This window comes from Gopherus flavomarginatus, chromosome 4 (genome assembly GCF_025201925.1).
Source record: "Gopherus flavomarginatus isolate rGopFla2 chromosome 4, rGopFla2.mat.asm, whole genome shotgun sequence".
Lineage (NCBI taxonomy): Eukaryota > Metazoa > Chordata > Testudines > Testudinidae > Gopherus > Gopherus flavomarginatus.
Window position 1 is genome coordinate 218097589 of NC_066620.1, and position 245719 is coordinate 218343307.

The 245719-nt window shown below is 45.6% G+C and overlaps 4 protein-coding genes and 1 long non-coding RNA gene across 12 annotated transcripts in view; 3 read left to right on the forward strand and 2 right to left on the reverse strand.

Annotated features, from left to right (window-relative positions):
* Positions 1-1712, reverse strand: part of LOC127049843 (uncharacterized) — a 4027-nt gene extending 2315 nt beyond the window's left edge. The window contains exons 1-3 of one of the 4 annotated variants that reach the window (XM_050951125.1): positions 1653-1712; positions 1223-1576; positions 1-159 (exon numbers count right to left, since the gene is read on the reverse strand). The exon at positions 1-159 is cut by the window's left edge and continues 46 nt beyond it. The gene's annotated coding sequence lies outside the window, so the exon portion shown is untranslated. Of the gene's footprint in view, positions 160-903; positions 1159-1222; positions 1577-1652 lie in introns of those variants that run through there. The other 3 variants (XM_050951124.1, XM_050951123.1, XM_050951126.1) reach the window with 3 other exon arrangements.
* Positions 1713-12131: 10419 nt separating this feature from the next.
* On the reverse strand, positions 12132-91948 carry ZNF512 (zinc finger protein 512). The gene is given in 15 exon segments (XM_050951143.1): positions 12132-13826; positions 14166-14264; positions 14825-14887; positions 21156-21257; positions 36341-36535; positions 37330-37497; positions 40711-40809; positions 42256-42342; positions 52131-52255; positions 53436-53522; positions 60643-60732; positions 78151-78152; positions 78375-78428; positions 91838-91861; positions 91863-91948. Coding segments are annotated over 15 exon segments (1602 nt in total). The 3' UTR covers positions 12132-13505.
* Positions 91949-99415: 7467 nt separating this feature from the next.
* Positions 99416-173388, forward strand: GPN1 (GPN-loop GTPase 1). Of its 3 annotated transcripts, none has more exons than XM_050951118.1 (16): positions 99416-99558; positions 99675-99768; positions 102902-102941; positions 103842-103908; positions 105857-105894; positions 109932-110010; positions 110106-110200; positions 112980-113025; positions 119017-119163; positions 137314-137396; positions 141456-141495; positions 144016-144106; positions 145334-145444; positions 166947-167078; positions 167235-167360; positions 171366-173388. In XM_050951118.1, exons 1-16 carry the CDS (start codon positions 99445-99447, stop codon positions 171599-171601), a joined length of 1539 nt encoding a protein of 512 aa, XP_050807075.1. In that variant the 5' UTR covers positions 99416-99444; the 3' UTR covers positions 171602-173388. The 3 variants fall into 3 exon arrangements, with proteins under 3 accessions (XP_050807075.1, XP_050807076.1, XP_050807077.1); XM_050951119.1 differs by having other exon boundaries at positions 99417-99558; positions 167235-167365; positions 171366-171470; XM_050951120.1 differs by lacking the exons at positions 166947-167078; positions 167235-167360; positions 171366-173388 and adding an exon at positions 156629-157426 and having other exon boundaries at positions 99419-99558.
* A 25983-nt stretch (positions 173389-199371) lies between these two features.
* LOC127049840 (zinc finger protein 501-like) lies at positions 199372-241776 on the forward strand. 3 transcript variants are annotated; one of them, XR_007774083.1, is made up of 7 exons: positions 199372-199523; positions 208808-208875; positions 209563-209689; positions 226372-226485; positions 226837-228123; positions 228392-228512; positions 239627-241776. XR_007774083.1 is itself a non-coding variant. In XM_050951121.1 (6 exons), the coding sequence occupies exons 2-5, from the start codon at positions 208852-208854 to the stop codon at positions 228108-228110; spliced, it is 1539 nt and encodes a 512-aa protein (XP_050807078.1). In that variant the 5' UTR covers positions 199372-199523; positions 208808-208851; the 3' UTR covers positions 228111-228123; positions 228392-230058. The 3 variants fall into 3 exon arrangements, 1 of the variants encoding a protein (XP_050807078.1); XR_007774084.1 differs by having other exon boundaries at positions 240899-241776; XM_050951121.1 differs by lacking the exon at positions 239627-241776 and having other exon boundaries at positions 228392-230058.
* On the forward strand, positions 214789-224400 carry LOC127049852 (uncharacterized). The gene is made up of 2 exons (XR_007774088.1): positions 214789-217261; positions 224130-224400. It is a non-coding gene; the product is annotated as an uncharacterized LOC127049852 (long non-coding RNA).
* Positions 241777-245719: the final 3943 nt, after the last annotated feature.

Consider the following 245719-nt stretch of genomic DNA (forward strand, 5'->3'; position numbering starts at 1 on the left):
TTGTCACTGCGCCATGGCTAGCTGATTATGTAATATATTGTTCAGTTCCCTACCCTTGCCTCATCCCAGAGCAGTCAAAGGAAAACCATCGAAGACAACTGCTAGCAATCAAAACCACATGGAGGTAAAAGGGAACATTATAGCCGACATGCGAGTGCCCTATGTGTGGATAAAGACAGAAGACTCATTAGGTATATCACAGAGTGGAGAAAAAGACACTGCATCCATTCACTGAGGAGTGCTTTTTTTATGTGCTTACAAGTGCAGTTTACACGAGTGGTGTTTTTAAGGTAAAACTGGGTATGCTGCTGCTTTGGGATGAGACAATCTGGCATTTCTGGGAGTAGCCAGTGTCAGGGCCTGGCTATCACAGAGGAATACTTCAAGGGGACTCGGGTGTACCTCTTGTAAACCTGCAAGGTGAAGGAAGTGCTGGTATAGCCCAGAGGGGAGTGCTTTAGAGGCTCATGGGTGGGGGTGTCAAGGAGCTGACATCCAGATGCCACAGGGAAGACTCTCCCTCACTAGAGGCAGGGGGTAACAAGGTGATCCGCAATCCTGGGACCCCTGAGAACAATCTCAGTGCTATTTCAAAAGCAGGGGGAAGCTTTTGCCAGATGCTTTTGTATTTCTCTCTTGAAATGGAATATGAAGAGTGGAGACTCATAAATCCTTATCCAGGCTGCTGGTAAACAGGGAACAAACACCTTCCCCATCCCCAAGTTCTGCAGAGGCTTGGGGCTGAAGGAGGGAAGACCAAAAGAGAGGAGACTCTTGTGGTTCAATAGACTTTATAGGGGAGGGGAAGGGAAGCAAAGGGAGCACTGGGTTTAGGATGTCTTCACCCATCAGTGCAGATTGTTCCCACCCAACACCGCACCGCACATAGCAAATCTCCCTTACCCTGAAGCTCGGGATACGCCTCCTCAGCTAGGACCCGGTAGTTTCCTGGAGTGTCCTGCTGCCCAGCAGCACTGTCCTGCAAGACTATGAGAGCTTTACTCCCAAGAAGTTCTGAGTGCTCTGATGCTAACCACCACCACTGTGAGGTCATCACTGCATCACATCTGTGCTGGGCTGGAACTTCCCTGGTGGTAGCCTGAGTCTATTTTCTTGTACTCTAACCAGACTGGAGCAGATGCTGCTCAGAAAGCACTAGGCCCTAGCATGACAGGCACATTATACTGGAACAGTCACCTCTAAGCAGCATGATGAGACTCACAAGCTCGGAAGCTAGAGCTATTCCAGGAGCCAGACATAGACTGTGTGACTTGCTCCTGTAAGAGAGAAAAGACCTGGGGGGGGGCCCTCCCCATCGCCAGCATTAAATGCACAATTCAGACGGCTGAATTAACCCTCCCCTTAGCAATGTATTATGACTCTTACACATGCAAACCACAAAGGCCTGTAAACAAATCAAGCTATTCTTTCTGTAGGCTAGAGGGAACAAGGAGCTCTTGTTATTGCTATTTTTAATCTATGTGCAAGTTGCTCTGAAAGAATAGTCGCCAATCTTTTTACACTCAAGATCACTTTTTGAATTTAAGGGCAACCCAAGATCTACGCTGTCCCTTCCCTGAGGCCCCGCCCCTTCCCAAAGCCCCTCCCATTCCATCCCCCACCCCTCTCCGGGCTCGCCCCTTCACTCTCACTCACTTTCACTGGGCTGCAATAGGGGTTTAGGGTTCAGGAGGGGGTGTGGGCTCTGGGCTTCAGGAGGGGGCGTGGGCTCTGGGCTCAGGCTGAGGGGTTCACAGTGTGGGAGGGGGCTCTGGGCTGAGCCTGGGGCAGGGGGGGTTGGGTGCAGGAGGGCATGTGGTGATGCAAGCTCTGAGAGAGACTTTGGGTGCAGAAGGGGGCTGAGTGTTGGGGTGCAGGAGCAGGTATGGGGTGCTGGCTCAGGGAGGGGGCTCAGGGCTGGGGGTTCAGCCTCCCTCTGGGCAGCACTTACCTCAGGCAGCTCCCAGTTGAGAGTACAGCATAGCTTCCACTAAGGCAGGCTCCCTGCCTACCCCGGCCCTGTGCTGCTCCTGGCAGGGACCAACGCATCCCTGCAGCTCCTGCGGTGTGTGCACGGGGCCCTGCGTGCTGCCCATCTCTGCAAGCACCGCCCCCACAGCTCCCACGGATTTACTAAGAACAAATCATACCATCCCAGCCTGCTTTCCTTCTTTGACAGGGTAACTGGCTTGGTGGATGGGGGAATGCAGTGATATAATATACCTGGACTTCAGAAAGACTTCTGACACAGTCCCTCATGATATTCTGATAAGTAAGCCAGAGAAATGCGGGCTGAACAGAACTACTATTAAGTGGATACGTAATTGGTTAACAGCAGCAAAGAGTAACTATTAATGGAATGATGTCGGATTGGACGGAAGTCTCAAGTTGGAGTCCACAAGGATCTATTCTGGGTCCGGTGTTGTTTAACATCTTTATTAATGACCTGGATGTAGGAATAGAGAGCATACTGATCAAATTTGCAGATGACAATGCTGGGGCGGTGGGGAGGAAGGGGAGGTGTTGCCAATACTTTGGAGAATACAACTAAAATTCAGAGGGAACTTGATAAATTGGAGAACAGGGCTAGACACCACAAAATGAAATTCAACCAAGACAAATGTAAGGTGCTACACTTAAGGAAGGAAAAAGAAATGCTCAAATAAAGAATGGGGGACAACTGACTTGGCAGCAGCACTGCTGAGAAGGACCTGTGAGTTGTGGTGGAACACAACCGCAACATGAGTCAACAATGTGATGCTGCTTCAAAAAAAGCAAATGCAGTTGTAGTTTATATTAACAGAGGCATAGCAGGCAAGTGGCAGTAGGTGATAGTACCACTTGGCACTGGTTAGGCCTCAGCTGGAGTACTGTGTCCATTTTGGTCACCAATGTATAGAAAGGATGTAGAGAAACTGGGAAGGATCCAGAAGTGAGCATCAAAGATTATTAACAGGATGGAATGCAGGCCATATGAGCAGCAGCTGAAGGAACTGGGTTTGTTTAGTTTGGAAAAGAGATGGTTAATGGGGGGACATGATAGTGGTCTTCAAATACTTGCAGAAGATGGAGAAAAGTTGTTCTTTCCACAGAGGGCAGGACAAAAGCAGTGGGTTCAAACTACAGCATAACATTTAGATTAAACCTCAGGAAAAACTTTCTTACTGTAAGAACAGTAGGACAATGGAACAGACGCCTAGGGAGGTCATGGAAGCTCCTTCACTGGAGGTTTAAAAAAAAAACCCCAGACTTTTGGATGGTTTAGACTCAACAAATCCTGCATCCTATGATTCTATGTCTCTATGGTAAGCTAAGGACTTCCAGTGCTCTGTTCCAGTTGACTAATAAATCCTGCTCTGTTTTGAAAATCCTGCTTGGGTGTCACTGCAAATACTTGCTGAGGTCCATTAAGCCCTGGACTGTACAAGCCATTATCAGGAGTCAAGCCCAGCTGGACTTGCTGAGAAGAGCTCATGGTGAGAAGCAGGAGTGCTGGAACCCGGACGCTCAGTCTAGGAGGCCGTGAGGTGCTATGGTTTACCCCCAGTATAAGGAGTGGTCTCCCTTGGGGGGTCTGCCACACTGAAGGGGTTCCTCCAAGAGACTGATTAAAAGTTGGGGCATAGCACAGATCCTGTGGCTCTGTGACAATAACTAAATTCTATTAATAAGGCAAATAGATAGCAAATCAATCTACATTAGAAGCTACAAAGTATGGAAAATTGAAAAGGGAATGAAAGACATCAGGGGAAAATTCCTGGTGGGAAACGCTAGGGTCCATTGAGAAGGATTTTTTAAGAAGTATATTAGAACAAAAGAAATCCTAGCAATGATATAGGCCCATTACTAGATGAAGATAACATGGTTAATAATAACAATACAGAAAAAGCAGAGGCGTTCAGTGAATGTCTGTTCTCTATCTGAAAAGAAGCATTATGATTTATTTGTATCACATGAGGATAACGAAGTACTTTCCAGTCCTTTAGTAACTAAGGAGGATGTTAAATATCATCTGGTAGGGATAAACATTTTTAAATCAACAGGTCCAGATAACATGTGCCTAAGAGTCATAAAAGAGTTTGCTGAAAGTTCTCTGGCCCCACTGATGTTAATTTTTAATAAATCTTAGATACTGGGAACATTCCAGAAGACTGGAAGAGTGCTAATATTGTGCATCACAGTTCAGGACACCTACACCTGTTTTTCCTCTCTGTGATCCAGCAAGCACACTCATGCTATACTCCAGGCTCTTGAGCTGTCACCTTTCAGATGGAGACATGCATCTCCTGACAGCAGTATTGTCACACTGCCCAACTTCCTGCCTAGCCTGTGAACTCCCTAGAAAGTCATGATGCCTAAGCAGGCTTGTTTTACTTTTCTGCTCAGGGATGGTAAACAGTGCAATTGCTACAGTTAAGCAACCACACAGTTCTTTCTAAGCAAGCACATTTATTCTAAAAAGTTATTAGCACAACAGAGGAAACATATTAAAAACAAGAAGCGACCTTACACATCTTAATCAGCTTACCAGAGATTAGCTTGTCCAACAGAGAAAGGCTCTGATTGGTGGTAAGAACATAAGAACGGCCACACTGGGTCAGACCAATGGTTTATCTAGCTCAGCATCCTGTCTTCCAGCAGTCAGTGGCATCAGAGGGAATGAACAGAACAGGGCAATTATCAAGTGAGCCATGCCTTCTCATCCAGTCCCAGTTGTTGGCAGTCAGAAAGTAGGGATACCCTGATCATAGGGGTTCCATCCCTGCCCATCTTGGCAAAAGCCACTGACAGACCTATCCTCCATAAACTTATCAAATTCTTTTTTGAACCCAGTTATACTTTAGGCCTTCACAACATCCCCTGTCAATGAGTTCCAAAAGTTGTGTGATGACATACTTCCTTCTCATTTTAAACTTGCTCCCTATTAATTTCATTAGGTGAACTCTGGCTCTTTTGTTATGTGGAGTAAATAACACTCTTATCTCTCTCTCCACACCATTCATAATTTTATACACTTCTATCACATCTCCCATTAGTCATCTCTTTTCTAAAGTGACCCATCCCAGTCTTTTTAATTTCTCCTTGTATGGAAGCTGCTCCATACCCCTACTTATGTTTGCTGTCTCTCTCTGCACTTTTTCCAAGTGTAATATGTTGTTCTGGAGGTGTGGGTGACTAGAACTGTATGCAGGATTCAAGGTGTGGGTGTACCATCATTTTATATAGTAGCATTATGCTATTTTCTGCCCTATTAACTATCCCTTTCTTAATGGTTACTAAATGTAGGCCTTGCTGGAGCCCCATGTATAGCTAACAGTGTGAACCAAAGGGTGTTAACCAGAGTAGTCCTGGTCTTGGCAAAATAACCACACACTAGATATTGGCCAACTAAGTTAGCACATTTCTGACCAGAAAGGATGGTACAAAACCACCTTAAGTTCTCAAGTACCTACATAAACACATTCTGAAGAGATGGTACAGGAACACATCAAGCCCCTCATAAGATAAGGATGGGCTGACAGAATAATGGATATGATGTTTTGTTCAAACTAGCGGGTACAAGGTGTAGGGTTGATAACTAGCAATGTCTGGAGTGCAATATGTATCAACCTACACAAGAAGTCATAGGAGGGGCACCTTTGTCCAGCCTAGGGGGCAGGAGCCTGGTGCACTGAGCTGGTACCATTGTCATTGACATACAATATGTTAGTGTACCTGAAGGCATGGAGCCAGGGTGCTAGTACCAGGCTTTGTTCACAACAAACCAGGCTGAGTGCCTTTGCTACCACACTGATCCTGTGGTCTTTCTTTATGAGTAACACTTAAGTCTGCTGAATTAGTAGGCTGCACTCTCTCCTTGTGAAGCTAACGTCAGAGCTCCACGAACAGATGCACCGAGCTGCTGTAACAGCTTAGCAGCCTTGACAGCATTGCCACAGCAACAACATTCCTCAGCACTTAACTAACATCCTGTTAATTTTTTGTCTTTTGCACACTGAGCAGATGTTTTCAGACAGCTAGTCGCAATGACTCCAAGTGGTAACAGCTAATTTAGACCCCATGGTGTCGTATGTATAGTTGAAATTCAACGTTGATAAATGCAAAATAATTCACATTGGAAAACCATCCCATCTGCCATTTTGTTGCTCAGTCACCCAGTTTGGTTACCTTTGTAACTCTTCATTGTCTGCTTTGGATTTTTTTGAGTAATTTTGTATCATCTAGAAACTTTGCTACCTCACTGTTTACCCATTTTTCAAGCTAATTTATGAATATGTTGAACAGCCCTGGCCCCCACTACAGCTCACTGTGGGATGCCACTATTTACATGTCTCCATTCTGAAAACTGACCAGTTATTCCTACCCTTTGTTTCCTGTCTTTTAACCAGTTACTGATCCATGAGAGAACCTTCCCTTTTATCCCATGACAGCTCACTTTGCTTAAGAGCTTTGGTGAGGGACCTTGTCAAAGACTTTCTGAAAGTCCAAGTTACACTATCCACTGGATCCCCCTTGTCCACGTGCTTGTTGACACCCTCAGAGAATTCTAATAGATTGGTGAAGTATGATTTCCCTTTACAAAAGCTGTTGACTATTCCCCAACAAATCATATTCATCCCTGTGTCTGATAGTTTTGTTCTTTACTACTGTTTCAACCAGTATTCCCAGCACTGAAGTTAGGGATTGCTAGGATCACCTAGGAAGCCTTTTTTAAAAGTTGGTAACATATTATCTACCCTCTAGTCACCTGGTACAGAAGCTGATTTAAATGATAGGTTGCATACCACATTAGTAGTTCTGCAGCCAGAGGCCAAGTGCCAGAGATAAGGCTCACCAGCAGAGTCAGGAGTTGAAGCCCAGGGTCAGAACAGGATTACCTAGAGTGAGGCAAGGCAGAAGGCAGCACGGGGTCCAAGGCTGGGAACAAGCAGGTGCAGGAACTATCAGTCATGGTCAAATGGTTTGAGCTGCTGCTGCTTGGCTTAAGAGCTGGTCCGCTGACTCTTCTAACCAAATGGCACCTCCTAGATCTAGGACCCAGTTTCTTGGGGTACTTCTGATGTTACTCAATAGGTCCTGAAGATGGATGTTTCTACGGGTTCCCAAGACTGTTTGTCCAGATCGTACCCTTCCTAGTCAACCAGGTACTGGAACATTATCTTAACTTGCTAAGGGTCAAGGATTGGGTAGACCAAGTACTCCTCCTGTCCACAGACTGTTAGTGGTCGTTGTTTGGGCATGGGTTCTTGGCATAGGGCTTTAAAAGTGAGATATAAAAGAGGGAGTGGATCTTTAAGGACTTGGACAGCTGTAACCTGAAAGCCACCAGTTCAACCAGTCTATAACCTTGAAGGGGCCCAGATACAGTCAGTCTAGTCTGGTGGACAGGCAGCTCGAGCTGAGTTCTGGGAAGAGAGCCACCCTTTGTCCCCTACAGCCAGATTGGGGCAGCCTAAAGGTCTTGGTGTTTACAGATTTATTTTGTGGATTGTAAGTATTCACTGCATTCCTGATTCACTGCTAAATCTGTGACAATCAGTACTGGAGAAGACAGAGGCAAATCTGGGTGGAAGCAGGGGTGAAAGTTATAGATTGCAAAGAATGGGCTGTGGAGTCAATATGTGGACTGCATTGTTATATGCAAATTCAGGGTAGCACAGCAAGGGAAGCCAGTCATCCTGGTGATAGCGCAAAAAGGCAGTAGCGATACTACTCCCAAGATTTGATTGATCCTTTCTGTTTGTCCATTAGTCTGTGGGTGACAGGCAGATCAGGTGAGGGACTCAATGCCAAGAAGTCTTAGAAATTCCTACCAAAATTGGGAAATGAACTGGGGACCCTGGTCCAATATAACGCCCATGGCTAAGCCATGGTCGCAGAAGGCATTTTCCAGGAAGTGCTAAGCCATCTCCCATGCAGGAGGAACAGCAGAATGTGGAATGAAGTGCACCATCTTTGTTAGGAAGTCAACGAAAACAGGATTACCAAGTGTCCCTGGGAGCTTGGCAGTTCTACAATGAAGGTTAGGTTAGGGTATACCAGAAATCTCAGATTTCAACCCTCTGAAAAGGGGAAAGGAGGAAGGCAAGTTAACTCTTGAAAGGTAACGTGCCCTTACAGACTTGCCTCACATCTCTAAAATACCAAAACCCCAAGGATGTGGTTAAACTAAAAGCCTATGTTAAGGAAAACACTGAGGTAAAGGAAAAGCTGCAAAGGTTCAAAGGGAATATTGAACAAGCGGACCTAAAAAATGATCTATCTAAACCAAAGGCTTAACAGAAATGACTGCGATTGTACACTTGTGTTAAATTTGCTGTTAATATAATTTTGCTGATGCCAAAAACTGTATAATGTGCATGACTTATGGGAAAAATCCTCAAACATGGTGGAAGTGCTACATAAAAACACACTATGTAATAGAAACCCTTATAATTATGCTGTTTGGTTCAGTAAGAACATACTTTGCATTAGAAAGCCTAATAATGTTGAAGTTTCACAGCTAATGCCTATGCACAATCCTAAAACTTTCCACAGCAGAAAAACCATTACGAGCTTGGACTGCTGTGCAAGAAGGGAAACTGAGGAACAACATCTCACAGCCTTCATGGCTGAATGTCAAAGTGCTCTCTGGAGAACACTGATGTCTATGTTAAGTTAGCACATAGACCGAACCTTGAAATCAGTAAAGTGTTTCACAAAGTATGGACTAAGTTGTGAACCTGGGCCAAGGCAAGCATCAATGATTTGGCCTTTCAAAGAATTCAATATAAACACAGCTCCTATCAATATTGGAAGGTCCTTAAGGTGTATCCAGGAGCTCTAATTGCTCCCTTCCACACCAATCTCGCGTTGGGGGTGTGACGTTATTGGATTAAACCATGCAAACCATTGTTGCTACAACTGTTACAGAATTGCAACAAATCTTATACAAAATGTGATGCATGGCTGGAAAGGGTTAAGTATCCTACAGGATAAATGATCCAGATTCAACCATTAGAGACATGTTAGAAAGGTATGTAAATGGTAATTAGGGCCATTCCAATTTGTGTGGTCAAAAAAGCAAACAGGATGTTAGGAATCATTAAAAAGGGGATAGAGAATAAGACTGAGCATATATTATTGCCCTTATATAAATCCATGGTACGCCCACATCTCGAATACTGTGTACAGATGTTGGTTCCTCTCCTCAAAAAAAGATATTCTAGCACTAGAAAAGGTTCAGAAAAGGGCAACTAAAATGATTAGGGGTTTGGAGAGGGTCCCATATGAGGAAAGATTAAAGATGCTAGGACTCTTCAGCTTGGAAAAGAGGAGACTAAGGGGGGATAAGATAGAGGTCTATAAAATCATGAGTGATGTTGAGAAAGTGGATAAGGAAAAGTTATTTACTTATTCCCATAATACAAGAACTAGGGGTCATCAAATGAAATGAATAGGCAGCAGGTTTAAAACAAATAAAAAGAAGTTCTTCTTCAGGCAGCGCACAGTCAACTTGTGGAACTCCTTGCCTGAGGAGGTTGTGAAGGCTAGGACTATAACAGTGTTTAAAAGAAAAATGGATAAATTCATGGTGGTTAAGTCCATAAATGGCTATTAGCCAGGACGGATAAAGAATGGTGTCCCTAGCCTCTGTCAAAGGATGGAGATGGATGGCAGGAGAGTGATCAATTGATCATTGCCTGTTAGGTTCACTCCCTCTGGGGCACCTGGCATTGGCCACTGTCCGTAGACAGATACTGGGCTAGATGGACCTTTGGTCTGACCTGGTACGGCCGTTCTTATAGGCTAGAATTTTGAAATACAAACCTATATTGTTAGAAGTTAGAAGTGATACCAAGTGTATGATGTACTCATAAATATTAGCCATGTAAACAGACACTTCCTGTCTGTCACTATAACTACTGAATCAGATCAAAAGCTACAGTAAAGTGTGGCCACTGGGAGCTGCGAGGGGCCGTACCTGTGGATGCTCAGGGAAACAAAGTGTCTTGTAGCCTGCCAGGGGCTTATCCTGAACAAGCTACAAACCAAGTGTGGGAACCCCTGGTCTAGCATCAACATCCAGTCAATAGATTGTGTTATACCTTTCTCTGCTAGAATGAAGTGCTTATTATTAAACATTTATTTCCCCTCCTCCCCCGGTACTTATAGATGGTAATCAAGTCCTCCCTTAACCACCTTCTTTGTTAAGCTAAATACATAGACTCAAGGAGCTCAAATCACTATAAGACATGGTTTTTAATCCTTTAATCATTATCATGGCTCTTCTCTGATGCCTCTCCAATTTAACAGTGCCATCTACAGAGGTAAAATCTCTCTTCTCCTACTCAAGCTTCCTGTTTTTACATTGAAAGATTGCATTAGACCTTTTGACCACAGCGCCATACTGGGGACCTCATGTTCACCTCATTATACACCATGACCCCCAATTCTATTTTTCAGAGTCACTGCTTCCTCGGATAGAGTCCTCCATCCTGCATGGCTTAATTTTTTTTTCCTAGATGCATACATTTACATATTACAGATATTAAAACACATCTTGTTCGTTTGCACTCAGCTTGCCAGGCCATCCTGATCACTCTGTATCAGTGACCTGTCCTCGTTATTATTTACCTCTCTCCCAATTTTTGTGAGATCTGCAAACCTTCTTGGTGATGAGTATATGTTTTCTTTCAGGTAATTGACAAAAATGTTAACTAGTGCAGGGCCAAGACCCAATCTCTGCAGGATACCAATATGAAAACATCTGCTCAGTGATGATTCCCCGTTTACAATTACATTTTGAGACCTATCAGTTAGCCAGCTTTTAATCCATTTAACGTGCGCCAGGTTAAGTTTATATTGTTCCAGGTTTTTTAATCAAAATGTTGTGCAGTACCAAGTCAATGTCTAATACATCAACACTATTACCTTTATCAACCAAACTTGTAATCTCATTAAAAAAATTTCAAGTAGGTTTAACAGGATCTATTTTCCATAAACCCATGTTGATTGACATTAATTATTTTACCATCCTTTTGATTCTTTATTTATTGAGCTCTGTATCAGCTGCTCCATTATCTTGCCTGGGATCAAAATCAGAATGACTGGCCTATAATTACCCAGGTCATCCCATTTACCCTTTTCACTTGTTGACCCAATAATTAGCTGTCTTCTAGAACTTCCCCAGTGTTCCAAGATTTACTGAAAATCAACATTAATGGTTCAGCAAGCTTCTCAGTCAGCTCTTTTAAAACTCTTGGATGAAAGTTATCTGGACCTGCTGATTTAAAAATGTCAGACTTTAATAGCTGCTGTTTAACATCCTCCAGAGCTACTAGTGAAGTGGCAAAGCCTTTTCTGCATTATTATTGATAATTCTACCATTTCTATCTACAAATGGACCAACACCACTGTTAGAATTCTTTGTGTTCCTAATATATGCCTTTGACTCTTTGTGCCCACATATTTCACCTACATTAATGCAACAGGCTGTGAGGAGGGTTGGAGTGCTGGATAGAGAAGTGGTTGAAAAACTGAAAGTGAGTGCTCTTTGCCTCAGTGCTTAAGGGCATGCGTCCTATTGCCACCCACAAGTCCAGAGACAGGTAGTTTTGCACTCTTCTGCCCCATACTGCTAAAGTGGGGATGATTCTAAAGACACGATACACCAAAGAAACTATCACATTCTTGCATTGGTGACATTTTATTTCATTTTGTTCTGATCTTGCTGCTCTGACCACACATCTCACAGCCTCTATAGAAGAGCCCAGAAACCTGCCTCTTTAATACAGCACTGCAATCCATGACAACTGCAGGTCCTAGCATGAAATACAGCTGCTGCCCCTAGATCAGAATAGAGCATTGCATGCAGAGTCCAACAATCGCCATGGGTGTTAGTTTGTATGAGGCAAGAGGTGGGGGTAATTTGCTTCACTCTATGCATATTAGGGTGTAGCTTCTGTAAAATGGCCATGGCTGGGGAGAGCCTGGGTCCTACCCCCAGCCACAAAGGCAATTTGATTATACGGGTGAATGAACATCACTGCTAGAAACAAACACACAAATAAACCTGTCTGTGCCCTATGCACCTCAGGGAATCCGCTGTGAATTTCAGCACCAGCAACTTTGGCTGATGTGGAAGCTTTCACTGCAGCGAGATATGAAGGGTACTCTTGAGTGCTGGATCCTGCTAGCTGAATCCTCATGTAACAAACTAAAGAGCCAGCTGAGGCAGGGAACTGTAGCGGGACAAGACAGGAGAGGGTAAAGAGACATCAAATCCTGCACTTTTATGTCAGGGCATGTGAGCTGACATCAGAAATCCTGCAGGCTCCTTCTCTACCCAGCAGAGAATGGGGGTAGCTAAGCCTGCCAGAGATGTTACCCATTTATGGGTCTCAACTGGCCCTGCTATACAAGTGGAACATGGCAGAACACTCATCATGAACTAAATTAAAAAACTTAATTCAACAGGTAAACAGGACCCCCTCCCTCCAGCCCTGACACCAACACACAGGAAGGCCCACTACATAAGGCTTGTCCTGGTAAAGGTGGCAATCCCAGGAGCAGGCTACAACTAGCTCAGGGGAGAAGGCACCTGCAGAGCTCACTGACAAGGAGAAGCAGCTCCTACTGAGGCCTGAGGGAAGGAAGACACCAAACTAGGGCAAGGCCACCCCATGGCAACAAAACGCAGGGCTTTGCTACTGTGTATGAGCTCTGTCCTGCAGGTGGGGAGTGGCTGTTACGAAGTGTGAACCTGTAACACCGCACAAGCCATCTGCACTGATCTCACACATCCCCAGACTGTAGCGTGCTGGCAGACAAGTTTGATGCCACGTGCCTCTGGAAGGCAAGGGTCTAGACAGCTGGTCCCTAGCCACAGACTGGAGGAAGAGCTCCCTCCCCACTTTTAGGGACCAGTCAGTGCTCAGCCTTAAAAGAGGCAGGTGCTGAAGGGTACATTAGCCCACTGCAAACACTCCTGCTTTTGGCAGGGTGATGTCTAACTAATCAGGCAGGCCTGGGTTCCTAAACTGCTGGGCAGTGCTGAGTTTGAAGGGATGGTGCTTTATGGCAATGACCTAAGGGGGAGACAGCACTCAGGTATCTGAGTCTCAGAGGCAGGCCCTTTAAGCACCTGAGGTAGCATTGGGCTGCAGGTGATCAAGCCAGAGCATCTATGCCCCACCCCAGAAACTGCCCAGGATCTGCACACACTGCCCCAAAGGAAATCACTCCCCCAGCTGAGACCCACACACCCAGCCCTAGAGATCCACCAAGGAAACCTGCCCTCACCAAAGCTGAGGATCCCTAAGAGGACAACAAAAGCAGAGAGCTGTAATGGAGACTGAAACATTTAAAATCACTAAATAAGCAACTAACATAACCTGAACTCAGCCTATAACTAGGGCACAAACTACACTGCTAGGCCACTGTCCACAGAAGGGAGTGACTGCTGTGTCATGACCTGGGCTCCTGGTTTCCTAGAACTGTCTAGTTCCTCTGCCTCCAATGATCTATTTCCTGCCTCGTTTGCGCATAGTTTTTGGAGTTTCTGCCCTCTGTGCAGCTTGGGGCTCCTCCTCCTCCTCCTCCTCCTCCTCGCTGCTCCTGCTTTCAGTGTCCACCAGCTGGGAATGCCCCCTCTTACTCCTTCTTCTGCTTCTCTCGGCCCCTGCACCAAGGAGCTTCTTGGCAGATACAGTCCCAGGCCTTTTCTTCCTGCTCCGAGCTGCGATACGCTTCTTTCGCTGCTTTCTCTGCTCATCTTCTCTCTGGCGGATTTTCATCAGCTTCTCAAAGCTTTTTTTGTTAGTGGTATTCACATCAAACCAGTCCTGGAGGGTTCAGAAGGCAGAAGGTTAGTACTGGGGGAGGAGATACAATGGGGGTGCCTGTCACATTCTACTGCTGGAATTACCCACAGGGCAGGGATTAGCAGAGAAATGGGATCCAAGAATTAGGCTGGCCAGCACAGCGTTATTTTTACCAGTTGCTGAGCAGATACTATCCTGCTCTCTGGGGGCACACTGGATTCTGCAATGGGTTGGGTAATACTGCTGGATATGGAAGGTGCTGGCAAAATGAATAGAGTGGCAGCAGCATGGGACAAGGGCTAGGACATGGCACTTTTCCCCCATCCCTTTGAAGGGGGCAGGGCACCGCGCTCTTCTCACCTCAGCATGCACAGAGTTGATGTGATACTTGACCCCGCTCTCTGATATGAATTCCTTCTCACATAGGAGACACTTGTATTTCCCAGCCACAAAGTCTCCCTGCCACCAAAACAGAAAACACATCACCAGATGCCACCCTCCTCTCTGCCCAGTGACACTGAAAGGCCCAGACCCTGCACCCAAGGCATGGCCAGACGTGATTCAGTAGTAAGGAGACAGAGCACAAAATCCCTTAACTCATCCAAGAGGGTGAGCACTCAGGCCACAGCAGCACAGAAACTGATGCCCAAGCGAGGCCTGAGAGAATGAGGGTGGAACCAGCTCCAGCTACTCCCAAAGTAACCTCCATCACTGCTGGAGGCCTTGCGGTCTCACACAGGAGGAGTATCTGGTAAAGGTGCTCTTGTTGCCATGAGATTGCAGGCAGGACAGTGACTCAGCTACAGGTGTAAGGGACATACAGTCTTACTGCCCCACAGCACATTTGTGATGCAGATCCATTAATCCTTGGGGAGGCAGCCAGATACTGTGGAGAAGTGGCTATTAAAGAGCCTTGACAGACAAGGATCCAGCAGGCCAATGACTGATATGCACGTATCTGGGGAACAACAACTGTGGGAGTGCATGTACGAAAGAGACTGCATAGAAATGGTACAAACCAAGGTGCAGGTGCCGAGGTGAGATTTGAGTCCTGAGACACTGCCATATACAGACTCACAGCCCTGAAATGAGAGAAGGGCAACAGCTGTCAGCAAGACACAGCTGAGAAATCAGTTCCCCATGCACAGAAATGCTTTTTTCTCTGGAATTGTCCTTCCTTAGAAAGGAGAAAGCAAAGAAAGGATACTACAGTTTTATAAGACCAGACATGACAGGGATGGGGAGAAGAGAGCCCTTTGCAAATAGATTTGTTTAAGGCTCCAGTAAATGAAATAATTCCCACCTCTGGGCAAGCGTGCAAATCTCAGACAAAATAAAAAGAGACCCTAGCCAGCAATGAGCTGCTGATAGAGACGCCCATTCTACTAACCCCCCGAATGAACTGATAGGGTTTGCATCATGCCCTGAAGGTCCACCAACCTGGGCTCTGTCCGAGAAATGGGTGGGGGTAATTACCAGAGACTAGGACTCTTCCTCCACATTCACAGATGGGGAAAGTACTGCAGCTGACCTCAATGGTCCCAGCTGTCACTGGGAAAGGGGCACCTCTATGATTAGACCCGGTAGTGCTTTGAACACCAATCACACCACCTTGAATTGTGCTCATAAGGAAGCCAGTGCAGAATCTGGAGCACAGGGAGCAACATGCTTCATGTGGAAAATGCTGGTGAGGCAGTGGCTGCTGCACTGGGTCATCTGCAATTTCTGAGGGTAACCACACATGCAAAACAACATTATAATACTCCAAGGCATGTTCATGACAGAGCCCTAAAAAAACACAGCAAGGTCCATTGCACGGAAAGGGTTGTAGTGGGGCAGCCCCCTGTCCCAGTCAAGGAGTTAAAGAGCTCCTCTGGGTTCAAACAATCCCAATCTGTTGCACCTTGTCAGTCCTGGGGAAGGGTAGGGAGAATACTGGCTCAGGCATGGTTTGTGGGTGGCTTTCAGGAGCAAAGAGAGCTAGAGCTGAACTCCTTAGCCCCAGGAAACAGGGCCTATCTGCTAGTGAAACTTTGAGAGCACCCTGAGCCCTCTGAAGAAACAGAGGGACCAGTTTTTCCTTACTTTAATTTTCAGCATCCTGGGACTCAGCCTTGGGTTGTTTGGACATACAAGGGATAAGGAGCCCAGACCTTCCTCCTAAGACGACCGATCTTTGCCCTGCATGAGGCTGTGGGGACATGACCCCTTTCATGGACTGTGGAGGTATTTTCACTTTTTCCTTTGGACTCCTCTAACCCCCTGGAAGAGCAGAGTCTCAAATCTGACCTGATAGCCTCCGCATCATGATGGAGGAGTGGCTGGGCCAAACCCGAGTGGTGCTCTGCAAGTTCAGTATAAACCCTTCTCAAACTGCCATCATTCTACTGAGACAGCAATCAAAGGAGCTAAACTTGCAGTTCATGTATCATGTGCCCATTAACAGTATTGTCTCACTTAGGAAACAGGGCTGGCAGTAGAGTTTTCCCACAGTGCACCACTTTCGTAGGGCTACAGTGTTCAGGGGGGGGGGGGGGGGGGAATAGGACCAGGCACTCTGGGATACAGTTACTTTGACTCGGATCTGTGCACAGCAGTGTGGAGACCAGAGCCCTAGGTTCAAGCATGGGTCAGAAAATCCTTAACCTAGGGTTAAAATGCAGTGTAGACGCTCAAGCCCAGGGTTCTTGACATGGGTCAGCTGACTCAAATCCCACCAACCCAAGGCTTACATTGCTGTGTAGACATACCACAAGGAGAAAGGATTACGAAACGTAAGAAAATGATTCCCAGTTAGCCTAGGTTAGCCATAAAGGACATAAATTGCTGTGCAGACATAGCCTGACACCCATGGCTGTCCCATAATAGCTGACTCAGGCTGCAGGGCTGTTTCACTGCAGTGTAGACTTCTGGGCTTGGGCTGGAGTCCAGGCTCTAGGACCCTGCACAGTGGAAGGATCCTAGATCCTGGAAGTCTGCACTGTAGTGAAACAGCCCCAGGAGCCCAAGTCAGCTGGTATGGGGCAGCCACAGCTTTTTCTTTGCAAAGTAGACATACCCATAGATTTTGCTTATTACCACCAAAGGATCTTACGTAAATTAAGCTGTCATGGGATAAGAGGGAAGATCCTTTCATGGACTGAGAACTGGTTAAAAGACAGGACCAAAGGTAGGAATTAATGGTAAATTCTCAGAATGGAGAGGGGTAACTAGTCGTGTTCCCCAAGGGTCAGTCCTAGGACCAATCCTATTCAATTTAATCATAAATGATCTGGAGAAAGGGGTAAACAGTGAGGTGGCAAAGTTTGCAGATGATACTAAACTGCTCAGGATAGTTAAGACCAAAGCAGACAGTGAAGAACTTCAAAAAGATCTCACAAAACTAAGTGATTGGGCAACCAAATGGCAAATTAAATTTAATGTGGATAAATGTAAAGTAATGCACATTGGGAAAAATAACCCCAACTATACATACAATATTATGGGGGCTAATTTAGCTACAACTAATCAGGAAAGATCTTGGCGTCATCATGGATAGTTCTCTGAAGATGTCCATGCAGTGTGCAGAGGTGGTCAAAAAAGCAAACAGGATGTTAGGAATCATTAAAAAGGGATAGAGAATAAGACTGAGAATATCTTATTGCCCTTATATAAATCCATGGTACGCCCACATCTTGAATAATGCGTACAGATGTGGTCGTCTCATCTCAAAAAAGATATACTGGCACTAGAAAAACTACAGAGAAGGGCAACTAAAATGATTAGGGGTTTGGAATGGTTCCCATATGAGGAGAGATTAAAGAGGCTAGGACTTTTCAGCTTGGAAAAGAGGAGAGTAAGGGGGATATGATAGAGGTATATAAAAATATGAGTGGTGTGGAGAAAGTGAATAAGGCAAAGTTATTTACTTGTTCCCATAATATAAGAACTAGGGGCCACCAAATGAAATTAATGTGCAGAAGGTTTAAAACAAATAAAAGGAAGTTGTTCTTCACACAGCACACAGTCAACCAGTGGAACTCCTTGCCTGAGGAGGTTGTGAAGTCTAGGACTATAACAGGGTTTAACAGAGAACTGGAAAAATTCATGGAGGTTAAGTCCATTAATGGCTATTAGCCAGGATGGGTAAGGAATGGTGTCCCTAGCCTCTGTTTGTCGAAGGGTGGAAATGGATGGCAGGAGAGAGATCACTTGATCATTACCTGTTAGGTTAAGTCCCTCTGGGGCACCTGGCATTGGCCACTGTCAGTAGACAGGATACCGGGCTGGATGGACCTTTGGTCTGACCCAGTACGGCCGTTCTTATGTTCTTATTACAGAAACTTCTATTACTTTTTGAAATTTAAGATTGGAACTCATTTGTGTGTATTATGTTTATCACCTGTTTTACCCTTGTAAATAACTCGTTTCCTTTTCCTATATAATAAATTTTACATAGTTTATTATAGGATTGGCTACAAGTATCATCTTTGGTGTGAGATCTAAAGTGCAACTGACCTGGAGTAAGTGACTGATCCTTTGGGACTGGGAGGAACCTGAACACTGCTGTGATCTTTGATGTAAGCGACCATCTATCACAAAAGTAAGCTTGCCTGGGTGCAGGAGCGGTGCCAGAGTTTCTGGCGCCCTAGGCAGAATTCAGAGGGCGGCATTTTGTGCGCTCCCCACAAGGTGTGTGGGAGCTTCCGGTTCCACTCCCATCGCGTCGCTGAAGGAGGACCCTCTGCCAAAATGCCACAGGCGACAGAGGCAGTCATTGAGCTGCTCAATTGCCTGCCGCAGTTTTCCGCAGCACGTCAGCAGAAGGTCCTTCTTCGGCGGTGCGACAGGAGTGGAACCGGAAGCTCCTGTGCACCCCATGGGGAGTGCACAAAATGCCGCCCCCTGAATCATGGCACCCTAGGTGACCGCCTAAGGTCGCTTAATGGAAGTGCCGGCCCTGCCTGGGTGGCAAGACAGATGGAAGTACCCGAGGGGACAGTCTGAGACTCCACTGAGAAGCTGTTATTGCACTTGAGGAGTATTCACTTGATAATCGGTTGACGAAATCTAACTAATCTAATAGAACTCTCAGCCAATTTGGGGTTTGTGTCCTGTTTCTTAACAGTCTGCCCTGAGGTTGGTACCCATGCTCTTGAGCCACTGCAAGAGAGCTTGAGATGTATGTTATGTGATGGGGTAAATAACACTTCCCTGTTCACTTTCTCCACACCATTCAGGATTTTATAGACCTCTATCCTCTCCCCACTCAGTCGTCATCTCTTTTCCAAGCTGAATAGTCCCAGTCTTTTTAAATCTCACATCATAAGGAAGTTGTTCCATACACCTAATCATGTTTGTTGCCCTTCTCTGTACTTTTTCCAATTCTAATATATCTTTTTTTAGATGGGTGACCTGAACGGCATGCAGCGTTCAAGGTGAGGGTGTACCAGGTCTGTTTAATTATCAATCCCTTCCCTAATGGGTCCTAACATTCTATTAGCATTTTTGACTGCTGCTGCACATTCAGTAAATGTTTTCAAGGAACTATTCATAATGACTCCAAGATCTCTCTTGAGTGGTAACAGCTAATTTAGACCCCTTCTTTTTGCATGTATAGTTGGGATTAAATTATCTAATGCGCATTACTTTGCATTTATCAACACTGAATTTCATCTGGCATTTTCTTGCCCAGTTACTCAGTTTTGTGAGATCCCTTTGTAAACTGTTCACAATCAGCACTGGACTTCGCTATCTTGAGTAATTCTATAGCGTCTGCAAACTTTGCCACCTCACAGTTTACCCATTTTTGCAGATCATTTATGAATATGTTAAACAGCGCTGGTCCCAGTACAGATCCTTGGGGAACCTTGGTATTTACCTCTCTCCATTGTGAAAACTGACCCTTTATTCCTATCCCTTGTTTCCTACCTTCTAACCAGTTACTGATCCATGAGATGACCTTTTCTCTTACCCTATGACTGCTTAGCGAGGCAGGATTTCCATTTACAAAAGCCGTGTTGGCTCTTCCCCAACACATCATGTTAATCTGTGTGTCTGATAATTCTGTTCCCTAATAGTTTCAAACAATTTGCCCGGTACGAAAGTCAGGCTTCCCGGTCTGTAATTGCCAGGATCACCTTGGGAGCCTTTTTTAAAAATTAAGTGTCATATTAGCTATCCTCCAGTCAGAGACTGATTTAAGTGATGGTTACATACCACAGTTAATAGATCTGCAATTTCATATTTAAGTTCCTTCAGAAATCTTGAGTGAATACAATCTGGTCCTGGTGATCAGTTTATTCCTAAACCTCTGGCACTTCAGCAGTGTCTGTAGGCTGCGAACCTCATGACAAATGTGGGCAAAGCCTCATACTATAGGACAGCCCCCCACACAATCACATACGCTTTAGTAATCCCCCCATGCAGTATCACCTGTTTCTTATTTGTCATGAACCTCAGCCAGCTCACTGCCATTCAAGCCCCTACCTCAGACAGACACTGGGAAAGTGGGGATGTATGGTCTGGATCCAATGAAAAGACAGAGCTGTATGTTGTCAACATGATGGCACAATACCCAAACTGCATCTCTACCCAACAAGTGGCCTCAGATATAAGAGGGCTGGGAATACAACTCTCCAGGATTCCTCACAGGAGTCCTTGGGCATGGATGAGCATTTTGCCAACACTTTTGGAAGGATCTCTGACAGGGAAGTAGACACATTTCTCTTCTATGAGGAGTCCCACAGTGCAGGCAGCCATAGGTAGGATAATATTGTAGGATGCTGTCATACTGAACAGAATTGGCACGGACATCTGGCCTTCATCCATCACTAACTAGAGAGATCAGTGCAGTGTCCACACTAAACCCAGACCTAAAGCCCAGGCAACAAGGAACTAGAAAATACCAGGGTTCCGCCTGCAGGCAGAGAGGGTTCTCTAACTTCAATAGCCTTGCTCTGGAAAGTCCAGGTGGAGTTTGCAAGATTCTCAAACTTAAGTGATGGTTCCTAGGGAATGGACTAATGCCCATTCAGTTCTTACTCACCTTTGGAGAGACACTAACAGTGTCCACCAATGGACCCAATAGTTCCCCACTGGATTTTTCTAGCCATAACAACACAGAATCATCTCTTGAGAAGCAGCTTAAATGTTGCCCAGGCACATCCAGAACCGCAGTGAGAAACTGACAGATAGTCACCCTGAGAGCAAGTAGTGTTTGACTTCTCCAGACACAGAGATGAACCTTGATTTTGGCCTTGTGGAAGTCTCTCAACCCATTGCTGTACAGCCTGGCCAGACTGAATTATTTTTCTAAGGTCCTCGGACTTGGTCTCTTCAGTGTTTTAGAAAGGACTGGGGGTTGGTTACCTGGTTTGGACAGTGGACCCTTCGGTACATCTTTATCTCCGATTTCCACTTGCACAACACATCCTGACTAAATGTGGGCAGTCCGGGCCGGGTGTATTTCAGCTGAGACAAAAGAATGGAGACAGAATCTGAAGTCAGATGGCAGGATGGCTACACAAAGGGTCAGGCATGCTCTTCTTAAGTTTTAAGGCTTTTTCCCCACAGTAGTCACTTCCCTTGTAGTAAACTTTCCTCCCGATCCAACAGTGAAACTCAATGAATAACCTCCCCCAGCACCACTGAGCAACTCTGCATAAGCTTGGCTAAGCCCCCACTCCACTTCACTCCTGGCATCCAAAACCTCCCCCAAACTCACATTGGAGTGATTCTTCCCACCCTCGGTTACATAAATGAGTAGGACCTGGGCCCCTCTCCCTCACAGAATCACACAAATGTAGGCCTGAAAGGGATCTCAAGAGGTCATCTAGTCCATTCCCCTGTGCTGAGACAGGACCAAGTACCTCGACCATCTGGGACAGGTGTTTGTTTAACCTGTTCCTAAAACCCCCCAAAGGTGGGCATTCCACAACCTCCCTAGGTAACCTGTTCCAGTGGTTAACTATCCTTAAGAGTTGGAAAGTTTTTCCTTACATCTAACCTGAATCTCCCTTGCTGCAAACTAAGCTGATTTCTTCTTGTCCTACCTTCAGTGGACATGAAGAACAACTGATCATCATTCTCTTTATACAATCTTTTTACATATTTAAAGATTGTTTTCATGTTGTCCTTCTACCCCCAAGCTATATTAATAGATTCTAAGGCCAGAAGGGACCACTATGATCATCTAGTTTGACCTCCTGTATAACACAGGCCATATAACTTCTCTAAAATGATTTCTAAAGCAGATCTTTTAGAAAAACATCCAATCTTGATTAAAAAAAATAGTCAGTGATGGAGAATCGACCACGATCCTTGGTAAATTGCTCCAATGGTTAATTACTCATGTAGGGGACTGCGGAAGACTGTGTCACGCAAGGGTATCTCCGATTTCTCGGCGGCCTTGTGGAAAGCCCCTGCTTGCTAAGTGGCCGGTCATTGTAGGACACGGCATGCCAGTTATAACTTGCTTTTAACTGGTTGAAACCAGTTTGTATGGCCTTAGGCCAAAGGGCGGGCATAGCTTGTGGAAAGTCCCTTTTTGCATATGTATGAGTTGCTTTTGTATTGTGTATATACAGCTGTATGCTCCCGGTCCCGCCTTTGGACTCCAACCCAGGCTGAGCTGAGCTTTGGTGCTGGGTTCCCCGCCAAAGTGACAGCAACGCCCGGGGTCCCCGTTGCAGATGTGTCACTTTACCTTCATTAAAGCCAAATAACTCACAGTGTGTGTGGGCCTCGTTCTTGCAGAGCATCCAAGCACGTTACATTTGGCGCAGCGAGCAGGGTGCTCTGGAAGACGATGCCACTTTGGCTGCCCTAGACTTTAGTAAGGCATTTGATACAGTCTCTCATGATATTCTTATAGATAAGCTAGGAAAGTACAATTTAGATGGGGCTACTATAAGGTGGGTGCATAACTGGCTGGATAACCGTACTCAGAGAGTAGTTGTTAATGGCTCCCAATCCTGCTGGAAAGGTAAAACAAGTGGGGTTCCGCAGGGTTCTGTTTTGAGACCGGTTCTGTTCAATATCTTCATCAACGATTTAGATGTTGGCATAGAAAGTACGCTTATTAAGTTTGCGGACGATACCAAACTGGGAGGGATTGCAACTGCTTTGGAGGACAGGGTCAAAATTCAAAATGATCTGGACAAGTTGGAGAAATGGTCTGAGGTAAACAGGATGAAGTTCAATAAAGATAAATGCAAAGTGCTCCACTTAGGAAGGAACAATCAGTTTCACACATACAGAATGGGAAGAGACTGTCTAGGAAGGAGTATGGCAGAAAGAGATCTAGGGGTCATAGTGGACCACAAGCTTAATATGAGTCAACAGTGTGATACTGTTGCAAAAAAAGCAAACATGATTCTGGGATGCATTAACAGGTGTGTTGTAAACAAGACACGAGAAGTCATTCTTCCGCTTTACTCTGCGCTGGTTAGGCCTCAACTGGAGTATTGTGTCCAGTTCTGGGCACCGCATTTCAAGAAAGATGTGGAGAAATTGGAGAGGGTCCAGAGAAGAGCAACAAGAATGATTAAAGGTCTTGAGAACATGACCTATGAAGGAAGGCTGAAGGAATTGGGTTTGTTTAGTTTGGAAAAGAGAAGACTGAGAGGGGACATGATAGCAGTTTTCAGGTATCTAAAAGGGTGTCATCAGGAGGAGGGAGAAAACTTGTTCACCTTAGCCTCCAATGATAGAACAAGAAGCAATGGGCTTAAACTGCAGCAAGGGAGATTTAGGTTGGACATTAGGAAAAAGTTCCTAACTGTCAGGGTAGTTAAACACTGGAATAGATTGCCTAGGGAAGTTGTGGAATCTCCATCTCTGGAGATATTTAAGAGTAGGTTAGATAAATGTCTATCAGGGATGGTCTAGACAGTATTTCGTCCTGCCATGAGGGCAGGGGACTGGACTCGATGACCTCTCGAGGTCCCTTCCAGTCCTAGAGTCTATGAGTCTATGAAGGTAGGGGAAGTAGGGGAGCTGCTGCTGTCCCTACAGCGCATACCCAGGTGGCCCCAGATGGAATGCTGGGGGCCGGTAGCGTGGGTTCTGTCAGGGTAGACTGCCCCTGCCGAGTGGCCGGAATTCTGGCAGGTGGCCGGAGTGACTCCCGCACAGCTGACGGAGGCCTTACAGCGGGTGCGGGTGAACCGGCGTTCTGGGACGGAACGGTGAGCGATGGGGGAGCTTGGGTGGCTCTCCCTAACCGCCCTCCGGGCCCAAGGTGAGGAGGTGTTCCGCTTACAGAGGGCCCTGGAAGACTATCGCCGAAGAGGGGGATTGTGAAAGCTGGCTGACCCCCTCTAATAGATTACAAGCGGCCAGTAGGTGGGTGGGGGCGGTGACTGCTGCTCATGGACACAGCAGCCTGAACTTTTACACTACCTCTTTTCCTCTGCGTTTTTTTTCCTTATCCCTGTCAGGCTGTTAATTGGCTCTCAGCTAGGCAGACCCGATATTTCGGTAACAGTTTCTGGCAACTCCAGATGGGACTCTCCTAGCTCGAACATTGAACTCCAGACGGCTGCGGCGAACTAAGAGCGGCGCCACTGGGATGCTTAACCCCTCTTCCTCACTTCGCCGCAGCCCCTGGGGTTCGTGCTCCAATAAGGTAAGCCCTAATAGGATAAGGAAATACTATCTGGTTCTGTTTTGTTTAACCAGTTACTGTTGTTTTTTTGCTTTGCATACATTTGGGCGTTAGGAGTGTGGGCGAAACTAAACCTCTTGTTCGTAATTCCTCGGAGTGGAAGCCATGTGTGCGAGAAAGCTCTGAGGTCAAATTGAGATCCTTCTGTCCCGTCCCCTGTAGCAGTCAGTGTAATAAAAGTGGGAAAACCTGGATTAAATTGTAATTCCCTCTGTTCTCTGTGTAATTCTCTTTTTGTTTAAGTGTCAGCAAACAGATGGGTGGGTCTTATGTTAGAAATTATGTTTTGTTTTTTATGTTTTGTCTTGTGGTGTCTGTCTTGTGGCCAGCATTGTTGTGTTTAGTGTTTCTATAGAATGGTCTAGTTTGGAATCAGGCAAAAGGGTTAAATTAAATAAACTTCGCAAAGTGGGTGTGCTTGTCCTGGCTTGTTGCTCCAAAGTTCTCTAATAAGGTTATTTTTAGTAAAAGGGTATATGTGGCATACATTAAACAATAAGACTAATGTTCTGTGTAATGGCAATGTTTATGTGTTCGTTGTTAAAAAAAGGTGTATAAGTAAAAAGTAAAAGTTCCCTTTATAAAATAAAAAAAAAGAAAAAAAAACAAAATAAGTTAATTAAAAAAAAAAATAATAGCAAGCAGGCTAAAAATAAAACACTGGCTCCACTCAAGGACACTGCTCACAGCTAAGACTTGGCTAATAACCAAAAAAAGGGCGGGGGTGTGTAAATGTGCCCAAGCAGCTATAAGATCTGCAAAACACTGCCAGGCACTAATAAAATGCGTTAGGTTCCTTTTCTCACAGGTAACGAAGCGCTACCCAAAGACCCCTCCCCCTCGGGAGGATTCTCCTACTGATAATTAGCCTATTTCTCCTCCAGCTCCACTGTGCCTTCTGAACAGCAGGGAAAAAAGGACAAGGTGAAGTGCTAGTATCCTCTCCCTTGTCCACTAACAGATCTACTGTGCCTTTGCATTGTTCTAGAAGCAGCAAAACCATTACAGGGTGATGTGCTAGTAACCTCTCCCCTGTAGGATGCTGAACCACAACTGTTTCGAAAAAAATAAAGGAACACTCACTCTACTAACATTGCCAAAGTCCAGAAATTCCTAACTAAAAAAAAATTAAAAACTAACCCTGGCAAAAAAACAAAAAATTATATACTGGCAGAAAAAAATTTGTGGGACCCATGCTTGGGAATGTGGTATTAATTAAATTTTGGGGTTTATTCTACAGGCTGCGCCTTGTGTTCTGGATAAATCCTTCAGCATGTATTGCTCTCTCTAATTGGATTTTAAATAACAGGTATATTATACTACACCAAGGACAGATGGTATTAAATATCACTAAGGCTGGAAAGGCATTGCAGTGGGATCTAGTATGTTTGGAAATTCAGGATATCCTGAATGACCAGCTAATGGCCATTCGAAGCGATCTTGAGTACCAGACTTGGCCCACTGCCCTTACAGACACATCAGGAGTACCATCTAATCTGTGGTCACAGAAACATACTTGGACACTTTCTGGGTGAAAGTGTAAATATTCACAGTGCTCCTTCCAAGCATTTGGACCAGTTAGGGGGGTGTGGGCTCCCACATACCGAATCCTGATAGGTCCATGGAAAGAATGCATATGAAACTAAATTATTCACCAAAACATCTGGAAAATTAGATCACCTGGTATACCTAATTTATAGTCAGTGCCCCAATCCCTTAGTTGTCAGACAAACAGGATTTCATTCTTTTGTTCGTGCACTCATTCCTGAGGGGAGGGGGGGGGCTTATACTCACATTGGGAAAAAATGCTGTTTTTATGTCAATTATTTTGGCTCAATTAAATAGGATTTACAGGCTATTAAGAATCCTGCTGCTGTTCGCTATGCTGTATTTTTTGATCACATCTTTAATTTTGAGGACCCTCTCCCAGCCCTTGGGTCATGGTCACTGGCGTCGCTCAAGAAAGCGAGGGGGGGAATGTAGGGGACTGCAGAAGACTGTGTCATGGCCTAGCTAGTGTATCTCCACTTTCTCGGCGGCCTTGTGGAAAGCCCCTGCTTGCTAAGTGGCCGGTCATTGTAGGACATGGCATGCCAGTTATAACTTGCTTTTAACTGGTTGAAACCAGTTTGTATGGCCTTAGGCCAAAGGGCGGGCATAGCTTGTGGAAAGTCCCTTTTTGCATAAGTATGAGTTGCTTTTGTATTGTGTATATATAGCTGTATGCTCCCAGTCCCGCCTTTGGACTCCGACCGAGGCTGAGCTGAGCTTCGGTGCTGGGTTCCCCACCAAAGTGACAGCAACGCCCGGGGTCCCCGTTGCGGACGTGTCACTTTACCTTCACTAAAGCCAAATAACTCACAGTGTGTAGGCCTCGTTCTTGCAGAGCATCCAAGCACGTTACAACTCTCGAAGTTAAAAATCAACTCCCAGCCTTTGGCTCATGTTATACCTTTCTCTGCTAGACTGAAGATCCTGCTATTAAATATTTGTTCCCCAAATAGGAACACTAAACTAATGGTACGGTTCTCGAAACTAAACATGTTCAATTTTTTCAACCTTTCCTCTCAGATCAGGTTTTCTAAATCTCTTTTTTTTGTTCATCTCTGCACACTCTCCAATATGTCCAAATTTTTCTTAAAACGTAGTGCCCAAGATTGGACATATTCCAGCTGAGGTTTCACAAGTGCTAAGTAGATCAAAAAAGATTGTTACTTATCTGTGCCTCAACTGTTGTTCTTCAAGATGTGGGTGGAGATATGTATTCCAATCAGGTGTGTAGGTGCCCAGGGCAGCAAAATTGGAGAATTTTGCGATGGGGTGGCACTCCTATGGTTATATAAGAGTGGTAGCACTCTGACTCCCCCAGTTCCTTTGCCCTGAAACCCCAGCTGCAAACTCAGATTCAGAAAGGACAGACGGTGGGTTGTAAAATACAAGTCTGCATCTATATCTCAAAGAACAGTTAAGACACAGGTAAGTAACAGTCTTTTCTTCTTCAAGGGTGCTAACATATATTCCTCTCAGGTGACTCACAAGCAGTTTCAGAAGGAGGTGGAACTCAGAGTCTATTTAAACAGTGACTGCAGAACTGTCTTACCAAAGTTTGCATCAGATCTCGATGCTAGGGTGATAGCGAAATGTCTAACAAAAGTATGAATAGAAGACCTTGTTGGAGCCCTGCAAATATCCACTACGGAGACATTGCTAAGAAATGCAACTGATGTCACTTGAGCTCCTGCTGTAATGACTAAGCTGGTGTCATCTGAGCAACTCCGTAAGCCAAGGTAAGACAGGCAGTTATCCACTTGGAGAAAGTCTGAGCGGAGACCAGTTATCCTTTCATCTGCTCAGCACAGAGTTGAAATAACGTACAAAGTGGCTTAGCCCTTTCTAAACAGAATGATAAGCACCGTCTGACACCTAAGGTATGTACTGTGACAGACCCAGACCAGTGGGTACAGGAGTCTGGGAGAGGGCAAATATACTGGTCACTGAATGAGTAGTTTTCTGTTCCCTGAGTGACCAGAGCAGGGGCTGCATTAGAGTAATCAGGAACCTGCTAGAATCAATTAAGGCAGACAGGCTGATTAGATCACCTGCAGCAAATCAAGGCAGGCTAATCAGGACACCTGGGTTTAAAAAGGAGCTCACTCCAGTCAGGTGGGAAGGAGCCAGAGGAGAGGAAGTGCATGTGAGGAGCTGGGAGCAAGAGGCACAAGGAGCTGAGAGTGAGAGCTGTGCTGCTGGAGGACTATGGAGTACAAGCGTTATCAGACACCAGGAGGAAGGTCCTGTGGTGAGGATAAAAGAAGGTGTTTGGAGGAGGCCATGGAGAAGTAGCCCAGGGAGCTGTAGCTGTCATGCAGCTGTTACAGGAGGCACTATAGACAGCTGCACTCCACAGGGCCCTGGGCTGGAACCCAGAGTAGAAAGCGGGCCTGGGTTCCCCCCAAACCTCCAAACTCCTGATCAGACACAGGAGGAGTTGATCCAGACTGTGGGGAAGATCACTGAGGTGAGCAAATCTGCCAATAAGAGCAGGACCCACCAAGGTAGAGGAGGAACTTTGTCATAAGTGGTGTCAGGAGTGGGATTTGGTGTGCACAGCACGGCAGAAGGAGGAGGGCGATTAAAAAAAAAAAAAAAAAAAAAAAAAAGGTAGAGGTTTTTTTTTTTTTTCCAACCACAATGATGACTTAGTACGGGCATTGATACAAACTACAGCAGCCCAGCAGAAGACTACCCGTGTCCAGGCAGCTGCCCAACAGAAGGCAGTGTGGCTGAAGCAAGAGACTAACTGCCTGCTGATGGACCAGGCTTCTCAAAACCGGGTTATGTTGCAGGAACTGGTAAACCAGGTAAAGACACTTACAGAGCTGAACCACGGCCGTGATAGGACGCAGATCATACGGGCCAGCCACTGGCTGCAGAAAATGACGTGGGAGGATGATGTAGAGGCATACCTTCCAGCCTTTGAGAGGACAGCCCTACGGGAGGCCTGGCTTCGAGATCAGTGGTCTGGCATCCTTGCCCCATTCCTGTGTGGGGAGGCCCAGAAGGCTTATTATGATCTGCCTGAAGAGGCTGCAGCAGACTACCCCCAGCTGAAAGCAGAGATCCTGGCCAGATCTGGGGTAATGGCCACAGTGAGGGCCCAACGGTATCACGAGTGGAGGTATCAGGAAAACAAAACCCCAGGGTCCCAATTGTATGACCTCATCCACCTCGCACGAAAGTGGTTGTTAACAGAGTTCTGGAGTCTGGAAGATATACTAGAGATTCTGGTCATCGACTGATACATGAGGGGACTACCGCCAGACCTTCGTGCCTGGGTAAGCCAGAACGAACCCTCCACCTATGATGAGGTTGTTGCACTGGTAGAGAGGCGAAGGACGGCGAGGGAGCTGACCCGATCAGTTAAGGAAGAGGCATCCCGGGTTAAACTAGCAGCACCAAGCCCTAGAGCTCGGGTGACTGGGCCACCAGGAGGGCCCAGGTTGAAAAAGAGAGGGGCTGAAGGCCCACCAGAGGGCACAAAGAGTCGGAGCACAGAGGGAGAAGAGGATCATGATGTTAGATTCCCCGGTCTCTTGGTTTGGGCAATGCCTAGGGCTCCATACAGATGTTATGCTTGCGGGGAGCGGGGACATATAGCTGCACAGTGTCCAAATGCTGGAGCCGATGCAGCGTAACCTGGGGAACTGGGCAGACCCATGCTCCCGAATCCACCTTGTGGGGGTCTCACTAACCCCACATTTGTACATCAGACCAGTGAAACTAAATGGGGTAGAGACCACGGCACTGGTTGTTTCAGGGAGTGCTATCACGCTTGTCTCGGGGAAGCTCGTCAAGTGTAGTCAGCTGCTGCAGGCTAAGCGTACAGGGATAACATGCGTCCATGGGACAGTTAGTTATTACTCCACCATCCCAGTAAAACTCGAGATTCAGGGGAACACCACTGAGGTAGCAGCAGGTGTAGTCCCTAAACTCCCATACCTGGTGCTCATAGGGAGAGACTTCCAGTAGGAGGATTGGAGGAAAAGGGGAACTCTGAAGTTAGTGAGGCTTCCACAGTAGACTGTCAACCCCCAGTCTTCTCTGAAATATCCCCAGATTTATTTTCCATTCCCAGACAGGGTAGAAAGTCAAAAAGGGAAAGGAGGGCAGCTAAGGCCTTGGGAACCCGAATACTGACTCAAAGCCAGAGGGTTGCTCTCGTAGGTAAGCGGACCCGAGCAGCTGAAAAGGAGGCCACCCAGGAGGGAGAAGCACCCGAGTCTGACCCTCACCCTAACGCTTCTGAACCAACAGAGGCAACAGAGACTGGGCCCCTAGATCTTGGGCAGATTAGCCCCAGGAGAGGAAGTTTTGGACGGGACCAGGCTGAAGACCCAAGGTACGAAAACATTAGGAAGGAGGTGACTGAAATAGATGGGGTCCCTGTGGAAGGGAAAATCCAGGGACCAGGACCCTACTTCATAATGAAGAAGAATCTCTTATACCAGGTTGCACCAGTACAGGGCAGAAGGTACAGCAGATCTTAGTACCTCAAAAACACTAGAACGCTGTATTAAGTCTTGCTCATAGTCATCTTTTTGGGGGGCATTTAGGGGTAGAGAAGACCCTGGCAAGAGTCCTACGACGGTTCTTCTGGCCCAGAGTACATGAAGAAGTGTGGAGGTACTGTACGTCCTGCCCAGAGTGTCAGCTGCACAGTCCCCGTCCCCACTTGAGGGCACCTTTAGTACCCCTTCCCATCATAAAAGTCCCCTTTGAGAGAAAAGCCATGGACCTAGTGGGACCCCTGGAGAAGACGGCTCGGGGCCACCAATATATACTTGTTGTTTTGGACTATGCTACTCGCTACCCAGAAGCCGTCCCCCTGCGGAACACAGCCTCTAAAACGATAGCCAAAGAGCTGGTGGGGATCTTTGCCCGAGTGGGGCTACCAAAGGAGATATTAACAGACCAAGGAACCCCATTTATGTCAAAGCTAATGAAGGACCTCTGTACGCTGCTCCATATACATACCCTGAGAACTTCAGTCTACCATCTGCAGACTGATGGGTTGGTAGAAAGGTTTAACCGAACCCTCAAGGCTATGATACGGAAGGTGGTAAGTCCGGATTGGAAGGATTGGGACACCCTACTACCCTACCTTATGTTCACTATCTGGGAGGTACCTCAGGCCTCAACTGGGTTTTCCCCCTTCAAGTTATTATACGGGCGTCACCTCCATGGCATACTAGATATCGCCAAAGAGATCTGGGAAGAGGAACTCAATAAGGGGAGAAATATAATAGAACATGTAATACAGATGCGAGACCGGATAGCCCGGGTCACCCCTATTGTACGGGAACATTTGAAAAAGGCCCAGGAGGCCCAGAGAACCCATTACAATTGCCAGGCAAAAGTCCGACAGTTCCAACCAGGGGATCGGGTGATGGAATTGGTACCCACAGCAGAAAGCAAGCTTCTGCCCCAATGGCAGGGACCCTATGAGGTGGTTGAACCCATAGGGGAAGTAACCTACAAGGTGCGGTAGCCAGGATGCCGAAAACAAGAACAGATTTATCACATCAACCTTCTGAAACCCTGGCATGCACAAGAGGCATGCATAACTGTCCAAAAAGATCTAACCCAGGAAAACAAGGCTTCCAAACAGGTGAGTGTGTCTCCCGATTTAACACCAGACCAGAAGTACAGGAGGAGTTGATCCAGACTGTGGGGAAGATCACTGAGGTGAGCAAATCTGCCAATAAACGCAGGACCCATCAAGGTAGAGGAGGAACTTTGTCACAGTACATGTTGCTCCTTCACAGTTGAACATGGTGTGGGAAAAAAAATAGGTAAGAAAATAACCCAGTTAAGGTGAAACAGATACCACTTGGGACAAAACTGTTGAGTGTGATCTTAAAGACACCATGTCCTTGAAGAATTTAGCATCTGGGGATCTGCCATTAAAGCTTGTATATTGCTGATTTTTCTTGAGGATGTTATAGTCATAAAGAAGGCCCCTTCCATAAGAGGAGAGCCAATAAGCATGTTATCAGCTCAAATGATGGACCCATCAGCGCTGCCACCACCATATTAAATTCCCATGATGGCACCGTTTTCTTCACTGGTGGAAAAAGATGAACAATACCTTTAAACAACTTCATCATCATAGGGTTTGAGAATATTGACTTTCCTTGGATGGGAGGATGGAAAGCTGAGATTGCAGCCAAATGATTTTGCAGGGAGGTAAGAGATAGGCCTGAGAATACAGAGTTGCTTGCAAATCCTTAAATGAACATAAAGTCTCAACCGTTTTGTCTTAGAATATAAATTGACCATCAGAAGATAGGTCTTCCACACTCTGTTGGATATCTGGTGCTATTCCTGAATTCTGCAACCATGGTGCTTTTCTTATTGTGACCACTGAAGCAAATACTTTGATAGCCATAACAGCTATGTCCAGGACCAATAGAAAATATATCTTAACAACCAGGTGGCCCTCCACAACAAATGCCTTGAACTCCCCTTGAAAGGATTTTGTTATTTGTCTGTGAACTTGGCTACAGAATCCCAGTTCATAAAATTATATCTGGATAGCAGTGCCTGCTGGTTTGTAATATACATTTTTAAAGGAGGAAGTTGAATAAATCTTTCCACCCATGAGCCAACCTCTTTACTTCTGTCCTGGGGCATGGACCTGTACCTCTCTTGATGCAACCAGTCATTGGCTGCTGTCACAACAAGCAAGTTAGAAGTAGGATGTGAATAAAAATACTTGAATCCCTGCATAGGGACATAATACTTGCCCATATGCTTTGCCACAGATGTCAAAGGGTGTTCCACAAGGCCATGGCAGATTGCAACAGTGCTTTGCTAATAGGGTGAGCTACTCTACCTGGGGTTGAGGACAGAAGAATGTTCACTAATTTGTATGTGTTTTCCTGCACCATTTCAGCCTGATATACCCAAGGCTGAAGCCAGTTGTCTAAGGAGCTCCAGATGTGCCCAAAAATCCTCAGGCACTGGAAAGGAAGCATCTGGTACTCAGGTGTAATCTGGTGATGATGAGGACTGAGGAAGGGGGTTCACAGGCCTTTCAGTGCAGTATCAGACCCTGCACATGTGTCTGAGGTTGCACATGTTCTGAGGTGTCATCCTCCACCTGAATTTGCACCTGGGAAGCTGGCACGGACAACTGTCGGAAGACAGGATATTGAGCTAGATCGACCTTTGGTGTGACCCAGTACGGCTGTTCTTATGTAGGTGGCTGGGGAGTGATGCCATGGATTTGTTGGGTGATCTTGCCCTGCAGTGAGTTGAAGATCAGGGCCTTAAGGAACAAGGACCATCCCATGGACACCCATGCCACGATGGAGATGGGTAACGAATCAATGGCCAGTAAACAGTGAGTCCCTTTCTCTGCAGCAGGAAAAGTCCTGGTCAATATCAGCAGGAGGTCTAGGCTGTCTTTAGACTGGCATCTGAAAGACAAAGGAATGGAGGACGACCTTGAGCTTGACCTAGACGAATACCCAGAATCATCCAGAGTTAATGAGGGAACAACCCCCAAGAGGCAAGCCACCATCCAGCCTCCTCAGAGATCCAACATGGTGGTAACATCAATCCCAAGGCCGGTAAACAAACTGGTGCTCTGAAGATTGGCAGAGGCAACACACTCTCTCTTGGTACCGAAAAGAGGCATTAATGCTGGGGTCAGTACCAATCCTCATGACATGGTTTACATCATGATCACCGTTGGTGCCTACGCAGACTGCTCTGCCAATGAACCCCTCGGTACCGGTGAAGGTGCCAGCCTCAACTGTGTACTCAGAGCAATATGCAGTGCTGGTATCTGAGACACCTGTGTAATTAACCCAGACGGTGGGGTCATTACTTAGGAAGTTGCAACAGCTGAATGTTCCTTGATAACTGGAGAATCAGGAACCAAAAGGCATAGCAGATCTGATACTGCCTGGTACACCAGAGGCGTGGACACTGTCAGTGTCAATGCCGTCACTACTTGGCTCAATGTACGATGCCAGAGTCAACGGTACAGCCTCAAGTTGATGTTGCCTGGTACCAGAGGGCAGGCAGAAGGCCCAGTTCCACCACACATACCTGAAGAGTCATGGTGCCAGTCTGCACTGATTCTGGCAAAGGAAGATAATGCTCCCCAAAATCTGGAGTGACTACAGTCCGTTTTATTGGTTCTTTTCTCGGTGGGCCTGAGTAACAGTCAACGATCCCTCTTCCTCAGTGTCCGGACAAGGAACATTGGCTTGTTGCGGCTCTGATGACATCTGAGGAGCTGGTACTATTTCTGGTGCTGAGGCAGGCCTCCTGGCCTGCCCCATCAGGTGCTGCTGGAGTCTCAAGTCCCTTGTCACTTGCGTTCTTTTCTTAAAGACTTGCAGATGAAGCACCTCTCCCAACACAATACACACTTTGTGTGGAGAATCACTATTAGGAATAGCCACCCCACGTGACAGATAGTGCTTGAATCCTGATGAAGGCATTCCACCAAAAAATCAAAGCTATTTAACTTAACTCACTATTCTAATTAAGGTACTACTAGCTAACAAACTACTGTAATTATTTACAACTAAATCTCAGAAGACTGAGGTACGAAAATCAATGTGAAGAAACACCACACTGAGCGCTCTGACTAGCTCTGGGCAATGAGAAGGAAATTATGGGGATCAGAGAAGCGCCACCCTTATATAGCCAGGGCAGGGACTATGAGGGAAGAGCGTGAGTGCCACTCCTAGGGTACTGCTAGGCAATATTCTCTGATTTCAGTGCGCTGAGCATACACACACTTCTTTAGAATACATGTCTGCAACTACTCAAAGAACAGTTACCTAGACTCATAGACTCTAGGGTCAGAAGGAACCAATGTGATCATCTAGTCCGACCCCCTGCACAAAGCAGGCCACAGAACCCTACCCATCCACTTCTATAACAAACCCCTAACCTATGTCTGAGTTATTGAAGTCTTCAAATTGTGGTTTGAAGACCTCAAGCTGCAGAGAATCCACCAGCAAGTGACCCATGCCCCACGCTGCAGAAGGCGGCAAAAAACCTTCAGGGCCTCTGCCAATCTGTCCCAGAGGAAAATTCCTTCCCGATCCCAAATATGGCGATCAGCTAAACCCTGAGCATGTGGGCAAGACTCACCAGCCAGCACTCAGAAAAGAATTCTCTGCAGTAACTCAGATCCCATCCCATCACCGACCACTGGGCATACTTATCTGCTGATAATCAAAGATCAATTGCCAAAATTAGGCTATCCCATCATACCATCCCTTCCATAAACTTATCAAGCTTAATCTTAAAGCCAGATATGTCTTTTGCCACCACTACTTCCCTTGGAAGGCTGTTCCAGAACTTCACTCCTCTAATGGTTAGAAACCTTCATCTAATTTCAAGTCTAAACTTCCTAGTGTCCAGTTTATACCCATTTGTTCTTGTATCTACATTGGTACTAAGCTTGAATAATTCTTCTCCCTCCCTAATATTAATCCCTCTGATATATTTATACAGAGCAATCATATCCCCCCTCAGCCTTCTTTTGGCTAGACTAAACAAGCCAAGCTCTTTGAGTCTCCTTTCATATGACAGGTTTTCCATTCCTCGGATCATCCTAGTAGCCCGTCTCTGAACCTGTTCCACTTTTAATTCATCCTTCTTAAACATGGGAGACCAGAACTGCACACAGCATTCCAGGTGGGGTCTCACCAGCGCCTTATATAACGGTACTAACACCTCCTTATCTTTGCTGGAAATACCTCGCCTGATGCATCCTAAAACTGCATTAGCTTTTTTAACGGCCATATCACATTGGCGGCTCATAGTCATCCTGTGATCTAGCAATACCCCAAGGTCCTTCTCCTCCTCTGTTGCTTCCAACTGATGCGTCCCCAATGTATATCTAAAGTTCTTATTATTAATCCCTAAGTGCATGACTTGCACTTTTCACTATTAAATTTCATCCTATTACTATTACTCCAGTTTACAAGGTCATCCAGATCTTCCTGTATGATATCCCGGTCCTTCTCCATGTTAGCAATACCTCCCATGTTTTACATGGATGTAGTAACAGGAGTTTTCTAAGAATATCTGCATTTTTTGCAAGTGCATCACACTGATGACTCATGTCCAATCTGTGATTCACTATAATCTCCAAATCCTTTTCAGCAGTACTACTGCCCAGCCAGGTATACCCCATTTTATATTGTGTCATAAATCAGCTCTTTCCACACCCAATCAGGTACTTCTGGCCCGTTGCCTGGAACCAGAAAGCACTGTCATCTCCTAGGGGCCAGTGCAGGATTCTTCTATTGTGCAAGACCTGTTATTAATACAGTCTCCACCTAAACCCGTATACCTTCCGATCATCTGGGACTAGGTCCCGTAGAACCTTCTTCTTAGGCCACTCCTTGGCCAGCTCTTCATTAGCTAGCTCGTGAAGGTAATAGACTGCCACCTTGGCAGATTTTCTCTGGACTCTGCCTGCACTACTGGGCTCCAGGGTCATTTCCTTCAGACTCTCAGGCCTCCCTTCTTCATGGAGGAAAGTGACCTGCAAGGAAAGGGCAATAAGGTGAGCCCTATTCATCAGATCCCAGTTAGGCCACACTTGAGTGCCTAGAATGATCCGTCAAGGTCCTTCAGACCCAGGCCAAAATGCCCTATCCCAGTCACTTCCCCTCAAAACAACTCAGGCACAAGAGTACCCTGGGGGCAGGAAAAGACCGTGAGATCCATGTATCAGGGCAGTTATGGGAAGAGAGCTCTCTGCCCAGACACAACAAGGCTTGAGAGCACCTGGGCTCAGAAAGAAACCAGAGATATGTGCCTTTGATGGGCTCACGCACTCCACCCCCATCTCTATTGAACACCTCAGGAATAACATTCATTCTGATTCCTGTCCTGTCCCACAGAAGGATCTCAAATCTGGAGGGGAAAAAAGAGCAACAAGCAGCTCTCACAGGACATCGAACATGCCAGCACCATACCCCCACGGAGGAGGGAGAGGGGAGCTGGGGAAGGGCTTGCTGCCACCCAGACTACTTACGTATGAAGCTGTCCTAGCTGCAGAGCAGCAGAAGTCTCAGTCACAAGGGGAGCACTGCATGTTCCCCTCCCAGATGAAAAGAGATCAGGAAGGAGTATTCTACTAGACAGGTAGGAGGAGGCTACCAGCCCCTACCACACCGTGAAGCGTGAAACAGACGAAACTAGGCTCTCTGGTGTACAGTGGGCCTGGGAAGATCAGAATCGATTGTCCAAAGTGGGCAAATGAAAGAGTGGTTTGGAGAAAGAGGTCACCACCCATAGCTCCTTTTCCCGATAACAATGGCAACTCATACTTACCGGCCCATGCTCAGACCTAAGGTGATAAACAAGCCCTGCCTTTGACTTGTATGCTTTCCCACAGTGACGACATTTCATCGCCATTTTCTCCAACTCAGAGGCCTCCTTCCCACACTTTTTCATATGGTACAGGTATCCCATTATGCTGGTGAAGCTGCCTGTACATCCCTGTCAATGCAGAAGAGAAGAGCATGAAGCCAGAGCTCTGGCACATGTGGCAGACCCCATCCCTGGCTGACAAAGAACAGAAATAACCTTACTGAATCTGAAGAAGCCAATGGTCCATCCAGGCCAGGCTGATGGCTCTCCAGCAGCTGCCAGCCTCAGATGTTGCACATCATAAAACCCCCATAATGCATATCACTGTGTAATACTGTCCTGGGGAAAGCATTCATGGCTGGATGGTCACTGTTTTCCCTCTTTGCCTCGCTGCAGATGCCACCATTTTAAAGCTACAGAGCTAGGTAACTACTTAGCAGCTGCAGAACATTACAGATATTCAAAGGGGCAAGAAACCCACCAATGGCAGTGACCACATGAAGAGATACCAATATTTATGGTGCTGTGGAGAACTGGGAAGTGATCACAACAACGAAATACGGCTGCCAAAATGAAGTGCTTGGGGACTAGAGACATCCTACACAATAAATACAGAACACCCACATTAGACCAGTCAGTGGCTTGCTTCTATATCCCCTACCAGTGAGTTCCATGGAGTAATTGTGTGATACATAAACACACATTTACTTTTGTCCATTTGAAATTTTCATCTTACAGTGTAACCCCCACACCTCCTGGGTGTGCTCTGTGCAATCTAGAGATTAATCAGTCTACTCTACAGCCTTAACCAACAGCTATATAGCTTTTAGCTCATGCAGTAGAGGCTCATGCACTAAGCTCCAGAGGTCCCAGGTTTGATCCCGCCTGTCGACGACCGGGGTCTGTCAGCGTTACAACAGCACCCTCCCATCCTCATTGATGGGGCACGATAAAGCATTGTCAGCCCCATCAACACAATCCATTGCTCTAAATACCTCTCATACCTCCTTGTACTCTCCCAAATGAAGCAGCCTTATGACCAGATTCTGTCTGTCACTACAGCCTATTTACACCATTACATTCCTTTATGGATTACCACTTGTGTAAAGGAGTTCCCCAACTGGCATTCAGCTCTCAGAACAGCCCTATGCCATGCTCTTGCACAGCTGTTAGATCAGGGCAGGGAGTGTGTCTGTAGCACAATGCACTCCGGCTATTCTAGGCCAGGGAGCAATCCTCAGGTACCCGTGCAAGATTGCTGTAACTTAGAGCTAGGCAGTGGCAGGCACTCAAGACAGACCCAAAATTCAGAGGGTGCACAGGTGGAATAAAGCCACAATATACTACACCTTTCAAGAGGGACAGCACAGAATCTGGACTGAGTCCTTAATTCCTCTTTGGATGGTGAATTCCTCTTTGGATGGGAGATGAAATTCAATGTTGATAAATGCAAAGTAATGCACACTGGAAAACATAATCCCAACGCTACATATACAATGATGGGGGCTCAATTAGCTTTTACCACTCAAGAAAGAGATCTTGGAGTCATTGTGGATAGTTCTCTGAAAACATCCACTCAATGTGCAGCAGCAGTCAAAAAAATGAATGGAATGTTGGGAATCATTAAGAAAGGGATAGACAAGACAGAAAATATCATATTGCCTCTATATAAATCCAGGATACACCCACATCTTGAAAACTGTGTGCAGATGTGGTTGCCCCATCTCAAAAAAGATATATTGGACTTGGAAAAGGTTCAGAAAAGGGCAACAAAAATGATTAGGGGTATGGAACGGCTGCTGTATGAGGAGAGATTAGTAAGACTGGGACTTTTCAGCTTGGAAAAGAGATGACTAAGGGGGATATGATAGAGGTCTGTAAAATCATGACACGTGCTGAGAAAGTAAATAAGGAGGTATTATTTACTCCTTCTCATAACAGAAGAACTAGGAGACACCAAATGAAATTAATAGGAAGCAGGTTTAAGACAAACAAAAGGAAGTATTTTTTCACTCAACGAACAGTTAGCCTGTGGAACTCCTTGCCAGAGGATGCTGTGAAGGCCAAGACTATAACAAGGTTCAAAAATGAACAAGATAAATTCATGGAGGATAAGTCCATCAATGGCTATTAGCCAGGATGGGCAGGGATGGTTTCCCTAGCCTCTGTTTGCCTAAAGCTGGGAATCGGTGATGGGATGGATCACTTGATGATTACCTGTTCTGTTCATTCCCTCTGGGGCACTTGGCATTGTCCACTGTCGGAAGACAGGTTACTGGGCTAGATGGACCTTTGGCCTGACCCAGTATGGCCGTTCTTATGGTACCTTCCTTTCAGCCCCACTATAAATAGCTGCCAAATCTTTTTTGTTGTCCTTCTTGGGATTTTACTGTTTTGTTTTAAATTTCTGTTCTGTCTTTTCTGAGATAAAATGATGAACACCAAATGCAGAATCTTAGGTGTGGACACACTGATGACAGCACAGATATTAGATGTCTGTCCCCTCCCATCCTGCTGTGAACTCAGTGCATGAGAAGTACCAAACTAAGGTCTTGTAAACTGAAACCCTCTTTCTGTAGAGCAGCTACAGCTTGGGGAAAAAAGCCTGCGTACATTGTCTCCTGCCAATTTCTCTCTGCCCTTACCCAGACAGACCACCCACAGAGGCAAGAGGGGCTGTCAGTCTACATGGCTCATTCAGTTATTGACCTCATTCAGATTGTAGAGATAGGCTGGGCAATTTGTGGTGAAGTACACACCTGTTCACTGAGAATGGAGCTGTGGCCAAAGTTTATCCAAGCCACTGTACTTCCTAAGTATCTTACTCGCTGTTTTGATCACTGCTGCACACTAAGCAGATGTCTGTTCTTTTCACAATTACTCTACAGCTTCAAGTTTCAATAGATTAATAGAATTTAAGGCCAGAAGAAATCATGATGATCATGTAGTCTGACCTGCACAACATATGCCAGAGATGTTCATGCAGAAATACCTACGTCAAGCCCTATAATTCAGGTTGAGCTAAGCCCACCAGAACTGATCACATCCCTAGGTAAGAGGTTACAATAGTTCAGCGAGTGCAGATCATTTAAATCATTCCTTCTAAACGTACATCACTTTACACTTGTCTATTTTAATCCCTTCTGCCATTGTGCTGTCCACCCAGTTACCTAACAGCATTAGGTTCTTTTGAAGAGGCCCATTGTCTTAAAACCATAACCAGAGCTTTGGCACAAGTCCCACTGACTGGCTCTTATAAGTGTGTCCAGCAGACATGATGCAGTGCTCTAAACTCTGGCAAAGGCTGCTGCTTCATTTGGGACGCAAGATACTGCAGCTCACCTCCCTCATACACTTTAGCTTTCCCATTCGCTTCAGCACCTTCCGGAGGCGGTCTCGTTCACACTGCTCATCTAATTCACCTCCTTCCTTCACAACTGGCTAAAAGCAAGGCAGAGAGAAAAAAGGTGAGCACAGGACCCACAGCACTCTGTAATTCTACATTCTGGGAATTTGCTCCATAATCCAGCTCCGTAATCTAAGCACTTTCTAAATCTATGGCTGTGTAGGAAACCTTCCAAAAGTGACCTGAATGTATCTGATGAAGCAATCTCTGCTTAAGTCTGCGGGACAATGGAACAACTTTAAGAGGAATGAACTGTTCCATTCATCCCAGTGGGGTGATAACTATTTCACAGGTGATCATTTTAATATCCAACTAAAGGCCCCCACCCCGATGAAAAGCCCAGCCAACCTACAGTTGCTGGAAAGAGGAGTATATACGAGGACCTTATAAGGTTGTTATCTGGTTGGGGCTTCATTTCTCATATCAGCCTCTGACTCCCAGGTATCGAATATATTTCAAGTTACCCAGACCCTCTGCCCTCCAGAGTGGAGCAGCATTCTCTTTCTGCTGTTCCCATCCTGTGAGTTAAGGGGGAGGGGAGGCCTCTGTTACTCTGCATGTCTGCAATCCCCCCTCCCATTTCTTCCATTGTGTCCCCTCTTTCCTTGTGAATAACTCCTGCTGTCTCAGCTGTTGCTCAGAGCTTCTCAAGCAGTAGCAGCATGAAAGTGATACAATTCTCAGTGGTCTCACTACTGTCCTCAGGGTTCCAAACAGCAATAACACAACTGACAGTTTTGTTGGCAAACTCTGCAGCACAGATGGACAGCCCTGCATCAGTTATTTATTCTATTAGATATCGTGGTTATAAAAACTATATAAAAAGCAATGAGGGATAAATTCACCAAGCCTAGGAACTCTCTCCCACTCTTCTGAATGACATCTCCCAAAGGGTTTCACCCTTCACTGCCAGACCTAGAGACAGAGGCTTCTTAAAGGTGACTAAAGGGGGAAAATGGGTTATGCCCTTTGTGTATCTTTATGCAGGATAACGGAGCACTGAAAGGTGTTTACTGCTTGCTTTTTTACTTTGAAAATGTCAGGATCTCAACTAGTCTGCTCTGTAATTGCTGGATGACTCTGATCTGTATTTTACAAAATCTCCCAGCCCTTTAGTGAAGGGGTGAGAAATACAGAGTCTTTAATAATCAGATCATTTCTTCTGAGTTTTTTTTTAACAGAGTATTTGATAAATATTAAAAACAAATTCACACTCAAGTGTTTTAAAGAGTCTGAATAGAAAGGCCTTCCCATCTTTATCAGCTGTCACTTGCCTAGCATTTCTGACATCACAATGCTACTAGGTTTCCAAGTATTCAGTCTTTCAGGAAAAACTGGTTAGATAAGACCTGAAATTTTTAAAGATAGAAAATGTTTGACAACCCACCACCTTTCAGTCTCTTTGTGCATCAAGGGAGCAACAAAGGGCTGTCTGGCCTGGAAGGTCAGGGCTTCTGCTAGACGTACAATATCAACGTTACCAGGTTGTTGTGATCTGCCATGATGTGGTATTTCATTCCTGCCAAAGACCTGAGCTGTTTTCCACAGTGATGACATGAGAACATCTCCTACAAGTAAAACAAGAGTGAAGACTGCATTAAACACAAACCTCATATATTGGGTGACTGCAGGAGAAATGGGGGAGCAGGCAGGGAGAAAACCTTGTATGGGTCAGATAACTGCACAGTGAGAAAAAACCCACCATGCATTTGGCAGTCAATGAACAGATTTACAGGGGTATAAAGACTAGAGAAAGAGACAGGGTAAGAAAAAGAGAATGGATATGTCTCTGCTCACTTTCCTAAAACCACAAGTAACACAGAGAGGAAGGAGCAGTTGACTACACTGATTCAGGACCGGATTAACTTCTTGTGGGCCCAGTGCCAAACACATTTGTGGGCCCCCCTGGGGAATGAAGAGGCTGTGGGCAAGAGCACGGCAGGCAGGGTGGATTTGATTTAAATCACTAGTTAGGAAGACTCGATTTAATCATGGGTTTCTATATAAAAAGTCCATTCTTGTTGGTTGTTATAACCTTATAACATATTCTTCACAATTCAGGCCTGGTTTATACTACGAGTTTTTTTTGAATTTAGCAGTGTTAAACCGAAGTAACACTGCACCCATCCACACAACGAAGCCCTTTATTTTGATATAAAAGGCTGGTAATATCGATATCTGTACTTCTCCCCGACGAGGGAAGTAGAGCTGAAATCGATATTGCCATTTCGAATTAGGGTTAGTGTGGCCGCAATTCCATGGTATTGGCCTCCGGAACCTATCCCACAGTGCACCATTGTGATCGCTCTGGACAGCCATCTGAACTCGGATGCACTTGCCAGGTAGACAGGAAAAGCCCCACGAACTTTTGAATTTCATTTCCTGTTTGCCCAGAGTGGAGCTCTGATCAGCACGGGTGACCATGCAGAGCTCATCAGCACAGGTAACCATAACCATGCAGTCTGAGAATCGAAAAAGAGCATCAGCATGGACTGTACGGAAGGTACTTGATCTGATCGCTATATGGGGAGAGAATTCTGTGCTAGCTGAACTACGTTCCAAAAGACGAAATGCCAAAACATTTGAAAAAGTCTCCAAGGGCATGATGGAGAGAGGCCACAACAGAGACTCACTACAGTGCCATGTGAAAGTTAAGGAGCTCAGACAAGCCTACCACAAAACCAAAGAAGCAAACAGAATGTCCGGGGCAGAGCCGCAGACATGCCGCTTCTATGCTGAGCTGCATGCAATTCTAGGGGGGGGCCGCCACCACTACCCCACCCCAGACCGTGGATTCCGAGGAGGGGGTAATCTCAGCCATGCCTGAGGATTCTGCGGACGGGGAAGATGAGGAGGACGACGACGAGCTTGTGGAGAGCACACAGCACTCCACTCTCCCCAACAGCCAGGATCTTTTTCTCAGCCTGACTGAAGTAGCCTCCCAACCCTCCCAAGGCAGTATCCCAGACCATGAAGCCATGGAAGGGACATCTGGTGAGTGTACCTTTGTAAATATAAAACATGGTTTAAAAGCAAGTGTTTTTAAATGATTAATTTGCCCTCAGGCCTTGGGATGCATTCGTGGCCAGTACTGCTACTGGAAAAGTCTGTTAACGTGTCTGGGGATGGAACGGAAATCCTCTAGGGACATCTCCATGAAGCTCTCCTGGAGGTACTCCAAAAGCCTTTGCAGAAGGTTTCTGGGCAGTGCAGCCTTATTCCATCCTCCATGGTAGGACACTTGACCACGCCATGCTAGTAGCAAGTAATCTGGTATCACTGCATGACAAAGCCTGGCAGCATATGGTCCTGGTGTTTGCTGGCATTGAAGCACCATCTGTTCTTTATCTCGCTGTGTTATCCTCAGGAGCAGGGGTCAGCAACCTATGGCACAGGTGCCGAAGGCGGCACATGAGCTGATTTTCAGTGGCACTCACACTGCCCGGGTCCTGGCCACCGGTCTGGGGGGCCCTGCATTTTAATTTAATTTTAAATGAAGCTTCTTAAACGTTTTAAAAACCTTATTTACTCTAAATACAACAATAGTTTAGTATATTTTATAGACTTATAGAAAGAGACCTTCTAAAAACATTAAAATGTATTACTGGCATGCGAGACCTTAAATTAGAGTGAATAAATGAAGATTCGGCACACCACTTCTGAAAGGTTGCCGACCCCTGCTCAGAAGAGTGATATCGTTCATGGTAACCTGGTTGAAATACGGGAATTTAATTAAGGGGACAGAGGTGGCCATTCCTATGGGGCTGTTTGCCTGTGGCTGAAAAGAAATCCTTCCCTGCAGTTAGCCAAGTGGCGGGGAGTAGAAGATTGGCGCTGAACTTTTCGTGTTTGGCTAGCAGGGATCTTCCCTGATACCAGCCATGCGGTGGGGGGAGGGGGTGAAGCGATCATCCCAGAGAATTGGATGGGGGCAGGGGGGTTAGTTTGTTTTCTGCTGCTGCATGTTAACAGGAAAACTGCAGCACTCAATGGGCTTTGCGTGGTAGGTGGGAAAGGAGAGTGCTGGATATATGAAGGCTGCAGAAGCCAAAAGACAAATGGCTTACCATGGCCGCATGCAAGCCGAATTCCGTTGCCTGGACTTGTGTCTGTGATCTCTAACACCAAAGCCACAGGCACTCAATATTAAGATGCAAAATGCGACCTTGTACTGAAATCATGTGTTATGTAATGTGAATAGTGTTGTTCACCATGAAAGAGTATAACCATTGTTCTGCAAAATGTATCTTTTAAAATACTTCTCTCCCTTTTTTCCCTCCCTCCCGCAGCTGCAAGTTTTTCAAGCCTCCCTCCTCCGTCCCAAAGGCTATCTCAGATAAGGCGGCTATAAGCGGGGGCGTTGCCGGGGCTCGACTCGCCCGGATGAGGAGGGGAGCCACACCGGCCTCGACCTGTAGTCTGAGGGTCTATGTCCTTGGAACTGTAGCCCACCGTCCGGGTGGCTCGGTCCCTGGGGATAGAACCGGGTGGCGGCGCAGTCAAAGGGGGCCCAGCCCTTGGTTCGCTCGGGCCCTTACCAATACACAGTTATCTCAGCTCCAGCTCTCTTGGTTCAGGGACGGGCTGGCAAGGGTGCGGGTCGCTCGGGCCCTTTGGGACAGGACCGAGCAGTGGCACAGTCAAAGGGGCCCAGCCCTTGGTTCGGGCGGGGCACCAATACACAGTTATCTCAGCTTAGCTGGCCTCTTCAGGCCAAGGGGGGAGAGGGATTCTGCCACCCGTGGACGGGTGGCAGGGGGAACGCAGGCCCATCCACTCCATTGCGTTCCAGCCTGGGGCCCTAGAAGCGGTGATCACCGCTGCAGGTGGTCAGTGGGGATCCTGACTGCAACACACTGCCATGGGTATCGGGGAAATCTGCAGCCTGACTCGGGTCGGCTGCCCCCGGGCTACTTCCAGTATCCCCCTCTGAGCCTACCTGGTTCGTGGGACCCGCTTCGGGGATGTCCCACCAAGGAGGCTCCTCATGGCCAGGGCTGGGCAGCAAGTCCAGCAGCTCCTCCGGGAAATCCGGCCAGGCCTGTTCTGGGATGTCCTCGGGGCGGCAGCAGGGGCGGGACGGTTCTGGCGGCTCCTCGTTGTAGCGGGCGCAGGGAAGCTCTGGAAGCTCCTCGGTATAGCGAGCATCAGGAGGCCCCGGCCAGTCCAGACATCGGCCTGCAGCCTCAGCAGCTTCCCAGTCAGGAGCTCCCGCTGACAGGTCTGCTCCTGACGGTGGCTGGGTCCCAACTGAGGGCTGAGGGCCGGCTTTTATCCTTCCGGGTCGCCGCTTGACCCTTTGAGGGGCAGGACTTCCGCTTAGTGGCCCCACCCCTCTGGGTGAGTGACGGGGCTCAACCCTCCTGGATGAGGAGGGGAGCCACACCGCCTCGTTACAGCGGCAAAAAAAAAAAAGGACGCAAGACTAAATGTTCTCAGAAATCATGGAATCGACCCGTAATGAAAGAGCTCATCTGAATGAGTGGAAGGTCACCCTATCCCAGTATAGGAAAGCTGCCAGTGAGTGTGAGGCCATGAGGGATGAATGTGAGCAGAGGAGAGGAGAGACGCTTGAGATGAGAGGTGGCGGGATGCAACACTGGGGCTGCTGCGTGATCAAACTGACATGCTCCGGTGTCTGGTGGAGCTTCAGGAATGGCAGCAGGATCACAGAGTGCCGCTGCAGCCCCTGTATAACCACCCTTCCCCCTCACCATGTTCCATAGCCTCTTCACCCAGACATGTAAGAATGCGGGGGAGGGAGGCTCCGTGCACCCACCCACTCCACCCCAGTGGGTGGGTGCACGGAGCCTCCCTCCCCCGCATTCTTGGCCTCGATTCCCCAGTGGACAGGCCAAGCAAAACGCTGTCATTATTTTGAACTTTTTTAGTGGCCTTTTCCTTCCCTCTTATCCTCCTCCCAAATCCCACCCGGGCTACCTTGTCAGTTCTCTCCCTCTTTTTATAATCAATTAACAAAGAATACATGATTTCTAAATGATAGTGACTTTATTTCCTTAGAAAGCAAGCTGTGATTGAAGGGGGAGGGTGGGTTGCTTACAGGGAATGAGTCAATCTAAGGGGCGGGTTTTCATCAAGGAGAAACAAACCAAACTTTCAAACCGTAGCCTGGCCACTCATGAAACTGGTTTTCAAAGCTTCTCTGATGCGCAGCGCTTCCTGGTGTGCTTTTCTAATCACTCTGGTGTCTGGCTGCGCGTAATCAGCGGCCAGGCGATTTGCCTCAGCCTCCCACCCCGCCATAAAGGTCTCCCTCTTAGTCTCACAGAGATTGTGGAGCACACAGCAAGCAGCAATAACAATGGGTATACTGGTTTGGCTGAGGTCTGAGCAAGTCAGTAATGTGTGCCAGCGTCCCTTTAAACATCCAAATGCACATTCTACCACCATTCTGCACTTGCTCAGCCTATAGTTGAATAGCTCCTGACTACTGTCCAGGCTGCCTGTGTATGGCTTCAAGAGCCATGGCATTAAGGGATAGGCTGGGTCCCCAAGGATAACAATAGGCATTTCAACATCCCCAACTGTTAGTTTCTGGACTAGGAAGTAAATCCCTTGCTGCAGCCATCTAAACAAAAGTAGTGTTCCTGAAGACGCGAGCGTCATGAACCCTTCCCGGCCATCCCACGTTGATGTTGGTGAAACGTCCCTTGTGATCCACCAGTGCTTGCAGCACCATTGAAAAGTACCCCTTGCAGTTTACGTACTGGCTGCCCTGGTGCTACGGTGCCAAGATAGGGATATGGGTTCCATCTATCGCCCCACCACAGTTAGTGGATGGCTTTGCTGCAGTGGGATTCCCTATGACCTGTACATTTCCCAGAGTCATTACCTTTGGTAAGAGCAGGTCAGTGATTGCTTTGGGTACTTGCATCACTGCAGCCCCCACAGTAGATCTGCCCACTCAAATTGATTCCCGACTGACCGGTAGCTGTCTGGCGTTGCAAGCTTCCACAGGACTATCACCACTCACTTGTGAACTGTGAGGGCTGCTCTCATCTTGGTATTCTGGCGCTTCAGGGCAAGGGAAAACAAGTCACAAAGTTCCATGAAAGTGCCCTTACACATGCGAAAGTTTCACAGCCACTGGGAATCGTTCCACATGTGCAACACTATGCGGTCCCATCAGTCTGTGCTTGTTTCCTGGGCCCAAAAGTGGCGTTCCATGGCTAGAACCTGCCCCATTAACAGCATGATCTCCAAAGCGCCAGGGCCTGCAGTTTGAGAGAATTTTGTGTCCATGTCCATATCGCTCTCATCGCCGCGCTGCCATAGTCGCCTCCTCCTCGCCTGGTTTTTCAGGTCCTGGTTCAGCATAAACTGCACGAGAACGTGCGAGGTGTTTACAATGTCCATGACTGCAGTCTTGAGCTGAGCGGGCTCCATGCTTGCCGTGGTATAGTGTCTGCACAATTCACCCAGGAAAAAAGGTGCAAAACGGTTGTCTGCCGTCGTTTTCATGGAGGGAGGAGGAGGATGTACCCAGAACCACAAGCGACAATGTTTTTTGCCCCATCAGGCACTGGAATCTCAACCCAGAATTCCAACGGGCGGGGGAAACTGGGAACTATGGGATAGCTACCCACAGGGCAACCCTCTGGAAATCGACGCTAGTCTTGGTACATGGACGCACACCACCGAATTAATGTGCTTAGTGTGGCCGCGTGCACTTGACTTTATACAATCTGTTTCCTAAAATCGGTTTCTGCAAAATCAGAATAATCCCGTAGCGTAGACATACCCTTAGAGATAGATTTAGGTTTCATTTTTAGAAAGACACACTACACATTTTTAAACCATGATTTATTTTGAAAACTTTTCAGATGAGTTTTACAGCTATATCAGAAAATGAATGATTGTTTGGTTATTTCATTTACCAAAGGTAATTGAAGCAGATATTTATGAAGTCACTGGGAGGTGAACTATCTCCAATTCAAGAAGTTAACCATTAATATTTGGAGGATTTTCTTGCCACGCTGTATCAGGAGCAGACCATCACCAGAGAGACATTTAAATTGTTTTATTTAACTAAAACAACAACGTTCAGTATTCTGGATTTTTTCCCTTCAACAGCAAACATAATATTTTAACAAAAAATATACGTCTCTCACTTCTCACATTTATCTCCAGACTTCTCCTTGTCCAGATCTATTCTGCCCCCAACAATCTTTTATTAATTGAACGTTTTGAAACTTTTCACTTTTAAAGAGAGGTAAGGGGTTGACCCTGTGTACACAAATTTGCAGAGGGACAACAGAGTTGAGGTCTGTTATTTCTCACCTCTATATATTTATTTAAAAACATTTTTGCTGTTAAGAAGCATGTTACCTCTGGAGACACAAATCCACAGTTTGAGAACTGCAAAACTAAGCATCTCTGATGGTATCTTCCAGACTGAGCACTGGGTCCCATTGGGTGGACAGAAAAATTAACCTAAATAATCTATACAGACGTCTGGAAACCGCATAAGATTGGGTCCCTCAGCCTGTAGAACTGGTAAATGAAATTGTTTTTAACTGTTCACTTTATTAATGTAACTTCATAAGTAAAGTTTTATGAATGAAACAACATTCATTCATATAACCGGTTACCCCAACAACTGGCTAATTGACAATTAAGATACTTGTTAAGAGCCATAGCTGTTCAGCCAGTTGCCCTTGTAAATTTCACTTCCAATCCAATTCCTGCTTAAAACAATCACTGAGACTTGCACTGTTTCAGTATTGTAACTTCTGTCCACTGTTTGCCATTCATTACACTCGTCTACTTCTGTTCACTATTTGCCATATTGTAATTCAAACTCCATTTTAAAAAGCTCACTCTATTTTGTAAAAGCTTGCTGCAGCCCTCATTTTTGCAAAACCCTGCTGTAAATCTTATTAGTTTAGATGTGTGAATGAGGTATGTATGGATGATGGAATCAACCTCCAGCACCAGTCTGTCCTGATGAAACAGAATTCAAACACCAATGGCTGAAGATGCAGACAAGAGCCCTAACAAAGTAAGAAGATTCCACCCTCAGAAGAAAAGAACAAAGGTACAATAGAAGGAAGATCAAAGCCAGGTCCCAGGCTAAAAGTCACGTCTGCAATTGACTGGTGATCAATCACACCGAACCCAGAGGCAGCGTGACACAGCAAGACCAATAGACTCTGGATTCAAACTAAAGCCTACAAAAAGGATGGGTGAGATGGAAGACTTGGAAGGGTAACATTCTGCTGCCAACATGGGAGGGCACACCCAGCCCTTCCTTGTGCCTGGCCAGTTAACTGCCACAAGCTACGATCCGAAGCTGCAAACTCATGCCACGAACTCAAGCTATGTTCAGGACTGGTAACTATACAGAAGCTGCAGAACATCTGGGGTGTGTGTGTGTGTGTGTGTGTGTGTGTGTGTGTGTGTGTGTGTGTGTGTGTGTGTGTGTGTGTGTGTGTGTGTGTGTGTGTGTGTGTGTGTGTGTGTGTGTGTGTGTGTGTGTGTGTGTGTGTGTGTGTGTGTGTGTGTGTGTGTGTGTGTGTGTGATCTGATTTTTTAAATTTGAAGTCATTGATTTTTATCCACCCTGACAGCTGGGCATGGGGGAGTGGGGAAGGATTGGTACCCGCTGGAGTGAGGGAGGGGCCAGGGGTGAGATGAGCACAGTGGGGCATAGGGAGAGGATTAGTCCCTGCTGACTGGAGCAAAGCAGGGGCTGGGGGCAAAAACACAGTGGGGCGAGAGCTAGGGTTGCTCATTGGAGCAAGGGAGGGGCCAGGAGTAAACTGCAAGTGCAGCAGGGTTGGGGAGGGGGTAAACAGGATCCCCTACCACCACACAGAGCGGGTATTTATCTTCTCTCTGGTTCTAGCCCATTCTCTTCGCCTCTCTCTGCACCGAGCTGAGGGTGGGGGTGCAGGGTCTGGGAGGGAGTTAGGGTGCAGGGGCAGGCTGAGGGTTGGTGTCTGGCCAGGAGCTAGAATGAGGGAGGGGGTCAGGGTTGGGGCAGGAGGTTGGAGTGTGGAGCGCTTACCGGGGCAGCTCCCATTCAGTGCGAGGAGTATAGGTGAGTATGTGGGGGGAAGAGGGTGCAGGAGCTCCTGTTTGGTGCTCAGGGTGGGGATGTGGGGGGTGCAGGTGTCAGGGCAGGGGGTTGGGAATTTGTGAGGGAGGTGCAGGGGTCAGAACTGGGGAGGTGGGCTGGGGTTGTGTGGGTGCTCCCAGCCCCCACCTTGAGCAGTTCACAGCAGGGGGTCACAGGGGGTATGCCCCGATTCCAGCCCCTTTCCCAAGGCCCTGCCCCTACCTCTTCTCCACTTCCTCCTCTCTCTCCTGAAAGTTATTAAATGTTCAGAGCCAAGGAACAGATGGAGTAGAGGACTGAATTTTCCACAGCCTTCCTCACAGAATGTATCACCACTTTGTCTTTAGTTAATAATTATCCTTTTCAGGGGAAAATTGTGCACTTCTCTCCTTTGCAAAGTCCTGTGACCTCTTTCAGCTAAAGAAAACTTGTGAGTGCAGGTGATGCAATAGCTCTTTACCGCCCTTGCAGTTATAGTGGTGGGGGATGAGTAAAGGTGGAGGTGCAGTGTTAAGGCCCCCGACCCCCAATGCCTGCACACTTCAGGGGACAGCAGCTGCTATTGGAAGGGGCATTTCCCTCACTAGTGTTAAGATGCCCGATGCTCCCATGCTGGCACAGCGTGGCTGCTACTCTAGCCCAGACTGGAGCTGGGAGGAAGGACACAGGTGCTCTTGTGCAAGGTCCCTCGCCCCCATTAGGAGCTGGAGGAAGGACAGGGAACCAGGGGCAAGGAGTGGGAAAGTGGGAGGGGGGATCTGAGGGGGAGAGGGGTCCCCGGCCCAGGCAGGGGGAGCAGGGGGAGGAGGATGGGGAGGAAGATCTGGGAAAAGGGAGTATCCTGAAAAAATATCGTTTCCTTCTGGAGAAGCAGACTCACCCTGCCCAGGGTCCAGGTGGTGACGGCTGCTGCTGCTCCTCATCCCCCCAAACAGCTGATTCAGAGCATGGAGTGAGAGGAGGAGGGGCGAGTAAGAGGCGGGGGAGGGGGAGCTTTGGGCTGCGTGCAACAGAAAGACAGAGCCCCGGCACAGCAGCACCAAGCTTCCCAGAGAAGAGAGGCTGGGCCAGGGCTCCTTTGGAGCATGGGGCTGGTGCCAGTGGCGCCATTGTAAATCTGGTATTGCACTGATTTACAGACAGGCAAATGGATACCTCACACATTAATGCGATAGAAGGAAATGGTGTAGTTCTTGTTGGTCTGAAGGTTGTGTACTGCAGTCATTAAGCTGGGGAAAAAGGGAATGGGAGATGGTGCTATTCTGTCTCTCTCACCTGTCTGCAATTCGCCATATGTTTCTTCAGTCCCTCTACAGTCTTCCTGACCACAGCTCTGCATGTTGGACAGGAAACTCTGCCCTTACTTAGGATCTCCAGGTACCACTGTTCCTCCACACTGCCTGTCAGATCACAAGAATGGAGGCACAAGAGAAAAATCAAAACCAAAATGAAACACAACATAGGTTTTCTCTAGCTTTGGCAGAAGGGCTTTTCTTTAAGTTAATGGCCTGATTGCATTTCTGGGGAACAAATTCCCCATTCTACTAACTAAATCTGAATGTTGTGTTATCTCCTCACCCCACCCCAGATCTCCCACTGGAAACTAGGAAGGGAGCTGAAGGAATGAGGATTTCTGTGTGATTTCACTGTACATTAATAAATGGCTTTGCTACTTCATGCAAACATGGAATTGCTCCAGAAGACCATGCCACAAAACAGGCAAAGAAAAGCATATGGACAGGTGTGGCCTCCAGTCCCTGGCCCCTTTTGAGAATTAGCAGGAGAAGTTTCAGCTCCAAAGATTCTCTGGCCTGAAAACGGTTTCAGAGAATGAAAGCCAGAACTGGAATCCTTACGGTAATGTGCTCCAATACAGTTCCTCCTTATCTGTAACTCTCAAAGGTGCCCCCTTGAGACAGGGGGGAGGCTGCTGTGAATCAGACCATTAGATGGACCACTGGTCTGACCCAGTATGGCCGTTCTTATGTTCTTAATCATAAGGTCTTCTGAATAGGAGCTGGGAGTTGAGTGGGTGTAGTAGACACTCCACTGGTCACTCCGCCGATTGTAACAAAGACTGAATGTTATATGGTCCAACATTCTAGAACAAAGGTTTTACTGTACGGCTACAGACGGGGTTGCTTGAGCCTCTGGCTATCAGGCTATGGCGTGGGGTGATTTGTAGTAATGCCTTCATTCTGCTGAGTGAAAGAAATATGAATATTTTGCTGTCGTCTAGGCTGAAACCAGCTTGATGTATTTCTGCACAATTCAAGAAGTGATTCCCTCCCCAGGCACCACTGAACATGCTTGCCAGTACAAAGTCTAAATTTCCACGCCTTAGAAAGGGAACATTACCACAGAATAGGTTTAAATGACAGAAAGTGGTAAAGAGCAACATGCTGCAACCCCCACCATTAGATATTCCTACAATGCCATCGGGGCCAAATGACAATGGTATTCACACACTTTTGCCAAAAGCAAAGTAACTGAGATCATAGAAGAACATTACCCAGGACTGACCACACAGAACTACATTCACCTCTTACCTGTTGCATAAACACTGCTCATCCCTCTTACCTGCTGCATAGGTTGGTGGCTCTTTCTGCACATAACGCCCTTTGGATGTGGGATTTTGTTGCACCCCAGCTCGTTGCTTCTTCCTTGCTAAAATTTAAACAATGAGAAAAAACTGTGAAATCTAATTCTAAAAACCGTCATTAGACAGAAAGTGGAGCTCGTGGGGCAGGGGCCCTATTCAAGATGCTGGCTTGGCAGGCAAGGACTGCAAGGGTCAATTTCTCTCTTCAGAGAACTGAAGTTTATTTACTGATCTTAAAATGGAGTCCATTAGCTCAGCACCCAAAGCTAGTTAAATATGGCTCAAGAAATAAAGACTATAAAACCCTACTGCACAAATGGAGATATAAAAGGCCTAAGTCAAGAGAGTAAGTGATCTATAGGACACCTGAAATTCCTGCAACTGGGGCTCTAGTGTGCCTCATAGGAAGCAGGTTCCTAAGGTGGGGATTTTTCTCTGAATCCCACACCACATAGCCCAGAGAATAAGCAAGAGGAACACACAGGAAGAGCAGCCCAGGAGACTACAACCACTATCATGGGATGTGAGGATAGAAGTGTGAAAAAAAACATAGAACTGTAAGGACCTCCTGGATCATCAAGTCCAGTCCCCTCCTATGGCAGGAAACCCCATGATATAATCCTGTTCAGAAACTCATCAACCTCCATTGTAAAACTAGTTAGAAGCAGTAGGGAAAACAGCCTATCAGGAAGCTGCTCCAGAACCTCACTCCTCTGATGGTCAGAAATCTTCTAATTTCCACACCAAATTTTAAAATGGTCAGTTTATATCCATTTGTTCTTGTGCCAACATTTACCCTCCCTGGCGTTTACCCCTTTGATGTATTTACAAAGCGCAACAATATTCCCTCAGCCTTCATTTTGCTAGGCTAAAGCAGCTAATCTTTTTTCATCTTCTCTAGTCAGACCTGATCACCCTAGCAGCTCTTCTCTGCACCTGTTCCAGGTCCAACTCATCTTTCTTGAAAATGAGCTACCAGAACTGCACACAGTTTTCCAGAGGCAGTATTACCAGTGCCTTGCACGAAAGTATTAATACCCTCCTATCCCTTCTGGAAGTATCTCACTTCATGGCTGTGTGAACATTGGTGGCTTGTGGTCATTTTGTGACCAGTACATATACCCAGGTCTTTCTGCTCTTCTGTTGTTTCCAAATGAAGAATTCCCACTTATAGCAGACATTTTTATTGGTCAGTAAATGCATGACATCGCTTTTTACTATTACATTTCATCCCATTTATATTTTTCCAGTCCTCAAAGGCACCCAATTCTTCCTGTGTAATATCCTAACCCTCCTCTGTACTGACAATGCCTCACAACTTTGTGCCATCAGCAAATGTCATTAACGTAAACCTACTTTTTGTCCTAAGGTAATTAATGAAAATAATAAAAAAAGACTGGTCTCAAGACAGATCCTGGAAGAACTTCATTAGTTACCTCCCTCCAGCTGAATAGTTCTCTTTTCAGCACAACTCATTGACACATCCCTTTTAGGGAGTGGTTTTGGAGAGGAGGGATAGCTCAGTGGTTTGAGCATTGGCCTGCTAAACCCAGAATTGTAAATTCAATCCTTGAAGGGGCCATTAAGGGATCTGGGGCAAAAATCTGTTAGGGAGGGTACTTGGTCCTGCTGTGAAGGCAGAGGACTGGACTCAATGACCTTTCAAGGTCCCTTCCAGCTCTATGAGATAGGTATATCTCCATTATAAACAAAACAAAACAAAAAAAACCCAACATTTCCTTCCTCGCCTTACAATTCCTATGCCAATTCCCATCTTCTCCTTCTTATGTAATAATTCCCCAGGTGGTACCATGTAAAATTCCTTAATGAAGTCAAGATAGATTGGCTCTACTGCATTTACTTTGTTTAGGAAATCAGTCATCAAATCATAGAAAGATATCACATTAGCCTAGGATGATCTACCTTTGGAAACCCATGCTGCATTTCATCCCCTTTTCCATTTACCTCCATGTCCTTAATTAGTCTTTCTTCAAAATTTGTTCTAAAGCTTTTGTGGCAAACTCAGGACAATTAGCTACCAGGAGAGGGGTAGTAATTAGTCCCAGAGGGGTTAAAAGGCCTCTCCCTATCCATTGAGGGGAGATAGCCACGGAGAAACAAGGCTCAGCTGGAACAGGGGTTACCAGGGAACTAATTAGCTTCAGCTGGCCCCAATTGTTGTGGACCTTTTTAAACCCTCCCTGGCAGGGAAGAGGAGAGAAGTAGAGTAGCTGCCAGTGAGTAGGTGCAGCAGGACTCTGAAACTCTTCCTGCAAGGCAGATTGCACTCTCCCCAGAAGGTGAGAAAAACTGAGCAAGGGACTGACTGCTCAATGAGGAGGGGGAAACAGTAACGGGAGACTTGGAAATGGCAGAGATGCTTAATGACTTCTTTGTTTCAGTCTTCACTGAGAAGTCCGAAGGAATGTCTAGTATAGTGAATGCTTACGGGAAGAGGGTAGGTTTAGAAGAGAAAATAAGAAAAGAGCAAGTAAAAAATCACTTAGAAAAGTTAGATGCCTGCAAGTCACCAGGGCCTGATGAAATGCATCCTAGAATACTCAAGAAGTTAATAGAAGAGGTATCTGAGCCTCTAGCTACTATCTTTGGGAAATCATGGGAGAAGGGGGAGATTCCAGAAGACTGGAAGGGGGCAAATATAGTGCCCATCTATAAAAAGGGAAAAAAAACAACCCAGGAAACTACAGACCAGTTAGTTTAACTTCTGTGCCAGGGAAGATAATGGAGCAGGTAATCAAAGAAACCATCTGCAAACACTTGGAAGGTGGTAAGGTGATAGGGAATAGCCAGCATGGATTTGTAAAGAACAAATTGTGTCAAACTAATCTGATAGCGTTCTTTGATAGGATAACTAGCCTTGTGGATAAGGGAGAAGCGGTGGATGTGATATACCTAGACTTTAGTACGGCATTTGATACAGTCTCGCATGATATTCTTATAGATAAACTAGGAAAGTACAATTTAGATGGGGCTACTATAAGGTGGGTGCATAACTGGCTGGATAACCGTACTCAGAGAGTAGTTGTTAATGGCTCCCAATCCTGCTGGAAAGGTATAACAAGTGGGGTTCCGCAGGGGTCTGTTTTGGGACCGGTTCTGTTCAATATCTTCATCAACAATTTAGATGTTGGCATAGAAAGTACGCTTATTAAGTTTGCGGACGATACCAAACTGGGAGGGATTGCAACTGCTTTGGAGGACAGGGTCAAAATTCAAAATGATCTGGACAAATTGGAGAAATGGTCTGAGGTAAACAGGATGAAGTTCAATAAAGATAAATGCAAAGTGCTCCACCTAGGAAGGAAAATCAGTTTCACACATACAGAATGGGAAGAGACTGTCTAGGAAGGAGTATGGCAGAAAGAGATCTAGGGGTCATAGTAGACAACAAGCTTAATATGAGTCAACAGTGTGATACTGTTGCAAAAAAAGCAAACATGATTCTGGGATGCATTAACAGGTGTGTTGTAAACAAGACACGAGAAGTCATTCTTCCGCTTTACTCTGCGCTGGTTAGGCCTCAACTGGAGTATTGTGTCCAGTTCTGGGCACCGCATTTCAAGAAAGATGTGGAGAAACTGGAGAGGGTCCAGAGAAGAGTAACGAGAATGATTAAAGGTCTTGAGAACATGACCTATGAAGGAAGGCTGAAGGAATTGGGTTTGTTTAGTTTGGAAAAGAGAAGACTGAGAGGGGACATGATAGCAGTTTTCAGGTATCTAAAAGGGTGTCATCAGGAGGAGGGAGAAAACTTGTTCACCTTAGCCTCCAATGATAGAACAAGAAGCAATGGGTTTAAACTGCAGCAAGGGAGATTTAGGTTGGACATTAGGAAAAAGTTCCTAACTGTCAGGGTAGTTAAACACTGGAATAGATTGCCTAGGGAAGTTGTGGAATCTCCATCTCTGGAGATATTTAAGAGTAGGTTAGATAAATGTCTATTAGGGATGGTCTAGACAGTATTTGGTCCTGCCATGAGGGCAGGGGACTGGACTCTATGACCTCTCGAGGTCCCTTCCAGTCCTAGAGTCTATGACTGAGAAGGGATTGGCCAGACCCTGTGCGACCGGGAAGGGCTTTTGCTTTGCCCAAGCCTGTGGCTCCAAGGCAGCAAGGGACTGAGCCAGCAGAGGAGAAGCAGGTACTTTGCCACACTTTACGTACTGTGACAATGTATCCCATAATGCTTGAAGTTATGAATATTGGCTGTATACTTGCTTGATTTCTAAGTAAGCTTTGTAAGACATTTGGTCAGCTTCTTTAGAAAGGAATTCACAAAGTTAAGTGCCCAATCAAGAAGCACTTAAGGAACGATGCATCTTGGAATGCTCCAATACACATAAGAAGTCTTCCTGGAGACATTCAAGATATCATGTGGGCAATGGTTTCTGCCTGTAAAAACTGAGTCATGCATGGACATGTGATTTGCCCAGGTGACTCCAGAACTCCATCTTGGAGCTGGACTTCGCATAGGAGAGAGAAGAGGGTCTCCACCCACAAGAGAGTCTATTAAAGCCTGTGGGAGACCCCTCCATTTGGTCTTCATCTGGCTAAAGAGAGCGTCTTCACCCCAAGGATATCTGAAAAACTGGAACAAAGGACAATAACCACAGGGGGTGTGAGTGATTGCTGGACCCAGACTGTAAGGAGACTAATCTGTAAAAGGAAGCTTACTAGTGAGGTTTTTATCTGTACTTAGTTGTATTACTGTATTAGACTTAGATTTGCGTATTTTATTTTACTTGGTAATTCACTTTGCTCTGTCTGTTAGTACTTGGAATCACTTAAATCCTACTTTCTGTATTTAATAAAATCACTTTTTACTTATTAATTAACCCAGAGTATGTATTAATACCTGGGGGGAGGGAAACAGCTGTGTATATCTCTCTATCAGAGTTATAGAGGGTTTATACAGGGTAAACAGATTTATTTGGGTTTAGACCCCACTGGGAGTTAGGCCTCTGAGTGTTAAAGACAAGAACACTTCTGTAGGCTGCTTTCAGTTAAGCCTGCAGTTGTTAGGGGACGTGGTTCAGACCTGGGTCTGGGTTTGCAGCAGGCTAGCGAGTCTGGCTCAAACCAGGGAGGGCACTGAAGTCCTAAGCTGCCAGGGCAGGAAAGCAGGGGCAGAAGTAGTCTTGGCACATCAGGTGGCAGCTCCCAAAGGGGTTCTGTAATTCAACCCATCACACATCAGTAACATCAGACGAACAGGTCTACAGTTGCCCGGATTAAACCCTCCCCGCCCACACTTTCTTAAATATACATATTATATTTGTTATTTTCCAGTCATTTTCCCCAATTTGATAGATCAGGTGTTCTCAAATTGGGGGTTGGGACCCCTGAGGGGGTCACAAGGTTATTACATGGGGAGTCGCAAGCTGTCAGCCTCTACCCCAAACTCCAGCATTTATAATAGTGTTAAATATATAAAAAAGTGTTTTGAATTTTTAAGGGGGGGGGTGTCACATCCAGAGGCTTGCTATGTGAAAGGGGTCACCAGTACAAAAGTTTGAGAACCAATGTGCAAGATTAAAAATCCTTGCTACTGGACTTGCAATTTAATGTGCCAAATCACTCCGTATTTAGGGATGGAGATTCTCTGATCCTCTGATTTAATTCTTTGAGCTTTATTTCCACATTGGATGTGGTCATTTCCACTAGCCATCCTGCCTTTGTTCCCATGTGCTACATTTTCATCTTTACTGAATACTGAGGCAAAGCATTGGTTTAGTTTTTTGGGTCATACCTAGATTATTCTTAATCTTTCCTCGTTCCATAGTGGTTGCACTTGTCTTTTTATTCTCTTTTATTTTTGTGTCTAAAGAATTTGTACTGCTTGTTTTAATTTAATTTTTAACTCAGCCTGATTTTTGGCAATTCTCACGTTATCCCTATGTTTTGACCTCCATGACATACCTTTCTTTCCTGATCAATCCCTTCCTCCATTCTTTTCAGGAAACTAATACTAAGGCCATTCAATGCTTCATAAACCGTAATCAACATTTTGAACTGTACCCAAGGGAAAGCAGCAGACAACTGCTATCAAGCTCCTCTGACAGTAGAAGTTCACCTCACTCAAGGACAGATGCTACATCCTGTGCCAGCAAAAGCTTCTAGACTCTTTTCAAGGAGAGCCCCAAGTACAGCACAGTGAAGTAATCTTTGAAAAGAAAGCAACTGGTGTAGTAATATTTTAATTCTATTTGCTCGATTCAGGGATGTGACTAAGACATTTCTTGTACTTAAAATTCAGTTACTGTTTTAGAGAGACTACTTTCCTGAATACGGTGCTGTACATCAAGACTGAAAAGACCACTGCATTTCATTGTATACACAGCTCTAGCTAAGAGCATAATAAATGCTCTGCCTTTGCTACAGCACAGCCAAGCCAATACCATAAAAAACTACTATTGGAATAGCTTATCAGTGAGCACATGAGAGAAAAGGCTACAAATTATAGCCCACTTCTAGTCCTGAGTAACAAATCATGTATTTGACACCTTTTGGCTATTTGTGAAATTTTTGCATTTGTTCATTACAATTATTTACAGATTTTCCAGCAAACATTCTTGCTTTGCTGATCTTTTGCAAATTATAAATTGGAAGTGGGGGATTAAATTACTTCATAAATCATGTGGAGTATTATTATATTCAAGGCTGTAGAAATGCCTACAATGAAGATTACCTAACATTTTCCACCAGAACTGCCTAAGTTCAGCTACAGTTTCCCCTCCCGATTTGGAATAGCTCTAGCCTGTGATTTGGAGTAGCAAGTAGGGTCCAGGAGGTGCCTTTTGCTTTTCCTGTGAAAATTCACCCATATTTGGCCAAGTTTCAAAAAACATGGTGGAAAATCACCATTTTTAAAACATGGAAAATCAATTAGTTCTAACAGGCATATAAAAATGGTGAATGCTTTTAATTTTCTGAAATTTCCATCTGCACTGTTCATGCTCCTAGGCCCTGCTGCAATTCCTGCATTATATCCATAAACTTGGCACAGAGCTAGAGTAACAGACAGGCTTGCATAGGGCACAATCCCAACAGGAAGGTAGCCAAGAGCACGTGCAGGACCGTGGCTCCAGCAGCACATGGTAACAACATAGGAAGCTGAGAGCACACACAGGTCTGTGGCTAGGAACTACAAGTTATTCATATTACCAGGAACTTTCTGCTTCTTTCTGGAAAATTCTTCATAATCTTCATCATCCTCTCGCTCAGATTTCCTCTTTCCTCTGGATGGTGATTCTCCTTGAGGTGTCAGAGAATGAAGACAAGTCAGTCCTCCTGAGGCTCAGGGAGTGTAACGTCACACCTAGCCGATCTCCATTCGTTGCTTCAGTTTCCCCTTATCTCCAGTGATGCTCTCTGTCTTCAGCACGGTTTGGTTGCTGAGGTGACTTAGCCCTGTGGTCAAGTCCCAAAAAGCCCACACCCCTTCTGGCATATCAAAGTCCAAACCAACACAGAGCCAAAATAGTCTTCTGCCCTGCTATTAAGCTGGGCACAGCCTTTCCTTCCCAAGGGTCTATCTTCCCTTTCAACCCAGCCCTTCTCCTGGGCTCAGCTCAAGCCCCACCTGGGCTCTGTTCAGTCTCTCTATCTTCCCCTCGTTCTCAGGGGTCATTACAGCTCCCTGCTAGGTGGCAGCATAGGGGAACTCAAATTCACCTCTTCAATGCATTCCCACTCCAGGGAACACAAACAACTAGGTTTTCTGCCTTCTGTCCCTCCAACCCACTGCTCTCTTCCTAATCTTTCATCCCTCCCAGATTCCCCTCAACACACTCTTTTATACAGTACTCACTCCCAGGGCTGTTCTCTCTGCAGTCTCTCTATGACTGAATCACCAGCTCCCCTTATTTCCCCACCATGCCTAGTTTAGTCATATGACTTTGCTTATTTCCTCCACCTAGGGAGGCAAACTAAAAGTATGGCATAGGTGCAACTGAGCCTCAACCCTCTTAAAGGGCCAGCTTACCCTAAGACAGGAAGCAACTACTTGTGGGCAGCAAGGAGTACAGTTGACATGAGAGCCAGAAAGAACAGTCAGAGATCTGAAGGGTAACATCACCAACTGCTCACAGCCAGGTAAGCAGTAACACAGAACAGCCACATGCACCTCGGGGCCTTATGAGGAACAAGGCTGAAGACCTGGGCCCTGTCTACACTAAGAAATAACAAGTGGGTCACCCTGTCCAACCCTCAGCTAGAGCTGAAACTGATTTGGTGGTTAGTACAGATCAGAACCAGAAAGTTGTTAGGTTTTGGATGAACTCCTTCTGTAATGGATACTCAACATGCTTTGTCCCTGGGTTTCATAGTGGCCAAACTGCATACAATCCTAGTCAAAGGGAAGACTCTAAGTGGAAAAGGGGTTAGTTAAGTGGGGAACACTGAACCAGTGTTGTTCTGTCAGGAAGGTAGAATTTTTTGCAGGACCTTGAAAGGACTGGAAGTGCTGCACTGCTCCCCAGTTCTATACAGAAAGAGAGAAGCCACACACACCCCACTGCCAGAACCAAGAGGATGGAGAATGCACTGGAAAGTTTGAGAGAAGGAGTATAAAACACCTTCCGGAAGACTTTGCTCCTCTGCAATATGCATGGAAATGGGGGCCAAACCAGGAGAAAAGATGCAGGGAGGAGCCCCTTATTTGGGATCCTGAGACCCATGTCCAGAACAAGGAACTGGCAACCAGCACTTAAAACTGACCCTCAGCTGCTGCTCCCAAAACTTCCAATCAGGTCACCATTAGTCATGCAACTGCTGCAGAGACTGCTACAGAGTTGGCATTGGCTCATGTAAATCACCTGCCCACCACAGCCATTCTCAGGGGGAAGCTCCTCATCCATAACAGAAGAGATTCTAGGAAGGCTCATCTGACCACCCATTACTGCCTAGTTTGTATTCTGCTTGCTGTAAGGCACTGAGATACCATGAACACAGACAGACAGGGCTCCCCCCTGCCTCCCCTTAGTGCACTGGGAGAAGAAACCCACACATAGGACACAAATGCTGATGCAGCACACACATGGGATCTTTCCTCTCAAAAATCAGGGTTACCAACTCTCATTGTTTTAGCATGACTCTTGTGATATATTTTGTGTTTGTCTTAAAGTTCCAGCTCTTGGAGTGATCTACTTTCATATTAAAAAAACCCAACAAGGTTCTACTCTCATGGTTGCACCCAAGTGGATCTAAGAGCACAAAAGCCAAAAGGAAAATCCAAAGAAACAAACTTTTTAAAAAATGATTTTTAAGCCAATTTCATGATATTTGAATGCCTGGGGCTAGCAATACTGAGATTTTTCCCCTGCTGTGTACTGGTGTCTCAAAGACAGGTTTTCAACCAACATATGACCAATCCCTACACATGCAGAACCTTCTCAGCCAAGTTCATGCCTCCTATCACACTGCCCCCATTTTCATCCAGTATAGACACCTAAATATCAGAGGTCTTCCCCTAACAGGTTTCATCTTATGGGATATGACATGCAAGATGCATTAGTACATCCACACAAAAGGCCCTAGCCCATTCTAAATCAGAAAACAACAGATGTTAGAAATGGAAACGACAACTTGGTGCCAGTTTCTAACCCCCAAGACTACTGCTGGCTTGCTCTCTTTTGTATATGTTCTAGTGTTATTTCTATTTTCTAGCCGTTTTAAAATTCCTATGCAAAGCATTCTCCTGAAACACTGGTAGAGCTCTCACCCACAGATAAAGCAGACCTGTAGTCATAGTTTCATTGATCTTAAAGGCCAGATCATTTAGCCTGATCTTCTGCACAAAACTGACCATAGAATTTTACCAGTAAGTTCTGCAGTGGAGACAGTTATTCTTTTGTAACCTAGAAAAGACACTATTGAGACCATAACTTGTGGTTGAACTATAGCATATCTTTCAGAAAAAACATTCAATCTTGATTAAAAGAATCAGTGAGAAGACAGCTGTGCCCAGTACGAAGGGCTCTAAAGTACCTTTCTTCTCTGAGGATTTATTAATATTGGTTTTTATTCCCCTCATTTCCAGCCAGTCAGTGGGTCTGCAAATAGCCCGCTTGCCCACAGATTCTGAGCTCCCGTTCACTCGACCCTTGGAATAGGTAGAAGAAGAATCACTGAAGGACTCATTCTTATTGTCCAACCCTAGGAGACTAGTTTCAAACTCCTCGGACCTAGAAAAAAAAACAACCTAGATATAAAACAATCATCAAGATGGGTACATGCACACATGCCGATACAATGAGTCTCATGACAGAGCATGCTGCTTTCATCTTCACAACCAGTCTTCAAGCCCACCCCACAGTTCAGTAAACCTTCTAATTTCTTTTTTACTAATAGTAATGTAGTGTCATTTGATACGGTCTCGCATGATATTCTTATAGATAAACTAGGAAAGTACAATTTAGATGGGGCTACTATAAGGTGGGTGCATAACTGGCTGGATAACCGTACTCAGAGAGTAGTTGTTAATGGCTCCCAATCCTGCTGGAAAGGTATAACAAGTGGGGTTCCGCAGGGGTCTGTTTTGGGACCGGCTCTGTTCAATATCTTCATCAACGATTTAGATGTTGGCATAGAAAGTACGCTTATTAAGTTTGCGGACGATACCAAACTGGGAGGGATTGCAACTGCTTTAGAGGACAGGGTCAAAATTCAAAATGATCTGGACAAATTGGAGAAATGGTCTGAGGTAAACAGGATGAAGTTCAATAAAGATAAATGCAAAGTGCTCCACTTAGGAAGGAACAATCAGTTTCACACATACAGAATGGGAGGAGACTGTCTAGGAAGGAGTATGGCAGAAAGAGATCTAGGGGTCATAGTGGATCACAAGCTTAATATGAGTCAACAGTGTGATACTGTTGCAAAAAAAGCAAATGTGATTCTGGGATGCATTTGTCATAAACAGATAGCTAAGGGTTAATGTCTCTTTCACCTGAAGCACCTGACCAGAGGACCAATCAGGAAACCGGATTTTTTCAACTCTGGGTGGAGGGAAGTTTGTGTCTAAGTCTTTGTCTGTCTGCCTGCTTTCTCTGAGCTTTGGAGAAGTAGTTCTGTTTCCTAATCTTCTGTTTCTAAGTGTAAGGACAAAGAGATCAGATAGTAAGTTATATGGTTTCTTTTCTTTGGTATTTGCATGAATATAAGTGCTGGAGTGCTTTGATTTGTATTCTTTTTGAATAAGGCTGTTTATTCAATATTCTTTTAAGCAATTGACCCTGTATTTCGTCACCTTAATACAGAGAGACCATTTGTATGTATTTTTCTTTCTTTTTATATAAAGCTTTCTTTTAAGACCTGTTGAAGGTTTCTTTACTGGGAAATTTCAGGGAAATTGAGTCTGTACTCACCAGGGATTTGGTGGGAGGAAGAAATCAGGGGGGGAGATCTGGGTGTGTTGGATTTGCTAGCCTGATTTTGCATTCCCTCTGGGTGAAGAGGAAAGTACTTTTTGTTTCCAGGACTGGGAACAGAGAGGGGGAGTCACTCTGTGTAGTTTCACAGAGCTTGTGTCTGTGTATCTCTCCAGGAGCACCTGGAGGGGGGAAGGGAAAAAGGATTATTTCCTTTTGTTGTGAGACTCAAGGGATTTGGGTCTTGGGGTCCCCAGGGAAGGTTTTTCAGGGGGACCAGAGTGCCCCAAAACACTCTAATTTTTTGGGTGGTGGCAGCAAGTACCAGGTCCAAGCTGGTAGCTAAGCTTGGAGGTTTTCATGCTAACCCCCATATATTGGACGCTAAGGTCCAAATCTGGGACTAAGGTTATGATATGAGTAGCAGCAGTTGGGATATAGACAGAATCCAGAAGCCAGTAGGAATATTATATTTTTCTCTTCTCTGCTAAGGGCTTTTTAGCAGAGAGAAACAGTTTGGTTTTAAAAGGGAACCAGAGAGAATTTTTTTTTCTGCTCTCTCTGGCAGTTTGTAACTTGCATCTTAAGCAAGAAACCATTAAGGTGCTATTAAGAGTCTTTTGTCACACAATAGCACTCCCATTGAGAGTCATACCAGCACTATATACATGCAAATAAAGTGGTTTTTCAGGTTTACTTAACATTGAAAATTAGCTAAAGGCACTGTTGCTAGGCAGACTTCAGGAGGCAGAGAACCTGCAGTTCTGAAGCTAAACACCGGAGGGCACCCCAACCCAAGAAAACAGGAACCATGACTTCTAAGGCAAAAATTGAGGCCGAAGAACAAATCAAAGAAGCTGAACACAGGCGACAACTGGAAATAAAACAAAAAGAGATGGAGATGAAAGAAAAGGAAGAAAGCATCAAACTGGCAGCCTTCCAAAGAGAAAGCAGGCAGACAGACAAAGACTTAGACACAAACTTCCCTCCACCCAGAGTTGAAAAAATCCGGTTTCCTGATTGGTCCTCTGGTCAGGTGCTTCAGGTGAAAGAGACATTAACCCTTAGCTATCTGTTTATGACAGCATTAACAGGTGTGTTGTAAACAAGACACGAGAAGTCATTCTTCCGCTTTACTCTGCGCTGGTTAGGCCTCAACTGGAGTATTGTGTCCAGTTCTGGGCACCGCATTTCAAGAAAGATGTGGAGAAACTGGAGAGGGTCCAGAGAAGAGCAACGAGAATGATTAAAGGTCTTGAGAACATGACCTATGAAGGAAGGCTGAAGGAATTGGGTTTGTTTAGTTTGGAAAAGAGAAGACTGAAAGGGGACATGATAGCAGTTTTCAGGTACCTAAAAGGGTGTCATCAGGAGGGAGAAAACTTGTTCACCTTAGCCTCCAATGATAGAACAAGAAGCAATGGGCTTAAACTGCAGCAAGGGAGATTTAGGTTGGACATTAGGAAAAAGTTCCTAACTGTCAGGGTAGTTAAACACTGGAATAGATTACCTAGGGAAGTTGTGGAATCTCCATCTCTGGAGATATTTAAGAGTAGGTTAGATAAATATCTATCAGGGATGGTCTAGACAGTATTTGGTCCTGCCATGAGGGCAGGGGACTGGACTCGATGACCTCTCGAGGTCCCTTCCAGTCCTAGAGTCTATGAGTCTAGGAGCCCAGTCATGGACCCAGACTGCAGTGGGCTACCCACTGTACAAACACAGAAAAAGTAGGCAGTCTCTGCCCCAAAGAGCTGACAATCTAAGTATAGGACAGGAGATAACAGATGGATACAGACAGACAGGGGAATACAAGGAAACAGAGGCAAGATAGAACACAGTCTGCAGGTCAGGCATCCTGAATGTTGTATACTGTGTTGTTGGTGCTGTGGTCAGTCTCAGGATATGTGAGAGACAAGGTGGGTAAGTAATATCTTTTAGTAGACCAATTTCTGTTGCTGAGACAGACAAATTTTTGAGCTACACAGTGCTCGTCTTCGGGTCTGTGAAAGGTACTAAGTTGCTCCTGGGGGAATTCTGCACCACTGTGCAATGCATAATTTGCTCAGAAATTAATGTTGTACACGCAGAATTTCATTTTTCTCCCCACAAAATTGGGCTGCAGACTGCCACTAGGGGCCGCTGGACCCAGAAGAACTCAGCTCACAAATAGAAGACACTGCTGGGAGGGGAAGGGAACTGGAGAGTTCTCAGCAGCTACAGTTCTCAACATGCCCTGAAGGAAGGAAGCATCCTGCAGGAAACTCCATATAAGCCCAGGACTCAGCACCTGGCTGTTTCTTCCTCTGGCTCCCTGAGCTCCGTGTGTGTGTGGGGGGGGGGGGAAGGGGAGGGAGTCCGCAGCTGGGCTCTGAGGAAGAGGGGATGCAGTAATAAGGACTGCAGGGTGCCTCGCAGCTGGGCTCTGTGGGAGAGGAGGCAGAGAAACAAAAACTGGGTTGCTGCAGGGGTTTCTTTAACTCTACTCCTGGAGGAATTTGTGTGTATGTGTGGATTATTACAGACATGCTGACAGATATTTTGAAATAGATTACCAAAATAATTGAAACTGGCATGATTTCACAGAGCTATTTGACAAATAAAATATGCAGAATTTTAAAATAGTGTGCAGAATTTTTAATTTTTTGATGCAGAATGCCCCCAGGAGTATAAGAGTGTCACAGCTAAATACAGTAACTCCTCACTTAACGTCATCTTGCTTAACGTTGTTTCGATTTTATGTCCCTGCTCAATTTGCTATAACGTTGTTTGGCTGCCTGCTTTGTCCACAGCTGGCAGCCCCCCTATCAGCTCACTATGCCCCCTCCTGCCAGAGACCCTGCAGATTATTACCAACAAAAGTTACATAGACAGAAGAACCGATGTGGACAGCACTATGTTGGTGGGAGATGCTCTTCTGCCGACATAGCTACCGCCACTCATTGGGGGTGGTTTAATTATGTCAATGGGAGAGCTTCCCCCACCGGCACAGAGCGGCTACATGAGAGATCTTACAGTGGTGCAGCTGCATTAATACAGCTCTGCTGCTGTAAGGTCTCTAGTGTAGACCTAGCCTAAAAATCATGGTCTTAATAAGGCACTGGATTTATGGCTTATTTTGTCCTATGACTACAGGGGTGTTAACAGACCACTTCACCTCGAACGGTCCCTTGGAATATGTATTTAGCTGCAACACTGAGTACCTTTCCCAGACCTGAGGATGGGCTCTGTGTAGCTTGAAAGCTATTACTTCCCCCACTCTGTCTCTTGCACATCTAAAAGGAAGTTATTGTTCTACATATACTTCACAGACATTAAGGAGCGCTACGCAAGTGCATTTGAAGCAGGGGTTTGTGTGTCAGTCTAGCCCTTAAACACCCTGAGCAGGAGTGGATCCACCTAATTCATAGAATATCTGGGTTTGAAGGGACCTCAGGAGGTCATCTAGTCCAACCCCCTGCTCAAAGCAGGGCCAATCCCCAGATCCCTATAATGGTCCCCTCAAGGATTGAACTCACAGCCCTGGGTTTAGCAGGCCAATTCTCAAACCACTAATTCATTACAACTTCAAAATCTTCAGAAGAGAATGTTTACTCTTCAGACGATTTTTAACACTTTTCATCCTTGGCAGGGGCCAGGGTCATGGGCCTGAGTAGGCATCTGACAGAGGTCTGTTGGTTAGTGCCTTGGTAAAGGTCACTTGGAGCTTTCATCAGCACTGTCGTTTGCAGTCTGAGTGGTCAATAGCTCCCTGGTGGTGAGGAGCGGAGCTGCACTGGCTAGGCAGGGAGATTTGGTATAAAAAGTCATGTGCTAGGTGAACCCAAGAGCCACAAATAGATAGCTGCATCTAACAGTGGAGTTCTGGAGGGTGTCACTAGGGACTCTGTGCTTGAAAGTAGTGGGACTGCGTGAGTGGTGTGTTTGGTCTGTCTGTGGGTTGGTTGTTTGACTGTTTATTTGCTCTCTGTGTACAGGCTGCATAGCTGGGTTGTGGGCCCTTGAGTAAGCAGATGAGACAGGCTTGTTTGCTGGTGCCTTGGTAAAGGCCACACAGCTCTAACCCTTGGAGCTTTGATCAACTCTGTTGTTTGCGGTCTCTGAGTGGTTAATAGCTCCTTGGTGGGGAGGGGCGGAGCTAAGCAAGGAGATTTGGACTATAGTCACTTGTCAGGTGAACTTGACAGCCATAAACAGAGACAGCTAACAGGTAGTTTCAGAGGGCATTTGGAAAGGGAATGTGAGCAAGTAGAAATGCTACTGAGAATAGAGAAGCTGAGGACATCCCAGATAGTTAGGCTCAGGAAGCATCAGCATCCCTGATTCAAGAAAGAAAGGAACTTGCCACCGAGGAGCTGGAGAGAGAGGAAGTCAAAAAGGAGGCCTTGGAGCTCATAACCACTGGAGGCAAGAGGTCAAAGTGACATTCTACAGGACTGTAAGGAATTCCACAGCTATGTTTCCAAATGATACCACATCCAAAATAAGGAAACTGTGGACGACACCTCTCATGATCCAGTTGGTCCAAGGGAATGGAGAGCTGTATGGGACACACCTGTGCAAAACAGCTCAGCCTAACCTATAAGAAAAATCACAGAGTCCTCCAACCGTCCAAAGAAGACAGACTAGCTTTGTTGGAGATTCAATATGCAGAAGAATCCAAACATTCTGCAAGGAACAGGCAAACAGTAGGACAGGCTTTTGAAGTCAACAGGATTGGATCCATTGGTGTTGCTTCATATCTGCAGTAATGACCGTGTGTCGCGGGATATCTTGCAGATAATAGATGACATCAAGGAACTCAGAAGCTTGCTGAAGAAGAATGACCAAGAGATCTTCTCTCAGATCCTTCATGTCCTACGAACAAAGGAAGACCTCAGGCAGAAGATTCTGGAAGTGAACTGCTGGCTATGTAGGTAGTGGAAACTTTTGGTTTTGTGGACAGTTGGTCTACCGTCTATGTGGTGAGCGGCTGAATAGTTTGGAAGGAAGACAGGCTGGCTGGAGTAGTCAGGAGGACGACATTAAACTAATAACAAAAGGAGCACGGGAGCAGAGGGGGTAAAAAGAGGGAAGATATGAGCACTCAGCACACAACTCAAATGTTGAGAACAAAATTAATTAAGGAACCAAAGGACACGAAGAGTAGAAATTAGGGCTGTTGCGGGACTAAAAAAATTAATTGCAATTAATCATGCTGTTCAACAACAATAGAATACCATTTATTCAACATATTTTTGGATGTTTACTACATTTTCAAATATATTAATTTAAGTTACAACAGAATACAAAGGGCACAGTGCTCATTTTCTATTACAAACATTTGCACTGTAAACAAAAAATTGTAATTTTCAATTCATCTCATACAAGTACTGTAGTGCAATCTCTATTATGAAAGTTGAACTTACAAATGTAGAATTATGTAAAAAAAAGCTGCATTCAAAAACAAAACAGTGTAAAACTTCAGAGCCTACAAGTCCACTCAGTCCTACTTCTTGGTCAGCCAATTACTCAGAAAAATAAGGTTGGTTACAATTTGCAAGACATAATGCTGCCTGCTTCTTGTTTACAATGTCACCTGAAAGCGAGAACAGGTGTTTGCATGGCACTGTTGTAGCTGGTGTTGTGAGATATTTATGTGCCAGATGTGCTAAAGAGTCATATGTCCCTTCATGCTTTAACCACCATTCCAGAGGACATGCTTCCATGCTGATGATGAGTTCTGCTTCATAACAATCCAAAGCAGAGAGGAACGATGCACGTTCATTTTCATTATTTGAGTCAGATGCCACCAGCAGGTGGTTGATTTTCCTTTTTGGTGGTTCAGGTTCTGTAGTTTCCGCATCTGAGTGTCACTCTTTTAAGACTGCTGAAAGTATGCTCCACACTTCGTCCCTCTCAGATTTTGGACAGCACTTCAGATTCTTAAACCTTGAGTCGAATGCTGTAGTTATTTTTAGAAATCTCACATCATCAGTACCTTTTTTTGCATTTTGTCAAAACTGCTGTGAAATGTTCGTTTTAAGAACATGTGCTGGGTCATCATTCAAGACTGCTATAACATGAAATATATGCAGAATGCGGGTAAAACAGAGAAGATGACACACAATTCTCCCCCCAGGAAGTATAATCACAAATTTAATTGATGCATTATTTTTTTAACGAGCATCATCAGAATGGACGCATGTCCTCTGGAATGGTGGCCGAACTATGAAGGGGCATATGAAAGTTTAGCATATTTGGCATGTAAATACCTTGCAATGCCAGCTATGAAAGTGCCATGCGAATACCTGATCTCACTTTCAGGTGACATTGTAAATAAGAAACAGACAGCAGTATCTGCCGTCAGCGTAAACAAACTTGTTTGTCTTAGCGAGTAGCAGAATAAGATGTAGGACTGAGTGGACCTGTAGGCTTTAAAGTTTTACACTGTTTTGTTTTTGAGTGCAGTTATGTAACCAAAAAAAAATCTGCATTTTTAAGTTACACTTTTACGATAAAGAGATTGCACTTCAGTACTTGTATGAGGCAAACTGAAAAATATTTCTTTTGTTTATCGCGTTATAGGTGAGACTGTGTTATATCAAACTTGCTTTGCCCCTCCCCCCGGTTCCCTGACCGCCCCCTCCAGAGACCCCCGTTCCTAATCACCCCCAGGATCTCACCCCCTACCCAACCCCCCTGTCCCCTGACTGCTCCGACCCCTATCCACCTCCCCTCCCCCTGCCCGGTACTCACTGGCAGCAGTGGGAAGCAGAGCAGCCTGGCCCCAGTCCGCTCCACTCCACCAGCTCCCGCGCTCTGCTTCCCACCGCTGCTGAGTGCAGGGAGGTTGGAGAAAGGATGCTCCCCCGCACTCACCTGCGGTGGGAAGCAGAGCGATGCGGCCCCAGCCCGCTCCGCTTTCCTTGCTCCGGCCCCAGCCATGTCGCTGGGGGGCAGTTGGGGAAAGGTCCTGCACTCTTTCTAGCACTAGCACTCTTTCTATCACTCTATTCTAGCACTCGAAAAGGTTCAGAAAAGGGCAACTAAAATGATTAGGTGTTTGGAGAGGGTCCCATACAAGGAAAGATTAAAGAGGCTAGGCCTCTTCAGCTTGGAAAAGAGGAGACCAAGGGGGGATATGATAGAGGTCTATAAAATCACGAGTGTTGTAGAGAAAGTGGATAAGGAAAAGTTATTTACTTATACAGAGGCTATTAGCCAAGATGGGTAAAGAATGGTGTCCCTAGCCTCTGTTTGTCAGTTTGGCAGCCCCCCTATCAGCTCCCCATGTCCACTGTTATAGTCCTAGCCTTCACAACCTCCTCAGGTAAGGAGTTCCACAAGCTGACTGTGCGCTGCATGAAGAACTTCCTTTTAATTTGTTTTAAACCTGCTGCCTATTAATTTCATTTGGTGATCCCTAGTTCTTGTATTATGGGAATAAGTAAATAACTTTGCCTTATCCACTTTCTCAACATCACTCATGATTTTATATCCTGTATCATATTCCCCCTTAGTCTCCTCTTTTCCAAGCTGAAGAGACCTAGCCTCTTTAATCTCTCCTCATATGGGACCCTCTCCAAACCCCTAATCATTTTAGTTGCCCTTTTCTGAACCTTTTCGAGTGCTAGAATATCTTTTTTGAGGTGAGGAGACCACATCTGTACACAGTATTCAAGATGTGGGCGTACCATGGATTTATATAAGGGCGATAATATACTCTCAGTCTTATTCTCTATCCCCTTTTTAATGATTCCTAACATCCTGTGAGGACAGCCCCCATACTCACCTGCGGCGGGAAGTGGACCGCTGCAGCTGGGAGCTGGCAGAGTGGAGCGGGCTGGGGCCCTGCTTCCAACGCTGCTGGTGAGTGTGTGTGTGTGTGGGGGGGGGGAATGATCCCTTCCCCCAAACCCCCTCCCCCAAGTGACATGCCTGGGGCTGGGGTGAGGAAAGCAGAGTGGGCTGCTCCCAGCCCCCTGCTAATCCCCCGGGCCACTCTGGGACTGCGGGGCACCCAAAAGTGCCCTCCCACAGCTTCTGCCCCCCAGATCCTGGTGGGAGGAGAAGCCCCTGACCACCTCAAGACCCTCTGCCCCTTATCAAACCCCTCGGCCCCGGTCTGGCCCGGCACCCTTAACATGCTGCTCAGAGCAGCGTGTCAGAGCTTTACCATATTGTATGCGAACCCACATTATATCGGGTCGCGTAATATCGGGGTAGAGGTGTATATCTTTTGTTTATCATTTTTACAGTGCATATATTTGTAACGAAAAATAATATAAAGTGAGCACTGTGCACTTTGTATGCTGTGTTGTAATTGAAATCAATATTGAAAATGTAGAAAAACATCCAAAAATATTTAATAAATTTAAATTGGTATTCTATTGTTATAAGTGCGATTAATTGCAATTAATTTGGAGGGGGAGTGGCATTATGTCCAAAATGGCATTACCTCTTTCCTATTACTGATAACCAGGAAGAAAATTATCTTGAATATGTACGAATCAATGTCCTAACAGATAGAGCACAACAAGGGGTATTGATCTGTATCTGCTTCAGACCACCAAATCACACTAGTGAACAGGATGAGTAGGTCCTATAACGTGTAGGAAAAAATACCTGTGTGTTCCTAGGATACTTCAGTATGAGTAATGTATGCTGAAGGTCTCATGATGCCAGTATTAAAACATCCTTGGTATTTCTAAATTTCCTAACCCAGTAAGCATTAGATCCAACATGAAAGCAGTCTATATGAAACCTCATCTTGACAGTTAAAGAGGAACTGATCACAGAACTAAAAATTAACAATAACTTCAGTACAAGTTATCATGATTTGATCACATTTATGTTCTGTTTGTACACTAAAGTCCAGACCAATGATATACATATATATACCTGGGGCTTTAAAAAGGACCAATTTCACAAAGCTGAAAACAATTATGAGCCAAATCAACTTGGAGGAAGAATTTAATCAAAAAATGTGACCTGATCATTTGGAATTGTTTAAGAACACTTTATTAGTTGCTCAAAAAGCCACAACTGAGGAAGAAGTCTGGATTGGTTAAAAAACAATTTGGTTTAGAAGGAAAGTGAAGACAGCTATATATAATACATATAAACAAATGGAAGAAGGGGGAAGTTCATAGCAATGAATATAAATCAGAAGCTAGGAATTGTAGAAAATTGATAAGGGAAGCAAAGGGACACAAGGAGAACTCTATGGACAGCAGAATTAAGAACAAGGAGGATTTTTTAAAGTATATTGCAGAAAAAAGAATCTAAACAAGGCATTACTAATTGATAGACTCATCAAATATAACACAGAAAAGGCAGAAGTATTCAGTAAATGTTTCTGCTCTCTGGGTAAAAACAAAAAACAACAACAAAAACCAGATGTTATATTATATGATAACACTCTTTCTATTCCATTAGTATCTCAGGAGGGTGTTAAACAGCAGCTACTGAAGTCAGACATTTTAAAATCAGTAGGTCGGGATAACTTGCATCCATGAGTTTTAAAAGAGATAACTGAAAGCTTACTGGATCATAATGTTGATTTTCAATAAGTCTTAGAACAGCAGTGAAGTTCCAGAAGATTGGCTCTCCCCTAATATTTTTAAAAGAGATGATTGGGTGATTATAGGCCTGCTAGTCTGACATGGATCCCAGGCAGATAATGGAGTGGCTGATATGGGACTCAATTAATAAAGAATTAAAAGAGGGCGAGAAAAACCTATCAACATGGATTTATGGAAAACAGATCTTGTCAAACTATTTTTTGTGTGTGTGAGATTACAAATTTGGTTGATAAAGATAATAGTATTGATGTACCATAGATTTCTGTAAGGTACTTGACTTGGAACTCAACACATTTTGAATAAAAATTAACATGGCATATATTAATGGATTAAAAGCTGGCTAAGATGTCTCAAAATATAATTGTAAATAGGAAATTATCATCAAATGGGTGTGGTGTCTAGTGGGGTACCAAAGGGACCTATTCTTGGCCCTATTCTATTTAAACATTTTTTACTAATGACCTGGAAGAAGGCATAAAATTAGCACTGAAAGTTTGCAGATAACACTAATTGTGCAAGTGAAAAATAAGAAAGAGGATAAGTCGCTGACACAGAGCAATCTGGATCGCTTGGTAAATTGGGTGCCAGCATACAATATGCATTTTAATATGGCTAAATGTAATGTATACATCTAAGAGCAAAGAATGGAGGCCATACTTACAGGATGGGGTACTCTATCCTGCGAAGCACTGACTCTGAAAACGATTTGGGGGTCCTGGTGGATAGTCAAGTGAACATGAGGTCCCCAGTGTGGTGCTGTGGCCAAAAGAGCTAATGTAATCCTGAAATGCACAAATTAGATAATCTTCAGTAGGAGCAAAGATGTTATTTTACCTCTGTATTTGGCATGGGTGCAACCACTGCTCTAATACTGTGTCACGGTCTGGTGTCCACAATTCAAGAAGGATATTGATCAGTTGGAGAGGGTTCAAAGAACAGCCACAAGAACGATTAAACGATTATGGGTTTAGAAAATGAGCCTTACAGCGACAGACTCAAGGAACTCGATCTACTTAGCTTAAAAAGAAAATGTTAAGGGGTGACCTGACTATACTCTAAGTACCTACACATGGAATAATTAGAGAAAGGTATAGCGGGACATTCAAATTGTCTAGGTATAACAGGACTAGACAAATTCAGACTGAAAATAAGGTGTAAAAGCTGAACACTGAGAGCACTTCCATTGGAACAACTTACTAAGGTCATGGTGGATTCTCCATCACTGACAATTTTTCAATCAAGATTAGATATTTTTCTGAAAGATCTGGTCTGGGAATTATTTTGGAGATGTACTCTGGTCTGTGCTATACAGGAGGTCAGACTAGATAATCATAATGATCCCTTCTGTAATCTATGAAAAGGAGCCATTCAAATCCACATTCCAGGTCAGAGCTGATTTAATAATAGCTTTCCAAAGAGATGTAAATGCCAAGTTATGGAGTGAATCAGCAGCTGCCACAAGAGGCTTTGCACCACCAGTACTACCAGAGAATACACCTCCAGAGGGTTCTTTGTAAGAAAATCAAGCCAGAGTCTGTCATCATGCTGTAGGTGCAGACTGCACAGTTGCACAGTCTTGCCACTAGTGGACATTTGCTACACACACCACAATTTGAGAGCTTTTACAGCATGAGCTGCAAATACACAAATAATGTTTTACACTTGTGGCAACTGCTCCTACCTTTAGTTAGCATGGCTTGCGGCTCAGAAGACAGCATCATAACAAGTTCTGTGATTTACTCTATATTAAGACTTTCTGAATAGGGGTTTAGCGCTAAATAATGTCACCTATAAATGACCTGCTACCACCTGGGGTCAGATGGAGGGAGTGGTGTGCTCTTTTCTTCTCAAATTCTGCCCACAACCCTGAAGTACTTGGCTGTTTCCACTAATATGATCAGCAGCTAAATACTTTTCAATGTCAACATTTAAATTGTTGGTTGTTTAAGATGTTCAGAACTTTCATAAGACCAAATGTGGCCCCTATCTTCTGCAAAGCACATGTAAATGAGATTTGCACAGAGAACAGAAGAGGAACTGAAGGAAAACAAATATCCCCCACCAATCTGACATCATGGTGTGGAGTCACAGAATTATAGAATATCAGGGTTTGAAGGGACCTCAGGAGGTCATCTAGTCCAACCCCCTGCTCAAAGCAGGGCCAATTCCCAACCAAATCATCCCAGCCAGGGCTTTGTCAAGCCTGATCTTAAAAACCTCTAAGGAAGGAGATTCCACCACCTCCCTAGGGAACCCACTCCAGCGTTTTACCTCCCTCCTAGTGAAAAGTTTTTCCTAATATCCAACCTAGACCTCCCCCACTGCAACTTGAGACAACTTGAGACCATTACTCCTTGTTCTGTCATCTGCTACCACTGAGAACAGTCTAGATCCATCCTCCTTGGAACCCCCTTTCAGGAGTTGAAAGCAGCTATCAAATCCCCCCCTCATTCTTCTCTTCTGCAGACTAAACAATCCCAGTTCCCTCCGCCTCTCCTCATAAGTCATGTGCTCCAGGCCCTAATCATTTTTGTTGCCCTCTGCTGGACTCTTTCCAATTTTTCCACATCCTTCTTGTAGTGTGTGGCCCAAAACTGGACACAGTACTCCAGATGAGGCCTTACCAATGTCGAATAGATGGGAATGCTCACGTCCCTTGATCTGCTGGCAATGCCCCTACTTATACAGCCCAAAATGCCTTAGCCTTCTTGGTAACAAGAGCACACTGTTGATTCATATCCAACTTCTCGTTCACTGTAACCCCTAGGTCCTTTTCTGCAGAACTGCTGCTCCCTAGTCTGTAACACTGAATGGGATTCTTCCGTCCTAAGTGCAGACTATGCACTTGTCCTTGTTGAACCTCATCAGGTTTCTTTTGGCCCAATCCTTTAATTTGTTTAGGTTCCTCTGTATCCTATCCCTACCCTCTAGCATATCTACCACTCCTCCCAGTTTAGTGTCATCTGCAAACTTGCTGAGAGTGCAGTCCACGCCATCCTCCAGATCCCAAGGGCTTCAGCCCTGGGTGGTGAGGCTCAGGTTACAGGCCCTGCACCTAGGGCTGAAGCTGTTGGGCTTTGACTTTGGCTTCTCCACCCGGGGTGATGGGGTTTGGGCTTTGGCCCCTCAAGGCGGCAGAGCTTAGGATTTGGTCCCCCCTCCTGGGGTCATGTAGTAATTTTTATCATCAGAAGAGGGTCGCACTGCAATGAAGTTTGAGAACCGCTGATCTAGTCTGACCTTCTTTACAACACAGACCACAGAACTTCCCCAAAATAGAGCATATATTTTAGGAAAAAATGTTTAATCTTGATTTTAAAATGGTCAGTGATGGAGAATTCACCACAATGCTTAGTAAGTTGTTCCAGTGGTTAATTACGCTCACCATTAAAAATGAAAATCTTATTTCCAGTCTGAATTTGTCTAGCTTCAGCTTCCAGCCATGTCATGCCTGTCTCTGATAGACTGAAGAGCCCATTATTAAATATTTGTTCCCCATGTAGGTACTTACAGACATGGATCAAGTCACTCCTTAAATCTTCTCCTTTGCTAAACTATAGAGATTGAGTTCTTTGAGCCTATCACTATAAGGTCTGTTTTCTAATCCTTTAGCTATTCTTTGTTGCTCTTCTCTGCAGTTTATCAACATCCTTCTTGAATTATGGACACCAGAAACTGAAACAGTATTCCAGCAGCAGTTGCACCAGTACCAAATACAGAGATAAAATAATCTCTACTCCTACTCAAGAATCCCCTAAAACAAAACCTTACAACTAATGAGGTATGGTGAACCCTGTAAGCCAGCTCAATTCAGGCCCTAGATAAGCTATGGAAAATGTGCCGTTTATATAGCCCTTAAAGTTAAGGACATTGTTAAAAGGAGGGGATGGAATTCTGCAGTGAGAATTTCTCAGCTTTGTTCCTTGTTCTTAGCCAGATTTCACAAGAAACGTATGCATACTTTGTTTCCCAGAGATCTCTTGATCTTCTGTTGTCTGTGCTCAGGTCCTGTATCCTAGCAAAATAGAAAGAGGAACAATTCAGAATAGTACCATAAGGATTTTTCTTTTTGTGTTAGTTTTTTCAGCTCACATAATAAACTGCACCTTATTAATCTGTCATATCACTTATGAAGGGGAAGCGCTGTCCTCTTCAGTGAAAAAGTTATTGTCCCCACCTCAAACCCAAGTGAACTTGTAAAGGAATTAGAATAGGGACCAACCCATGCAGTGGGAGATCTAATCTCTTCTCTTGCACTGGCGCACAATGAAGTTTTCATTATCCCAAGCCATTCATTGCCAATAAACTCAGCCTGGACTCTCTCAACTGATGGCAATTGCATCAGATCCCCAGCAACTTGTGCCAACTGCTAAAGTATTATTTTTTCCTAACATTTTTTCTATCGCAGTTTAAGCCTATTCTTACTCGCTCTATAGTAAGAATCACTAGTCTCTACCCTGGATTAAACATTTTTCTCCTGTCACCCTCCATCGCTGTTTCTGGGTTGTATACACGCCTGTCTCCTAACCTTTTCTCCTGGGTCTTATTCACCAAATCTTTTGCCATTTTTTCCACTCCAGTTTATCTGTCTCCATTATGAAATGAGAGGCTTCAAATGAATCCTCTCCAGGTTGGGAAAGCACTTAAGACATCAAGGTGATAGGTGCCATATGAATTCTGAAGAGAGAATAAGGACCTCAGCTGCACACCATTAGTCCCACCCAAAGACTCATTTTCCACTTCCCTCCTCTGTAACATCTAAGGCCTAAGTAAGTTTCAATGTCAAGCAGTCAGCACAACCCTTTTTTAATAGCCCTCTGTGCTTCAGGCTCGGGAACCCAGAGTGTATAGCTTTCCTGTTCTAAATGGGCTGGACATCTACATCTTCACAGCATTACAAAACTGAAGATATGGATGCCACAATGCTGAGAAAAGCTACACCAGTGGTTCCCCAAATCCAGTGCCCAGTAAAGATATGATTAACTCAGGTGACAGAACAGCTGTGGTCCAGGATGAGCGGTCAAGTTCTGTTATGGATTAGAAACTGGCTAAGAGACAGAAAACGAAGAAGGGCTAAATTGTCAATTTTCTTCATGGCAAAAAGTTAACAGCAGGCACCACAAAGTTCCCTTTCAAGGATGGGGCTTGCTTAATGTATTAATTATCTGGAAGAGGGGGTTAGTAGGGAGGTGACAAAATTTGCAGATGACACAAATTATGCAGACTGGTCTGAGACAGAGGCAATGGGGAGAAACTTCAGAGGGATCCTAACAAAACAGGAAATGAGCAGCACGATTGCAAATGAATGTCAATGAATGCTGGCAAATGAATGTTGACAAATGCAAAGAAACGTACAATGGATGGAATAATTCACTATTCACATATACTACTGACTTCTAAATGTACTGTACAAGTCAGAAAAGATCTGTGGATCACTATGGGCAGAACCAGTCCAAAAAAGACAAAACAAAAAAAAAAGTTTGAATGCTTAAGGAATCAGACGGTGAAAAAAAGTTATTATGGCTGTCAATCACAGTTAACTCACGCGATTAACTCAAAAAAATTAACTGCGATTAAAAAAAAAAATCAATCACTATTAATTGCACAGTTAAACAACAGAATACCAATTGAAATTCATTAAATGTTTGTGGATGTTTTTCTACATTTTCAAATATTTTGATTTCTATTACAACAGAGTATGAAGTGTACAGTGCTCACTTTATATTATTTTTATTACAAATATTTGCACTGTAAAAAAGAAAGTATTTTTCAATTCACCTCATACAAGTAGTGCAATCTCTATCCTGAAAGTAACTTACAAATGTAGATATTTCTGTGTTACGTAACTGCACTCAAAACAAAACAATGTAAAATTTTAGCACGTACAAGTCCACTGAGTCCTACTTCTGGTTCAGCCAACCGCAAAGACAAATTTGTTTACATTTATGGGAGATATTGCTGCCTGCTTCTTATTTACAATGTCACCTAAAAGTGAGAGCAGGCATTTGCATGGCACATTTGTAGCCAGCGTTGCAAGGTATTTATGTTCCAGATGTGGCATACAAATGTTTAGCATTTCATGCTTCTGCCACCATTCCAGAGGACATACTTCCATGCTGATAATGCTCGTTAAAAAATACTGTGTTATTAAATTTGTGACTGAACTCCTTGGGGAAGAATTGTATGTCCCCTGCTCTGTTTTACTCATATTCTGCATATATTTCATGTCATAGCAGTCTTGAATGATAACCCAGCACGTTGTTTGATTTACAAACACTGTTACTGCAGATTTGACAAATGCAAAGAAGGTACCTGTGATATTCCCCTCTGGTGTTATCTGGACCAGTGATCTGCTAGGCCACTCCAATTCTTGACTCTGGGAACCAGCCTTACCCTGGTCTGCTGTGAAAACCCGCACGCCTGGGCTGTTTACGCACAGCCTCTAGCATGTAAGCTGCTCCCAGCTACTTGCAACAGAATGACACTAGCCAATAGCTCCAGTCCCAGAGACAACCCTAGCAACGTCCATCTTGCAGTGTCCAGTTATGCCTCCTGGACGCTGCAAGCTTATATGATGCCAATTTTACAGAAATTGATATGTACCAGGCTTGTTATCCCAAGGGCAGCCTCTGACACACTTCAAATCAAATGCATTGTGTGAAAGACCAAGGCCAGTGGGGTGCAGGAGTCTGGTAGAGAGCAAATATACTGGTCACTAGGTGAGTAGTTTTCTGTTCCCTGAGTGACCAGAGCAGGGGCTGCACTAGAGTAGTCAGGAACTTGCTAGAACCAATTAAGGCAGACAGGCTGATTAGAACACCTGCAGCCAATCAAGGCAGGCTAATCAGGACACCTGGGTTTAAAAAGGAGCTCACTCCAGTCAGGTGGGAAGGAGCTAGAGAAGAGGAAGTGCGTGTGAGGAGCTGGAAGCAAGAGGCACAAGGAGCTGAGAGTGAGAGCTGTGCTGCTGGAGGACTAAGGAGTACAAGCGCTATCAGACACCAGGAGGAAGGTCCTGTGGTGAGGATAAAGAAGGTGTTTGGAGGAGGCCTTGGGGAAGAAGCCCAGAGAGGTGTAGCTGTCACACAGCTGTTACAAGAAGCACTATAGAAAGCTGCAATCCATAGGGCCCTGGGCTGGAACCCGGAGTAGAGGGTGGGCCCGGGTTCCCCCCAAACCTCCCAACTCCTGATCAGACACAGGAGGAGTTGATCCAGACTGTGGGGGAGATCACTGAGGTGAGCAAATCTGCCAATAAGCGCAGGACTCACCAAGGTAGAGGAGGAACTTTGTCACAATTGCTTTGTGTAGAACAAACAAAATTTTTAACTATAAAGATAGACTTTAAGTGATTATAAGTCAAAACAAGTCAGATTTGGTCAAATTAAATAAAAGCAAAATGCATTCTAAGCTGATCTTAACACTTTCAGTGCCCTTACAAACTTAGATGCTTCTCACCACAGATAGGCTGGTTGCTCTTCAGCCAGGCTCTCCCCTTTGATCAGCACTTCAGTTGCTTGGTGGTGGTGCTTGAAGATGCAGGTGGAAGAGAGAGAGAGAGAGCCTGGCAAATGTCTCTCCCTTTTACCATGTCCTTTCTTTCCTCTTGGCTTTGCCGCCTCCCTCCCCCCCCCACCCCCCGACTTCAGAGTCAGGTGAGAATTACCTCCTCGCAGTTCCAAACTGACCAAAGGAAGGGGGGTGACTCTCTCAAGAGTCTAACAGATTCTTTTGTTGCTGCCTAGGCCATCACCCTTTGTTCCTGAGTGGTCGGGCTGGGTTTGTCCCATCCTCGCCCTGATGAGGTGCGAACTGCCTCTCTGCTCTTGGAGAGTTTTTGCCTGGGCTTATTATAAGCCACGGGGATACATTTTCAGCCTCATAACTACATATGAAATTATAACCTATAACATTACTGTAACAACAATGATCAGTGCATCATGAGCCTTCCAAAGACACCTGACATGACCAACTTTGCATTGGATACCACACAATCATTTTACAAGGATGAACATGGGTGTGCTGACTGTCTCCCTGAGGTACAGAGCATCACAGTACCATTGTGAGATTTCTAAAAATATCTAAAGCATGTTACCCAAGACTTAAGAATCTGAAGTGCCTTCCAAAATCTGAGAGGGATGAAGTGTGGCGCACGCTTTCAGAAGTCTTAAAAGAGTGACACTCAGATGTGGAAACTACAGAACCTGAACACCAAAAAAGAAAATCAACCTTCTGCTGGTGGCATCTGATTCAAATGATGAAAATGAACATGCATTGGTCCACTCTGCTTTGGATCGTTATCGAGCAGAACCTGTCATCAGCACGATGCATATCCTCTGGAATGGTGGTTGAAGCATGAAGGGACATATGAATCTTTAGCGCATCTGGCACGTAAATATCTTGCAACGTCGGTTACAACAGTGCCATGCAAACGCCTGTTCTGACTTTCAGATGACACTGTAAACAAGAAGCTGGCAGCATTATTGCCTGCAAAAGTAACCAAACTTGTTTGTCTGAGCAATTGGCTGAAGTAGGACTGAGTGGACTTGTAGGCTCTAAAGTTTTACATCGTTTTATTTTTGAATGCAGTTATTTTTTTGTACATAATTCAACATTTATAAGTTCAACTTTCATGATAAAAAGATTGCACTACAGTACTTGTATTAGGTTATTTCTTTTGTTTTTTACAGTGAAAATATTTGTAATAAATATAACGTGAGCACTGTACACTTTGTATTGTGTTATAACTGAATTAATATCTGAAAATGTAAAAAACATCCTTCTATTATTGTTTAGCAGTGCAATTAATCATGATTCATCATCATTTTAATTGCTTGACAGCCCTAGTTATAATGGCACTATTAGAGAGACAAGGTGAGTGAGGTAATGTCTTTTACTGGACCAACTTTTGTTGGTGAGATAGAGAAGCTTTCAAGACCACTTTACCTCTTGAATAACCTGGCATCAACATGGCTACAACTACGCTGCATTCAATAATGGCATTATATAAGTCAGAGGCTCATCCTTCAGTTCTGGTGGCCACCCTATCTACTTCTGTATGACGAGAGATTGAAAAGATTGGACTGTTTAGTGAGGTGACAGAAGAGCAGGGATATGACAGCAGGATAAAAAATGATGATTACATTTAAAACTGATAAAAGAAAATATCTTTTTACATAATGCATAACCAACCTGTGGATCTCAATGCCACTATACTTTATTGAGGCCAAGAGCTTATCACAATTCCCAAAAGGACTAGACAGTTACATGGACAATAAGACAACTTTATTTAGTTATTGCAGGCAATACAGTATTAGCATTACTGTACACTACTATTTTTTTAATCTTTCTTTCAATCTATCCTGCTGTTTCTTCAGTCTGGATATTAAAAACAAAACAGTTCTAATTTTAAATCAGTCTGCTCTTAAAATGTTTTAGTGGTACACGCTAAACTATATCAAGAAAAAAAAAGCCTCTGACAGGCTGCAGTACCACACAAACGGGAAAGAGAAAAATACTGCTGTAGATGAGTTTTTATTAGTAGAGATAGCAGTTTCACTGTGCTTATGTCTTCACTGCAGAGTTAACTTGAGTTATGCACTCAAGTTAGTCAAGCTCAAGCGGTCACACCGTGAAACAACATTTGAGTTGCTGCGTCCACATTGCCATTGCACTCACTCTCATGTAACACTAAGGGTACATCCAAACTACCCGCCACTTCGGCGGGTAGCGATCGATCCCTGAATGCGCTCCCTGTCGACTCCGGAACTCCACCAGGACGAGAGGCGGAAACAGAGTTGACGGGGGAGTCGTGGCCGTCGATCCTGCGCCCTGAGGACGGGAGGTAAGTCGATCTAAGGTACGTCAACTTCAGCTACGCATTCTCATAGCTGAAGTTGGGTATCTTAGATCGACACTCCCCTACCAGTGTAGACCAGGCCTAATACATCTGGGGGCACATCCCATGGTTCTCTGCACTGCAGTAAACTGAGTTGCTCTATGAATTCTTCCCCAATAAGTTGCAAAGAAGTTGTCTGTCCTTACAGGGGGAACTTTGGGACAGCATTGGAGGACCAATAGCACTCAAGCGGAGCTAGCCTATGTCCACACTACAGTGGTCATATTAGCAGCTGACAAGTGGCACTAACTCAAGCTTTAGCTTATACCCCCGGACAAACCAATGAATTTGAATCTAAAGCACCACCACACTCAAGTTAATATGTTGTGTGGATGGAACTTGAGTTGTGCGTAACTCAAATTAACTTTGCTGTGAAGAAACCATGGGGCACAGTGTTCACTAAAGGCTTCTGGCTCAATGTTGTCCGAAATGTTATGTAACTTTAGCCCCCTCGTGGCCAAGATGGAGTCTGCTCTGCAGGCAGCTCTGGCCAAGAGAAAGCACGTGCAGGAATGCAGCAGGAGAAATCCCTTCCACCCCAGAGGCACCTGTTCCACACACACCCACAGGAAAAGTACAATGGATATAACGAAGGGAGATATTTATTTACAGAGGGATGAGAGGAGAAATAGAACAAGGGGAAATATAAGGGGAGCTGTGAAACAGGGCTGCATCCAAACTAAGGCCCCACGGGCCCAGTGGTAGCAGAGTCTGGAAGGGTAGACACTGAGCAATGTGTCTGCACACAGAGTTCAGGAGGTCTGAGCAAAGTTCCAGTCCAGTGGTGAGTCTTGGGTGCTGGTTGTCTTCGGTGCCAATGAACTCTCCCCAGCAAACTCCTCTGGTGCCCTCTTCTGTCGCTCTCTGCAAAGCCCCACAGAGCGACCACCTTCCCACTTAACTAGCTACAACCTCCCTCCTTGTTCCCAATGCAGAGTCACAAGCCCCAGTACTCACAACCCCATGCAGCTCTGGGCAGCCGTGATACTGGGTCCAGCTCTGGCCTGTCCTTCTCGGGTGATTCCTCCCTGGCACAGTGCCCCTCCTGGCTCGTGTCCTGGGCTGTCTCCGATCAGCCCTGTCCTTCTCAGGCCTCTGATAGGTTCTCCTTGCTTCACTTTTCCAGTGCCTGCTCACTGCCTCCCTCTCTCCCTGGAGCTCCAGCGCTGCCCCCTGGGGTTTCCCTCCTTTTTGCTTACTCTCCCCTGGGAAAAAGATTTAAAGGGGCCATGCTCTCTAAACCCCAAAGGGGTTGCAGTTACAAAAGCTTCCATTATGCCAACAAGAAGCAGGCACATGAAAAAGACAGTATCTTCACTCCAGGGCCATAACCCAGGTATCAGGCGCCAACCTCATTTTACTGATATCCAACCAATTTCCAAATACTTAAAGAAAGGTAAGTAGACAAAGTCCCTTGTCAGAAGTACATAGATTCTAAAGAGACAATAAACAAATTTAGGCACTGGATGGGATACTGATTGAACAGTGACATTTTAGATGTAACTTATGGGTCCCCTGAATACCAGGGTGGATAAAAACCAATGATTTTAAAAAAATTGGATTTTTTTGATAAAATGCTTTTTGAGGAAAACACAGTTAAAGACAGTTTTAATTAAAATACATTATAGCTCAAAGATATTTCATCATGGAATAGGGATTATAAATTCTAATTCTATAGTATGAGACAATATATTCATGTAATGTTTAAGAAAAGTTTTGTAAATATGTTCCAATAGTTCATGGATTAGGGACCCAATTTTATGGGGTTCCAAATTAATCTAACTACCCAATGGGATCCAGTGCTCAGTCCAGAAGACACTATCAGGAAGATACCATCCCACAGTATTCTTGCCGGCAAGTTAAAGTATGGGCTGGATGAATGGACTATAAGGTAGACAGAAAGCTGGCTAGTTCGTTGGGCTCAATGGGTAGTGATCAATGGCTCCATGTCTAGTTGTTAGCCGGTATCAAGCGGAGTGCCCCAAGGGTCGGTCCTGGGACCGGTTTTGTTCAATATCTTCATTAATGATATGGAGGATGGCATGGACTGCACCCTCAGCAAGTTTGCAGATGAAACTAAACTGGGAGGAGTGGTAGATAGGTTGGAGGGTAGGGATAGGATACAGAGGGACCTAGACAAATTAGAGGATTGGGCCAAAAGAAACCTGATGAGTTTCAACAAGGACAGGTGCAGAGTCCTGCACTTAGGACGGAAGAATCCCATGCACTGTTACAGACTAGGGACCGAGTGGCTAGGCAGCAGTTCTGCAGAAAAGGACCTAGGGGTTACAGTGGACGAGAAGTTGGATATGAGTCAATAGTGTGCTCTTGTTGCCAAGAAGGCTAAGGTATTTTGGGCTGTATAAGTAGGGGCATTGCAAGCAGATCGAGGGACGTGATCATTCCCCTCTATTCGATATTGGTGAGGCCTCATCTGGAGTACTGTGTCCTTTTGGGCCACACACTACAAGAAGGATGTGGAAAAATTAGAGAGAGTCCAGCGGAGGGCAACAAAAATGATTAGGGGGCTGGAGCACATGATTTATGAGGAGAGGCTGAGGGAACTGGCATTGTTTACTCTGCGGAAGAGAAGAATGAGGGGCGATTTGATAGCTGCTTTCAACTACATGAAAGAGGGTTCCAAAGAGGATGGATCTAGACTGCTCTCAGTGATAGCAGATGACAGAACAAGGAGTAATGGTCTCAAGCTGCAGTGGGGGAGCTTTAGGTTGGATATTAGGAAAAAGTTTTCACTAGGAGGACGGTGAAGCACTGGAATGGGTTCCCTAGGAAGGTGGTGAAATCTCCTTCCTTAGAGGTTTTTAAGGTCAGGCTTGACAAAGCCCTGGCTGGGATGATTTAGTTGAGGATTGGTCCTGCTTTGAGCAGGGCGTTGGACTAGATGACCTCCTGAAGTCCCTTCCAACCCTGATATTCTATGATTCTATGGAAAGGTCTGGAGATAAATGTGAGAAGGGAGGGACAGGTAGCAGAAACAAAAGTGAAACTGTCTGAGCAGCATATTCCACAAGTCTTGAGGTCTTTCTGAGCGTAGCCTTCATTGATTTAAAATCTACCATGCCATTCTCTCACTAGAAGGGAAAGCCTATAATGGCAGCTGGCTGTAAAAGAGACCCAGTTTGGGAATATTTTAATCAAGTTCCTCTACCTGAGGGTAAGACAGGCATGCATGCAAAATGTAAACAGCATCATGAGAAGTGTTCCTTCTCAGAAGGAAGCTGCGTTGAAGATGATGAAAGGAACATGTCTGAACATGCAGGATCTTCAAGTTGGTAAACTTTTTTATTTCATACTTCTTTCTTAAGGACTGCCTGTTTCCCTTCTGGGCTATTCTTGAATTCTCATGTTTGAGCAAAAAATATAGTTGTTACTTTATGGTATCGTTTTAGATGCAGTTGTGATAAAAAATAAATAGCTGAAATAGGCAGATCTTCCTTTTACAATTTCACCTTTAAAGTAGTACGAAGTGTCAGTGAATGCAATGAGTAAAACTAAATGAGCAGTACAGTAATAATAACTGCATTGACTAATTTTATTTAGGAGAATCCATTCTCAACATATAGGATTCTGAAGACTATCCACCTTCAAGATCACCATCATTTTCTTTAGTTTCAGAGTTATCTTCCAATGTTAGTGTTTCAGTCACATCATGTATGTCACACAGCCACAGTATATTACCCGTAGCAAAAAGGAAAAAAAAAAATCTCCATCATCCAGAAACAACCACAGATGAATTTGTGATAAGATCCAGATTACAAAAAGAGGTAATTGATGAAAACAATGTCCGGTTTGTTTATGCAACAAACTCTCCTTTCTCTATGATTGAGAACCCACACTTCATTAACATGGTTCAGTCATTAAGACCAGAATACATTCCACCCAACAGAGCAGATGCCGCAGGCAAATTGCTGGATAAAGTGTATGAAAGAGAAATTGAGCCGTGAGCAAAAGGTCTAGAGGGTAAAATTGTTATCCTGAGTCTTGATGGGTGGAGCAATGACCACAATGATCCTGTTGTGTGTGCTTGTGCGACAACAGAAGGGAATGTCTTCCTTACAGAAACAATTGATACATCAGGAAATGCGCACACAGCAGAATACTTACAAGAAGTAGCAGCAAAGGCAATAACAAACTGTGGGGAAAAAAATGCAAATGTCTAGTACACAGCTTGGTCACAGACAATGCTGCAAATGTATCCAAGATTAGAAGAAATTTAGAATAGAGTCCCAAGCTAACAACATACGGTTGCAGTTCTCATTTGATGCACCTCCTAGCCAAAGACTTCAGCGTTCCAGAAATAAAGGCTAATATTGTTGACATTGCAAAATACTTCTGTAACAAGCACTTTGCAGCAGCTGCTCTGAAAAAAGTGAGAGAAACCAAGCTACCTCTCCCATAAGATGTGCAATGGAACTCGGTAGTGGACTGTTCTGAGCACTATATGAAGAACTCGCCTAATCTGATGACAGTTTGTGAACAAGATCGTGAAAAAATAGATGGCACTGTCACAGCCAAAATTCTGAACATTGGGCTTAAGAGAAATGTTGAACACCTGCTGAGTACCCTGAAGCCTATTTCTGTAGCCTTGAACAAAATGCAGGGAAATAGCTGCTGAAATTTTGAAGAAACTGAATGAGATCTTTAAAAGAGAAATATGCAATGACAGAGTTAAATTACAAACATTAAAAAAATGAATGGGACAAGCACTATCTCCAGCTCATTTTCTTGCAAATATTCTCAACACTCCTTACCAGGGTCAAATCTTAACCGCTGAAGAGGCTGAGTTGGCTATGACATGGACATCTAGCAATCATCCCTCCATAATGCCAACTATAATAAACTTCACAGCTAAGGGTGAACCATTCAAGAAATATGTTTGCTGATGATGTTTTAAAGAAAGTCACACCAGTGAACTGGTGGAAGTCACTTAAGCGCTTGGATTCAGAGACTGTTGAAGTGATAATCTCATTGTAACAGCAGTAGCTTCTTCTGCCAGTGTAGAAAAAATATTTTCTTCCTTTGAACTAATTCATTCCAAATTGAGAAATCGTGTGGGACCTGAAAAAGCAGGAAAGCTTGTTTTTCTTTTCCAGATTATGAACAAACAGGAAAATGAAGACTGAGTCAGCTGCAGAAGCCAATATTTTAGGTTTCTCATGTTGACCTGGCTGACATAGTCGATTTAATTTTTTTTTAAAAATATTTCATTTAACTATTTTAGTTAAAATAATTTTAACCAAAACAAATCTGATTTTAAAAAACTTGAATGTTTAACTAAATTAAAAAAATTCCTATGTATGTTGTTAAAATATTATGTTTACTATTGAAGGAAAAAATCCAGAATACATAACATTCTTGTTTTAGTTAAATATAAGAACATAAGAACGGCCATACTGGTTCAGACCAAAGGTCCATCAAACCCAGTATCCTGTCCTCTTGACGGTGGCCAATGGCAAGTGCCCCAAAGGGAATGAACTGAAAGGTTATCATCAGCTGATCCATGCCGTCACCCAATCCCAGCTTCCGGCAAACAAAACAATTTAAATGTCTCTCTGGTAATGTTCTCCTCCTAATAAGGCATGGCAAGAAAATCCTCCAAATATTAATGATTAACCTGTTGAATTGGAGATAGTTCACCTCCCAATGACTTCATAAATAGCTGTTTCAACTACTTTTGGTAAATGAAATAACCAAACATTCATTCATTCATTTTCTGATATAAAACTAATCTGAAAAGTTTTCAAAAGTAATCACTTTAAAAATGTATAGCGTGTACCTTCTAAAAATGAAACCTACATGTATCTCTGAGTTGTGAAGAATACATATTAAGGTTATAACAACCAACAAGAATGCACTTTTATGTAGAAATCCTTGATTAAATTGAGTCTTCCTGACTAGTGATTTAAATCAATTTGATTTAAATCAAATCCACACTCCTGAACACTTTGAATCTTGCAGAGGTATTTTTAATTAACAACCATCAACAATTCCAATGCAGTTATGTGTCTGATGAGATGTTAATCAAGGTGCTTACAGAGGCACATGGATAAGGAGTCAGCCTCAGCACCAAATGTCCATGTGCTGTGTGTGGAAAAGTATATTCCCACTGCTAAAACTCTATTAGTTTCTATAGTTAACCAGGTTCAAAAGATCTGAATGAATGCCATTTTGGTTCCACCATACAACTCCCTAAAACCTGTATCTTCAGTTCCAATCCATCCAGCACTCTGTCCCTTTCTGAGGTGATCTGTGCGTGGACCTGGCTTTCATGTCACATTCAACCTCTGTCTAGACTCACATTATTTTCAATGCCCTGCAACATTATAACACTTGAATGCCTGAACTGTCTTTGAAAGAAGTTTAAATGTTCGCATGCAGGCAAATGCTCTTCTGGTTCCAGCAGCTCAAAGCATAGGACCAATCTCTAGCTCAGTCAAGCAAACTTGTACTAGATCAGTTTCCTAATATAGACTGTTAATATCTATAGTAACATAGAGCCTAGGAGCCCTAGCCATGGTCCAGGATCCCACTGTGCTAGGCCCTGCACAAACACAGAACAAGACATGCTCCCCTACCTCTGAGAATTTATAATCTAAGTATAGAGCAAGAGACACCAGATGGACACAGACCTACTGAAGTGGAATCAAAGGTAACCTGAGGATAGGCTGTTGTCTCTATTTACAAGTTTTGTAGTTTGTGCCTTCCCCACCTTCAGAGACAAGCTGCCCCTTTCCGGCCGAGAACACGCCCAGGCCCCCCAGACAAGGAGACAACCCCTGCGGGTAACTCGAGCTGCCCCCCCTCCCCGGACACAGCCCCTGCCCGTAACTCGAGCCAGCCAGCCCCCCCCCCCCCACGACACGGAGACAGCCCCTGCCCTGTAACTCGAGCCAGCCCCCCCTAGACACAGAGACAGCCCCCGCCTGTAACTCGAGCCAGGCCCCCCCCGCCCCGGACATGGAGACAGCCCCCGCCCGTAACTCGAGCCAGGCCCCCCCCGCCCCGGACATGAAGACAGCCCCCGCCCGTAACTCGAGCCAGGCCCCCCCCGCCCCGGACATGGAGACAGCCCCCGCCCGTAACTCGAGCCAGGCCCCCCCCGCCCCGGACATGGAGACAGCCCCCGCCCGTAACTCGAGCCAGGCCCCCCTGGACACAGAGACAGCCCCTGCCAAGGCTGCCGGGGCGGGGGGGGAGGGCAAGTGGGGCAATTTGCCCCAGGCTCCCACAAGAATATAGTATTACAACGTCTTTTATGGAAGAGGCCCCCAAAATTGCTTTGCCCCAGGCCCCCCGAATCCTCTGGGCAGCCCTGGCCCCTGCCCTGGAGAGCTCACAGCCCAGTCTGAAACAAGGCACAAGTCAGTGGGGCACAAAGGGAGGGAGCTGGCGGGACGAGCTCAGCTAGGGGCTGCCACTTGCCCCCGGACCGGCGCCGAGCACAGCGCGGGGAGGGGGAGACTGAGCTGCCTGAAGCGGGGAGGGGGCGAGTAACAAGCACTTACCGAACAACCGTCGCTCCACATGGCGCGCCTCACGACCACCTCATCGCTCTGCGCCACTCGCAAACAGCGGGGATCACACACGTGACCCAAAAAGGCTCGCGGTGACATCATCTTACCGCGCCTCAACCATAGAGTCAGACCCTCCGCCGGAGCAGCCGTTTCCGAGAGTGCCGCGCCCCCTCCCGCTCTGGTGGACCAGCCCCAAGCAGGAGCAGGAGCGAAAGTGTGCGCGAGACCTCTGCCCCAGGCGGCGCGGGAGCGGCCGCTTCCCCTGCCGTGATGCCTGGCGCATGGCTGGCCCCACAGCCCCCTTTCCCTTATTCCGTTGGCGGCATCAAACACAGGCTTCGTGCCTTTGTCTTGAGGCCCTTCCTAGCCTAGCCTCAAGAAAGCCGTCTCCTCGGAGTCACCACTGCTGTGAGCTCTTCAAAACCCAGCTAGCTGGCCATGCCCAGGCAGCGGCCAGCTGTGAGTGTTGCTCACTGAGCCAGAATTACTATTGGCATCTGGAGGAGCAGGCCAGGAGTGGAGTTATGGGAGCTGGAGAGAGAGAGGCTGCCTGTGTGGTCTCCTAATCATGAACTACAACTGAATCACCTTCTGAGCAGGGGCGGCTCCAGGCACCAGCGCAGCAAGCGCATGCCTGGGGCCGCAAGCCGCAGGGGGCAGGCAGGCAACCTTTGGTGACGTTTCTGCGGTAGGTTCGCCTGTTTGGGCAGCAATTCAGTGGCGAGTACAATGAAGGCGCAGGACCAGCAGATCACCCGCAGAACCGCTGCTGAATCTGCGTGGCCGGCAGACCTCCTACAGAAATGCTGCCAAAGGCCGCCTAACTGCCGTGCTTGGGGCGGCAAAAAATATTATAGAGCCGCCCCTGCTTCTGAGCCATCTGAATGGCAAGGTCACCTGTTCCTTCCGGCTTATTTGACTTCTCCCCCTCCCACAACTAGAGCAGCACCTGCCGAAACAAGAAACTCAGGACATATCTTTTGAGTAGCCATCAAACTGTCACCATAATGGTCCTGCATTCCCATTTGTGTCCTTTAGGGTTTGTCTGGCCTAGATTATAAACCCAGAAAGGACCATTGTAATCATCTAGTTTGATTTAGAAGTGTGTTGTTAGAACATAGAATCATATAGGACTGCAAGGGACCTCAAGAGGTCATTTAGTCCAGTCCCCTGCTCTCCTGGTAGGACTAAATATTATCTGGACCAGGGGTCTCAAACTCAATGTACCTTAGGACCAGTGCCAGTCCTCAAATCCTCCCAGTGGGCCAATTATGTCACTCATGCCACCCAGAACCTGCCCCCCCAAACTCCACCCCCACCTGGTTCTGGGATAGGATGAACAGATGTCCCATTTTTATAGGGACAGTCCAGTTTTTTGGGACTTTTCTTCTATAGGCGCCTATTACCCCCACCCCGTCCCATTTTTTCACAGTTGCTATCTGGTCACCCTACTCTGGGAGGGAGATTGGGTTGGGGAGGAGGTCTGGGGTAGGGGATTGGGGAGCAGGGTTCAGGCTCTGGGAGGGAGTTTGGGTGCAGAAGGGGTGAGAGGTTGGACTCGGAGGGAGTCTGGGTGGGGGTCGGGTGCAAGCTCTGGGATGGAGTTTGGGTGCTAAGTGCAGGCTCTGGGATGGGGCAGGGTGTGCAGAAGGAGGATGGGGTGGGGTTGCAGGCTCTGGGAGGGAGTTTAGGAGCAGGAGGGATGCAGGCTCTGGGAGGGAATCTGGGAGCAGAAGGGGGTGTGTGGGAAAGGGGAGGGGGTGCAGGCTCCTGGAGGGGGTCAGGGTGTGTGGCGCTTACCTAAAGCTCCAAGGTAGGGTGGGGCCAGGCTAGGGGGCCTCCGCAAGCTGCTGCCCCCAAACACCACCCCCACAGCTTTCCATTGGCCGCAGAGGCACTCAGGATGGTGGCAGCACGCAGAGGTGCAGCCCTGCCCCAGGGCCACAACGAGGGGCTGGCAGACCCGTGCAGTGAGCAGGCAGAAGCCGCTCAACTCCGCTGCGCTGCTGGTGGTGAGTGGGGTCCTGGGCCATTTTAAATTGCTAAGGAAGCGGCCTGGGACGGCAGGTGGAGTCAAGGGAGAGACCTGGGCCCAAAATTGCTGGAGCCCCACAGGCCACATTGGGGAGATTCTCAGCTGCAGATGGCCCACGGGCTGGGAGTTTGAGACCTCTGATTTAGACCATCCCTGTCTGTCTAATCTGCTTTTAAAAATCTCTAATGATGGAGATTCCACAACCTCCCTAGGCAATTTATTACATTGCTTAACCACCCTGACAGGAAGTTTTTCCTAGTGTCCAACCTAAACCTCCCATGCTAGCTAATGTGTTATAGGATAGTTTAATGATTGAAGCACAAGCCTAAGGTTTGAGAGACTTGAAATCAATTCTCTGCTCCACCAGAGACTTCCTGTGTAACCTTGAGCAAGTCACTTAGCCTATCTGTGCCTCAGTTCCCCATTTGTAAATGGGGATAATAATACTTCTCTATTTCATGGTGGTGGTGTGAGGATAAAGATGATGAAGTTCTCAGATACTGTAATAATAGGAGCCAGCCATACAAGAACCTTAGAAAAAAGCCTAGTGTAAACAAAGCAGTGAAAATAAATTGGTTGCCTTAAAACCAAAGGAGAAGTCCCAGCATATTAGCTAACATACATCTTTAAATCTTACTTAGACAAAGTCTAGCATTCACACACTGGTAAACTGAGGAGAGTCTAGAGCAGGGGTCAGCAACTTTTCAGAAGTGGCATGCCAAGTTTTCATTTATTCACTCTAATTTAAGGTTTTGCGTGCCAGTAATACATTTTAACTTTTTTAGAAGGTCTCTTTCTCTAAATCTATAATATATAACTAAACTATTGTTGTATGTAAAGTAAATAAGTTTTATAAAATGTTTAAGAAGCTTCATTTAAAATTAAATTAAAATGCAGAGCCCCCCTGGACCAGTGGCCAGGACCCAGGCAGTCTGAGTGCCACTGAAGATCAGTTCACATGCTGCCTTTGGCACATGTGCCATAGGCTGCCTATCCCTGGTCTAGAGGTTGTTTTAGGAGTTGTGCCGATAAGTCTATTTGTATTAAGTCAACCGTTTATACTTCCACTTTCTTCTTTTGGCATTAAATGGACAAGTGAAAATTTTTCAGCCTCTCCTCATTGCCTTGGTCTCCTTGTCTGTTTCCTTCACTCTGATTTTTCTCTCTAGGACCGTGTCATAAACAGATAGTTAAGGGTTAATGTCTCTTTTACCTGTAAAGGGTTAACAAGCTCAGTGAACCTGGCTGACACCAGACCAAAGGACCAATCCGGGGACAAGATACTTTCAAATCTTGGTGGAGGGAAGTCTTTGTTTTGTGCTGTTTGTGTTGTTCTTTGTTCTCTCTTGGGGCTGAGAGAGGCCAGACGTGCAACCAGGTTTCTTCAAACTTTCTGAAACAGTCTCTCATGTTCAAAATAGTAAGTACTAGCTAGAAGGTGGATTAGACTTTTGTTTGTTTTCTTTATTTGCAAATGTGTATTTTGCTGGAAGGAATTTTACCTCTGTTTGCTGTAACTTGTATCTTAGGCTAAGGGGGAGGAAGTCCCTCTAGTCTATATGATTTGAAGACCCTGTAACATTTTCCATCTTGATTTTACAGAGATAATTTTTACTTTTTTCTTTCTTTAATTAAAAGCTTTCCTTTTTAAGAACCTGATTGATTTTTTTCCTTGTGTAAGACCCAAGGGGATTGGGTCTGAACTCACCAGGGAGTGGTGGGGGGAAAGAAGGGCGGGGGGAAAGGTTAATTCCTCTCTGTGTTAAGATTCAAGGAGTTTGGATCACAGTGATCTCTCAGGATACCCCAGGGAGGGGAAAGTCTGGGAGGAGGGAAAGGAGGGGGAATGGTTTATTTCTCTTTTTTTAAGACCCAAGGGGTTTGGGTCTTGGGTCCCCCAGGGAAGATTTTGGGGAAACAGGAAGTGTACCAAAACACTATATTTTTGATTGGTGGCAGCGTTATCAGATCTAAGCTAGGAATTAAGCTTAGGAGGGTACATGCAGGTCCCCACTTTCTGGACGCTAAAGTTCAAAGTGGGAATAATACCTTGACAGACCCTAATCTCCCTTCCCCTTCTTTAGGATTTTTTCCCCTTCAGATTAATTCTCAATAAATATTTATCTTCTGTATTTGGGATAAAAAAAAGATGATGCTGTCTCATCATATGGTGATAACACTGTTTCCATTCCACTAGTATTTCTGGAGGGTGTTAAACAGAGGCTAGACATTTTAAAATCTGCAGGTCTAGATAACTTGCTTTCAAGAGTTTTAAAGGTGCTTGCTGCGGAGCTCGCTGGATCAGTACTGATGATTTTCAATCAGTCTGTGAGCACTGAAAAAGTTCCAGACAACTGGAAGAAAGCTAATTTTTTAAAAGAGTAAATGGGATGACCCAGGTTAATTAGAGACTGTCAGCCTGACAAGATAATGGAGTGGCTGATACAGGACTGATTGATTGATAGAGAACTAAGGGAGGGTAATGTAACTAATACAAATCAACATGGGTTTATGGAAAATAGATCCTGTCAAATTAACTAGATATCTTTTTTTGATGAGATTACAAATTTGATTGATAAACATAATAGTGCTTATATAATATAATAGGCTTCTTCTGTAAGGTGCTTGACTTGGTACTACACAATATTTTGACTAGAAAATTAGAACTATATAAAATGAACCTGGCATACATTAAATGGATTAAAAACTGGCTGATAGGTCTCAATAAGTAATTGTAAACAGGGAATTGTCATCAAGCAGATCTGTTTCCAGGGGGCCCTTACAGGATTGATTCTTGGACCTACACTATTTAACATTTTTATTAATGACCTGAAAGAAAACATAAAAATTGGGGAAATGGTAAATAATGAAGAGAGCAGGTCACTGATTCAGAGCAATCTAGATCACTTGGTAAATAGCACAGGAAAACAATGTGTTTTAATACAGCTAAATGTAATATATGCATCTGGGAACAAAGAATGTAGGCCATATGTACAGGATGGGAGACTCTATCCTTGGAAGCAGTGACTTTTACAAAGATTTGGGGGTTATAGTGGATAATCAGCTGAACATGAGCTCTCAGTGTGATGCTATGGCCAAAAGATCTAATGTGATTCCGGAATGCATAAATGGGGGAATTTCGAGTAGGGGTAGAGAGGTTATTTTATGTCTGTATTTGGCACTAGTATGACCACTATTAGAATCCTGTCTCCCTTTCTGGTGCCCCCAATTCAAGAAGGATGTTAATAAATTGGAGTGAGTTCAGAGAAGAACCATGACAATGATTAAAGGAGTAAAAACATGCCTCATAGTTATAGATTCAAGGAACTCAATCTATTTATCTTAACAAAGGGAAAGCTAAGAGGTGATTTGATTATAGTTTAAGTATAGAGCTCTATCATATATGGATAACAGATATTTAACAATGGGCTCTTCAGTTTATCAGAGAAAGGCATACCATGATCCAATGGACAGACGTTAAAGATAAACAAATTCAGACTGGAAATAAGGCATACAGTTTTAACAATTAAATCCAAAGCAGACTGTGAAGAGTTACAAAGGGATCTCACAAAACTGGGTGACTGGGCAACAAAATGGCAGATTAAATTCAATATTCATAAATGCAAAGTAATGCACATTGGAAAACAATCTCAATATACATACAAAATTATGGGGTCTAAATGAGTTATCACCCAAGAGAAAGATCGTGGAGTCATTTATGATAGTTCTCTGAAAATATCTGCTCAATTTGCAATGGTAGTCAAAAAAGCTAACAGAACCTAGAAACCATTAGGAAAGAGATAACAAGCCAGAAAATATCATAATGCCACTATATAAATCCACTGTACTCCCACATCTGGAATAAGGCATGCAGTTCTGTTCACCCCATCTCAAAAAAGACATATTAGAATTGGAAAAAGTATAGAGAAGGACAACAAAAATGATTAGGAGCATAGATCAGCTTCTCTGTTAGGAGAGATTAAAAAGACTTGGACTGTTCAGTTTGGAAAAGATGACTGAGCTGATATATTATAGAGCTCTATAAAACCATGACTGGTGTGGAGAAAGTAAATAAGGAAGTGTTACCCCTTCACATAACACAAGAACCAGGTGTCACCCAATGAAATAAATAGGCTGGGTTAAAACAAATGGAAGTACTTCTTTATACAACACACAAGTCAACCCATGGAACTCATTGCCAGGAAATGTTGTGAAGGGCAAAAGTATAACTGAATTACTAGCCAAGGTGGTCAAGGATGTAATCCATGCTCTGGGTGTCCCTAAACCTCTGACTGCTAGAAGCAGGGACTGGATGATGGGAGTGGATCACTCAATACATTGCCCTGTTTTGTTCATTCCCTCTGAAGTATCTGGAACCGGGCATGGGCATCCTCAGAAGACAGGATACTGGTCTAGATGGACCATCAGTCTGACGTTGTATGGTCGCTCTTGTCAGGGACTCTAACCCAGACGGCAAAGTTCGTTGTCTGACCGCGAGAGAGACAGGCAACACCAGCAAGGTCCGATCAAAAGCTCTTTATTGACAAGTGCACGCATCAATAGAGAGCAGCTCGTCTCCAGAGAGAACCAGCCCCCCCTTTACATCTTAGTACAAGCCTATATAAACAATTCCATTGCGTCATAAATTATTCACTTGAGCAACCCACCCCCTTCTTCTAACAACTAGAAACTAGACACCTTTAGTATACATGCATGCCTAAAGTTAGAAATGTAGGGGAGTTAAAAAAAAACAAAGAACAAAACCAGGGAGTGAAAACAAGAAGGCTGGGAAGCTAGGGCTCTTATCAGTTCTTCGAGGGATCTGCCCTATCACAGCACATCTGGTACTATGCCAGGAATGCAGCTTCTCTTTTATCTCACTTTTTCCCAGCGCTTTGTGAGACATGCTGCTTTTTCAGCATTTTCCACTCAGGGATTACCCACAAACCTCTGTTAGCCTGACTTTGGTCAGGTTGGCATACCTGGTTCTGTCTGCTATATCTTTATTCAGGCCTAACACTCTTACATAGATGCTCACAATAATCCATTTTGGCCTTACAATCTTTGAATGAATTTATCTTCCTCTCCTCTCCTGATCTTTCATGGAATTCCTCCTTCCCTTTCCTCTCAGGTCTGCTTTCTTCCCCTTCCCCAATCTCACCTTCCTGTGCGCACACTCGTGGCCAATAGACGCACGAGACTCCCTTGCATTCAAGGGCCCCAACTACTCGTGCACCCACTGGATGGGTTACCCCACCCCCAAGACACGCACACTCGTCGCGCTGCCTGCTCCCGCACGGCCACATCCCTTCCAAAGGGCGGTCAGGACCCTGCTGCCCACCGCACGTGCGGCGCTGGGAGGCGACAGGGGTGGCCGCGCCGGGACGCTCCTGGGAGAAGGCCTGTGGGCTGGGAGAGGACACGATGCCGCGCTGGGGGGCGGCGGGGGAGCCAGCCCGGGAGCGAGTCGCTTTCTCTCCCGAATCCCGCCCCGGCGCTTACACTCCGCTCCTGACCGGAAGCGCTTTTCGATCTGCTCCGGAAGCGGAAGGGGCATTACAAGATGGCGGCGGCTGCAGAGGGGGTGCTGGCAGGAGCTGGCTCCGAGTCTTCGGCCCCGCCGGTGTGCGTGCTGGTGCTGGGCATGGCGGGCTCTGGGAAAACCACCCTGGTGCAGGTGATGAGATTAGACCCGGGGGAGGGGCCCCCTCTCGGGCCCGGGGGGCAGGTGTCTGCGGGGAGAGGGGAAGCGAGGTCTCCTCCTTTCCTTCACTTTCTCCCTCTTCTCCTCAGAGGCTCACTGCTCATTTGCACAGCCAGAATTCCCCGCCCTACGTCATCAACCTGGACCCGGCTGTGCGCGAGCTCCCCTTTCCAGCCAACATCGGTGAGTAGCTCGCGCTGCGCGCGCTCTCCGGCCCGTGCGGCAGATGCGCTTTTGTGAATCTCTGCTGATGCCCTTTCATGCAACCCTGTTATAGAAAGTGCTGAGTCAGGGCTAATAATTGCTGGCTTAATATACAGACTCCTCTGACTACTGAGCCTATTTGTTCATCCCAGTGACGTTTCTAAGGCGAGTCTAGCACCTCGCAGTTCATAATGTCACATGCAGTGGAGGGTTGAGCAGAATGAGCGCTTTCTCTCTTTCCTTACCCATGAAAGATTTATCTAGTAGTGCTGTCTGTGTGCCTTGTCCAATTGAGAGGGCTCTGGGTTGTAGGCAGGTTGTGATGAATACTGAGTTTGCTAGTTAAAAACATAGATACAAAATTTACTAGATGTGTAATTCACTGTATTTGCAATACTTTTGTAATTTTTGTATAGCTTTGTTCAGAAATGGGAAGTTAGATGCTGTGAAGTAGTTGGTTGACTGGGTGGGAGGGATAGCTCAGTGGTTTGAGCATTGGCCTGTTAAACCCAGGGTTGTGAGTTCAATCCTTGAGAGGGCAATCAGGAGCAAAAATCAGTACTTGGTCCTGCTAGTGAAGGCAGGGGGCTGGACTTGATGACCTTTCAAGGTCCCTTCCAGTTCTAGGAGATAGGGTTGCTTCTTCTGTTGGAAGAGTCTGAATTCTAACCTGGGGATTTATTTAGAGTAGGCTAACAGGGCGTAACTAGGGAGAAAAGAGTTGGTTTATTTTTTACATTGTATTAGCAACTAAAGACTCTAGTTAGGATTGGAGTCCCATTGTTCTGGGCATGGTACAGATGCTCAGGTAAACAGCCCCTGATTTGGAAAGTTTGCTTCTAATTTGGAAGAAGTTGCAACAAACAATGGAGCGAATGAGGAATGAAGGCTAAGAGTAGTAGTAATATGAGGTGGTTCTGAAGCATTTGAAAGCTTTCTCTTTTATTTATAAATATTAGCTATAAATAAGTAATAATTGCCCTAGAACTGGAAGGGACCTTGAAAGGTCATCAAGTCCAACCCCCTGCCTTCAGTAGCAGGACCAAGTACTGATTTTTGCCACAGATCCCTAAGTGGCCCCCTCAAGGATTGAACTCACAACCCTGAGTTTAGCAGGCCAATGCTCCAACCCCGGAGCTATCTCTCCCCACCACTTTTTGGCAGTTGCCACTTAGTCTAGCCATTTTCAAGTTGTGACTTCCTTTGTGACTCACAGAAGGAGTCTTGACAGAGGAAGCTGAAGGACAAGACTAATACTCTTTAAAAATAGTTCAGAGAAGAGCATTCTATTTTTAAGGGATGGCGTGGAAGGAATTGCAGAAGGGGACAAATGAGTGAGCAAGATTTTCAACTTTGAAACTGGAAAAGCAAAAAATATGAACTTCATATCAAGAAGTACTTGATGAGAATTTGTTATGCCCTTCATTTATGATATTCAGATTGGACTAAACAGAGCATTGGAGGATATTTTAATCCCAGGTTGCCCTCTACAGTGTAAGGGAGTGAAGTTTTCTGACTTCCTTTTCCTGGTTTGAGTAAGGGAATACTACATATCAGCTCTCCCTTCTATTTCAGTCTCTTTTAATCACTGGGAACAGCCATGTTCTGTTTTAGGCATATGGACTAGATGTTGTTTCCATAGCACTCAGAACCCAGATATAACAGATGTTGCTGGCCTGAAGAATTTAAAATCTAAATAGACTTAAATGAACTAAAGAAACCGCATAAGTCATTAAAGGAAAAAAAGTAAAGTGTAGGTGAGTGGGGGAAGGATGCCCATGATTCCAGTGAAAGCAAGTGGCTGCTTAGATAGTTGTGTCTTGACGGATTGTGTTGTATCATATTCACTTATTTAAAAAGTAAATTTTTGGGTGGCTCTTGGAGTTTAATTTTTACTTTCTGCACAGTACATAGCCTCAAATATTTCGTGTCAAAGAGTTTAATAGATTATGATTAATTCAAAAAAGGATTATATCTATATGAATAATTTGCACATTCAAAATCGCACTAGGACTAAAAAGTGATAGAAACTTCCATCTTCAGTGCATAAAACAACCACCAGCTGCCTGAGGTTAGGAAGAAACTTCCCCCTGTGCATATTATTCCATAACTGTCAACTATGGGGTGTTGTGTATCTTTCTGTAAAGTATGTGGCATTGACTACAGGCAGATGTGCGTGACTGGACTAAAATAAACTACTGGTCTGATCCATCCTGGTAATTCCTATATTTCTGTGAAATGGGGAAGAGATGATATTGTGGTAACAAAAGAATGTGAACAGGAGAGTACAGGGAGTGGATGATGGCTGGCTGAAAAATGAAAAGAGAGGTTAGAAAAAGAGAGTGAGAAACACAGTGGGCAAAGGGAGGGAGCGTTGATAGCAAAGGGTTTGCAGTGCTAGATGACGGGCGTATTTAGAGGATTACAAGTGAACAGTGCAATAGAGAAATACAAATTGTTGCTTTCCACAAACTGTGGGTCAGGACCCTGTTTTAATGGGGTTAACAGGACTGGCGTAGACTTTCTGGGGTCCAGGGCTAAAGCCGAAACCCAAGCCCTACTGCCCGGGGCTGAAGCCAAAACTCGAATACTTCAGCCCTGGGCACTGGGTCTCAGGTTACAGTTCCCTTGTCTGGGGCTGAAACCTCTGGGTGGAGCTTGGTTAGACTCAAGCTTTAGTTCCTTCTCTTGGTGTTATGTAGTAGTTTTTGTTGTCAGAAGGGGGTTACGGTGCAATGAAGTTTGAGAACCCCGCTTTACAGCTCTCAAGAGTGTTGGATCCCTCACTGTTCAGATAAATGCACATGTTTTGTTCACCATTGTATCTGGATCCAGCCCTGCTGATAGCAAACCTAATCCAAACAGTGATTGTCAAACATGTAAACTATTTGAAGGTCTCGTGTATCGATCTGATGTTTTGCAGGTATGGTGAGGGTGGCTAGTGTTGATGAAGCATTAAAGTCTTTTATGAAACTAGTCCCACATGTACTGGCTTCCTTCATTGAGGCAGGGAGGGTAGGGGGAATTCTTACACCTGGGGAGCTGTCTTTCCCCGCTCATCAAATTACTATAATTTATTCAGTTGTGACTTTATCACTTTATTCTTTTTTAGATATCAGAGACACAGTGAAGTACAAAGAAGTCATGAAACAGTATCCTTTTCCTTTGCTTAAGATCACCTCTTCATACTCAACTCCTACAGACTACCATCTCTGTACAATGGCGAAAACAGAGAGGGTAGGGGTTTGAGGTTGCTCATGGGTAAAATGTAGCCAGAGACCGTGAGAATTTAAGCCAGGATACTGGCTGGCCTGAGTGGGTTGGAAAACAAGGGCTTTGGTTTGCTTGTTGGCTGCTCCTGTGATGGAATAGATTCAGAAAAAGACAACAAAAATTATAAGGGGTATGGAACAGCTTCTATATGAGAGAGATTAATAAGAATGGGACTTTTCATCTTGGAAAAGAGATGAGTAAGGGAGGATATGATAGATGTCTATAAAATCATGACTGGTATGGAGAAAGTAAATAAGGAAGTGTTATTTGCTGCTTCTCGTAACCCAAGAACAAGGGTCACCAAGTGAAATTAATAGGCAGCAGGTTTAAAACAAACAAGAGGAAGTATTTTTTTCACACAACACACAGTCAACCTGTGGAACACCAGAGGATGTAGGCTAGGGGTAGGCAATCTGTGGCACGTGTGCCTAAGGCGGCACGCGAGCTGATTTTCAGTGGCACTCACACTGCCCAGGTCCTGGCAACCGGTCCGGGGGCTGTACATTTTAATTTAATTTTAAATGAAGCTTCTTAAACATTTTAAAAACCTTATTTACTTTACATACAAGAATAGTTTAGTTATATATTATAGACTTTTATAGAAAGAGACCTTCTAAAAATGTTAAAATGTATTACTGGCATGCAAAACCTTAAATTTACTTGTTACTGTTAGTTCAAGAGTATGCTAGACACCTATGTAAACAAGCAAGTAGTACCAGGTTGGGAAAAAAAAACCTATTAACATTTCTGTAACCTGCTTTCCTGAGCTGTGTGTCCAGATATGGTCTGGGCCCAAATGGTGGAATAGTGACTTCTCTCAATCTCTTTGCCACAAGATTTGATCAGGTACCAAGCTCTTTGTGCTTATTATATGAGGCTGTGCTGTATCTTAGTAAGAGGCAGCATGTAACTTAAAAGCCATTTTCACATACTTCCACATGTGGAATTGCAGAGGGCATATTTTCACTGACAAGAAAAGTTAGAAGCTACAGTAAGAATTAATCGCTTTGAGGCAGGGCAAGTGCAGTCTGCTATATTGAACCACATATCTAGTAAATTGAGTAATGTTAAATCGAGTTTGATCCAGGGATTTGCTGCTGTGAGAGTAAAATGTCTCAGGGATACAGAGTGGAAGGGCACAAACAAATAACACCTCTCGCTGCCCCACTTGGCAAATAGAAAGCAGCAATACTGGCAGCAATGTGTTTCTCCCTAACTTTTGATGCCCTGGTTTAAAGTGGAAGGGGAAAACGTTATGGAGAGAGAATAGTTGCATTTGCAGCCATATCCCCTGATTATTATGGTGGTGATTATGGTTATCATTAATCATGTTTATTATGGTAGCGCCAAAGTACTAACCAAGAATCGGAGCTCATAATGCTAGGCATTGTACAAACGCAGAGTAGCAGACAATCTAAGCCCTGTGTTCTCTTATCTTGTAACTTTACCTGGGAGATGTATTTTTGTGCTTGCTCCCTTTTAAAATTATTTTTTGGATGTTTGAAGGCAATTCACCTAACCATATTTAAGTTTGCTTAAAAATTCTACCATTTTCAAAATTTTCCTTGAAGACTCTTTGAATCCTGTAGCTGAAACAATGTGAAATTTTGAATATTTACAGTAATACAGTTAAACATGATTAATATCTGGAACATAGGCTAATAAAACAAGAATTGTCTTTATTTAGTAAAGAGATAGTTGCCTTACAAAGTTTGAATGGTTTGACAAGTACTTCATAAATTCTATGCAGAGTAAGAAAAACAGAGGACAAATGAGAACACTGCTGTTTGTATATAAATTCTACAAAGCAATATGAAGCATGGGAAAATTGGGGATACTGCAGCTCATTAGCTTCGTAGTATTGTGTGGTCTAGCAGGAACCAGGATAGGGTGGCACTTCTAAGCCTTGAATTTTTTTTTAACCACCAACAAAATACTACCTTTAAGTTAGATATTTACGATGTTGCTATATCACAATGAACTTGTTAAGATGAAGTTAAGTTTGCAGGCATATATCAGTGGTTTGAGTTTATTACCTTTCCAGAACGTTGGGTACATTCTGACTCTAACATTTAGAAACCCAGGATATTCAGAGTTAAGACTAAAGATACAAAAAAACAAAACTTTTGAAAATGTGGAGGTTCCATGGTAAAGTAGCCAGTCTGCCTTAGCTCTACTCCTGTAGAGATGCCAGCTTCTCGTTGTGTGTAGAGTATAGAAAATGTGCACCACAGAACATCAATTGTGTAATTTTTCATGCATACTTGTCTTTGATATTATGTGTTCTGCTTTGACACGTTCTGATTTCTGTCCTTTTCAAGTATGTGCTCTGATTTCTGGGCATCTGAGGCTCGTATATGGAGACTTGCTAGCTCTATCTAGTGACACTTGAAAACTGGCTTCCATCTGGAATCACAGGGCCTGATCTAGTGAAATGCTGAGGACCTTTGATGAGGCATTGAACCAAACCACATCACACAAGATGAGACTCTTAATGAAGAGTGGGAAATTATTGCCTTCCTTGTATAATTTCTCTAATCAGGATATGGGCAGAGTTAAGGTTGACTTTATTATATGCAATGATTGAGTACTTACCCAATTTCTCTTAACAGTTAATTTCTGTATTTTTTAAATGCTTGGGTTTTTAACGTTAGCATTCCTTAGTGTACATATATAGTAAAAAAAAAAAAATTAATTTGAAGTTAAAGCTTATCTCTTAATAAAGAGCATAGTCTTTGCTTTGTACTGGATCTAAATAAAAAACCTATTATTGATTCCTTTTCTTTCCAATCAGGTGATGAAGTTTATTGAAAAGCGACAGAACACATCTCAGTGAGTAATTCCAGAAGAATATACTATTCTGAAATCCCTCTAGGAAAGCCACTTGAAAGAGTTCCAGTACAGGGTCTTTACTTGAGCAAAGCTGTCTGAAATTACTAGTCTTGTGCTGGGAAAGATTTGTATATATCCAGGTGTAGGAACTGTCTGCTACTTAGGTGTGTGGTGCTTGAGAAAAGAGCTACAGCTGGAAGCAGAACCACAAGCTTCCAGTAACTAGGACAGAATAATTTGGAGACTCATTCTCCTGGTCTCACACCTCTCTTGTGCTTTCCCAATACAAGACTGGTGATTTTATCTGTTTTTGTTCTGTAAGTTTCATAGGGGGAGAGGGGTGGGAGGGGAGTTCAGTGCCACCTGCTTGTTGGTTTTTCCCTTACCCTCAATATTGACGATATCTAAACAGAATACTTGGAATTTGATGGATAATTAAATTAATGTCCTTTGTGATATAGTCCAAATGCTAACAGTTTTGAAGTTGTTAGAGGATGGGTCTGTTGATTGCAAAGCTCCCTTAATACAATTCATATAAGCCCCATTGTTCTATGTGATGTGTAAAAACTGATTCCCTGTGTTTGTTCTAAAGAGCTTGCAGTCCAAGTCAGGGGTCTCAAACTCAAATGACCATGAGGGCCACATAAGGCTAGTTCATTGGCCTGAGGGCTGCATCACTGACACCCTCCCACCTTGCTGCCCCTGGCCCTGCCCCCACCCCACCCCTTCCATGAGGCCCTGCCTCTTCCCACCCCTTCCCTGCCTCCATTCCAACCCCTTCTCTGAAGTCCCCACCCAACTCTGCCCCCTCCCTGCCCCCAGATGGTGCATGAGGGGTATGGCAGAAAGGCGAGGTGCAGGCAGGAGGCTCAGGGTGCAGAAGGGGTGTGGGGAGCAGCAGGGGGCTCAGGGCAGGGAGTTGGGGTGCAGCAGGGGGTTTGGGTTCAGCCAGGGGCTCAGGGCAGGGAGTTGGGGTGAAAAGGAGTGTGGGATGCGGCAGGGGGTTGAGGTGCAGGCAGGGAGTTGGGGTACAGAAGGGGGCTCAGGTCACGGGGTTGGGGTGTGGGGTACAGAAGGGGGCTCAGGTCACGGGGTTGGGGTGTGGGGTGCAGAAGGGGGCTCAGGGCACGGGGTTGGGGTGTGGGGTGCAGAAGGGGGCACAGGGTTGGGGTGCAGAAGGGTATGAGGTGCAGCAGGGGGCTCAGGGCAGAGAGCTGAGGTGCGGGGTGCAGGAGGGTTCCGAGGTGGCAGCGGCGCATGCTGTGGCCAGGGCAGGCTGCTGGCCCCAGCCCCGGCCCCACTGCGCTCCGGGAAGTAGCTGGAACCATGTCCCTGTGGCCGCTGGGGGAGGGGGATGCAGGGCTCTGCACACTGCTTACCACACCTCCAGGTACCTCCCCCAAAGCTCCCATTGGCCGCAGTTCCCCGTTCCTGGTCAGTTCCTGGTCAGTGGGAGCTGCGGGGGCATGCCTGGAACCAGGGCAACACATGGACGGAGCCCTCTGCTCTCCGCCTCCCCCCACCCCCCCCGGCCGCAGGGACATGATGCCAACTGCTTCAGGGAGCAGCTTGGGGCTCGAGGGGGCGCAATCCTGCGGGTGTAGTTTGCCCACCCCTGGGCTGGAGGTAGGCCAGGGGGGTGGATGCGGGCCTTTTGGCGGTGTCATAAACAGATAGTTAAGGGTTAATGTTCTTTTACCTGTAAAGGGTTAACAAAGGGAACCAAACACCTGACCAGAGGACCAATCAGAAAACAAGATTTTTCAAATGTCAAGGGAGGGAAGTTTTTGGGTGGGTGTTCTTTGTCTTGGTTTGGTGGCCGTCTCGGCTCTGAGAGTGATCTCTCTATCTCCAGGCTTTCTAATCTTCTATTTCCAAGTTGTAATTACAAGGATAGTAAGACAATAGGTTTATATTGTTTTTTTGTATTTACATGTGTGTAGTTGCTGGAATGTTTTAAATTGTATTCTTTTTGGATAAGGCTGTTTATTCATTTTTTCTTTTAAGCATTTGACCCTGTATATTGTCATCTTGATACAGAGACCATTTTTATGTCTTTTTCTTTCTTTTTATATAAAGCTTTCTTTTTAAGACCTGTTTGAGTTTTTTCACTGGTTAAGGCTAAGGAACGAAGGGAGGGGGAAAATCTCTTTGTGTTAGATTTACTAAGCCTGACTTTGCATACTCTCTGGGTGAGGGGAGAGAGAGATTTGATCTCTCGGTACTTGTGTTTCAAGGACTTGAAGCAGGGAATATCCTAGAGTACCCAGGGCGGGGAAATCTGGGAGGAGGTAAAGAGGAGGAAGGGAAGTGGGTTATTTCCCTTTGTGGTGAGACTCAGGGCATCTGAGTCTTGGGGTCCCCCAGGGAAGGTTTTGGGGAGACCAGAGTGAGCCAGACACTGGAATTTTCTGGCTGGTGGCAGTGATATCAGATCCAAGCTGGTAATTAAGTTTGGAGGTTTCATGCTAGCTTCTCATGTTCTGAACTCTAAGGTTCAGATCTGAGTAGGAAAGTTATGACAGGCGGGCTGCAGGAAATAGCCCCATGGGCCACGTGCAACCTGTAGGCTGCGTTTTTGAGACCCCTGGTCTAAGTAGCTGTTATGTCGATGCTTTTGACTTTATCATTTAAATGTAATCTGCAGAGAACAGTAATGACCTTTTGCTGGCACCTTCAGTGAAGGAGATTTTCTGGTGCTTGCCTAAGGGTATATCTACAATGGCAAGCTTCTCGCGCCACAAATTACACTGCTTTTATTAAAACACTGGAATTAAACCACTGTTGCATGTCCATGCTGTGCTCCTTGTGACGCTGGAGCGCATCCACATTAGCAGCTCTTGCAAAGGCAAAGAGCAGTGCATTGTGGTAGCTATCCCACTGTGCAGGGTGCTTTGGAAAGGGTTTGCAATGCCTCATGGGGCAGGCACAGCATCACATGATTCAGGTTTCCCAATCTCATTGTTCCATGGTGTGATGAAGTGGGGTTTTTTTATTTTTTTTTTTTTTTCACCTTGCCATGTTGCATGTGAGTCTTACACACACTAGGACCGTACCTTAGTTTTCCTGTGTACTCCACCAATACTTAGGTGGTGGTAATTGGGTGTGTGATTTTGCTGAGGCCCTCAGGGCAGGTGAGACTGCCCAGCTATTTGCAGCTATTTAACCTGAGACCCAAGATGGGGGTGCATCCAGATGACACCTTTAGCCTGGAAAGCGAGAGAAGGAGGAGGGGCTGGAGGCTGGCAGTCTGCTTGGGGGAACTGGAAGAGAGGGAATCCAGGGTGTCTGGGCCAGGATTTCCAAGATGAACTTGGCTGAAAGTCACTGATGTCTGTAAGGCCACGTCCAGACTAGGGTATTAAAATCGATTTTAGATACGCAACTTCAGCTACGTGAATAACGTAGCTGAAGTCGAATTTCTAAAATCGAGGTACTCACCCGTCCAGACGGCGCGGCATCGATGTCCGCGGCTCTCCGTGTCGATTCCGGAACTCCGTTCGGGTTGATGGAGTTCCAGAATCGATGTAAGCGCGCTCGGGGATTGATACATCGCGTCCAGACTAGACGTGATATATCGATCCCCGAGCAATTGATTTTAACCCGCCGATGCCGCGGGTTAGTCTGGACGTGGGCTAATAGGAAGCTCTGTTCTATGCTGTGTTTCTAGGGGAGGGATAGCTCAGTGGTTTGAGTATTGGCCTTCTAAATTCAGGGTTGTGAGTTCAATCCTTGAGGGGGGCCACTAAGGGATCTGGGGCAAAATCAGCACTTGGTCCTGCTAGTGAAGGCAGGGGGCTGGACTCAATGATCTTTTTGGGGTCCCTTTCAGTTCTGTGAGATAAGTGTGTGTGTGTGTGTATATATATTTATATTTGAAAATGTAGAAAACATCCAAAAAAATGTAAATAAATGGTATTCCATTGTTTAACTGTGTGATTAATCTCACTATTAATCACAATTAATTTTTTAAATCTCTTGACTGCCCTACTTTTGACTAATTTTTTCTTTGTTTGTGGGGGTTTTCTTCTTCACAGATATGTTCTTATTGATACACCAGGACAGATTGAGGTGTTCACCTGGTCAGCCTCAGGCACTATCATCACTGAGGCATTGGTAAGTGTGTTTTTGCAGAACATCAGAGTGAAGCTGACTGGTTGCAGAATGGCATGTTTTACTTAACTGAAACTTGTTTCATCCTGTTCTTTCAGGCTTCCACTTTTCCTTCAGTTGTCGTTTATGTGATGGACACATCTCGCAGCACCAGCCCTATCACCTTTATGTCTAACATGTTGTATGCTTGCAGGTAAGAAATTGTAGGTTCAGAAATCGAATATATCTCTTTTCAAAATGCTATCTGTCTTATCCTCACAAAGAAATGAGGGAGCCCACATTTCTTGAAAAGATCTTTAAATTGGAACAAAGTTATTGGATTTGGCCATTCATATCTCACTCACAATATTTTTACCCAAAGAAAACAGTGCAACACTGACAGATTCAATCATTCTTCTCAACCGGGACCTGTGAGAACTCTGATAATCAGCTGCTCCTCACTGCTAAAAATCCCTTGTGGATTTTCACAAGGCTCAGTAACACCCCTATCTCTCCCCAGTATTTGAGACCTCTTGGAGAGGTTGAGAGGTGCTACGTGAAATCAGTTGTTTGCAGTGTTGTTATATCTGTGTTGGTCCCAGGATATGAGAGAGACAAGGTAGGTGAGGTAATATCTTTTGTTGGGCCAGCTTTTTTTGATGAAAGGGACAAGCTTTCAAGCTACACAGAGCTTTTCCTCACATCTGGAGAACATACCCAGAGTGTCTGATGAAATCAGTGCAGTCTGAGAGTTCTTAATGTCTGCAAGATCAGTATGTTGATGAAGAGCAAACACAGCCAGGGCAAGAGTCCTATACTAATGGTGGGAGGGCAGAAATATTTTGTTTGCTAGCCAGGATACTGAGTATATCTTTCATTAAAGGCATCTGCTCTGCCTTTTGTCAAGGTCATTTGATATTTGAGTATTACTGATAATCTTGGACAAAGTGGCAAAGAAATTGTTGCATCTACAGACATCTTGTCAGGATGCTTCATCTTTGCCCCTTGGAGGAGTATGTAGCTATAGCAGTTCACAACATTTGTCACTTCCTGGAAGAGCTATTTGAAATTCCATGTTGTCTTCCTCTTTAGTTCCAGATATAGGAAAGTTCAGTTTGTGCAGGATCCCATCTGCTTAGCTACAGCAGCCACCGAGAGCACATCACTGTGGCATGCTGCACCCTCTACTGAGTCCTGTTTTCTTCAATGCAAATTCAGTTTCTGTTCTGGCCTCTTTTTAAATTAATGGAGACATCCTATCTCCTAGACCTGGAAGGGACCTTGAAAGGTCATTGAGTCCAGCTCCCTTGCCTTCACTAGCAGGACCACGTACTGATTTTGCCCCAGATCCCTAACCCTGGGTTTAGCAGGCCAATACTCAAACCACTGAGCTATCTGCCCCTCCCTTTGCAGCTTGGGTTTTCCAGGTTTTTATACGCAGGCTAACACTTTCTTAGCCTGGAACCATCACTTCTCCCTGTTTAGTCTTTAGTCTTTATTTCTCCGATATTTTCAGCTGTGTTGTAGGGAGAGCAAGGTCCCTTTTATGATGTCGTTTTTTCCCTGTTATATCTTTTATTCACTTGTTGGAAAGCTCTTTTGCTGTGACCTGGGTCGAACAGTTCCCATTGTGTAGTGCTATCTCAGAGAGGTTTTTATTGTGCTTGTGTGCATTTCCTTAATAAGCCATTAACATTGTTTGGCCTTTTTACGGTTGTACCTGAAAGGCTGCTTGTGGGTGTTTTCAACCTCACAGCGTGTTTTAGTAACACATACATAGCCAAACTTTATAACTTCACATATGATAGCACATACAATTAAATGACATATTAATGTCTAGCAGATTAAGACTTTTAGAATGATACTTCACAAGGCATACTTTGTACAAAAAATGTCTCACCCACCATTTTCTGAACATGTTGCAAGATTCCCCTTTTTACAAAAGTTTTTCTTGTAATAACTGAAAATAAGACATTAAAATGGAAATAAAAATCAAACCACCACAGTAAACAGAAGTTGCTGAACCTGGAATACAAAGCAGATTCCATTAAGGACGACTCTAAACAAATCTTACATGAGAACCATAGACTTATTAGGGGGGCTGGTTTGTCTTTTAGGTTAACTGGCTGATATCCACTCCAGGGCTACTTTTGCATGCAACATGTAATCAAGCTGTGTAGCTTACTGCTAGAGGAAGTCATTGAGACTAAGAATTTAACAAAATTCAAAAAGAGATTGGTTATTTATATGGCTAATAAGAATATTCAGAATTTTTGTTATAACAATACAAATTTTGAAAGGAATATTAAACCTTGTTTTTCAGGTCTTAAGCCAATCTCTAACTATTAGAGATGAGGATGAGTTTTATATGGGGGATAGATTATTCCACATAAGCCTACTGCACTGTTCTTATGTCATCCTCTGAAGTGTCTGGTTCTGGCCACTGTTGGAGACAGTATATTAAACTGGGTAAACCTGAGGTCTGATGCAGTTTAGAAATTCTGTATTCCTAAACAGAGAACTTACCCTTTCTAGTAACTATACCTCAAAGTTCGTGGATCCAAAAATATGTGCAGTTGGATCTGCAGGTCTGTATTTATTTTGAGGTCATAGGTCAGTCCACAGATATCATCTCAACAATGCTAAAAGTCCGGAGTCAAAATAGAAAAAAAAGAAAAAAGGAAGGTTAATAATAAGTAGAGCTGAAATAATAGAAAAACATCAGTCAAGCTCAGCCATGCACACAGGACAATTGCTGTTCTGCTGAGAGATGCTTATAACCTCTTTTTATATTTTGGTCCTTAATGATCTGAGCGAAAGATTACACTTTGATTTGGTCAGAGTAAAATGTCCTTTTCTACTAAAATCACAATTTTGGGGTTTGGTTTTTATGTGCAGGCCTATCTGTCTCATGCTTAATGTGAAAAGGCGTTAATCTATGTCTTATTGAAGTCTAGGTGACTTTTCTGACTGCTCCTCTTCTCTCCTTTCAGTATCCTGTACAAAACAAAACTACCTTTTATTTTGGCCATGAACAAGGTAAGTAGAATCTCTGTTGTCAGTGTCCAAGTGAACAAAATGCTTGTTAGACTTCTCTTATAATAGTGTCATCACCTCTCCTCAGCAAGAACATCATTGCCTTGGAGATGGATGAAGGAATACTGGCTACTAAAGGGCTCTAATTTAGTGGAGAATGGCATAACAAGAACCAATGGCCAGAAGTCAAAGCCAGATACATTCTAATTAGAAATAAGGCACAGATTTTTAACAGTGAGGGCAATTAACACTGGAAAGCAGGGATGTGGAGAATTCTCCATCACTTGGAGTGTGTAAATCAAAACTAGATGCATTTCTGGAAGATATATTTTAGCCAAACACAAGCAATTTGGCTTCAATACAGGGTAATTGGGTGAAACTCTGTGACCTGTGTTATACAGAAAGTCAAACTCGATTATAGAATATCAGGGTTGGAAGGGACCTCAGGAGGTCATCTAGTCCAACCCCCTGCTCAAAGCAGGACCAATTCCCAACTAAATCATCCCAGCCAGGGCTTTGTCAAGCCTAACCTTAAAAACCTCTAAGAAAGGAGATTCCACCACCTCCCTAGGTAACCCATTCCAGTGCTTCACCACTCTTAGTAAAAAAGTTTTGCCTAATATCCAACCTAAACCTCCCCCACTGCAACTTGAGACCATTATTCCTTGTTCTGTCATCTGCTGCCATTGAGAACAGTCTAGATCCATCCTCTTTGGAACCACCTTTCAGGTAGTTGAAAGCAGCTATCAAATCCCCCCTCATTCTTCTCTTCCACAGACTAAACAATCCCAGTTCCCTCAGCCTCTCTTTATAAGTCATGTGCTCCTGCCCCTAATCATGTTTGTTGCCCTCCACTGGACTCTTTCCAATTTTTCCACATCCTTCTTATAGTGTGGGGCCCAAAACTGGACACAGTACTCCAGATGAGGCCTTACCAATGTCGAATAGAGGGGAATGATCACCTCCCTCAATTTGCTGGCAATGCCCCTACTTATACAGCCCAAAATGCTGTTACCCTTCTTGGCAACAAGGGCATGCTGCTGACTCATATCCAGCTTTTCGTCCACTGTAACCCCTAGGTCCTTTTCTGCAGAACTGCTGCCTAGCCACTCGGTCCCTAGTCTGTAGCAGTGAATGGGATTCTTCTGTCCTAAGTGCAGGACTCTGAATTTGTCCTTGTTGAACCTCATCAGGTTTCTTTTGGCCCAATCCTCTAATTTGTCTAGGTCCCTCTGTATCCTATCCCTACCCTCCAGCGTCTCTACCACTCCTCCCAGTTTAGTGTCATCTGCAAACTTGCTGAGAATGCAGTCCACGATCATTAATGAAGATATTGGACAAAAACGGCCCCAGGACCGACCCTTGGGGCACTCCACTTGAAACCAGCTGCCAACTAGACATGGAGCCATTGATCACTACCCACTGAGCCCGACAATCTAGCCAGCTTTCTATCCACCTTATAGTCCAATCATCCAGCCCATACTTCTTTAACTTGCCGGCAAGAATACTGTGGGAGACCGTATCAAAAGCTTTGCTAAAGTCAAGAAATAACACATCCACTGCTTTCCCCTCATCCACAGACCCCGTTATCTCCTCATAGAAGGCAATTAGGTTAGTCAAGCATGACTTGCCCTTGGTGAATCCGTGCTGACTGTTCCTGATCACTTTCCTCTCCCCTAAGTGCTTCAGAATTGATTCCTTGAGGACCTGCTCCATGATTTTTCTTGGGACTGAGGTGAGATAATCAAGTGGTTGCTTCTGTGCTTAAAATCTATGAATAGGAGGCTTATTTTTGATGTGGAAAAGATAAAGGCAGTTAAGCTTACCCATAAGGTAACTGACAGGAGTGATCAAATCTAGGAAAGTGAAGGTAGCATTTCAATTTGATAAGCCGTTAAATATTTGTGAAGGATGCTAGTTGTGTCGTCATGTCTGGTATCAAAATGGAAGAGTAGGACTGAGGAATAGAGAAGAGCTTTGTTCTACAGAAAAGTGACAGAGTCGCATGCGTCTGTTAGTCTATAAGGTGCCACAGGATTCTTTGTCACTTTTCACAGATCCAGACTAACACGGCTACCCCTCTGATATGTTCTACAGAAAATTATCTTTAAATTGGAGAAACTGCCAGACTCCTTCATTTTCCTGTTATGTTTCCCTCTCTTTCTTATATCAAGCTGTCAAACTTTGCTGTGACACCTCAGTCTCGAGAGACCCTAATTTTGTGGGGTTCTGCCTGGATGTTAGGTTTTCAAAAACATGTATGTACTTAGAACCACAAATCGCATTGAGAGTGACCTATGCTCCTAAATCACTTAAAATTTAAAAAATGACCTTTGCCTCACAGAGGTTAGAATCTAAATATGAGATGAGACACAACAGGCAAGTTTGATAAGCAATAGGAGGGAGAAAGGGGAAGGCAGGGCCAGGGTAACACAGCTAAGACTCTTCCGCTACAGAGATAGCTAGTGCACAATGTGATTTTTGATTCAGTTGAAAAGTTCTGCCATTTTAAAAAAATAGTATTAAAAGTTTCTGTTGCTGTTCTTGTATTTGAACATGCTTATGTATGCCCACACACAAATGATCACCTCCAATTCTGCCCTCCCAGTACCCTTTCCAGGGTTTAAGGGCTGCCATCTCCAGCAGACAGCTTTGCCTAAAAAAAAAAAAAAAAATCATTGGGGCTTCTGAGGGACTGAAGAGCTTTTCCCCTGCTTCTTCTCCTCGCTTCTCTGGACCTGCCGGGAGAACTAGCTTCACATGCCTGGATGAGGGCCCCAGTTAGTCTCTCCTCATCTGCAGAGAGTTGCAGGGCTACTCTAGTTGGGACTCCCTGTTTCCAACTGCTACACCTTTCCTTTGACTCCAGTCTTCTCCTTTTTACACTGATTTTACATGCCATCTTCACTGACAAAGACCACATTTCTGCCACCTTTCACTTATACTGGATACCTTAACCCTTCAGCTAGAGGTGTGATTCAGTACCTATCTTCATATCTACTCCCATAGTCTTGCCCTGCCCTAGTAAGGTAGGGAGAATTTTCTAAACCTACCACTTCTCAATAACGGGCTGAGTTTCCTTGCCCAACAGAAAAAGCACAAATGGAGTCCTGTAAACAAATTCCTTTCTATTGCCCAAGTTCCTTTTTCTTAAGGCGAGAGTCCTCTGTGCTGTAATGGGCATCCTTTGGCAAAGCCTGTTGGTGTTGATAGTTGACACTACTTAACTGTACACTTGGCAGATACCAGTCATCTTAAGGATATGTTTCCATTCCTTTTTATGTATACTCTTAAAGGAATGCTGTCAGCTTGAAGCCTAGTCCACTTTTACAAATGTGATAGTTATTTCAGATGCTGTGTATTTCCCAGAGTCACTCCGTTCCTGAACTATTCCTTCTCTCTCTCGCTTGCCTTGGCAACCCCCTGCCTTGAATGCCAGCCTCACTTCTCTCACACTCACCTGATCAAAGACCCACTGTCCTGAGTGCTCACACTACTCACCCCTGCTCTAGAGGCCACCACCTTGCATGCCCCCTCCAAGCCTGTCTATATTCCTCTGACAGTTTTGATTTTACATCTTCCTAATCTTACAATGTATCTCTGCTTTTGCTGTAAAAGAACCTGACCTGGTAATCACAGTGGAGCAGTGTAGCTGTCTACACACAGTGCTGTCTAGTGTACAAAGTCAGTAAAATGGAAAAATGACTATTTCAGTTACTGTGCATGCAATGGTGTGAAGTGACCCCTTTAACACCCCTCTAGTCATAAGGAGGAAAGGTGTGTGTGTGTGTGTGTGTGTGTGTGTGTGAGAGAGGGGGGCGGACAGCAGCTGCGGGGGGTTGTTAATGGGTTACAGGTTATTGTAATAAGCCATAAATCCAGTGCGTCTATTCAGTCCATGATTTTTTAGTGTCTAGCAAAGTAATGAATTTAAGCTCCTAGGCTTGTCTGTTGAAAGTTCTGCATTATGGCTATATTATAGCTTAACTTGACATAAATTGTGTCGCTCAGGGGTGTGATCCCACCCCATCTAACATCCCATCACAGACCATTGGGCATATTTACCTGCTAATAATCAAAGATCAATTAATTGCCAAAATTAAGCTATACCATCATACCATCCCCTCCATAAACTTATCAAGCTTAGTCTTGAAGCCAGATATGTCTTTTGCCCCCACTGCTCCCCTTGGAAGGCTGTTCCAGAATTTCACTCCTCCAATGGTTAGAGTACCTTCCCTCTAATCCCATGACTGCTTTGTTTGCTTAAAAGCCTGTGGTGAGGGGCCTTGTCAAAGGTTTTTTGAAAGGCCAGGAATACTTCAGCCACTCGATTACCCTTGTCCACGTGCTTGTTGACACCCTCAAAGAATTCTCATAGACTGATGAGGCATGATTTTCCTTTACAAAAGCCCTGTTGACTCTTCCCCAACAAATTATGTCCATCTATGTGTCTGATAATTTTGTTCTTTTCTATAGTTCCAACCAATTTGCCTGTTACTGAAGTTAGGCTTACTGGCCTGGATGTGCCAGGACTGCCTCTGGAGCCTCTCTTTTTTAAAATCAGCATTACATTAGCTACCATTCAGTCATCTGATACAGAGGCTGATTTAAGTGATAGGTTGCATACTACAATAGTAGTTCAATTTAGTATGAATTCCTTCAGAACATTTGGGTGAATATCATGTGGTCTTAGTGACTTATTACTGTTTGTATCAATCTGTTCCAAAGCTCCTCTATTGACACCTCAATCTGGGACAGTTCCTCAGATTTGGCAACTAAAAAGAATGACTCTGTTGCTAGAATCTCCCCCACATCTTCTGCAGTGAAGACCAATGCAAAGAATTCATTTAGCTTCTCCCCAATGGCCTTGTCTTCCTTGAGTGCTCTTGATATAATAAACTATATAGTTTCCACTTCGCTGCTGGACTTCTGTCTGCATTATTTTTACTCTTGCAGGTTTTCTTTTTGGCTGGGGCCGGTGAGTGATTAAAATGGCCTAAGTTTAGAGTATTTTTGTTAGGTGTATCTGCTTCACTCACTCACTCACAAAGCTCCTGTTTACTGCTGTATTCGCTGCTTTCTCTGGCTGCTTAGGAGCTGGCTTTTTAAGCCCCCATTTTCCCTGTTTTATCCCTGCCTCTTGTCAAGGGACCCAAAAGGATTTAAGTATCAAAGGATAGCAGGCTAGAGCCTCATTAGTAAACTCTCAGCCTAGCCTAGCCTAGCCTAGCGTAGCACTTGGCTTACCATGCAACCCCCAAAACAGACCACACTATAATCTTCACTATAAGGAATCACACGGCAGGCAAGCAAGCACAGAACAAACTGACAGACAGGCTCACCCAATCTTTCTTCCTTCACTTGTAAAAGTCCTTTGCAAAACTCCCCTTTACTGCTCCTATTCTTTTGTCTTCCCTATTCTCCCCCAAATACATTTGTCTTGCATTAAAAATTATATTGTAAGTTTTATGGGGGCAGGGAATGCTGTACTATATATTTGCATAGCTCTTATTGCTGCGGTGCTCGGTGAGTAGTGTTTGGTCACTAATTAAAAAACTAAAGTTTTTCAAGCCAACCAACAGTGTGTGAGGTCATAAGTGAGGACTCAGCTTGCCTAGATCCCAATAATGCAGTCTCATACACACTGGCAGGGCCCCATTGGCCTCAGTGGGACTGCACGCAGACCTACGAGTTCTCCCATGTTGATCAAATTGCAGTAGCAATGCCTTAAACTCTAAACATGCCTTTTAAAAATAGTGTTGGGGTTTGTACCTTTTTCAAATTGAAACAGCTGAACTGGCAAAACAAAGCATGGGATATTTCAGGCCAGGGAGTGAATGTTTTGGAAAGTTATGAGCATTTGATAATGGAGTTAGAATGAAAACTGTTTACTAGTCTTAACTCTCAGGTACTATCAAGTGCCCATGCTAATACAGAACCAACCAACCACCATCATCTCTGAAAACTGACTTCCCATTTCCTTATACATTCCAGACAGATATCATTGATCACAGTTTTGCAGTAGAATGGATGCAGGATTTTGAGATCTTTCAAGATGCCTTGAATCAAGAGACAACATATGTTAGTAACCTGACTCGTTCCATGAGCCTGGTGTTGGATGAGTTTTACAGCTCACTCAAGGTAAGCCTCCTCCCCTGTTCACTACCCCCTACACAGGGATCTCTCTTCACTGCTCTCAGCCTTTATTCCCTTGCTGAGTCCTGCACCCTGGGACATAGAGAGGACTGATTTCTCTGCATCATTCTTCAGAGGATAAGGGGCAAATGCTTTGGATTACTTTATCCTGCCTCAGGGGAGAAGGGGTGTGCAAGCTGGCAGAGGGAGTAATTTAAAATTAAATTGCAAATAAATCACCAGAGAAAGCAAAGAATGAAGTAGTCATGTTCCTAAGAAAGCAGTGTAATTGTTGGAGTGGATGGTGTCCTTTCAGAGTCTCTCATTTGAAATGCCTTGTACTCTAGCAGGGTCAGCTAAGCCCTTCATTCTTTTTAAAGGAGTCCGATTCAGTTCTGTAGCACTTACTGAAGTTGTTTTGGTCATGACCACAGAAACAAAAATCTAGCCCATATGGTAAATGGGAAGATATCTTTTCCTATCCCGGTGAGATTGGGAGGCTAAACCCATTACTATAAAGTACTTAAATAATCCAGTAATGAGTGTCATTGTAAAGTCTATATAACAGGGAGTGCCAGTGATCCCATAGCTGTTTCATTGGGGTTGCATGGTGTCCCTCCCGTAATGTCCCCTTGCTGCAGAATTGTGCTCCCCATTAGCTTTCAGCTTTTAAAAAAAGTGTTAAATTTTTATTTTTTTTTAACCATTGTGCTTTCACCCATGCTGCCCCACATGCTTGGCAGGTGTTTCCTATAAACATCCACAAAGGTAGCTCATTATCCACCTTGAACTCCCTCTTCAAAACTGTCCTTTGCCACAGTGCCTACAAAAAACTTGACAATAGTTAAGCTGTTGGTGTGCAAAGACTATTGTCTATAATGCGGAACCATACTGTCTCCTTGTTCACTTGTACCCCTCCATCTGCCCATTCCATCTGTGGTCTCTTGCCTCATACTTGATTTTAATCTCTGTGGGTCTTTTTGCCCTGTATCTGTATAGCAGGGGTCGGCAACCTACTGGGTCCCGGCTGCCGGCCCCACTCAGCCTGTTACCGGAAGAGCGACTAGAACCCCAGGCCGGCAGGAGGCTGAGCGGGACCAGCGGCCAGGACCCCAGACCGGTGGCAGGTGCGCCCCCGGGTTCCCCCTCACCATGCTTGGGTTCTGCAGCTCCTGGAAGTGTGAACCGCCAGGGCACGGAGCCCTGATCCTGCTGCAGGAGGGGCAGCGGCGGCTCACACTCCCGGGGGCAGCAGAGCCTGAGCATGGTGAGTGGGGAGCCAGGGGGCGCACAGGGACCGCCGCCCGCATGCATCCGCTCCCTGGCTCCTCCCTCACCATGCTCGGGTTGTGCAGCTCCTGGAAGTGTGAGCTGCCGCTGCTGCCCCCCCCGCAGCTCCCCCCACCCTGCTGCCCCAGCACGCTGTGGGGGAGAGGCTGTGCGCTCGGCAGCCCAGCAGCATGTTTTGCCTCCACATAGAGCTAACATCTGACTGGCATGGGCATGGTATGGGGATTCCTGGGGGGTGGGGGGGGGCAGTCAGGGCGCAGAGGGAGGGTTGTATGGGTCAGGAGTCCTGGGGGTCTGTCTGGGGGCAGGGGTGTGGATAAGGGTTGGGGCAGTCAGAGGACAGGTAGTGGGTAGGTTTCTAGGGGGGCAGTTAGGGTGGGGGGGGTCTCAGGAGGGGGCAGTCAGGGGACAAGGAGAAGGGGGGGGTTGGGGGTTCTGACCGGGGCAGTCGGGGTGGGAAGTGGGAGTGAGTGGATGGGGGCAGGGCTAGGGCAGGGCTCTCCCCTCTTTTTTGATTGATGAAATATGGTAACCCTAGGCAATGGGGGAGTTGGGGGGTGCATAGGGGCTGGCGCCTGCATACATCCACTGCAGCCTTCAGGAGCCCCCAGGGGGGCACCGGACCGCAGCCTGGGCGGGGAGGAGGGCGTGGCTGCTCCCTGCTAGCAGCACTGCCGCATTTGCAGGGCTGCTGTCCCTCTGCACCGCGCCGCCTCCTCCATGGCTGGGGCTTGCTGCTGCCGCAAGCGGGACACTCTGGCTCTCTGGTGCCTCCAGAAGGCAGCTGCTCCCTGCTTAGCTGCTGCAGTGGCCCAAGCCCAGCAAAGCCAGTGAGTGGACTCGGGACAGGGGCCACCGGGGTTGGGTAGGGAGGGCTCGCGGGTGGGGGGTGCTGTGTACCCTCCAGGGGAGTTCAGGGGGTGGGGAGAGGGGAACCTGGTCTGGGGAGCAGCCCCTGGGGTCTATAAAGGCTCGTTGGGATTTGCCCCTCAGTGAACTGATTGGGGGCGGGGGGGAGAGGGCAGGGCAAGGTAGAAGTTTCACCTAGGGCACAAAATATCCTTGCACCGGCCCTGCCCCAGGGGGTGCATGCACCCCAGGTTAAGAACCACTGCACTAAACAGATAAGATCTGCATTTTAATTTAATTTTAAATGAAGCTTCTTAAACATTTTTAACAACTAGTTTACTTTACATACAACAATAGTTTATAGAGAGAGACCTTCTAAAAACATTAAAATGTATTACCGGCACACGAAACCTTAAATTAGAGTGAATAAATGAAGACTCGGCACACCACGTCTGAAAGGTTGCCGACTCCTGTTGTTTAGCATCCAGCACGATCAGGTCCTGGTTCCTAGGCATGCTGGTAAAACTACAGATGATAATAATTAAGTGGACAGAGTGTAAGCTGTTGCTGTATCTTCTTCCTGAAACATTAGCTCTATGTGAACTGCCCCATTCATCATAACACGATGGTGACTTTGAGACATGATAATTTAAAATGTCAACTCAAGTGTTTCACTGATAATTTTAGTAGAAACATCCAGCTAATGAGTTTATTCCATAATTCCAAATGGCTTCCTCTGTCTCCCTACTGCTAAAAGTTCCAGCAGCCTGCTCCCACTGCGTAGCCGTAAAAACCCTTCTGCTTTCCTCCCTGAGAGTTCTGTGATGCAGTTAGGTGTTGTCAGTACACAAATCTACACGTATTGACATCTGAAAATGTGTGGAAAACAATGCTGAATTCAATATCAAAATAAATAACACCTGCTGCTGAATCAATAATACCATTTCTTATATAGCACTCGTCTTCAGTATATCCCAAAGTGCTTCTGTGACGATGCGGTTCTGGCGGGACCCAACTGAGAGTGCCAATTCAGGACCAATTGCTTAAACAGGGCAGTCACAGCCCTAGGCTGGGGTTTTTCCACCTCTAAGGCAAACCAAACCAGCCAGACAAAAATGACTTAGGTTTCACTCCACTGGCTGACCACAAGTCACACAAGCAATTTGCTTAGACACTCCAGTCTCCCGGTATCACCACCAGTGCCACCCATCCTGGGGATGAATGGTTATGAAAACCAACACCCCAGTAAAAGAAAAAGGTTCTCTCGATCCCAAAGGGCCATGCCCCAGACCCAGGTCAATATACACATCAGATCTTACCCACAAATCACGCTGTTGCCAATCCTTTAGAATCTAAAATCTAAAGGTTTATTCATAAAAGGAAAAAGATAGAGGCGAGAGCTAGAAATGGTTAAATGGAATCAATTACATACAGTAATGGCAAAGTTCTTAGGTCAGGCTTGTAGCAGTGATGGAGTAAACTGCAGGTTCAAATCAAGTCTCTGGAGAACATCCCCCACTGGGCTGGGTCATTCAGTCCTTTGTGCAGAGCTTCTGTTTGTAGCAAAGTTCCTCCAGAGGTAAGAAGCAGGATTGAAGACAAAATGGAGATGAGGCCTCCGCCTTATATAGGTTTTTCCAGGTGTAAGAACACTCCTTTGTTCCTGCTGTGGAAAGTTACAGCAAAATGGAGTTTGCAGTCACATGGGCCAGTTTCTGCACACCCTGCTGAGTCACAGGGCGTAACTGCCTTCTCTCGATGGGACAATTGTGTAGGTGATGGTTCTTAATAGGTCATCAAGCAGGCTAAACAGAGCTGACACCAACTTGTCTGGGATCTTTCCCAGTAACACAGCACAAGTTTGAAATACAGACAGTATACAGCCAATATTCATAACTTCAACTACAAAATGATACCGACATACAGACAGCATAATCATAATCAGTAACTCATAAATTGGTCTTAGACACCTTATATGACCCCCTTTACCTAGGATTTGGTGCCACTACAGGACCTTGGTTGCAACCCATGTTCTATATGGTCCCAGTTTATATCAAGAACGTCACAGCTTCCTAATCTTTAACGAAGTTGTCCTCACAACACCTTGTCAGTAGCTACCCGTGTGGTGCTCTGCTCTTGTTCGATGATAACAGTCAGCTGCGTGCATGTTCCCTCTGTGTGTTTGTGATGGAGTAGGAACTGTCTGTGTGGGGAGTGGGAGAGCAGGGGAGGACTTTAGGGGATGGACGATGCCCGGGCCTGTAACCTGAGCTAGGTAAGGGAGGGGAAAGGTTAACACCTTTGCCCGGGAAGGGGAACAAAGGAAGGGAGCGGCAGGAGGGAAGCAGTTGGAGTTTGGGCTTGGGGCTGTGTGGGCGGAATTCAGGGTATCCTAGCTAGGATCCAAGCACCCTGAAAGCCCAGAAGGACTCGGTGGAGGGGTCCTGACTGTGCCTGCAAGCTCTGCTGTAACCTGTGTTCCTGTTGTCCAATAAACCTTCTGTTTTACTGGCTGGCCGAGAGTCACTGTGGGTCCCAGGAAGAGGGGTGCAGGGCCGGACTAGCCACACTCCGTGACAACTGGTGGCAGGGGCGGGATATACTGCACCCCGTGGATGGCGCTTCCTGCAGAAAGTGACTGGGGAGCAGTAAAACGAAGGGGTGATTAACCCCTGGGAGTGTGTGCCCAGTGAGAAGGACTTTGCAGTAACAGGGTCCCCCGAGGGATCACAGCGAGCGGTCCCAGGGGCGGAGGAGTCTGCAGCTCAACCCTGGCAGAGAGGTCGTGACCTCACGAAGGGCTGGTGCACTAGGGGTCCCCCTGGAAACTGTGGGGAGCGGCGAGCACCCCGGCCTGTGAGTGCCCAGCAGGAAGTTGTATGCCAAGCGGCGCAAGTGTGACCTGGTGGAGCTGTGCAAGCAGAGGGGGCTGCACCCAGGGAGGCTCACCAAGGACCAGCTGATTGCCCAGCTGGAGCAGGGAGACCGCATGAATGAATGGAGCCCTGTCTCTGAGGGAAGCAGCCGGGCAGATGCAGCGCAGGCACCAGTGTCTGTCCCCGCTGGGAGTGGTCAGCCGGCGGACGAGGGCTTCCCGAGACCCCCCCTTCCTAGGCCTAGGGGAAGGGCGGGGAGAAGCCCAGTATATACCGAGGGCACCGTGACACCCCCGGCCAGCAGGGGATCCTCCCGGCAACGCTCGGCATCCGTGGAGCGGATGCGGCTGGAATATGAAAGGGAGAAGCTCGAGTTAAAGAGGCAAAAGCTGGAGGAGAAGGCGAAACAGCGTAAACATGAGGAGATCCAGCGTAAACATGAGCGGGAGGAGAAGGAGAAACAGCGTAAACATGAGCTGGACCTGGCCCAGCTGAGGAGAAGTGAGGCCCCGGCTGCGGTGAGTGAGGGGGGACCCAAGCCTACAAAGAGCTTTGATAAGCACTTGCTGCCCCGGCGTAAGGAGGGGGAGGACATAGATACCTTCCTGACGGCCTTTGAGAATGCCTGCGAGCTGCACAGGGTTGACCCTGCAGACAGGATCACAGTTCTCACCCCCTTACTGGACTCCACAGCTGTGGAAGTGTACAGCCGACTGAAAGGGGCGGAGGTAGGGAACTACGAACTGTTCAAACAGGCCCTGCTCCGTGAGTTTGGGCTGACTCCTGAGATGTACCGGAAAAAGTTCCGGAGCCAGCGTAAAACCCGTGAGGTCACATACCTACAACTGGTCAACCGGGCGCAGGGGTATGCCCGCAAGTGGACAGCTGGGGCCCAAACTAAAGAGGACCTGCTGGACCTATTCATACTGGAGCACCTGTACGAGCAGTGCCCGTCCGACTTGAGGCTGTGGTTGATGGACCAGAAGCCGGAGAACCCACAGCACGCAGGCCAGCTGGCCGACCAATTTGTGGACAGTTGGGCAGGGGATGGCAGGGAGGAGTCTCGAAGGAGCAAGCCTGCCTCAACGCAGAGAGAGAGTCATCATGGGACCTCCCAGCGGGGTCCTATGGAGAACCCCCCCAAAAGGGGAACATCCAGCGGCAGGTCCCTCCGACCCACTCAAGGGGACCCACGAGACATGGGCTGCTATCGCTGTGGCCAACGAGGTCACCTACGGGCCCAGTGCCCCAAGCTCAGGGACAGACCAAGCAGACCCAACCCGCAGAGCGTTGACTGGGTAAAAACCCAATCGGAGGAAGGGCTACATTGCCAGGAAAGGGGGGCTGGCAACATACCACCTGTGGATGCTCCAGGCTCCGGGTTTTTGGTTTACCGGGTGGGCGCGGGGCTGCCCCTCCGGAAGGAGTGCATTGTTTCCCTGGAGGTAGATGGGAGGAAGGTCACTGGGTACTGGGACACGGGCGCAGAGGTGATGCTGGCCCGGCCCGAGGTGGTGGCCTCAGATCGGATGGTTCCCGACACCTACCTGACCCTGATGGGCGTGGGCGGGACCCCATTCAAGGTGCCCGTGGCAAGGGTACACCTGAAATGGGGGGCCAAGGAGGGCCCCAAGGATGTGGGGGCACACCGATATTTGCCCACTGACGTGTTAATGGGAGGGGACCTCGAGAACTGGCCTAGTAACACCCAGAGTGCCCTGGTCGTGACTCGTAGTCAGAGTCGGCAAAGGGCACTGCACCCCGACAATGGGGAAGGTACTCGACCCGAGGTGCAGGACCCTAACCCAGGGAGCGGGGAACGCCCAGGGGCACGGTTCAGAGAGGCTGCGGCCTCAGACCCAGCCAGCAAGAGAGAGCCGGTCCCCATCCCTGTCCCAGCTGCTGAGTTCCAGGCCGAGTTGCAGAAAGATCCCTCCTTGCGGAAGCACAGGGACCGGGCTGACCTTAGTGCGGTACAGACCATGAGGAGAGGTTGCAAGGAGAGGTTCCTGTGGGAGAAGGGGTTCCTGTACCGAGAATGGGCTCCCCCAGGGGAAGTAGATTCATGGGGGATCAGGAGGCAGCTGATGGTTCCCCAGAAGTTTTGTCACAAGCTGCTGTACCTGGCCGATGACATCCCTCTCGCAGGGCACCAGGGAATCCGACGCAACAGGCAGAGGCTGCTACAGAACTTTTACTGGCCTGGGGTCTTTACCCATGTCCGACAGTACTGCCAATCCTGTGACCCCTGCCAGAGGGTGGGGAAGGCCCGGGACAAGGTGAAAGCGGCTTTGAGGCCTTTTCCCATCATAGAAGAATCTTTCCAGAAGGTGGCCATGGACATAGTGGGACCCCTCAGCAAGATGACCCGGTCAGGGAAGAAATACATCCTGGTGGTGATGTTGGATTTTGCCACTTGCTACCCCGAGGCGGTGGCCTTGTCCTCTATCGAAGCAGACACAGTGGCAGATGCGCTGCTGACAATTTTCAGCTGGGTGGGGTTCCCCAAGGAGGTCTTAACGGACCAGGGGTCCAACTTCACGTTGGCCCTGCTCCGGTCCTTATGGCAGAAATGTGGGGTCCAGCACAACTGGGCCTCAGCGTATCACCCCCAGTCCAACGGGCTGGTAGAAAGGTTCAACGGGACGCTGAAGATGATGCTAAAAACATTTATAAACCAGCACCCGCAGGATTGGGACAAGTACTTACCTCACCTGCTGTTCGCGTACCGGGAGGTACCCCAGGAATCTACCGGGTTTTCACCTTTCGAACTGTTGTATGGAAGGCGGGTAAGGGGGCCACTAGACCTGATGAGGGACGAATGGGAGGGGAAGGCTGCTCCCGAGGGAGAGTCAGTGGTGGAGTATGTCCTGACCTTCCGGGAAAGACTAGCCGAGCTCATGGGCCTGGCCAAGGAGAATCTGGCCCGAGCCCAGAGGAGGCAGAAGGTCTGGTATGACCGCACGGCACGGGCCCGTGCCTTCGCCACCGGGGATCAGGTGATGTTTCTCATCCCTGTGAGGAGAAACAAACTCCAGGCTGCCTGGGAAGGGCCCTTCAAGGTTATCAAGCAACTGAATGAGGTAAACTATGTTTTGGAGCTGTCAAACCGGGCACATCACCGTCGGGTGTACCATGTGAACATGATGAAACCATACTATGACAGGGGGAATGTGGTGTTGGCCGTGTGTGGACATTGGGAGGGGCAGGGAGATGACCCCTTAGTAGATCTATTCCCTGGGACAAAAGCTGGTTCCCCCCTGGAGGCGATTCCCCTCTCTGATCAGCTGACCCCGGGCCAGCACGCTGAGATCAGGGGGGTGCTGCATCTATACCGACAGCTGTTTTCCAACCAGCCTGGACGCACTAATTTGACTATCCACCGCGTGGAGACCGGGTCACATCCCCCTATAAGATGCTCCCCTTTTCGGGTCACTGGTAAAACTGCTCAGGATCTTGAAAGAGAAGTCAGGGACATGCTGGCTTTGGGGGTGATCCAGCCGTCTTCCAGCCCTTGGGCCTCGCCAGTGGTGCTGGTCCCCAAGAAGGATGGGTCAATCCGGTTCTGTGTGGACTATCGAAAGCTCAATGCCATCACCGTATCTGATGCCTACCCTATGCCCAGGCCTGACGAGCTCCTAGACAAGCTGGGAGGGGCTCGGTACCTCACCACTATGGATCTTACCAAAGGCTACTGGCAAGTGCCGCTGGACGCAGATGCCAGGCTGAAATCGGCCTTTATCACCCCTCTGGGGCTCTATGAATTTCTGACCTGCCCTTCGGCCTCAAGGGAGCACCGGCCACCTTCCAGCGCCTGGTGGATCAGCTACTGAGGGGGATGGAGAGTTTTGCTGTTGCGTATATTGACGACATCTGCATCTTCAGCCAGACCTGGGAGGACCACATGTCCCAGGTTAAACAAGTCCTGGACCGACTCCGAAAGGCTGGGTTAACAGTAAAGGCTGAGAAGTGCAAGGTGGGGATGGCTGAAGTATCTTACCTGGGCCATCGGGTGGGGAGCGGCTGCCTGAAGCCGGAACCAGCCAAGGTGGAGGTGATCAGAGACTGGCCTGCTCCCCAAACCAAAAAGCAGGTCCAGGCCTTTATTGGGATGGCGGGGTACTATCGAAGGTTCGTGCCCCACTTTAGTGCCATAGCCGGCCCCATCACTGAACTGTGCAAGAAGGGGAAGCCAGACAAGGTGATCTGGACTGAGCAGTGCCAGGAGGCTTTCCGGGCACTGAAGGAGGCTCTGGTTAGCGGCCCAGTTCTGGCAAACCCACATTTTGACAAACCCTTTATGGTGTTCACCGATGCCTCAGACACGGGACTGGGGGCGGTGTTAATGCAGGAGGATGAAAAGGGGGAGAGACACCCCATCGTGTACCTGAGTAAGAAGCTGCTACCCCGGGAACAAAGCTACGCGGCCATCGAGAAGAAATGCCTGGCCATGGTGTGGGCCCTTAAGAAGCTAGAGCCATATCTCTTTGGGCGACACTTCACCGTGTACACCGACCACTCTCCCCTGACCTGGCTGCACCAGATGAAAGGAGCCAACGCCAAGCTCCTGAGGTGGAGCCTGCTCCTGCAGGACTATGACATGGACATGGTCCATGTGAAGGGAAGTGCCAACCTGACAGCGGATGCGTTGTCCCGGAGAAGGGGCCCTGAACTTCCCCAGGTCACTGGGCAGAGTGATCCTGCTCAGTTCAATCTCGAAGGGGGGAGAGATGTGATGGAGTAGGGACTGTCTGTGTGGAGAGTGGGAGAGCAGGGGAGGACTTTAGGGGGTGGACGATGCCAGGGCCTGTAACCTGAGCTAGGTAAGGGAGGGGAAAGGTTAACACCTTTGCCCGGGAAGGGGACAAAGGAAGGGAGTGGCAGGAGGGAGGCAGTTTGAGTTTGGGCTTGGGGCTGTGTGGGCGGAATTCAGGGTATCCTAGCTAGGATCCAAGCACCCTGAAAGCCCAGAAGGACTCGGTGGAGGGGTCCTGACTGTGCTTGCAAGCTCTGCTGTAACCTGTGTTCCTGTTGTCCAATAAACCTTCTGTTTTACTGGCTGGCCGAGAGTCACTGTGGGTCCCAGGAAGAGGGGTGCAGGGCTGGACTCCCCACACTCCGTGACAGTGTTGCCCCAGTTCTGCACAGATAGCTGATACAGCAAACCCCGAGAGAACCCCCAAAGACCATTGTCAAATGAAGCACAGTAGTAGTTTCCTATAGACTCTACAGGACATACTACGAATTTGTGCCCCTTGGCAATGGACCGGCTCAGTCAGTGGTGGGACTTTCCACTGCCCCCTAGGCTGGACAAAGATGCGCACTCCGGGACCTACTTTTATACAGTGACAGGACAGATTACTCATCCCTACTGACATATTGAAGTATAGCCCCTTGACTCATTGGGGGCTGTCTCCCTCTCAGATCATGTCGGTTCAAACAAATCTATCCATCATGTTGTCCTTTTGACCCTGTCTTTAATATGCACCTGCCTGTTCTTTGTTATCTCTGTGGAGTGTTCTGATGCTATCTTGGCACAAGTTCCTCTTATTAGCACTTATATGTGGATGCACCTGCTTCTAGCTGCCCTCTTCTTGCCAACTTCTGTGAGTGGAGCCTGCCTCTGGCTCATAGCCCAGCTTTTGCTTAGCAATCCCTGGAAGTACTTTGGTTCAGGCTTCAGGCCTCAGACTGGGCCTCTGACATAAGAGTTTGTTTCGGGGCCTCCTCTTACTATACACCTGTTGTTTAGGGAGGAGTGCTATCCCCATTTTACAGATGGAGAACTGAAGCAGAGAGAGGCTACGTAACTTTCCCAAGGTCATATAGGAAGTCTGTGGTGGAGAAGGGAATTGAACCCAGTTTTCCCATGTTGTAAACCAGTGTCCTGCATGGATCCTTTGGCCAGAGCATAACTTAAATATACTCTACTGATTGCGTGATTTGTTTTCATACCTAATTCAATAAAATTCTCTGTTTTGTATGTAAATAAATATCTCAGATTTTCTGGTCTGTATCACTAGAGAACCACAGAAATCGGGTGGATTTTACCACATACTTTAGGCCTTGATTATATTGCAAATATTCTTGTACTTTATAAAAATTGCTGCATACCCTGGATGTTTGTTAGTTGTATTATGGTAGCATCAAAAGGCCCACGGTCTGGGCTGCATTGTGCTGCATAGACAGAGGAAGACACTGCCCCTGCTCCAAAAGCCTTGTAATCTCAAGACCAAAATTAGATGAGATGGCACAACATATAAACAAAGTGATCAGGGTCATGACAGGCCATGTCTGTATTTCCATCCAGGGAAATGGGGCCCAAGGTCACACAGTAAGTCTGTAGCAGACCACAGAATTGAACCCCAGTTTTCCAAGTTCCAGGCTAGCCCCTGGCCTATCCTCCCTCTCTAGAAAGCTCTGGGATGCTTTGTTTTCCATTGAGTTATCTGTAAGCTGTTCAGGACAGGGACTTTGTTGTCTGTCCTGTCTATAACCTTGTGCTCCTGCTCAGTTGTCTCATCATTCCTTCTGCTTGCCCTTTCATTCACACCATCCCCCTTTCCGACTTCTCCACTCCATGCAGCACCCCAAATTATGATAAGCCTTAGATTTAAAAAAAAAGCTGTTTAGGTCAGAGCAGGGACTATGTCTTCTTCTTTGTTTTTAAAGCCCCTTGAATCATAGACATGTAGAACTGAAAGGGAGCCCAAAAGGTTATCTAGTCCACCCTACTTCCCTGTGCTGAGTCGGGATCAGTTAAATCTAGATTGTCCCTGACAGCTATTTATCCAACCTGTTCATAAAAAATCTCCAGTAATGAAAAGTTCACAACCTCCCTTAGTAACCTATTCCACAACGTAACTAACTTTATAATTAGAAAGTTTTTCATAATATCTAACCTAAATCTCACTTGTTCCAGATTAAGACAATTCTTGTCCTGCCTTCAGTGGACATGGAGATCAGTTGATAATTATCTTCTTTGTAACAGCCCTTAATGCATTTAAAGACTATCATCAGGTCCCTCTTCCCTTCTACTGACTAAAAAGGCCCAGTTTTTTAACTCTTCCTCGTAGGTCAGGCTTTCTGAACCTTTTATAATTTTTCTTGTTCTCCTCTGCACTCCCTCTGATTTGTCCACATTTTTCATAGTGTGGCACCCAGAACTGGACACAGTACTCCTGCCGAGGGCTGACCAGTACCACATAGAGCGGAACAGTTGCCTTCCGTGTCTCACATATGACATACCTGTTAATACATCCCAGGATATTGGTCTTTGTTGGCTCATATTCAGTTTGCTATCCACTAAAACACCCAAATCCTTTTCAGCAATATTACCACCTTGCAGTTATTCTCTATTTTGTAGTTGTGCATTTGATTTTTTTCCTTTTTAAGTGTAGTACTTTTCACTTGTCTTTACTGAATTTAATCTTGTTAAATTCAGTTCTCTAATTTATCAAGATCACTTTGAATTCTAATTGTCATCACATTAGCTATCTGCCAGTCATGTAGTACAGAAGCTGATTTAAGTGAGAGGTTATATACCACAGTTAGTAATTCTTCAGTTTCATATTAGAGTTCCTTCAGAACCATTGGGTGAATGTCATCTGGTCCTGGTGATTTATTACTGTTTAAATTATCAATTTGTTCCAAAACCACCTCTAATGACACCTCAATCTGGGACAGTTTTCAGAATGGAGAGAGGTAAGTAAGTGTCCCCCAGCGATCTGTACTGGGACTTGTGCTGATCAACATGTTCACAAATTATCTGGAAAAAGGGGTAAACAGTGAAGTGGCAAAGTTTGCAGATGATACAAAATTACTCGAGGTAGTTAAGTCCAACGCAGACTGTGAAGGGTTACAAAGGATTTCATAAAACTGGTTGACAAAATGGCAAATGACATTTTTTATATATATTTGCCATTTTTTTAATATATATAATCCCAACTGTACATACAAAATGATGGGGTCTAAATTAGCTTTTAGCACTCAGGAAAGAGATCTGAGAGCCATAGCAAGTAGTTCTCTGAAAACATCTGTTCAATGTGCTGTGACAGTCAAAAAAGCTAACAGTGTTAAGAACCATTAGGAAAGAGGAAATAAGACAAACTCTCCATCTTAATGGTATTCTGACATCTTGAATACTGTGTGACGTTCTGGTTGCCCCATCTCAAGAAAGATATTTTGGAAAAAGAACAGAAAGATCAACAAAAATGATTAAGGATATGGAACATCTTCCCTATGAGGAGAGATTAAAAAGATTGGTACTATTTAGCTTGGAAAAGAGACTGCTTGGGGGGGAATGTGATAGAGGTCTATAAAACCATGAACGGTGTGGACAGAGTTAATAGGGAAGTGTGGTTTACCAGTCGCATAACTCAACAACCAGAGCTCACTCAATGAAATTAATAGGCGGCAGGTTTAAAACAAACAAAAGGAGCTACTATGGGGGGAGGTATAGCTCAGTGGTTTGAGCATTGGCCTGCTAAACCCAGGATTGTGAGTTCAATCCTTGAGGGCCATTTAGGGTACTGGGGTAAAAATCTGTCTGGGGATTGGTCCTGCTTTGAGCAGGGAGTTGGACTAGATGATCTCCTGAGGTCCCTTCCAACTCTGATAGTCTATGATTCTATGATTTCACACAATGCACGGTCAACCTGTGGAGTGCATTGCCAGGGGATGTTGTGAAGGCCAAAAATATAACTGGATTAAAACAAGAATTAGATAAATTCATGGAGAATAGGTCCATCAATGGCTATTAGCCAAGATGGTCAGGGATACAATCCTTGCCTTGGGTGTCCCTAAGCCTCTGAATGCCAAACATGAGATGGATCACTTGATTACCCTGTTCTGTTCTTTCCCTTTGAAGCATCTGGCATTGGTTGCTGCCAGAAGACAAGATACTGGACTCAGTGGACCGTATGATCGTACCCATATGGCCATTCTTATGTATTAGGAAACAAAGGGTAGGAATAAATGGTCAGGGAGAGAGGTAAATAGTGGTGTTTCCAGGGGTCTGTACTGGGATCAGTCCTATTCAGCATATTCATAAATGATTTGCAGGTGTGGTTACCTCATCTCAAAAAAGATATATTGGACTTGGAAAAGGTACAGAGAAGGGCAACCAAACTGATTAGGGGTATGGAACAGCTTCTGTATGAGGAGAGATTAATAAGATTGTGACTTTTCAGCTTGGATAATAGACGACTGTGGGGGGATATAACAGAGGTTTATAAAATCATGATTGGTGTAGAGAAGGTAAATAAGGATGTGTTATTTACTCACAAGAAGTAGAGGTCACCAAATGAAATTAATAGGCAGCAGGTTTAAACAAACAAAAGGAAGTATTTCTTCACACAGCGCAGTTATCCGGTGGAACTCTTTGCCAGGAGATGTTGTGTAGGCCAAGACTATAACAGGGTTCAAAAAAGAACTAGATAAATTCATGGAGGATGGGTCCATCAATGGCTATTAGCCAGGATGGGCAGGGATGGTGTCCCTCGCCTCTGTTTGCCAGAAGCTTGGAATGGGTGACGGGGATGGATCTCTTGATGATGACCTGTTCTGTTCATTTCTTGTGGGGCAACTGGCACTGGCCACTGTCAGGATGGAAGACAGGATACTGGGCTAGATGGACCTTTGGTCCGACCCAATATGGCTGTTCTTATGTTTAATCCTGTCCTCCAAAGTGCTTGCAACTCATTCTAGTTTGGTGTCATCCACACATTTTATAAGTATGCTCTCCACTCCATTATGCAAATTATTAATGAAAATATGAATAGTACCTAGACCCAGGGCTGACCCCTGCAAGACCCCACTAGATATGCCCACTCTTTGACAGTAAAGCCACTTTATAGTAATTTCAACTAGATTACATTTCCCTGGTTTGTATATCGTAATGTTAAGTGGGAATGTTGTCAGATGTCACTGATGTGGTGCTCTGCTCTGTTCATTTATAACAGTTGTCTGTGTGCGTGTGTTCCCTCTGTGTGCTGGCCCAGCTATGTGCAGATAGCTGGCACAGCAGACCCCAAAAAAACCCAAATGACCACAGACTCTAATAAGATCCGAAGGCACCCAACCAGGTTTATTGCCAAATGAAACACAGTCTTTGCCTCCCCGGATCAGATGTCTACAGTTCTGCTAGTATGTATGTGCCCCCTGACAATGGACCAGCTCACTCAGTGGCGGGATTTGCCACTGCCCCCTAGGCCAGACCAAGACATCCACTCGGGACTGTGCATTCTTATACACAGGTTCAAACAGGTTACACATCACTCCTGACATATTGAGGTACAACCCCTCTACGCATTAGCGTGCTGCCTCTCCCTTGGTACAGGTTGGTTCAAACAAACAAGTCTATCCATCATATTGTCCTTCTGACCCTGTCTTTAGAATGGGTCTGCTTATTCCTTGTTATCTCTGTGGACTGTGTTCATACCGGGATGTTCTGGTGCCATCCTGGCACACGTTCATCTTATTAGTGCTTATATGTGTATACTTGCTTTTAGCAGCCTTCTTCTTGCCAACTTCTGTGAGCAGGGCCTGCCTCTGGCTCACAGCTAACTTTACTTTATGTTAGCAAAGTCTTGACCATTACTTCAGTTCAGGTCTCAGGCCTCATACTGGGCCTCTGATATCGAGGGTTTATGTCTCAAGGCCTCATCTTACTATAGGGACTATGTCAAAAGCCTATTAAAAGCAAGATATATCACATTTAATGCTTCCACTCTTTCTACTAGGCCAGTAACCTTGTCAAGGAAGGAAATTAAGTTGGCTTGGCATGATTTGCTCTTGACTATACATGCTGGGTATTTCTTATTACCCTATTGTCCTTCAGGTGCTTAAAAATTGATTGTTTAATCATTTGTTCCAGTATATTCCAGATGTTGAGGTTAGGCTGACTGGTCAATAATTCCCTGGGTTCTCGTTTTAAAGATGGATGCTATGTTTCCCCTTCTCCAGCCCTGCAGTGCATCACCCATCCTCCATGAGTTCCTGAATGTAATCAGCAAAGGGTCCAAGATTGCTTCAGCTATTTTCTGAAGTACCTTAGGGTGAATTTTATTCTGATTTATCTAAATATTCTTTATTCCCTATTCTGGCTTGTGTTTCTTCCCCCTTGTCAATTTTAATTGTGTTAAGCATCTGGCAAATCATGGCATCATATAAATAATTAAAATAGTGCTATGCATACTTATCATGCTAAATAGTTAATTGTACTGAGCTGCTTTATAATACAAGACCTAAACTCTGAATGGTAACTTTCTGCACAGATTTTGAGGCCAGGAGAGACCAATAGACAGTTCCATGACTAAAGTGTGGATGCCCTTTGGTGTAACAGAGGGTACTGAGTATCAGAGGGGTAGCTGTGTTAGTCTGGATCTGTAAAAGCAGCAAAGAGTCCTGTGGCACCTTATAGACTAACAGACATTTTGGAGCATGAGCTTTCGTGGGTGAATACCCACTTTGTTGGATCACCCATGAAAGCTCGTGTTCCAAAACATCTGTTAGTCTATAAGGTGCCACAGGACTCTTTGCTGCTTTTACAGAGGGTATTGAGGTGCAAGGTGGGCTCCACCAGGGGTCAGTGCTTAGTCCCTCACTATTCATAATTGTGTTGAATTTCATCAATAAGAAAATCAGAAATGGAATATTTTACGAAGTTGATCTGTGTAGACAATGTTGCTCTAATGCCCACTGCTGAGGGAGATTTGGTCCAAGCAACTGATGCCTGGAACAGGGAACTAACAAATTGTAACCTCAGAAGGACTAAAGCAAAGACTAAAATCGTGTGGGTGGCTTGGGTGGAACCAAGATAGATAAATACCAACATTGAGAGCAAGCACCTAAATCAGGCTTCTGCGTGTAAGTATCTTTTGGGCTGATTAATGGCAAATGGCAAAATCAACCGAGAACCACAGGCAAGGCTGTTGAGTGCAGGAGAAGTCTGGTGCAGCAGAAGTGTAGTGTTTTGTAGTGCAACTTAAGGGACAACTACACAAACCATGGTAAAATCAGCTCTTCTGTACAGATCAGAGACATGGGTGACCAAAGAGAGGCACTTGAGAAGACTTGAAGCTATTGAAGTGACATGTTTGAAGGCACTGAAGGAGTGACATTGCTGGACCTCATGTGGAATGATGTTCTCAGGAGTGAGACCAAGATCTGTGGTGTTGGAGCTGGGATGTTTGGGCATGTACGAAGGATCAATGAAGAGAATCCTGTTAGGGAGATGTTTGAAACTAGAGTTCATAGGCAGAGAATAAGAGAACCCCCGAGAAAATTGTGGATAGATTGTGTACAGGCTCACAAAATGGGTATGGATTGGGCATTAGACTGGCAATCCTGTCACAGACTGATCCAACGACTCAACCCCAGCTAGCTGGGAAAACAGAAAGAAGAAGAGACACCAATGGTTCTTGTCTTACTTGTATAAATACAAGGTTCCCTTCTGGCCTTAGGAATGTATGCATTTGCCTCAGTATCACTCTAGGAGCCCATAACATATATGTTTAAAAGATGAGTTTTTAGTTTCTGTCCCAGAATGAGAGAGTTGCTCTATTACCCACGATAAGCCATCTTTTCTTTAATTAGAAAACAGTCTTGATTTTTTTCCCTCTGCACTTGCCCATCCTCTCTACTATATACAAGGAATTCATTATTTTCATGCATTGGGTTGTGTTGCCCATGTTTTTTACTAGGATTCAACTGAACATTATGAATGTAAAGATACTATATTCTCAGTGTCACATTGTCTTTATTTTTGCTGTGGCAGTGCTTAAAAACCCCAGTGAGGACTGGAGCCCTGTTGTGCCAGGCACTACACGCATGTATAGGAAGGAGCCAGTCTTTGCCCCCAAAGAACTTAGTCTAAAGACAAGACAAAATAAGTGGGTGTAACAAACTCAGTGAGTGAGGAAGAGATGTTGAATATAGCAATGACAGGAACGTAGGCTGTATACACAGCTTGATGGTTCTGGATCATTTAAATTTAAATTGATAGCAGTCCCAATGGGTCATTTCCCTAGTCATTGTCTTTGATTGGTAACTCTAGAATTCATCTCCCATAAAGGTTATTTATAATCCTTTGTATGAATTGTGTCTCATTTAGTTTCTGGAACATACATTTCTTTTGCAGGTGGTTGGTGTTTCTGCCGTGCTGGGTACAGGACTGGATGAATTTTTTGTGAAAGTCTCTGAAGCTGTAGATGAATATGAGAGGTGAGGTGGTTATTTTCAGTGTGAGGGAAAGTGTCCTTGATCTAAAGAATGCTGCTCAGCTTCCAGTTCATGGGCTTGTTCCATTGCTTGAATGTGTGCTGGTCTTTTGCAGCTCAGTTGGCCTAGAGCAGTGGTCCCTGAACTTTGGGGTGTGCCCCCTAGAGGGATATGGAGGAATGTTTAGGAGGGTGTGGTGGGGCCCAGACCAGCCCCCACAGGGGATGGTGAGAGAGTGCTGTTCAGCCCAACCACTGCTCCGCTCCTGGCTATGACTCTGGCCCCATTTCTTGCTCCCAAGCATGGCTCTGGGGTGTGTGGGGGGGAGGAGGGGCGACAACCAAAAAGGTTTGGGGACCACTGACCTAGAGTATTTGTTATAAAACACCTGTCCTGTGTATGCTAGAGTACACAAATAAGACATTCAAACACACAAACTGTCCAGACATAAATTTCAAAATTGGTAACTGCTCAATAGAAAATCCAGAAAACACTAGTACAGATAACCCCTTCAACCCACCTCCTCCTTAGATGCCTGAGGATAGACTAGGTTTGCATTGTGCCCAGAAAGCAAACACAACAGGGCTCTGGCAGACTCAGTGGTGAGCAAATTCAAAGAACCTTCACAGAAGACATCCTGCCAGCAGGCCCTCTCCTGTTTAAACTGGTGAAGCTCCAGGTCAGGCATATCTGCAGATTGCAGTTGTGCTTCTGCCCTCATGGAATACTGCCAGATTGTTTGGTTGCCTTATACCAGTGGTCCCCAACCTTTTCGTCTGGCAGGCCCCAGACAAAGGACCACGGTGGTGGTGGAGCATCCGCCGAATTTCTGTGGCATTTCGGCGGTGACTCCTCTCGATGATGTCGCTTGTCGGTGGCAAGAGGCGTCATCGAGAGGTGTCGCCGCAGAAATTCGGCGGCATTTCGGTGGATGCTTCACCACCGTCCAGGACGTGGGCTCATTTAGATGCCCCTGCGGGCACCACGTTGAGAACCCCTGCCTTATACAATCAAACTCAACACTTTGAACTCCAACTTGATGCCTCTGAGTAGACTGTAGGTCATGGATCGCTAGTGAGAGGTGCTGCCTATGTGAAACCCTAATTAATAAGTAGCACTCTGCAATAGCTTTAGCTTCCACATAATCCCATGATGTAGCACCATGTAAAGTGTGCCAGAGTAGTTTAATCGTGAGGTGACAGAGTCTTGGAAAACTGTAACAAGTCCTGCATCTGTGAGAGGTAAATCTCTTTTTTTTTTTTTTTTTTTTTTTTTCCCCCCCACTAGGTACAGATGCAAAAAGTACTCTAGGCTAGTGAGTGCTGCCAGGAATTAGCCCTTCTAATCAGGCCCCGAAATTGCAAACCTGTGAGATACTTGTCCGTACTCCTAACCCTAGTTGTCACCTACCACCCCACACTGGAACCCCTATGGAGTATTATGAAACAGCTGCAACCCATACTCGATAGGACATCCCACTCCCCAATACACCTTTCAAGATCAAGGGTCCTATACATCTCTATCACAACATGTGGTATATCTCATCCAGTACATTTTAAATTTCCCAGTAACAGCTATGTGGGTGAAACCAGACAATCACTATGCTCTTAAATCAGGAGTTCGCAAACTGGGGGTTGGGACCCCTCAGGGGTTTGTGAGATTATTACACGGAGGGTCATGAGCTGTCAGCCTTCACCCCAAACCCTGCTTTGCCTCCAGCATTTATAATGGTGTTATAAGTTAAAAACACTTTTTTGGTATATTTAAGGGGGGTTGCACTCAGAGGCTTGCAGTGTGAAAGGGGTCATCAGTGCTAAAGTTTGAGAACCACTGTCTTAAATGAACTCTGACAGGAAAATCATAAGACAAAAACACCCTATCACCTGTGGGTGAACACTTTTCACAAAGCAATCGCTCCATGTCTGACCTATCAGTTTCAAAAGATGATATGGGAGCTTAAATTCATGAGTTTGCTAGACACTAAAAATCATGGTCTTAATAAAGACATTGGATTTATGGCTTATTACAACAATCTGTAACCCACGAACCCCTTTTTGTCCTATGACCACAGCAGTGTTAATGGGCCACTTCACCTTGAATGGTAGGGCTAGTCTACACAAGAAGCACTTTAGAGAATCATAGACTATCAGGGTTGGAAGGGACCCCAGGAAGTCATCTAGTCCAACCCCCTGCTCAAAGCAGGACCAACCCCAACTAAATGCCCAAAATCCTAAATGGTCCCCTCAGGGTTTGAGCTCACAACCCTGAGTTTAGCAGGCCAATGCTGAAATCACTGGGCTATACTCCCCCATCAGTGCAGCTGCACTGCTTTAGCGTGTCTGGTGAAGATGTTCTATGCCAGTGGTCTCCAACCTTTTTATGCCCAAAATTACTTTTTGAATTTAAAGGCAACCCAGGTTCTGCCCTGCCCCACTCACTCTATCTGCCCCTTTCTTCGTCGCTCATTCTCGCTCACCCTCACTCACTTTCACCGGGCTGAGATAGGGAGTTTGGGCTTGGAAGTGGGTGCGGGCTCTGGGCTGGGGCCAAGGGTTTCACAGTGTGAGAGGGGGCTCTGGGCTGAGCCTGAGGAAGGAGGTTGGGTTGCAGGAGGGGTGTGGGATCTGGGAGGGAGTTTGGGTGCAGGAGGGAGCTCCAGGCTGGGCAGTGTGTTGGGGTGCTGGCTCAGAGGGAGGGGTGCAGGAGGAAGTGCAGTGCTGGCTCTAAGAGGGGGTCAGGGCAGGGGGTTGGGGTGCAGGAGGGAGTTCAGGAGGGGGTATGGGGTGCTGACTGAGAGGGGGCTCAGGGCTGAGGGTTGGGGTGAGGCATCCCGCAGGATGGCACTTACCTAAGGCAACTCCTGGTTGGCAGTGCAGCGACGCTAAGGCAGGCTCCCTGCCTACCCTGGCCCCACGCTGCTCCCGGAAGGGGCCAACACGCCTCTGTGGTCCCTGGTAGGGCGCAGGGGGCACGTGGCTTTGCATGCTGCCCCTCTCTGCAAGCACCACCCCTGCAGCTTCCATTGGCCACAGCTCCCTGTTCCTGGCCAATGAGAGCTTCAGGGGTGATGCTTCCAGATGGGAGCTGTGCGTGGAGGGAGACCTCCACCTGCGCGGCTGCACTGGCCGCTTCTGGGAGCAGCACAGGGCCAAAGCAGGCAGGGAACCTGACTTAGAAGCAACTCCGCTACACCGCCAAAGATCACGATCAACTGGGAGATTCTCTAGAATCGACCTGTCAATCACTACTGCTCTGTGCCAAAGGGAGAGCACTCTCCCTCCAGCATAATTACTCCACCTCCATGAGAGGTGGAAGCTATGTCAGCGGGAGAGTATCTCCTGATAACATAGTGCCATTGTGGACCTCGCTTAGGTCAGTATAACTTGCGTTGTTCAGAGGGCTGGGGGCTCTTTCAAAATCTTGAGTGACGTAAGTTATATCAACTTAAGCAGTAGTGTAGACCTGCCCGTAGAATATGTACTATCTCTTTGACCTTGTATTTAGCTGTGACACTCTGAGTATCTTTCCTTGACCTGAGGAAGAGCTCTGTTTAGCTCAAAAGCTTGTCTATCTCACCAACGGAAGTTGGTCCAATAAAAGATATTACCTCACTCATCTTGTCTGTCTAATATCCCGGGACCGACATGGCTACACCAACACTGTGTACAATGTCATCCTCACCAATTCTGGCAGTTTCCCTCATCGTAGCAGCCTTACCTCAGTCATCTTTGGGTTGAGTCTCTGCCAGCTTGCTTGTGTGAGCAACAGCTGCAGTTTTTGTATTTGTCCTTAGCTTCTCATCTTCTGCCTTAAGAGGGACAGCCCAGGTATTGGGCAACATTCCTATATGCTTTTTGAAGAAAAATCTCTCTTGAATAAGGCACCATTTGTTCACTCAATGTCTGGTTTATTATGGGTAATTGAAAATTCAGGGTCTGTTCTAGTTGCAGCTGTAATGTTAAATGTTGTCTTAATTGTTGGATTAATGGAAATATGCTCAGAGGCTTAGGTAATGGACAGATATTGTTTATAAGTAAATGTTCAAAACGTTTCTCTTTTCAGGGAGTATCGTCCAGAATATGAGCGTCTGAGAAAATCATTGGTAAAGATTTACAAGTATTTTACACACAGGCAGTGTATTCTGGGGTCAGAGTGCCAACTAGTCTGCTCCAGTTTTCCTTCAGGACCCCAGCTTTTGGGGGTATAGTCTGGTTATTTTTCTTAAAAGACTTATCCAATCTGGATTTAAATTTCCACTGCACTGCAAAGGCCCATTATTTAATATACTAATCACACTTATGGTGAAAAGCCTTTTCCCAAGACCCATCCTCAGTCTCTCCTTTGCTAGATTTGGTATGGTGCGGTTTTATTTTCTACAGCAGTCTTTTCTACAAACCATGCATTCTCCAAATGCTTTAGTGCTAGTAATTGAATGTGGTATGACTTGGACAGAGTGTCTGTCTGAGAGCCATGAGGAAGGGAAATAAGGTGTAGAGTGTGTACGGTGGGGAATAGATTCTAAAGCAAGGAGCGAATAATTCTATTACACAAGCTGTAGAGAAATTACTCTTGGAATCCTGGGCATGGTTATAGTCACTTAGCTTCAAGGGGGATCTAATCTAGAAGGATTCATGTACCTTGAGGGGTGGAGGACACCATTTGTTATGACCTTCCAAAGTGACTTTTTAGGTCTTTGTACCGCAAATTCCCACTTTGGCTTACGTGAAGATATCAAGTGTGTTAATAAAGTAGAAGACAGAGATGTAACTTTCATGTTAGAGATGAAAAATGTCTTCTGGCTACCCTGTTTTATGCAAAGTTTGGATTCTAACTCCAGTCTGGTAGGTTACTGTACCCTTTTTTCTCTTTCTCTGGGCTGTCCTTTGCCATCCTGAACTTTTCTGTTACCATAGAATAGAATCATAGGACTGGAAGGGACCTCGAGAGGTCATCTAGTCCAGTCCCCTGCACTCATGCCAGAACTAAGTATTATCTAGACGAGAGGTAGGCAACCTATGGCATGTGTGCCAAAAGCGGTGCATGAGCTGATTTTCAGTGGCACTCACACTGCCTGGGTCCTGGCCACCAGTCTGGGGGGCTCTGCATTTTAATTTAATTTTAAATGAAGCTTTTTAAACATTTAAAAAAACTTATTTTTACATTTACATACAACAATAGTTTAGTTATATATTATAGACTTATAGAAAGAGACCTTCTAAAAATGTTAAAATGTATTACTGGCATGCGAAACCTTAAATTAGAGTGAATAAATGAAGACTCGGCACACCACTTCTGAAAGGTTCTAGACATCCTTGATCTAGACATCCCTGATAGGTGTTTGTCTAACCTGCTTTTAAAAATTTCCATGGATAGAGATTCCACAACCTCCCTATGCAATTTATTCCAGAGCTTAACCACCCTGACAGTTAGGAAGTTTTTCTTAATGTCCAACTTAAATGTCCCTGGCTGCAATTTAAGGCCATTGCTTCTTGTCCTATCCTCAGAGATTAAGAACAATTTTTCTCCCTCTTCCTTGTAACAATCTTTTATGTACTTGAAAACTGTTATGTCCCCTCTCAGTTCTCTCTTGTCCAGACTAAACAAACACAATTTTTTCCCTCATAGGTCATGTTTTTCTGACCTTTAATCATTTTTGTTGCTCTTCTCTGGACTGTCTCCAGTTTGTCCACGTCTTCCCTGAAATGTGGTGCCCAGAACTGGACACAATACTCCAGTTGAAGCCTAATCTGTGCGGAGTAGAGCGGAAGAATTATTTTTCATGTCTTGCTTACAACACTCCTGCTAATATGTCTCAGAATGATGTTTGCTCTTTTTTTTTTTTAATTTTTTTATTTTTTTTGGCAACAGCGTTACACTGTTGACTCATATTTAGCTTGTGATCCACTATGACCTCCAGATCCCTTTCCACAGTACTCCTTCCTAGGCAGTCATTTCCCATTTTGTATCTGTACAACTGATTGTTCTGTGCTAAATGGAGTTCTTTCAATTTGTCCTTATTGAATTTCATCCTATTTCCTTCAAACCACTTCTCCAGTTTGTCCAGATCATTTTGAATTATAATCCTATCCTCCAAAGCACTTGCAACCCCTCCCAGTTTGGTATCATATACAGACTTAATAAGTGTAATCTCTATGCCATTATCTAAATCATTGATGAAGATATTGAACAGAACTGGACCCAGAACTAACTTAGAATGTTGATCAGTTGAGCATTTTTGACTCTGGAACTTACTGTGCCAGTTCTCCAAAGACTCTGCTGGCTTTCTGTTCAGTGTATTCCACTGAAACAAAACAGATTGTACCTCTACATACTTTGAGTCCTGGCTATCCAAGAGACACTTCTCAATGCACTAGTGTGACAGTTGAGACTGAATAGCTTAAAGTGCTTCTGGTGGAGGTCTCTCAGCTCTGGAATTCATTTTCCTCCTCTGGTCCAACAAATTCTGCTGTAAAGTCCATTTATTGACTCATACTTTTACCCATCGTTTGGGTAGTCCTCTCTTCTAGAGCGGAAATATTATTTTACTTGTATTACTTGAACTGTGTCCAGAGACCCTGTGGTGGGTGTTATATTAATCACACTAAAATGTTCCCTTGTGTAGGCGAAAGCCCAGAGCAAGCAGCAGAAAGAGCAGCTGGAACGTTTGCGGAAAGACATGCTCTCTGTGGCTATGGAGAGCAATCCACTTGCAGGTAATGAAAGGGTTTTGTGTGGTGGAGTAATTTAACTTCAGAAGAGTCTCTGTAGAGTTTGCCTTGAAAATTCTGTCGTTTTTCTCTCTGCCACAAAAGTATAAAAGCAACTTAGTCCCAGTGAAGGGCACAGACCATTTCCCTGTGGGATGGTCTCATCTTCTGTGCCAGTGGTTCTCAAACTTTATTTTCCATGGACCACTTGAAAATTGTTGAGGGTCTCACTCACTTAGTGATCTTTCCAAATGTTGTTTGTACCATTAGCTAGCTATTGTAAATTGCTTTGGGTAAAAGTGCTATATTAAAAAAAACATTAATAATAATAATAAACATTTTTTGTTCTACAAATAAAAGCACACAACTCATATTTTAATATCAATAGTCTTACCTTTCCAATGCGATGGATGTGCCCTCTCCCCCTCCCTTCACCCCCCCAGCAGCCACAGAGCTGAGAAGGGAAGGAGGGCTGTCTTTCCCTGGCAGCCGCAGCCCTGGAGCTGGGGAAAGTCACCTCTTTCTCTGGCCACTGCGGCCCTGCACATTCCAAATTCCTGCACATCCCAAATTCCCCCACCCCCCTCTTCTCACCCCACTGTCCCTCCCACCTACACCCTATTCCCCCAAGGCCACCACCTCACCTTACATGTGCATCTTCTCCAGGGTCCTGGCACCTAATTAGTGGAGCCAGTGTGGCTCCACTAAGTAGATGGGTGGGCCTTCATTCTGTCATGTGCGGCCGCCCAGGCACACACTTTAGAGGGAACCGTCCGTGCACCACCTGAATGGAGCTTTCAGACCACTGGTGGTCGACGGACCACAGTTTGAGAACCTCTGTTCTATGTGTTAGGCCCAGCAGAGGATCAGGGAAAGAAACAACCCTGGTGCCTAGCCAGTAGGGGAGTGGGCATGCTAGAAATAAATAGATTGCGTTGATAAAATATTCCAGGCAGGGTGACATAGCAATTAAATTGACATCGAACAAGAATTCAACAATATGAGTGGGGCTGTAATCTGTGGGGTTCTACAGGGAACATGCTACTGTGTAGCATCTCACATTTCTAGCACATGTATTTGTGTCTGTGGGGGCCATGGGGTGTTGTCCATACTTGTAGGGTAGGTACCAGTAGCTGTGTTTGCTGTGTGCAGATGCTTTCATTATGAAATATTAGGGAATTAGGTTGTTGTCAGTATGAGACTTTGTCTTTAGAAGCTTCTATTTCTCACTAGATTCTTCTGACACTTCTGCATTGGGCCCCTCTGACTTGATCATGACACGAGGAACTTTGGATGAGGAAGATGAAGAGAGAGAGAGTGATACTGATGATGTTGACCATCAAGGTAAGGGAAAGTGAGGCAGTCTGAGGCTTGGAATTACACAACATGCCCCTTGAGAGGGGAGATCAGAGGTCAAGTGCATGGCTGTTATGGTGAGTGAGAGAGCTGATTCAGTATTGAAGGTCAAATGAGGTGGGAGGCCAGGGTTCAGACAGGTCATCAGTGTAGCCATTGGAGACACCAAGGGTGGGAAATTGTAAAGAGAGCAAGAGCGAGAGCTATGAATCCAAAATTGGAGAGGAAGGTGAATGGGTCAGAGTCAGGGAGAGGGAGGTAACTCTGATGTGGAAGGGGGGAGTCAGATGGAGTCAATCTTCAAAAGAATGAGGTGAAGGAGGAGAGGTTGGAAATGACAAGAGTGGAAGAGAAACCTGTGCCCACTGTGTGGGACAGTTCAGAGCAGCTGCACCTCTGTTTCCTCTCAGTGGTCCATCAAGAACACGTAACTCTCATGCTTCCAGCTCTTCAGCAATTGCATTTCTTGAGCACTCCCTTCCGACTCAGGTATTCCCATGCTGCACAGTTCCTTGCCTTCACTGTATTATTCCCAGCAGAGGCAGGCTGCCCTAGCACAGCTGCATGCTTTCTCTTCAGACAAGGAAAACAGTGTGACTGTCCACAGTTATGGTTAGTTACAGCTCAGCTCTTTTTATGCAAACCCATTTTATTCTTAAGGTAAAAACACTGCAAAAGAAAACGTTAAAAACAATGAAGAACCTACACAGTTGCTAATAAGCTTACCAGAGATCACCCCAACCCTAACATGGGCTCTGGCAGGAGCAGTCCTTCAACATCCCATCTAAGGGATTTCCTTGTGGATTCATGTTCATCACAGCTCCAGCGTAGCCCAAGCACATAGCCTTATGGTGTTAAGTATCAGAGGGGTAGCCGTGTTAGTCTGGATCTGTAAAAGCAGCAAAAAGTACTGTAGCACCTTATAGACTAACAGACGTATTGGAGCATGAGCTTTTGTGGTTGAATACCCACTTCGTCAGATGCATGTAGTGGAAATTTCCAGAGGCAAAATTTCCACTACATGCATCCAGCGAAGTGGGTATTCACCCACGAAAGCTCATGCTCCAATATGTCTGTTAGTCTATAAGGTGCCACAGGACTCTTGGATGGTCTTATGGGTACTCAGTAGGCCTAGTCCTTCCAATTCTTCCCTAAGAATTAGGGCCGTTTGTGGACTTGGGGTCCTGTCTATTTGCTGTATCAGGAAGAAGGCCCAGAGATTATTTAAAACCAGGGTATTTATTCAAAAATCCTTTTTGTGTGTTGGTCCATGGAGAATCCTTGACGTTAGCAAAGCTTTTGATATGGTCTCCCACAGTATTCTTGCGAGCAAGTTAAAGTAGTATGGGCTGGATGAATGGACTATAAGGTGGATAGAAAACTGGCTAGATCATCGGGTTCAATGGGTAGTGATCAATGGCTCCATGTCTAGTTGGCAGCTAGTATCAAGCGGAGTGCCCCAAGGGTCGTCCTGGGGCCAGTTTTGTTTGATATCTTCATTAATGATTGGGAGGATGGCATGGATTGCACCCTCTGCAAGTTTGCAGATGACACTAACCTGGGAGGAGTGGTAGATACACTGGAGGGTAGTGCAGGATGCAGAGGGACATAGACAAATTAGAGGATTGGGCCAAAAGAAACCTGATGAGGTTCAACAAGGACAAATTCAGAGTCCTGCACTTAGGAAGGAAGAATCCCATGCACTGCTACAGACTAGGGACTGAGTGGCTAGGCAGCAGTTCTGCAGAAAAGGACCTAGGGGTTACAGTGGACGAGAAGTTGGATATGAGTCAACAGTGTGCCCTTGTTGCTAAGAAGGCTAACAGCATTTTGGGTTGTATAAGTAGGAGCTTTGCCAGCAGATCGAGGGATGTGATAATTCCCCTCTATTCAGCATTGATGAAGCCTCATCTGGAGTACTGTGTCCAGTTTTGAGCCCCACACTACAGGAAGGATGTGGAAAAATTGGAAAGAGTCCAGCAGAGGGCAACAAAAATGATTAGGGCCTGGAGCACATGTTTTATGAGGAGAGGCTGAGGGAACTGGGATTATTTAGTCTGCACAAGAGAAGGAGGGGGGATTTGATAGCTGCTTTCAACTACCTGAAAGGGGGTTCCAAAGAGGATGGATCTAGACTGTTCTCAGTGGTAGCAGATGACAGAACAAGGAGTAATGGTCTCAAGTTGCAGTGGGGGAGGTTTAAGTTGGATATTAGGAAAAACTTTTTCACTGGGACGGTGGTGAATCACTGGAATGAGTTCCCTAGGGAGGTGGTAGAATGTCCTTCCTTAGAGGTTTTTAAGGTCAGGCTTGACGAAGCCCTGGCTGGGATGATTTAGTTGGGGATTAGGTCCTGCTTTGAGCAGGGGTTTAGACTAGATACCTCCTGAGGTGCCTTCCAACCCTGATGTTCTATGATTCTATGAACTAATATATGTGAACCTTTCCAGGGGATGGCATAACTGGAGGAATTACATTAAATTAGCGTCCCCTTCCTTTGACGGGAGTTACATAGAAGCTTGAGGGTAGAGGATGAGAGAAGAAGGCAGCAGAAGCTGTGTCTGAAAGGAATCTGAGTTTGAGAGCACCATGGGTTGGAGGGAGAAGGACATGAAAAGACTGCAGACTCTTATTGGAGATGGAATGGGCATTTCTTAGGAAGCAAGGAAACAGGGAGGCAGGGACGGGTTTGAGGATAGAGGCGAGTCTAGTGAGGTGGTATCATCAGATCAAGACTGGAGGCCTTTTTGGAAGAAATCCTTTACCCAAACACAATTTGTGTGGCTGCATACATAGGAACTGGGTAAAATTCCATGGCCTGTGTTTATATAAAAGGTTAGACTAGATGATCTTGTAAAGTCCCTTCTGGCCAGTGAATTAAAAGTTAAGCAGAGAATCATGGGTGGTAGAGGGATGCCCCTTTTAAAACATTTATATAGCTAAATTAAGATAGTTATATTAAAGCCTATATCATCCATGAATTACAATTAAATAGAGCTGGGCAAATAATGGATTTTCTCTTTTTTAAATTGGTGAATGGAAAAAGTCTAAAAAATTTCATTTCCAGTCAAATTAAATGTTTTGTTTTGATTTCAGCCATTTTAAAATGTGTGTTTTTAATAAAATTAAAGGAAATTTTGAAATGAAAAGTCATTTCAAACCAAAATATCAAAACATTTATTTTTGAAAATGTTGAAATGAAAAATTGAAGGGGATTATTTTATTTATTTATTTTTTTCATTTTAAGGTGTTTTTTTTTTTTTTTCCCCTTTTAATTTGGTGACATTTACAGAAATTTGCAAAACATTTTGATGGCATTTTTTGTCAGTTTCATGTGAAAAATTTTGCCAGGCTGTAGAATTTAAGGCTATTTTGTTGTGAAGAAATACGTTTGTACTAGATATGAATGTGTTTATTAGAATATAAAAGAGTTACTTAGTCATTTCCTGGCTATTCCTGTTTGAATTTTGAAAGTTGCCTGATAAGTAAAGAATTTCATAGAATCATAGAATATCAGAGTTGGAAGAAACCTCAGGAGGTATCTAGTCCAACCCCCTGCTCAAAGCAGGACCCACCCCAACTATTGTCAATTAACAATCTTTACTGACTTCTGAAATTGTTTTTTCTTATTGTTTTGAACTGTACCCAAAGATGTGACTTATAATGAAGGTAACTACAAGCATAATGGTGAAAGGGTGGGAGTAGGAGAGGATGATAACAAATAAGGTTGTTTGGAAATTCCAAATTGTCACTTTTTGGTACAATTTAAAAAATATATTTTATGTCCCTATTGTAGATTCTTGCCTGACTGGTTCATGTGGGCAGTGCTGCAAAAATGGTTTTTACAGCATTACAATTCATAGTCCTTTCCGGCCTTGAAGTAAAATCTGTTATGATGATCTGATCTGAAGTCAGCATAACACAGGCTAGAGAACCTCACCCAGTAAGTCCAGCATTAAGCCCTTAACTTCTGTTTGAGTGATAACGTATCTATTAGAAAGCTATCAAGTCTTGATTTAAACAGTTCAGATGATGGAAAATTCACCACTTCCCTAGGTAAATTGTTCAAAGATTAATTAAACTCTATTTCTTGTTTTAAATGTTTCTGGTTTCAGGTTTCATAGATTTTAAGACCACAAGGCATCATCAGATCTAGTCTGACCTCCCGTATAACACAGGCCATAAAATTTCATACAGTTACTCCTGTATCTAGCTCAATAACTTGTATGTGACCAAATCATATCTTCCAAATGCTTCTGAGCCTAAATTTCAGTCCAAGCCACACCTTCTAAGCACTATCTATGTAGCTATTTCTATTTCTGTCAATCAGAGCTGAGAGACACCAAAATGTGTCTGATCAACATACTCATAATATCTCATTCTAAGGCATTTTTTTCCAAGCTTCCAATAACTTTTCTGTTCTGCACCCTCTCCAGTTTTTCAGCAGCCTTCCTAAAATGTGGACACCAGAATTGGATTCATTAGTCGGTATTGTTCTCACTATAGCTGTATACAAAAGTAAAATAATCTCTCTACTCTTACTCACTGCTTCCCTGTTTATACTTTTTGGCACAGCATTGCATGGGGAGCTCATGTTCAATTATTTATGTACTATGATTCCTAAGTCCTTTTCAGACGAAGCCACTGCTTTCCAGGATAGAATCTCCCATTCTGGAGGTATAGCCTGCACTTAGACCAACTTCAGAGGTGTGCCGCTCCGATTCAGTGCTGAGCATATTAGCCTCAGTACAGAGTGCTCAACCAGCACTGGGCCCTCCCCAGCACCATTTGCCATCCCCAGTGCTTAGGGGAAGGCACAAGAAACAGCGCACTGAAAGAAGGCACTCCCCAGTGCCAAAGAAGAATAGGCGGGGAATGGTTGACAAGGTGTTGGGCCACTTGTCCTCTGCAGAGTGGCAATCAGTGGTGGCAACTCCACCCAGGGCTCCGAGCCTGGTCCAGGATCCACCACTGACTCCTGGAAGCAGTTGGGGCACCCTACACTTGTGAGCCCATTGACGCTGGAGGCATTCCAGGTGTCAAGAGACGTAATGTCGCTCCCAGTGCCACCAAAGAACCTCAACCAGTGGAATCGTTGATGGCAGCCTCCACCAGAGAGAAACCCTCTATGAGTCCACTTCAGTGGTCTCCGGCTTTGGCACACTGGTTGCCGGATTCTGAGTCGCCAGCTTCACGGCACCGATCCCCAGCTTTGTGACACCTATCTCTGGTCCCATGACAACCATCGCCTACTCCATTGCTCTGATCTCCAGCTTCCTGGCACCACTCCCTGGTTCCCCATCACAGCTGATAGGCGGAAATGGCAATGACTCCACCATTGTCTCTGAGGGAAGAGTCCTTGTCAGAGTACAGCTGTGAATCCATCCCTCCCCCAAGGAGACACTGGTATCAGTTTGTACACACTGGACTTCGGTGCCGGACCTTCTGCAGGCACTTGGCCACCAGGGCAGTCGCCAGTGCACTGGCAATGTTGGAACCCGGGGGTGGTGAGAGTTGTTTCCCGTCAATGCTGGGACCTTAGTCCCAGATGTTGTCCTTGGTGGTATCTGAGAGGCGAACCACAGCACTGCCCCAGCCAGTGCCGAACCTTGACTCAGACTCCAATATTGAGACCCAAGCAGTGGTCCAAGTGGAGGCAGCCCCGCTGGTGGAGGAGGAGCCAGCTCCTCCTATGGTGGTGGCCTCTTCCTCATTGTCCCCAGACCAGGTGGTTGTGGGTCCGGCCAATCCCCTTCCACCGGATGACTTCAGGGCTCACCAAGAGCTCCTCAAGCGGGTTGCCACAAACTTGGGGCTGGAGGAGGAGGAGGAGCTCAAGCCCATGGACAGCCTGTTTGACATTTTAGCTTCAGTGTCCCCCTCCAAAGTGGCCCTACCAGTTCACAAAAGGGTGTTGAAGCTGATTAGGGTGCTGTGATAGACCCCATCTTTCCTACTCCGACCTCAAAAAGGGCAGAGAAAAAATATTATGTCCCAGCCAAGGGGTGTGAATATATGTGTGAACAAATGAGCAGGACAGTCAGGGGCAGGCAAGTGCCTCCCTTAAAAATAAGGGTGCAAAGAGACTCCATTTGTTTGGTTGGAAGATATATTGAACAGTCAGCCTACAGCTTCGTATCTCCAAACAGTAGGCACTGCTGGGAGGTACGATTTTAATATCTAGAACTTGATGGCCAGATTCAAAGACTCGCTGCCACAGGGGTCAAGGCAGGAATTCTTGGCCATCCTGAAGGAAGGCAAGTTGGTGGCCAGGGCCTCGCTTCAGGCTGCCTTGGATGCGACCAATTCAACAGCCAGATCAATGGTGTCAGCAGTGTCCAGGCAACACAGCTCATGGCTGCAATTATCGGGTCTTTCTCACGAGGTGCAGCAATCAGTGCAAGACCTCCCAGGTTGCATTCTTCTTGGAACAGACGAACACCAAAGAGTGAAGGACTCTAGGGCTATGCTGCGCTCCTTGGGCCTGTACACATCCCTGGCCTCCAGGAGACATTTCTGGCTGCAGCTGCCTCTCAGGTTCTCAGGACCTCCCAGGGATGATCCCTATAAGAAAAAAAGGGAAAGGTTAAAAGTGCCAACTCCTGCACTGTCCAGCTCTGCCTCTGTCAAACTCAGGAAGGTACCCCAGTCGCTTAAGGCAGACCTTCTGAGAGTGCACCCAAAGACAGTGTTCTGGACTTGACCCAGGATCCATCCCCTCTTTTGTTTTTGGACCATTTGTTTCCTTTTGATACTGCATGGTCCCTAATAACTTTGAATCGTTGGGTACTCAACACCGTGGCAGTTGGGTATACCCTGCAGTTTTTGTCCATCTCCCCCTCCTACTCCTCAACCCTGTTCCTCTTCAGGGACCCTTCTCACAAACAACTCCTTATCCAGGAGGTGGAAGCTCTCCTACGCGTGAGGTCCATAGAGGAAGTTCCTCAAGATTTGACGGGCAAAGGGTTTTATTCACGATATTTCCTAATCCTGAAGGTCAAAGGGGACCTCAGGCCCATCCTGGACCTGCATTGCTTCAACAAACATCTCAGGAAGTTGAAGTTCCACATGCTCTCTCTGGCCTCCATCATCCTCTCCCTGGATCTGGGAGATTGGTACGCTGCCCTTGATTTAAAGGATCCATATTTCAATATCTCCATCTTCCATGGACACAGGAGATTCCTCTGGCTTGTGGTGGGGTAGCACCATTATCAACTAACTGTACTCCCCTTTGGTCTTTCATCAGCCCCAAGGGTTTTCACAAAGTGCATGGTGGTGGTTGCAGCTTACCTGAGACATCCAGGTGTGCAGATTTACCCATATCTCAATGACTGGTTAATCAAGGGCCGCTCACAAGCTCAGGTCCAACATAGCGTCAACGTTATATGGGCCATGTGTTGGGAGCTGGGTCTGGTTATAAATGAGCAGAAATCAACTTTGATCCTGGTTCAAAGAATGGAGTTTATAGGAGCAGTGCTTGACTCCACTCAGGCCAGGGCATACCTGCTGGAGGCCCAGTTCCAGATGATGTCAGACCTAATCACCAATGTCAGGGCCCACCAACTCATGACCACTCAGATATGCCTCAAGCTGCTGAAATACATGGCAGTGTGTACTTACCTGGTGCAGTATGTGCAGATGCGTCTCAGACCTCTGCAGATGTGGCTAGTGTCAGTCTACTTTCCCAGCAGGCACCACTTGGGCCTAATTCTCACAATCCTGCTGACTGTTTTAGCATCACTGACTTGGTGGACGGAACAGTGCATGATGAACAGAGTCCCCTTTGCTGCCCTGTACCCGTCAGTGGCATTGGTCTCAGATGCTTCAGACCTGGGGTGGGGGGCTCATACTCTCCCTGCACATAAATGTCAGGGAACTCAAGGTGATATGCTTGTCCTGCCAGATGTTCTGTCCCTACCTGTCAGGCAGGGTAATGCAGGTCTTGACGGACAACACGGCCATGATGTTTTACATCAACAAGCAAGGCAAGGTTCACTCTTCGGACCTGTGGCAGGAGGCTCTTCAATTGTGGGACTTCTGTGTGGAACATGCCATTCATGTCAAGGCATCACACCTCCTCAGCGGGTCATTTTCCTCTCGCTATGAGTGGTCCATTCATCCAGAGGTCGTCAGTGTTATCTTCCAGAGATCAGGGACTCCCCAGATGGACTTGTTTGCCTCCAGATAGAACAGGAAATGGCAGCAGTTTTGCTGGATGCATGGGCTCAGCGAGGGCTCCCTGTCTGATGCCTTCCTGCTTTCGTGGGCAGGGGGGACTATTGTATGCCTTCCCACTCACACGCTTGGTCCACAAGGTCCTCTTAAAGATCAAAAGAGAGAAGGCAAGGATTATCCTCATAGCTCCAGCATGGCCGCACCCGCATTGATATGGCACACTTCTGGACCTTTTGGTAGCAGCCCTGTCACAGCTCCCAACTTGATCTCGCAGAACCAAAGTTGGTTGCTTCACCTGAACTTCACGTCTCTGCATCTGACAGCTTGGCTGCTGCGTGGTTGAACCCTGAGGAATGGGCCTGCTCAGAGCAGGTCCAGCAAGTCTTATTGGGTAGCAGGAAACCCTCTACCAAAACGATCTACTTGGCCAAGCACTTCACTTGTTGGGCCTCTGATTGGGGTCTTTCCCCATCTCAGTCCAAGATAGTCATCTATGCAGTCCATCTACTCCACCTGAAGCACCAGGATCTGGCCCTATCATCGGTCAAGGTACACAAGGTCGCTGTCTTGGCCTTCCATCATCCGGTCCAGGGTAAATTAGTCTTCTCACACGAGATGACAGGTTCCGTAAAGGCTTGGGAAGACTTTATCTACAGGTTCGTGACCTGATTCCCCATGGGACTTGAATCTGCTACTGTCAAAGCTCATGGGGGGGCCCCCTTTGAGCCATTGGCATTTTGTTCCCTGTTACTACTGTCATGGAAGGCAGCCTTCTTGGTGGCAGTTGGGTTGGCCAGAAGGGTCTCTGAAATCAGAGCCCTGACTTCAGAACCCCTTATATGGTGTTTTTCAAAGATGAGGTCTGACTGCATCCCCACCCAACCTTCCTGCCAAAGGTGGTTTCACAGTCCCATAACAACCAGGACACTTTTCTGCCCATCTTCTTTCCAAAGCTTCACGGATCAGATGAGGATCGTCGACTTCATACCGTAGATGTTAGGTGGGCCCTGGCCTTCTACATCAAAAGGACTAACCCCTTCTGCAAATCAGCGCAGCTCTTTATAGTGGTGGTGAACAGGATGAAAGGTCTGCCAGTATCATCTGAAGATCTGGATAACTGCCTGCATCTGGGCATGCTATGAGCAAGTGAAAGTCACGCTATCTGCCATTGTGACAGCCCACTGTACAAGGGCCCAGGCTTCATCAGCAGCATTCCTTGTGCAGATTCCAGTCCAGGACATCTGCAGGGCCGCAGTGTGGTCATCAGTCCATACCTTCATATCCCACTACACCATCATCCAGCAGGCTTGTGACAATGCCAGTTTTGGGGGAGCAGTGTTGCAGTCGACACCTCTGTGAACCCCAAGCCCACTGCCAAGGATACTGCTTGTGAGTCACCTAGAATGGAATTGACATGACCAAGCACTCGAAGAAAAAACGGTTACTAGCCTTCTCTAACTGCTGTTTTTTGAGATGTGTTGCTCATGTCTGTTCCATGGCTTGCCCTCCTATCCCTTTGTTGGAGTTGCTAGCAAGAAGCAACTGAGGGTGTGGGGCTGGTGGCACCCCTCATATGGGCATGTACGTGTGGGGCTCCAGGGTGTGCTAGGGCTGTCCCTACAGATACCACTAAGGGGAAAATCTCCAGCAATTGTGCATGTGATGTGTGCACAACTAGTATGGAATGAACATGAGCAACACACCTCGAACAACCGTTATGGAAGGTTAGTAACCGTTTTTTGTGGAGCAGTGTCCCGTTGTGCAAGGTGCTGTACAAACACAGAACAGAAAGATAGTACTTCCTAAATAAAGGACAAAGAGATAACAAATGGACGGAGGAGTATATGGAATCAGCATGATAAACAGTGGTCTTAGCTCACCGGTAGCCTAACCATTGTCAACATTTTTGTAGGCATCATGGCAAAGAGTTTTGAGGAGGGATTTGAAAGTGGAGAATAAGATAGCTTTGTGGAAGTTTGAGGGAACACCTTCCAAGTGTGAGGAGCAGCATTGGAGAAAATGCTTGTTTGAAAGTGTAACAAGTGTGCAGTGGAAGCTGCCACCACGGGTGGATCAGAGGCAAGCATCAACAGCTCATTAGCAGATGAGATGATTGGTAAAGTGGGGATTGACCATGAAGGGCCTTGAAAACCAATGCAAGCAGGTTTATGTTTGAGGTGATAGAGAAGGGAGAGCCAGAAGAGGCATGCAAGAGATGGGTGACCTGGTCAAAGAGAGAGGCTAGGAAAATTCCTTGCAGCCAGCATTCTGAATGGATACAAGCAAGGCAAGATTGCATTTGTCAAGGCTTGCAAGAAGAATGTTTCAGTAATTGATGTGAGACTTGGATGAGAGTTTTAGCTGTGTGGATGGATAGGAAAGGCTATGTCTTAGGCTATATCTACACTGCAGAGTTTTGTCACCAAAAGTTATGCTGTTTAATTAAAGCACTTTAATTAAACCACTGTTGCATGTCCACATTATGCTCCTTGTATTGGCAGAGTGCATCCACACTAACAGCTCTTGCATCGACGCTGAGAGCAGTGCACTGTGGGTAGCTATCCCACTGTGCAACTGGCCGCAGGGTGTTTTGTGAAGGATTTGCAATGCCTCATGAGGCAGTTAACAGTGTCATATGATGTAGATTTTTCAATCCCATTGTTCCATGGGGATCCTACTAGATTGCCAGCCGCTTTTCAACTAAAGTGTGTGTGTTGGGGGGGAGACAGGGAGCGTGTGAGGGAGAGACAGAGACTGTGTGTGTGTTCCTCTTCCCTGTCCAGTTCTCTCTAGCTTCTCATATTCCTCTCCTGGGAATTTCTAGGACTTGAGTGGGCCAAGGAGAAGGGAATTGCAAGTAGATGAAGACCTAGACAGACATTTTCCATCTTACTCTAAGTGTTCCCAGTAGCCTTATTCCCACCTTAACTCAGAACCTTAAGCAGGGTAGGAGCTGGCTTAGTACTGAATTATGTTTTGTTTTTTTGCCCCCCCCAGTCACTGAGGAAAGCCACGAAGAACCAGCCTTCAGAAACTTCATGCAGGAGACAAGGATGAAGTACCAGAATAGAAGCAGCCACTAAGAGAGCCTTTCAGAAGCAAAGTGCTGCAAACCCTTTGACTGGCGAGAACAGCAAGAGCAAACTGTCCACCACCTTCTGTGCTGTGAAGACACCAGTACAGCCTTGTATGCAATCTAACTTCTGTGAAGCATTTTCTCTGATACTTAAATATCTGTACTTGAAAAATCAGTTGGTTACTGTGAGCTGGAGTTCTAACTTCAGGTGTTTAAACTTTTGCCATTGTGACTTTTAAAACAAAATAAGGATTGCACTTTTCCCTTTTCTCCAAATAGTTTTGCTCTGCCTTGTTGGGAACTTGAATTCCTGGTGTGTCAGCGTTATTGTCTGGAGTTTTGATCCACCCCTGGGAGTTCAACACCAGCCCCACATTCAAAGCTCATGGTTTCTCTTGGGTGCAGGGGATGGGTGAGACCTCTGCTGGAAGGCTCTTCTGAGGATTGTCTCCATTTAGTTATGATGGTGGCTCAAATTAAGAGGGTTGGAGCAATAGTCTTGTGTGATAACAGCCAGAGCCTCAATTTTAAATATATTCCCTATTAAATTCTGCAGCTAAAATTTGATCAGAGGCTAGAAAGGTCTTTTCAGGAACTTTTCTAAATGGAGTTTTCTCTGAGTGACTGAAACAGGGTAACTGAAATGTCACTGCAATCCCATGTTTGACATTTTATTTTGTTCTATAATTTATTATAAAGTATTTTTTGCTATTGACAAATGGCTTAGTGGTGATTGGGAATGACAGAGTTGGACTCTTCCTTGCTGTGAACGGTTCATTGAATAAGCTTGCTCTGCATGCTTGCAGCACACCCAGAGGCACAACACTGGGAGTGAGCTGCGTGCCTGAAGCCACAGTACCTTAGCTGTGAAGCTAAATGGCATTTCATCTGGTGACCAGAGACACTGAAAATGCAGGTGCTACAGGAAGTGTTGTTAGTGATTCAGTAGCTGGTGCTCTTCCCTCTGAGTCAGAAATGAACCAATACCCTGCATAGTGTTGTGGTGGGTACTGTGCTGCCCACCTACAATTACTCATCCGTTTCATTCTTATTCCAAATAGTTCTAAAACTTTTTGGCCCCAAAGACAAGCAAAATGAAGGGTGCTATCCAAGTCGGGAAGAGGGAAATCTTCCCATTACTTACAAAAGCAGCAAAGAATCCTGTGGCACCTTATAGACTAACAGACATTTTGCAGCATGAGCTTTCGTGGGTGAATACCCACTTCGTTGGATGCATGTCACCCACGAAAGCTCATGCTCCAAAATGTCTGTTAGTCTATAAGGTGCCACAGGATTCTTTGCTGCTTTTACAGATCCAGACTAACACGGCTACCCCTCTGATACCATTAACTACAGTTACACTTATTTCCTATATACATTATCCATCATCAGGAGGTTTCTTTCTTAGATTTTAAAGCCAGAAAGGATCATTAATATCATGTAGCCCAACCACCTACATGCACAAGCCATAAAATCGCACTCAGTAATTACTACATCAGTCCCATAATTTCTTTTTTGAGCTATATCATTGTCATGGTATAAACCCCCACTCTGAACCTTAGCGTCCAAAAGATGGGGTACCAGCATGAATTCCTCTAAGCTCAATTACCAGCTTAGTACTTGTAGCACTGCCACCAACCAGGAATTCCAGTGCCTGGTACACTCCGGTCCCCCCAAAACCTTGCCTGGGGACCCCCAAGACCCAGTCTCTCTGGATCTTAACACAAGGAAAGTAAACCCTTTCCCTCACCGTTGCCTCTCCCAGGCTTCCCCTCCCTGGGTTACCCTGGAAGATCACTGTGATTCAAACTCCTTGAATCTTAAAACAGAGAGGAAAATTCACTTCCCCCCCCTCCTTCTCTCTCCCCCTCCCAGACTCTCCCTGAGAGAGAAAGTAATCCTAACACCGAGAGAAATTAACCTTTCTCTCCCCCTTCCCTCCTTTCTCCCCACCAATTCCCTGGTGGATCCAGACCCAGTCCCCTGGGGTCTCACCAGAATAAAAAACACTCAGGTTCTTAAACAAGAAAAGCTTTTAATTAAAGAAAGAAAAAACAGTAAAAATTATCTTTGTAAATTTAAGATGGAATATGTTACAGGGTCTTTCAGCTATAGACACTGGGAATACCCTCCCAGCCTAAGTATACAAGTACAAATAAAAATCCTTTCAGCAAAATACAAAATTGAACTCCTCCCAGCCAAATACACATTTGCAAATAAAGAAAACAAACATAAGCCTAACTCGCCTTATCACCTAGTACTTACTATTTTGAATTTATAAGAACCTGTATCAGGGAGATTGGAGAGAAACCTGGTTGCACGTCTGGTGACTCTCAGAACCCAGAGAAAACAACCACCAAATTCTAACAGCACACACAAAAACTTCCTTCCCTCAAGATTTGAAAGTATCCTGTCCCCTGATTGGTCCTCTGGTCAGGTGACAGCCAGGCTCACTGAACTTTTAACCCTTTACAGGCACAAGAGACATGAAATACTTCTGTTCTATTAACCCTTAACTATCTGTTTATGACAATCATATATTTTACAAAGATATCCAGTCTTGATTTTAAACGTCAAGTGAGAGAATCCACTGTGTTTCTAGGTACGTTGTTCCAATGGTTAATTATAATCACTATTAAAAATGAGCTTTTTATTTCTATTTTGTTTGCAGTATTGTAGCTGTGCTGGTCCCAGGATATTAGAGAGACATGGTGGTTGAGGTAATATTGATTGGACCAACTCCTGTTGGTGAGAGAGACAAGCTTTCGAGCTACATAGAGCACTTCTTCAGGTCTGGGAAACTATTCAAGGGGAAGTGGTCCATTAACACCTCTGTAGTCATAGCCCCAAAAAGAGGGTTAGTTGGTTCCAGATTGTTGTAAAAGCCATATCATAAGAGCGAACACTTTTTCACAAAACAACCACTCCATATCTGACTTCATTTCCCATCCACATGGGATACTTGCACCCCACCTTAAAAAATGAGCCTGAGAGCTTAATTTAATAATTTTGATGAATGCTAAAAATCGTGGTTTTATTAATGACACTGGATTTATGGCTTGTTACAACAATTGGTAACCCATTAACCCCCCTTTTTTGTCCTATGACTGCAGAGCTGCACACCCTTCAACAAGCTAGAACGCCATTCTGGCTTCCGCCTCCTCTGCCTCAGTCAGGATTGTGAGATGTTCCCCAGTCCAGCTCCTACAGAAAGAAGGAAAAAGACAAGGGGGTTTAGGCAACAGCACACTTCGTCTTCCTGCTCTTCTGCCCAGCCTACCCCCTCTAGAGACAAGGAAAGCCAGAAACATGCATTTTGAGGATGCATGCAAGGATGGCACCCTAGCCGCTGCCCAGGATGCACCTTCTGCTTTTTGCGCAACTGTCTATGCCCCCTCTGGTCAGTTTGGTTGCAGGTGACTTCGGACTGTTGGGTGCTCAACACAATTTCTTTGGGCTACATCCTGCAATTTGTGGCACCCCCTCTTCAAGCCTCTGGCTTTCTGTTCTCTTCTCTTCCTTTCTTGGAAGGTTGCTTTCTTGGTTGCAGTAAGTTCAGCCCACAGTGGCTCTGAGATCAGAGCACTTACGTGGAATCACCCTATACAGTCTTTTACAAGGACAAGGTCCAGCTGCATCCACACCCAGCTTTCCTGCCCAAGGTGGCCTCCCAGTTTCATATGGGCCAGGACATTTATCTGCCTGTATTTTTTCCAAAGCCTCATAATCTGGAGGAGAGTTGGCTGCATTTCCTAGATGTCAGAAGGGTGCTAGCCTTCTATATTGAATGGACCAAACCATTTCGCAGATCGACACAGCTGTTTGTCATGGTGGCTGACAGGATGAAAGGTCTGGTGTCCGCTCAAAGACTTTCTTCTAGGATCACCGCCTGCATTTGTTACTGCTATGACCAGACGGAGGTGCCACCTCCAGCAATTGTCACCGCCCACTCAATCAGAGTACAGGCCTCTTCAGCAGCTTTCCTAGCCCAAGTGTCTATCCAGGACATCTGTATGGCGGCCATCTGGTCATCTGTCCACACGTTCACATCCTATTACATGCGTACCCAACAGGCCTGAGACAATGTTGGCTTCGGTAGAGCAGTACTGCAAGCAGCTAGGCTGTGAACTGAGCCCACCTCCAAGGATGCTGTTTGAGTCACTTAGAATGGGACCAACATGAGCAAGTACTCAAAGAAGAGAAAAACAGTTACCTTCTTTTCATAACTGTTGTTCTTCGAGATGTTTTGCTCACATCTATTCCATTACCTGCCCTCCTGCCCCTATGTTGGAATTGCTAGCAAGAAGGAACTGAGAAGATAGTTGGCGCCTGATATACCGATGCATGACTGCAGCACCCAAGGGGTCATCGCAGATGACCCCGTGGATACTACTAAGGTAAAAGTCTCCGACGACTGTGCATATGGACACGCGTGCACGCACACGCACACACACACACACACACACACACGCCCCTAGAATGGAATGGATATGAGCAACACATCTCGAAGAACAACAGTTACAAAAGGTAGGTAACCATTTCTTCTTTGCCCTTCTGAAAATTTAGTCACCTCCATGAGTGATATGTCCAACTTGCAACTCAAAGCTTCTTTTCCTACTTGTATCCCCTAAATGTTCATTAGAATCTCTCAGTTGTGAACTGACCAGTCAATCACACACCTCATTTGGAACTGGAAGTACACAGTCGGGAGGTAGCAGAGACCAAAAAAACACAAATACAGTACAGCACTGTGTTAAACATAAACTACTAAAAAAAAAAAAATTGTCTCATTAATCTATTGGAATTCTTTGAGAGGGTTAACAAGCACGTGGCAAGGGTGATCTGGTGGATATAGTGTTCTTGGACTTTCATGGATCAATTACTGGTTAACAGATAGGAAACAATGGGTAGGAATAAATAGTTTTCACAGTGGAGAGGTAAATAGCAGGGTCCCCTAAGGATCTGTATTATGGCTACTGTTCAGTGTATTCATAAATGATCTGGAAAAAGGGGTGAACAGAAAGGTGGCAAAATTTGAAGATGTTACAAAACAACTCAAGATAGTTAAATCCAAAGGTGACTCTGAAGAGTTACAAAAGAATCTCACAAAATTAGATGACCAGGCAACAGAATGGCATATGAAATTCAATGTTCATAAACACAAAGTAATTCACATTGGAAAACATAATCCCAATTATACATACAAAAGGATGGGGTCTGAATTAGCCACAAAGAGACCTTGGAGTCATTGTGGATTGTTCTCTGCAAATGTCTGCTCAGTGTGTAGCAGCAGTCAAAGCAAGCTAACAATGTTAGGAACCATTAGAAAAGAGAGAGATACTAAGACAGAAAATATAGTAATAACTATGGAAATCCATGATATGCCCACATCTTGAATACTATGTGCAATTCTGGTCTTCCCTATCTCAAAAAAAATATTAGAATTGGCAAAAGTACTGAGAAGGGCAACAAAAATTATTAGGGGTATGGACCAGTTTCCATAGGAGGAGAGAATAAAGATGGAAAAGAGATGACTGAGGAGGGGATATGATAGATGTCTAGAAAATCATGAATGGTCTGGAGAAAGTGAATAGGGAAGTGTTATTTACCCCTTCATATAACACACAAACCAGCAGTCACCCAATTATTTAATGGGCAGCAGGTTTAAAACAAACATAAGGAAATATGTTTTCACACAATGCACAATCAGCCTGTGGCAGTTGTTGCCAGGGGATGTAGAGAAGGCCAAAAGCATAACTGGGTTCAAAAAAGAATGAGAAGTTCATGGAGGATGGGTCCATCAAAGGCTATTTGCCAAGATGATCACTGTTGCAGAGCAGTTTTTAAACTAGGAGATGGGGGAAAGCTGACTGCTGCAGAGGAGCATGTGGATCGGACAGAGACTTCTCTTAGGGGAGAGTCTATTGATAGAAATTCTCTAGGTTATAGTCCAGGAGCAGAGGATGGAAGAGGATAATGTAAGGGCCAGATCAGATGAGAAACTTTCACATAAAGAATCGGACACATGAAGACAGGGCAGACAAATAAACAGGGACAAGTTTTTAAAGTGCTTGTACGCAAATGCTAGAAGTCTAAATAATAAGATGGGTGAACTAGAGTGCCTCGTGATAAAGGAGGATATTGATATAATAGGCATCACAGAAACCTGATGGACTGAGGACAATCAATGGGACACAGTCATTCCGGGCTACAAAATATATCGGAAGGACCGAACAGGTTGGGGGGGAGGGAGGGAGGAGTGGCGCTATATGTGAAAGCAAATGTAGAATCAAACGAAGTAAAAATCTTAAGTGAATCCACATGTTCCATAGAATCTCTATAGATAGTAATTACATGCTCTAATAAGAAAATAACATTAGGGATCCATTATCAACCACCTGCCCAGGACAGTGATAGTGATGATGAAATGCTAAGGGAAATTAGAGAGGCTATCAAAATTAAGAACTCAATAATGGTGGGGGATTTCAATTATTCCCATATTGACTGGGAACATGTCACCTTAGGACAAAATGCAGAGACAAAATTTCTCAATACTTTAAATGACTGCTTCATGGAACAGCTGGTACGGGAACCCACAAGGGGAGAGGCAACTCTAGATTTAGTCCTGAGTGAAGTGCAGGAGCTGGTCCAAGAGGTAACTATAACAGAACCGCTTGGAAACAGTGACCATAATATAATAACATTTAACATCCCTGTGGTGGGAAGAACATCTCAACAGCCCAACACTGTGGCATTTAATTTCAAAAAGGGGAACTATGCAAAAATGAGAGGGTTAGTTAAACAGAAATTAAAAGGTACAGTGACTAGAGTGAGATCCCTGCAAGCTGCATGGGTGCTTTGTAAAGACACCATAATAGAGGTAGAGGCCCAACTTCAATGTATACCCCAAATTAAGAAACACAGTAAAAGAACTAAAAAAGAGCCACCGTGGCTTAACCATGTAAAAGAAGCAGTGAGAGATAAAAAGACTTCCTTTAAAAAGTGGAAGTCAAATACTAGTGAGGTAAATAGAAAGGGGCATAAACACTACCAAATTAAGTGTAAAAATGTAATAAGAAAAGCCAAAGAGGAGTTTGAAGAATGGCTAGCCAAAAACTCCAAAGATGATGATAAAATGTTTTTTAAGTACATCAGAAGCAGGAAGCCTGCTAAACAACCAGGGGCCCCTGGATGATCAAGATACAAAAGGAGCGCTTAAAGACGATAAAGCCATTGCGGAGACACTAAATGGATTCTTTGCTTCAGTCTTCACGGCTGAGAATGTTAGGGAGATTCCCAAACCTGAGCCAGCTTTTGTCCTCAGGTGACAAATCTGAGGAACTGTCACAGATTGAAGTGTCACTAAAGGAGGTTTTGGAATTAATTGATAAACTCAACATTAACAAGTCACTGGGACCAGATGGCATTCACCCAAGAGTTCTGAAAGAACTCAAATGTGAAGTTGCGGAACTATTAACTAGGTTTTGTAACCTGTTCTTTAAATCGGCCTCTGTACCCAATGACTGGAAGATAGCTAATGTAACACCAATATTTAAAAAAGGCTATAGAGGTGATTCTGGCAATTAAAGACCAGTAAGTCTAACGTCGATACCGGGCAAATTAGTCGAAACAATAATAAAGAATAAAATTGTCAGACAACTAGAAGAACATAAATTGTCGGGCAAAAGTCAACATGGTTTCTCTAAAGGGAAATCGTGTCTTACTAATCTATTAGAGTTCTTTGAAGGGGTCAACAAACATGTGGACAAGGGGGATCCAGTGGACATAGTTTACTTAGATTTCCAGAAAACCTTTGACAAGGTCCCTCACCAAAGGCTCTTACGTAAATTCAGTTGTCATGGGATAAGAGGGAAAGTCCTTTCATGGATTGAGAACTGGCTAAAAGACAGACAACAAAGGGTAGGAATTAATGGTAAAATTTCAGAATGGAGAGGGATAACTAATGGTGTTCCTCAAGGGTCAGTCCTAGGATTAATCCTATTCAACTTATTCATAAATGATCTGGAGAAAGGGGTAAAAAGTGAGGTGGTAAAGGTTGCAGATGAAACTAAACTGGTCAAGATAGTTAAGACCAAAGCAGACAGTGAAGAACTTCAAAAAGATCTCACAAAACTAAGTGATTGGGCAACAAAATGGCAAATTAAATTTAATGTGGATAAATGTAAAGTAATGCACATTGGAAAAAATAACCCCAACTATACATACAATATGATGGGGGCTAATTTAGCTACAACAAATCAGGAAAAAGATCTTGGAGTCATCGTGGATAGTTCTCTGAAGATGTCCATGCAGTGTGCAGAGACAGTCAAAAAAGCAAACAGGATGTTAGGAGTCATTAAAAAGGGGATAGAGAATAAGAAGGAGAATATATTATTGCCCTTATATAAATCGATGGTATGCCCACATCTCGAATACTGCATACAGATGTGGTCTCCTCATCTCAAAAAAGATATACTGACACTAGAAAAGGTTCAGAGAAGGGCAACTAAAATGATTAGGGGTTTGGAATGGATCCCATATGAGGAGAGATTAAAGAGGCTAGGACTTTTCAGCTTGGAAAAGAGGAGACTAAGGGGGATATGATAGAGGTATATAAAATCATGAGTGATGTGGAGAAAGTAGATAAGAAAAAGTTATTTTACTTATTCCCATTATACAAGAACTAGGGATCACCAAATTAAATTAATGTGCAGCAGGTTTAAAACAAATAAAAAGAAGTTCTTCACACAGCGCACAACTTGTGGAACTCCTTATCTGAGGGGGTTGTGAAGGCTGGGACTATAACAGCGTTTAAAAGAGAACTGGATAAATTCATGGAGGTTAAGTCCATTAATGGCTATTAGCCAGGGTGGGTAAGGATGCTGTCCCTAGACTCTGTTTATCAGAGGGTGGAGATGGATGGCAGGAGAGAGATCACTTGATCATTACCTGTTAGGTTCACTCCCTCTGGGGCACCTGGCATTGGCCATTGTCGATAGACAGGATTCTGGGTTAGATGGACCTTTGGTCTGACCCAGTATGGCCGTTCTTATATTCTTATGGGTACAACCCATGCTCTGGGTGTCCCTCGTCCTCTGACTGCCAGAAGCTGGGACTGGACAATGGGATGGATCACTTGATAATTGCCCTGTTCTGTTCTTTCCCTCTGAGGCACTGGCCAATGTTGGAAAACAAGATATTGGGCTAAATGCACCATTGGTCCGCTCCTGTATGGCCATTTTTACATTATGTATTCAAGTTGTATGGGAACCACTTCCAGCTTATTCTCCAGTGTTTGATAATTTCTGACATTCTCTTGGAAACAGAGTATGTTCCACCAGTTGTTCCTATTGATATAGTGACTCAGGGACTCTGACATCACTTTGTCTGATAATGTGGACTAGTCATCTGTAGCTCTTCTCCCTAACCACAATGACTTTCAGCAATTCCATGATCAAGTTGATGACAGCTGACCCCCTGTTACATGGCCCACAGAGAATGCTCAGGCACTTTAAGCTCCAAGGGTGGAAGTATCCTTTAGATTTTTCAGGTCCTGAGGTCACAGCTGATAATTCTTTTAGCAAGCTCTAATTATACTATAGTAACTGGGAGAGTGGGGGCATAAGGGAGAGAAAGGTCCTAGCTGTGCAGACAATCTAGATGGATCTTCCCCATGGAGGGCCGGAAGTCCCAGATCTTCTGCCTCCTTTTGATTACTGGGGCTGTATTTGGTGAAAGCTCAGGTCATTAATGGTGATGGGAATATGAGGATAGCTCTTACCTGGGTCATTAACACCAGTGATTTATTTTGGGTCATATTGACTGTATTTCCTCAACTGAGCACTGATAGTATGTCATTTCTGAGAAAGTTAGTCTCCAACAATCAAAAGGGATTCTAACAAACCTTAATCCAAAGCTCTCCTGATGAGGCCTGGGAATCCTCTGGCCTCTTTCTGTGGGTTCCAGGCCTTTATTTGGACTAGAGGTTTGGAACTAGAGACTTTCAGCAGAAAAGTGTGGGCTGGTCATAGACTTAAAGCTTCCAGAGAATATCCCCAAAGTGTGATACTACTGTGCATGTGTAGAATGGCTGGTGTTCACCTCCCTATGGTGGGTGCACTGATCCTGTTTATACCTGAGAAGCACAAGGAGATCCCTTCTGTCTAGCTTTTGTCTGTGGTCGCTTATTTTGTGGGGTGCCAGAATGAGTGAAGTTTCCCCTTCCTCCTGCCTCTGCAGGGTTTGTTCATGTTCCAATTCCAACCCGAAAAATCCTCCCATTACAAAGGGCTAATGCTCAGCCAGTATTATCAAGGCACCCACAAAGAGAGAACATGAAGCAGCTCATCTATGGGAAGGAAAATGAGATAGGTAAGTGCCTGAAGGGCATCCTCCGTCCCCACCCCAATGCTCTACATGGGGGCAGTAACTCGGTCTCTGGAGCCCCATAGTCTCCACCCCCTTATCTGGCCCCAGCACCTACATTTTGTATAGAGATAATTAATAACGATCTTTGTTGTACCTTAGTTTATGTCTTCATCCGCATTAACAGTGCAGGGACAGTCCTGTCCTGCTCCTCTGAACAGCTGGGAACAAAGACATGGATGGATCAAGTTTACAAATGGACCAAGGACACTGGGCAGGAAATTCAAGGTGCTGTAAGTCCTCCAACCTCCCTCCTAGTACTGAAGCTCTCTGTTAATTCCTCTGTGTTGGCTAGGCAGCTGGCATGAATCAGGGCCTCCCTTCATTAGGGTGGAGGACCTACAGGATATCACCCCTTTTGTCTCTTCTCTGCCCTGCAAATGGTTTGTATTAGATCCAGTATTTTGTAAGACCTCTTCTGGTGTATTCATGTGTTCCTGACCACTGCTGGCCTAAGAGCCTGAAGTCACTGCTTTGCTACTGAACAAAAAAGGTGCTCATCCAGCTTTTCTCTGTGATTAATTCATTGGCTGCATTGCCTCCTCTTACTTGTAAGAGTTGAGTACATCAGCCTTACTGGCTGTTACAAATGCTTTGAGCACACTTTGTGTCAGTTTAGCCTGTTGTCAGTCACCAGCACAAGGAACTAGTCCAGCTTCTAGTGTTGTTGTGTTGGAACCAGCATCTCCAGCTCACTTTTTCACCTTTAGGGTGAAATTTACCCCGGGACAGAAAGCCTAAGAGCACCTGAATCTTTCAAGACTTGTCCTGATCTTTTCATGTGTGCAAATTCACCCATAGTCCTCAAAGGTTGCTCAGATGTATTGTTATCTGGCACCTCCATTTAGGACAGAATCATGGATTCTAAGGACAGAAGCCAACCATTGTAATTATTTAGTCCAACCTCCTGCATAGCACAGGTCAGAGCATTTCATCCAGTGTATCCTGTATCAAGCCCAATAACTAATCTTTGAACAAGTGAACGGCCCCATGATACTTGTAAGACTCTGGCACCTATTTCCAATGGAGCTGCAGCCAGCTCCTCAATTTGGTTTTAATTAGGGCTGTCGATTAATTGCAGTTAACTCACGCAATTAACTAAAAAAATTGTGATTAAAAAAATTAATCGCGATTAATCGCAGTTTTAATTGCACTGTTAACAATAGAACATCAATTGAAATTTACTAAATATTTTGGATGCTTGTCTACATTTTCATTTCTCTTGTATTCTGTGTTATAATTGAAATCAGTATATATAATTTTATTATAAATATTTGCACTGTAAAAATGATAAAAAAATGTATTTTTCTATTCACCTCATACAAGTACTGTAGTGCAATCTCAGTCATGAAAGTGCAACTTACAAAGGTAGATTTTTTTTTTGTTACATAACAGCATTCAAAAACAAAACAATGTAAAACTTCAGAGCCTACAGGTCTAATCAGTCCTACTTCTTGTTCAGCCAATCACTAAGACAAATAGTTTGTTTACATTTACAGGAGATAATGCTGCCCTCTTCTTATTTACAATGTCACCAGAAAGTGAGAGCAGATGTTTGCATGGCACTTTTCTAGCCGGCATTGCAAGGTATTTACGTGTCAGATATGCTAAACATTCGTATGCCCCTTTATGCTTTGGCCACCATTCCAGAGGACATGCTTCCATGCTGATGACACTCATTAAAAAATGTGATAATTAAATTTGTGACTGAACTCTTTAAGGGGAGAATTGTATGTCTCTTGTTCTGTTTTACCTGCATTCTGCCATGTACTTGTTATAGTGGTCTCAGATGATGACCCAACACACGTTCATTTTAAGAACATTTTCACTGCAGATTTCACAAAAATTAAAGAAGGTACCAATGTGAAATTTCTAAAGATAGCTATAGCACTTGACCCAAGGTTTAAGAATCTGAAGTGCCGTCCAAAATCTGAGAGGGACAAGGTAGGGAGCCTGCTTTCAGAAGTTATAAAAGAGCAACACTCTGATGCGGAAACTACAGAACCTGAACCACCAAAAAAGAAAATCAACCTTCTGCTGGTGGCATCTGACTCAGATGATGAAAACAAACATGCGTTGGTCCACACTGCTTTGGATTGTTATCGAGCAGAACCCATCATCAGCATGGACGCATGTCTTCTGGAATGATGGTTGAAGCATGAAGTGACATATGCATCTTTAGCGCATCTGACGCGTAAATATCTTGCAATGCTGGCTACAACGGTGCCATGAGAACACCTGGTCTCACTTCAGGTGACATTGTAAACAAGAAGCGGGCAGCATTATCTCCTGCAAATCTAAACACACTTGTTTGTCTAAGCAATTGGCTGAACAAGAAGTAGGACTGAGTGGACTTGCGGGCTCTAAAATTTCACATTGTTTATTTTTGAATGCAGGTTTTTTGTACATAATTCTACATTTGTAAGTTCAACTTTCATGATAGAGATTGCACTACAGTACTTGTATTAGGTTAATTGAAAAATACTATTTCTTTTGTTTTTTACAGTGCAAATACTTGTAATCAAAAATAAATATAAAATGAGCACTGTACACTTTGTATTCTGTTATAATTGAAATCAATATATTTGAAAAGGTAGAAAAAAATCCCCAAATATTTAAATAAATGGTATTCTATTATAGTTTAACAGCATGATTAATCATGTGAATAATCGTGATTAATTTTTTTAATTGCATGATTAATCATGATTAGCTTTTATAATTACTTGACTGCCCTAGTTTTAATGGATTTATCCTTCATCCAGGGCACCTGGGTCTCCCAAGCTGAAAGGAGTCAGGGCACCAGGCTTGTACATGAGCATTTAGGGCATGAAATTGTGCCTTCAATTTTTAGTACATGTAGAGCCCTGCAGTATGTGTGCACAACTGATGTTTAGACAGTTTGCTTGTGATCATGTCATTTGTTTGCACGATCAAGGAACTTCTGCAGATGAAAGTGAGGCTCCTTCAAAATGTGCTACTTAATTGTAGACTGATAAACTTTGGATAATGTACAGGAGAGGAAGAAGTTGAGAGTAGATGATGTAAAAGGCCTTTTCCGTCTGTCTTACTTTTCTGATCCTGTAATATAGACGAGACTTCAAAGAAAAAAACAGGGGATGGAAGAATCTACTATGAACTCAGTCATTTTGATGCCAGTGCCCCAAGATGACCCCAGATGGGGCTGTGCTGCAGGAAGCAGTATTGGTGACATAGTAGGATGTGCTCCCCCCCTTGAGCCGGTACTGACCCCAATGCCTCAGAATTGTGCTGGGAGTGGGGCTGTGCTGCAGGAAGTGCCATTTTTGGTCCGTATTTGAAACTGAAGACCTGTGGAAATTTAATTTTTGTTTCCCTAAATTATTGCCTCCTCCCTATAGCTTCAGTTGGATGTAGGGTTCATCTTTACTTCTTTTCTTAAACTGTTGTGCATTAGGGATGCTTGACTGTTAAACATCTGCTATATAACACCCCAGAAATGGCTGCATTTTTCAGTGGTGGGGGAATAGATCATATATGTGTGAGTTTTTTAAATTGCCTGTTAGCCAATATATGTTAGGTGTAGTATACACCACATTAACGGGTATTATGCTCACATTATTTATATAATTAGTCTATAGTTAGACTATTTATATACATTATATAAATAAAGTGCTGGGAAGGTTTGTTAACTGAATGTATTATGCTCTTCCCATAAGTCTGTTCACCCATGTCAGGCCTCGCACAGCACTGTCGAAAGCTGAAGTCAGCTTTGACATTAGAAAATAGGAAACTTGTCAAGGCAAAGGTGCATGGATACTTTGTATGAAGTATAGTTAGGAAGTGCTTTGTGGCTTATCAATGGTTGGAATGTTGTATTCAAAACAAGGAAGTGTAGGGAGGTACTAATGGCAAGCTGGCACAAACTAGCGGGTTAAACTTAAACTTCTAGTAATGCATAACTTGTAAAATCGTACTATCTGAAATGAGTGTCTTCAAAGCACACTTGTGTAATGTGAACATGCTGCAAGAGTTTGCTTCCTGGAAGGAGAATATGTATATCTCTCTTTCATATTGTACTGCTTTGTCTTTGGACAATAAATTTGGCCAAAATTAGTTATTTGGTTTCTTGAACCTTTATAAGAATGAACTGAGAGTGTAGTCAATGTGCCCCAGGATGTGTGGTTAATCTGTTGGATTTGGAGTTCTGTGACTGGAACAGAAGACCACAATCCATAATCTCTTTATCTCTTCTAGATTCCAAATATTGCTCCATACTGGAGAATGGATCCCTAGCCTTCAAGGACTTTGGCCCAGAGCAGTCTGGAATCTACAAATGCAGTGTCTCCTATTCCAAAGAGGACAAGCGCTACACAAAGCACTTCCATTTCTTTGTCAGGGGTATGGTATGTAGTAAAGCTGCCCAAGGTGCAGAGAGGTGCAGGAGAGGGATTGGTTGTTTTGTGAAGAACAAGTCAAGATGCCAGAGATAAATGATTGCCATGACCAAAGGGGGGAGCATGATCTCCTATACTGGAGAGACCTAGGGAGTCTGAGTATTGATGGAGGTTAGGGTGTTGAGGAGAGTGCCAGTGGGAATAACTGTGGGTCACTAAGGGTATGTCTACACTGAGATTAAGAAAACCCATGGCACAGCCCCAAAGCTAAGGAGGAGCATGAGCAGGCACTGCCCCCACCCCCGTACATTTGTTTACTCCTGTAAATAAGATGTTCCAGTTTTTCTTCCCCAGTTTCTTATTCTGAGTTTCCTCAGATGAGTGACTGTAGTACTAAAGCCACAAAGTAGTAGTCACAATTCTAGTAGCCCTTGGGCGTAGGGTGTGTTAGTGACCTTGTTTCAGCTAAATGAAGTGTGGTGACTGCATTACATTGCTGCCATAATAAAAGATGTGCAAGGAAGTCTCTGCAAAGTGAGGACGCATGGTTCTATGCTTGAGTTTCTGTGACCAGACCCTGCCTGCCGGTTTGGACGGGAGTCAAGAATTCCTTTCAGACAGAGAGAGGCTATATTTTATAACCTGTTTAATCTCTTGTGATAGCTTTTTCCATAAACAACACTTATTCTGAAGTTATGGTATTAAAAGGCAGACCTTCAATGAAAAGATCAGATTTATTAGAGTCAAATTGGTTGTCTTTAGCCATATTATTCTTCCAGAACAAGATATACTGGACTCAACATTTGTTTAAGGCTCAGTTGGCCACACACAGTGAATGTTGGACAACCAAACAGCCACATGACAACCTTTCATACATCCTCTATACCAGCGGTTCTCCAACTGGGGTCCACAGACCCCCTGGGGCTCTGTGGGGGTACTCCCTGGCGTCCGTAAGTCATGTCTGGCTCTAGGCAGTCCACAAGTCATGTCTGGGGCCAGCAACCCTGCTGATCAACTCCTCCCCCTCCCTCCCAGTGCCTCCTGCATGCCACAGAACAGCTGTTGAAAACTCCCCCCGAGCGGAGTTTACAAAAATGTGTAAATCAAAATGGGGGTCCTCAGCTTGCTAAAGTTTAAGAACTGCTGCTCTATACTTCTCCAAAAATGCATGTGTTTTGAAACATCATAGTCAATGCTGTCTCAAAAATTTTTCTCTCTCTTTCTTCAAGCTTGTGTACTTTTAGGGGTGCTGGATGAGTTGGTTTTACCAATTAACATTAAGAAATGGATTGTGGTATCTAGTGAAATCTGTGACTTCCAAAGACCTCTGTGACTTCAGCCAGCTGCCAACTGGGAGCTGCAGGATCCCGCCACCATATATGGCAGCCGGGAGCTGCAGCGTACCCCTGCCACCTGAGGTGGTGTGGCCCTCCGAGCTCCTGTGGGCGGCAGGGGTACCCCAGAGCTCGCAGGTGCGGGGGACCCCACAACTCACTGCTGCTGCCCCACAGTTCCTGCCTGCTGCTGGGGGGCAGGAGTACCCCGCTGCTTCTCACCACCATGGGAGCCTAGGGGCTCCAAGCCGCTGCAGGGGACCCTGCAGCTGCTGACCACCTCTGCAGCTTTGAGCCATGAGGGGAGGGGGACCCTGGAACTCCGAGCCTGCACAGGTGGCGGGAACCCCCCGAAGCTCCCAGCCGACCCCCACAGTGACTCCCCATTTTGTCATGGATACTTTTTATAAATGCCAGGGACAGGCCACGGGTTTCCATGAATTTTTCTTTATTAACCTGTCCCTGACGTTTACTAAAAATATCCATGACAAAATTTTAGCCTTAGTTATGGTGTCACTTATTTATCTCTTTAGTCATTTGAATAATTGATGCCCTTGCATGACTTCTATGGGTTCAGTTTTATTTTTTGTTCGTTTTTGTATTTTTTATTTTTTTTTAGGTTTTACAAATATTTAACATTGAATTTTGTTATTTGTATTGTATTTCTGTCATGTCAATGTATTGATATTATATGTTGATAGTTTATATACAAAAATATACCCATTTTAAGTTTTACCTTCTCAATATCTAATCCAAACAAGTCAATCAAAGGACACAGTGATTCCAATTTCGAGAAGTGTGGAGAGCTGGTAGAACAGATTGCTGAAAAGCTTTTGTATAACTTGGTGGTGTTCTCAACAAGTTTCCTTTGCAATTCACCATTGGTTTCCTTGATCAGTTTATGATAAGCTTGGGACTACTGGTGCCCATTTACATTTTTGAACCCTGGTAAGTGGGAAGAATTGTCTCCTTTCTTAATTTTCCATTACTAAGATTTTGTTTTCTGTTTTCAGAATGCTTCACTGTTTTTCCAATAATTTTAATGGTCCATCATTGTCTTTGCTGGGTTGTACAATGCTAGGTACTTGGAACTTATGTCATCTGTTTGGGGAGGTGGCCCCTCCCTGTCTGATTGTTTTACTTCCCTGTAATGAGGTGGAGCTTAATGCTGTAGCAAAAATTATGAGCACAGTTTTATGTATACAAATACATAAAGCCACAATCTATGTACATAACAATTAATAGTCATCAGGTTCAGAACATTACAAGCTTTAACCCTGTGGTCAGTCAATCTAGGAGTTCCCCTTCCTTGACTCTGGAGTAGTGTCCCAGGCCCCCTGGGCAGACCATATAAGGTTTCTTATGGACTCTAGAGGCGCGTTCCAGTTTTAATCAGCCCACACTCTTTCTACTCCTGGGGGAATTCTGCGCCACTGTGCAGTGCAGAATTTTGCAGAAATTACTGTTGTACATGCGGAATTTCCTTCCTCCCACAGAAATGGGCTGCAGTGCTGCTGGCCACCACTAGGGTCTGCTGGACTCGGCATAGCCCAGCTCACACACAGAGACATTGCAGTGGGGAGGGAGCTAGAGGATTCCTGGCAGCTGCATGCCCTGAGGGAAAGAGAGTGGCACGCAGGAAACTCAACACAAGCCTGGGACCAAGCATCAGAGAAGCTATGTACCCCCAATGCAGATAGAGGTGTGAAACTTTTTCAGGCTCTCTGCCCAGATACTGCTGTGGAGAAGGATTTGGAATAGCCCTCTGAGGGAAGGTATCAGAAGGAGACCCCATTGGCCAGAAGGCACGGGATGCATTGTCCTAGCGATGGGGGTTCCATGACCACCACTCCCAAGAGGAGGAGATGGGTGGTGGTGGTTGGGGACTCCCCCTTAAGGGGGACGGAGTCATCCATCTGCCGACCAGACTAGGAGACTTGAGAAGTGTGCTGCTTATCTGGAGCTAGAATCCAGGATGTGATGGAGAGTTTGCCGAGACTGATCAAGACCTTGAACTGTTACCTCTTCCTACTTCTCCATGTGGGCACCAATGATACTGCCAAGAATGACCTTGAGCCAGGCCACTGCAGACTACTTGGCTCTGGGAAGAAGGATAAAGGAGTTTGAGGCACAAGTCATGTTCTCTTCCATCCTCCCTGTTGAAGAAAAATGCCCAGGTAGGGACCGTCAAATTGTGAAGGTGAATGCGTGGTTACGCAGGTGGTGTTGGACAGAGGGCTTTGGATTCTTCGACCATGGGATGGTGTTCCGGGAAGAAGGATTGCTAGGAAGAGATGGGATCCCCCAGTGAAGAGAGGCAAGAACATCTTCGCAAGCAGGCTTGCTAACCTAGTGAGGAGAGCTTTAAAATAGGTTATTCCAGAGAGGTAGGAGAAGAGAATTAATGAGATCAGATGCTGTAATCATCTTAATGATTTGCAAGATGCCCCATGTAGATGCAAGATTGGATTTTTCTTTGAGTGTGGGAAGCCTCTTAAGGTGTATATAAAAGATGAGAGGGAATCAAATTGCATAGCTAGGCTTTTTTTCAGTGTCAAACAAGGCTGAATAAAGAGCTACTGGAGGGAAAACACCTTACAATAGGATGCATTTGTAATGCTAGATCATATAAACACAAATCTGGCAACCTCATACCTCCAGTTGCCCAGGATTTTTTAAGGGTCTTGTGTGACAAGCAAGGCTGTTTTTTTACCCATATAAATTGCATGGTAAGTCTATTTATTCGAGAAAAGAGCAAGGGAGAGAACTTGAAAGGCAATAGGCTAATGATAAATCTAAATACAAAATGTAAATGTGAAAAAGCAGTAATATATAAAACAAATCATTCATAGTATATCAAACGCCCTGCAGAAATGAATAACTAGTATGAATTAAGATATAGGTTATAATCTGCTTTACATGTCAGGAGTGTTGACTGTTCCAAGGGATTAGTGGTTGTTGTAACACAATCCATCAGAGGCAAATCTGGTGAAGAGAATCTGTCTGCCAATGCAAATTGTGATGATTAGTGCACATAATACTTCCATCTGTAGATGGCGCTGTATACCCCAGTTTACTGTTAAACTATTTCTCTGTGCTTTGCAGTGCTACACAATTGTCTTTACTATTTGGTTCTAAAGGAGATCAATAGAAGAGTTCAGTGCAGCTGGTTATCTGCTTGTGGGGAGGAATAGCTCAGGGGTTTGAGCATTGGCCTGCTAAACCCAGGGTTGTGAGCTCAATCCTTGAGGGGGCTACTTAGGGAACTGGGGTAAAAATCTGTCTGAGGATTGGTCCTGCTTTGAGCAGGGGGTTGGACTAGATGATCTCCTGAGGTCCCTTCCAACCCTTATATTCTATGATTATATAAGTCAATACCATATCTACAAGGATACATAGGAAAACCATACTGATTTTTAAACTTGTTGAAGTATGCTTTTTATGATTAAAAAAAAAAGCATTCTCGTACTATTGGTCAAATCTGATCTGTCTTAGGAATGTCTGCCAACCTTCAGAGGGGGTTTTGCAAAAATCTTGTAGAGACTGCTTAATCCATACAGAAGGTGGATAGATACTTGATGCTGTATCTGACATTAGTCCCCTTCAGGATTTGTTTTATGCCATTGAATGCAGCCTTCTTTTTCTTAAACGCAGCTGAGAAGTCAGGAAAAAAGAGAAATTCTGTGGCCTTAGTACATAAGGGTTTCAGCTTTTCTGGCAGCATTCATTAGCGTTACTTTGTCACTGAACTTCAGCAGCTTGATGATGATGAGATTCCTGCTTTCTAGTACCAGGCATTGGATGAGCCCTTTCAATAACTAATGGGAGCAGCTGGGGTCCAATTTAAGTAGGTCAGGGGGCAGCTTCTGAAGAAAGTTGATAATATCTATCCCCCAAAGCCCTCAGCAGTGCCCAAGTGGCAAAAGTTGTTTTTTCAAAATCTGTTTTTTAAATCACTCTTATTTTCTTCCAGTTTGTCTAATCTGAGCTTTAAGAAGTCAGTTTCTTCTTTAATTTCACTGTTTCAATGGTAGTCTTTTGTAGCTCATTTTCCAAGTGAACCATTCAGGAATTTACATCACATATATTTTTAGAGAGGCCATGAATATCTTTCAGTATTGAATCTAGTCAGTCTGTGAAGAATTCTTTCAGTGTCACAATATCCTGGGTTAGGGTCTGCTATGGCCTTGCATTCTCCCACTTCAGCTGTTGAGATGATTCAGGCTTAGCTGTTTTGTTGCCTCTCATTTTGTCATTGGAATCCATAGTCAACAGTTTGAAGTTTATCCAGGGGCTTAATTTAAACTTTTATGACAGGAAGTTTTTGGCAGTTTGCTAGGAAAGTAGTTATTAGAGACGACTTGATATGTGGGGAGTGAGAAATCTGGGACTTGGCAGCCATCTTCCTTGCAGGTAACATGTGACACCCACCCATCTGTTTGAAAATGATTTTATCACACCTAAGGATGAGCATGACCCATGAAAGAAAGAGAAACAATTCTCCTGTTCATATGAAAGTGATCTGACTTGAAAACTGAACTTTGCATGTCTTTGTGGAGGAATTAAGGCACTATTATCCAAGAAGACTTCAACTTTAGTGTCATGAACAGTATTTACGTCACACAGCACTTTCATGTTCAGATCTATACTTTTATATTTCTGAATCTTTGAATTTTTGTGCATGCTTGAATATTTGCTATGCTGAACAATCACATAAACATGCATTTTATTTTATCTTATTTCATAAAAATAGTTTTAAAAGGCTTCTGATTAAAACTGTGTTTTTCACTCAGTACATGAACTTATGAAGGCAAACCTCAGTCTGCCTCCTGGAGTCAATGTCCTAGCTGCAGGGAGTGGCACCAAGTCTCAGAGCCTGGGTCTCTGGATTTCTAGGGCTTGGGCTGGAGGGCTAAAATGTAGACATTTGAGCTTGGGCTGTAGGTAGCCCATGCTCTGAGACTCTACCCTCTTGCTGAGTGTCTGAGCTCAGACTCCTGCCTGAGCTCGAACATCTACACTGCAGTTTTATAGCCCCACAAGCTCAATCCCCATAAACCTGAGTCAGCTGACCTGGGCCAGCTGTGGCCATGCCATAGGTCTTTTATCACAGTGTAGACATACCCTAAAAGGATTAGCTCCCCCACAGGATAGATGGGGAGGATGCTGCTTGTGCAGCACTATGGGAATTAGCAAACTGTATGCAAATTGAGTGTTTAATAGAGTTAACGCTGTCCTTTCCCTTTAGCTTATCACAGGCCAGACAGGAGTGTGGAGATCCAGTCTGCCTTTTACTCTCCTCTCTGCAGCTCAGCAACCAACAGCATCTACATTCACAGCTTTCTGGAGCATTTGAATGGGCTAGTGAGGAATCTCAGCTGTGAGGTCTTTGAAAAATACACTAAGTGCATCTGGCCCTCGCAGGAAAGGAACCACTCTGAAGTGTGGATGACTGTGCTGAGTAAGAGCAGAGCTTGTTACTTAACCCTCAGTGTGTTTACAAATAGGAAATTACACCCATGATCTTGCTGGCCCTTCTCATCACCATTGCTTCTGGACATGTATTTAATCACAGTTTGCATTTCCAAGCCTCCTTCAGACAGCCAAAGCTACTCACCAAAGGTGACATGAATAGAGTAGTGGAAACCCAAGATCAGACTACAAACCAGGCTTCAAGCTGCTGCAAAACTGATCAGATAACAAAATAACACAAGGGCTCCTTTCCTCTTGCAGTGGCATAAGTCAGGTGTCACTCTGCTGACATCAAGAGTTATGACTAGATAAGCTAGAGGAGAGTTTGTCCCAAACAGTTTATGTCGTCAACTTACTAAACCAACATGTATTGGAGAAGCCTGGGGCCTGGGTTACAGCATCTGGCGAAGGCTATCTTCAGGATTGTAGCTGTCTGCAGGAGGCTCGGAAATGTCTATGGGAATTGTACATTCAGACATATTGCATATTGTTTTCCGACAGGGGCATGCTACTTAAAACCAGTACTGTTGAATATGGATGCAAGTAACAGGTTTATTTGTCTTGTTCCTGAGAGAAAAGTCAGTTCCCAGTGTTCAGGATGGAATCAAGGCTAGAACTCAGAGCCAAGCCTGAGGCATACAGATGCTTCTCAGAAATGACAGCAACTTCTTTGTAGCTATGCTTTGTGGATTGTGTACGGTGTCTGGAATGATCTGGACATCGGTAGCCATTTACAGATGTGAAATGCTAACGTACGAGGATGGATGGATAAATACTATGAAACCGTGCAGGAGCTGTCAGTGACCATGTTTGCTTTGTTATTTCACCACAGTGTTTCCTTATGGAGTCATGTGGGAAATTCATTGCCCGCCAGAAAGTATGAGCAAAAACTGTGAACAAGACATTGAGGTTCGCTCTAAAAAGGTAATGTATCTGCTGTAATTGGTACCAGATGCCAAATCAGTATCAGAGTCCTAGCTCAGAAAGCAAAATTGTCTACAAAACACACCGTAGAGGAGTTGCAGATCATTATGGTTGGAAAGCTGGGGCAGTGTCCCAGGTTCCTGATCATTCATAGATTCCAAGGCAAGAAGGAGCCACTGTGATCATCTAGTCTGACTTTCTGTAAAGAAAGGCCAGAGAAATCCCGCAAAATAATTCCAAGAGCATATTCTGTAGAAAACGTTCCAGTCTTGATCGAAAAATTGTCAGTAACGGAGATTCCTTCATGACCCTTGGTAAATTATTTCAATGGTTAATTACCCTTGATTGTAAAAGTGTAGGCCTTATTTCCAATGTGAATTTGTCTAGTGTCAACTTCCAGCCATTGGATCATGGTAGAGCTTTCTCTGCTAGTCTGAAAAGCACATTGTGAAATGTGTTTCCTGTGTAAATGCTTTTAGACTGTAATCAAGTTGCCCCTTAACTTTCTCTTTGTTAAGTTAAATAAATTGACCTCTTTAAGCCTATCACTATAAGGCATGTTATATAATCCTTTATTCATTCTCATGGCTCTTTTCTGAACTCTCTCAAATTTATCAACCTCCTCCTCGAATTGTGAGCACCAGAACTGAACACAGGATACAGAGATAAAATAACTTTTCTCTGCTACTCAAAATCCTCCTGTTTATACATCCTATGATTGCATTAGCTCTCTTGGCCCCAGCGTCTCACTGGAAGCTCATATTCAGCTGATGGTCCACCATGACCCCCAAATCTTTCTCAGAGTCACTGAGTCCCCCATCTTGTAAGTATGCTCTACATTCTTTGTTCCTACCACCTTATCCGGAGGTGAACACTTTTCACAAAACAATCAATCTGTATTTGACCTACCAGTCCTCAAAGGAAACCTGCACAAGACTTTCAAAAGATGAGCCTGGGAGTTTAAATTCATTAATCTGCTAGTCTCTAAAAATCATGGACTGAACAGAGACACTGGATTTATCATTTATTACAACAATCTGTAACCCACTAGCCCCCTCTTTTTGTCTTAAGACTGCAGAGATGTTAATTGGCCACTCTACTTTGAATGGTCCCTTTATACAATATTTACTAACTACTTATACTAAAATAACAAGGAGTCCTTGTGGCACCTTCGAGAATAACAGATTTATTTGGGCATAAGCTTTCATGGGCTAGAACCCATCACCAAATCATCTGCTTTGGATGATCTATTGTTGGTTTAAAAAAACAACAACTCATCCATCTCTTCTCCATAGTTAGGTGGTATATAGTAGACCCCCTGCCATGGCACCACCCTTTTTAAACTCCTTTTATCCTTATCCAGAGACTTTCAAATGATCTGCTTCCGCTTCTATCTGAACCTTAGTGCAAGTGTATACATTTTTTATATACAAGGTAACACCGAACACCTCCCATTTTTCCCTGCCTGCCATTCCTGAACAAGCTTCTTCTATACCAATATTCCAGCCATGTGAATTATCCCACCAAGACTCTGTGATGCCAATTATGTCATAATTGTGATTATTCACTGGTATTTTTAGTTCTTCCTGTTTATTCCTCCTACTTCTTGCATTAGTATACAGACATGTAAGATGTTCATTCAATTTCCCCTCTATATTCCCTCCTGTCTCCTTTGCCCTGCTATGATTGCCCATGTTCCTCCCAGATTCCAACCCTTCACCCAGGTCCCTATGTTTTGGACCTATCTGTGGGCTTTTGTCTCCTGCCCCATCTAACCTACTTTAAAGTCTTCCTCACTAGATTAGCCAGTCTGTATCCAAAGATACTCATCCCCTTTCTTGATAGGAGAACTCCATCTCTACTCAGCATCCTTCTTCTCAGAACAACATCACATGGTGGAGGAAGCCAAAGCTGTTCTGTCGACCCATCTGCACAGCCATGCAGTCACCTCCAGGATGTGTCTGTCATTGCCTGGACCCCTACCATTGACTAGAAGGATAGATGAGAACACCACCTGTGCCTCCAACTCCTTCACCATGACTCCCAGATCCCTGTAGTCGCTTCTGATATGCTCAGGGTCATACCTCGCAGTATTATTAGTGCCCACATGGATGAACAGCATGAGGTAGTGGCAAGAGAGCCGCATGATCCTCAGCAATCCTTCTGTAATGTCTCACATACAGGCCCCTGGCAGGCAGCATGTCTGTCTGCCTGGCAGACAGATATATCCTTCCCTATTAGAAGAGAGTTACCAACCACCACCATTCTTGATTTTCTCTTGGGTGTGAGGTCCATGATCCTCCCAGTCTTGGGACTACATGGTATCTCCTCCTCCATCTTTGGGGGCGTTTCTTCATCCCTCATTGCCAGGGCAGCATACTGATTTTTTTCTCTCTGTGGATGGTAGGCTGGGATCCAGGGGAAGTGGGAAATATAGATGTTATTGACCTGATAAATATTGCTAATTGTTTTCTTGACTCCTCACAGGCCTATGAGAGAATTCATCACTCCACTGAGGTGTTGAATGAGTTTCAGATCCGTGAGGGGAATCTGCCTTCTTTACACTACAAAGCTGGGTCACTTCTGGCCTATAAGGTGGATCACTGTAAGCCAGGGTTTGGTAAAAGTAACACTACAGATGGGTGTTCCAACTGTTGCAGTAAGTCAATTGTCAAAAATCTTTCCACCCAAACCCATCAGTGGGGCACAATCCTCACTGGGGATTGTTCCTATCACAGACTTCACATTGGAGCCACTTTTTATACTAATGTCTAGAAATGGAGATGAAGATGCAGTTATTCTTAAACACATCATGTAAAAATTAATTACAAGTATATAGAGACTGTAGGAAAATGTTGTACACACAAAACATTTCTTTTCTTGATGAGCCATGGGATATCCATTAATAAGATGCTATTTCCTGCACCGGCTCCATCACTCTAATCTTTAACCCTGATAGGAATCCTCAGTCTGAGTCTCTGACCCTGACCCTAAATGTCACTGCATCTCTTCTTTTAATGGTTTTACAGTTGCTTGTTCCCCAGGGCTGTACAGCTCACTGAATACAGTCACATGTGCCACTTGCCCCCTGGGTTCTTACAATGAGCATTATGGGAAGACAGAGTGTGAGACCTGCACAAGGAGCTTGGTGACCTATCACAAAGGGGCTACGTCCAGTGAAGACTGCAGTAAGTAGTGAGGGCTTTCCTAGTCCAGCAAGTAACGCTTCTGAAGTGACGGTAAAGCATGCTTCCCAACAGGAAGTAGTCCTGTGCAGCTCAGACAGGAGGAATCATTCCCAGTTGATAGAATCTTAGCACAGCTTCTGCTGTCTCTGTGGCTCACCTATTAGTGATACAGCAACCTAGGAGTTGCAAGATATGGTGACAGAGAGAGTGCAGCTTCTGAGCTCTGCTCATGTTTGGTGTCTGGATCCCAGTTGTCATACATCACACAATGCTGGGAGCTCCAGCTCCAAGCTCCTGTCTGTGAGATTACCTTTTCCATGCTGGTCCCAGCAGTTAGGCTAGGTAGAGTCTACAGAAACCCAAGCCACTTAGTCTGTTCACCCTCACCTTTGACAAGTCTCCCCAGCTAGTCTTCCATGCATTGAGGGTTGCAGAAATCCATCAGGCATTGATCTCCACTTCAAGTAATGCTGCTGTATCTATTTCAGTCCCTGCCATCTCACGTCTGGTGCTGCTGCTGTGTGTATTCACCTTTGGAGTCACACCACCCATCCTCTTTGTTTCAGTGTACATGTAGGTCTGTTTTTAGATTCTTTAAATAAAAATAGGTAGCAAGGTAGAACATTCCCCAGTTCCCTTCTCTCATTACTGCTTTAGTGGGCAGCCTGACTATTGGGTGAAGCTGAATCTGGAACACAGAGATGCAGCATGGGGCACCCCCTGCAGTTTGGAATGGATGAACCCATTCTTAAGGAACATAGCTGCCTGAAAGAGCTGCTGCAATGAGAATTTGAGACTGAGCTAGGGAACGTTGCTCGGTGTGTCTGTAGTGCCCAGTGCATTGCACCCCGCCCCACCCTGACCCTTGCGATTCTGAGTGGGGCCTTTATAGACTATAAAGTATTTCTGAGGCTCCCTCCTGCAGTAGGGACTTGGTGCTACCATAATGAGCTAGGCCTTAACTGAACCCCATGGGTACGAGTAGCGATGCTATAGAACTACTGTCCTCATAGCTGGTGTTACACAAAATGGAGCTGATGTGCTTCCCACTTCTTCCACTAATATTTTTTCTCCAGTGTCATGCGACTGTTTTTTCCTCGGACAAAGTTGGGCAAAGCTCTGCTCCACAAGGAGCTGGAGTTCCTGCACAAAGTGACTCTGTGTGATGGGGCTACATCTAAGAAGCCAGGCAAAGAATCCAAGAGACCAAGGAAGGGGGAAAATTTGTTCCAACTTCTCCAAGCTCCCCAAATGCTGTGAGGCCATTCCCTGGGCCAGAAGCTCCACCACCAGAGATTTAATCCTCACTTTGGTCCTAGGCACAGTTATGTGTCTTTGCAGGAAATTGAAACAAAATTTTCAAAAGTGTAGAGAAATTTCAGGCCAAATAAATCTAAAGAAAATCATTAAGAAGTCCTGGAGCTGACTGTGCAAGGTGTGCGGTGCAAGCTTATAAACAAATGACTTTAGAAGAGCGTCACTTGCTCCTATTGCATGTGTCTTTTCACAGCAGATATTGAAATAACAAACTGCCTGAGGCCATAGGTGCCAACTTTCCCCAGCACCGGTCGTTGCTGTTGCCCCCCCATCCCCAGCCCTGCCCCAGCTCCCCCCTTTCCCCACCCCTGCCCCACCCCCATTCCAACCCCTTCCCCAAAGTCCCTGCCCCAACTCTGCCCTCTCCCTGCCCCTATTGGACCCCTTCCCCAAATTCATGCCCCAGCCCCACCTCTTCCCCGAGTGTGCCTCATTCCCCCTCCTCCTAGCCGCGCGAAACAGCTGTTTCGTGACGCAAGCACTGGGAGCTGGGGGGGGGAGAGAAGCGGGCACGTGGCATGCTCAGGGGAGGAGGTGAAGGTGAGCTGGGGACGGGGAGCTGCCAGTGGGTGATGAGCACCCACCAACTTTTCCCCCTGGGTGCTCCAGCCCTGGAGCACCCACAGAGTCAGCGCCTATGCCTGAGGCAACCCCTTGTTGTGCAAGTTAGTGAGAATATCCAGTGAGAACAGCAGAAACAGCCCTAAGCACCAGCTTCCAAAACATAAACCAATTTAATTCAGTTTAATGAGAGTTTAGAGAGCCATAGAGTCTAAATCCAGAAGGCACTACCAGATCATCTAATCTGACCTCCCCACGCAGCACCCTCACACTAAACCCAACAACCAAAATGAGATCAAAGTATTACAGCTCACAGGAGACTAATGTGCCACAGGCATAGACTAGGAGGGACTGAGGTGTGCCAGGCGTGAGGGGCCTGCAATGGCAAGGAAATGATTAAGTGAGATATACCCAGATAATCCTGGCACATGACCCCACCCACATGCTGCAGAGAAAGGCAAAAAACCAAACCAAACCAACCAATCAACCAAACAAAGGTCACTGCCAATCTGATCTCTCCCTCTGGCACATAATATCTAGTCTGTGTGGTCTGCAATACTTGGTTTAATTTCAGTTGCTAGGTTTAGTATGTGGGTGCTGAGTGGTGTTGGTAGCCTGTGATATCCAGGAGGTCAGACTTGAGCAGGGGTTCTCAAACTGGGGGTTGGGACCCCTCAGGGGGTCACATGGTTCTTACATGGAGGGTCGCAAGCTGTCAGCCTGCACCCCAAACCCTGCTTTGCCTCCAGCATTTATAATGGTGTTAAATATATAAAAAGTGTTTTTAATTTATAAGAAGGGGTCGCACTGAGAGGCTTTCTATGTGAAAGGGTTCATCAGTACAAAAGTTTGAGAACCACTGGACCAGATGATTTGGTGGACCCTTCAGCCTTAAAATTTATGAATATGCATTAGACCGTGAGCATGTAAGCAGGGTCTGAATGAGCTCTCTCTCGACATCTAGTGATGAACTATGGGGAAAAGAGTTCAGGAGCATACAGTATTTGCATAGACACAACTGTGCTGCCTAGGTGCTCAGCAGATGGAGCTGCTTTGCTAAAGAGATCAATTTTGGCTGGATTTGGGTTACGTTCACTGTAGTATTGAATGTAGGGATAATTATTGTATGAGTAAATGGCAGCAGAGCTGTACTTTAGCATGCCCTGCTTGAGGGGTCACCCTAAACTGAAACTCACTTGCTAAGCACAAGTAGGAATGCCAAATGCCAGGGGAAAAGAGGGTGGAGTGTTGCACTCTGGGAGTGTAGAGTCTGTGTGATGAGTTCTAGAGACAGTGTTTGACTTTCTTCTCCCCTCCTTGGTGTTTAATGGCAGAGTTTATTAAAAATCCTTTTTTCTGTCCTGAGATTAGCAGAGGTTAATCACTGATAAACAAGTCAAGTGGTTAAGTGTTGCAGTAAAAAACAGCTCAGAAGCTGTACTGGTAGTGAGGGTCCCTACTTTCTGGTGAAATCACTAAGAGCTGGCATAAGTGATGGAACCTCAGAACATGGTATCAAATCCACTGGATTGACATTATGGCCCCACCTTGGAAACCCCTTCAGTGTGCTAGCCTCCCTAGGTATCTCACCCTTCCTCCAGAGAGGAAGGGAAGTTCATAGCCCTCTGGGTCATTGATTGCTAGGTGCAAATGTCCTGGCACTTGGCTGCACCATTGTCTTCTCAGATGCTCCATTAATATTGAGACTAAGGCCTGGTCTACACTACAATGTTAGGTTAATAGAAGACACCATAAGACAACCAAATAATGTGTGTGTGCACACTACTTCCGCCAACCTAAGTTGCCTGTAATGGTTACTTCTGTACTCCACCCCTGTGAGAGGCACATCGCTTAATTTGATATTCACAAGCCAACACAGAGATAGTGTAGACATTGCATTGAATAATTCACCTCCCAAAGGTGTCCACAATGATCTGCAGTGACCGCTCTGGAGAGTGTTTTCAACTCTACTGCGTGGTATCCTGGTACAGAGAAGCAGCCCCGCCCCTGGCAAAGCCCTGTGAACTTTTTGAATTTTCATTTCCTGTTTGATCAGCATGGATAGCTTACCAGCACAGCTAATCATGGAGACTCAATGCCCCAAAGGCACTCCAGCCTGGAATACACAGGATGTGGTTGATCTTATTGCTGTGCAGGGAGAAGACTCCGATCCAGCAGAAGAAACACTGACATCTATGCAAAGATCACGTGGGGCAAGGAGGAGAAGGCCTGCAGTGGGGGAACACAGTAATGCCATGTGAAAATAAAAGAACTTCAGCAACTGTACCAGAAAACAAGGGAGGTGAACAGTCTTTCTGGCTGTGCCCAACAGACATGTCACTTTTACAATGAGCTGCATATGATTCTTGGCAGTGACTCAACCAGTAGCCCAAAATGCAGCATGAATACCTCCTCAGGCAACAATGAGGAGGACATTGTGGATGAGGAAGAGCAGTATGAGGAGAATGGGAGACAGGCGAGTGGTGGATCTATTCTTCCCAACACCCAGGATCTGATTTTAACCCTGGAGCCCAGCCAGTCTCAGGACAGAGAGGTGGTCAGCTGTGATGCCAGGGAAGTCACAAATATCTATAGTCACAAACTCATTTGCAAGCAGCTCAATAGTGTTGTTAAAATCCATTCCATGTTCTTCTTTCCACTTTCTTTTGCAAAGCAAGTCAATGTCATTACATCTCAACTGAGCATGTCCTTAGTTGGCTGAGATAGGTTAATTTCAGGTGAGTCTCCCTTTCTTGCCAGGCTGGATTTGAATCAACAGGCAGTGCCCAGAGCCAGGGGGAAGAGGGCATTCACCTGACCTGACCTTGGCGCTGCAAGGAGCCAAGAAAGTAGATTTCAAAACAAAAATCCACTAGCTGGACCCATTAGTCTGTATACTGTGACAAAGTTCCTTCTCTACCTTGGTGGATCCTGCACTTATTGGCAGATTTGCTCGACTCACAGATTCACCCTGTGGGTTGGGAAACAGCCCAGAGACCTTCCCCTCCGGTAGAAGCCACAGTCCAGGTCAATTCCTCCTGTGTCTGATCAGGAGTTGGGAGGTTTGGGGGGAACCCAGGCCCACTCTCTACTCCAGGTTCCAGCCCAGGGCCCCTGTGGACTGCAGCTGTCTATAGTGCCTCCTGTAACAGCTGCATGACAGCTACAGCTCCCTGGGCTACTTCCCCATGGCCTCCTCCAAACACCTTCTTTATCCTCACCACAGGACCTTCCTCCTGGTGTCTGATAATGCTTGTACTCCTCAGTCCTCCAGCAGCACATCCTCTCACTCCTTGTACCTCTTGCTCCCAGCTCCTCACACGTGCACCACAAACTGAAGAGAGCTCCTTTTTAAACCCAGGTGCCCTGATTAGCCTGCCTTAATTGATTCTAGCAGCTTCTTGATTGGCTGCAGGTGTTCTAATCAGTCTGTCTGCCTTAATTGTTTCCAGAAAGTTCCTGATTGTTCTGGAACCTTCCCTGTTACCTTACCCAGGGAAAGGGGACCTACTTAACCTGGGGCTAGTATATCTGCCTTTTATCACTCTCCTGTAGCCATTTGGCCTGACCCTGTAACATATCCCTCCCCCATGCTCAACACCACGGGGTTGGGCAACTTGGGACATCAGGCAGTCTACCCATGACAAGCCATCTGCTTTGCCACGGTGGCATCCAGCCTGGTGTTGTATGGTGAATTGGAAAGGTTGTAGGGACAGGAACCATCTAGTCACACTTGCGTTCTTCTCTTTATTTCACTGTATCCACTGGAGGGGTGCATGGTGGATCACAAGGGTAAACTGTCGTCCCAGAAGGTAATAACGTAGTGTTTCCGTGGCCCATTTCACAGCTAGGCGCACTCTCTCAACCACGGCATACTTCTGCTCTCTCGAGAGGAGTTTCCTGCTGAGGTAGAGGATTGGGTGTTCTTCATCTCCGACCATCTGCGATAGGACAGCTCCCAATCCTACTTCAGATGCATCTGTTTGTAAAATGAATTCCTTGTTGAAGTCTGGGGCTATAAGCACGGGGTTACTGCAGAGGGCTGGCCATAGATCCATTAATGCTTTCTCTGTGGCATCTGTCCACTTCACCATGTCTGGACCCCGGGCTTTTATCAGGTGTGTCAGAGGACTTGCTCTGGTAGCAAAATGGGGAATAAATTGTCGGTAGTACCCCACCACACCCAGGAATGCCCAGACTTGCTTTTTCTGATTCAGCCAGGGCCAATTTTGGATAGTCTCTAGTTTTGTTTAGTTGGGTCTTGACCATGCCCCTTCCTACAATGTAGCCAAGGTATGTAGCCTCAGCTAGTCCTAATGCACACTTGGCTGGGTTGGCTGTGAGGCCAGCCCATCTTAGCGTGTCCAGAACCACTTCCACCATTTCCAAGGGGGTCTCCTAGCCGGGGGTGTGAATAATCACATCATCCACGTACGCCGCTGCATAACTGATATGGGGCCATAGGAGCTTGTCCACAAGACGCTGGAAGGTGGCAGGTGCCCCATGCAGTCCAAAAGGAACAACAGTATATTGAAACAGACCTTCTGGGGTAGAGAATGCCGTCTTTTCTTTCGCATCTTTGGCAAGGGGAATCTGCCAGTATCCCTTTGTTAAATCAAGGGTGGTCAAAAATCGGGCATTACCCAGGCGGTCAACTAACTCACCGATACGGGGTATGGAGTATGCATCAAATTTGGATATCTCATTTAGCCGGCGAAAGTCATTACAAAACCTCATGGTGCTATCAGGTTTGGGCACCAACACAATCAGGCTTGACCACTGACTGTGGAACTCTTCGATGACTCTCAGCCCCAACATCCTTTTTACCTCTGCCTTGATCTCCTCCCTTTTTGCCGCTGGGACCCGATAGGGCCTTAAAGTTACCTTTGCCCCAGGGTCTGTGATAATGTGGTGATATACTTCAGCGGTCCGACCTGGTTTGGTTGAAAACATGTCCTGGTATCAGTTGATCATCTCAGTTATCTCCTTCTTCTGGTTTGGTGTCAGATCAGTGAATATCCTGATCTGCTCCTGCATGTTATTTCCTTGGATCAGGGTCTCCTGGGCCACTATAAAATATATATATATAGGAGATAGCCTATCTCCTAGAACTGAAAGGGACCTTGAAAGGTCATCAGGTCCAGCCCCCTGCCTTCACGAATAGGACCAAGTACTGATTTTTGACCCAGATTTCTAGTGGTCCCCTTGAGGATTGAACTCACAACCCTGGGTTTAGCAGGCCAATACTCAAACCACTGAGCTATCCCTCCCCCTACACAGGCCTCTTGTTGGTGCCAAGGCTTTAAGAGGTTAATGTGATAAATTTGTTGTTTCCAGCATCCTGGCTGCCGCACTTTGTAGGTTACTTCCCCCACGGGTTCAACCACCTCATAGGGCCCCTGCCATTGGGGCAGAAGCTTGCTTTCTGCTGTGGGTACCAACACCATCACCCGATCCCCTGGTTGGAACTGTCGGACTTTTGCCTGGCAATTTTAATGGGTTCACTGGGCCTTGCGCCTTTTCCAAATGTTCCTGTACAATAGAGGTGACCCGGGCTATCCGGTCTCGCATCGCCAACACATGGTCAGTTACATTTCTCCCCTCATTGGGTTCTTCTTCTCAGATTTCTTTTGCGATATCTAGTGTGCCACAGGGGTGGCGTCCATATAAGAACTCAAAGGGGGAAAATCCAGTTGAGGCCTGAGGTACCTCCCGGATTGCAAACATAAGGTAGGGTAGCAGGATGTCCCAGTCCTTCCCGTCCCGACCTACCACTTTCCTTATCATTGCCTTGAGGGTTCGGTTAAACCCTTCTACCAGCCCATCGGTCTGCGGATGATAGACTGAAGTTCTCAGGGTATGTATATGGAGCAGCGTACAGAGGTCCTTCATTAGCTTTGACATAAAGGAGGTGTCTTGGTCTGTTAATATCTCCTTTGGTAGCCCCACTCTGGTGAAGATCCCCACCAACTCCTTAGCTATCGTTTTAGAGGCTGTGTTCTGCAGGGAGACGGCTTCTGGGTAGCGAGTGGCATAATTCAGAACAACAAGTATATATTGGTGGCCCTGGGCTGTCTTCTCCAGGGATCCCACTAGGCCCATGGCTATTCACTCAGAGGGGACCTCTATGATGGGAAGGATACCAAAGGTGCCCTCAAGTGGGGATGGGGACTGTGCAGCTGACATGCTGGGCAGGATGCACAGTACCTCAGCACTTCTTCATGTACTCTGGGCCAGAAGAATCGTCGCAGGATCGTCTACCCTCAAATGCCCCCCAAAAAGATGACTATGGGCAAGACTTAATACAGCATTCTAGTGTTTTTGAGGTACTAGGATCTGCTGTACCTTCTGCCCCTGTACTGGTGCAACCCAGTATAAGAGATTCTTCTTCATTATGAAGTAGGGTCCTGGTCCCTGTGTTTTTCCTTCCACAGGGACCCCATCTATTTCGGTCACTTCCTTCCTAATGTTGTCGTACCTTTGGTCTTCTGCCTGCTCCCGTCCAAAATTTCCTCTCCCGGGGCTAATCTGCCTGAGATCTACGGGGCTGGTTTCTGTTGCCTCTACTGGTTCAGAGGCGTTAGGGTGTGGGTCAGACTCAGGTGCTTCTCCCTCCTGGGTGGCCTCCTTTTCAGCTGCTCGGGTCCGCCTACCTATGAGAGTGACCCTCTGGTTTTGAGTCAGTATTTGGGTTCCCAAGACCTTAGCTGCCCTCCTTTCCCTTTTCGACTTTCTGCCCTGTCTGGGAGTGGAGAACAAATCGGGGGATATTTCAGAGAAGACTGGGGGATTGACAGTCTACTGTGGAAGCCTCACTAACTTCAGGGGTTCCCCCTTTCTCCAATTCCCCTACCGAGAGTAAGTCTTCAAACCATGGGAAGTCTCTTCCTATGAGCACCAGGTCTGGCAAGTACACAGGACTTGTACCTTTTGACACTAGGCTGGGGCTGAGTATCCTGTGCTCTCCCCCGCATGGGGTTTAGGAATAACTCTGTCCCTGCCTGGGGCCCAGAAGCACACAGTGCCTGCTCCCTCATGCTGGCTACCTGAGGTCCTGGTACGAGTAGACCCAGGTGTCCCCGATGTGGCTGGATGCCTCAAACACCACGGCAGGTGCACAGGATTCAGGGCGGACAGCAATGTGGAGAGCCGCGCATAGCCTGGCTGCTCCTTCCCCGATCACCACCACCTGCAGTTTCCCTGGGGTCATTATCCCACTACGCAGCTGAGAACAGGCAAAGCAAATGGGATGACAGCTGGGGCATAGGCCTTTCTCAGTCCCCCCCCCCCCACTACCCGAAAACTCCCTGCAAATGCCACAACCCCCCAAAGTTCTCCATTGCCCCATACCCCTAAAACTCCCCCAGCCACTCCCTCCAAACCCTCTCCTCACCCGCACCCCCATAAATGCCCCCCTATTTTCTCCCCCTGTCTCCTCAATAGGACAGGCTCCTACCCCGTTCTCGGGCACAGAACCACAACCAAAACTTGCACAGACTTTGTCTGCATCTCACAGACACTCAGCAGATTCCCACCAGCCGTTGCATTGGCTTAGTCACTGGGGAAAAGTTTTATAGTCTGGCACCCATTTCCCCAGCACCTTCCTATCACTGATCAGAAACAAACTAGTTACACAAACAGGGACCTCTTGCCAGGTGCTGAGCACAGGGGCTGTTTATACAGAAAGAACAGTGAAAGCATTTTTAGAGTTATGTTTAAAATAATATTTTAGAGCTGCCCTTCAGTCCTTCAAAAATGGTGTCTACTAATAACTAGTACGTTTTTACAATGAATCAAATGTTTCTCTAGAAACACAAGTTTCTTCTGTTTCTGTATGATAATGTCAGGTCATTTCTGAGCCCACAGGATACAACCTTCCTCTTTGGTTACAACAATATTGATGTGTTCTATTGTCAACATTATATATTTTTGTTCTTGTTTGCCAAAAAAATACATGTAAGTACTTTAGTGTGCAGCAGATTCATTCCCAATACTAGGTATATTTGTCATTATTTTTTGAATCAAAACTAAATAATTTATACCTATTTCAGAAATATACTAAACAGGTTTTTGTTATGTGCTAACTAAATTATACATAATACCTGTCTGATTCTTAAAGAAATAAATAAAGTTTAATTTTGATAAGCAAGTAACTACTGCAGATACTTCAATTTTCCCCATTTTAATTTTTCCCATGCCTTCAAACTTTCCAGCTATTTTACACTCCAGCTGTTTATACAGAAACCCCGCAGTCAGTGCTGAGAGGCGGCCGGTGGGACATGGGGGCTGATTATACGGGAACTCTTCACCTGGTCCTGAGATGCTGCTGACTCTGGGGTGGGGTGGGTTGTAGGGGGCTATTTATACAAGGACCCCTCGCCTGGTTCTGAGATGGTCACCTCTGGGGTGAAATATGGCTGGGGGCATGACTGGCGCTAGGGTTTCTTGTGCCCTAGGCGCACGGCCATTTTGCTGCACCTCCCCACCCCCGCGCTGATCCCGCAGCTCCGGTGGAGCTGCCACAGTCATTCCTGCGGAGGGTCCGTTGGTCCATGGCTCTGGTGGAGCTGCCACAGGCATGCCTGCGGGTGGTCCACCGGAGCTGCGTGAGCAGCTGACCGTCCGCAGGCATGACTGCGGCAGCTCCACCGGAGCCGCGGACCAACAGACCCTCTGCAGGCACCACTGCGGCAGCTCCACCGGAGCTGCCTGCCGCCCCCCACCACCAGCAAAATGCCGCCCCCCTCCCCCCCCGAATAATCCTGGTGCCCTAGGCGATTGCCTAGGCAGCCTAAATGGTAGCGCTGGCCCTGGCTGGGGGACATTTATACAGGGACCCCTCGCCCAACCCTAAGATGCAGCCGCCTCAGGGGTGGAGTGTGTGGGCTGTTTAACAGCCAAACAGCAACACCACACAAGCATTTCGGACAGAAAGTGAAAGATAATCCTGCTTCCAGCTGACACTGCAGGGGATCTGTGGGGCCAGGACACTAGACGGGAGCTGCCTGGGGCTCTCTACCAGCACAACAAGATGGGGGATGGGGGTCTCATTGCCTTACTCTCAGGTGGTGGTTGCCCCCCAGCTGTGCCCTGGGGCTCTGGCCGAATGGATGCCCCCCCCCCACACCCCCAACCCTAATCCCACTCCAGGCTCTTCACTTCCTCATCTGAACTTCAGTGGGAGGTCAGGATCCTGGGTTTCTTGTGTCTGCTTTTCCTGGCAGAGGCGATGTTTGATCTGCACCACCTCTCTCGCTAACAGCCCTTCAGCTGGTGAACGAAGGCTGGAATCTGAAAGGACAAGGGAGTTCTGGGTCAGCGATATGCAGAGGGGTCCTCCTCTTACAAACAGCTCACAGGTGGGCTAGGAAGGGTATAGCTGGATCCCCTCTATCCCAACTAGACTGCAGGGCTGAAGCTGAGCAGGTGTCATCTCCCTATGCAGGGAAAAGGCCTGGGTAGAGATCGTCGAATTGTGGAAGTCAACGAATCGCTATGCAGGTGGTGTCGGAGAGAAGGCTTTGGATTTTTCAACCATGGGATGGTATTCCAAGAAGGAGGAGTGCTAGGCAGAGATGGGCTCCACCTAATGAAGAGAGGAAAGAGCATCTTCGCAAGCAGGCAGGCTAACCTAGTGAGGAGGGCTTTAAACTACGTTCACCGGGGGAAGGAGACCAAAGACCTGAGGTAAGTGGGGAAATGGGATACCGGGAGGAAGCACAAGCAGGAGAGTGCAAGAGGGGATGACTCCTGTCAGGCCAAGACAGCGGGACAATCAGCAAGTTATCGTAAGTGCCTATACACAAATGCAAGAAGCATGGGAAACAAGCAGGGAGAACTGGAAGTCCTGGCACAGTCAAGGAATTATGATGTGATTGGAATAACAGAGACTTGGTGGGATAACTCACATGACTGGAGTACTGTCATGGATGGATATAAACTGTTCAGGAAGGACAGGCAGGGCAGAAAAGGTGGGGGAGTTGCATTGTATGTAAGAGAGCAGTATGACTGCTCAGAGCTCCGGTATGAAACTGCAGAAAAACCTGAGAGTCTCTGGATTAAGTTTAGAAGTGTGAGCAACAAAGGTGATGTGGTGGTGGGAGTCTGCTAGAGACCACCAGATTAGGGGGATGAGGCTTTCTTCCGGCAACTAGTAGAAGTTACTAGATCGCAGGCCCTGGTTCTCATAGGAGACTTTAATCACCCTGATATCTGCTGGGCAAGCAATACAGCGGTGCACAGACAATCCAGGAAGTTTTTGGACAGTGTAGGGGACAGTTTCCTGGTCCAAGCACTGGAGGAACCAACTGGGCAGAGCTCTTCTTGACCTGCTGCTCACAAACAGAGAAGAGTTAGTAGAGGAAGCAAAAGTGGATGGAAACCTGGGAGGCAGTGACCATGAGATGCTCGAGTTCAGGATCCTGACACAAGGAAGAAAGAAGAGCAACAGAATACAGACCCTGGATGTCAGAAAAGCAGACTTTGACTCCCTCAGGGAGCTGATGGGCAGGATCCCTTGGGAAAATAACATGAGGGGGAAAGGAGTCCAGGATAGCTGGCTGTATTTTAAAGAATCCTTATTGAGGTTGCAGGAAAAAAACATCCCAATGCGTAGGAAGAATAGTAATTATGGCAGGCAACCAGCTTGACTTAACAGTGAAATTCTTTCTGATCTTACACGCAAAAAAGAAGATTACAAGAAGTGCAAGATTGGACAAATGACCAGGGAGGAGTATAAAAATATTGCTCAGGCATGCAGGAGTGAAATCAGGAAGGCCAAATCACACTTGGAGTTACAGAATCATAGTTAATTAGGGTTGGAAGGGACCTCAAGAGATCATCTAGTCCAACCCCCTGCTCAAAGCAGGACCAATCCCCAAATGACCCCCTCAAGGATTGAGCTCACAACCCTGAGGTTTGCATGCTCAAACCACTGAGCTATCCCTCTCCCCAACTTCTAAGGGAGCACCTGGAGTTGCAGCTAGCAAGAGATGTTAAGAGTAACAAGAAGGGTTTCTTCAGGTATGTTAGCAACAAGAAGAAAGTCAAGGAAAGTGTGGGTCCCTTACTGAATGAGGGAGGCACCTAGTGACAGAGGATGTGGAAAAAGCTAATGTACTCAAATGACTTTTTTGCTTCTGTCTTCACAAACAAGGTCAGCTCCCAGACTGCTGCACTGGGCAGCACAGTATGGGGAGAAGGTGGCCAGCCCTCTGTGGAGAAAGAAGTGGTTCAGGACTATTTAGGAAAACTGGACGAGCACAAGTCCACGGGGCCGGATGTGCTGCATCCGAGGTGCTAAAGGAGTTGTCGGATGTGATTGCAGAGCCATTGCCATTATCTTTGAAAACTCATGGTGAACGGAGGAGGTCCCGGATGACTGGAAAAAGGCTAATGTAGTGCCCATCTTTAAAAAAGAGAAGGAAGAGGATCTGGGGAACTACAGGCCAGTCAGCCTCACCTCAGCCCCTGGAAAAATCATGGAGCAGGTCCTCAAGGAATCAATTCTGAAGCACTTAGAGGAGAGGAAAGTGATCAGGAACAGTCAGCATGGATTCACCAAGGGCAAGTCATGCCTGGCTAACCTAATTGCCTTCTATGAGGAGATAACTGGGTCTGTGGATGAGGGGAAAGCAGTGGATGTGTTATTCCTTGACTTTAGCAAAGCTTTTGATATGGTCTCCCACAGTATTCTTGCTAGCAAGTTAAAGAAGTATGGGCTGGATGATTGGACTATAAGGTGGTATGACAGACCCAAACCAGTGGGGTACAGGAGTCTTGTAGAGGACAAATATACTGGTCATTGGGTGAGTAGTTTTCTGTTCCCTGAGTGACCAGAGCAGGGGCTGCACTAGAGTAATCAGGAACTTGCTAGAACCAATTAAGGCAGACAGCCTGATTAAAACACCTGCAGCAAATCAAGGCAGGCTAATCAGGGCACCTGGGTTTAAAAAGGAGCTCACTCCAGTCAGGTGGGAAGGAGCCAGAAGAGAGAAAGTGTGTGTGAGGAGCTGGAAGCAAGAGGCACAAGGAGCTGGGAGTGAGAGGATGTGCTGCTGGAGGACTGAGGAGTACAAGCAATATCAGACACCAGGAGGAAGGTCCTGTGGTGAGGATAAAGAAGGTGTTTGGAGGAGGCCATGGGGAAGTAGCCCAGGGAGCTGTAGCTGTCATGCAGCTGTTACAGGAGGCACTATAGACAACTGCAATCCACAGAGCCCTGGGCTGGAACCTGGAGTAGAGGGTGGGCCTGGGTTCCCCCCAAACCTCCCAACTCCTGATTAGAAACAGGAGGAGTTGACCCAGACTGTGGGGAAGATCACTGAGGTGAGCAAATCTGCCAATAAGTGCAGGACCCACCAAGGTAGAGGAGGAACTTTGTCACAGTGGATAGAAAGCTGGCTAGATCGTCAGGCTCAATGGGTAGTGATCAACGGCTCCATGTCTAGTTGGCAGCCAGTATCAAGTGAAGTGCCCCAAGGGTCAGTCCTAGGGCTGGTTTTGTTCAATAACTTCATTAATGATCTGGAGGATAGTGTAGACTGCACTCTCAGCAAGTTTTGCAGATGACACTAAACTTGGAGGAGTGGTAGTATGCTGGAGGGAAGGGATAGGATACAGAGGGACCTAGACAAATTAGAGGACTGGGCCAAAAGAAACGTGATGAGTTTCAACAAGGACAAGTGCAGAGTCCTGCACTTAGGATGGAAGAATCTCATTCACTGTTACAGGATAGTGACCGAATGGCTAGGAAGCAGTTCTGCAGAAAAGGACATAGGGGTTACAGTGGACAAGCAACTGGATATGAGTCCACAGTGTGCCCTTGTTGCCAAGAAGGCTAACAGCATTTTGGGCTGTATAAGTAGGGGCATTGCCAGCAGATCGAGGGATGTGATCATTCCCCTCTATTCGACATTGGTGAGGCCTCGTCTGGAGTACTGTGTCCAGTTTTGGGCCCCACACTACAAGAAGGCTGTGGAAAAATTGGAAAGAGTCCAGCGGAGGGCAACAAAAATGATTAGGGGGCTGGAGCACATGACTTATGAGGCGAGGCTGAGGGAACTGGGATTGTTTAGTCTGCAGAAGAGAAGAAAGCAGCTATCAAATCCCCCCTCATTCAACTACCTGAAAGAGGGTTCCAAAGAGGATGGATCTAGACTGTTCTCAGTGGTAGCAGATGACAGAACAAGGAGTAATGGTCTGAAGTTGCAGTGGGGGAGGTTTAGGTTGGATATTAGAAAAAACTTTTTCACTCAGAGTGGTGAAGCACTGGAATGGATTACCTAGGGAGGTGGTAGAATCTCCTTCCTTAGAGATTTTTAAGGTCAGGCTTGACAAAGCCCTGGCTGGGATGATTTAGTTGGGAATTGGTCCTGCTTTGAGCAGGGGGTTGGACTAGATGACCTCCTGAGGTCCCTTCCAACCCTGATATTTTATGATTCTGTGATCTCCACCTCTCCCCAGATGTGCGCTGGGTGCTAGGCCTGTAAGTTAGTGGGATGACTGTGCAAAAGGATCGTACATTGTGAGCAGGGCCTAGAGATTTTTAGGCCTGAAAAGCTGAGGGAGGAGATGGCTGCTCCCAGGTATCAGGGAGATTAAATGCAGTGGAGAATGCCTGCGCCGGAGAGCAGCTCCAGGTGGACATTAATGGCCAGGGGAGACAAGAGCAATAAATCATCTCCCGGAGTCCTCAGATTGGGAAACCCCTGAGCAACAGGAACTGAAAAGGCCAATGCCCTCTCTGGTGCTGCCCCGGTCGTCCAGGGCCAACAAGCTGGTCATAGGAGGGGAGCCGTAGGGCAGCACTGGGCTTTTCCACCACAAACTGGGCAGTTGAGGGGGAGCTGGAGGGTAGTGCCATGGCAGCCCCTCCCCCCAAGCTGGGCAGAGAATGGGATTCCCATCTCTCCTGGTAGTAGGGCGGGTGCTCTGCTCCCTCCTACCTACCCCTTCCTCTGACCCTGGTCTGATCAGACACCAGCCTGGCTGAGACCAGACCCTGCCCTGATACCCTGTGTGTAGCCCCCCCATTGATGCAATTACCCCTGGTGGCCAGGTGGGACAGTGCCCTGTGTGTATCCCCCAGCTTCCCCCCTCACACACACGGGGGGGACGAGGGGGGCAGTGATCTCTGGCATCCACACAGAGAGCAAGAGAGTGTGTGTACGTGCAGTGACCCCTGGTGGCTAAGTGAAGCAGTGCCCTCTGGTTATTCCCTCCCCCACACACTGAGGCTGTGACTCCTGCTGGCCAGCTGGGGCACTACCCTATGTCTAGCGCCATCAATTAGAGCAGTGACCCATAACCCCCTTAGTGGTCAGGTGTGGCAGTGCCCTATTTATATCCCCACCACCACTGCGGCAGTGACCCCTGGTGCCCAGCTAAGACAATGCATGCTGTGTGACATCTCGTGACCAGTTTGGACAGTGGCCTGTGTGAACCCCACTGTCCATCACCACCATTGTGGCAGTGCCCCCTGGTGGCCAGGCGAGGCAGTGCCATTAATGTACCTTACAAATGGGAGCAGGGTCTCTTGGTGGCCATGTGGGGCAATGCCCTTCGTGTAGCTCCCTATTGGAGTAGTGACCTGCTGGTGGCCAGGCGAGGCGTGCCCTGCATGTATTGCCCCCCATTACTGCAGTGACCCCTGGTGGTCAGGTTCGGTAGTGGCCTGTGTGTACTCCTTTTGGGGCAGTGACCCCTGGTGGCCTGGTGCTAAGATACAGCCACCTCTGGGTTAGGCACTAGGGATGGACCTATGCAATTCCCAGCAGGACTGGGATGTCTGGTCTGCTGGGCAGAGGATTCCACCCTGTATTTAGCTGTGAGGCTCCGAGTACCTTTCCCAGACCTCAAGAGGAGCGCTGTGTAAGCTGGAAGATGTACTGCCTGCTGCTTGACACCCCTGCACAGTCAGTTTCCGCCCCCTGCGCAGACTCTGCCCACCCCACTCCCTGAACAGCGGCGTTTAATGCCAAGTCAGGGCAGAGTGAGGGCAGCAGCTTCAGTAGATGCCGCTGAGCACGCGCCATCGGTCGACGCGCGCATGCTCAGTCCCAGCCAAGCCGCTGACGCAAGGCACGGTGCAGGCTGAGTCAGTGAAGGTGAACCTGTCTTCGCGTGCGGAGCAGCGAGGCGTTCCTGCGGCCGCGGCATAGACACCGATCACAGGCGGACCCAGGTACCGAGACGGGTAGGGAGAGGATTTCTACGAAACGGGTGGGTAAAGGGATGACAGTTTGATCGGGCGAGGGGGGGGTCAGGTTGACCCCGTGGCTGGCCCCGAGAAGACGGAAGCGCCCCCGGGTCAGGCTGGGAGGTGTAGTCCCTGATGCTCATCTGACGGGAAGTGACGTTGGCTCCCGGCGCTGGAAGCGGAAGTGGTCCATTGCCCTGTGTTCTTGCCGGGGCACGCTGGGAGACGTAGTTCTCTCTCTCGGCCTCCTATTGGCGGAGGGTTAGCATGCGCATCAGTACGCCAGGCCCGCTCTCTGATTGGCGGCCGCTCGTCTCCCAGCCTGGTGGTGGAGTGGGGGCGGTAATATATGCCTGAGGTGTGGGGGACCCTGAGCTTGCCTCCAGGCAAGGAGCCTACAAGGGCCTAACATGTTGTCCACAGCCTCCTCTGTAGTGAGCGGCCCCTGATGTGAAATGTTCTCCAAGACTAGTCCCTCTGTCCCGCTAGCGATCCCACAATAAGTGACAGTCCTCTCCAGTTTCTACGTGGGCTCATGGCCTGCACAATGGAGAGAAAATCCGGGTGGACATTTTGCCCCTTTTCGCTCCATCTAATAATGCTGTGACCAGGGCCGGCTCTAGCAATTTCGCTGCCCCAAGCACAGCGGCACACTGCGGGGGGCACTCTGCCGCTCGCTGGTCCCGCGGCTCCGGTGGACCTCCTGCAGGCGTCCCTGCGGGGGGTCCGGTGGTCCCGTGGCTCCGGTGGACCTCCTGCAGGCGTGCCTGCGGATGCTCCACCGCAGCCGCGGGACCAGCGGACCCTCCGCAGGCATGCCTGCGGGAGGTCCACCAGAGCCGCCTGCCGGCAACCAGCAGAACGCTCCCTGTGGCATGCTGCCCCAAGCACGCACTTGGCGCGCCGTGGCCTGGCGCCGGCCCTGGCTGTGACAGTCATTCAGGTTTCAACGCTTTCTTACCAGCTAGGGACCCTACTGCTAGAACCGCTGCCCCCACCCTCACATTATCCCACTTCCCTCTCTCACTTGTGGAAACTCATCCGAAATGCTCCATGTTTCCACCTTTCTCTCTGTAATGACCAAACAGCAATTACAACCGTGTCAGATTTTCCCCTTTTCCCCTGTGTAATTATCAAATGTCTGTTAAAAAGTGTTGTGGTATTCCTGTGTTGAGTTGCGGCAACTTTTCCATTTCTAGAGGGAATTTGTTGCATTGAGCCATTCTCTATCCTGGTGGTTGCATGGGACTAAATAATCAACTTTCCCCTCTTTATCTCCATTAAAATGTTGGCTGATGAAAGTGACTTGCCCCATATTTAATACACATCAAAGGCGGAGGCTTCCCCATGTTTGGGAGAATGGTGTGTCCCAGGTGCTGACAGGACAGTTGACTGAATCCTTTTCTTTTCCACAGAGGGCACAGGATGAGGGGTTCACTCTGTGATGGGCTCCTTGCTGCCTCAGGCAGTCCCCAGATTAGCTGAGAATTTCCATGCTACTGTGTTAACCCCTCACCACAGTCACCAGTAGTACAGTATCTCCAAAAAAACCCCACTCATGTTGAATGGTCTCCATGAGGGGTTCTTCCTGTAGCACTGCTCAGGGTGGGTCTATGGTAGCCATTATTTTCCAGTCACAGGGCCTGGAAATGTCTTAAAAATTTTGGCTCCTTCATGGTGTCCATTCTCCTGTTAAAGAAGCATCATCCAGGGCTACCGACACCTTTGTGAATGGCTGGCAAGGGCTCTTGATAAATGGATAGAAAGTTATCGAATGTTGATGTGAAACCACCACAGATTTTGCTTGCCTCCTGCCTTTCAGAAGTGCAGCAACAGCAGGTTTTGGAGGGAAAACTGTTGCTGTGAATCCATCTCAGAATATGGGGAGTGAGGGAGAATGGAAGGAGGTTATAACCCCCTTCTGCAATTATCTGTTTAAAAGGATTCTGGCCTCATCCCTCCTGAACCATGTTTCTGGTCTCGCTGAGATGAGTGTTAATCCAGACTCATTTTAAGGAAGAACAAGGAGTGACTCCAAATTAACATGAGGGTGAATAAGATCTGTCCATGTGGGGAGGGGTTTCAGTTGTGGCTAAAGGGGGGAAAGATACTCAGTTTCTCTCTCTGCTCAGGATATTAGGGTGGAGCTTCCTGGGTCAGATGCTGCTGCCTCCATTGTAATCTCAGAGCCTAGGCTGAGCAGCTCCTGTTCCCTGGTGGGATCTGGGCTGGGGAGTGACTGTGAGTAAAGCTTCCTCTGTGCCCAGCCAAGGTGAGGACTTTCTCCAGCTGCAATTAGTCTCATAGGTAGGGCCTACCAAATTCATGGTCCAAAGATTTTAAAAATCGTAAATTTAATGATTTCAGCTATTTAAATCTGAAATTTCACGGTGTTGTAATTGTAGGGGTCCTGACCAAAAAAGTAGGGGGGGCATGGGGTCACAAGGTTATTGTAGGGGGGGTTGCAGTACTGCTACCCTTATTTCTGCATTGCTGCTGATGGTGGCGCTGCCTTCAGAGCTGGGCAGCTAGATAGCAGCAGCTACTGGCTGAAAGCCTAGCTGTGTAGGCAGAACCACTGCCAGCAGCAGCACAGAAGTAAGGATGGCATGGTATGGTATTGCCACTCATAGTTCGGCGCTGCTGCTGACGGGGCACTGCCTTCAGAGCTGGGTGCCTGGCCAACATTTGTTACTTTCCAGGCAGAAGTAAGGGTAGCAATACTACAACCCCTGTAAAATAACCTTGCAACATCCACTGCAACTCTCTTTTTGGTCAGGACCCCCAATTTGAGAAACACTGGTCTCCCCTGTGAAATCTGTATGGTATAGGGTAAAAGCACACAAAAGACCAGATTTCGAGGGGGGGAGACCAGATCTGTTATCATAGGGGTTTGTGACGCGTTTATCATGTCTGTCAGTTTGGTAGGACTCTACCCATAGGTCAACCCTTAGGCTCAGCCCACATCAACACCTGAGCCAGGGACTCCAGGTGATTAATAGAGAACTCAGGGAATGTGCTGGGGATGGGCATGAAAGTGACTCTGCACAAACAGGGGAGGGTCTGAATTACTTGCCCCAAAGTTGCAGACTTAACTGAAAGCACCCTACAGAAGTGTTCTTGTCTTTAACACTCAGATGCCCGACTCCCAATGGGGTCTGTAATCCAAATCCATCTTACCTTGTATAAAGCTTATACAGAGTAAACTCATAAATTGTTTGCCCTCTAACACTGACAGAGAGATATGCACAGCTGTTTGCCACCCCCTCCCAGATATTAATACATACTCTGGGTTAACTAGTAAGTAAAAAGTGATTTTATTATATACAGAAAGTAGGATTTAAGTGGTTTCAAGTAGTAACAAAGAGAACAAAGTGAATTGCCAAGTAAAATAAAATAAAACATGCCAATCTGTCTAATACAGTAAGAAACTGAATACAGATAAGAGCCTCACCAGTTCCAGAATGCTTTCTTTTACAGACTAATCTCCTTTTAGTCTGGGTCCAGCAATCACTCACACCCCTTGCAGTCACTGTCCTTTGTTCCAATTTCTTTCTGGTAACTTTGGGGTTGGAGAAGCTTTCTCTTTAGCCAGCTGAAGACAAAGTGGAGGCGTCTCCCCTGGGCTTAAATAGACTTTTTCTTGTGGGTGGAGACCCCCTCCTCTCTCCTATGCAAAGTCCAGCTACAAAATGAAGTTTTGGAGTCACCTGGGCAAGTCATATGTCCATGCATGACTGAGTTCCTTACCAGCCAAGCCACATTCCTGGGAAAGTCCAGATGTGGATTGGTGTCTCCAAGTTCATTGTTGGCTTAAGTGTTTCTTGATGGGGCACTTACTGATAATAGTCTTTTCTCTGAAAGCTGACCAACTGCTTCACTTCGGCCTATTTAGAATCAAACAAATATGCAGCCAATATTCATAACTTCGAATACAAAAATGATACATTCATACAAATAGAATTAATAGATTCAGTAGATTATGACCTTTACAGAGATATTCCATAAAGCCTTATGGGTGGTGGTCTCAGATGCTACCAGTGTGGTGCCCTGCTCTGTTCAATGTTGATATCAATCGTCTCCGTGCGTGTGTTCCCTTTGTGTGCTGTCCTAGCTCTGCACAGGTAGCTGACACAGCAGATCCCGAGAGAACTCCCAATGACCACAGAGTCTAGTAAGGTATGAAGGCGCTTCGGCCAGGTTCATTGTCAAACGAAGCACAACGATAGTTCCCTCTAGATTTTACTCTACAGGACATACTATGAGTATGTGCCCCCTGGCAATGGACTCAGCTCAGTCAGTGGTGGGACTTTCCACTGCCCCCTAGGCTGGACAAGGCACTGCCCCAGGGATGCACTCTTATACACAGGTACAAACAAGTTACACATCACTCCTGACATATTGAGGTGCAGCCCTTCTACATAGCAAGGTACAGCCCCTCTATGCAGTAAGGTGCTGCCTCTCACCTTGTACAAATTGGTTCGAACAAAACAACTCTATCCATCATATTACCCTTTTGGCCCTGTCATTGGGATGGGTCGGCTTGTTCCTTGTTATCTGTGTGGAATGTACAAGTATGCAAATGTTCTGGTATCTGGTGTCCAGTACCTTTTAGGTATGTCTCTTTTTGCAGCATCAGCCCTTTCCTTGCCAGCTTCTGTGAGCAGGGCCTGCCTCTGGCTCACAGCTTAAGCTTGGCTTGTTTAGCCTGGCCAAAAGAAGGCTGCGGGGGGATATGCTTGCTCTATATAAATATATCAGGGGGGTTAACGTTAGGGAGGGAGAGGAATTATTTAAGTTTAGTACTAATGTAGGCACGAGGACGAATGGGTACAAACTGGATATTAGGAAGTTTAGACTTGAAATTAGACGAAGGTTTCTAACCATTAGGGGAGTGAAGTTCTGGAACAGCCTTCCGAGGGAAGTAGTGGGGGCAAAAGACTTATCTGGCTTTAAGACTAAGCTTGATAAGTATATGGAGGGGATGTTATGATAGGATAGTTTAATTTGGGCAATTGATCTTGGATTATCACCAGATAAGTCTGCTCAGTGGTCTGCGGGGAGATGTTGGATGGGATGGGAACTGAGTTACTGCAGAGAATTCCTTCTTGGGTGCTGGCTGGTGAGTCTTGCCCACATGCTCAGGGTTTAGCTGATCGCCATATTTGGGGTCGGGAAGGAATTTTCCTCCAGGGCGGATTGGCAGGGGTCCTGGAGGTTTTTTGCCTTCCCCTGCAGCGTGGGGCGTGGGTCGCTTGCTGGTGGATTCTCTGCAGCTTGAGGTCTTCAAACCAATTTTGAGGATTTCAATAACTCAGTCCTGGGTTAGGGGTTGTTATAAAAGTGGATGGGTAGGGTTCTGTGGCCTGCCTTGTGCAGGAGGTCAGACTAGATGATCATATTGGTCCCTTCTGACCTATGAGTCTGAGTCTGAGTCTATAAAGTCTTGACCATTACTTTAGTTCAGGCCTTAGGCCTCATACCAGGCCTCTGATACCAAGGTTTATATCTCAGGGCCTCCTCTTACTACAGATGGCACCGTCACACACTCCTTTTGTTCTGCTCTTCTCTCCCATTTGGTTCCCAGAGTTTGTAACTGGGAGGGTTTCAAAATGACTCAATGGTTTAGTCCTGGTGGGAAGGACTGGGTCAGTGCTATAATAAAGTGACCAAACATTTCCCCAGCATAGAATTGTGGAAATGTAGGGCTGGAATGGCCCTTGAGAGGTCCTCTAGTCCAATCCCCAGCACTGAGATGTTTGTCCAACCTTCCACTACCACTCTTGCTAATCTAGTCCAGTGCTTAATTAGTTTTTTTCACAATTGAATCACATAATTGACTCCGCTTCAATTTGTGATTCACTATAACCCCGGATCACTTTCAGTAGTACTACCCCCTAGCCAATTATTCCCCACTTTTCAGTTGTGCATTTGACTTTCCTTCCCTGAGTCTAGTACTTTGCACTTGTCTTTATTGAATTTAATCTTTTCATTCAGCCCACTTCTGCAGTTTGTAAATGTTATATTGAATGTAGAGGATGTAGAAAAAGCTAATGAACTCAATGATTTTTTTTGCCTCTGTCTTCACAAACAAGGTCAGCTCCCAGACTGCTGCACTGGGCAGCACAGTGTGGGGAGAAGGTAGCCAGCCCTCTGTGGAGAAAGAAGTGGTTCGGGACTATTTAGGAAAACTGGACGAGTACAAGTCCATGGGGCCAGATGCACTGCATCCGAGGGTACCAAAGGAGTTGGCGGATGTGATTGCAGAGCTGTTGGCCATTATCTTTGAAAACTCATGGCGAATGGGGGAGGTCCCGGATGACTGGAAAAAGGCTACTGTAGTGCCCATCTTTAAGAAAGGGAAGAAGGAGGATCCGGGGAACTACAGGTCAGTCAGCCTCAACTCAGTCCCTGGAAAAATCATGGAGCAGGTCCTCAAGGAATCAATTCTGAAGCACTTAGAGGAGAGGAAAGTGATCAGGAACAGTCAGCATGGATTCACCAAGGGCACGTCATGCCTGGCTAACCTGATTGCCTTCTATGAGGAGATAACTGGGTCTGTGGATGAGGGGAAAGCAGTGGATGTGTTATTCCTTGACAGTAGCAACGCTTTTGATATGGTCTCCCACAGTATTCTTGCCAGCAAGTTAAAGAAGTATGGGCTGGATGACTGGACTATAAGATGGATAGAAAGCTGGCTAGATTGTCGGGCCCAGCGGGTAGTGATCAATGGCTCCATGTCTAGTTGGCATCCGGTTTCAAGTTGAGTGCCCCAAGGGTCGATCCTGGGGCCGGTTTTGTTCAATATCTTCATTAATGATCTGGAGGATGGCATGAACTGCACTCTCAGCAAGTTTGCAGATGACACTAAACTGAGAGGAGTGGTAGATACGCTGGAGGGTAGGGATAGGATACAGAGGGACCTAGACAAATTAGAGGATTGGGCCAAAAGAAACCTGAGTTTCAACAAGGATAAGTGCAGAGTCCTGCACTTAGGATGGAAGAAACCCATTCACTGTTACAGACTAGGGACCAAATGGCTAGGAAGCAGTTCTGCAGAAAAGGACCTAGAGGTTACAGTGGACAAGAAGCTGGATATGAGTCAACAGTGTGCCCTTGTTGCCAAGAAGGCTAACAGCATTTAGGGCTGTATAAGTAGGGGCATTGCAAGCAGATCGAGGGATGTGATCATTCCCCTCTATTTGACATTGGTAAGGCCTCGTCTGGAGTACTGTGTCCAGTTTTGGGCCCCACACTTCAAGGAGGATGTGGAAAAATTGGAAAGAGTCCAGTGGAGGGCAACAAAAATGATTAGGGGGCTGGAGCACATGACTTATGAGGAGAGGCTGAGGGAACTGGGATTGTTTAGTCTGCGGAAGAGAAGAATGAAGGGGGATTTGATAGCTGCTTTCAACTACCTGAAAGGGGATTCCGGAGAGGATGAATCTAGACTGTTCTCAGTGGTTGCAGATGACAGAACAAGGAGTAATGGTCTCAAGTTGCAGTGGGGGAGGTTTAAGTTGGATATTAGGAAAAACTTTTTCACTCAGAGTGGTGAATCACTGCAATGGGTTCCCTAGGGAGGTGGTGGAATCTCCTTCCTTAGAGGTTTTTAAGGTCAGGCTTGACAAAGCCCTGGCTGGGATGATTTAGTTGGGAATTGGTCCTGCTTTGTGCAGGGGATTGGACTAGATGACCTCCTGAGGTCCCTTCAACCCTGATATTCTATGAATTCTAGTCCTGTCCTGCAACATGCCTGCAACCCCTCACATCTTGTGTTATCTGCATATTTAGAAGGCATGATCTCCAGTCTGTTATCCAAGTAATAACTGAAAATATTGAACAGTATCAGATCCAGAACTGGCCCCTGTAGACCGCCTTTTATACATCCTCCCAGTTGGACAGTGAACCATTAATGATTACTGTTTGAGTACAGCCTTTCAACAAAATTTGCACCCATTTTATAGTACTTTAATGTACACCACATTTCCCTAGTTCGCTATGAGAATACCATGGTGGCCTATCTCAAAAGCCTGACTAAAATCAAGGTATGTCCTGTCTGCGATGTCCCCCATATCCATAAGCCCAGTACCCCATGAAAGCAGAAAATTAGATTGACTTGGCATGATTTGTTTTTGAAAATCCATGCTAGCTATAACTTATCTTACTATCCTCTGAGTCTAGGTGCTTAGAAATTAACTGTTTAATAATTTGTTCATTCCAGATACCTACATGAGCTTGACTGGTCTTTATTCTCTAGGCTTCTTTGTTCCCCTTTTTAAAGATAGGTACTATGTCTGCCCTTTTTTCCAGTCTTCTGGGACCTCACTATCTTTCAGGAGTTCTCAAAGATAATTGTGAATGGTTCCGAGTTTGCTTCAGCTAATACCTTGAGTACCGTAAGATGAATTTCGTCAGGTCTCACTGACTTTAATACATCTAATTTATCTAAATATTTTTTTTAACTTGTTCTTTCCTTATTGTGGTTTCTGTTTCTTTCTCCTCTTGGTTAATATTAATTAAGACCCTACCTGATTTGCAGGATTATCTTCAAATAATTGCAGCTGTGTTGCCGAGAAGACTTGAAAAATTGTGGAAAAGAAATAATGGATCTATATTAAGTGCAGTAATTTGGAAATGCCACAGTGGACCTATTTGTTTAAGAAAAATCTGCTGGAACAATATAAACACTTTAACCCCCAGATCTTTTCTGCAGTACTCCGTCCTAGGCAGTCATTTCCCATTTTGCATGTGTGCAACTGATTGTTCCTTCCTAAGTGGAGGACTTTCCATTTGTCCTTATTGAATGTCATCCTATTTACTTCAGACTATTTCTCCAGTTTGTCGAGATCATTTTGAATTTTAATCCATTGTCCTTATTTTCCTGCTCTAATGCTTTCCTTCTCTTAGAATCATGAAATCATCATTTTACGAACACTTTCATCCATATTGCTTTCCACCTTCAGTTTCCTAACTAACTCCTGCCTGTTAGTCAGAATTAACCCTAAAATGTCTGTTCCCCTGGTTACTACTTCCATCTTCTGAAGCAAACAGGTGTCCCCCACATGTTTCAAAAATTTATTGGACACTTTTGTGTTTGGTTGAATTCCTTTTCTAACAGGTGCCTGGGTAGTTAAAGTCCCCCCCTCCTGTTACTAATTGTGTTTTGAATTGTGTTTTTAATTGAATTGTGTTATTACTATTTGTTATTTGCGTGACAATTTAGAACATCAGTCTGTGGGGAAAGAGCTGGGGGGAATTGTGATGTGACGTTGCTGTTCTGACATGTCCCCAATTGTCCTGACAGGCTGCAGTGTAACGTCCCAACCTTTTGGAGGACAGGGAAGGGAAATGGCTGCTGTGGAGCCAGTGCAGGTAGGGATTATCAGGTAGTTGCTGGTGGGTTCCTGTTGGTGGGAAAAGGGCAGTAAATACATAGGCGGTGGGCACTTCTGGAGGAGGTAGTGGTCTGGAGGGAGAAGGGGGCAGGAAATACAGACTGTGGAGAAGGGAAGGGGGACAGGGTGTGACAAACCTGCTGTGATTTGTTTACTGTAGGACCTGGATCCTAGCAACAGACCCAGGGGGGTTGTGGAAGTTCCCTAACTTGTGGAACAGGAAACAGCCCCCCTGGACTGGCCTGGGGAAACTCCAAGTGCTGGAGCCTGAACCTGTTAGCTAGAGGATGCTATAAGATATGAAGGGGTTTACCCACCAGGGAAGCCCCTCTCATCTGGCTGCTGGCAATGGGGAGGGTGTTGAGATTGCCAGTCGGGAGTTGTTTCTGGGCCCTGCTGGAGGCTCCATCTCCTGAAACAGCCTCTGGCTAGTAGGTGAGTGATGAATGTGAAGACCCCTGCCATCTCTGTCTGCTAGAATGGGTGAGGGGTGCTCTCTCTTTTCCCCTCACCTTGATGCTTCCTGGCTGCTCTGATGCGGTGAGGGTGGGACTCTGCTGCCTGCCTGCCTCCATTGCTTCCATGTGATTGGCTCTCCTCTCCTGTGAACAATGGGGTTGTCACTGGGCAGCAGGTACTGAGTGTGGGGCTCTTTTTCTTTCAGGGGCTGATGACCTTTGAGGAGGTGGCTGTGTATTTCACGAAGGAAGAGTGGGCTCTACTGGACCCTGCTCAGAGAGCCCTCTACAGAGACATCATGCAGGAGAATTATGAGAATGTGTCCTTGCTGGGTAAGAAATCCTGTCCCCTCGATGTGACGAACTGGGAACGTTCTTAATATTTTCTGAGTACTGTGTTGGTGCCTCAGTGCCCCCTAGGCAGTTCATAATTATCTGGGTGAGATGGACATAGGAGACGGAAGGGTGGAGAGTCTCTGGGTTAGGCTAAAAGGGGTAAAAAACACAGGTGATGTCGTGCTGGGAGTCTACTACAGGCCACCTAATCAGGCGGAAGAGGTGGATGAGGCTTTTTTCAAACAACTAACAAAATCATCCAAAGCCCAAGATTTGGTGGTGATGGGGGACTTCAACTATCCAGATATATGTTGGGACAATAACACCGCGGGGCACAGACTATCCAATAAGTTCCTGGACTGCATTGCAGACAACTTTTTATTTCAGAAAGTTGAAAAAGCTACTGGGGGGAAGCTGTTCTAGACTTGATTTTAACAAATAGGGAGGAACTTGTTGAGAATTTGAAAGTAGAAGGAAGCTTGGGTGAAAGTGATCATGAAATCATAGAATTTGCAATTCTAAGGAAGGGTAGAAGGGAGTACAGCAGAATAGAGACAATGGATTTCAGGAAGGCGGATTTTGGTAAGCTCAGAGAGCTGATAGGCAAGGTCCCATGGGAATTAAGACTGAGGGGAAAAACAACTGAGGAAAGTTGGCAGTTTTTCAAAGGGACGCTATTAAGGGCCCAAAAGCAAGTTATTCCGATGGTTAGGAAAGATAGAAAATGTGGCAAAAGACCACCTTGGCTTACCCTTGAGATCTTGCGTGACCTACAAAATAAAAAGGCGTCATATAAAAAATGGAAACTAGGTCAGATCACGAAGGATGAATATAGGCAAATAACACAGGAATGCAGAGGCAAGATTAGAAAAGCAAAGGCACAAAATGAACTCAAACTAGCTATGGGAATAAAGGGAAACAAGAAGACTTTTTATCAATACATTAGAAGCAAGAGGAAGACGAAGGACAGGGTAGGCCCACTGCTCAATGAGGAGGGGGTAACAGTAACGGGAGACTTGGAAATGGCAGAGATGCTTAATGACTTCTTTGTTTCGGTCTTCACTGAGAAGTCTGAAGGAATGTCTAGTATAGTGAATGCTTACGGGAAGAGGGTAGATTTAGAAGAGAAAATAAGGAAAGAGCAAGTAAAAAATCACTTAGAAAAGTTAGATGCCTGCAAGTCACCAGGGCCTAATGAAATGCATCCTAGAATACTCAAGGAGTTAATAGAAGAGGTATCTGAGCCTCTAGCTATTATCTTTGGGAAATCATGGGAGACGGGGGAGATTCCAGAAGACTGGAAGGGGGCAAATATAGTGCCCATCTATAAAAAGGGAAATAATAAACAACCCAGGAAACTACAGACCAGTTAGTTTAACTTCTGTGCCAGGGAAGATAATGGAGCAGGTAATCAAAGAAATCATCTGCAAACACTTGGAAGGTGGTAAGGTGATAGGGAATAGCCAGCATGGATTTGTAAAGAACAAATCGTGTCAAACTAATCTGATAACATTCTTTGATAGGATAACGAGCCTTGTGGATAAGGGAGAAGCGGTGGATGTGATATATCTAGACTTCAGTAAGGCATTTGATACAGTCTCGCATGATATTCTTATAGATAAGCTAGGAAAGTACAATTTAGATGGGGCTACTATAAGGTGGGTGCATAACTGGCTGGATAACCTTACTCAGAGTAGTTGTTAATGGCTCCCAATCCTGCTGGAAAGGTATAACAAGTGGGGTTCCGCAGGGTTCTGTTTTGGGACCGGTTCTGTTCAATATCTTCATCAACGATTTAGATGTTGGCATAGAAAGTACGCTTATTAAGTTTGCGGACGATACCAAACTGGGAGGGATTGCAACTACTTTGGAGGACAGGGTCAAAATTCAAAATGATCTGGACAAGTTGGAGAAATGGTCTGAGGTAAACAGGATGAAGTTCAATAAAGATAAATGCAAAGTGCTCCACTTAGGAAGGAACAATCAGTTTCACACATACAGAATGGGAAGAGACTGTCTAGGAAGGAGTATGGCAGAAAGAGATCTAGGGGTCATAGTGGACCACAAGCTTAATATGAGTCAACAGTGTGATACTGTTGCAAAAAAAGCAAACGTGATTCTGGGATGCATTAACAGGTGTGTTGTAAACAAGACACAAGAAGTCATTCTTCCGCTTTACTCTGCGCTGGTTAGGCCTCAACTGGAGTATTGTGTCCAGTTCTGGGCACCGCATTTCAAGAAAGATGTGGAGAAATTGGAGAGGGTCCAGAGAAGAGCAACAAGAATGCTTAAAGGTCTTGAGAACATGACCTATGAAGGAAGGCTGAAGGAATTGGGTTTGTTTAGTTTGGAAAAGAGAAGACTGAGAGGGGACATGATAGCAGTTTTCAGGTATCTAAAAGGGTGTCATCAGGAGGAGGGAGAAAACTTGTTCACCTTAGCCTCCAATGATAGAACAAGAAGCAATGGGCTTAAACTGCAGCAAGGGAGATTTAGGTTGGACATTAGGAAAAAGTTCCTAACTGTCAGGGTAGTTAAACACTGGAATAGATTGCCTAGGGAAGTTGTGGAATCTCCATCTCTGGAGATATTTAAGAGTAGGTTAGATAAATGTCTATCAGGGATGGTCTAGACAGTATTTGGTCCTGCCATGAGGGCAGGGGACTGGACTCGATGACCTCTTGAGGTCCCTTCCAGTCCTGGAGTCTATGAGTCTATGAGGTGGTGGAATAAGGGTGTGTGATTGCACCAGAGCAAAGGGCCAGTGCACCTAAATGCCTGGCACTCTGTCTCCTAGCAACTGATGGCCTGGGCCCCTCCTCTGCAAAGGTGCCAACTGAAGGTGTTGGAGACAAAGGGATCAGGTGACCTCCTGGCCTGGGAAAGGAACTAAGCAGAGGAAGAGGGGCTGGAGGGGTTGGAGTCTGGAACTGACTGGAGATGAGGAGTGAAGTGCAGACGTGGGGGTCTGGCTCACTGCCCCCAGAATGGACCGGGACGAGGGGTCCCATTTGCTGTACCTACAAGCTCTGTTTTAGACCATGTTCCTGTCATCTAATAAACCTCTGTTTTACTGGCTGGCTGAGAGTCACATCTGACTGCAAAGTGGGGGTGCAGGACCCTTTGGCTTCCCAGGACCCCGCTGGGGCGGACTCGCTGTGGGAAGCGCACAGAGGGGCAGAGGATGCTGAATGCTCCAAGGAGAGACCCAGGAGGTGAAGACTTGTGAGCTTCTTGCCCTGAAAACAGTCTGCTCCAAGGGAGGGGAGGCTCCCCAAAGTCCTGACTGGCTTCATGGGGAGCAGTTCCAGAGCATCGCCCAGGGACTCTGTGACACCCGGTTATTAGAAGGAGAAATGAAGCGTGAAGGCTCACAACACCCCACAATTCAGCCTCAACTCTGTCCTGTTTTAGCAACACCACATCAGGCCAGTGACACATAGACTAGCACTCTGCTCTCCCCGCTATAGAACACTTTGGGAACAGAAGCTACCTATCCCTGGCCTGCACTCAAACACTGAGCCTACTGCACACAGTCTATCTCTGACTTTCATAATGTCACCACCCCTTTACCTTTGCAGTGAGGATTCCTTCTGAGGCACTGCCTTCACTTATGCCTCACTGAGGCCTGGAGACAACGAGCATGTATGTCACCAAAAAGCTGACAACCCTCTTGGCAGGAACACACCCTTGTGCACCTTTATTGACACTACCTACAACACTCAGCACTGAAATGAGCTACTATCCAAGGCAAAAGGACTGAGACTAGGAGACAGAGAGAGGGAGAGATGAAATCGAGAAGGCTTTGGAAAAGCCAGGCAGATTATTCTGCCAAAATGAATGTAGAGTTCAGTTTTGCTTTCCCAGAGTGACCAAGGGATCTGTAAACTCTGTGTTGCAGTTGCCTAAGCAGTGCGGTCTTGTTCTGAAAAAGCTGTATTGTGTTGCTGCAAATACCTACTGGCTGCAGCACCCCGAAAGAGACAGTGTTTATGAGGAGTCTGAAATCATTGGGACTCACTGAAGTGCCCTCATGACACAAAGGGGTGTTACCTCCAGAACGGCTTGTCTCGAGAGTGGTGGGGCGTGGGGATCACGCTTACAAAAAGCAAAGCCTAGGAAGTAGCACAATATGGGTTTGTCTACATTGCCTTTGAGAGAGATCATCCCAGCCTGGGTCCCCAGACTTGTGCTGGAAGGCTATATATAATTGTGTAGATGTTTCTCATTGGGCTGGAGCTTGGTCTCTCAAGCCGGGATGGGCTTGGGAGCCTGAGCTCAGGCCTGAGTTGCAATATCTACACAGCTATTGTTAATGTGCTAGCACGAGCATCAGTGGCTGAAAGGCTTGCTCCCGTAACCCTAAGCTAGGAGAGCCTGTATAAAGGCTAGAGTCATCTAAGACCCTATTGTCATAATATAATTCCGAACTCTGGACCTTAGCGTCCAGGATATGGGTACTAGCCTAAGTCCTCTAAGCTTAATTACCAGCTTAGATTCTGTAGCACTGCCACCAATCAGGAATTCCAGGGCCTGATGCCGTCTGGTCCCCCCAAAACCTTCCCTGGGGACCCACAAGACCCAGATTCCTTGAGACTCACAACAAAGGGAAATGAACCATTTCCCTTCCTCCTCCTTTCTTCCTCCCAGCTCTTTCCCACCCTGGATACACTAGGAGACCACCATGATTCAATTCCTTGAATCACCACACCGAGCGGAATGTTACCTTCCCCCTCCCTTCTTCCCTGGAGAGAGATACAGAGATAAACGCAGAGAGCAGGTTTTTCTTCCCTCCTCCCTTTCCTTTCTCCCACCAATTCCCTGGTGAGTGCAGACTCCCTTCCCTGGAGTCTTACAAAAGATAATCAAAAAATCAATTAGATTCTAACAAAAATAAGGAAAACTTTAATAAAGAAGGAAAAACATAAAAATTGTCTCTGTAATCAAGATGAAATATTACAGGATCTTTCTAGCTTATAGACAATAGAAAGAAGCTTTCTCCAGCAGAAACACAAATTAAGCTACTTCCAGCAAGTACACATCTGCAAATAAAGAAAAACAAGTTAAAAGACTATAACCACCTTTTTACTTGCTATTCTGAATAGATAAGAGACTGTAGCAGGGAGATTGGCAGAAACCTGGTTGCACCTCTAGTCCCGTCCAGGACCCAGAGAGAACAAAGCCAAAGCCAAAAACACAAACAAAGGTTTCCCTCCACCGAGGTTTGAAAGTATCTTGTCTCCTGATTGGTCCTCTGGTCAGGTGTTGCAGGTCACTGTTTGTTAACCCTTTACAGGTGAAAGACATTAACCCTTAGCTATCTGTTTATGACACCTATAAAACCATTTCACATTCCTAAGTAAGTACAAAGTATTATCTCGACCACCTGTTACTGGTGTTTTTTCCAACTTGTTCTTAAAAACCTCCAGTGATGGAGTTTCCACCTCCATCCTAGGTAATTTGTTCCAGTGCTTAACTACCCTGACAGTTGGAAAGTTTTTACTAATGTCTAACCTAAATCTCCCTTGCTGCAATTCAAGCTCATTATTTCTTGTGCTTTCCTCAGTGGATAAAGAGAACAATTTAGCACCCTCCTCTTTCTAATAACCTTGCATGTACTTGCTGACTTATGTCCCCCCTCAGTTTTCTCTTCTCCAGACTAAACAAATCTTACTGAGAAACAAATTTTCTCCATCTTTCCTCGGTGGTCATGTTTTCTGGACCTTTAATCATTTTTTATTTGCTTTCCTCTGGACATTCTCCAATATGTCCACATCTTTCCCAAAGTTTGATGCCCAGAACAGGATGCAATATTCCAGCTGAGGCTTTATCAGTGCCGAGTAGAGTGAAAGAATGACTTCTTGCATCTTGCTTACAGCATCCTGCTTATACATGCCAGAATGATATTCGCTTTTTTTGCAACAGTATTAAATTGTTGAGTCCTGTTTAGTTTATGATCCACTCCAACCCTCGGATCCTTTTCAGCAGTACTCCTCCTTAGGCAGTCTTTTTCCATTTTGTATTTGTGAAACTGATTATTCCTTCCTATGTGTAGTACTTTGCATTTGTCCTTACTGCATTTCATGCTATTTATTTCAGACTGTTTTTCAAGTTTGCCAGGCTCATTTTGAATTCTAATGCTGTCCTTCAAAGCGCTTACAGCCTCTTCCCATCTTGGTGTTGTCTGCAAACTTTATATTCCCTATGCTGGGAAGGGCAAACTTTTTGGCCAGAGGGCCACATCTGGGAATAGAAATTGCATGGTGGGCCATGAATGCTCACAAAATTAGGTTTGGGATATGGGAGGAGGTGAGGGCTCTGGTTGGGGGGTGTGGGCTCTGGGGTGGGTCCATAAATGAGTTCAGGATGTGGGAGGGGGCTCCAGGCTAGGACAGGGAGTAGGGGGTGAAGGGAGGAGTGAGGGCTCCGGCTAGGGTTGCGGGCTCTGGTGTGGAGCTGAGAATGAGGAGTTTGGTGTTTAGGAAGGTGCTTTGGGCTGGGATCAAGGGGTTCAGAGGGAGGGAGGGGGATTAGGGCTGGGGCAGGAGGTTGGGATGCGGGAAGGGGTGCAGGCTATGGCTGGGGGTGAAGGCTCTGGGGTGGGTCTGCTGATGAGGGGTTTGGGGTGTAGGAGGATGCTCTGGGCTGGGATCAAGGGGTTCAGAGAGCAGGAGGGGGATCAGGGCTGGGGCAGAGGATTGGGGTGCAGGGAGAGGCTCAGGGGTGCAGGCTCCGGGCAGCACCTATCTCTGCAGTTCCTGGCCAATGGGAGCTGCAGGGGCAGCGTTTGGGGCAGGGGCAGCATGCAGAGTGGAGGCCCCTGCGCATAGGAACCGGGGGCTGGGGGGCCATACAGCTGCTTCCAGGAGCCGCGTGGCATGGCCCCCGACCCTGCTTCCAAGCTGGAGTGCCGGAGGGGCCCATGCTGCTGCTTCCAGGACCCTCGTGGAGCAGCCCCCATCCCTGTGATGTTATTGACATGAACTGTGACCATATAGATCATTGTAGCAAACAGGATCCTATAGTTGCACCAAATCTTGCACAAATGAGGTCAAATAAGGTGTCTATGGAAAGACTGTAATTTGCTGGTTATGATTATGCTGTCTGTATGTGTGTATCATTTTTGTATTTGAAGTTGTGAATATTGCTTATGTACTTGTATCTCATTGTGTTTGATTCTAAAGTAGCATCAGTGAAGCATTTGGTCAGCTTCTTGAGAGAGGACTATTCTGATCAAGTGCCCAATCAAGAAACACTTGACTGACAACATACTTTGGGAGACGCCACATCCACATCTGAGCTTTCCTGGGAATGTTCAAACTAAACAATGTAAAATGTAAACAGTGATGTTGGCCTGCAAAAAGCTGAATCATTCATGGACATGTGGCTACAAACTCCATCTTGTTGCTGTGATTTTGCACAGAAGAACAAAGGGGTTTCCACCCACAAGAGAGACTATAAAAGGCCCTGGAAGCCTCTCCATTTTATCTTCACTTGGCTCAAGAGATGGCCTCTCCACCCCAAAGAGATGCTTGAAAGAAACTGGAACAAAGGACAGTAACTACGGGGGTGTGAGTGATTGCTGGACTCAGGCCGTAAACTACAACGTTGGTCTGAAAAGGATCGGTCCCAGACTAGGAAGAAAACTAGTCTGTAGGAGAAGTTTATTGGGACATCTCTGAGGGTGAGATTTACCTGTTTTCAGTTTCCTATGTATTAGGCTTAGACTTGTGTGTTTTTGTTTTTATTTTGCTTGGTAACAAACAGAACAAAGTAAGTTATTACTTGGAGCCATTTAAATCCCACTCTGTATACTTAATAAAATCACTTTTGCATATTAATTAACTCAGTAATTAATACCTGGGGGAGCAAACTGCTGTGTATATCTATCAGTGCTATAGAGGGTGGACAATTTATGAGCTTTACCCTGTATAAGCTTTATACAGAGTAAAACAGATTCATTTGGGGTTTGGGCTCCCAGAAAGACTGAATACTTGGTGCTGGGAAAGTCCTCCCCACTGGCGTAAGTGAATCTTAGTTTCTGTGCACTGCATGGGGGCGTGGCCCAACCTCTTGGTCTGTGCTGTAGCTGACTGGAATGTGTAACTCAGCAAGATGGGAGTGGAGGGAAGCCTTGTCTGGCAGGGGGGTTTGCTCTCAGTGGTATCCCAGCACATCTAGTGACAGTCTTGAGGGAGTTTCTGTGACCCAACCCATCACAGTGGAATAGTTGAGCAGGATCTGTGCACAGCTGGTTGCTTTGAGACCCTAATAGTAATTTTAAGTGAGTTTTGGGTGTGGTGGCTGGAGAACAGACAAAATGGTTACTGGTTTGTTATTTTCTGTTTGTTAATTTTGGGTAAGGGAAATAAGCACAAGAAAGCAGGAAAATGACTACCAGTGAGGCAGCCACAGAAGTAGAGCTGGCCAGACTGGAAGCAGAAGAGAAGACAAAGGACCGCAAGTTTCAAATGAGGCTTGAAGAAGCAGAAGCAGCCAGGGAGGAGGCTGCACACAGAAGGGCTATGGAGGCAGAAGCAGCCAGGGAGGAAGCTGCTCACAAAAGAGTCATGGAATTAAAAGACAAATTGAGGAACAGAAAGCTGCCCAGGAGGAGAAGGAAAGGGAGAGGCAACATGCTCAGGAGGAGAAGGAAAGAGAGAAGCAGCTAGCCTTAGCGTTAAAAGACAGAGAAATACAAGCCCAGATTGAGACCCAGAAGCATGAACGGAATGGAATGGAAGAGACAAAACCCTTCAGCAGCCAAAACCACTTTCCCAAAATCCATAAATGGGAACAATTATCCCCACAGTATGTTGAATCCAGTGATATTGCTGAATATTTCATCACCTTTGAGAGATGGTGCATCCTCCATGCAATTCCTGAAGATCAAAAGATGACCACATTGGTAGCAAAGTTGACTGGGAGAGCTCTGGACATATTCAATAAGATGCCACTTGATGCTTCAAATTGTGGTAAATTTAAGGAACTGGTTTTGAAACAGTTTCAGATTACACCTGAAACCTTACAAGGTTAAATTCAGGAGTCTCCTAAGAGGGGATCTGGATTGAGTAATGTAGCCTATGTAAATGAAGTGAGAGATTTGTTTGACAAGTGGGTGAGGGGAAAAGGCATTACAAGCTTGGAAGAAATGTGTGATTTGGTTACGCGGGAACAATTCCTGAATATGTGCAGTGATGATGTAAAACAGTATTTGTGGGACAAAAAGGTGAATGCAGTGGGGGAATTAGCTGAGTTTGCAGACTCTTATGAGCATTCATAAGCTGTAATTAAACATAAACCTGTGGCAGAGGGATACAGGGTTGGTGGAAAGTAGAATCACTGTTTTATCCCTGGGAAAAATGGAAGCTGGGCATTCACCTCCCCATTCCCCTGTTACTCATCCCAAATCTCCTGTACGTGCAGAGGAGCCCAAAAGGTGCTATCATTGTAAATCCACTCAACACCTGAGAAATAAATGTCCTTGGCTGCATGGAAACAGGCAGCAGGTACCACATGAAGCTCTCAGAGCACAGGGGTATCCCAGGCTGCTGCCTCTTTCCACACAGGATTTGTAAAGGTTGCTTCTACACCAGGGCCGTCCTTAGGCATAGGCAATATAGGCAGCTGCGTAGGGCACCTGAAAATTTGGGGCACCACTGGGTCTTAGTGTCCACCCTCTTGTTTTCCTATCCCTGTTTTGACCCTTCCTGCAGGCTCCCACAGATGGCTGCTCTAGCCTGGTGAGTCTTCCTTGGGAGGGAATCTAGTAGTTAAAAGCGAAAAAACCTCCAGCCTGCCAGACCAATTAGTACAACATTGAAACTGTTAAAGAGACATTCAAGGGGTAATAAAGCCATTTAACAGGCATTTGCCAACCCCAAGGTATATACTGACAGGTTTCAGAGTGGTAGTCCTGTTAGTCTGTATCAGCAAAAACAAGGACGAGTCCTTGTGTCACCTCAAAGACTAACAAATTATTTGGGCATAAGCTTTTGTGGACTAGAACCCATTTCCTCAGATGTCCACGAAAGCTTATGCCCAAATAAATTTTTATACTGTCAGTTTCTGACTTTACTGACAAAAACAGCTGTGCATTAATGTAATATTTACACAGAATATGTCAGTCTACAGGACCTTAGTTTAAAATTTGCTTTTAAAATATTTCATTAGTGAGCTGGTGAAGATTATAAAATCACATTTCTAAAAAATGCTTGCATAGAGTTTTAGATGCACAATCATCTTTAGCCTTAAATGTGTGGATCTTCACACACAGTTTTTTAAATAAATCCTTCAAAAGACCTCCCTTATCTAAAATACACATTTTAATTACTATAGTTTAAAAAAAAAAAGTGCTTCCAAGTCTTCCTGTCCTTTCTGTCCAGCCCTTCACCACCTCTCCCCCCACTCCCCACTGAAGAGAGCCCTTAAAGGGACAACAGTCCTTCCCTTCCAGATAGCTGGGCAAAGAGTTCCCTTTCTTTACTTCTGACTATCCGACAAACTAGTTTTAAAAGAACCCTCCAGCAAAATCAGTACCTTAGTAAGACAAAATCCTTGTTATACCTAAAATCTTTGGAAACATATTTTTTGAAGTTGGTGAAATTTCATAACCATGTCTCTTGTTATGGAGATCACACAAAGTAAATTACTGTTCCCTTTTTCTAAAAGCAATGAACATTGTTATGAACACACTAAACCTCTCTGATTAATTTAAAAGAATGTCTTTGTTTCAGTGAGTTAAATATGTGGTAATCTGGAATGCTGGCTCAAGATATGAGTACATTTAAAATATAAATTCAACATAGAAATACTGATGAAGAAAATGTAAAACAGAGAAGAGCTGCATCATGTATTCCATTATATGTAATGTTGTATTCAGCAGGACAGCTGACTCACCCTTACTATGAAGTTTTTGCAAATAAATCTCTGACAAACTTCAGGGCATATCAAAAAACCTGTGACTGACATTTTTTATTCCCAAATTTTAGTGCTTTTAATTAGGTACTTTCTTCATGTCCATTCTGCATGAGGGAGAGTGCATGGAAGTCTCTGCGGGGATCTCCGCCACCATGAGGCAGGCCGGGCATCTCATTATCCTTTGCTGTCAAGTCCCTCCTCCCCCTCCCCCACCAGGCTGTGAGCTTGGGCTGCCATCCGGCATAGGGGCACCAGTTTAATAATACTGCCTAGGGCCCTATAAATCCTAAAGACGGCCCTGTTCTACACAACCAAGCAGTGAGCACATGCATGCTGTTAAATGTGTTGACAAAGTACTCCAAGGATGGAGAGACACTGGTGCAGAAATTTCTGTGGTCAGGAGGGACCTGATCCAGGAGAAGGATTTGTTGCCAGGGAAAATGGCAGAATTAGAATTGGTGGGAGGTTACAAAGTCCTTGCACCTTTAGCTAAGGTACACATGGAAACTGATGATTTGCATGCTGAGCGGACTGTTGCAGCAGTGGCACACAATTTTGCATCGTTTCTACTGGGAAATTATTTCTTTGATGTTGAAGAACGTGTCCTAGGGTTTGTTAGCAGCAAGAAGGAATCTTGTGCTAAAATCCTCATGGTGGAGGGTGAAGTCACATGTGCTGCAGGGGGAATGGGCGAGTGTCTTTTTTATTCCTCTGTAGCAGTGAAAAATGCAGCTTTGGGGGCAGAAGCAGTTCCCCATAGGCCCAGGGCTCAAGGCAGGTCCCTGCAGGAAGGGCTGGATAGAGCCAGCTTGTGTCCTGTGATCATCATGCTGGGGGAGTGGAATGTTCCACCTTGTAACAAGGAGGCCTTCCCAGCTGCTGACTGCCAGAAAGTTGCAGCCCTGGGCTGCACAGAGACATGTGTCCCGGAGATGGAAGTTGAGGTCCTGGTGGACTGCTGTGGTGGGAACAGACCCCAAGGACTCTAGCTGGAGGCAAGCCCAACCTAAGTGAAGGGCGGGGGCGTGGATTTTGCTGGCCAGTGAAGGATCTATCATAACTGGTAGCTGTGAACACACAGGTGGACTGGCATCATCTTCCCTTTTGGGTAGGGTGACCAGATGCTAACTGTAAAATATCAGGACTCACCCATGTGGGTCTTCGGTGGCAATTCAGTGGAGGGTCCTTCAGTCACTGAGGGTCTTTGGTGGCATTTTGGCAGAGGGTAATAAGTCTTGCCGCCAAAGACAGAAGCACCCACTGCCGAAATGCCGCCGAAGACCATAAGTGACTGAGGGACCCACCGGATGGGTAAGTGTAACAACAACAACAAAAAAAAGTCCAAAACAAAATATTGGGACAAATGGCATCCTGACTCTACTTCGGTCGGGACGTGGGACAAACTGCTAAAAATCGTGACAGTGGTCACTCTGCTTTAGGGGGGACACAGGAGTGTCTGCCTCAGAGGGGAACCCAGAGAGGGAAGTCCAGACAGAAGGTGAGGGAGGACAGGAAGGTCTGCCCACCTTTTGTAGGGAGGTTTTTCCCAAGGAGGAGGGTGAAGAGTCTGCATCTAAAAAGCCGGACCCCTCACCTATGGATCAGGTTTTGAAGGAAGACGGGGGTCAGATCTCCTGGAGGGGAGAGTCCACCCAGCTGACCTGTTGGGAACAAAGAGTGGGGTGACCGAGGGTATCTTACCAATCCAAAACATTCCGTTAAAGAATGTTGTTTGTGCTACCATTGTGAAAGAGAACACTGTCTAATCAAAGCTGGGGGAAGAACAACTGTGCATTTGGGAAGCTTCACAAGAGGGTGGAGTCAAATCCAAAGGAATTCCAGAGGGAGGAGCCGAGGGCAGGCATGGTTGCAGTGCACCCTTTCCTTGCCAAATCCTCAAACACATGCCTGAATTGAGAGCCTCCTCCAGAGAGACAGGAGACTCTGTGTCTAAACCCCTACCATGGTACACAGAAGAACTGGGAAATGCAATAGACACTCATCTAGATGCGATATATCGATCCCCAAATGCGCTTATATCGATTCTGTAACTCCACCAACCTGAACGGAGTTGCGGAATCGACGGGGAGCCACGGACATCGATCCCGCTCCGTGAGGACGGTGAGTAATTTGATCTTAGATACTTCAACTTCAGCTACGTTATTCACGTAGCTGAAGTTGCGTATCTAAGATCGATTTTTTTCCCCCGTAGTGTAGACCAGCCCTAAACAAGCTAAATTATGCGAACAGAGCCTGTCCACCGTAGATTTGCTGTTAATCTTGTATCTTTTGCTACTTCATCTAGAGGGTCAAGACAAAGGTGTTAATACTAATAGTAAACCCTTTAAAGATGTGTGACATACCTGATTTGTGGAAAAAACTTTTGTACATGATAAGGATGGTGACAAAACAGTCCCACAAGCATGTTGCTTTTCAGCTTATACCTGTAAACAGACTGGAAGTGAGGCACAGCAGCAAAAGCATAACAGGTCTACGTGGCTGTGCGGAAGGGGAAACTGAGGCACACTACCTCATGGCATTGGTGGCTAAATGCCAAGACACCTGCACTTTAACAGTTATTGCTATCTGCAGTCTGTTAGCAATACTACATCCCAACATGTTTTCCGGCATCCAGGGACCAGGAACCCCAAATCTTGCTAGAACACCTGCGAGTGACATCATAGGGTTTAAAAGTACTGGGAGGATGTGTAACCAGAGACAAACAGGGATTTTACAAGTACTGCCTCTGCCATGGATAGTGTCCAAGTATCTGGCAGTAAGTTCAGGAGCAGGGTGTGACGTTATTGACATGAACTATGACCGTCTAGATCAGTGGTTCCCAAACTTGTTCTGCCGCTTGTGCAGGGAAAGCCACTGGCGGGCCGGGCCGGTTTGTGTACCTGCTGCGTCCTCAGGTTTGGCCAATCGCAGCTCCCAGTGGCCAACTGCAGATCATTGTGGCAACCAAGGTCCTATAGCTGCATCAATCTTGTACAAAGGAGGTCAAGTAAAGTGTCTGGAAAGGTTGTAATTTGCTGGTTATGATTATGCTGTCTGTATGTGTGTATCACTTTTGTATTTGAAGTTATGAATATTGGCTATGTACTTGTATCTCTGTGTGTTTGATTCTAAGTAGCATCAGTGGAGCATTTGGTCAGCTTCTTGAGAAAAGACTATTCTACGTGCCCAATCAAGAAACACTTAACTGACAATGCACTTTGGGAGATGCCACACCAACATCTGAGCTTTTCTGGGAACGTTCAAACTAACATGTAAACAGTGGCGTTGGCCTGCAAAAAGCTGAATCATTCATGGACATGTGACTTGCCCAGGTGGCTACAAACTCCATCTTGTTGCTGTGATTTTGCATAGAAGAAAAAGGGTTTTCTGCCCAAATGAGAGACTATAAAAGGCCCTGGAAGCCTCTCCATTTTATCTTCACTTGGCTCAAGAGGTGGCCTCTCCACCCCAAAGAGATGCCTGAAAGAAACTGGAACAAAGGACAGTAACTACGGAGGTGTGAGTGATTGCTGGACCCAGGCTATAAACTACAACGTTGGTCTGAAAAGGATTGGGCCTAGACTAGGAAGGAGTCTAGTCTGTGAAAGAAGCTTATTGGGACATCTTTGAGGGTGAGATTTACCTGTATTCAGTCTTCTACTGTATTAGGCTTAGACTTATGTGTTTTGTTCTATTTTACTTGGTAACTTACTTTGTTCTGTCTGTTATTACTTGGAACAACTTAAATCCTACTCTTTCTACTTAATAAAATCACGTTTGCTTATTAATTAACCCAGAGTAAGTAAGTAATACGGGGGGTGGGGGGGGAACAGCTATGTATATCTCTCTATCAGTGTTACAGAGGGCAGACAATTTATGAGTTTACCTTGTATAAACTTTATACAGAGTAAAACAGATACATTTGAGGTTTAGGCACCCAGAAAAATTGAATACTGGGTGCTGGGAAAGTCTCCATTAACTGAGAAACCCCTGGGCTAAGTGAATCTGTTTCTGTGCACTACAGAGGGGCGTGGCCCAACCTCTTGGTTTGTGCTGTTAGCTGACTGGAGTGTCTTACGCAGCAAGGGGGGAGTGGAGGGAAGCCTTCTCTGGCAAGGGGGTTTGCTCTCAGCAGTAGTGTAGTTGGGGGGGGGGGAGGGGAGCGGCTGCTCCCCACTTAGCACATTCCCCCAGAATGGCACCTTTTTAATTTTTACACTCACCTCAGCTGCTCTGGGTCTTTGGCGGCAATTTGAAGGTGGGTTCTTCAGCCACTCTGGGTCCGTGGCAGCAATTTGGCAGCAGGTCCTTCAGCTGCTCCGGGTCTTTGGTGGCAAGACTTGGGTTTTTCTTTTCTTTTCTTTTCTTTTCTTTTTTTCCACAGCTTCGACACCTTTTTTGTTTGTTTGCTCCCCCTCCTGGTAAAACCTGGCTTTGCCACTGGCTCTCAGTGGTATCCCAGCACATCTAGTGACAGTCTTGAGGGAGTTTCTGTGACCCAACCCATCACAGACCCTGCTCCCCAGCTGCAGTGCTGGAGGGGGCCATGCTGCTGCTTCTGGGAGCTGTGTGGAGTGGCCCCCGACCCAGCTCACTGGCAGGAGTGCCAAAGTAGGAGCTTGAGGGCTGGATTAAAACGGCTGAATAGAACTGGACCCAAGAGAGATCTGAGGGACCCCACTTGATATGCCCTTCCACCTTGGCTGTGAACCATTGACATCTACTCTGACTATAGTTTTCCAACCAGTTGTGCACCCATCTTATTGTAGGTTTGTCTAGTCTATATTTCCCTAGTTTGCTTAAGAGGTCACATGAGACAGTATCAGAAAGTCAAGTTATATCACATGTACTGCTCCCCCACAGCCAAAAGGCTTGTTGCTAGAGCCCTGCAAATCTGCGGGTATACGCTTTGTATCTGTGGATGTCCAATCCACAGGATCAGATGTGGATACACCTTTTTGTATCCACGCAGGGCTCTACTTGTTACCGTGTCAAGGAGGGATATTAGGTTGATTTGATGTGATTTCTTCTTGGCAAATCCATGTTGACAGTTACTTCTCACCTTGTTTTCTTCACGATGCTTAGAAACTGATTTTTTAATTATTTGGTCCACTTTCTTTCTGGTTACCAAAATTAAACTGACTGGTCTATAATTCTCTGGGCTGTCCTTATTTCCTTTTTATAGCTAGGTACTATATCAGAGAATTTGGGAGGACTGGTAGCAAGGAGGGTTGTGGGCAATCGGAGGGAAGGAGAGAACACAAGGAGTGTTTGGTCCTCAGGTCCCAGGAGATGGGGAAGAGTGAGAGCAGCTAGAGGAAGAATTATGGGGGTCATAGTGATTATCAGGGCTAGCTGCCTTTCTGTGCCCTTCCTCATCTCTGAGTGTCCCCCCTCAGCTGTCAGGCTTCATGCCTTTCCCTCTCCTGTAGTGTCTCTGGCCCTCTCTCTGTCAGTAAGAAGCAGTTCCAGGTGAACTTCTCCTCTGGCCGGAGTCTTAACTTGCTGGGACATGGAATTGCCTGCTCTGGGTTTTAGGAGCCCCTTTGATCATCAGTGTCTGGCTGTGTGTGTTCCTAGTAGATATGGGCACAGTTAAATCCCTCGTGAGAAGAGTGTCCTGCTTCTTTGAGCACCTGGAGAGCTGGCCCCAGGATTCTACTGCTTTAAAATGGGCTGGAGTTAAAAGAACTTTTTTTGTGTGTGACAAATGTCCCATAAATTAACCTGATCTCACTGGTCTTCTTTCCCCTGAGCAGGTTTTCTAGTCTCCAAACCTGATGTCATTTCCCAGCTGGAACGAGGGGAAGAGCCGTGGGCTCCAGATCTCCAGGGCTCAGAGGAAAGAGAGATCCTGAGAGGCAGCTGCACAGGTGAAGGATCATTAAAGCAACTCAGAATCTGTCATTTCCTGAAGGAAACTGCTGTGATTACCAACAAAGACCTTGTGAGCTCTCTGAGTTCAAGATTGCCCCAGTAGGTGTCATATCCTCAGGGCAGATAATGTTCATGGCTTCCTACACATCCTAATTCCTGGCAGTAGCTCCCTTCTCCCTAAGTGTTTGGATGAGATCTGGATGCAGAATTGATCACCTCCTCTCGCCCCTTTGGGGAAGAGTTTGGGGAAATTCAGTCCCTAATTTTTTTTCCTTCTCCAGCTATTCTCTTGGTTTGTTCTCCCCTTTTCCATTCCTGTTTCTGCAGTTTTTCTTTCTCTATTCCAGCAGGTAATGGGATGGTGAGTGAGACCATGGAGCAGACTCCTCAGCAGGAAGATGATGAGCACATGGAATCACATGGGGTGTTATTGCAAAGATGCAAGGGGAGTGTGTCCAGGAGCTGTGATCAGGGAAAAGCCTGTGAGAGTCAGTACATGCCAGAGAAGTGGCAGGGAAACCAGCCAAGGCAGAAAGTTGGTAAATCAGTTAATTATTGGGGAACTCACAAAGGCCTCAGGGAAACCATGGCCCAGGAGAAAATCCTGATGAGAGAGAGAAATAACACATGCGTTGAGTGTGGGAAAAAGCTCAGTAGGCGCTCGAGCCTTATTAGACATCTGAGACTCCATGCAGGAGAGAGCGCCTATGAATGCTGTGAGTGTGGGAAAACCTTCAGTCAAAGTTTAAACTTTATTAAACATCAGAGGAGCCACAGAGGGGAGAAACCCTACAAATGCTGCGAGTGTGGGAAAACCTTCACTCGGAGCTCTGTCTTTATTAATCATCAGAGAATCCACACAGGGGAGAAACCTTATAAATGCTGTCAGTGTGGGAAAACCTTTGCTCAAAGCTCAAACCTTATTACACATCAGAGGTGCCACTCAGGGGAGAAACCCTATATATGCTGTGAGTGCGGGAAAACCTTTGCTTGGAACTCAAACCTTACTAGACATCAGAGGATCCACACACAAGAGAAACCCTGCTGTGAATGTGGGAAAATCTTCACTAATAGCTCAACCCTTATTAAACATCAGAGAATCCACACAGGGGAGAAACCCTATGAATGCTGTGAGTGCCAGAAAACCTTCACTAAGCCCTCAACCCTTATTGAACATCAGAGGATCCACACAGGGGAGAAACCCTATGAATGCTGTGAGTGTGGGAAAACCTTTGCTTGGCGCTCCACCCTTGTTACGCATCAGAGGATCCACAGAGGGGAGAAACCCTATGAATGCTGTGAATGCGGGAAAACTTTCACTCTGTCCGCAGACCTTATAAGACATCAGAGAATCCACACAGGGGAGAAACCCTATGAATGCTGTGAGTGTGGGAAAACCTTCCCTCAGTGTTCAACCCTTACTGAACATCAGAGGATCCACACAGGGGAGAAACCCTATGAATGTTGTGAGTGTGGGAAAACCTTTGCTTGGAGCTCAAACCTTATTACACACAGGAGAATCCACACAGGGGAGAAACCCTATGAATGCTGTGAGTGCGGGAAAACCTTCGCTCGGAACTCACACCTTAGTAGACATCGGAGAAGCCACACTCAAGAGTGACCATATGGATGCTGTGAGTGCAGAAAAACCTTTTCTCGGAGCTCAAACTTTTATTACACATCAGAATATCCATAAAGTGTGGGAAATTCTTCTATCAGAACTCAGCCCTTTATCATTAGAGAATCTGCAAGGGAGATAAACACTTTTAAATCCTTGTCTATAGCAGAGGAAAGATTTGTTTTCCTTTTGCTAATTCCCACATAGTGAGCTTTAAGGCAGCATTTTTGACACCGTGGTATCTCAGTTGCCCCAGCTGAGTTGTCTGCTTTTCCCTTTCGCAGCTCACCATTTCTTGGAGTGAATTTCAGGGCTGGATTTACACCTTACATACTCCTAGGCTCAGCATCTTCAGTGCCCACCCTGCCTACAGCTGACCTTCATGTTGCACACAGTTTTAGAGAGGTAAGGCACCCCTAGAATGCTGGTGCGCCTAGGCATACTCTTACTGTGCCTAATTGGAAATCTGGCCCTGGTGAATCCCACAGTATTTTTCATCAACTTTTTTGTCCTGTATCATGAAAGTGTGTGTCTCTCCAACATGAATGTCCATCAGCCCCAGGTGTGGGAACCAGGAGTGACCTCTACCAGGTACATGGAGGTTAAATCTACCTGCGCCTTGACTCCACTGGGTTTTCTATGGAGTTAGCTCTATTAAGTTAGTGATCCTGATGTAAAACCACAGCAATTTTTTCAGTAAAGAAAATAGCCCATGTACAGTGGTCAGGGTTATGTAGTAAATTTCCTCACCATCTGACACAACCTCCATCACTTCTCCTAGTCTAACCAAATTAAGAACATCATGTTTATACTTTTCCTCCCACTGTAAAGCAATTGTTAGTCACCAGGCTCCCCACTAGGGACAAATTGTCTCATTCCCAGTTGTTCTCACATTACACTGGTTTGGGCTGAAAAGCAGTTGGGTTTTGTTCCATTTTTCTCGTTTTAAATATATTTAAATATAACAAAGACGAGCAGGGATGAGGGGGAAAAGTGTTTTTTCATGCTCTGTGATACTTGAAGAGGTGGTGAGTTAGAGGGAGTCCGACCTTCCAAATTAGTCCAGCAACATTTCCTTTCTTAGAGCCATATAGAATTTATCATCTACATCTCTGCTACTTAATGTGTCATACGATTTGGGGTGCTCAACCCTCAGCTTGGGGATCACACTTTGTTTTCTTTGATCCCAAAACAGTAATTTAGGGCTGAGATGAATGTGTCACAGACCTGGAATGGGAATTTGAATGGATCTCAAATGCAGTGAGATCATTTGGAATTTAAATCCCAGTTTCCAACTGTTGGCAAAGCCTGTTAGAATCATAGAACTGGAAGGGACCTCAAGAGGTCATCTAGTCCAGACCTCTGCACTCAAGGCAAGACTAAGTATTTTCTAGATTAGACCATCCCTGACAAGTGTTTGTCCAACCTGCTCTTAAAAATTCGCAATGATGGAGATTCTGCGATCTGCCTAGGCAATTTATTCCAGTGCTTAACCACACTGACAGGAAGTTTTCCCTAATATCCAACCCAAACCACACTTGCTGCAATTTAAGCCCGTTGCTTCTTGTCCTATCCTCAGAGGTTAGGAAGAACAATTTTTCTCCCTCCTCCTTGTAACAACGTTTTATGTATTTGAAAACCGTTATCATGTCCCCTCTCAATCTTCTCTTCTCCAGACTAAAGAAACCCATTTTTTTCAATCTTCCTTCACAAGTCCTGTTTTCTAGACCTTTAATCAGTTTTGTTGCTCTTCTCTGGACTTTCTCCGATTTGTCCACATCTTTCCTGAAATGTGGCACCCAGAACTGGGCACAATACTCCAGTTGAGGGCTAATCGGTGCAGAGTAGAGCAGAAGAATAACTTCTCGTGTCTTGTTTACAATACTCCTGCTACTACATCCCAGAATGATGTTTGCTTTTTTTGCAACAGTGTTTCACTGTTGACTCATATTTAGCCTGTGATCCACTATGATCCCCAGGTCCCTTTCCTCAGTGCTCCTTCCTTGGCAGTCATTTCTCTTTTTATATGTGTGCAACTGATTGTTCCTTCCTAAGTGGAGTATTTTGCATTTGTCCTTATTGAATTTCATCCTATTTACTTCAGACCATTTCTCCAGTTTCTCCTGATCATTTTGAATTATAATCCTATCCTCCAAAGCACTTGCAACCCCTCCCAGCTTGGTATTGTCCACAAACTTTGTAAGTGTATTCTCTATGCCATTATCTAAATCATTGATGAAGATATTGAACCGATCCTTGCAGGACCCCACTCATTATGCCCTTCCAGCATGACTGTGAACCACTGATAACTACTCTCTGGGAACGATTTTCCAACCTTACGCACTCACCTTATAGTAGCTCCATCAAGGTTGTATTTCCCTAGTTTGTTTACGAGAAGGTCATGCGAGACAGTAACAATAGCCTTACTAAAGTCAAGATATACCGCATCTACTGCTTCCCCCCTTCCACAAGGCTTGTTACCCTGTCAAAGAAAGCTATCAGGTTGGTTTGACACAATTTGTTCTTGACAAATCCATGCTGACTGTTACTTATCACCTTGTTATCTTCTAGATGTTTGCAAATTGATTATTTAATTATTTTCTCCATTATCTTTCTGGGTACAGAAGTTAAGCTGACTGGTCTGTAATTCCCTGGGTTGTCCTTATTTCCCTTTTCATAGATGGGTACTAGATTTGCCCTTTTCCAGTCTTCTGGAATGTCTCCCGTTTTCCATGACTTTTCAAAGATAATTGCTAATGGCTCAGATATCTCCTCAGTCAGTTCTTTGAGTATTCTAGGATGCATTTCATCAGGCCCTGGTGATTTGAAGACATCTAACTTGTCTAAGTAATTTTTGGCTTGTTCTTTCCCTTTTCAGACTTTTTAGGGGGGAAGGGATAGCTCAGTGGTTTGAGCATTGGCCTGCTAAACTCAGGCTTGCAAGTTCAATCCTTTAGGGGGTGACATAACCTTAGTCCCAGATTTGGACCTTAGCGTCCAAGATATGGGGGTTAGCATGAAAACCTCCAAGCTTAGTTACCAGCTTGGACCTGGTACTTGCTGCCACCACCCAAAAAATTAGAGTGTTTTGGGGCACTCTGGTCCCCCTGAAAAACCTTCCCTGGGGACCCCAAGACCCAAATCCCTTGAGTCTCACAACAAAGGGAAATAATCCTTTTTCCCTTCCCCCCTCCAGGTGCTCCTGGAGAGATACACAGACACAAGCTCTGTGAACCCAAACAGAGTGAATCTCCCTCTCTGTTCCCAATCCTGGAAACAAAAGTACTTTCCTATTTCCCCAGAGGGAATGCAAAAATCAGGCTAGCACTCCAACACACAGATCTCCCCGATTCCTTCCTCCCACCAATTCCCTGGTGAGTACAGACTCAATTTCCCTGAAGTAAAGAAAAACTCCAACAGGTCTTAAAAGAAAGCTTTATATAAAAAGAAAGAAAAATAAGTACAAATGTTCTCTCTGTATTAAGATGATACAACACAGGGTCAATTGCTTAAAAGAATATTGAATAAACAGCCTTATTCCAAAAGAATACAAATCAAAGCACTCCAGCACTTATATTCATGCAAATACCAAAGAAAAGAAACCATAGAACTTACTATCTGATCTCTTTGTCCTTACACTTAGAAACAGAAGACTAGAAAGTAGAACTACTTCTCCAAAGCTCAGAGAAAGCAGGCAGACAGAAAACAAAGACTCAGACACTCAAATCCCTCCACCCAAAGTTGAAAAAATCCGGTTTCCTGATTGGTCCTCTGGTCAGGTGCTTCAGGTGAAAGAGACATTAACCCTTAGCTATCTGTTTATGACACGCCCCCCAAATTGCAGACAGTGGGGAAGCTCACTGGCGGCGATTTCCTTCTAGAACTTGAAAATAAACAGATTAATACAACACATACACCTTTACATAGACTCCTAAGTATATAACTAACAGACTTCTACATTTTAAGAACACTTTTTAACTACTGAATTCTGGGAAACTCTCACGGGAGAGTGCATCAGCAACTTTATTAGAAGCTCCTGTGATGTGTTGAATTTCAAAATCAAAATCTTGGAGAGCTAAACTCCAACGAAGAAGTTTCTTGTTGTTCCCCTTGGCAGTATGAAGCCACTTTAGTGCAGCATGGTCAGTTTGTAGTTGGAACCGCCGTCCCCAAACATATGGGCGTAGCTTTTCCAGGGCGTACACAATGGCATAGCATTCCTTTTCACTGACTGACCAGTGACTTTCCCTCTCAGACAGTTTCTTGCTGAGAAACACGACAGGATGGAAGTTGTGATCTGTTGCTTCCTGCATGAGCACTGCTCCTATACCACGCTCAGATGCATCTGTGGTTACTAGGAATGGCTTGTCAAAATCCGGGGCCCTGAGCACAGGGTCCGACATGAGCGTTGCCTTAAGTTGGGTAAAGGCCTTTTGACACTCGTCAGTCCACTTAACGGCATTTGGCTGGGTCTTTTTGGTCAGGTCGGTCAATGGGGCAGCGATTTGGCTGTAGTGTGGGACAAATCGCCTGTAGTATCCGGCCAAGCCTAAGAAGGATTGGACCTGCTTCTTGGACCGTGGGACAGGCCACTTTTGGATAGCATCCACCTTGGCCTGTAGGGGGTTAATGGTTCCTCGATCCACCTGGTGCCCCAGGTAAGTCACTCTGTTTTGGCCTATTTGACACTTTTTGGCCTTAACAGTTAGTCCTGCCTGCCTGATGCGCTCAAAGACCTTTTCCAGGTGTAGTAGGTGTTCGGGCCAGGAGTCTGAAAAAATGGCCACATCATCGAGGTAGGCAACTGCAAATTCTCCCAGTCCAGCTAGTAGACCATCTACCAGCCTCTGGAAGGTGGCGGGTGCATTTCGAAGGCCGAAAGGAAGGACATTGAATTCATACACCCCCGCATGGGTGACGAATGCTGACCTCTCCTTGGCAGGTTCATCTAGCGGTACTTGCCAGTACCCCTTGGTTAAGTCTATTGTAGAGATGAACTGGGCACGTCCCAACTTCTCCAATAGCTCATCGGTGCGTGGCATTGGATAGTTGTCCGGACGAGTTACAGCATTTAGCTTACGGTAGTCCACGCAAAAGCGTATTTCCCCATCTGGTTTGGGTACCAGAACCACTGGAGATGCCCATGCACTGGTAGATGAGCGGATTATACCCATCTGTAGCATGTTCTGGATCTCCCGTTCTATAGCAGCTTGGGCATGAGGAGACACTCGGTAGGGTGGGGTTCTGATTGGGTGAGCATTACCTGTATCAATGGAGTGGTATGCCCGTTCAGTCCGTCCTGGGGTGGCTGAGAACAATGGGGCGAAGCTAGTGCACAGCTCCTTGATTTGTTGCCGCTGCAGACGTTCCAGGGTGGTTGAGAGGTTCACCTCTTCCACGCCACCGTCTTTTTTCCCGTCGTAGTAGACACCGTCAGGCCACTCAGCATCATCTCCCTGGACTGTAAACTGACAAACCTGTAAGTCTCTGGAATAGAAAGGCTTGAGAGAATTAACATGGTACACTTTAGGCTTTAGTGAGGAATTGGGAAATGCTATGAGGTAGTTTACAGCTCCCAGGCGCTCTTGGACCGTGAAGGGCCCTTCCCATGATGCTTCCATCTTATGGGCCTGTTGCGCCTTCAAGACCATAACCTGGTCTCCTACCTTGAAGGACCGATCTCTGGCATGTCTGTCATACCAGGCCTTTTGCTCTTCTTGAGCATCCTTTAGGTTCTCTTTAGCAAGGGCTAAAGAGTGTCGGAGGGTGCTTTGTAGGTTGCTTACAAAGTCCAGAATGTTAGTTCCTGGAGAAGGCGTAAACCCCTCCCATTGCTGCTTCACCAACTGTAATGGCCCCTTAACCTCGTGACCATACACAAGTTCAAATGGTGAAAACCCTAAACTGGGATGTGGTACAGCCCTGTAGGCAAACAGCAACTGCTGCAACACTAGGTCCCAATTATTGGAGAATTCGTTGATGAATTTTCGTATCATGGCCCCCAAAGTTCCATTGAACCTTTCCACCAGGCCATTGGTTTGATGGTGGTATGGGGTGGCAACCAAGTGATTCACCCCATGAGTTTCCCACAGTTTTTCCATGGTCCCTGCCAGGAAATTAGACCCTGAATCTGTAAGGATGTCAGAGGGCCAACCTACCCTGGCAAAGATGTCTGTTAAGGCCAGGCACACAGTGTTAGCCCTGGTGTTGCCTAGAGCTACTGCTTCTGGCCATCGGGTAGCAAAGTCCACTAAAGTCAGTACGTACTGCTTTCCTCTGGGCGTCTTTTTTGGGAAAGGGCCCAGAATATCCACAGCTACTCGCTGAAATGGGACCTCAATTATGGGGAGTGGCTGGAGAGGGGCCTTGACCTGGTCTTGAGGCTTACCCACTCTTTGGCATACCTCACAAGACCGGACATACTTGGCAACGTCCTTGCCCATCCCCTCCCAGTGGAAGGACTTCCCCAACCGGTCCTTGGTTCTGTTCACCCCAGCATGGCCACTGGGATGATCATGGGCTAAGCTTAAGAGCTTCCCCCGGTACTTAGTTGGAACCACCAACTGTTTTTGTGGCTGCCATTCTTCCCGGTGTCCACCAGAAAGAATTTCCTTGTATAAAAGTCCTTGGTCTATAACAAACCGGGATCGATTAGAAGAGCTGAGAGGCGGTGGGGTGCTCCGTGCCGCCGCCCAAGCTTTCTGAAGGCTGTCATCTGCTTCCTGCTCAGTCTGGAACTGTTCCCTTGAGGCTGGGGTCACCAGTTCTTCCTCAGACTGTGGACTTGGGCTTGGTCCCTCTGGAAGCGATGTAGGTGATGGGGTTGTTACCGTTGCTGGTGAACCGCTCTCCGCTGGTGCACCTGAGGGTATTTCAGGCTCTGGCTGAGCCTTTTGGGTATGGCTGTCTGTTGCTTCTGCCAGTTCTGGCTCGCTGGCGCCCTCTGGCGTTGAGTTTGAAGATGTGGTTGCACTTGCTGGTGCTGGTTGCTGTTCCAGTTCCGGGCCTGGGACTGGAGGTGCTGTGGCTGTTTCAGTTGCCACCTCTGCTAAAGGTCCACTGAGCTGTGACCTCAATTCTACCATGTACTGGTCTTCGGGGATGTTGTACCCAAGACAGGCTCTTTCAAAATTTTCCAAGAAGGCCTCGGTGTCATCACCTGCCTTGTAGGTGGGAAATTTCCTGGGCTGTGGAGCAATATTTGGCGCCGGGTTGTTAGGGTTGGCTGGCACAGGCAGCCCAGCTTTTGCCAACTCCAGTTCATGTTTTCTCTGTTTTTCCTTCTCTTCATTCTCTTTTTGTTGTTTTTCCATTTCTTTTTGGTGTTTTTTCCATTTCTCGGTGGTGGGCCGCCTCCTCTTCTTCTTGCTTCCTTCTGTGGGCCAACTCTTCTTCTGCTTGTTTCCTTCGGTAGGCCACCTCTTCTTCTTCTAGTTTTCTTTTGTGTGCTGCCTCCTTGGCTGCCTCTTTGGCTGCCTGTTCTCTTTGGTAGGCTGCCTGTTCTCTTTGGTAGGCTGCCTCTTTGATCTGTTCTTCTCTTTCTTTCATCTCCATCACTTTTTGTTTTATTTCCAGTTGTCGCCTGTGTTCAGCTTCTTTGATTTGTTCTTCGGCGTCGATTTTTGCCTTAGAAGTCATGGTTCCTGTTTTCTTGTGTTGGGGTGCCCTCCGGTGTTTATCTTCTGAACTGCAGGTTCTCTGTTGCCTCCTGAAGTCTGCCTAGCAACAGTGCTTTTTTCCTTTTCTCTCTCTAGCTAATGTTCAATGAAGGGAAACCAGAAAAACCACTTTATTTGCATGCCTATAAGTGCTGGTACTTGCCTCCTAATGGGAGGGCTATTGCATGACAAAAGACCCTTAACATGCAAGCCACAAACTGCGAGAGAGAGCAGAAAAAAAAATTCTCTCTGGTTCCCTTTTAAAACCAACTGCTTCTCTCTGCTAAAAAGCCCTTAGCAGAGAAAAGAAAAATATAATATTTCTACTGGCTTCTGGATTCTGTCTATCTCCCACCAGCTGCCACTCATGACATAACCTTAGTCCCAGATTTGGACCTTAGCGTCCAAGATATGGGGGTTAGCATGAAAACCTCCAAGCTTAGTTACCAGCTTGGACCTGGTACTTGCTGCCACCACCCAAAAAATTAGAGTGTTTTGGGGCACTCTGGTCCCCCTGAAAAACCTTCCCTGGGGACCCCAAGACCCAAATCCCTTGAGTCTCACAACAAAGGGAAATAATCCTTTTTCCCTTCCCCCCTCCAGGTGCTCCTGGAGAGATACACAGACACAAGCTCTGTGAACCCAAACAGAGTGAATCTCCCTCTCTGTTCCCAATCCTGGAAACAAAAGTACTTTCCTATTTCCCCAGAGGGAATGCAAAAATCAGGCTAGCACTCCAACACACAGATCTCCCCGATTCCTTCCTCCCACCAATTCCCTGGTGAGTACAGACTCAATTTCCCTGAAGTAAAGAAAAACTCCAACAGGTCTTAAAAGAAAGCTTTATATAAAAAGAAAGAAAAATAAGTACAAATGTTCTCTCTGTATTAAGATGATACAACACAGGGTCAATTGCTTAAAAGAATATTGAATAAACAGCCTTATTCCAAAAGAATACAAATCAAAGCACTCCAGCACTTATATTCATGCAAATACCAAAGAAAAGAAACCATAGAACTTACTATCTGATCTCTTTGTCCTTACACTTAGAAACAGAAGACTAGAAAGTAGAACTACTTCTCCAAAGCTCAGAGAAAGCAGGCAGACAGAAAACAAAGACTCAGACACTCAAATCCCTCCACCCAAAGTTGAAAAAATCCGGTTTCCTGATTGGTCCTCTGGTCAGGTGCTTCAGGTGAAAGAGACATTAACCCTTAGCTATCTGTTTATGACAGGGGGCCATTTAGGGAACTGGGGTAAAAATCTGTCTGGGGATTGGTCCTGCTTTAAGCAGGGGGTTGGACGAGATGACCTTCTGAGGTCCCTTCCAACCCTAATCTTCTATGATCCTACCTCATTTTCACTGGCATTCTCTATGTTAGACATCCAATCGCCACCAGCCTGTTGTAGAACTTTTCTACTGGGATGGGATTGTTTTCAGATGGGAAGGTTGGCTGGATTTTTTGTTTTTTCCATTACGCTGATGCTAGAACTTTTGTAAATAATAAGGCTCAGTAGTGAAGCAGATTTGAATGGATCAGAGGAGGGTGCAATGGGAGAATTTCTTGTCCTGATTCTGAGTCATCACATTTAACCTGCTCTGGAATTTCTAGTTATATGAAACTGGATGTATCTTATACCTCTCTGTTGTTACCCCAAAATTTGGATCCAAGGCACCCCAGTAATGGCTTGCCTATAACTGAAAACCATTTGTCAATTTGGCCTGTCTCAATGCATAGCAGGAGGTGGCCCGCCTTAGAGGAATTGCCCAGGTTTTACCAAGGACTTTGTCTCTGATCCTCAGAGGACTCCCCAGAAAAGACTAGTTCTGTTAACCCGTGAGAGGACATGGATATAGCCTTCCACTCAAAGGATTGATGTTCAAGCAGTAATTCTTCGAAAACAAAGTAATATTTATTTAAAGGAAATATTCAGATACCATACATTTAATAGTTTTTAAAAAAGAATGCACTGTGATACATAACACATAGTACAGTGGCATTGCATTTAGAAATCATATAGTAAGGTGATGCAATAGGCTACACAAACCACATAGCAGATACAATGTTGCACAGCACGGTGCACATTGACCCCTTATACATATGTATAAAACAATATTACAATATCTACACATTGAATGACCACCAACCAGTCACAAGCTGTGCTTCTGATTTCAGCACCCTTTATTGCATTCCAGTTCTCTGACTCCCAATCAGCACTAGGTCCAGTATAGTGAGAAAGTTATTTAAAAACTTTTTTCACTATACAAAATGTTTTTCTGAACCCCAAAGGGCCAGCCACATTGTCAGGTCAATATTAGGTTGGACTTTACCCAAAATACCATGGTGCCAGCCAATCCTTTAGTAACAAAACTAAAGGTTTTTTATAAAAGAAAGAGTTGTTAAATGTTTAAAGCACTCAGATACGTAGAATGACTTTAGAGTCCATGTATCAGGTTCTTAGCAGTATTGGTGCTTTGCTGGCTTGAAAGTCCCTCTGGAAGACATCCACAGCTTGGATGGATCATTCAGTCCTGTGTTCAATGCTTCAGTTTGTAGAGAAGTTCCAGAGGTAGGAAGCAGGACTGAAGACAAAATGGAGACTATGCAGCTGCCCTTTATATTCCTTTTGGCGTGTTGCTTGTACTTCCTGTGTCCCAAACACAAGTTTCACAGCACATCTCATGGAAAGGCTTTGGAGTTCTATCCACCAGCCTGCCCCTATATGCCTCGCTGACTCAAGGGTGTATCCTCTGGCTCCTTTCCATGGGTTCATTGTACTGCTGATGACCCTTGATGGGACATTGAACAGGCTAGGCAGTGCTGATGCCAATCTGTCTGGTGGTTTCACAGCCCAAGTTTGGAAGTACAACTACACTATATATATATCTATAACTCACAATTCAAAGGTGATACAAACATGTAAATAAGATCATCATATTTGGCAAATTGTAACATTTTTTCACAGATATCTTACATGGCATATTTAGTAAGATTCCTTGCAATTTTATAATATTGGTATCAACACTATCATAAAGTGTCTCCTATATTCCATTCAGCGTCATACCCCACCATGCAAAATTGATGCAGAAAGTGGTGTCCCTAGACACTGCTGAATGCATCATAGGAATTTTCCATTCTTAATTTTGAATTACTACAGCTTCTAACCCAATATTAGACGTATCACTGTGTAACAGAAATGGTTTATCAAAATCGTGTGGCTGAATCAGGCTCTTTATATAAAGCTTCTTTCATTTTCTGAACATTTTTTTCATCTGATGTTGCTCTAATATATAGTGAATGGTCTCAAGGAGGAATTACCTTGGCATTTAGTCATGACAGCAATGTGGTAGTGGGCCTTAGTTTGCCTCTTCATCAGTAAATTATGTTTGTAATGACTTTCCTGCTGTGAAAAGCTCTGAAATTGCTTACAAGTATCAGCTGTAACTTTTCACTATTATAAGGCTTTCTAGCATAGATGCAGCATGACCATACAGGCCTTGGAAACTGTGTTTTTTCAGGTACCATTCCCAATATGTTTAAAGGCTTTTCATCAAGGTCATACACATTGTATCTTCATACACGAATTGACATCAAAATCAAATACATCAGAAAGCTTAACCTTAACAGTAACACCAAATTTGTTTAAAGTGAGTAGTCAGTGTTTGTAAGTGTCTTGGTCATATGATGCCTTTTGTTTCACCGAATCCCTTGGCTGGCCAGGTGTATCCTCCATGCTAATAGCTATGGGCAGATGTAATGCATTACTGAAAAGGGTTAAACATTCTGCAAAATAAATAACCCTCAAAAGACGTGGGGAGATAATGTTTTTGTTGTTGTGTATTTTCATATTTTTGAATAGGGTCAACAGTGTAATCAACAGTCGCTGCCTGTGCTGTATTTGGATAATTCAAAGGTCAAAAGAACATCCTATCATTTAAATGAATTGTAAACATGGGATATCTCGGTATTCATCTGTCTTTGAAATGTACTGTGAATGGTGGAGGAACAAGCAAATGGCCTTATGTTAATTTGTATAGCTAAGTACCGGTGATGGACCTCCTACAAAGTCATCCTAATTACATTTTGTTCCTTGAGGAACTCCAACTTGTCAAAAGACATGAAATTGTAGAAAAGATCCTTGGGTCCTGATTCTGTCATCTCAGATCTGCTTAGGCTTCATCAGGGGAAATTTGAGTCTCAAGACTGAGGTCCCAGTTATGCTGGTACGCCCTGTATATGAGGGTTGGACATCAAACTATAATCTATGAACTATTTCTGAAAGAACTCTTTGCAGCTACAAAGCTCACCATCTCTGCTATGAATCTGAACCTCAGTGAATTGAACTCTCTGTATATTTATTGATCTTTTAACCATATTCTCTCTTTCATTTTTTAATAAATTTTAGTTTAGTTAATAAGAATTGGCTGTAGCATGTACTTGGGTAGGATCTAAAACATTCATTAACCGGGGTGGTAATGTGTCCAATTCTTTGGGATTGGTAGAACCTTTACTTTTATATGATATAAGATTTACAGAAATTGTCATCATATTTAATGTGGGTACCTGAATGGAGGCCTAAGGCTGGATCACTTTAAGGAAACTGTGTTGTTTGGACTTCTGAATAATGAGTAAGGTAATAAAGAAGCTCTTTTATGCTGGCTTGGTAAATCTAAGTATTGAAATACCCACCAGCTTTATGGTGATTGCCCCATTCTTTGCCGTTCACCCTAATTCAGTGACAATAGTTGGAGTAGTCAGTGTTTGTAAGTATCTTGGTCATATGCTAATAGCTATGGACAGATCTTCCCTCTCCCTTGTCAGCCAGGTAGTTTGTATCAATCCAGACAGTAGCTTTCAGATTCCCATCGTGCATACCTCAAAATTTTATTTCCCTTTTAGAGTTAACTCATTCCCATCAGCAGGATTGGGTCCTTCCCCCTCCCTCCCCATCGTTCTCTTATAGGGTTGAAATCTGAACCTCCCTGCTTACAGGAATGCCTTTGCTGGCTAGGTGTGTTCACAAATTGCAGCCCCACTGCGCTATGAACATCTACACAGACACTTGCTTACATGCCTACTTTTGGATTGACCACCAACAGAATCTTAGTGACTGGACTCTGTTTTATTACAGGGACATAATCAATTCCTACCAACCAGTCAGAATCAGAATTCTGCTTACTTTCCACTTTCAACTCTTGGTTCCATGTAGGAACATAAGAACGGCCATACCGGGTCAGACCAAAGATCCATCTAGCCCAGTATCCTGTCTACTGACAGTGGCCAATGCCAGGTGCCCTAGAGGGAGTGAACCTAACAGGTAATGATCAAGTGATGTCTCTCCTGCTGTCCATCTCCATCTTCTGACAAACAGGCTAGGGACACCATTCCTTACCCATCCTGGCTAATAGCCATTTATGGACTTGACCACCATGAATTTATTCAGTTCTCTTTTAAACGCTGTTATAGTCCTAGCCTTCACAACCTCCTCAGGTAAGGAGTTCCACAAGTTGACTGTGTGCTGCATGAAGAAGAACTTCCTTTTATTCATTTTAAACCTGCTACCTATTAATTTCATTTGGTGACTCCTAGTTCTTGTATTATGGGAATAAGTAAATAACTTTGCCTTATTCACTTTCTCCACACCACTCATGTTTTTATATACCTCTATCATATCCCCCCTTAATCTCCTCTTTTCCAAGCTGAAGAGTCCTAGCCTCTTTAATCTTTCCTCATATGGGACCCTCTCCAAACCCCTAATCATTTTAGTTGCCCTTTTCTGAACCTTTTCTAGTGCCAGTATATCTTCTTTGAGATGAGGATACCACATCCGTATGCAATATTTGAGATGTGGATGTACCGTGGATTTATATAAGGGCAATAATATATTCTCAGTCTTATTCTCTATCCCCTTTTTAATGATTCTTAACATCTTGTTTGCTTTTTTGACTGCCTCTGCACACTGCGTGGACATCTTCAGAGAACTGTCCATGATGATGCCAACAGATGTGCCTAATCCCTCTAGAGTACTATAGGACATATTCAAAGGGTCTAGGGATGAGCCTCTGTCTGCTCCCCCTTGCATCCTTGAGGGTTCATCCATCAGACTCTTCTGCTCTGAAAAACCAGTAACCAAATCTTCCCTCTCTACATCCTGAACAGCAACAAAGTCTTTCAGCACGCCAGTTATGTCCAGAACCACTTTTAGCACATTAGGAGAATTGTCCCGTAACTGCCTTTCAGGCAAGTTGCTGAACTCCATGTTTAAAGGATTAGATGCATTATCTTTCCCTTGCAGCTTTCCTCACTGGCAATATGCAGGTTACAACACACACGCTTAGAAACACTTCTTTCCTGGGTTTCAGTTAAGTCTAGAACCAACTCTGGGACAACTGACAAATTCACAACCAGAATAAGCTGAGAGGCACTTTCTGTCAGCTCCACAGCCAAAGGAATGGAGACAGACTTTCCCTCAGCAGGCATGCTGCTAGTCTCAACATACAAAAAATTGCCTCCTTGATAGGACAGGTTCCCACCCCATTCACAGACACCCTGCATAGACTTTGGCCACATCTCACAGGAACTCAGCGGATTCAGCCATAAGTGAAGGACGCTGGACTTGATGGCCTCTTGAGGTCCCTTCCAGTCCTTTTTATTTAAGAAGGTTGAAAAAGCTACTGGGGGGAAGCTGTTCTAGACTTGATTTTAACAAATAGGGAGGAACTTGTTGAGAATTTGAAAGTAGAAGGCAGCTTGGGTGAAAGTGATCATGAAATCATAAGAGTTCACAATTCTAAGGAAGGGTAGAAGAGAGTACAGCAAAATAAGAGACAATGGATTTCAGGAAGGTGGATTTTGGTAAGCTCAGAGAGCTGATAGGTAAGGTCCCATGGGAATCAAAACTGAGGGGAAAAACAACTGAGGAGAGTTGGCAATTTTTCAAAAGGACACTATTAAGGGCCCAAAATCAAGCTATTCTGCTGGGTAGGAAAGAGAGAAAATGTAGCAAAAGCCCACCTTGGCTTAACCACAAGATCTTGCATGATCTAAAAAATAAAAAGGAGTCATATAAAAAATGGAAACTAGGACAGATAAAGGCTGAATATAGGCAAACAACCCAGGAATGCAGGGGCAAGATTAGAAAGGCAAAGGCACAAAATGAGCTCAAACTAGCTACAGGAATAAAGGGAAACAAGAAGACTTTATCAATACATTAGAAGCAAGAGGAAGACCAAGGACAGGGTAGGCCCACTGCTCAGTGAGGAGGGCGAAACAGTAACAGGAAACTTGGAAATGGCAGAGATGCTTAATGACTTCTTTGTTTTGGTCTTCACTGAGAAGTCAGAAGGAATGCCTAACATAGTGAATGCTAATGGGAAGGGGGGTAGGTTTAGAAGATAAAATAAAAAAAGAGCAAGTTAAAAGTTAGGTGCCTGCAAGTCACCAGGGCCTGATGAAATGCATCCTAGAATACTCAAGGAGCTAATAGAGGAGGTATCTGAGCCTCTAGCTATTACCTTTGGAAAATCATGGGAGACGGGAGAGATTCCAGAAGACCGGAAAAGGGCAAATATAGTGCCCATGTATAAAAAGGGAAATACAAACAACCCAGGAAACTACAGACCAATTAGTTTAACTTCTGTGCCAGGGAAGATAATGGAGCAAGGAATTAAGACAATCATCTGCAATACTTGGAAGGTGGTAAGGTGATAAGGAACAGCCAGCATGGATTTGTAAAGAACAAATCAGGTCAAACCAATCTGATAGCTTTCTTTGCTAGGATAGTGAGTCTTGTGGATAAGGGAGACGTGGTGGATGTAGTATATCTAGACTTTAGTAAGGCATTTGATATGATTTCGCATGCTATGCTTATCAATAAAGTAGGCAAATACAACTTAGAGGGGGCTACTAGCAGGTGGATGCATAACTGGCTGGATAACCATACTCAGAGAGTAGTTATTAATGGTTCCCAGTCCTGCTGGAAAGGTATAACAAGTGGGGTTCTGCAGAGGTCTGTTTTGGCAACAGCTCTGTTCAATAGCTTCATCAATGACTTAGCTCTTGGCATAGAAAGTACGCTTATTAAGTTTGCAGATGATACCAAACTGGGAGGAATTGCAACTGCTTTGGAGGTTAGGGTTAGGGTTTAGGGTTAGGGTGAGGGTCAGGGTCAGGGTCTAGGGTCCAGTGTTGGGGTTAGGGTTGGGGGTAGGGTGAGGGTCAGGATGACGGGTAGGGGCAGGGTTAGGGTGAGCGTTAGGGTTAGGGTTGTTAGGGTTAGGGTTGTGAGGGTCAGGGTTAGGGGCTTAGGGTTAGGGTCAGGGTCAGAGGTTAGGGTGAGGGTGAGGGTTAGGGATTAGGTTTAGGGTTAGGGTCAGAGTCAGGGTCAGGGGTTAGGGTAAGGATTAGGGTGAGGGTTAGGTTTAGGGTCAGGGGGTAGGGGTAGGGTTAGTGGTTGGAGTAGGGTTAGGGGTAGGGGTAGGGTTATGTTAGGGTTAGATTAGAGTTAGGGGTCAGGGTCGGGGTCAGGGTTAGGGAGTAAGGGTTAGGGTTAGGGTTACAGTGAGGGTTAGGGTGAGGGTGAGGGGTTAGGGATAGGGTGAAGGTGAGGGTGGGGGTTAGGGTGAGGGTGAGGGTTAGGGTTAGAGTGGGGTTTGGGTTAGGGTCGGGGTTAGGGTTTAGGGTTAGGGGGCTAGGGTTAGACTTAGGGGGTTAGGGTTAGGGGAGGGGGTTAGAGTTGGGGTTAGGGTTAGGGGTTAGGGCTAGGGCTAGGGTTGGGGGTGGGGTTATGGTTAGGTGTTAGGGTTAGGGGTGAGGGTGAGGGTTTAGGTTTAGAGTTAGGGTTAGGGTTTAGGGTTGAGGTTGATGTTAGGGTGAGGGTGAGGGTTTGAGGGTGAGGTGTTAGGGTTTAGGGTTAGGGTTTAGGGTTAGGGTCAGAGTGAGGGTGAGGGTTTAGAGTCAGGGTCAAGGTTAGGGTACGGGGGTTAGGGTTAGGGGTTAGGGTTAGATTTAGGGTTTAGGGTTGGGGATGGGGTTGGGGTTGGGTTTGGGTTAGGGTGAGGGTGAGGGGTTAAGGTTAGGGTTTAGGGTTTGGGTTAGGGTTAAGGGTTAAGGTTGGGGTTGGAGTTAGGGTGAGGGTGAGGGTTTAGGGTTTAGGAGTGAGGGTGAGGGGTTAGGGTTAGAGGTCAGGGTCAGGGTCGGGTTAGGGTTAGGGTGGGGGTGAGGGTTTAGGGGTTAGGGTTAGGGTTGGGTGAGGGTGAGGGTTTAGGGTTAGGGTTAGGGGTTAGGGCTTAGGGTGAGGTTTAAGGGTTAAGGGTTAAGGGGTTAGGGTTAGGGTGGTTAGGGTCAGGGTTAGGGGGTAGGGGTTAGGTTTAGGGTTTAGGGGTTAGGGTCAGGGGTAGGGGTTGGGGTTAGGGTGAGGGTGAGGGTTTAGGGCTAGGGCTAGGGCTAGGGGTTAGGGTTTAGGGCTAGGGCTAGGGCTAGGGCTAGGGGTTAGGGGTTGGGGTGAGGGGTGAGAGTTAGGGGGTTAGGATTAGGGTTAGGGGGTTAGAGGGTTAGGGTTTAGAGTTAGGGTTAGGGTTTAGGGTTAGGGTGAGGGTGAGGATGAGGGTTAGGGGTTAGGTTTAGGGTTAGGGTTAGGGTAAGGGTGGGGGTTAGGGTTTAGGGGTTAGGGTTTAGGGTTTAGGGTTGGGGTTAGGGTTAGGGGTTAGGGTTAGGGGTTAGGGTAAGGGTTGGGTTAGGGGTTAGGGGTTTGGGGTTGGGGTTGGGTTAGGGGTTAGGGGTTAGGGTTGGGGTTAGGGGTTGGGTTTAGGGTTAGGGTTAGGGTTGGGTTAGGGGTTAGGGGTTGGGGTTTGGGTTTGGGTTTGGGGTTGAGGTTGAGGTGAGGGTGAGGGTGGGGGTTAGGGGTTATATTTAGGGTTTAGGGTTAGGGTGAGGGTGAGGGTGGAGGTTAGTG

Excerpts from the sequence above, each read along its gene's own strand:
- GPN1 (XM_050951118.1), top strand. The coding sequence starts at position 99,445 with ATGGCGGCGGCTGCAGAGGGGGTGCTGGCAGGAGCTGGCTCCGAGTCT. Across the intron at positions 113,026-119,016 it reads TTATTTTGGCCATGAACAAG|ACAGATATCATTGATCACAG; the intron begins GTAAGTAGAATC and ends TATACATTCCAG. Across the intron at positions 119,164-137,313 it reads AGTTTTACAGCTCACTCAAG|GTGGTTGGTGTTTCTGCCGT; the intron begins GTAAGCCTCCTC and ends TTTCTTTTGCAG.
- LOC127049840 (XM_050951121.1), top strand. The coding sequence starts at position 208,852 with ATGGCTGCTGTGGAGCCAGTGCAG. Across the intron at positions 208,876-209,562 it reads CTGCTGTGGAGCCAGTGCAG|GGGCTGATGACCTTTGAGGA; the intron begins GTAGGGATTATC and ends TTTTTCTTTCAG. Across the intron at positions 209,690-226,371 it reads TGAGAATGTGTCCTTGCTGG|GTTTTCTAGTCTCCAAACCT; the intron begins GTAAGAAATCCT and ends TCCCCTGAGCAG.